Raw genomic sequence first — 268,923 nt, 5'->3', positions numbered from 1 at the left:
CAGAGTCCAAAACAAAGACCCTGCTCTTGGGGCGCTGACACGGGCAGATTAGAGAGACAGAGGAAACAAGTACACAGAGCAAATAAGTAAATGATATGGTATGTTGGAAAGTGGTAAGCGAGGGGAAAGAAAGCAGGCTAACAGGGCTTGAGATATATGGGATAGGCACTGCATTTTTAAATAGGGGGCCTCTTTTAGAAGGTGATAGTTGAGCAAGGACTAGGAGAGAAGGCAGAGGTGAGCCAGCAGACATGTGCGGAGAAAGCCTTCCAGAGGAAGGGACCACCCAGTGCAAAGCCAGGTTCTTGGCATGGTGGGCATGGCCATGAAGGAAAACTTCCCATGATATTACACAGATATTAAAGAAGGAAAACAATATATATGTAATATAACATTAGAGTTACCTATTGCTCTGTAACAAATAGCTCTGAAACAGTGGCTTCAAGCAACCTTTCTCAGTTTCCATGGATCAGGATCTGGCAGCCACTTAGCTAGGTCGTCCGGTTCAAGGCTTCACAAGACAACAATCAAGGCATCATCTAGGTCAGGGTGTAGGAATGGTTCAGGTCCTTGCAGGCTGTTGGGAAAGAGCCTCAGGTCCCTGCTGGCTGCTTTCCAGGAGATGTCTTACTTCTTCATCATATAAGAGAGGATCTGAGTTGGTTTTTGAAACCCTCACTGTTTGTTGTAATACAGGGGGGAAAATTGAAAAGAACCCAAATATCCATCAATTAGTACAGACTGATACCTTTGTGTCAATTTACACAGTGGAATATTATACAACAGTGAAAATGAATGCAACCCTATCCACAGGATAAACTCCCACACCATAAGATTGTGCAAAAAAGGCACCCTGGCTGGTGTGACTCAGTGGGCTGAGTCCCAGCCTGAGAACCAAAAAGGTTGCTGGTTCAATTCCGGGTCAGAGCAAATGCCTAAGTTGCAGGTCAGGTCCCCAGTTGGGGGCATGCAAAAGGCAACCAATCAATGTATCTCTTGCACATCGATCTCTTTCTCCCTTTTCTTCTGTCTAAAAAATAAATAAATAAATTCTAAAGAAGATTTTAATTTAAAAAAATTAAAAAGGCAAAGTGCAGGAAAATACGTAGAGGACTCTGCCATTTTATACAATTCAAAATCTGGCCAAACTAGCTACGTTACTTCAGGGTTCCCCAAACGTGATCATTGAAAGAAAAGTGGAGACATGGCTAACCTCAAAGTCAGCATGGTGGTTCCATCGAGGGGAGAGCAGGTGGCACGTGGCAAGGGTCACACGCACAGAGGGGCTTTGACATGGTGGCCGTGTTCCATTTTGTAAGCCCAGGGGTTGTGAATGTCTCCAGAAACTGCACGTGTAAGTCACAGGTGCTCTTTGGGTGTTGGATACGGCTTTTGTTTAAAAAGCGAAAGACAGGAAACACAACCTCACTCAGACCTCTGTGTAGAACAACATGATCCCAATAGAAATAGAATATCCACTCACAAAATGAAATCATAATTAGGTGACTAGATAGAGTTTTAGCTAACACTATGGTTGTAATCATGTTGCAGTATATAAATATCAAATCAACACACCTTCAAATTATACAATGTTATTTATATCTTGAGATACTGTATATCTCAATTTTTTAAAAGAGTTTGCTTATTTATTTTTAGAGAGGGGGAAGAGAGGGATGGAAACACTGATGTACAAGAGAAATACCCATCAGTTGCCTCTTGCACACCCCCATCTGGGAACCTGGCCTACAACCAGGCATGCGACCTGACCGGGAATTGAACCAGCCACCTTTTGGTTCACAGCCTGGGACTCAGTCCACTGAGCTGCACCAGCCAGGGCTCAATTTTTTTTTTTTTTTTTTTAAGAATATCTTGCCTGGCTGGCATGGCTCAGTGGATTGAGCGCGGGCTGCAAACCAAAGCATCGCAGGTTCGATTCCCAGTCAGGGCACGTGTCTGGGTTGTAGGCCATGGCCCTCAGCAACCACACATTGATGTTTCTGTCTCTCTCTTTCTCCCTCCCTTCCATCTCTAAAAATAAATAAAATCTTTTTAAAAACCTTAAAAAAATAATATCTTGAAAAGAAAAATGTGACCCACATATGTTACCTTAAATTTTCTGGTTGCTGCTTTAAAAAGAGTACAAAGAAACAGGAGAGACTGATTTTCACTTAAGTGATTGGGTTTCATTTAACCCAATATACCAAAAATATTCTAACTAATATTGTAATCCACATAGAAAATTTATTGATGAGATAGTTTATGTTCTTTTTTTTTCCTACAAAGTCTTTGAAATCTGGTGTGTATTTTACACTTAATGCAACTTGGATGCTAAATTTCCAAATTTAACAAAACAACAAAGCTGTGTTTAAAGGAAAAATACTTTACACTGCTTTTGTTTGTAGATTTTAATTCATTAAAATTAAATTCCTATTAAAATTCAGACCCTCAGCCTTGCAGGCCAGATTTCAAGGGCTCAGTAGCATATGGTGGCTAGGTGAAGAGGGTGCTGGGAAAGTCGCCCACATGAGGGACCGCAGTGGCCTGGGTGGGGGTCAGTGCTGCACATAGACCTGGGCTACTTTCCCTTCCGGACCTGTGCCCACATCTTCCTTTTCTAGAACTCATGCAGCACCCAGGGCTCCCCTGTTTCCAACCTCTGGGCAGATCTGACCCCTGGTGCCTCCTCCTGAAAGCAGGCCCTGGAGGTGGCCGCTATTTTGTGGGAATGTGGATTTGTGAGATACAAGCCGCCATGTGTGTGCAAGTAAGGATCCTCACAGTAAAGGACAAACCCTGGGGAGGGAGAACACAGAGACAGCAGGCCACAGTCTCGGGGCAGCACTGACAACTCCAGAGGTAACTCAGACGAGCCAGGAAGGCTTGAATTCAGTCGATTGCTGTGTAACGTACTACCCCCAAATTTTATTACGTCCCATGACTCTGTGGGCCAGGAATGCAGGCAGGGCTCAGCAGGGCAGTTCCCATGTCTTACTGTGGGTTGATGGGAATGGCTGGGTAGTGTCCTGCTTGTGTCTGGGCTGGGGGCTTCAAGCTGCTTTGTTGGTCAGCCTGGGGCCTCAGCTGGCCCTCTCCCTTTCTGTGTGACCTTAGGGTCTCTCCCGTGCCCACTCCTGCGGCACAGTCGAACTTCTCAATATGGCATCCCAGGACTCACTGAGAGCCGGACAGACACTGCCAGTCCTCTGGAAGTTTGAGTCCAAAGCCGACAGGGTGTCACTTCTCTTGTGCCCCATTGGTCAAAGCTGTCACAGACCCAGCCCAGATGGACAGGAGGGGAAATTGGTCTGCCAGTGGGAGGAAGGTCCATGAATGGCAGCCATGGTTTTTTCTAACAATTTTATTGAAATGCAGTTCACATACCATACAATTCATCCTTTAAAATTAATAATTCAGTGGTTTTCGCCTATTCTAAAGTTGTACGACCATCACCACAGCAAATCTTTGGGCATTTGCATCACAGTTAAAGGAGACCCTGTTCTCATCTGCAGCCACTCCCCACGCGCCTCCCTGGCAACCAGCCCCTGGCGACCAGATGCCCACGTCCTGTCCCTGCGGGTGTGCCTGCTCCGGATGGTCCCCACACCTGGAACCACGCACTGCACGGTCTTCTGTGTCTGGCTTCTGCCTCTGAGCCTCAGTTGATGGACACTTGAGTTGTCTCCACTTTTTGGAAATTGTAAATATTGCTGCTATTAACATTTGCAAATACATTTTTGTGTGGATGTAGGTTTTCAGTTCTCTTGGGTAGACAGGAAGGGCGTTGCTGGATCAGATGGTAGTTCTGTGTTCATCCCCTGGAGGGTCTGCTGGACTTTCCCACCGCGGCTGCACTGCTTTACCTTCCCGCCAGCGGAGGACGTCACCCCTCCTCCCAGCACTCATCATTACCTGTCTCTCCTGGGACCGTCCTAGTGCGTGAAGCGGCGCCTTATTGTGGCCCAGGTGCAGCCACTGATCGTCCTAGTGCGTGAAGCGGCGGCACCTTATTGTGGCCCAGGTGCAGCCATTGATAATCCCCTGGAGCATTTGTAAAATGTGTTCCATTCTGCAGTTTGTTATTTGATGGGTGATTTTTGAATACTTAGCCTTGGGTCTGTGGCCGTCTTGGAGTCTGGCTGTGGGTCTCACATGTGTTAGGGGTGGGCTTGCCGGTGGTTGGCCAAAGGATGCGGGGAGGGGTCGATCTGAGATCTGTTTTTGGGTCACAGCCAATGGATTTGGTGTCGGAGAGGAGGTAGGTGTGAGGGTCAGACCCACCCAGCCCATTCTACACCCCAGGCCCCTCTGCTCTTGCTGGCTGATCCCTCTGCATGTGTGGCCTCCCTCCACCTGGAAGCCCCCGATTCTTACTGCCTGTGATGAACTGAATGGTGTCCCCCCAAACCGACAGCCACCTGGAAACCTGCGAATGGAACCTTGTTTGGAAACGGGGTCTTTGCAGATACAGCTGGTTAAGATGGGGTCATCTGGGTGAAAGTGGGCCCTAGTCGCGGGACCGGGGTCCTCATAAAGAGAGGGGATCTGGGTGCGGAGGAGAGAGCTCCACGTGAAGACACAGAGAAGAGACAGACTTACAGCGAGACGGCTCCTGGGGACAGAGGCGGCGGCTGGAGCCACCTGTCTACAAGCCAAGGGCACCAAGGCCTGCCGGCCGCCCCCCACCCCCCGCCCTGCCCCCAGGGGCCTGGAACAGATGCTCCCTCAGCCCCTAAGGGAACCAGCCCTGCCAACACCGTGACCTCAAACCTCCCTCCGGAATCAGGAAAGAACAAATTCTTGTTGTTGCAGGCACTTCCCCGCGGCCTGCGGGGTTTTGTTGTGCGCTGCCCCGCCCCCTCTCTGAGACTCACTGCGGCCAAGCACTTCCCTGAGTTTTCCATCGTTCTAGTGAATCATTGAGCATGAGAGTGGTTGTGGGGACCCCCTGAATTTTCAGCCAGCTGGTGTGAAGAAAGGTTGGTCCCGGGGGGCCCCAAAGCCGGTGTCTGAAGCAACAGCACTCTCACTGGAACTGTACCCTCAAAACATGCTGTTAGCTGAATTCCATGCATCTGGAGAGACAGAAATTATCTGACCAAAAACTGTGGATTGTTCTATAAAAATGTGCACCTACTAAGCAAATTCATTTCTGTGTCCTGATTGCCTAGAAATGGGTGGTTCTTTGAGTTCTTCAAACTGATGGTGACATCTTTCTGGTTCCCTCACTAGTTAAATATAACCTTCGGCATACGTTGTGCATTATGTCATGATTCTTCCTCTCTCTCTGTTTTTGGACTATATCCTTTGAACATAATGTGGAGCCCCTCAGAGTGATGTTGGAACTCATTCAGTCATTCAACCAGCATATTTATTGAGCAACTACTATATACCAGTGATACCAAGCTCAGCAAAACAGACAAAATCCTTGTCCTGGTGGAGCTGACATTTCAGTGAGGGGCACAGATAATAATTATGATGAATAAGTAAAACATATAGTATGTTTAGTATGTTAATGGTGATCTGTGCTAAGAAGGAAAAGGGGGTTATAAAATGTGTGGGTGGGGGTATGTGAATTATATGGCAGGTGTCCCCCCACCAAGAGCGGGGACAGAACAGAGGCAAGATGACTTGGGATAGGGAAGGGTTTCCAGAGAGGAGAACCAGCAAAGGAAAGGCCTGGAGGTAGGACGTGCCTGACACATTTGAAAGACAACAGGAAAAGGTTGCCAGTGGTATATGAGCAGGGGAAGGACATTGTGAGACAGGTTCTAGGAGTGGAGCTCTGGGCACTGCAGGGAGAGCCAGCAGAGGGGGAGTGGCTGTCCAGGGAGGGAGGGGCGTGGCTGTCCAGGGAGGGAGGGGCGTGGCTTCAAGCGTCTTTTAAGACAATTACAATAGGGAAGGTGTAGGGAGCACTTTGTGTTAAGCCCAGCCCAGGTCACGTTTTTTGTTTTAGGGGTTTTTTTTTGCGAGTTTGTTTTTTTGGTTATCCTTTCAACAACCTGATTTTCCAATGAAAAGAAGGAGTTTCACAGAGGTTCAGTCACCAATCCAAGGACACACAGCTTGTAAATGGTGGAGGTAGGATCTGAACCAGGTGAGCCCGTCATCATAGCAGAGCCCCCACAACCCCATGCCTGGCTGCCCAGCCTCCTCGCCTTTCTTTTCTCCTGCCACCTCCTGCACCTGGTGTGTCATCTCCACCTCCTGCCAGCCCACCCTGTATCACCAACATCTCAAAGTTCAGATAATGACTCAGCTCCTGCAGGAAGCCTCTCCCTGGGGACAGGAATCCCTCTTGTTCATCTCTGGGAAAAAAACAAAAGCCATGATGTCAGCGGCCAAACTGGCCCCTGCTTCACACAGGCCAGTGCCTTCCTGGCACATCCGGAGTCAAATCCAGACCCCTCCCCACAGCTGCCCAGGTCCGCCTTCCTGACCCCCTGCTCCCACTCTCTCCTCATTCACCCTGCTCCAGCCACCTGGGCCTCCTGGGGGGCTCCCCAAATGTGCCAGGTACAGGCACACCGCAGAGCCCATGCAGGTGTGGTGTCTGGAGCACAGTCCTTCACGGTATCCCAAGCCTTTTTCATGTCACTTGGGTCTCAGCTCAAAGGTCACCTCCTTAGAGAAGCCCACCCAACTACTCCCCCTGAAGTAGCTGTGGATCACCATCCAGGAGATCTTCAATTAATGTCTACTAGTGAGATAACAGCCCCATGTACTGGGTGGTTCCTATGCTTGGGCCAGTGTCTTCTAAGTATGGGCCAGAATGAACTCATTGCATGCTCAGAACAACCTGGATAATGTTATGATTTCAATTTGCAGAAGGGGAAACCGAGGCACGAGGGTGCGATGGGGAGACTGACATGCCCAAGCTCATGCTGCTGGTTGGGAGGGAAGTTGGAATGCAAACCCAGGCAGTCAGATGGATCCTTGGTCACCCCTACCCTCTCCCATGTGCTGTTTTGGGGGGCTCTGTCTGCCCCCCCCATTCTCCTTACCTCAGCCTGTCATATTCCTCCTATCTTGGACTGCTCAGGCTACCATAGCGAAATGGCATAGAGTGGGCAGCTTAAACAACAGACATTTATGCCCTGGCTGGTGTGGCTCAGTGGACTGAGTGCCGGACTAAAAGGTTGCTGATTCAATTCCCAGTCAGGGCACATGCCTGGGTTACAGGCCAGGTCCCCAGTGGAGGCCACGTGAGAGGCAACCACACATTGATGTTTCTCTCCTTCTCTTTCTCCCTCCCTTCCCTTCTTTCTAAAAATAAATAAATAAAATAATTAAAAAAAAAAAACAATAGACGTTTGTTTCTCCCACTTCTGGATGCTGGAAGTCCACAATCAAGGGTCAGTTCCTGGTGAGGGTTACTTCCTGATTTGCAGACGGGCCACTTTCTCTCTGCATCCTTACATGGTGGAGAGAGACTGATTCCTCTTCCTCTCCTTATAAGGCCACCAGTCCCACCCCAGGTACCCACCCTCATGACCTCATCCAACCCCAGTCACCTCCCAGAGGCCCCACCTCCTAAAATCATCCCACTGGGGGTTAGGACATCAGTATATGAGTTTGGAGGGAACACAAACATTTAGGTCCATGACATCTCCTATAAGGAAAGGGACCTTAACTCTGCACTCACCTCTCTCAAATGTCCCTCCCAGGTCCCGATCCATAATCCACATTCCAGCTACCACCCTGGGAGGGAACCCAGGATCTTTCCCTCCTGGGCAGACTAACTCCCCAACTTCCTGGAGCCTTGGTTTGCCCTCTGTCCACTGAGAACACCCCCCAAGTTTGCTCATAGGGGACTGGGGTTAAAAACAGGGTGTCCCAAGAAGCAGGGCTCATGTACTAGTGTGAGGCAAAAACTCAGTCATGATAAAAGATCATATTTTAGTGCAATTTTTAAAAATGCATGCACAAGAACATTTTCATGCTGGAGACATTTTCAAAATTAAATAAAATTGAGATAGCATCAATCATACGTGTTTTTCCTTTTGGCCTGGGCTCCCGTAGGGCCTGATGTGGTGCCGTTACTGATCCGTTCTGGTGGGAAATTTCAATATTCCATCATCGTGGATGTTGTAACATTTGTTTTCATTCAAACCATCACATAGAAAATATGATCTCTGTCTGGACTAGCGGTGACAGTTGCATAAACTTGTGACTATACACTGAACTGGACACTCTAAAAGGATGAATTCTATGGTATGTGAATTAATTCTTACTTTTACAGAGTGAAAATAAAAAAATATCTTAACAGTGAGTTTCGGGGGGCCCCCTTAAATTTTGTGCCTAAAATTTGCTGTCCTCAGTTAAAGAGGGCAAAGCAGGGCCTCAAAGATCGTGTTCAGGTCCTTCCTTTGCATCAGCCATAACAATCTTTCCACAGAGGCCAAGCTTTTGTCTGGGCTGTGCCCTCTGTCAGGAAAACAAATACTGGTCCTTCAGGGCTCACTTTGCTTTGTCTCACCCGTCTGACCTCCCTGACCCACATCCCTCCCCAGCCCTCTCCCTCTAGACTCCAAACATCCCGTCCTAACATCCTCCCCCATCTTGGAATACCTACAGTGTCTGGGAATATCCCTAGGAGGCTCCAGTTCTGCGCCCTTGAGCCAATAACACTGTCTTCCCCAGTCTCTGTTCCTTCCTTGGCAAACCTGGAATGATCACACCAGTGCTATCATGGGCACTGATGTAGAAACTGCTTACAAAATGTTTGCCATGTAGTAAGCACTCAGTAAACGTGTGTTCTTATTAATACATGCAATGCAATGCAACATTAATAAAAAGAGTAATTACCCTATGGGTTCTCATTTGCAAGGTGGGAGTGGATATGCCTGCTCTTCTGCCTAGGCAAGTCCCTGCCTCACACACTCTCCTGTGGGGGGCCCATGGGTCACCTGTCCTTGGGGTAGGCAGGGACATCCTTAGGGCTGGGCCTAGGGGAAAATGAGTGAGGTGTTAGCTTCACGAGCAAAATTTAAGGTGATGCCAAAAAACTTAGTCATCTAGGTATTTTCATGCAATAATAAAAAAAATCGGAATCGATGCAAAAAATAATCCACGATAAACTTAAAAAATCAAAATTGTAAATAAACAGGATCTGACCCTGCACCTGCACAGTTTACCTCTCTGGCCTTCCCTTAAGTCCTGTCTACAGTTTAAAATCTTGATGTTTTGTTCATCACGGGTGGGTTTTTTGGGGGGCATAAGTATTGATTTTTTAAAAATATATTGCATTAAGCCCCGACTGGCTAGCTCGGTTGGTTAGAGCAACGTCCCCAGGTGTCAAGGGCCAAGGTTTCAGGTTCAATCCCCAATCAGAGCAGGTACAAGAAACAACCAATGAACACATATAAATAAGTGGAACAACAAAGCAATGTTTCTCTCTCTCTCTCTCTCAAATCAATAAAATAAAATATTGCATTAGGATATTATTAAATGCATATGTCAAGTATTGCGTATATAAAATATTGCACTGTCATCGGAGTCCCAGCCCTCCTCACCCCCGCAGCCGCCCTAGCTGGTCTATCTCTTCCTGGCTTTGGGCGCAGAGACCCAGATCGACCATTAGGTGGCGCCGCCACGCCTCTCAGTGCCCGGGACCTTTTGAGGCTCTAAGGTGGGTGGTGAGGAGGCGTTGCGATGCGTCAGCTGAATCGCGAGCCGGGGAGTCTCGGGAACCGAGAGTTGGGGCTGAGGCCAGACCCCAGGCTGGCGGGGAGGGGACACAGCTGTGAGTCACCCGGGAGTCCTCGATCGCCTGTGGGAGACAGTCCCCCGCGAGCCTGCCCGCCTGGCTCGTGAACTGCCTTCGCAGGGAGACTGTGAGAAACAGTCCCTGCGTGCACTGATTCCTGGTGCACACGTGTGGCTCCAAGAATAAGTACACGGAGGCTTGAGGCAGCGGCAGCCTCACCAAGGCTCAGTTTCCCCTTTTGCACCGTGCAGATAAAGTGTGACCCCTGCTTCCTGGGTCCTTGAGGATTAAATGAGCCATAATACAGGGAGCCTGGTACACTACATACTCAATACAAATCAGCGCCCACCCCAGACGGAGGAAATAAAAGTGGCGACCATCACTGTAAGGGGACCCTAGGTGACAGTGTGCTGAGCAAGCAAGAACCATTTTCCCCAGGCTTTCTCTCCGACCTTGATTTCTCCCCAGGCCAGGTGTCCAGGTGCTGTCAAATGATGGAACGCGAGACGCCGGCAGGGGGCGTACAGCGCACTAAGACCAGAGCCTCAGACGCACGCCCTACCCTGAAAATCTCCTCGAGTGGGAAGAGGGCGCCATGGCTCGTTACTAGGGCGCCTAGGACTTTGCAGCCCCTGCTTCTGGGGACCTCGAGGTGGCTTTCCGCGACCACCTAGTGACATTTATTCAGTGCTTACTGTGTACCCCTTATTTTATATAATGCTTCCTGCAACCCAATGAGGCCAGAGTGCGTTCCCGTAGGACAGGTGGGGAAACAGGCGGATCTTCGCAGCCCCTAATTGGGGATCTCGAGGCTGCCTCCCGCGACCACCACAATTAATTAAGCGCTTATTGTGCACTTTTTTTTAACGCTTCCTCCAACCCAAGGAGGCCAGCATTGCTTGCCCATTAGACAGGTAGAGACACAAAGGCCCAGAGAACTTATGGCACTCATCGCCTAAGGGTCCCGCAGCCTCGGGAAACCCACCACCATCACCCGGGAGGGATCAGCCTGCAAGCAGAATCTTCTCCCCTTACAAGACCCTAGCACAACCTGGGAAGGCGCAGGCCGGGGATTCTCCGGGGGACTGGGAGGGGATTCCAGGCCCCCCTCGAAAGTCCGGGCCGCCTCGCGCGCTGGAAATCCCGCGCGCGCCCCGAAACGCGGCGCGGCTGCCGGGAAATCAGGAGAAAAAAACTTCTGCTTTTTTTCTTTTCTTGGCACTCACGCAACCCCGCGCCCTCCTCCTTGCTCTTGCCCCCACGTGGGACGCCCCAGCGCTGAGCCCCTCCCCTTCCCCGCCTCAAACCAATCGCCTTTGTCGTTAGCCAATGGGCGGGGCGAGTGGAAGTTGAGGCTACGCCCCTGTTTGCTAAGCCTCTAAAAGGCGCCGCTGCCGGCGGCGGCGTCAGATCGCCTGGATTATTCCTGCTGTGGATTTCGCTGCTTTTTCCTACTGTCAGGAGGATTTCGCTGCCTTCCGAGCGCTCGGGTTCCATAGCAAGGTTTTGGGCTCTCCGGCTTTGGATTTTGCATTTTCTCCCTTGGGACTGTCGTGGGCTGCTTTTCACTGTGGATTATAACTGCAACATGACTCTGGAAGAGCTGGTGGCGTGCGACAACGCAGCACAGAAGTAAGTAGACTGATGTTGTCCGGGCCAGGCGGGGACCCGAGGGTCTGGTGATCGGCCGGGAGCTCACCCCCTTTTCCCCTACCCCAGGATGCAGACGGTGAGCGCCGCGGTGGAGGAGCTGCTAGTGGCTGCGCAGCGCCAGGACCGCCTCACCGTGGGGGTGTACGAGTCGGCCAAGCTGATGAATGTGTGAGTCAGACCCCAACCCCCGGCTGGGCGCGGGTGGGGACCCCCCTCCGCTCTGCACGCTCTCTGCTGCACCCTTCTCTTGCACGGGGCTGGGGCCTCTCCAAGAGTTCTCACTAGAAAACCACTCTGGCTTTTTTTTTTAAGTTGATTTTTAGAGAGAGAGAAAGGAAGGGGGAATGTCAATTTGTTGTTCCACTTATGCATTCGTTGGTTGCTTCTTGTATGTGTCCTGGCTGGAGATCGAAAGGAAACCTTGGTGTATGGGGATGGCACTGTAACCAACTGAGCTACCCAACTGGGTTACCTGGCCAGGGCTTGAACCTCTTTGCTTTCGGTGGGGGCAGGGGGCTGCAGTGTCCTGAGGCTGCATGATTTGCAGACAACCTCATTATTTTCCTGCCTTACCTTCCCTAGTACTTTGAACTGTCTGTCTTCCTCCTACCCTTCCAGCTGCATGCACACAGCTGTCCCCTGCACACCTGCACTTCCTTTTCGTTTTTGCAAACTCCCCTGTGCACTGTGGCCCCTTCCCAGGCCCCCAGCTGACCTGTCCCCTTCTTTTGGCTCTCTCAGTGACCCTGACAGTGTGGTCCTGTGCCTGTTGGCCATTGACGAGGAAGAGGAGGATGATATTGCCCTGCAGATCCACTTCACGCTCATTCAGTCCTTTTGCTGTGACAACGACATCAACATTGTCCGGGTGTCTGGCATGCAACGCCTGGCACAGCTGTTGGGGGAGCCAGCGGAGACCCAAGGCACCACTGAGCCCCGAGACCTGCACTGCCTCCTGGTCACGGTGAGCTGGGCGCACTGGGTCTGCCCCACCCCCGCACCTGGGCTTTTGTTTGTCAACAAAGTTGAGTTGGCCAGTCTTGCACCAGCTCAGTGCTTAGCTACGCTAGGCACGTAGGCACGTCCCGTGGACAGCCCCATCCGAGCCTCGTCACCCAGCAAGCTATTTTGAGCCAGCCTGTTTTCCCCACAGGGGCCCTGGGAGAGGGAGGCTAGGCTCCCCGCACACTCCTGGGGCTCCCACTGAAACCCATCTTTTCCTTCTCCCACAGAACCCTCACACAGATGCCTGGAAGAGCCACAGCCTGGTGGAGGTAGCCAGTTACTGTGAAGAGAGCCGGGGGAACAACCAGTGGGTCCCCTACATTTCCCTCCAGGAGCGCTGAGACCCCTCCCAGCATCAGAACCTGTTGGAGGAGTTGCTGCCGGGAAAAAAAATAAAATAAATATTTGACCCCCCTCCCCCCCAGAACAACCCCCAAAACAAACTAACCCGTGAGACCATTGGGGGCAGAATCCTTGGAGACTGGAGACAAGGAGAGGGGAGTGCATGGCCACCCCCTGGGCGGTGAGCCTGGAACAGCGCCAGTGGTGGCCACCGTGAGAGGAGGAGAGGGGAACTCAGGCCAGAAGGAGAGGGGACCCTGGAGCTCAGGCCTTGTGACAGAGCAGAAGCTGCAGTGGGGAAGGGCCTGGACTCCACACTTCAGGGTGGGGTGAGACCAGTGGCATCCCCCACCCTTCTTGAGGCTGGAACTGACATCTTCAAACAGGCCTTGGTTGACGAGGGTCTGCAACCCTCGCCAGGACTAAACTTTGGAACTTGGGAACTGGGGCTGATGTTGCTCTGTACCCATGAACTCCCAGTTTGCAAACTAAATAGACAATCTATTTTGTTACTTGCACTGTGACTTGAACCACTGAGAGAGACCGGAAGCTTACAGATGCATACATCTATTTTACTTCTAGATGATGGCCTTGTAATAAATTTCTAAAGCTTCTGAGTTCTTGTGTTTGTGCTGCCTTGGAGAGGGACCGGGACCCCGCCCCCCCACCCAACACACTGCAGCAGCCCTGCCCCCAACCCCTTCTGCAGGCTCACCAGGAAATGTTACTTAAGTCCCTGTTAGCAGCTCCAGGCTCCTTCGCAAAAACAGTGCCTCTTCTCTCTGCAGCCGGCGCCACCCAAGTCCAACAAATCTTTGCCTCCTTTTTTTCTCTCCCTCCTCCTGCCCTGTAGCAATTAAAAGACCGGTTTATTACGAAACCTGGCCGCCGTGCCACTGCTGTTACAGGCTGTGCTGGAGCCAACCCCAAGCTCTGGGCACAACAGACGACGTAGGGTGGGGGGGACTGGAGCCCCCGCCTGCCCTGGCACCACCGCAGCCCAAGGTCCAGAGAGATCAGGGGGGCATCTGCGACCACACAGCAAGGCTGCCTCAGAGATACCTCTGGGCTGGCTTGGATCTTGCAGGAAGACTTCTGGTGATCTCCCAGGGTGTGCCTACCTCCTGGGCCTTCTCCCTACCAGAATGGGCCTCTTCACTGCACTAAATTAAAACAAACAAAACAACAACAACAACAACAAGACACACCTTTTTTCACCCTGAACTAAAATCTACAAGCAGAAAAATACTGCAGGAAGTCTTGCTCCTGGCCCAGCTGGGTTTGGCACGTTACTGCGTTTTGCCTCTAAACCGAAACTGTAGGGGCGGCTGCCTCTTTGTTCTCCCTCAGTTACTGTGCTGGCTCCCCCTGCCCTGGGCTGGGAGCTGGGAGCAGCCTCAGTTGGAGGGGTGGGCTGGTGCCTGGGCAGCCTTGCCTCCTCTATGCCATGCGGTCTGGCCTGAGAACTGGGGCGGTGGAGGCAGGCAGCAGGGGAAGGAGGGGGGGTGTCCAACCACAGGCCGAGACCTTTCCACCTAGCCCACGTGGGCGTGTGAGGAAAACCCCCGGCAACCCCCAGGAGTCATGGGGCTGGGGGAGCCCCTTGAGGGAGGAGGGAAAGAAAGAAAGAGGGGGAAGTCCCAGAGAGGGCTAGGGGCGGGATTCCTTCAAGGGTTAGGAGGAAGGGAAAGCACAGGTGGGGACGAAACCTTGAGTGAATAGGGAACCTGAGTGGAGGAACAGAGAAACACCTGTGTACAGGGTGGGGCTATTCTAAGAGGAGGGACCCAAGCCCCGCAGGGATGGAGTGGGTAGCACAAGAGTTATTGGGGGGAGGTGGGAGGACCCAGAGCGGCTAAGGGAGGGGGCTGAAGTAAATCCCTGTAGGGGATGAGAGAGAGGAGTGGGGAGACTTCAGCCCCCAGAGGATGGAAAGGGTACTCCAAGGGTGTGTGAAGGGTAGATGGGGGAGATCCCTGAGATGGAGCTGGAGAGGGGGGAGGAGAGGCGGAGGGATCCCCTGAGGTTGGGGGGTGGTACTAGCAGGGACAAAGCTCAGCCCAGCCGGGCCTGGAACTCAGGCTCTCCCTGCCAGGTCAGCTCTTCCCAGGGAAGCATATCCCCACTGGTTCCACCCATTGGCTGGCCCGGGCCTCTCTGTCCGCATGGTGACCCTGACCATCCAGAAGGGCATAGTGACCTTTGACCCTCTCATCCCTAGGCCTCCAGTGTAGTAGGGGCAAGACCCCAGGCTTCTGGGCCCCAAGGAAATATAGGGAATGGGTGAGACTCCAGCTGTGTGACCCGAGGCCAATTCCTTAACCTCTCTGTGCCTGTTTCCCTCTCTGCAAAATGGGGATAATAATGCTACCTACTCAGAGGTTGTTGAGGTCCAATGAAACATATATTCCTTTGATCAGCACCTCCTATGTAGGAAGTATAAAAAGGATTCACCAGTATTACTAATACTACTATTATCAGTGCTATTACACCCCTGCATGTCCAAAATCACCTCTAATCTTCTCGCAGCTGTCCTGTGAGCCAGGCCAGTGGGGACCAGGGCAAGGCCTTCGTGCAAAATTTAGAAGAGCAGCCTCCAAAAATTGAGTCAGCAATATAAAGACTATTTTTATTGTTGTTTTTTTTTTAATAAAGAGAAGGAGAGAAATATCAATCTGTGGCTGTGTCTCACATGCCCCAACTAGGAACCCAGCCCACAACCCAGGCACGTGCCCTGACTGGGAATTAAACCAGTGACCCTTTGGTTTGCAGGCCATCACCCATCCCATTGAACCACACCAGCCAGGGCATAAAGAATATTTTTAAGTGCTACTTTATAAACTCAAATGTACCCACCTCCCTCCCCCAAACAAGAGAAAGAAAGCTCCGTGATTGATTAAATTTTAAATCAAGATAAGATCAACATTGCTGATTTTTCCTTTTGCCTCAGGCTCCAGTGCCTCTCAGCTGGCCCTGCCCCACTTCTGTCTCATTTAAACTTTGGATATTTGGTTTGCAGGTGGAGCAGTGAAGGCTCAGGGGGAGGTCTGACTTCCCCGGACCCCGAAATCTGTGTGCAGCATCAGCACGCACGCGGAGGGCCGTGGCTCCTATGAGTGGTTCTCCCATTACTATTACTATTACTGTCTCATTGTTGCTGTCATGAATAACAGTATTGAGGTTTCCTGACTGAACCCGAGGATGTCCAGAAATCAGCTTCAAATGCTGTATTTTGCTGAGTTAATAACAGCACTTATTCCCTGGCTACAAATATCTTTAACCTTGATGCAGCCGCATGAGGATAGTGCTGTTGTCCCATTTTCCAGAAGAGGAGACTGAGGCCCAGAGTAGAGGCCAGGAGTCTTGCACTATGGATAGCTGGCTAGTCAGCCCCTGGGGAAAACCCAGAGTGATGGAATGAGCAGAGCGCACCACCCCCAGTTCCTCCCTCTGACACCAGAGTTCATTCTGGGCCTCGAAGAACTTGCCACAGGTTATCAGGGCTCAGGCCTGGCTGTAGGTGATTGCCCTGGGCTCCCACCACTGGGGGCTTTGCAACCTCATGAGGAGGAGGTAGGCAAACATGCTTCCCTAGCTGGGGTAGCTGGGGTGCGTGCTCACCTTGGAGTACCCATGCTGCTTCTGCTTACCCCTACACTCTCATGCAGGTACACATCCTTCTGTGCAGATGTACGCATACCTGGAGCCATGCACTAAGCTTCCCAAACGCCATGCACACTGTCACCCACTCAGGTGCACCATGCATCCTAATCTCCTAGGGCCAGCTGCTTAGCTTCTCTGAGCTACCCTTCCACGCCTGTTCTGTAGACACACTGCCTCTCTTGAGCATATGTCCACATGCATGTCCATGCAAACGTGGACACAGAATCACCCACATGGTGACTGGTGTGTAAATACACCAGGCATCAAGGGTTTATAGGATTGTAGCTATTTCTTTGAACCCTCTCTGCCTGGGGAAGGGAAGATGGCCTTGTGAGTATGTCATGAAGCATGTCGCACATCCCTGGACTTGGGGACCCCTTATGACGGGCCAGAGGTGAGACAGAGAGAGGACAGCAGTGTTGGGAGGAGCAATATAAAAATCACTGACTGGTCCCTGGGCCAGCCCTTCCACTCTGCTGTTTCTCCGTCTTCGCCACAACCCTACAAGACAGTTAGTACCTACGTTTGACAGAAAGGGAACACAAGTGCTCAGAGAGGTGCAGCCACTTGCCCAGGGTCACACAGCTGGAGGGTGGCAGAGTTAGGGGCCAAAAGTCAAGGCCTGTATGATTCAGAGTTAGGACTTTATTCATACTTATATATAATGGAGATATGTACCATAAAGTAGTTCATGTACATAAAATTCACCCCTTTAAAGGGTAATTCAGTGATTTTTAGCGTACTACACAAAGTTATGTACTCATCACCACTAGCTAGTTCTAGAACATTCCATCATCCCAAAAGGAAACCTCATGAGCAATCCACTCCCAGCTCCACCCCAGCCCCCGACAACCATGAGCCCACTTTCTGTCTTTGTGGATTGGCCTGTTTTGGGCCTTTCTCGTCAGTGGAATCCTATGTTCTGTGGCTGCCTTCACTTACTCAGTGTTTGGGGGTTCACCCAGGGGGTAGCATGTGTCACCCGCAGGGCCTGCATCTGTGGCCCCCAGTGTGTGTGCATTAGCACCCTCCTGTGCAGACAGGATGCATAGGACTCGCTGAGTCACGAGCACGGTTTCCAGTCAGCAAGCACCCCCCCACACACACCTGCTCCCGGACACTGCCTGTGCACCTGGCCCTCTAACCTCCTGGCTGTACATGCTGATCCTGCTGCCTACTTCCCCCACCCTCCCCCACACCTTTCAAAATCCCCCAAGCAAAATCCTACTCTCCTTTTGGTCTCATCAGTTGTCTCCTCCTCAGGGAAGACCTCCAGACAGTCCCCTTGGAGCCTATGTCCAACTCTGCCCTGGCACCTCCCCCATCTGTAATGACATATTTGTGCTGCCGTCACCAGCTTCTCGCCTGTGTCCTGTGTGAGGCTGCAGACTCCAAGAGGGTTGAAAGAGGGTCTGTTCTTCTCACCCCAGCCCCAAGTGGCAGAGCTCAGGGTTTGGGACCTGGGTCGCACGTCATAAATGAGACCCGAGTCATTTACAACTAGGGATTGACCCATCAATGACCTCCTTCCCCAGGACAGATTGTTTTGTCCCTAAAGGACACACGCTGGCCTGCCAAGGGCTGGGTCCTGGCCAGATACAGTGACACAACCCAGCACAGGGAAGCTAGAACCGGTCCCTGTGGAGGCGGCTGGCCACGTGCCCTTTGGCAAGTTGCTCCACCTGTTTGGACTCAGTCTCCTTACCTGTCCAATGGGGAGTCTGGTGGGAGTGACCACCTCTCAGGGCTGTTGTGAACATCGAACCAGTGAAAATATTTCAGGCATTCAGAACAGTGGGGAGCCTTCTAGAGTGGTAGCTGTTATTATGTGAGTTGGTATTCGACTGTTTATGATAATTTCCACCCTGGACTCAGTGTCTGCCTGTCTACCTGTGTGCTTCTAAGTAGGACTAGTCTGTAATCTCTCCTTGCAGCCGGGGTTCACGAGCGAAGATCTGTGCCACTGTGGGGGCTCATGGCCATGCATGTGTGCATGTGGCTGGGCTCAAATTCCTCAAGTCCCCAGAGTGAGGCTGAGCTCCCGGAACTCCTGACCAGCTGGGTCCCGTGACTCCCTCCACCTCCACCCCTCCCGCTTCACCCCAACTGAGAGATGCTGGTTCTACAGGAGGTTCAGCATCTCCTGGACAAGTGAAGTGGCCCCAGGGCCTAACCTTCAGGGAGGCAGCAGCTGTGTCTGGTGGCTCGAGGACTGTTTATTCTAAGCAGTGGGCATGGAAAGCCATGTGTACGCACGCAGGTACTCAGGTACTTGCAGGTACTCAGACTTGCAAACAGGCATGGACGCACACACGCACACGCTATTGTTCTCACCCTCCCGAATACCCACTGAATGGGTTTCCTGGGGCAGCCGTAACACGGAACCACCGGCTGAGGGGTCCCGGTTGTAGAGGCCAGGAATCCGAGATGAAGGTGTAGACAGGGCTGGTATCCTCCGAGGCCCTGAGGGAAGATATCTCCAGGCTGCCCATGCTGCCGGTGGCCTCTGATGTTCGTTGGCGTGTAGCTGTTGTTCTCCTGTGTCTTCACGTGGACTGCCCTCTCGGTGTGTCTCTGTGTCCAAAGGTCCTCTTCTCAGGACACCAGTCGTACTGGATCGGGGCCTAGCCCGCCCTTCCTCATGACCGCCTCTTAACTCGATCATCTGCAAAGATACCAACTCCAAATAAGGTCCCATTCACAGGTGAGAGAGGGCAGAGATTTTATCATCTTTTCTTTAAGGTTTTATTTATTTATTTTAGAGAGAGCGGGAGGGAAGGAGAAAGAGAGGGCGAGAAACATCAATGTGTGGTTGCCTCTAGCACACCTCCTACAGGGGACTTGGCCCGCAACCCAGGCACATGCCCTGACTGGGAATCAAACCAGCAACCTTTCGGCCCACGGGCCGGTGCCCAATCCACTGAGCCACACCAGCCGGGGCCAACTTTATTATTTTTTTTGTCAATTACAGAATCTGTTTATTTTTTATTTTTTAAACATTTTTATTGTATTGTTCAAGTACAGTTTTCTGCCTTTTCCCCCCAGCCCTGATTTTAATTTTTTAAAATATTTTATTTATTTATTTTAGAGAGAAGGAGAGAAACATCGACATATAAGAGAAGTATCAGTTGATTACCTCTCGCATGCCCCCAGCCAGGGACCTGGCCTGCAACCCTGGCATGTACTAGGGACTAGTCATGGATTGGCATGGACCCCAACCGGGAATCCAACCGGTGGCCTTTCTGTTTGCAGAACCCACTGAGTCACACCAGTCAGGGAGGGCTTCATCATCTTTTGAGGGGACACAATTCAACCTATAACGCCTGCCCCCCGAACACCCAAACATATACTGCTGTACACATGTGGAGATGCTGGAGCACGGGGGCTCACAATGACAGACCAGCACACAGGTGAATGTGCCAGCAGGCACCTCCCTTTGTCTTATTCCCCCAATATCAGTACAGGCCCTTGTACATGGCAGGGGTCCGGTAAATGAGGAGCAAAAACATGCCTGCAGTCACAAGTCCCAGACACACAGCTACACCAGCTCTCGTCCGGCCCCTTTGCTGAGGGACCAACTTCATGGTCCTTCCTGCCTATCCAGAGGGTGTCTGGGTAGGGAAAGGCCACAGGACAACTGTGGGGTGTTGGGAATTGCCACAGGCAGCCTCTGGGTTGCTAGGGGGACTGCGGCAGCACCTCCAAGGCCTGGTTCTCAGAGCTCAGGTTTGAAGGGAAGCAATCAAGGAGCACACGCTGTGAGTGCCGGAACTGCAAAGTCTGGGAACGTTGTCCCCTGCAGCTGTGCAACCACGGCGCGTCAGAGACCTGCACTGTGGTCCCCGCATCCTCAGTGCAGAGAGGTGGGCACCCACGTGGACGTGTGTGCCAGTGACTAACAGCCTTGCAGTTATCTAGGGGCCCATGGTGACCAGCAGTCACCTCCAGATGACCCAGAGTGACACACAGCCCTTGTGACACCCCTCCCCCAGGGATGACAGGCCAGGGAGAAGGCAGACACGGTACAGACTCAGGCAGAAGCTCCATCTGGAGAAGGGGCAGGGGGATTTCCTTTGGCAGCCCCTCCCTGTTCTTTCCCTTCATTGTTCCTTCCACTTGTTCCCACCCCACCCCCTCCTCTTGGGCGCCAAAGGTTCCCAGGCTCCGGGGCACGGGTGCAGTGTGGTGAAGCGCGTGTCTGGGCAGCCGAAGACCCTCTTGCATACCGGGTCTCGTGCGCCGCCCCCTGCGTCAGCACACACGTTTTGAAGCGCGCCTGCAACCACATGCGTGCTCGCGTGGGGAGGTGTTTGTGCCGCAGCATATACATCAGGCGCACCATAAGTGCCTTTGGGATAGCAGCAGGAGTGAGGGGCAGAGTTCAAGCCACACAAGGAGGGGCAGCCGCAGAGCTTCGGATTCGAATCTGGTTTGGCTCTTACTAGCTAGTGTCGCACTGGGAAGCGTGACTCAGTTTCTCCATTCAAGGAGAAAGGGAAAGTCTCATCGCCCTCCCAAGTGGCGACGTGAAACCAGATAATGCACGGAAGCGCTTAGCACAGAACTGGCCTTGAGAACTCTCATTACGCCTTCCTTCCATCCCGCCCCCTAGCCAGACACTCTGGGGGTGGAGAGGGGCGCTGACCCAGGCCCCAGACACCCCTCCCTAGCAGGCAGGAGTCCCGACTTCCTCGGTCTCTAAATTGGATAATTGGAGACAGAGGCGGCTGTGCGGGAGACAGAGAAATCCCCGAGTGGGCGAAGTGCAGGGGCCTGCCCTCCTAGTTTCTCCACGTTTGAGGCCCCGATCCTCACCAGCGCACCGCGGGTGCGCCCCGGGCGCGCAACCGGTGTGTTCGCGAGCCCCCAGGGCCGGCCCCCCGACCCCTTCCCGAGCCCGGCGGTGCCAGCCTCTCTCTGGTGCCCGCCAGGCGCGGTGTCTACCGCCGCCTGGGGCGGGGGAGGGGATGCGCGCCAGCGGCGGCCCCGGCGGCGTCTCCCTCCTCTAGCCCCTGGCGGCGGGCGGCTGGGCCGAGGGCGGGGCGTCTGAACACACCCTCCTTTTGTGCGCGGCGCCTTCCCCCGGCTGCCTGGCGCGCAGGGCCAGGGCACTGCGCCAGGGCCCGGAATAGCCTCCCTGCCCTGCCGGCCGCCCCACGCCCTGCTGGAGCCGCCTGACCTGCCTGGCCGGGCGCGGGGGTGAGGAGGCTGGGCGGCGTGGCACGGGACTCGGTGCGTGCTCAGCTGCACGGGGCTGCACCACCAACGGCCTTCGAGCAGCAAGGCCTACTGGGAGGGCAGCCCCTCTGCTGGGTGCAAACGCCCAATGTGCTGGCCTGTCTGTAATGCAGCCCCTACTATGTGCAGACCCCTACCTACACACAATCGCCCAGCGTCAGCCCCCTGTCTGTGAACAGCACCTACTGTGTAAAGCCCCTCTCTCCCATGCAAAGCCTACTGTGTGCAGCTGCTCTGCTGGGTGCAAACACCCACTGTGTCAGGCAGGCCCCTACCCTTTCTCTTCCTGCAGGGCATACTGTATGCAGACCCCCCCCCGCCAACATGGAAACACCCACTGTGTCAGTCTCCTCTTTGTACAGTGCCCACTGTATGCAGCCCCTGTGCAGGACGCAAACGCCCACTATGTGCAGACCACTGCCTGCATCCAAAGTCTTCATGCACACCCCTCCCACATACAAACACCCATGTACAGACGTCAGCCCACAGGCAAGACCCGCCTCGTGTAGGCCCCCACCTGCCTACAAACACCTACAGAGAATAGACACTCTCCCATGTGCAAATGCCACTGTGTGCAGACACTGACATTCAAACACCCACTGTGTATAGCACCTGAGTGTGCACACGCCCACTGAGCACAGGCACAGACACTGTCAAACACCCATTAATGGCAATATTCCATACTTTGAAATGCCCCGGTCTGTGGAAACACCCACATGCAGGTAAAAACCCTAGTGCGTGTACACCTGCATTCTGACATGCACACCTGTGGTCATCAGGATATTGCAAACATTTCCCAAATTCAAATGTTCGCTGTGCACAGCCCCTGTGCCTGAAAATCCCCACTGTGTGCAGAGGCCCACGCGAGCACCCAACCCTCTCCAAGGGTCACGTGCACATGCCTTGACTCCACCTGCAGACTCTGCTCTGCTGGGCTCTCCTCTGGGTCTGACTGCGAGGGGCTCTGAAGGTGGGGAGGAAGTGGGTTGCACATCCCTTGCATTGTGTGAGTCTGTGTGCAACGGCTGGGGGCTGGGCCTCCTGGGGCCTTCCTGGTGCAAGGGCAGGCAGGCTCTGTGGGCAGGATGCCAGCGGGTGGCTTCCCTGAAACTGGGCACAGCAGCCGGGAGAGGTTTCTGTGCCACCCAGCCCCACCTGGCCCCAGGCACTCTCGGCAGATGGGCAAGGCAAGCAGACAATGCCAAGGATGAACCAGGCCCCAGCCTGCACATGCCTGCACAGGAGCCACGGTGGACCTGTGCATACACACCTGTGTGCATGCATGTGCAAACTCTGTTCCCCACAGGCCAACATGTGTACTTGTACAAACACACAGACTCGTTCTTGTGTGTTGCATGTGAACCACATGACACAGGCAATGGCCCCAGTGGTTCATATTTACACTGAGGCTTCACAGACAGAGAATTTTGTCTGCGTTGCTCATTGTGTGTCTTAGCACCTGACAACTGGCGCTCCATAAATATTTCTGGAGTGAACCAGTGAAAAAGGGACATATCATTTTACAGCTATGTACTGAGTGTCTACATGTGCCGGGCACTTGGAGATCTGGGAACAACAAAAAGGTCCTTGGACCGACATCATAGACGTGTACACAGGGCTAAGAATAAGCTCACAGCTGCACACACCTGTGAGTACATGCACACGTTGATCAGGAAACATGCAAATCCACTTTAATTCATTCACCTGCAGAAACCGGAGTCAGGTGTGCACACCCAACCCTCGAGGACACTGGACACGTACACATTTTTGTGACCACCGTTTTTCAAAACTCTCTTTCTCCCTGCCTGCTGCTGGTGTACTTCAGTTAGCCACCCCTCTGGGCCTTCCCTTTAGAGGCCACTGGGTATCCAAGCCCGGGTTCCCAGTGGTCAGTTATGTCACCAGGTGCACCTCTCCCCAAATCCTGCCTGGAATTTCTACCATTTGAGCTCCTTCTAAGACTTAGGATGTTTCCACGGAAGGTTGGTGGGATCAGAGTTGTGCAGGATGCTGGCTTAGAGGAGCGGCTCCTGGGTACCCCCAGAACACCCTGTTTTACAGCCTGGGAAACTGAGGCCCAGGACACTGTGAGAAGCAAACACCCTGCTGAGGCCTCTCTTCCTTCTCTTGTAGCCATAAACAGTAGGTCCCCAGGTCTGGGCTAAAGGCCTATGGTAAGGACAGGAAGCTGGGGACGGCCTGTGGAGGGGGGAGGAGTCTGTCTGGGTTCTGGAGACAGACACAGAGGCAGGTTGACCTTGCAGACAGACACACACAACACACAGAGACCTAATCTGGGACACGTAGACACTCATGGCCCATCTGTGGCAGATGCTCCTTCCCTAGCCTCCAGATGGCCCTTGCCCTGCCCAGGGCGGGGTGGAGGAGCTGTGTGTGTTTGGTGTATGTGTAGGTAACATGCATTTGTATGAGTGTGCACATGTGTGTTTGCATACATATTTATAATTATGTGTGTGTGTAGGTTTGTGTAAATGTCTGTTTTGGTGTGTGTGAGCACATGCATGTGTTTCTATGCACATTTATATGTATGCACATGCACATGCTTGCACACCGAGTGTTTTGAGCATGTGTGTTGGCAGGGAGACCCCAGTGCTCCAGGTGTCCCCAGCATCCAAACTGGGGATCCAGTTTCTTAGGGCCTGGAGCAGCTTGTACACACACAACCTCACTGATGACGATGGCCATCATTTCTTGTTTCTTTATGAGGTATGGGGCATTTTCCTAAACATCTTACATTTATTTTTTTTTAAAGGCTTTATTAATTTATTTCTAGAGAGAGGAGAAGGAAGGGTAAAAGAGAGGGAGAGAAACATCAATGTGTGGTTGCCCCCTGAGTGGCCCCCGCCAGGGTCCCGCAGCAACCCAGGCACACCCCCCAGGTATGCACCCAACTGGGAACTGAACAGGAGACCCCCTGGTTCACAGGCTGGCACTCAATCCACTGAACCACAGCAGCCAGGACATACATTTATTTTTTAAAGCTAGGTTTACTAATTTACAAACAGTAACTCCGTACCCTTTAGATGCACACTTTGACAAGTCCCAACAGACGCAGCCATGGAAACCTTAAACCTTGTATGATCAAGACTCAGAGCAGGTCTACCACCCTGGGAGTCCACTTCGCCCCTTTGTGGGGTCAGTGCCCTCTCCCCATTACCAGCCCCTGCAACAACCAATCTCCCAGGTCCCCATAATTTGGCATTTTCCAGAAAGTCACATAAATAGAATCACACAGTATGCAGCCTTTCCAGTTAGTTCTTCAAACTCAGCAAAATGCATTCAAGACCCAGCCTTGTTGTTGCATATATGAGTACCTTGTTCCTTTTATAAAAATAGAGCTATAATTCACATATCGTAAAATTCACCCTTTTAAAGTGTACAATTCAGTGGTTTTTAGTGTAGTCAGAGTTGTGCAACCATCACCTCTAATTCCAGAACATTCCATCACCCCAAAGAAGCCCCATCCCCATCAGCAGTCACCCCCTCCCCCAGTCCCTGACAACCACAAACCCACTGTCTCTCTGTGGAGTTGCCTGTTTGGACATTTCATATAAATGTAACCACACACTGTGTGGCATTGTGTACCTGGCTTCTCTCACTTCCAAGTATTTTCAAGGTTAGCTTGTTTCTCTTCATTTGCTGACTAGCATTCCATCCTATGGATGGACCCCAGTTTACCTGTTCAGCTAGGAATGGAGACCTGGGCTGTTTGCAGTTTTGGTTTGGGGGTGGGGGGGAGAATAAAGCTGCTGCGAGTATCCACCTGGGGTCTTGGTGTGGACCTCTTTCCACTTCTCTTGGGTCGTACCTAGGGTTGGGATTACTGAGTCTCATGATGAGTAAACACCTATGTTTATTAATTTTATTAATTCATTCATTCCTCATAATCTAGGATGTAAGTACTATTATTAGATCCATTTATAAATAAGAAGAGTAACTTTCCCACAGATCACACACACAGAGCAGACAGAAATACTGCCCCGAGCACCCACCGGAGGCGGGCTGTGCATATGCCCAAGGCTCGCCGGTGGCTGTCAACCCCACACGCCTGGAACAGATGCTGGTGGGGCCTGCAGACCCAGACGTGCTACAGACACACTGTGATTTGTTCATCTTTCCAGCCATCCCGTCTCGTCCTGACAGTAATTAGCTCCCAGACTGACGGGGAGACAGTGAACAGGCTCGGAGTCATCACCCCACGCCCACAGGCCATGGGCACTGGGCCGTGGTGTGTCCAGGCTGGACGCCCTCCTCTCCACCCCAGATATTACAGACAGGCCCCAGAGAGTCAGACCAGGGTTTTCCAGCCCCTTCCTAGAGCTAGCCACGGTGCTTTCCACGCAGGATCTTGTCTCAAGGGTTGCCGGCGTGCACTCACAGCCGCCCCCCCCCAACCCAAGCACCCCAAGCATGCCTATGCATCGAACTGAAACGGTGTTTGTCCATGTGGGCGCCCCAGGCACTTCGCAATCGTGGAGCTCGAGCAAGCGGGGCCGGGTGCGCGTGGAGAGGGTCACCCGCACCCGGCCGGCGTCGGGGTGGGGCCCCGCGCTAGCAGCCCCACCCCCACGCCTGCCCTAGCGCAGGCCCGGAAGACCTGCGGCAGCCGGCGATGGCGTCACAGGTTTCCACTGGGGCCCCCGCGCGGAGGCCGGGATTCCCTGACATAGGAACGCCCGTGACGGCGGCGCCAGCCTGCTTCGGCTGCAGGGAGGCTGGACTCGGCTGGCGATGACATCAGCCTCTGCGTTTCTGGAGCCGGGCTTGGCGGGGGAGGGGGAACTGGAGAAACTAAAGTGACGCCGGTTGCCAACACTTACGCTGAGCTTTTTACTCGCTGGGCCAATGGGCTGAGTGCTGTGTCCCCATAGCCGCTGATTCAGGTGCTGCTAAGTCCCCCATTTTACAGATTCATAAACTAAGGCCCACAGTTTCTTCTCTGTGAAACTTCTGTAAATCGCTGGAAGCGTGCCTGGCACATAGCCGATGCTCTATTCTCATCTCAGGGTCTTCAAAGAGTCCCCCAGCGCAGAGTAAGGGCCCCTTTTGCCTAGCGCCTTCTAGGGTCCGGACTCCCTACCTGCACGTCTTTTCTGCAGCAACCAGGCTCAGAGAGCACGTGTGGTGCCCTGGCGCTGTCAGGCAAGGCAGACGCTCAGGGCAGATCTGTCCACCTAACAGTGTGGTCTCTCCCCAGGTCTGGCCCCTGCGGTGGCTTGTGCCCGCGTCCTAGCCAGGACGCCAGAGCTGCCCAGAGGGGTGTGCCCACGGCTGGCTGCCTTTGTGCTGAGGCCTGGACGAATGGATTCTAAAAATAGCCCCGGAGGAGGCGAGGGCTATTTTTAGTACGGGTGGCTCCCGGCACTCCCAGTTCCCGGGTCAGCAGATCTGGGCTAGGGCCGTGGAGAGCGGGAAGGAGGCTCCACTTTCTAGGGTCCCCACTTCGCCTGGGCACCCCCAGCCCCAGATCTCAGAGTCAGCCAGCCTACCCTTGTACGCGTAGCCAGCCCTGCAGAGGCCGGCGGGGGACAAAGCCTGGAGTGGGTAGTCTGCGGGTGGGGGGAGGGGTCGCCCGAGGCCATCTTTCCTCAAACCCCTCCCCTCGCTGGCCTTTTGTTGGGCGAGGAGGCAGCTTTCTATTTTGGGAAGGTGTTGGAATAATTTCCCCGGCTATTTTTAGCTGGTTTGGGGATTCCTCCAACCGGGCTGGCCGCCTGGCCTCTCCGCCTGCTTCAGTCCTCCTCCTCCTCCCAGCCGGCGGACCCAAGGCTCGCCTTGTGCGTAGAGGGCAGACGAGGACACGCAGCGCCCTGGAGCGGGGGTCGCCCCCGGGGCAGACCTGGAGCGGGGAGACCTTCGTAGTTCTTGGTTGGTGGGGGGAGGGGCTCTCAAGGGCGTTCCGGCGTTCCAGGTGAGCAAGACATTCCGGCCTCAAGGAATCCATGACAGCTAAATTCCAGCCCCAGGACACCTCTGGGCTCGGGACTCTGACCTTTCGCCTCCTTTCAGAGTTGTAACAGGTTCGCCCTGCTGTGAAGGGGAACCAGCTTGACCACCACACCCGCTGGCAGAGGAAGATCTTGTTCAGTGAGAGTAAACTGAGGCACAGGGAGGACGCGGAGGAGTGTGCTACATCTTAGTCTTACTCTCTAATGGCTGCGTCTCCGACCACACTTTTTAAGTCCTCCCCCGAGGGTATGTTGATTGATTTTAGACAGAGGAAGGGAGAGAGAAATACCCAGGGGAGAGAAATCCATTGGTTGCATCCGATTCACACCCTACTGGGGATCAGACCCGCAGCCTAGGTCCGTCCACACTCCTACCAGCTGGGAACCTCGGTGGGAATGACACCTGTCTGTGCCTCAACTGCCTCCTTCAGGGACCTGGGGTGAAAACTGCAGTGGAGTTGTGAAAACACGAGTACGTTAAAGATCTGAGAACGAGAACCAGGCAGGAGATGGGGCAGGTGGTCCTAGCAAGGGTGCTGAGATGGGTCTGGCTGGCGCTGCAAGGAACGTTTTTGGCTCCACGCCTTCAGGAGACTCTCCAGCTACCGCCTCACTCCTCACAGACAGACGTGAGGCAGGAGGGGCCCCATGAGACAGGTCAGGAAACCGAGGACACCGAATGATTTCACAGGCCCAGGGTCTCATGCCTGGTGACGCGTGGGAGGCCTGCACAGTATTCCACAGCTGCCTTTCACATTCTCTCATTGTTCCTTCACTCATGCAGCAAGTATCTGTTGGCACCGTGTGAGTTTCCTTAGGGTCACAGGGCACCACAAACGCATGGGCTCAAAACAACCCCAACTGATTCTCTTCCTGGAGGTCGGAAGTTGGGAGTTAGTCTCACTGTGCTAAAAGTCAAGGTCTCCACAGGCCTGTCTTCCTTCTGGTGGCCCTAGGCGGGGGGATGGTTCTCCTGATTTTTCCCAGTGTCTAGAGGCGCCTGCATCCCTTGGTTCATGGCCCCACAACACAAGGCCTTTTCTCTTGCTTCAGTCTTCACTTCATCTTTTCTCTCTCACTGACCCTCCTGCCTTCCTCTTATAAGGACCCTTGTGATGGCACTGGGCCCATCTGAATAAGTCAGGACATTCCCCCATCTCAAGGTCTTTTTTTTTTTTTTAAGATTATTTATTTATTTATTTACTTAGACAGAGGGGAGGGGAGGGCGAAACATCAACATGTGGTGGCCTCTCATGCGCCCCCTACTGGAGACCTGACCCACAACCCAGGCATGTGCCCTGACTGGAAATTGAACCAGTGACCCTTTGGTTCCCAGGCTGGCGCTCAGTCCACTGAGCCAGAGCAGCCAGGGCTCAAGAACTTTTCAATTTAATCCGATCAGCTGACTGCAAAATATTCACAGGTTCTGAGTACTAGGATGTGGACATCTTTGGGGAAGGGCTATTATTCAGCCTACCAGAGGTACCTTCTTTGGTCAGACCCTGCTAGACACTGGACGTGAGGAACCAGCGCTTATGGGTGTCTGCCCTCCTGGGGGCCATGGGGTCCCTGGCCAGATCAGATGGTCACAATGATGGAACGAATAATTATAAATAGAGTTGCCAAATAAAGAACAACACAGCTGGTTACATTTGAATTTTAGATAAATTTTAGTATAAATATATCCTATGTGATAAAAGGGGCATACATACACTAAAATAAAGTTTAGTATATCTCATTTACTATTTGAGTCTTACTTATACTAAAAGAAATTAGCTGTATAATATGCCTATGCGTGACTAGACCAGAAATTAAAATAGATTGTGGAAGAGTTTTAAATAATAATAAGCAGATGGTGTGTTAGGATAGCTCTGGCTGCGGCATGGGGACTTGGGACCTGGGTTCTGAGGTGCTTGTCCACCCGGGTACCCAGCTGGTGCTTTTCTGCAGTCTCCTCATTGTATTATAGCTCCGGAGTGGGCGGGTCCTGTGCTGCAGGCTCTGCCCCTTACACCTGCACGTGCTCATCCTGCCCCTCAGGGGAGCCACTTGGCCAATCGGAGGTCAAGACTTAGCTTCAGGGTTTTGAGGATGCTGGTGCCCAGGTAGATCTTGTGCCTTCTGCGCAGCCTCACAGGGGAAAAGCTTTGCAGTGGGTGGGGCCTTGTGCTGGCTTCTCGTGCAAATGATGACCCATGTGACCGCCAGCTGAGGGGCTCAGGAAGTGGAGCTCTGGGGAGGGACCTGTGGGCGCCTGGAGACCCAGATGGGGTTCAGGCCCATTGGGCTGCCCGTTGCTGCTCTGAGTGCCCTGGCCTGGCCATGGGCATCAGCCTTATGAGTGACGCTGACCTCCAGCCATGAACCCTCATGGTTACGTCGGGCGGAGTCTGAGACCCCTCAGGTGGGGTCCCTGGTTCCCTCAGGCCTCTTTCTCCTTCTGAGAAAGGAGCCGGATACTCCGCCCGTGGTGGGGTTCCTGGATTCACAGAATGGAGACAGGATTGCCCGGAGCAGCCCTGTGAAGGGAGACTGCTGCCTGGCTTCTGAGAAACGGGCCGGAAGCACACAGGAAGCAGCGGCAGGCCCAGGGGGAAGTCAGCTCAGCCCGGAGGCCTGGCCGGCCGGGCCCAGGCCCTGACCTGTTGCAGGGTCTGTGACGAAGAACCCACCCTCCGCCTGCCCAGCTTTTACATCGCCTTGGATCGCCGCAGGCACGAGAGCAACAGAGGGCGATGTAGTTTTTTAATTTATTTTTTTCTGCGGAGCCAATTGATTTCTGTGAGCCTATTCCGAATTTCCGAGAGAGGACAGTCTGCCTGTGGAGATAAGGCCCAGGGACAGATAGTGAGCGTGGTTCAGCATTCGGCAGGAACTGCTCATGGAATCAGAAGAGACGGTTGTCATCACTTATTTGCACAACAGGTCACTTGCATGCTGAAGGCGTTATAGCATCTCAGGACTGTTGACCAGTTTTACTTGTTGGAAGCTCATTATGTACTTTATGCCTACTACATACCTTTGCAACAAACTCGGTGCTACGAATTCTTATTTTGCAGATGAGAAAACTGCCACGCAGAGCCATGGCTGGCCGGGAGTCCTGCCGCTAAGTCGGTGGTAGAACCTGCCTCGCCCATTCCGTTTCCATTTCTCCTGCTGCCTCTGGCTGGATGCTTCAGAGGCCGTGCAGATCCCCCGCCAAGCCGCCCTTGTGCCTCCCGCAGCAGTCACGGGAGGATGACTGTGGACTCCCCCACCCTGGGCCCACGCCCACCGCAATCACCCGGCCTGAGGTGTCTCCTGAAAACAAAGAGCCTCCGAGAGCCCACGGAGAGAATGTTCCAAAGCGTGCCGGCCAGGAAGGAGACCAGACCCGAAGGGCACTTCCTCCCTCGCTCTGCTCTGACGGTGGCCCGGATGAGGCTGGCAGACAGACAAGACAGCGGGAGTGTCTGGGGGATAGTAGCTTCCGCTACTTCCTCCCCGTGGGGGATGCTGGCGGGAGAGCAATCCCATGACCCAGGGGTCAGGCTTCGGCTTGCTTTGGCCCCTTCCGCCAGCCTGTATCGTGCATTCCACAGGATGGGTGACTGGCTACGACCCTGTAGTTGTGCCCAGGTTGTCCTTGAAGCTTGCAGACTCTGGCCCGAGGAGGCCTCCTTTGCAGAGGCAGTGCTGCGTGGCTTTGAGGACAGGGACATGAGTGTTTGCCAAACTCAGACCTTTTTAGTTCTCCTTACACTGGGTGGTGGGTGGGGGCAGGTAAACTACCTGGCAGTGCAAGCCAACTCTTCCTGACCCCAGTGAAGGAACTTGCCTTTCTCCTGCTAAGGCCAATCTCTTACCCAGGACTCCAGGCTTCAGGACAGCAGTGGCCTGACCGCTTACTCCAGAATGGCAACACCACTCAATCTGCAAGTGTTCGTTTTCTGGGTCATTGAAGAGTGGAGTAAGAACACCACTGGGACCGTCTGTGGAAACCGAGGGCGCAAGGAGGGCTGTGCTGGTGTGCGAGATCACAGGGCCTGTGTGGGGCGGGGCTGGATCGCACGGACACCTGTAGGCAGGCCAGTTCCCCACCTGCCCGACCCGGGTCCCGTGGCCGGCAGACTGTGCCGTTCTGGCCAGAGGAAACATTTCTTTCTCAACCTGGGGCTTGGAGTTCTTCCCAGAGTGATAAATTCTGGCGAGAAAGAGTGCCACATTCTTAGGTCTGGCTGGCCGGCGAGGCCTTGCGTCACTCTTTCCACCGTAAACCCCGAGCCGGCCTCCACGGATCAGCCTCGCGTGCACTGCGGTGGAGAGCTCCGAGCCTGATGGGCCACCCGGGGGAAAGCCCCCACCTTGGAGACTTTGCGGCTGCCTCAAGGCCCCAAATGTGGAGTTTTCTCCTCAGTTCTCTGGGTCCCAGGGAAAGACTGGATCCTGAGCCCGGCCTCATTGGTTGCCTGGGCTCCAGAGCCCAGCCGTCACTTGTGAGGTACTTTCTCGGAATCCCAGGGACGAGCCAGGAGCACGTGAACGGGGGAGCAGGCAGGCTGCTGCAGGAAGTGAGATTCTGCTGGGAGAGAGTGGAAGGTGGCAGCGGGTCAAAGGCGCAAGTCCTGATAGACGGGATTAAAACTACCGCTTAGATAAGCACTTCTGCTTATGCACCACGGCCTCGGGAAAGTCTCATTTACCCGTTCTGTGGTGTGAAAACAGACTTTGTAAATGTCATAAATGAAGTGTGTGCAATGTGAAGGTTGGTTGCTGGTACTTTGTTACCTTTCTCCAAAGGTTTCTGTTAGTGGAGGTGATACACAGGTATTCATGTGCGGGAGAGTGTTAACTGTGGGAGCTAAGGATGGATGAGTCCGCTGGGTGTGGGGATGTGCTGCCCGCGTTCCTTTGAGGAGGACGAGTTGTCCCGGCTTCTGGGAGTGTTGTCAGGGGACACCCTCCCTTTGTCAGCCCCTGCAGGAATTGCTTTGGCTGCAGAGAGCATCCTGGCCCAAGGTCAGTGTTCTGGAGCAGCCAGTCCAATGGCTGATCAAGATGGAGGTGCAAAGGCCTGCACTCCCCGGGGAAGCCTGAGGCCCCTCCACCCCTCCCATGTGTTTCCATCCCCAGAGTCTTCTGTAATGAGCGTATCTGCTTCCCGGAGAACCCAGCCTGCTCCTGTAACTGCAGCACTGGGGCCTGTGTTTGTTCACTGCACTTCCTTTCGTAGGGCGATGGCTTCGAAGCTGTAGAAATGATGAGAGAACTTTAGGGCTGGTCTTCTGGGACGACTGCAGGGCCCCTACAGTTCCTGTGGTCCTGAGTGTTGACATTCGGATGCAGCATTATTAATGAGGGTTAATGTCTTGGTTGTGAATTGTGCCTTTTATCATTATAAGAAACCCCAGGAGGTCTCCTTGGATGCTTTTTGTCCTTGCCTTCAGCTCTGAAATTAGCCCCCGGTCCAGCTACTCGCCCAGGGTCATGGGGAGGCCGGGCTGTTTCCACTTACGGAGATTTTAAAATGTACTTAAAAGAAGGGGAGGAGGAAACACCAAAACGGGATAAAGAAAGTGTAGAAGAAGAAATACCGATTGTCAGAAGAAAAGGGATGATACACTATTTACAAAGCAACGACAAGATCTATAAAAATATAAATTCTTTGTGCCCTGCAGGCAGTGTGGTCTGGTAATGGGACACAGATTTAAAACTGTGTGACGGCTGTGGAATTTCAATCTTGTTCATCTGTGTCTTTCCCTTATCATTTCTTTTGGAGAGAGCAGAGGAGTCCCCAGCGGCTCTACAGCCAGGTACAGAATTGAATACAGATCTGGATCCTAACCCGGTGGTCTCACGCTGCGTTCAGGCCCCTGCTCCGCACCGCTCAGTACTTTGTGTTCACGGACTACAAGGACGCGTGAGCATGCTGTAGGGCGTGGGCGTGGTGGGCGTGGGACCCCCACAGCCGCTGTGCTGACCCACCCAGCTGTGAGTGCTGCTGTGATGTGATAGTTGTATCTCTGAACATCTTTTAAAAGCGACCCTAAGTTAGCCTCTTACTTTCATAAATCCAATCATTTTAATTTGAAAGGCACATAGCATTATTATTATTTTTAAATGTATACCACCTCCTGAGCAGAGAGAATTCATGAAGTAGAACTCACGGCCAGTGACCATTTTTTTGCACTGCATTTCTTGAAGAGCTGGTTGCAGCCCTGGCTGGTATGGATCGGCCAGGTGAGCGTGGGCCTGCGATCCCAAAGGTTGCTGGTTTGTTTCCTGGTCAGGGCGCATGCCTGGGCTGAGGGCCAGGTCCCTGGTTGGAGGAGTGTGAGAAGCAACCGATTGATGTTTCCCTAGCATATCAGTGTTTCTCTCTCTCTCTTCCTCCCTCCCTTACCCTCTCTCTAAATAAATAAATAAATAAATACAATCTTAAAAAAAAAGAAAAAGAAAAGCTGGTTGCAAATGCAAGGAGGGTCACAGGTTCCTTTGCTCTCCTCAGTTTCCGAGCTGAAAGGTAGGGCTCGCTTGGTGGGCGTGGGACCTGTGCAGTCACCTGGGTTTAATGCTCTACTGTTGCCATCTGGAAGTTTTTTAAAAAAAATCCTGCCTGAGGACATGCTCATTGGTTTTAGACGGGGGGAGGGAGGGAGAGAGTGAAACACTGATGTGAGAGAGAAACTTCGATTGGTTGTCTCTCCTACACACCTAACCGAGCCTGTAACCCAGGCATGGGCCCTGGCCGGGAATCAAACCTGTGACCCTGCGGTTTATGGGACATTGCTCCAACAAGCTGAGCCACACTGAAGTTAAGGCTTGAAATCCTTAATTAAAAAGATTTCAGTTACGGTTGACATTCCGTATTATATTTGTTTCAGGTGTACAGCACAGAGATGAGACATTTACGTGACTTACAAACTGATTCCCCATTAAGTCCAGCACCCGCCGGGCACCATGCATAGTTACTACATTACTGTGGACTCTATTTCCTACGCTGTATCTTACATCCCTGGAAAGTCTTAACTGTTGAACAGGGGGCTCTGCCAATTCTGTAGCTGGTCCCACTGAGGCTCCATGACTCAGGATTTGCCATTTCTCCCCATTTGGTTTCAATGAACTAATTGAAGGGAAAGATTCTGGACATAATCCTGGTGTCCTGGGTTTGTGTAGTGACCGCACTGAGGACCATTTTGAATTTCTTTGTTTGCTCTCTTCATCCGGGTGTGCCGCTCCCGCCCAGTGTGGGGTACAGTCATCCTCTCCCTCCCATCAAGCCGGCCCCTCCTGCGTGGCGAGGGCTGGGCATCCGTGCCCCGCACCGCACACGGCCCAGGCCCCGTTTACAACAGGCGCACTGCTCTCTGTGGTTTTGCCAAGTGCGCAATGTCACATCTCTACCACGACTGTGTCCTATCAAAGTGTCACTGCCCCCCAAAATACTCCATGCTCCCCTATTCATCTTTCTCCCAGCTCCTTATTTTTTACCACCTCCACAGCTTGCTTTTTTCCAGAATGTCACAGAGTTGGAGTCATATAGCGTAGGTTTTTCAGACTGGCTTCTTTCACTTATTCCTAGCCATTTCCAGCTTCTAGAGGTGCCACATCCCTGGCTCGTGGCCCCTTCCTCCACCCTCACAGCCAGCAGCGGGGCCTCTTCCATCTCTGACTCTGACCCTCCCACTGCCCTCTTGTGAGGCCCCTTTAGAAACACTGGCCCCACTGGAGGCTGTAGGATTGTCCCCACCCCAGGGTCCTTGACTTAATCCCATTTGCAAAGCCCCATTTACCCCATTTTAGGCACCACAGCCACGGACACTGGAGATTAGGACATGGACGTGTTCGGGGCCGTTCCTCTGACAGCACAGCCCGTGCACAGCTCGCCCGGCCCGGGACGCTCTGTGAACAGAGTCCCACGGGCTCTCCTCGCCCTAAGGCTGGTCTCGCTTGGTGTGAAATCTCACGACTGACCCAGATTATTGCTTTTAGTATCAGTTTATTCTGCTACCTGCTGGGTGGGGTTCAGGGTGTGAGTGGGCCGCCCTTTGTTTATGCATTCACCTGTTGCTGCACACCTGGGATGTTCCCAGATTTTGACTATTATGAGAGGAGCTGCTTGAATATACTCCTTCCAAGACTCTGTAGACATGTGCTTTTGTTGTTGTTGTTGTTGTTGTTGTTGTTTTTTAAAGATTTTATCCATTAGAGAGGGGAAGGGAGGGAGGGAGAAAGAGAGGGAGAGAAATATCAGTGTGTGGTTGCCTTTCACACGCCCCCAACTGGGGTCCTGGCCTGCAACCCAGGCAGATGCCCTGCGTAGGAATCGAACCGTCTACCCTTTGGTTCACAGCCCGCACTCAACCCATTGAGCCACACCAGCCAGGGCTGTAGAGATGTTTTGTTTTCTCTTGAGTAAGAACAAGTGGAACTGCCAAGTCATTCAGGGGGGTATGTTTAGTTTTATGGGAAACTGCCAGGCTTTTCCCCAAAGTGCTTGAAGCAGTTCACACTCTCAGTGATAAGCTGAGTCCAGGTTGCTCCATATCCTCAGTGATGCCAATCTTTTAAATGCTAGCCCTTCAGGTGAACGGTGGGCAAAGTGTGCATTTTTTCCTGTTTCTGGTAAAATATACATCACATGAAACTCAGCGTGTTAACTATTAAGGGTACAATTCGTGGTGTTATGTATACTCACAATGTCAAAACAACCATCTCCACCATCCATTTCCAGAACTTTCTCAATTTTTAATTGTATTTTTCCCCATTACCATTGAATCCCCTTATACGCCTCTCCCTTCTGCAACCTCTCTCCAGAACATTCTCAGCGTCCCAGACACTGTGCCCTGGGAAACACGTACCCCACCCCTCCTCTGTCCCCTGCCTCCCGCCTCTTCGGGTCCGACTCCTCTGGGGCCCTCACATGAGCGGAACACACAGCATTTGTCCTCATGTCACTGAGCACCATGTCTGCAAGGTTCACCCGCACTGTTGCAGATGCTGGAATGCCCTTTTTAAGGTGGAATGTCAATCCACGGTGTGGATGGACCACACTGTGCTGACCCACCCATTCATGTGCCCATAGACACTCGGGCTGTGTCCACCTTTGGCTGTTGTGAATCATGCTGCTGTGGACAAGGGCGTCCAAACACCTCTCCGAGTCCCTGCTTCCAATGCTTTCGTGAGAACATACCCAGAAGTAGGACACGCTGAGTCGTGTGGTAATTTTGTTTAGGTTTTGAACTGCCTTCTAATCTTATACTCTTTGATACACAGGGGATAATTTTTACGTGGTTGAATTTATAAATGTTTTATACAGAGAAAGTTCTTCTCTACTCAGGAGGTTGGAAGTAGCCAGTTGCAGGCTTATTATTAAAAATGTAACTCTCTGAGGCACGGTGTGAGTGGTCTCTCTGGTGGCTGGGGGTGGTCCCTGGGTGACTGGTGAGTAGGGGTAAGGTTAAGATCTTCCCGGCTTCAAGCTCTCCAAAGATGGAGGCCCTTCCCAAGGGGCCATGCCAGACACTCCTAATCCATGGGGCATGTAGCCCCCGCCACGCAAATAGCCTTTCCCCCTAAATTTTCTAACTGCAAATCGCAAAGCTCACCAAAGCTGAAGACCACTCGTGAGGGCAGCTGCCCGAAGTGGGTCCTATTCATGCTGTCTCTTGCTGGGGGCAGGTGGGAGGGGTGGGGATAACATGGGGCAGCCCCCCACCCCCCACGCCGGCAGTGCCCAGGGAGAGAAGGGCCCAGAGCTGGAGACGAGGAGCCGTGAGCCTTTTTATTGTGGATTAATTCACTTTGTATTGACAATTCCACACAATATTAAAACACTGTGAGAAAGTGGGTGTGGCACACCTGGAATTTTTTTTAAAAAATCAGAAATAAAAACCACTAGACATCCAAAGGCAGGTGAGCTAGAACCTGCCAGAACCATAGACTGCTTCTGAAAACCAGGAACAAGTCTCACAACGTTTGGCCATGGGTTCCGCGGACAGAGGAGGAGGAGGGCAGAGTGTCCGACGTATGGCTTGTTTTCAGGGGCCCCCGTGGCAGGCTGGCTTTTTTTAAGTGCTCCTGGAGGCTGAGTGACTTTTGGTGGCCTCACTTCGGCCACCAAAATACCCCTGGTCATTCATGCTTGGGGTGAGAAGCTGCAGAACCGGGGCCCTTGTCCTGCTCCGGCAGGGCTGGGGCCCTTCGCCTGGTGGGTGAGCCGCCTGGAGGCCCACCGCCACCCTGGACCGGAGGCAGGGACCCCGAAGCCAGCCAGACAGCACCTTCCTCCCGGCCCAGCGGGTTTACCTTCCCTGGGGGGGCCGGGGGACACAACCGAGCCACTTCATTCTTGGCCTGGGAGTCACCTTTGGGAAGATGGGGCGTGTTCTGGCTCCTCCCTGGAGTGGGGCCAGGCAGGCCGGCCCGCTAGAAGCACTGCCCCGGACTGCAGAAGACAGGGAGAAGTCACACCTCCACGCCTGCCTTCTGTGGACATGTCCTTCATTTTTCCGCCATGACACAGTTAGAGATGCTGGTGTCCTCAAGGCCTGTGCTGACACCACCACCAGGTCCCTAATGCACGCAGCACTTCTAGTCCCTAAACCCTTGAAAATCACGTTTTCAGGGCGGACACTTGTGCCAGGAATGCACAAGCAGCACATGTTGTAAGTGCACTGATGCTATAGGTCTACGCTATGCACAGTGAGTTTTACTTTAAATGGGGGGAAAAAGGCTTTCCCTCCCCCGCACCCCTCAGGTGGAAAGAAAGCCACAGAGGGACTTCTGCAGGCCGCCACATCCCTGGGGTCTGAGGCTGTGGGCACCTAGAGCAGGCAGCTGAGCAGGTGCAGCAATAAGGTGGGAAACCGACTGTCCTCACCATTGCTCAGGGCCTCCGTTTACCCAACCACTCCGTCCCTGGGTTTTCTGACTCAGAAGCCTCCCCAGGCCCAGGATGGAGCTTGTTATGGAGCTGGGGGTAGCGGGGGTGGGGAACGCATGGGCAGGCTGAGCCCACAGCAGGTCACGGAGCTGGTGACCTGGGATTCAGTCCCACCTCCCTCAGCCAGGGGTCCTCGACTTTCTCCCTGCTGGCTCCTCCAGTCACCTGAGTGGAGGACACAAGGTGGGGCAGGGCTTCGAATGACTGGCGGGGCGGGGGGCGGAGACAGAGATGACGCCTGGGAACCTGGGGGGCTCCAGGTGCTGAGAGCAGGAACCCCTGCCTTGTTTGGGGGCCCCGTGGCCGGTCAGTGGGGGCACAGGAAAGGACTCGGCACAGGCTCAAAAGGTTAAGGCTTCCGTCACAGAGGCCCGCCCTGCGGCCCGCTCCCTGCCCTCTGGGGGTTAACTCCCACTGGGCCCTAGAAGAGGGTTTGTCTCATCCTGCTGGGGACAGTGAGAGAGGCTCGGGGTGGCGCGGGCTCCCTGCTCGATGAAAGGCAGGTGTAGCCTGGGAGCCTTCATGGCTTTCCCTGACCAACTGCAGGTCTGGAGGTGCTGGGCTCCCCAAAGCCCCTGGTGCTCCCAGACCGGCTGGGGAGAGCTGGGTGCTGGGGAGAAAGACTCAGCCCGCCAGCCTATACCCTGTGGGACTGGACAGAGGGGCATCTACTGGAGCCTCCTTAGCTCTGGCACGATCTAAGCCTTGACCCTGGCTGCGAGGTAAGGGCCTGGGCCTGGCCGCGGTCCAGGACCCCACCGGCACAGGCCTCAGGCTGACGTCCACTGGGGCCCAGGGGCAGAGCTGGGCTCGTCTCTTCCCACAGTTTGCCTGCTGCCCCAGGACAGGGCAGGCGGGACCCAGGTTCATGGCTGTGTGGGGTCCTGGTGGCCACGGGTGGCACTGGCAGAGGGGAGGGAGGTTCGTTCAGCCCCATGCTCTTGTTCCTTTAACTGTCCATGCCGTAACAAAGGAAAAAGTAATTTTAAAAAAGGCCTCCTGCGCCTAGCCCCTGACCCCCCGACATACGGAGTTCCCAAGGCTGCTGGGAAGAGTGATGGACTGCACTAACAACAGGCCTCGAGCTGCCTCCAGCCACAGCGCTGGGTTGCAGGGGCACGAAAGCGGAGAGAGCGCCTGTGGGGCCTCGCGGCTGCCTCCAGGCCATCGGACGCCTTTTCTCACCGCATCAGGGGGCCCTGCTGCCAGGCTGCAGCTCAGCGTGGACGGCGGCCATCGGGGTAAGTGCAAGCGGAAAAAACCAAACCAAACAAAACCCCCGAAAAGACGGGTTTGATAAGAGTGTGGCCGCAGCCTCTCACTGCCCACGTCAATGCCATGGGCTCGAGAGAAAGTAAAACCCAGCTGGCTGTTCCAGGGACCGGGGCGAGTTGCTGAAAATCTGTTTCTGCGATGGGTGGGGTCCCCGGGAAAGGGCAGGGTTGCATGTGGCGGTACAGTGAGACACGCCGTACACACGCCATACAGTAGGGTGACAGCGGGCGGCACAGGGTGCATTTCCTGCGCAGAGTCCCCTCCTGGCCCCTGAACCCCACCTGCGCACCGTCGCACAGCACAGCGCGGCCGTGTGGCCAGCCATTGGAACCTGATTCTAGAGGTACAGAATAACGGTTGTTTAAATGAAAAGATTTCCCCCAAATAGTTCATTATGAGCCCCTACACCCAAATTTTACTTTACTTTTAAAAAAGCACTGGAACAGAAGTCTTTTTTACAAGTAGCCCAGTGTGTGAGAACGGCCGGCGGCCAGGTCGCCCAGGTCACCTGGGGCAGGCAGCCAGGGCCCCCTTCCCCTCCCTTCCCCCGACCATCTCTGGACCTCAGCTCAAATGGCAAGTGAGGGTTTAAAAAATGGTGGCCACACCGTCAGGGCATCGTGGTTCTTCCTAGCTGGAAGCGGTTGTGCCGCCAGTACCGGTCTTTCAGCCAGGCCCTGAGGGCTACGCTGTTCGCTCTGAACACCCATCATTGCCCAGCGGGCGTATCTTTCCCCATCTGGGCACTGGCAATGTTTTACATTTCTTTTGGCATTAGAAGTTTCAGGGACCCAAAATGCTTTGCTTCAACTACGTACTGAAGGATGCCCTGACACAGAGAAAGGAGGAGGGAGGGGGGGAGAGAGAGAGAGAGAGCACAGGAAAACCAAGCTATAGAATGACACAAGGCTTCTTGTCCTTGAAGGGGTTCTCAGAGGCGGGGACGCCGACCAGCAGCGGGTCATTCCGGGCGTGCTGCTCGCAGTAGCTCATGAGTTCCGACGAGGCTTTGGAGACCTGGGTGTCGAGGACGAGAGAGAAAAGGTAAGAAGAGGATGATTTGTGTGTGTTCACAGGGGCACATTCGTAACAGCCAGAAGATGAAGACTGCCCAGCGTCCACCAGCTGGTGACAGACACACACCACGGGGTCCCACCCACACGTGGGAACGTCACTCGGCCACGACAAGGAGCGACGCACTGACGCTCGCTACGGTGTGGAGGGACCTCGAACACACGATGCTCAGGGAGAGACGCCAGACACAGAGGCCACACCGTGTGTGACTCCATGTATGTGACGTGTCCAGAACAGGCAGATTCACGGGGACGAGGGAGTGGATTCGTGGTTGCCGGGAGCCGGGAGGTGTGGGGGGTTAACAATCGGTGGGGACGAGGGTTCTTTTCTGTGGCGGTGAAATGATTTGGAACTGGATAGACGCGATGGTTGCAAACACTGAACAAACGGAATATCACTAATGATAAATTCTGTTTTTATGTATTTTACCACAATTTTTAAAAGATGAAGAAAAGAGGGACTGAGCCTCCTCCAGCAGGAGGTGCCCAGAGCTGGGACAGGGGAAGTCAGGGTGAGACGCAGCCTCCTCCGGAGTCGGCCTGACTCCATCCCTCCTGAGAAAGGGCTGGGCGGGAAGGACCCTGATGGACGTTGGCTTGACGAAGGGGCACTAGACAAGCCTGTCCATCTTTCCTCTCCGTGCAGTCTGAACCCAGTGGGGGCCAGGGACCCAGTGAGGACACTGGCCCATAGGACACCCTGCATCAGAGTCACCAGGAGAGGGGGGAGGACGTGGGAGGAGAAGGAAAGCTGACACGGGGGAAACATGGCGTTTAGCATCTGGGGAGCTGAGGGTCACCACACAGGGTGCCCCCTGAGCCATGAGCCCCATTCCTCCTGGCACTTGGGGGCGCCACAGTGGCTGCTGTCCCACCCTGCTCACCCCGGGGAGCTGGGCTGCAGGTACACTTGGCAGGGGCAAGCAGGTCACGTCCGTGGGCCCTGGATCCCGTCCCTGGGGCGGGGACTGTCTGTCCAGGGCTCCCTTTCTCAGACCCCTGTGTCCTCCCCCGTGAGGCCGGAGGGCAGCGAGGGCTGTGTGGGGCTGCTGGCAGTCAGAGGTGGTGCGGAGAGAGAGACCACGCTCTGTGACGCCTCGGCAGTGTCTGCGACACTGCACGCCAGAACGCCAAGGACACCCCAGTCCTGTCCTGTGCCGGGGGACGCTCCTGCCCTCAGACAGTGACAATTGCCACTGTCGCGAGCATGCCAGCCGCTGGTGGGATCACTGCCTTTGATGAGCACATGGAGCTCGGTTTCTAGAGTCCTATTTGGAAAGTGCTCCTCCCAGATGACAGAAATAGTCACCGGGCCCTAAAATAGCCGATGTTGTGGCTCCAGCTTGTGCCCCCCACCCCGGCCCATCCCTGGCGTTGACAGGAAGGCTCTGCCCACAGTGCCAGGGCCACGGCACCGCGCACACCCAGGCCGTGGGGCACCTCTCATCCGCCAGGCCCCGGCCGGGCGAGCCTTTCAGGCAGGCTGGTGCTCTGTGGCTGTGATCGCCGCTTTGCGGGGACGCAAAACCTCAGGCGGGACTGCAGGGAGAGTGGGTCACGTCCTGACTCCCCTCCGCGGCCGGGGGCTGTTCCCGAACATCAAACGGGCGGGATGAATCACGGCTCCACCAGGGCTGGGAGCTGGCACCGCTCACAAAGAAAAACCACTTCAACCGGGCCCTTCTCTTTCTTCAGCCTGAAGGAATGCTTTGAATGTGCAGAGTTCTGGAACATTCAGCCACCTCCTGGGAGGCACTCCCTGCCCCACGACCCCCCCCAGCAGCCCTCCCCGACCCTAACTGGCTGGCGGAGGCCAAGGGGTCAGGCAAAACCATCTCCCCCTCTCCCACTGCCCGGCTGCCTGCGCCTGGCCGGGCCACCCTGTCCTAGTAAGTCCCTGGGACCAGCAGCACCTGGGCTGTGCAGGTGCTCAGGAAGGCGAGTCCGAGCAAATGCACGGCTGACAGCCGGTCCTGTGTTTCTGCCTGGCTAGGCTGGCGCCCAGACACCTCATCTAACGCCGCTCTCCATGCCTCCAGGAGGGTACTGTCTAGATAGTATTAACAGTCGCATCAGCTGGCCTGTGTAGTGTGAGTTGGCCTCTGTGATGTGGGTGGGCTGCATCTAATCGGTGGAAGGCCTTAAGAGAACAGACTGAGGTCCCTGCAGAGAAGACAGAATTCTGCCTCCAGGTGGCCTTGGGACTCGAGCTGCAACACTGACTTTTCCCTGGGTCTTTTCCTTTTTTTCTTTTTTTTTAAGACTTTATTTATTTATGTTTTGGAGAGAGGGGAAGGGAGGGAGAAAGGGAGAGAAACATCAATGTGTGGTTGCATCTCCCCTCCCCCTCCCCCACTACTAGAGACCTGGCCCACACCCAGGCATGTGCCCTGACTGGGAACCGAACCAGCAACCCTTTGGTTTGCAGGCTGGCACTCAATCCACTGAGCCACACCAGCCAGGGCTCCCTGGGTCTGCAGCCTGCTGGCCCGCCCTGCAGACTTCAGACTTGCCGGCCCCCATAAAGGCATGAGCCAATTCCTTAAAATACATTGCTCTCTCTCACTCTCACTCTGGCTGTGTATGCACATCCCGTTGGTTCCGTTTCCCTGGAGAACCCTGACTAGCCCCGTGGGAAGCTGAAGCAGGTACAATCTAGAAGCATGACACACTGGAGCTTTCTCGATGGAGACTCCCTGGTCCTCACGGGGATGTCTGCAAGCCCAGGTCTGGGGCAGGAAACAGCCTCCTGGAGGCACCTCACCGTCCTGTGGAAAGTGGACATGGGCTTGGTGAGAAGGTGCCTTTGAAAGTGCCGGGCACCTTTCTCGTACAAGCAGCTGTGACCAGGCACGGTCCATGACCTTGGAAAGGAGGAAACATGTGCCCTGGATTTTGTCCTGATGTCCCTTCAGAGACTTAACACTCATGTACATAAAAACAATGTGCCCACCTGTGCCCCGGAACATCGCTCAGCCACAAAAAGGAGCGAGACACTGACACTCACCACAACGTGGATGGACCTTGAAACCAGGACACTCAGTGAGTGAGCGGAGCCAGACATGAAGGCCACACAGTGTGTGATCCCATCTGTGGGACACGTCCAGAACAGGCAGATCCACGGAGACAGGAAGTGGGTCGGTGGTTGTCAGGGGCTGGGGAGGGGTGGGGGCGGCTGCTGAGGGGGACAGGCACCTTTCTGGGGTGATGGAGTGTCCCGGACTGGACACGGGCGGTGGCTTCGCGGCACTGTGAGTGCACCAAACGCCACTGAGCTGCGTGCTTCCGAATCAGCGGTTCATTGGATGTTATCCAAATTATTGTTTTAAAAAAATCTCTGCAGAGCTGATTGTGAAATGATGCACTTTTATTTTGCTTTGCGTGTTCCTGGTCCCTGATGGGTTAAGTGTCTGTGAACAGAAACTGCTTGTCCTTTTTCTTTTTTTAGCATAAAAAGCAAACATGCTTATTTAAAAAAAAAAAAAAACAACAACCCACAGCACAGAGATGAAGAAAGCAGGCGGTGAGAGGTGCTGTCTCTACCCTCCCCTGGACCGGGTCTCTAACTGCCACCTGAATGGGTGGTCATGAGGGGGATGAGGGGACAGGAGGGAGTGAGCCTGGCTCACACTGGTCCTTCAGCGGCCGAGGTGTCTTTCACTGGGGCTTCCAGGGAGGGACCCCTAGGGCTGGGGCGAGGTCAGTGTTTATATGGCACCATGGTACACAGGAGCACCACACCCAAGAAGTAGCTTTACATCGGCTGTGTCTTTCTGCTGAGGAAACGGAGCCTTAGAAAGGGCAAGTGCATGGCCTGGGGTCGCACAGCTACAGTGTCAGCCCATCCTGCCCGGAGAGCCGCTTCCTTTTCCTCTGCTGCCCTGCTCACCTTGATTCGCTGGATCCCAGCTTCGATGCGGAGCTGCTCCACCAGTTTCCGGGCCTGGGCGATGTTGTTAGTGGCTGACATTGTCTGCCATCAGCTCTGGGCCCCGTGGTCCAGAGAGCTGCGGGGAGAAGCAGACAGCTTGAGCCGGCTTGGGAGGCCCCAGGGCCACATGCAGCCGAAGGCGCAGAGGCAGGAGGTCCCAGCTTCTGGGAGCCCTCTGGCCCATCGCCCCGCCACCCTGCATCCCTGCTCCGGAGATTGGCCACCTTGTGTGTCCTGGGTCAGAGGTGGGAGGCGGGCTGAAGCCCTCTTCTCCCGCAGTTCCCTCCCATGGCCAGGCGCTGGCTGTGACCACCAAGGGCCCCCAGGAGAGCTCATGAAACCACAGCACTGGCTCCTGGTTGGCTCCAGACGAGGAACTTGGCAGGAAAAAAGTGTCCATTTTCTCTGTCCCCTGCCCCTGCCCCAGGGCCCCTGGAGGTAGTGCTGGGTCACTCTCTGGGGTGGGGCCACCCTGGGCACTGTAGAGTGTTTAGCAGCACCCCGGGCACCCCCTCTTGATGCCAGGAGCTCCCCGAGTCATGATGACTGCGTTTGTCACCTGACTCCGCTCAGTCTCCCCTGAGGGGCAGACCACCCCCAGTTGAGACTCCCTGGCTCTGTCTGAGGCAGCTCATCTGGGGATACCACATGCTGTGGACCTGGGGTCTGTCACCCGCTGTCCGGAGGGCTGGGACTATTTCACTCCTTCCTTTATTCACTCAAATACTCAGCAACCTCTCACAGAGAAGGTCTTGCCACATGCCACGCACAGCTCTGAGAATCGAGCTAACGACGGTCATGTGTACGTGGGTGCCGGTTCCAGACTTCCACGCTTTCTTCCGGTCCACTCCACATCTGAAGCCCAGCTGTGTCTGGAACCAGCTAGCCAATGACCTGGGCTTTCACACCCAGCTGCCTGGGTCAGGGTGGGAACAAGAAGTGCTGGCTCTTTCCTGCGGCGGAGTGGCTTCGGGGTGGGTGGTGGGATGGTCGCAGGGGAGGGATTTGTGTCAGAAGCTCCAGGGCAGTGCTTGCTAGAGACTGTAATGCAGAGTGGTACTCCCGCTGAGGACGCTGAGGGGGGCGGGGGGGGGGGTGTCCTTCCTGTCTCTCCCTGCGAGCTCCTGGGAGTCCCTTTGGTGTCCCTAGGCTTGTGGCTGCACCACCCCAATCTCTGCCTCTGTTGTCAAATGGCCTATGTACCTGTGTACATATTTTCATTTTTTAAAAATGGTTTTATTTATTTACTTTTTTAGCGAGAGGGGAAGGGAGGGAGAAAGAAAGGGAGAGAAACATCGATGTGGCAGATATACATAGGTTAGACAGGTAGCCAGATTCACAGGCTGCCTCTCACACGCTCCCAACTGGGGGACCTGGGCTCCAACCAGGCATGTGCCTTGACTGGGAATCGAACCTTCGACCTTTTGGTTTGCAGGCTGGCGCTCAAGCCACTGAGCCACACCAGCCAGGGCATCATCTTCTTCTAAGGACACCAGTCACTGGGTTCAGTGTGCCTTCATCTTAAGTGACCCATTCTGAGGTTCCGAGTGGGCACAGACATGGGGACCCTAACATCTGTCGGATGGCACGCCTGGAGGGACCACTTCATGTGGGTGGGTGACTCCAGACAGACCCTCCATGACACCCCGGAGACCTTCAGCTAATTCAGAGCCAACACGTGAGAGTGCATGCTGTTTCTCTGCACTCAGTCTCTGTGGCCCCGTCTCCCCAGCAACCTTAGGAATCAGGGGTCGCACCTCATGGTTTAGGGGTTCAGAGTGACCCTCCATCTGCTCCCTCACCCAAAAGAAGGCTCACTCTTTATCAGGTCAACAATCCCTGCTTTGCTCTTATTTGAGATGGTTTTTATGTTCCTTCCAAAATATTTTTAGTAAATTATCTTAAATTAAAACTTAAACTCGGACATGCTGGTCGACAACGGCGGTTGTCGGAAACGATCGAGGCTGCACGTGCACTGTGTCCAGTCTCCCCCGAGGGTGACACCCAGCAACACTGTGGGGAGGTCACAACCCGGGTGGTGGCTCAGAGGCAGGAAAGACACAGGACATCTTCATCCTCAGCGTCCCTCCTGTGGCCCTTAGAGAGCCACACCCAGGCCCCCCCAACCCACCTCCATCCCTGCAACCACCGATCGCTTCTCTACACGTCGGTCACCTGAGGTTACATAAATGCAAGCCTGTGCTATGTAACTTTTCCCCACTTGGTGTCATTAGCTGGAGCACTAGGGGTGCTCCTGGCATGAGGGGTGGGGGCCAGGAATGCTGCTCAACCCTCACGGCGCCCAGGATGCCAGAGGGGTGCGGGGTGCCAGACCCAAGTTCAAGAGTCCTGGGAGCCCCCACCCCACTGGTTGGACATCTAACCAGGCAACCAGTGCTCTGTGTGTCTGTCACCACACACTGTCTCACTGTCTGCTTGGCAGTCGGGAGGGGCCAGGTGGCTACAGAAAATTAATGGCAGATTTTCAAGAAATTTCCTATTTGGCAATCAAAAGGAATGGACCGTTGACCAGCATGCCTTGGACGGTGCTCCGGAGAGTTCTCCTGAGGGAAAAAAGCCCCAGGGGTTACATGCAGTACGGTGCCATTTACAGGCTATTTTTGAGATGACAAAATTGTGAGGATGAAGGAATGATGGGTAGTTGCTGGGGGCTGGGGGAACAAGGGTGACAAGAAGGTCCTGTAGGGCTGGAGATGGGCGTGTCTCGACTGGCGAAGGGTCCGTGCGCCTGCCCCGGCGATAACCTTGTGTAGAACTTAATGCACACACACAGACCCGCGGGAATCTGAACAACGTCGGCGGGCTGCATTGTGCCAGCATCAGGCTGTGATATCTGCCAGGGACTTTTACTGCTGGGGAAAACAGAGTGAAGGATAAAAGGCATTTCTCTCTGTGATTTATTACAACTGCATGTGAATCTACAGTGATCTCGTCAGAAGTTTTAATAAAAAAAACCCCTTTCATACGCCTGCTCCCAGAGCCCAGCAGACACCCCACCCCCAACCCCTCTCGGGTCATGAGAGGCCCGGGTGTCTGCCCTGGGCGCACAGGGCCCACGTGCAGGCTCCAGAGCTCTGATTCAGCAGATAGCTTCAAAGTGGCCACAAAATATCCAACTCAGGGAAAACCGCCCTGGTTCAGCTCAAAAATACCTAAATTACTCAGTGCTAAAATTAGACGTGCACAGAGAATAAACGGTGGCCCCAGCAGTGTTTTCTCTGGGAGGCCGAGAGTCCTGTTCAGCGTCCAGTGTGCCCTCCGGGACCCCGGGCCACCGCGTGCAGCCACCCCAGCTGCGGTCTCCCCCCCCGAGCACGTGGCCGCGAGGGGCCCCCTCTGTGCTGGTGATGATCTAGCCCAGAGACCAGACAGAGAGGTGCATGTGTGAGCATCTGTGTCTGTGTGGCATGTGTGTGAGTTATGTGTATGCATGTAAGTGTGCATGTGTTTGTGCTTCTGCCTGAGTGTGTGTCCATGTGTATATAGGTGTATGAGTGTGCGCATCTGCGTGCACACGATTGCTTATATATATATTTGTACGTGTGTATGTCAGTGTGTCTGTGCATGTGATACGTGTGAGCGTGTGAGGGCCAACACGCCAAGATCCTGACACTGGTTGCGTCACCACAGCCCATGTAGCCGACTCAAGTCCTTGTCCTGGCTGTTGTCACAGCCAGGCACTGACTCATGGCCCAGCCATGCCCTCCGGGATGAGACCAAGGCCGGCAGAACAGGCACATGCTGAGTCAGCCTGGGGAACACTCCTCGCCAGCTGCCTCTCCACAGGAGGCACATGACGAAGCAGACACCTGACCTGGCTCAGCAGGGCCCGCAAAGGCGCAGAAGCCGCCGGGCCTTGGGAAGCTGGGGGCAGAGTGGAGGTGGGGCGGAGCAGGCTGCTCCAGGAGGGAGGGGTGATGCAGTCGGAGCTGCTGGTGGAGGTCATGTTCTTCACTTCGCAGAGAGGCTGGTTCAGGCCTGGTGAGCCTGAGGACAAGACTTGGGGTGAGGTTAGCCTAAAAATAGAACCTTGACAGACACCACTGGGCCCTGGGCTGGCCTCCCAGTGAAGGGCTGGAAGTCACACCAGGTTGAATCCGGCTCCTGAGAGGACGGTGAGGCTGCCTCCCCACCACTTCCCGTAAGCATTGCGAAACTGTGATAAAAGGGAGGCCAGTCATCCCCAAAATACTATAGAGCTAAGACATGAGGCTCCAGTGCACAGAGGACTACACAAAACCGTGGAGAGAGTCGGCCTTTCTTCAGCGGGAGCTGTGAGGATGGCGGAACCTGGTTTAGAACAGTTTCCCCCGGGCGCTGCTGACACCGGGACAGGTCGCTCTCCATGCGGGGCCATTCCGAGCACTGTGGGGTGTTGAGCAACATTCCTGGCCCCTCCCCCTCAATGCCAGGAGCTCCCTCAGTTATGACAAACACAGATGTCCCCAGACACCCTCAGTGTTCCCTGGGGGGAGAATGTAAGGCCTTTATCAGAAGAAAATCTGCAGTCAAAAGAGGCTTACTTAGGCAAATTTTTTGGAACTGAAATGGTTCAGTTTGAATTGAAATAGTCCTGAGTGAATACTGAAGCATATTTCAAAAAGGGGTTTAGTTTTCTTAGCATCCAAATCCTGTGTGACGAAGTCACTCAGGGCCAGAGTGTCCCCTGGACTCAGCCAACAGTGCATTTGAAGGGGACAAGAGCACAGCAGTAGAAGGTGCAGCGGCCATGGGAAGCAGCAGATCTGAATCCGCCCCAGTCCCAAAGCTGTGTGGCTTTGGGAAAGTTACCTCCCCTCTCTGAACTCTGCTGCAATGCCCAGAGCGACACTCCTTCTCTGCTGGCAAACCAGGTCCCACCGGCAGCCATGCAGAGTGGACCTCTTTCAGAGACCTGTGGCAACTGCCAAATATAAATGCAGCTGCTGCAGGGACAAAACAAAAGACAAGGGGACAGCAAATGGGGAAGGGCCAGCTTGCGGGAAGCCACTGGGAATCCCACTACTCAAGGAGCTTTGCTTTGCCAAGGTGACCACTCCCCTTCCCTGCCCAGGGGATGTGGGGGCCAGGGTGTCATGAAGTGGACCTGGCTCAGGGGATACCTGGGCAGAGTTGGAAGGTGTCATATTAAAAATAAGAGTGGATGAAGTTAGTGGGAGAGCCAGAAATTGAACGTCCATTTTCACGTTGTCTGACTTAAAGCGTGGAAATCCCTGCCTCTTCTAAGCCACAATGCAAGACTCGATTCCTTTAAGCTCTGCTACGAGTTCCAAGAATCCGTGATGACAGTCACTCCTGAGTCACTTCCATGTCATTTTCGGACGCTCTTAGATGTGTTTTAGCCTCTGGTAACCTGAGCTGCAAAACTCTCCTGGAAGTATCAGGGAGACATGGGGCACTTCCCAGGGGCCTCACACTGCAGGACAGACACAGACGTGGTTCCTGGAGGCGCAACGCGCAGGGCATGTCTGGACGTGGGGACCTGCGTCTGCCCCGACCGGGGTCTTAGCTTCTTCAGCCAGAACACACCTGGGTCATTCTAGAAGCTGAGAGTGGGTCCCAGTGTGTCATTCTGCGGCTCTACGGTCAGGACGATCTACGTTCACGGCCTCCTCCTACGCCACCTGGACTTGAGATAAAATCTTCATCTGCAGACTTCAGCCTGCACAACAGTGGGCTGGCTAACCCAGGCAGGCTCCTACCGAGGGCACCCAGGTAAGCTGGACAGAACAGAGAAACACCTGCTTAAAGGCACTGGAGGGCTGTTAAGATGGCGAAGAATTTCCAGTCAGGGTCCGGGGGAGGATGGAGGTCCTAGAGCTTGGCTTTTGAGGTCACTTCTTCGTGAGGGGAGGGTTTGCTGAGAGGCGGAGTGATGCCTCTATTAGCCTCGAGGTTGGACGTGCGGAGGCTGAGAGCCAGGGTCCTCCAAGGGGAGAGAGCTTGGCTGAGCTCCGTCAGCATGAACGGGGACAACACAGCGCGACGGCCCGAGAGCAAGGGTACGCAGGACGCAGGCAGCTCCGACAGCGACTGTGGCTCAGCGCTGAACAATCTCGGTGCCTGATGCTGGGCTGAGGTGGCCACATGTGGCCAGCAGCCCTAGATGCTGGGCAGAAGTGGACATAGATCCTCCCTGGTGACAAGCGTCATCATCATCCTGGGCTTAAACGATTTCTGCACACAAGCCCGCCATCACACGCGCAGCACAGGGTGAGAAACAACCAGGCGCACTCCAGCGAGACCACGCGCGCACTGACCAGCGGGGGCAGCGGGCGGCACAGACAGACCGAGGGGTCTGCGTGGGAGCCGGCTGAGACGTTACAGTGACCGTGTTAGTTATGTTCGAAGAGATAACCAGGCGAGATGAGAATTCTGGCAGTGAATTGTGGAAACTACAGAAGAAGGAACCCACGGACACGTAGCAAGGGCTAGTATCTGAACTGTAAGAACACAGTGAGGAGGTCCAGTCAGGATGGCGGGCAGACAGACCTGGTACTTGGAACCTCTCACAACCACATCAAAATTACAACTAAAGTACAGAACCACCACCATTCGGAACCGCCTGAAATCTAGCTGAACAGAAGTCTTATAACTAAGGATAAGAAGTCACACTGAGACTGGCAGAAAATGTAACTGTGAGAAAGGACAAAGCATTTCACTTTATTTTATTAAAGGTTTCATTTATTTATTTTTAGACAGAAGGGAAGAGAGGGAGAGAGGGTAAGAAGGATCAATGTACGGTTGCCTCTTGAGCGCCCCCCACTGGGGACTTGGCCCACAACCCAGGCATATACCCTGACTGGGAACTGAACCGGCAACCCTTTGTTTCACAGTCCTATGCTCAACCCACTGAGCCACACCAGCCAGGGCAGGACAAAGGATTTTAGAAGAGTGGAAAATGCTTATCACATGGAAGCAGAAGTCTGCATTACATTTACTGAATTTGGGAAAATGTAAAATATTTGTAACTTTCTTGTTGAAAAGCTAGATAGCTCTATTGTTACCAGCCAACTCCAGTTCTACCATACTTGAGTCCAGGAAAAGTTTTATTGGTCAAAGAAGAAGAAAAGGAAGCGTGGGAAGGCCAAGCAGGTGATGACCAGTCACCCAGACTCTCGGGCCCATTCGCTGCACTTCGAGAAGTCGCAGGTGCAGCAGTGCATGCGGCTTCCACATTACTGATACGTTTTGAAGTAAAGAGGAAAGAGGAGAAAAAAATCTCTGCAATTTCAACCACAGTATGCTGTGTTTGTGTCTTTTTCTCTATTTTTATACTTTTTATGTTTGCTTGTGAATTTACATATACACAATATGATACATATGTATATATATCCATAGTAAGGTTTTATTTTTAAAAATTTTAAAAATATCATATGATGTTATTTATATGTGGAATCTAAAGAGCAAAAGAAATGAATAAAATTGGGACATACCCGTAGATACAGAGAACAGACTGATGGCTGCCAGAAGGGCGGGGAGATGGGGGACTGAACGGAAAAGGCGAAGGGATTAAGAAGTACAAATCGGCAGTTACGAAATAGTCACAGGATGCAAAGTACAGCATAGGGAATAAACTCAGTGATTGTAATAACTATGTGTGGTGCCAGGTGGGCACTGGAAATATTGGGGGGAACACTTTGTACAGTATATGATTGTCTAATTACTATGCTTTACAATTGAAACAAATACAAGCAATACTAAATATAAAATATAATTTTAAAATAAAATTTAAAAAATATCTATATGTTTTAACATAGAAACATTTACCTCAAAAAATAAAGCCATAAAAAAATAAAGTGAGAACATAAAAATTACAACTAAATTATAGAACCACCACCACTCAGAACCGACAGAAATGGAGTTGAAGGGAAGTCTGACAACCACAGAACTGAAGACACCACATCCATCCAGGCCGGTCCGAGGGGCAGAGACAAGGAATGTGCTGGTCCCACACCCACAAGTGGTGGATACAAACTCAGGAGGGATGTCTCAGGAGTGAGGAGTCCCAGCCCCACACCAGGGCCCCCATCCAGAGTTCCAGTACCAGGGAGATAAGTACCCACAACTTCTGCCTGCAAAAACCAGTGGCGATTGAATTGGGGAAAGAAACTTCTGGTGCCCCAAGCAGTTCTTAAAGAACCCACACAGACTTACTCAGACCCACTCCCTCTGGGCTCCAGCACCAGGACCAGGGTAGCCACTTGAAAGGCACCAGAGACACACAGGGAGGAAGTGAAGTGTCTGACATCAAGGGGCAGGGGGGCTGGGGGACAGTTTTCTCCCAGACAGAATGGTGGGCAGAGGCCATTGTGCCTCTTCTGAACCCTCCCCCAACAGAGGCCCATAGTGAGGTTTTAAAGACAGAAAATGAGTGTGAGTATCCTGGGGGTGTATATTTAAGGACTGACAGCTTTGGGAGAGAAACACTTTATATACAATATGATATCTATATTGTGTGCATATATATATCACATATATCATATTTTGTAACACTTTATATACTATATATATATATAGTATATATATATACTATATATATACTATATACTCTCTCTCTATATATATAGTATATAGTATATAGTATATACTATATATATATATATATATATATACTATATATATATACTATATATATATATATATAGTATATAAAGTGTTTCTCCCCCAAAGCTGTCAGTCCTTGAATATACGCCCCCAGGATACTCACACTCATTTTTTGTCTTTAAAACCTCACTATGGGAAACACTCTTTGGAAACATGTTATGTGCACACTGGTAAGAAAGCCACAATGGAAGAAGCAGCATCATCAGAGACAACTAAAGAGAAAACGAGAGCACTGGAAGACGGTTCAGAGGGAAACGTCCAGAACGAAACACAAGACACAAAGGGAAGGAGCCACAGCAGAGAAGCAGACGCAGATGGAGGAGGCCATGAGGCCGGCACACAGGCAGCTGGAAGGCTGGAAGGAGGCGAGAGACAGTGGAACACATGCAGTTTTTGAATAGATAATGACGGATGATTGCCCAAGACTGGTTAAAAGAAGCTGTCCGACCACAGGCCATAGATTCAAGAAGCCCTACAACCACAGGCAGGATAAATATCTAAAAGCCAACAGAGAAATGGTCAAGAAGCACTCGAAAAGGTGCTCGAAGATTAGTCACTGGTGAAAGGGAAACAGAAATGAAAATCACAACGAGAGGCTGCTTCATAACTACCAGAGTGGCAAAAATTAAGAACGCCAAGAACGCCGAGTATTGCGGAGGATGGAGAAGTGCTGGGAGTTTCACACTTTACTGATGGGAGTGTGAAATAGCGCAGTTGCTGAGAAACAGTTTAGCAGTTTCTTACAAGGCTGCACATATACTTAACTATGACCCAGCAATTCCACAAAAGGACTTGTACGAGATGTGTGTACGTCTATGTATTTATAATAGCAGAAACCGGAAACTACCCACATGCCTGTCTTGAACAAGAGAATGAATAACTGTAGTCAGCTGAACCATGGGCGTAACTGCGCAATGAGAAACAGCAGTGCCCTGACAGATGGCACCACACGTGTGAGCCTCGAAAGTATTCTGTCAACAAAAGAAGACAGGCATTTGAAATGCTCTACACCTTTTTAAATAGATTTCTTTTATAAATTAAAAAAAATTATTTTAGAGAGAGAGAGGAAGAGGGGGAGTGAGAGAGAGTGAAAGAGAGAGAAACATCAATTTGTTGTTCCATTTAGGTGCACATTCATTGGTTGCTTCCTGTTTGTGCCCTGACCGGGGATCAAACCCACAACCCTGGTGCATCAGGATAACCCTCTAACCAACTGAGTTACCCGGCCAGGGTGGAACTTTCTATATCTTTTTTTTTTAAAGATTTTATTTATTTATTTTTAGAGAGGGAAGGGAGAGAGATAGAGAGAGAAACATCAATGTGCGGTTGCTGGGGGTCATGGCCTGCAACCCAGGCATGTACACTGACTGGGAATCGAACCTGCAACACTTTGGTTCGCAGCCCGTGCTCAATCCACTGAGCTATGCCAGCCAGGGCTAGAGCTTTCTATATCTTGACTGAGGTGTTGGTGTACACAGGTGTACATGTTTGTCAAAATGCATTCAACTGTATAGTTAAGATCTGTTCATTTTACTCAAAATAAATTATTCCTTAATAAAATCAGTTAATTACAAAACAAACAAACAAGCATCAGCTGCCAGAGGAAAAAAGGCCAACAATTAGGTGGAAAATTCTAGACCTGCTGAAAATAAACTTCAAACATTAGGGAGAACGATAAAGACATTTTCAGGCAAACAAAAACAGAATTTTTTTTACCAACTGACTTGCCTTATCAAAGGTAAAATAAAAGAATATTAGAGAAAAATGACCCTGGATGAAAAAGCAGGACATTTGGGAAGGACTGAGAACAAACAGACAGACAGACAGACAGAAGTTGGGGAGGGAAAGGAACTCATTGAAATGATGAGAAAGGTCTGCGGGACACGGGAGCGGGAAGCCTTCGACACAGGAGGACACGGGAGTCGGGCCGTCCGCTCCCGCCCGTCCCCGCACGCCCCTCCCCGCCCAGCACGGCCACGGGCCCCGTCCTGCATGTCTGCCTTGCACATTTGGTAGTGCTGTTTTTTCCTGCACTATTTTGGTGATTCGATTCCAGTGACTGGAGTCCTCAGTGTTACTTTAGGAGTTTGCTAGTGACATCTTATTTGAGTTGAGCGACTTCACACACAGGAAAAGATGAAGTCAGCATCTGAAAAAGCAAAACGAAACTATTCCTCTCCCTGTGCCACAGCCGGTCCAGGGCCAGCGTGACGCGCCCACCTCCGGTCGTCCCCATCTCTCCTCAGTGCGGTGGCCTCTCCCCGCTCCGTCACTGCGGTGGCCCCAGTCTCTGCCGAACTCTGTCAGAAAGGCATTCCATGGCCATTTGCTTGAGATATACATAAAGATCTATCTATCTATCTATCTATCTATCTATCTTTCTATCATCTATCTATTTTTACAATAGCTTCATACTATATGAATATAACCGACCTGTAACAAGCCGAGCATTTGGGAGCCACAGTCGGAGAACTGTGGACACGTGCACACACCTGTGAGCCGTCACCTCGATCAGGAGAATGACCACCCCCTGCCCCAAACCAAAGGCACAGAGGACCGCCAGTTTCTCTGACCGCTTGGAAGCCGGAAGCCGAGGGGTTTTGCTCTGTCCTGACTTCATCCTGTGCCCTTGGAAACTGCGGCTCAGAGACAGGCAGTGATTTGTTCCGAGTCGCCCAGCTGTCAAGTTGCAGAAATGGAATTAAAAATAGTACGAATATGGGGTGTTGGGTTGGGGGCAGTCCTGCGGCCACCAGGGTCAGAGAAAACCGTGAGTGATGTTCAGTAACAAAAGCCGTGGCTTCACGCCTCCTGTCGGGTGGTTTGTGAGTGATGCTGGGCTCCCTGAGTGTGGACGTTTCCCCGAAGACCAGGGCAGACTTTCCCGCCCGCTGCCCACAGGGCCCCTGAGGGTGCTTGAGAAGCCTGCGCATTGCTTGAAAAGCACTGTCACCTCCACGCCATGTGGAGGACCCCTGCAAGGGCTTCTCAAGGTCTTATTTCTGTTCCCTTTCCCCTTTGGGGTTTTGTGCTGCCATGTTCGAGAGTCAAATGGGCGCACCCTGAGGCTGCAGGACAGGCTCAGGCGGAGTGGACTTTAAGACGTCATTTGGACTGGGTGTCCCGATGTCCACAGGGGGATGCATAGCAAATAGGTACCCAACACCCCCCTGGGGACAGGCAGTCTAAAGCTCGGTGCCCTAGAGTACAAAGTGGAGATGCAGACAACCCCTGCAGGGAAGGCGGAGCTCCAGGGCTGCCAGGAAATTGGATCCGCTCCCGGACTCCCTGGCACACACCCTGGGCATCCAGAGCAGCTCAAACCTGCCGGGAGTGTCCCAGCCGGGGAGACAGAAACCGGCTCCGCACTGTGCCAGGGCTGGAGTCCCCCCCGCCGAGACCCGAGAGAGCTGCCGACGCAGCAACTCCGTGGGCCTGTGATGCCATCGCTGCCCTCAGAGGTGTTTTCCAGTTGCACAGGAAGCAATGACAACGAGACACAAAAATGCTGGCAATCCCTCCGAATTCCGCACATAGCTCTCATAGCTGGGACGAGTGCCACTCCCAGCCCACTGGATAAACCGACCTGAGCCGCTGCTTACCAGAAGAGAAAGAACTGGATACCAGCGGAGCCTTCTGAAAGTTGGCTGGCTGGGCTGCGTAAAAGGAAAACAATGTGAAAAATGCGCCTGGCGGGGCCGAGGCGAGGCAGGGAGGCGAGAAGGCCCTTCAAGGAGCAGCTCCTGGTTCTGGTGGCTACTGAGGGCTCCTCCCGGGTGTGAGGCCAGCAGCCCCAGCCCGTTTGAGAGAAGGCAGATCCGGGCTGAGCTCAGGCTTCCCCGGGGCTGCCTGCAGCAGGCGAACACCCAGGAGGCAGCCAGGGGTTTTGTGGGCTCAAGAGTTGATGGCCCTGCAGACTGAGTGAGAGACGGGCTGGTCCCTCAGGGAGGCTGCAGCCCGTGTCTCTTCTCCAAGGTGCACGCTCCATGTCCAGGTTCCCAGGGGTGGGCCCCAGGCTATCTCCAAGATCATGAGGATGGGGGCTGCTGGTGCTTGAAGATGAGAAGGGTGAGGCTCAGGATTCAGTTCTCCCACCAACCTGCTGCTTGACTGTTCTGTGTTTGAGAGAGACGTGTCTTCCGTAGCAGAGTGATCACTGGGCCTGGAAGAGGGGGCCGGGGGTGCTCTCGTGGCTCATGGCTTCAGAGAGGGTGCCCCAAAAAGGCTAACCAGAGCCCCAGCTGGTGTGGCTCAGTAGATTGAGCGCTTGCTTGAAAACCAAAGGGTCACTGGTTCGATTCCCAGTCAGGACACAAAAAGGCTAACCAGTGCTATGCGGGGGAAGGATTATGCAGGGCTCCTGCCGCCCCCACTGCTGACACTGGGATGGGACAGTCTTTGTGGGGGTCCTTTCTGGGCTCTGTAGAGGTTGAGCAGACTCCCTGGTGTCCACCTACTCAGTGTCCCAGATGTGACAACCACAGAGGTACCCAGACATGGCTCAGTGTCCCCTGTGGGAAGGCTGGGTTGAAGCCCCTCAACAGCCCTCACATCGATGCTTCTTTCCTGAATTTTGCTGTTAAAGTCAAGGAGAATGATAGGAAATGGGAATTAGGGGTTTTTTTTGTTTGTTTGTTTGTTTTGGTGGTGTGTTGCTGGCTCCAGGCCCCACCTTGAGCAAGGAGGGCCCAATCTTACCTGTGGCACGCAGCGGCTGTGTGCACAGGAGAACCTCCGCTTCTCCTGGGGGCTGCCTGGCAATTACAGGCACTTTTCATACCTGTTGTATCTCACTGAGCCTTCCCTAGCAGCCCAGCAAGGGCCCAGCAGGGGCTGTGTGCCTGTCAGAGATGCGCAACCAGGTGTGGCAGGTGCCCCTCTGTGACGACCCCCGTGACCTTGTATAGCTACCTCTCCCAGGTACAGCAGGACCTGAGAACATGCTAGAATATGTCCCAGGCCAAGGCCCTGCGGGTGATACAGGTGAATTTAAGCAAGGTTGATAATCTTTGGTGGGCCTGATCTAATCGGCACACTCTTAAAAGGCAGCAGAAATGATGCGAAGCTTGAAAGGGATTTGATGCAAGGGAGACCTTCTGTCACTGGCTCTTAAGATGGAGGGAGCAGGTGGTGAGGAACGGGGCAACTGCTAGGGGCTGATGGCCAGCAAGGGAACAGGGACACCGATCACGCAGCTGCGAGGACCGAAGTCTGCAACGATCTGAGTGAGCTCAGAAGATGACCTCAAGCTCCAGATAAGACACTGCAGCTCCGGCCTGGTGACACCCTGAGCAGAGAAGCCAGCCTGGCCACGGCCTGGCTCCTGACCTCCAGAACCACGGGCCGGCACATGGTGGTCTAAGGGGCTAAGTTTGTGACAGTTTGTTATTCAGCCCAGGGTGAGACCAGAGTGGTGTCTCCTCATTGCTGGGCTGGAGCCTTGCTGGTAGCTCTGGGGCTGGACGTTGTCGGTCACGTGGCCTGGGCTCATTCCAGCTGGCATTCATGACTGGCTGCGGACCGTGGACCTGAGTGTGCTGCACATGTGATTTCTCCCCTTTCCCTTTATCGTAGCCCTCAGATGCAGGGATAGCACTAAAGCCAGAGGACTTCCCGGTGGCTTCCCCATTAGTGGGCTAACCCGTTCTGTGCTGTTCCCGTAAACTGGGACGCTGCGTGCGGTTAATCCTCTGATGGCAGAGGCCTCAGGGAGTTCCAGCTCGGAGAGAGCCCTGGCTGCTTCCAAGCAGGTTCCACAATGCTCCCCTCCAGTCTCCTCATCCAGGCTTGTGTGGCCTGCCTGCCTGGTGAGTCAGAGCCCAGGAAGGTGGCCTTGGGGCAATGGGAGCAGCTGGCGGTCCTTGGGGGCTGCAGGGCTTAGCTCACGCTTCCTGGCAGCAGGTTGGAAGGGGAGGGGAGGGGAGGTGGGCGGGCGTCAGTCACTGCTTGTCTTCAGAGAGAACAGCCTTCATTTTGCTTTAAAACTTCCAGAACCTGCAGCTTTACAGCTCACCAAGCTTCTGAATGCTCTCCTCCCAGGGCCCCGCAGTCGGGCACTCACCCCTGCCTGTCCTTAAATAGGAAAGAAAGGAAACTCAGCCCCCCAAACCCAAGACTTCGGCCAGATTCAACAGGAGGACAAACAGTGCGGGGAGCAGACTCTGCCCCAGGCCGAGGGAGGACCGGTTGTTCTTGGGCACGGAAGAAGAGAGGGTGTTTTGTTGACAGAAAAAAAAAATCCCAAACCCAAACAGAATGAGAGGGAGGTTTGGGAGAAAAGCAGCTCTGAGGTTGCCAGGGGCTGTGTTTGCAGACGCTTGTCCACGTGCACCTCGATCAAAGCACATTTCTTGCACACCTACTGTGTGCACAAGGCCTGGGCTCTGCACACCTCCGGGGTAACCCTTGCACCACAGTCCGCGTCACGGGAGTCCCTGAAACAGGGGTCTCACCCCAAGCGGCCCTGTCCCCCAGGACACACTGGGCAATGTTTGGGACATTTGTGGTTGTCACGATTGGAAGTGCTTTTGGCATTGAGTGGGTGGGGGCCGGGGTGCTGCTCAGCACCCCACAGGACCCAGGATGGCCCCACAGAGAGTGACCCGACCCCAGTATCAGCAGCACCAAGGGGAGGGGCGCTGCTCTGGCCTCTACAGAAATGCGCACGAAGGCCAGATGTTAGATAATAAAGTCAGGGAGGGGCACACTCTTTGATGTGTCCCCAGCAGCTGGAATGGGGCTGCCCCCAGCCCCCAACAAGTTCACCTCACAAAGGGGATCTTCAGAGAGATATGGGTGTTGCGCTGGCATTTGAACTTCAATTTGAGGCAGACACAAAACCTCTTTGATGCCCCCGCCCCCCGCAGCCAAGGGCCAAGCAGGCACCCTCTACCCCTGTCCTCACCCCTGGCGTTCCCCGGGTCTCCAAACACTGGGCCCCTCCCCACACCTTCCTCTGCGCCTGCGGCTTCTCCAGGGTCATGGTCACCCTGTCTAGAGCGGAAAAGGGCGGCCACGTGAGCGCCTTTTGGTGGAAGCTCGGGGGCCGTAGAGCCCTAGTAGGGACTTTGCCAACAGACATTTCCCAAGGGAAGGCGTGCAGCACTGGAGAACAGTGTCTTGTGACTCTCTGTCATCAGTCCCTTTGTGTGCAGGCTAAATCGGTCCCGGGCAGCTATATTTAGAAAGCCAGAGAAAAGGGAATGAATGAGGTGCCCACAAACCAGGGAAAACAGGGCAGCAGAGCAGGCAGATACTGCCTGCGGCCAGGAGTGTGGAGCCCGGAAAAAAGCAGTTGTGGGCACAAGAGGACAATGAGCCTGAGGTGACGGAGGGTGACGATGCAGCTGCTGCGCGGGCAGAAGAAAAGGCTTTCTCTGTCCGCCCGGAGGATGACTGCAGTCATGTGAGAGTGCGCAAGCCTGGAGACGGAGCGCCTGTGGCTCATGGCACTTCTGCTCCAGGCTTCCTGGCACTGGGGGCGTGCTGTCACCCGGGCCCAGGGAGGGTGCGGCCCAGGAGCCAAAGGACAGGGGGGCTGGGAAGGGAGAAGGGGAGATTCGGGCCTTCCCACCTCGGCTTAGGCAGGCCCTTCTCCGCCTGGGCCTGGACAAGCTCCAGCACAGGCTGCCAAACCCCGTGAAGGGCCAGCCCCCTGGGAAGCACCTGGCCTGCCGTCTGGGCACAGCCAGGCTGAGCTGAGACCCTTCTCAGTGCATCCACAGCTCCTCGGACGTTTCCGGGCACTGTACCCACTTCCTGTGACTGCTGTCACCAATCACCACCAACTTGGCGTCTTAAACCACACATTATTTTCCGACAGTTCTGGGGGTAAATCCAGATGTGGGTGGGGCTGGTCCTTCCGGAGACTCCTCCAGAGGAGAACCGTTTCCACCTTTTCCAGCTTCTAGAGGCACCGCATCCCTGGCTCGTGGCCCTTCCTCCATAGTCACAGCCAGCAGCGCAGCCTCTTCCGTCTCTGACTCTGACCCTCCTGCCTCCCTCTTACGGGGACCCTGTGAGGACACTTGGCTTCCTAGGGAATCCAGGGTCATCCTCATCTCAGGGACCTTGATTTCATCCCACCGGCTAAGTCCCTTCTGCCATGTGAGGTGACATGCCTACAGGTCCTGGGGAGTGGGACGTGGATGTCTTTGGGGGTCACGGGCAGGAAGCTGGGCACCGACAGGCCACCTGGACAGAAGGGACTGGTGGCCACACTGCATGTGTTTACTGAGCAGGCTCCTTGAGGAACTCACTCTGTCCCCAGGGCCAGTCTCTCTCCGAGGACAGGGGCTGCCAGGACCAGGCAGCCCGGGGCCCAGCCCCTGGCTACACCCCACGGCCTGCCCTCAAGGGAACACACGCCCTCGAGGACACATTTAGACCCAGGTCATTGGCTAGAGCTTCTTGCTCTGGGCTGTGTCTGGGTTGCTGGTCAACACGCAGCGAGTTGCAGACTGTCCCCGACCTCACAGGACGGGTGGTGGTTACCGAGCGTCTGTGGGTCTCCAGGGACACCCACCGCACCTCTGCTGTTGGGAAAGCCTTGGAACAGAACAGACCCAGGACGCTCTTCCTAAGAGCTGGTTGTAGGTAGGGACATCTTTTGTGTTAAAAATGAAAACACACACACACATAAACAAACAAACCAAAAACAAAACAAAACACCCCCTCCAAAAAAAAACCCCAAACACAAATAGACAAAAAAAAAAAAAAAAAGCAAAACTCAAACAACCACCGAACCAACAATGCGACTAATTGCAGTTTTAGAGGGTTCCTACTCAGGGTGGTCCCCAGGGGACCCCGGGAGGTGTCTGGAACATCTGTGGTGACTGAGGGAGCTCCTGGTGTTGAGGGGACGGGGCCAGGGATGCTGCTCAACAGCGCCCAGGGTGGCCCTTCACAGAGGGTGACCCAGGCCCAGGGTCAGCAGTGCCAAGGTGGAAGGAACCCCGGTCTGGGAGACGTCCCGGCCCAGGAGCCTGTTTCCTGGGAAATGTGGCCCTTGTTTTGGTCCCATTGGGTTCAAAGCCAGGTGGACTGAGGTCGCCAATGTGGCTTCCGGGCTCTTGCTCCTGGCCCACACTGTGAATCCTCAGAGTCCAGGCAGGCTGCAGCTGCTGAGGGGCCCAAGTGCCCACTAGGTTGGATAGGAGGGTTTGGTATCAAATGTCAGGGCACCCTGCCCAACAGCAGAGCATCTGGACACCTGGATAGGGCCCCTACTTGGGCGCTAACCCACTGTGTTTGGCTGGAAGCCTGACCTGAAACACAGCCACATGGGTGCTGGGGGCAGAGGAGCAAAAGTCTAGGTCAGGGTGCAGGTTTCGGCCGGTGCAGGAAGAGGAGGCTTCGCGACTGGGTGTGTCTGGGCTGTGTCCTCTTCTGGGGATGTGACTGGGACTGAAGGAGCCACATCAGCATGGTGGTGCTAAGCGTGGCATTTGGTGTCTCCTGTGGAACCCTCCAGAGAAGGGCAGCTGCGGAGACCCCTGCTGAGGATCCCAGGGCCCAGAGTCCCAGCAACCAGGAAGGGGGGAATCTCCAAGTCCAGGTGCCCACGGGTGACAACGGGTGGCAGGGGGCCAGCTCTGGATCTGCAGGAAACCCCTTGTGAGAGTAAGTTTATCTCAGCAGCCCAGCGGCCTCTGCCCCGAAACAAGGTTTCAGTGACCCGCATGGAATTTCTAACAATGAAACCGAGTGTCTGCTTCTGCTCATGCTGACATCCCCTTTTGCGTCTGTCCGAATTCTATCACGCCTCTTCTTGTTAATGCTGAGATGCCGCCCAGCCCTGGGCCGCCCTGAAATGTGGAGGTCTCCTCAGGCTCTCGCTAGAAAGGGGAACCTTCGCCACCTCGGAGCCAGGCGCCTGCTGCTCAGGGTGTCTGCAAGACTTAGGGAGGAGAGTTTCGGTCAAAACCAGCACACGGGAAGTGGGGAAAATGAGCAGAACTCAGAAATGTAATCTCGTGCTGGCTGACCTGAGGAAGCAACTGTGTATGAGAAGCTCACCTGGGCCCTGGCCATGTGGCTCAGTTGGTTGGAGTGTCCTGTAACTGAAAGGTCTTGGGTTTGCTTTCTGGCTGGGGCACATACCTAGGTTGTAGGTCTGATTCCCTGTTGGGTGCATGCGGGAGGCAACCAATTGGTGCTCGTCTCTCACATCAGTGTTTCTCTTTCTCCCTTCCTCTCTCTCTCAAAGCAATGACATAAATTTCCTTAGGTGAAGTTAAAAAAAAAAAAAAGCAGCTCACCTGGCAAGGTGCCATGGGAGCCCCCTAGAAGTTGATGGCAGGCTCCACTGACAGGCGGCGAGCGACTGGACTGATAGTCCTGCAGCCGCAAGGAAACGAGTTCCGCCGACACCCCGAGGGGCCCTGGAAGCAGATTGTCTCCCACTTGAGCGTCCGGGTGAGAACACAGCCAGCCTGCGACTGGACGGTGGCTTGGTGAGGCCCAGCTGCTGTCCCTGTCTTCACATTCCCGGGAAAGTGACCACAGCTCCGGAGGGCTCGGAGGGGCCTGTCCAGAGTGGCAAGTGGCTGTGCAGCCTGGGAGGCCAGGTGACTGTTAATTTTACATGTCCACTTGGTTGGACCGTGGGATGCCCAGATAGGTAATCCAGCGTTGTTCTGAGTGTTTCTGTGAGGGTGTGTCTGGATACAATTGGCATTTAAACCAGTGAATCTCGAGTAAAGCAGGTTGCGGGTGGGCCTCGTCTAGTCAGTTGAAGGGTCTGACTAGACCAAAAGACAGATTTTTCCGAAGCAAGTGGTAGTTTTTGGACTGGAACTACGCCACTGGCTCTCCTGGCCTCCATCCTGCAGAGTTCGGGCTTGCTGGCCTCCATGATCAATTCCTTAAAATAAACCTCTCTGTACACACACAGCCTGTTGGTTCTGTTTCTGGAGAACTGTGACTTTTATGAACTGCCACGTGCTTTGCAGCCAGCACAGATTCATATCCTGGCCCTGCCACGCACCAGCTGGTGGGCCTTGACGAATCCCTGCCCTGCGAAGCCCCAGTTTCCCCACCTGTAAATGGGGATGAGGAAACCTGCTCCTTGGGGCTCCTCTGAGAACAAGACAAGACAGAGCAGTCAGGCTTGGCCCACAGCCCGCACCTGGTAAGTGTGTGCCGAGTGGCTGGGTGGGAGCTGCACACAGAGCAGGTGCGGTGGGAGGTGAGGAGAAGGGGCAGACACAGAGGTCAACAGCAGGTACGGCTGGGCTGCCCGGGAGCAGGGCCAGGGGCCTGAGTGCGAGCTCAGAGCCAGAGCCGGAGCGGAGCTGGCTGAGGCTTCTGTCATCCCCGCCAGCAGGTGCTGCCCCGCAGGGACCTAAACCCGCAGCAACGTGGCTGTCAGCCTGAGCCGGCTCTCCCAACACCTGAGCCAGGTGGAGGGGGCCGCTGAGACCCTCGCACACATTCCCCCTGTCGGGGCTCCCTGCCAGGAAAATGGGTGCGTATCTGTGCTCCCTTTACGGAGAGCGTGAAGGGGCCACGGACTGTGGCCTCCGGGAAGCACAGGGAACTGGCCGTGCTTCAGATCAGCGTCGTGTCCACAGTCACTGTCACTGCGGGGCCAGGCTGGGGTGAGGCAGGTAGAGCCCCTGCCGTAGGTGCAAAATCTAAGGGGCGCCGAAGACTTAGCCACCGTGATGACTCATACTTCCAGGCAACACTCTCAGAAAAAGTCAAAACTACCCACGATGAACCAAATATCAGGTTGTTCATTAGAGATAGCACCTGATAGGGAGAGGGCGAGGGCAAAGTCAGCCCCTCTTTATTCAACATTTTCACCTTCACTGTGGATTTTTCTTTTGGCATTAATTTTGATTTTTAGGAAATACTGCTACACCGAGATGCAATGTATTGCCATGACTGGGTTGTGCAGTGTCCCCCCTCAATTCTATGCCCGAGAGCAGTGCCTGGCTCTCCTCACCCCGGTCCAGGCTCTGCCTCTGACACTTGCCGGCTGCATGAAGCAGAGCTCGGGCACATTCTGGGGCAGCCGAGGCTCAGGAAGCGCAAGCTGGGGGGAGGTGAGCCTTCGGCAGGATGAGCGAGGAACCCGCCAGGGCCCAGGCTGTGTCAGAGCCTGTGGTACTCCTTAGAATTCTGGGGGACTGCTAGTCCCCCTCACGAGTATGAGTGGTGACACGTCCCCACCCCCAAACCAGCCCTCCTCCATCCCACCAGCGAGCAAGCCCTGCAGGGCGTGCTGCCCGAGCCCCCTAGGTCCTGAGATGGTCTCAGAATGAAAGCCAGTCCGACCCATGCAGCCACCTACGTCCCTGATGGAGAAACATGTCCCGAGGCCCTTTCCTTCCCAAATGGATCGTGGAACTTGTAGAAATTAAAAGACATGTTCTTAGACAAGTGATGGGTCCTAGAAGAAATCCCAAGGGAAAGCAGGAAACGCTTTGAAGACAAAAGTGCACCACACTGTGAGTACATGCAGGGATGTGGCCAGGGAGACGCATGGCGGGAAGCGGGGGCAGGGGTGCGGGGGTGCGGGGGTGGACGGGACTCAGGCTGCCAACGCCTGCTTCCCAGGCGACCTCTGATTCACCACCTGACTTCACAGCTTAAGGAGCTAGACTGAGAAGGGCGAGAGAAACCCAGAGCCCAGAAACCCAGAGGAGGAAGGAAATGACAACGACACAGAGGAGAAAACGAAACAAAGTTACAAAAACGAGAGGAGAACCGATGAAACCCAAAGCTGAAACCCGAAGCTGGCTCTTGGACACGTCAGCAGCTCTGGCAAACTGTGCGCCAGAAAGACGGAGAGAAAAGAGGGAAGACGCGGCAACGTGAGGGACAGCGGGACCTGCGAGGCCTTCGGGGGACGGAAGGGACTAGAGAAACCGAACAACGGCCGCCTTGCGTCAGACAGCTGCCCTGCACACGTCCCAGAGCCACCTGCACGCGGCACACCGCTTCTGTAGCTGTGGCCTGAGCAGTCTCTGCGACATTCCTGGGAAGCCAGAGGACGTGATTTCCGTGGCAGAGATGAAAGGCATCCGCCCACGCGGGACGGTGGCTCAGAGGCCGACCTGAGATCCAAGCGCAGGCTGCCTGGCCCTGAGCCCCAGAGATCGTTGCCCGGTGACACAACCCCAGAATGTCACGTGCGCGTGAGCCACTGCAGCTTGTTTGTTCCTTTTTCTCAAAAACGGGATTCCAGGCTCATGAAGTAAAGATAAAATGCTACACACCTTTTATAGCTTTTCCAAGAAATGCCTCCCTACTCTGTTTTAAAAAGGGGAAAGAGAGGGAGGAAGAGCATGGTTAAATCTTTTTTTACTTATCTCCAGCTTTTGTCTGAGAAATACTTTGCTACTGCCAAAAATGGGGCACACGTCCCCCAGAGAAACTTGGGCAAGTCCCCTCTACTCTCCACGGCTGCTCCATTCAGAAGGACGACGTTGTTTCTCTGGGGGCGGGGGGCAGTCACGTCTTCTTCTGGAACTTGTATTATTCCACTTCAAAACACAGGGACCCCGAGTCCAGCCCATTGGATGCACCAGCAGGAGAAAAACAAAACATCCAGACACTGAAGCCGTGAACGTAACATGTGGTGTTTTTCCATGTCTGGTTTTTCACTTTGATGGCAGCCACGTGCCAGGGGAAAACAAGGGAGAGCTGGAAAAAGTGAACTCGGGGGCAAACCAATCAACCTCGGGGCGGGGAGGTGACAGGTACATGGGCACAGGAAGGCAAGGGACGTGAGGCTGGCCGCCCAGGGCCAGAGGTCCACAGGAGAGGAAGGAAGTCCCATGACCAAGCCCGGGCGGGGGTGGGGGGTGCACTTGGGTACTTTGGAGCCGCCGTGTTCCAGGGAATAGGACCCCCTGCCCTAGGCTGAACGCTGGACAAACTTGGACGGAGCCGCAGTCTCTCTGATACTCAAACAGTGTGAGGGTCCCTGGAGGGCCCTGTGTCCAGCTGCCCGGTGCCCCTGAGATGGCACACTAGCCTACTCCCTGCTCCCCACACGGTACCAGCTGCCCTGAGAACGCACTGCCCGAGGAGGTCCCCTCCTTCACTAATTCCCACGGAGAGGCAAGTGGTGACCCCGTCTGTCTGGCTGCAATGCTGACAGCATGGCCAGCAGATGAGGAGGCTTCAGGCGGGGCTCCACGTGCAGCCTGACCAGCAGGAAGCCCCGTGCTGCGCTCCCAGGGGGACCCCTGCAGCTGCTGGGCTAGGATTGGACTTCAAAGCTTGCAGGAGACCGATTTCCAGTTGTGCAGGAGGCGGGTCCTGGGGCTCACTCGACCGTGGGCTTGCCCCCAGGAGGGCGGCAGGAGCCCCTGCCCCTGGACCGATGCACACCCGGCTTCCTGCGCTGTGGGGCCCACTGGGGGGCCAGGGTGTTTCCCTCTGGCTCCAGAGGTCTCCTGTGGCCTCTGAGAGCTGGCCCCTCTTCCTTTGCAAACATTTGCTTTTTCTGCAAACAAATGGGGGTTTTTCCATCCACACAAAGGGACGTGCTAGGACGGTCCCTCCTGAGTCAGAGCTGAGGGCCACTGTGGGCCTGGGGTGGGGGTGGGGTGGCATCAGAGGCTGGGGGCGGAACTGAAGTCAGGAAGGAACCTCCTGCCCTGAGGCCCAGCCTGAGTGCCACAGAGCGTCTAGGGTCTCAGCCAGAGGAAGGTGGCGACTGGAAGCGGCTTTCTCTAAAGCAGGGGTCTCTCCCCCTCAGCTGACATGGCCGTCCTGGGCACCGTGGGGTGCTAAGCAGCATCCCTGGCCCCTACCCACTTGATGCCAGGGGCACCCCCACGTGTAACAACCACACATTTGTCCAGACATGGCCCAGAGTCCCCTGGGGGACAGCATCACCCCTGTTTGAGACCCCTGCCTTCAGGGAGTCTTGGTGGGACACACACAGAAATAGGGCACGAAGTAGGGAGAGCTACTGTGGCACATGGGGGGGCGGGACACAGGACCACTGCCGGGTGGGACCCAGGGTGCCAGGGTGCTGGACCTCTGAGATGTCTGCCCTAAGTGTAATGGCTCGCGTGGGCACCAGGCGGGAAGGCTCTACAGAGTGTGTTCAGTACCTACAGATCCTGTACTTGTGAACTTGCCCGCTTGCTGAAATTTACTTGTAACCCCCAAACCAATACTCCTCTTAAGTGTGATTCAAGAGGGCTCTCAAAGTCACCCTCGGACACGCACACAGCGTGTGCCCAGCTGAGGCAGAACCAGGCGACGGGCTCTGTCTTCTTGTCTCAGCTGAGGCTGTAAACTGGGGTCCTTCTCAGTGTGTAGGGCCACACTTTTTGCATTTTTGTGGGTGATTAAAGTGTCCCCCAACAAGCACAGAGCTCAAGTGCCGCCTGGGGTTCCTGAGCACAACAAGGCCGGATGTGCCCTGTGAAGCCTGCCGCACGCTCAGCACTAACCAAGCAACAACGCACACTGGACGCGTCTCTCCAGAGAAACACGCGTCTGAAAGGTGCCGTGTCCGCGGCCTGGGGAGGACGCGACCCGCGGCGCACACGACCTGGCGCCGAGCACCCCACGCGCAGCGGTTCTCTGGCCCCTGATGCGGTGTTTGCACGAGGAACAAGAACCAGCTACGTGTGTGCTTTTTAGGGCTACGAAAGGAACACAACCGCATCCAAGAACTTCTGGAGACCGCAGACACTCAGTCCGTAACCCCACCGCCCCATTTTCTCCAGGCGTGCACACACACTCACCCACTTTCACACACTCAGGTCCTGTCCTGGTTGATCGCCGGCCTTTAAAATATTTCTTATTTAACAGTACATTATGAGGGAAATACGGTTTTCCCACGCCATCACACATTCTTCTAGCACTTGACTTAAAAAAAAAAAACAACAACACCTTTCTGTTGACATCGTTTTAGACTGGCAGAAGAATGGCAGGAACGGCACAGAGGGTTCCCACACGCCCCTCGCCCCCCCCGCCCGAGGCTGGTGTCTCGTCAAGGTGAAGACACGGACGCCAGCAGGTGTGCTCTGTGGCTCGCGCTCCACTTTACCTGGGCTTCCCCCGGATGTCTGCTTTCTGTCCTGAGATTCTATAGTGACTTTTTATGCCTGTGTTTTGTACTTTATGGATGCACCATAATTTATATTATTACTGCTATTATAGATGTAATTGTCCATTATTGACATTTAGGCCAACCCTGGGCCTAAATGGTTCCTGGATTCAGACACCTTTTATTTTGCCACAGTGTTTTTATCAAATTATAACATGCACACAGGAATGTATAGATCACTCAAGTACAGCTACATGCAGTTCAAAAGTGTGCACAGCTGTGTCACCGTCACCTGCATCAAGATACACACAGAACCTTTGCAGCAGCCCAAAGACGCTCTGGGGCCCCCCCACTGGAGCGAATCACTGCCCCGATGTTATTATTTTTACAGTCTTCATTATTACGGTTATTTTGACTTCTGTTCCTGAAGATAGAAAAGAGGGTAAAGATTTTTTTAAATTAAAAAAAAAGATTTTATTTAGCTATTTTTAGAGAGAAGGGAAGGGAGAGAGAAAGGGAGGGACAGAAACATTGGTATATGAGAGATGCATTGATTGGTTGCCTCTCACGTACCCCCAGTTGAGGACCTGGCCCACAACCCAGGCATGTGCCCTGACTGGGATTGAACTGGTGACCTTTCAGTTCACAGGCTGGCTCAATCCACTGAGCCACACCAGCAAGGGCTCTTTTTATTTTTTAACTTTTATTATATGTATGTATGTATGTGTGTGTATATATATTTACTTATATATATATTAGCATATATATATATTTACTTTTATCAGTATTTATTTTACACTGAATTTACTCTTGGGCTATACATTTTGTTTCTTCAGTTTCTTCTGGAATATCTTGTTCTTCCTCTTCTGCTTTAGGAACATCTGCTCTTTTTCAGGAAGGCACATCTCGGTGTGGCAGGGAGAGCTCACGGACGGGTGAGTCTGCCCACGAGCTCCCCAAGTTCTGCGCTGCATCCCGGGAGCTCTGTTCCCCCAGATGCGCTCAAGGACCAGAGAATCCACATCTAAACCCTCAAGTTCAGCATTGCTCTCTGCATTCTTAAGCACGTGCAGCAAAAACTCAGCGCTCTTTTTGGTCACCGACCCCAGGTCTGGCCCCACCGTTTGGCCTGGGCACACCTCCCAACCCCACTCCTGGAACGACAGAACAGCACAGGCTGCTTCTGTAGTGACATCCTTCAGATGCCTGGTGGCTTTTCGAGTGCGCACACGCTTGATGGCCTGGGCAGTTTCACAAGTGTTCTTAAACTGAACATGAAGTTGAACCTCTTGATTTGCATGACTTTGTGGGGTTTTCTGGGTCAAGTGAAGAGACAGATTTTAACTGCAGGGTGAAATGTTTTGATGAGAAGGAAAAACTGCCTAGCAAGTTCTAGAAGGTTCTAGACAACAGCCAGCTGGCATCTGCTTGGAGGCGTTAAGACCTCAGTCAGCCTTTCCAGGGCAGCGAGGGGACGTGGACCGAGCCCAGCCCCAGCTCTGGACTCCTGTCTGGACGCCAGCCCTCGCTTTCTGAACCATCGTGGCCCAGTTTGTAACGTGGGGACCCCACCACCTCATTCTTGGGGTCACTGGGAGGACAAAATGAGACAAGCACAGTGTCTAGCACTTCATAAGGCACCGATCTTTGACGACAACAATAAAAATAATGTGGTATGTGTATGATGCAGCCCACACTGCTGGAAGAAGGAGCTATGAATCCCAGGGTCAGAGGCCACCTGGCCTGAGTCACATCCAAAAGCCCTTTGGTCTGGGGGCTGACACAGCTGCAGCTGAGCCCCCCTCAGTCAGTCCTAACTTTATGGACGTCAGCGCCGCCATGTGGGACGTGATCGGGCCGAGGTCACACGGGGTTGGACTGGGGACATCAGGCTTACTCAGTATTCCTTGTGGGTCAGAAGTGTAATTTCCCCTGTTTTTCTACAGTGCTGCTGAGGAAGGGGTTACGACTGCTTTGCAGACCTGGCCAGGCAGAGTCCCCAGTGCTTCTGTGGACAGACTCATGCTGCTCCCTGGCTCACATGTTAGAAAGAAGAGACAAAAATTCCAGAACCCCTGGTTACTTGATGCTGCTCTCCCATGAGTAAGACCCTGCTTGCTATGCAGGTGTGTGCATGTGTATGCATAGGTGGGGGGGGGGTCACTAGCTCAGGGTCTCTCCTTGGGCAACCCTGTCCCCCAGGGGACACTGAGTGGCATTTGAGGACATCTGTGATTGCCACCCTGGGGGTGATCCTGGCATTGAGTGGGTGGGGGTCAGGGATGCTGGTGAACCCCCAAAGTGCCCAGGACAGCCCCCAGGGAGAAGACCAGGCACAGTGCAGAGGGAGACCTGGCCGGCCCCTCGCAAGCACTGGGAGCCACCAGGCAGGGATGCCTGCAGGCTCAGAACCCCCTGCGTGGGGCTCTCATGAGCCTGTACTTCACCGCCGGGTGCCCTCTCCCGGGGCCTCATCCTCACAGGTCTCAGCGAGACCTCTCCTAGAAGGGTTTAAAAATAGACCATCTTTTTTTTTCTTTAAGTCTCAGGAATGCCTGAGAGGAACTCCCCTCAAGGAAGTTGCCCTGGGCAAGTAACTGAAACCGGAAGAGCTGCTACTTGACTTTTAACAGCTCTTCTGGGAGCCAGGTGGGTAATCCCCTGTTAGAAGTCTCTCTGCCTTTTCTTAGAATGAAACCAAGCTGCTTTTCAGCATTCACGGCCTCTGCCCACTCGGGGCTTTAGCGGAGGGGGTAGGGGGAGGAGGGTTCACTTGAAGCTGGGATCCCAGGCACCAGAAAACCCAGAGCAGTGCCCTCCCACCCAGTCCTCAGTGCAAGGTGGAGGGGGGGGGCAACTTGTCACAGCTGCAGGGAGACATACCTACAGCCAATTTCTTTTTTTTAAATTAACCAATAAACAAACATTTTTGTTTAGTTGAAAGCTACCCTCAATCTCCATATCCATGGCAGGGTCCCCCTTTGGCACTGTGGGTGTTAAGCAGCATCCTTGGCCCCACCCACTCAATGCCAGGAGCACCCCCAGTGTGACAGCCACAGATGTCCCCAGATGTCCCCCGATGTCCCCTGAGGCAGGACCACCCCACCCCCATTCCACTGAGAAGCACTGCTCTGGGATTATTTCGTCAGTAGCTTTGAACCCCTTCAGTGTGTTCATTTTAAGTAGGCGTATTTAACATAACTGTTAACTGTCAGCTTTTTAAAATTTTATTTATTGAGACAGGTTCGATACATTGATATATTGCAATATAGCTGTCAATTGATTCAAACATTCCTACCCACCTTCCCACCCTTCCCTGGGCCAAAAAGGGTCCGAGGCGCTTACACAATGCAGGCAACGCTTACACAGTGCAGGCAACGCCGAGATGAAAACCAAACGGAGAAGCTGCCAGCAGGAGTGAAGAGCGGCTCTGCTCTCAGCTAAACAAAGGTGGTGTCTGCTGGCCGCAGCAAGCTGGAGGCCGTCCCTCAAACACTCACGGCCCATGGCCGCCAGGAAGCTGGGCGCGTGGCCCACCTGGGGGTAAGGGTCTTTGCAGATAAACGATGTTAAGGACCAGGATGAGCTCATCCTGGATTCAAGGTGGGCCCTACATCCAACGACTGGTACCTTTATAAGGAAAGTGGAGGGAGATTTGGACACAGACACATAGGGAGAAACCACGTGACGATGGACGCAGAGGTCGGAGGGATCTGGCCTCCATCCCAGGGAGGCCTGGAGGCCTGAGAAGCTTGGGAGAGGCAGGAAGGACCCTCCCCTGGAGCCTCGGGAGGGAGCACAGCCCCGTGACTTCTGGCCCCAGAATCTGAGAGGACAGATTCTGTTTTAAGCCATCAGTTTGTGGTCATTTGTTATTGTTGCCCCAGGAAATGAGAACATTAAAAAAAATTTTTTAGGAAAAAAAAATTGGCTGTATGTATGTCCCTGCAGCTGTTTGACAAGTCAGGACCCTGAGTGAGAAAGGCTCCCCTCTCATTGTTGGACTGATGGGTGCAGGGCCCTTGGGGAAAACGCAGAAAAACACCTAAACCGCCCTGGCAAGACTGCACCTCACAGGGTTCAATAAATTTAAGCTGTTTGCATGGGAGGAACTTCTGTGCTTCCTTCTATCCAGGACAGAATCCATAAGAACTACAGACATTTGGGATTAAGGACCAGTTAGCACAGGGTTCCCCAACCTTGGGATCATGGTGGAGGGGTGAGTGGGGGTGGGGAAGGACTGTGGAACACAGGCACAGCGTCCCACCAGGAGAATGGGATGCGGCTGGTCTGGGTGCAGCCTGGTGGAGAGGTCTCAAGTGAGGCCACGGGGCAGCCAAGGGCGGGCCCCCTGCCTGACGAGGCACCACTCAGGAAAGCCGGCCGAGTACCATGAGTCCAGCGTTCTGGGAAGGTGAGGGCCGGGTAATGGGGCTAAACTTTTAATGACAGTAAGAAACAGAAATTAAATAAAAGATAAAGTCCTGCCCCTAGGAGCTTTCTGTGCAGGGGTGAAGGGGAGAAGGGAGAGATTCTTAAAACAAATAAATGGATGATTACACTGTGTGATATAAGTGCTAAATAATAAACACTTCTTTTCTGTAAAGGCTAGATAGTAAACATTTTTGTTTTTGTGGGCCACAGGGTCTCCACTGAAAGGACTCAGTTGCTGTAGTGAAAAAGCTACCACTGACAATACGTAATAGGTGTGTGCTGTGTACCAATAAAACTTTATTTGCAACAACAGGCAGAGGGCCAGGTTTGTAGAACCCTGAGCTACAGCTTCCGAGGTTAAGCAATGGCAGCTCCTCAAAAAGTTAAAACAGAGTCACCATCTGAGCCAGCAGTTCCACATCTAGGTACATACCCAAGAGAAATGAAAACCCACGTCCACAGAAAAACAGGCGCGTCAATGTCCACAGCAGCAGGATTCACAACAGGCAAAACGTGACCACAGCTCCCATGTCCGTCAGCTGGTGAGTGGACAGATGAGATGTGGTCCAGATGCCACACTGCTCCGCCACGCGATGGAGCAGAGCACCGAGGCTCGCGGCGGTGCGGGCAAACACCGAAAATCCAACGCCCAGTGAGAGAACCCGGGCAGCGAAGGCAACACGGTGTGTGACATGTCTAGGATGCGCAAATTTTGAGGTTCAGAGGGGGTCCCCCCACCCCCAGTACCAAACCGCAGCAGGGTTGTGGGGGAGGGGAAGCGATGGTCTGAGATTAGACTGAGGGGGGTGTCTGTTCTCTCGAGCAGCAGCAGGGCCAACGCCAGTCACATCCTTCTTTCCGAGAAGGCACTGCAGGCACAGCGGAGCGAGGCCGGGCCTCCACACGCCGGGCCATGCCCTCCCCTCTACTCGGGGCGTTGATGCTTGGGAGTCCAGCTTCTGAGAGCACGGCGGGGTCCCTGTACAGATGCTCCCAGGGACAGGACTTGGAAGCAGGCCCCCGCAGAACGTTTCTGGTCTCCCTGTGTGGCCTTGCGTGGCCCTGTCCCCACTAGGGCCCCGTCACTGTCACCTGGTACAGTGTCTGCTCCTCCACAATCACTGGGACTGGAGACCTTGGCAACTACTAACCTACTTTCTGGTCATTTCTGCTGGTGGGGTTTCAAAGTGATACGATTCTTGCCAGCTGGCAGCAGCCATGAAATACAGGAAGCCCATTCTCTTTCAGCAAGCACAGTCCTTCAAAGCCTAAAATATTTACTCTCTGCTTTTGCCAAGTGATAGAATATTATGCAGCTGTGAAAAAAGGAGGCAACCTCTATGAACCGATGTGTGAAGTTCCTGAAAGGAATTACGTTGTGCTGAAAGGACATCTTTAATTTAACAGACACCACGCAGATCACAGCCCGGGCTCATGCACTGATGGAGGGGCCGGCCAGAGGGGAGCGCTGAGAAGATGCAGCCCTTGGCTTGGGTCCCGGCCTCTCCCATTGGCCCGTCCTTGGCCAGACCGCTTCTCAGTTCTCTGCGGAGTGCTGTTTAACACAGAATAAATATTTACCTCCCAGGTTTCGTGTGAGGGATCAAGTGAAACACAGTTGGGAAGAGGCTGGGAAAACACTCTGTGAATGTGACAGACTGCGGGTGGCTGGGAGCAGCTGCTGAGGGGCTGTGGCCCCGATCTCTGAAGCTCCGAGGAGCTGGGAGCACCCCAAGATGGGGGATGCCTCCCCTCACCTCCACTCTTGAGTCTAGCCAGAGGCTGTTACATCTGTGCTGGGTGAAACCCAGGTAAAAGCCACCCAGCTTCCCCCCTGCTGTGGCCCCCCACCCCCTCTCTGGGGGTCCCTGCGGTGCCTGTGCCCACCCTACCACCCTGCCCCGATGCCCACCATGCGGGCAGGGCACACATATCGGTGCACACTGAGCTAGAGCCTGCCACGGGCCTCTTTCCAGGAAAGTGCTGCTTATTTTCATTTAATAAAAAAAAAAGCGCACTTTTGGACCACATTTTTGAGGGGAAAATAAGGGTGTGCATTGTACATGGGGAATACTTGAAATTCCTTGTATCTGTTCTTGTGTTTTGTAATTACTTGTTACATAAAATTTCTTGTACCACAATACGTTCAAAAGTAAATGCTAAAATTCTTTTATAATACAAAAAACAAGTACCTAACTGTAAATAAATAAATAATTGAATTAAAACATTAAAATGAAAGTTTTTTTTCCAGAAAGTTTGGGTCAAAAATGTGGGTGCCTATTACACATGGGGGTGGGGGAGCACATTATACACGGCCAAGTGCAGTGATTGTGGCAAAACACACACAACATAAAGTTGACCGTCTTGACCATTGTGCAGTGCACGGCCCAGTGGCCGTGAGCACAGTCACACTGTTGTGCCACCACCAGCGTCTCCAGAACTCCCCCACCGTCCCAAACTGACACTCTGTCCCCATGGAACTCTGCCTCCCCCGCCCCCAGCCCCCTGACTCCCACCATCTACTTCCTGTCTCTGCGGATCTGACTCCTGCAGGGACCTCCTGTGACACGAGTCACACTGTGTTTGTCCTCCTGTGTCTGGCGTATTTCCCTGAGCGTTCCCTAAAGTCCTCCAGGCCCACTCACGCTGTAGCGGGCGTCAGTGTGTCCTTCCTTCTGAGAGTGAGTCACACTCCATTCTTTGGACAGGCTGTGTTTTCTCTGTCAGCTCCTCTGTTGAAGGACACACTGTCTCGCTGTCGTGGGTGAAGCTGCTGCGAACATGGTGAGCAAAGACTCCGAGTCTCCGCTGTCAGTGCTCTGGGTCTGCGCCCGGAAGCAGAACTGCCCGGTCACCCGGTGACTCCGCCCTCAGGCGTCCAAGGAACCACCGGACACCATGGACTATTTCCCGCAGCGGCGGCGGCGGCGGCACCACCACACATTCCCACCCACAGCTGTGCACAAACGAGGGTTCATCCCTTCACAGCCGCACCTGGTGTAAGCCCCACTGTGACCGGAGCCCGGCGTCCTCATCTGTCAGAGCGGCCCATGGGGCTCCTCCCGCAGGCCTGTGGAAGTCCCTGTGGAAGGCGGTGTTTGAATGTCAGGCTTTGTTTTGCTTATGGGGACGACGGTTGGCTCTGAGCTGTCAGAAACTACAAGAAATGCTGGTTGGACTTTGTATTTTCTTTTTTCTTTAAAGATACATTCTTTTAAAAAATATTTTATTTATTTATTTATTTTTAGACAGAGGGGAAGGGAGGGAAAAAGGGAGAGAAACATCACTGTGTGGTTGCCTCTCCTGCGCCCCCCTGCCCCCGCCCCACTGTGGACCTGGCCTGCAACCCAGGCATGTGCCCTGACCGGGGATCGAACCACTGACCCTTTGGTTCGCAGGCTGGTGCTCCATCCACTGAGCCACACCAGCTAGGGTTGTACTTTGTCTTCTGTGATTTTCTTTTTTTTGACCACCCTGAGTGCTGATCTGGAAAGCCGCCGGGTGCTGAACAAACCACGAGAAGAGACTCCACCCTCACACTCACCACCTTCATGCACACATGCACACGCAGACGCCCAAATACATGACACACACACACATACGTGTTCCTGGAGCAGGGGTCTCGGGGCTGGTGGCCTTGGAGACTGAGTTTCCCAGCTCGTGGCCGAGTCAGCCTGGGTGACGTGCAGGCACGCAGCCCGGGCGGTGCCGGAGGCCAGCAATGAAAACAAACAGGCCGGGGTGGGTTCAGCAGAGCAGTCTGGCCGCCTGCACGCGGGGCGCCAGGGTCTCTTCCTTCCTGCAGGGCCGCTGTGGCTCCTGGACACGTGCAGAGCCCACGGTGGCCGTGACCACCAGCACGGGAGGGGAGAGGGGCTAAGAGCAGTGCCGGCAGCCCTCACGTCCATCTGGAACTCAGGGGCCGCCTGCCCTGCGCTCGCTCGCCCCGCACAGTCACGGGGCGCTCCCTGTGTGCACAGTTCTGCAGGGTCCAGTCCCAGGCCTGCGGGCTGGGGCGCCGGGCCAGCAGACTCGTTTTCTGCGCTGCACGTGTAACAAACTGCCACGACCGTGGGGGAAGCAAGCACTACCCAGTCAGTGTCTCCTGGTTTGGGGAACAGGAGTCGGGGCACCGCTGAGCTGGGGGCTTGGCCCCGAGCCCCAGGAGGCTACTGTCTCGCCAGAAAGGCCATGGGAAGGACCTGCCTCAGAGTCCCCTCAGGTGGCTGGTACAATCTGCTTCCTTGTGGCTTCAGGACTGGGGTCCCCCGCGTTCTCACTGGCTGTTTGCTGTGGGTCACACTCAGCAACGAGAGGCTGCCCTGGGGTGCTAGCCACGTGGCCTTCTCCTCTGATCCTTTTACAATGTGGCAACTGACTTCTTGAAGACCAGCAGGGGGTGGTGGCGGCGGTATTACCACAAGCCTTATATGTACATATATGCACATATGTAGTATGCATGCAAGTATAAACACACACGAGTATTTTATATATTTAATATATTTATGTAATTATATATCTATATGCATATATTACCTATGTATTTATATGCACACGATGTTATATATACTGTATACTTTTTAAAAAAAGATTTTATTTATTTATTTTTTAGAGAGGGAAGGGAGGGAGAAAGAGAGAGAGAGAAACATCAATGTGCGGTTGCTGGGGGTCATGGTCTGCAACCCAGGCATGTACCCTGACTGGGAATCAAACCTGCGACACTTTGGTTCGCAGCCCATGCTCAATCCACTGAGCTACGCCAGCCAGGGCTATATATACTGTATACTTTTATTTATAAGTCTAATATTTATGCTAAACTAACATTCATTAAGATGCATATAAATATGTAACATATGCATCTAAATATACGTTTTAATATATTTAATATATACATTTTATAGTAGTATATATTCAATATTTATATTTTAATATATGCATAACACACTTTACCTTCATAAACACATAACACACATTTATAACACATATATGAACACATTTAAAGTACATAAACATGCTGTTTACACACATTCATACACACTTACTTGTACACAATATTACATGCGCGTGACACGCACACCTGTGAATAACCCCACAAGGCCCAGCCGCCCTCTCTAAGGCGCCACGGCACGTGGGCAGCTCCGCAACGTCACGGCGGGCAACGATTTTGGAGGTGAGGCTCCGAGGCTAAGAGATGCTGAGATTCGGCTGGAGGCAGAGACCCCCGCCCCAGCCAAGGACCCTCAGAGAAGGGGAGCTGCAGCCACAGGGCAGAGGGTGGCGTGTGGGCTCCCCGCAGGTACGCAGTTTTATAAGGTCATTTGTATTTTTCTGTCGGGTTGAATCACTTCCTGAATGCTTATCTTGGTTCTTTGCGGAACGAGGCGGAATATAAACAAACCAACCCCAAACTGCACTCAGGCATGAGCAACAAGTGGCCGGTCTGGCAGGGCTGAGAGCGTTAGCAAGCAGGGTCCCCTAGGGGCTCGATGCAGCACAGCCATGCAGCCCATCAGCCCGGGGTTCAGAGACCTGAGCGAAAAGGCCCTGTTTGAGTCCCCGTGAACCACGCTGGCACTGGGGACACGGACGGGGCCTGGGCACTCTCTGTGGGAGACTGTCCCGGGCGGAGTGGGGCGCTGAGCAGCGTGCCTGGCCTCCAGACTCAACGCCAGGGGCACCTCCAGTTGTGACAGCCACAGGCATCCTGGGACTTCGCCAGAACCCTCTGGGAACAGAATCGCCCCAGGTGACACACCCTGGGTCAGAGGCTTCCACTGACCCCCGGAGGCCACGCACATTTAAATACAAACACCGAGTGGGTGGAGAGAGGAGGTGACTCACGGAGCCCACACAGCCTAGTTTACACCCTCTGGTCTGGGTGTGTGTTCTGGTGTCGACTGTGAGCTTAAGGGTCTAAAACTCATTTTTCTCAAATTATTAACAGAGTCTGTCCCCCTGACACTGCTGACACTGGAACCAGGTCACTCTCTGGGGGGCGACCCTGGGCACCGTAGGGGTTGAGCAGCAGCCCTGGCCCCACCCAGGCAATGCCAGGAGCTCCCTCCAAGAGCCATCGGGCCCGAAATGTTAACAGAATCAGGTGGAAAGACCCCGAGGTGAGGGATTTCCAAGTCACACAGCTGCGAAGAGGTGGAGTGGGCCCGGAACCCGTGCCTCCCGCCTCCTGGATCATGGGGCCGTGGGTCCCAGGCTGGCCGCTGCATGGAAAACAACCGGCCCTGGCCCGGCGCCAGTGTCGCTCGTCTGCGAGTGGCCAGGAAACGGCTGGGAGAGACAGACGAACACACACCCGAGAATGCAGATTGCACCTCTGCCCTGGCCCTCGCCCGCCTGCCACTGCCTACTCTGGAGGGACCAGTCACTCTGGGGTCCTACCACCTTAGACACATCTGGGCCACAGGCAGGGGAGACAGCTGTCTGGACGCACACAACCGTGTCACGTGGCTCTGGGTCATGCATTAATGAGAATAGAGGCCACTCCCAGCAGTAGTGGCTGCTATCCTGGGCTGAGGGTCACCCTCTCCTGCAGAGCAGCCAGCCAGGTGGGCATCCAGAGCTCTGGCCAGTGACTCACCTGGGACCCCACAGGCACCCATGCCCCCACCCAGGCCCCTGGGCTGGTGCCAGCAGCCAGGTCACTGGGGAGAAGGGAAAGCAGAAAGTGAAAGGGGGATGCTGGGAAAGCCGGTGGGGCACGTGCAGACTGTCCAGCAGGAGCTGGACATGAACCTGGGGGCTCTGAGACCTAGGCACACAAGTGGTTTCAACTGGGAAGCACTGGAGCGCTTGCCCGAAAGTCTGTAAGTGTTCACAGTGACAAGAAGAGGACACGAGCAGCTCTGCATACTGGTCACCTCCTTGGGGACACATGAGGACGAGCCACCTATCTAAGGGGGGAGGGCGAAGGATGCTTTTCCAGCCACCAAACAAGCAAAAATCCCAAGTACTCAGTAACTCTGGGTCTGAGTTTTCTGGGACCATCCATTTTGTAGCTTAAGACCACACACACTGATTCTCAGACAGCTCTGGAGGTCAGAAGTCCCAAACCCAGGCGTGGGCAGGGCTGGTCCTTCCAGAGGCTCCAGGGAGAACCATTTCCAGCCTCTTCCAGCTTCTAGAGGCACAGCATCCCTGGCTCGAGGCCCCTTCCTCTGTCCTCACAGCCAGCAGCGCAGCCTCTTCTGTCTCTGACTCTGACCCTCCCACCTCTCTCTTATGGGGACCCTGTGATGACACTTGGTCCCCTGAGTAATCCACAGTCATTCCTGTCTTAGGGGTCTTGATTTCATTCCACCTGTAAAGTCCCTTTACTATGTGAGATGACATGTCTGCAGGTCCTGGGACCAGAATGGGGATGTCTCTGCGGTCACTATTCTGCCTGCCGTACATACTATTCTAGAGAGGTTTAAAAAAAAAATAACCACCTATGTTTAAAATGAAGCCATCATAACAACTAGTGTGGCCTGTGGGGAGGCTGGGTGTGGTGTGATGCACTCTGTGAGTCTCGGGAAAGCCTGGTGTCCCCAAAAGTGCAAGCACCAACCGGCTCACAGGCCAGAGAACACTGGGCTCTGTCCTGAGCTGTCACTCACAGAGCCGTAACAATCTGACTCGTCCTGTGCTTCTGTGGGTGGAGGGGTAGGGTGACAGGCTAGGTTGTGTCTCACCCCCCACATTCGAATGTTGAATCCTAGCCCCCAGTGTGATGGTATCAGGAGGTGGGGCCTCGGGGGGGTGATTTGACCATGAGGGTGGAGCCCCCGTCACTGGGGTCAGTGCCCTTGCAACAGAGACTCCAGAGAGCTCCCTGGAAGCCTCTGCCACACGAGGACAAAGCAACTCTTTGCTAAGCTACATCTGGGCTTTTGAAAATCTTCGCATCTCCAGTGCCTGGCCCCGAGCAGACACTCAAATAAATGTTTGATGAATGAGGAAGGGAGCCATGGAAGGGATGTGTGTGAGATTAGGGACCAGACACTGCAGCTGAGCAGACTTCTGCTGATCCCCAGGGTCCTTGCCCACGACCTCTGCCCACCTGCACAGCAAAGCCCCTCCCAATCCCTTCCTTTCTGTTCCTCCCTCTAAATGCAGGGGACAGCCTTGACTGGTGTGGCTCAGTCGGTTGGGCATTGTCCTGCACAGTGAAAGGTTGCCAGTTTGATTCCCGGTGAGGGCAATTGCCTGGGCTGTGGGTCGGTCCCAGGTCAGGGTGAGTACAATAGCAACTAATCAATGTTTCTCTCTCATATTGATGTTTCTTTCCCTCTCTTTCTCCCTCTCTTCCTCTTTCTCTAAGAATAAATAAAATCTCAAAAAATGTATAAATGCAGGGGATGGAGGCAGGACACATCCCTGGGCCTCTAGGAACTCATCTTTCCTTTCTCCTCTTTAGCCCCAAATCAGGTCTCAAGGAAGATTCGACAGGAATCTTGTAGAATCCATTGCAGCCTTCCAGGCCAGAGCGCTCTCCTGGGCATTCCCAGCCTGACAAGACGTTAATCTATCTTTTTTTTTTTTTGGCCCTTCCTGGCCCACTACGGAGTTTTTATTAGGGACAAAGCCCCCAATAATGAGACAAAAACAACAACAGCAGCAATAAAAAGGACAATCTAGGTGACAGTGTGATGTGGAGGTGGGTGGCCTGGAGAGGTGGGCCTCAATGCTCTCACTTGCAAATTGCCCAGGAGGACTCTCAGGAGGGCTAAGTTCTTAAACCACAGGAGGTGAAAACCGGACATCACTGTGGGTGGGGCTGCCCCCACCCCTGGTGTTCTGCAAACACAGCAGCACTGTTGCACCTGCGGCTCAGCTCCCACTGCGCCCTGAATGCTGGCTGCACGCGCGGCTTTGTCCCCTGTAGAAATGAGGCTTCCCGCTCGGTGTTTATGGGCACTGCTGTCCTTGGGGGTGGAGACCATGAGACATGTCCCTCCAACCTCTTGACGGGGGTTCCGCTCACTCCTCATCACTCAACAGATGTGGGGTCGAAGAGCGGAGCCCAAATCACAGAGGATGCAGCCCCGCCCACAACTTCAGGCCCGACCGGACTTCACGGAGGGGGCCGACGAGGGAAAGCTGGAGGACAAGGTGAGGGGCGTCAGCTCTCTCTGTTTCTGCACCCCTTCTAGAAGCCATGCATGGTCACAAAACTTTAAAAATGAACTGTTAACAAAGAACAGAAACAATCCATGAAGGCATTGTAAATGACCATTACGAAAAATCTCAGACTACAATACAATGAGATGTTACTCTCAGCCTTTGATCCCGGGACAGCGACCCCTGGAGCCAGGGGGAGTCCTGGGGGGCGGGGAGACGTGGCGACGCTGAAGGATGGAGTGGGGGCAAGTGACAGAATCCGGGTACAGATTGTAAGTTAGAAGAGATCGTGTCAGTGTGAAATCGCCAGATTTTGGTAACACTGCTGGGGTCCTATAAGAGAGTGTCCTTTTTCCCAGTCAATATTCACTGGGGTGTTTAGGGGTCAAGGGCATGATGTCTCCAGCTTAACCTCAAATGGCTCAGAAAAAATTAAGATGCATATGTGTATGACTGCGTACATACAACTGTATGTATACAGGTAACTCCATGACTACATGCGCTATAAATGGGACTCTGTACATATGCACACATACTACCCATAGACCTATAGCATACATACATGTACACACATGTGTACCCAAACACACGGAGAGAAGAAGGAGAAGAATGCAAATGCAAGCAGCTGGCACATGTGGATATAAAGTTCCTGCACTGATCTTGCAACTTTCCGTCATTTTGAAACTACATTGAAAACAAACAGAAAACGTCTGGAGACATATTTTAACAGCAGTCGTCTCTAGGCATTTGAATTTTTCCTAATCTTTAAAAAATTGGGATATTGCTCACATACCACATAATTCACCCTCTCAAAGTGTACAATTCAGTGATTTTTGGTATCCTTCTTTAAACCTTTGTGCATTTTCTGAAATTTTTAAAAACCACGAGCATTATAACTTTTACCAATAGGGGGAAAAAACTACTTAACTGGCCCCTGACCTTTCACCCCTCTACAAAGTAGATCGAGGGTTGGGTCAGGCATCTTGAGAGTGTTGTGACGGCATGAAAATGACCTCAGGAGAGGCACAGAGTGAGGCCCCTCAGATGCCTGGCCGCCCACCCGAGCTGGGGGACAACGGCCCCTGTTGGTGCAGGTGCCAGGCTGCTGGCGCTTCCCACCTTCCGGGGCGACTGTCCCCTCCCTGAGGGGTTTCTCATCTGCTCAGCAGGCCCATACATTTGAAGCAAGGGCCACACATGGAAGCCTCCTGGGGTGGCATATCTGCCTGGGAAGCCACAAGTCAGGATACCGGAGTGTCCACTGGAACCCCGCTGAGGCTGAGGAACAGGGTGAGGTGGAAAGGACAGGCACAGGCCCTGGGGTGGCTCGGCCAGGGTACAAATCCCAGTCCTCACATCTGCCCTCCAAGGGCCCTTGTCTTTTCTGAGCCTCTGTTTCCTCAGATGAAGAAGGAGACAGAGGGGTACACACAAGTCCACCAGCGGGAACTGAAAACAAAGACTGCATTCGGACTCCACTGACCTTGAATCCTGACTACAGCAGTGAAGCCTGACAAGCATGGCTTTGGCTGAGGGATCAAGGTCAATATCACGGTGATGAGTCATGGTGACATGGGACTCTGGAGATGCCAGGACAGGAAGGGACCTTCATGCTGGGGTCTTCCTCCCAGACCCATCACTCATTCCTGTCTAACCGAGAGAATAACATCAGACAAACCAACTTAGGGACTTTCTACAACATCCCTGACCATCTTCCTCACAACAAAGCCACCCAAACAAGGGAAGTCTGAGAAACTGGCACAGCCCAGAGTGGCCAGAGGAGAAGTGACACCCGAATGTCAGGCGGGACCTGGGACAGATAAAGGACATTAGCAGAAAGGCCAGCAATGTCAGAGTGGACAGAGTGTCGTCAATGGTAACGTGCCGATGGGCATTTCTCGGCTGTGGTGATGCCCCTCGGGGGTGACGGACGCCAGCACCAGGGGAGGCTACGTGACGGGCCAAGGGACACTCTGCCCTGTCTTTGCCACTTGTCTGTAAATCTAAAACCATTTAAAAAAAAAGTTTACCTAAAAGATCATCATCGTTGGCAACATGCTTCCTGATGGCTTCATTCCGCCCGTCCCCCAACAGCACGCTTCCGGTGGACAGGAAGACGGCCTGATGCCAGAGCACGTCCAGTTAAACGTCCTCGAGCTGTGTGATGTCTGGGGACGTCTGTGGTTATCACAGAGGGGGGCGCTCCTGCCTCGAGTAGGTGAGGCAGGGGATGCTGCCCTCAGCGCCCCACAGAGCCCAGGAGAGCCCCCCAGGAATGAGCCGGCCCCAGTGTCTGTGGCGCTGAGGGACGAGGCCTGCCCGAGGCTTCAGGAAGCACCAGCCAGGGTGTCTGGCCTCTGGGGCTCAGGGCTGAGCCGCTGAGATGTCCACCCGGCTGGGGAGCCCAGCCGTGCCCAGCTTCATGGAATGAGGATTCAGTCTTGACACCAGCCTCTCCTTTCCTCCAAACAAAAGGAGGGGACAGATGACGGGACAGTCAGGGACCTGGAGAAAGGGGACTCTGGCATGGCTTTGTCCCATAGACATTTTATCAGTGCAATGACGTGTATAAGGCCTCTGGACCGCACAGAGTGGTGAACAGGTCAGATGCACACTGACCTCTCCGGTGCACAGCCCCAGGAGGAGCGTAATCCCACAAATGCAGCATCAGACACTGTGATGACTGTTTTGAAGGGAAAATGCATAGAGTCATGAACGCAATGCACTGGGGTCCTGATTTCACTTGGGGAGGGTCAGGAAGTGACTTTTCATTGAAGAAGGGGGTTTAGGAGGTGCAGAAGCCGAGTGGGGGTACACGTTAACCCACGAGCCCAATGGACGCAGTTTCATCTTTTGGACTTGCTGGCTGACACACAGGGGTTCACAGGCCAGCAGTGGGGCACTGGGACCCAGCTGGGAGGAAAGAGAGGATGCCTCTCCAGGCCTCTGGGCCTTACAAAGTGGCTGCCCACCTGATTTCAGGCAACCGGCCATGAGGCAAGACCATGGGCGCACTGTCTTTGATTTCTGTGGGGGCTTCCAGGGAGGAAGTGCTGGGACTCTGCCCCGTGCTGTCACTGGGCGGAAGCTCCCAGCGGGGGAGCTTCCCCATGCTATGCCTCCCAGTGCCAGGCCCCGGGCCTGACATGCAGGGTCTGTTTTCCCCCTGCCAGGGGCGCCTCCAGGGTCTGTTGACCTGCGTGGCTTTGGCAACCTTCTTCCACTCAGGTCTCTAGTGACCTTTTTGCTTTACATGTCTGCCTTTTAAATAAAAACATTTTATTCTGAAATCAGTATAAAGTCACAGGAAGTTGTGCGCGCGTGCACACACACACACACACACACACACACACACACGCACACGGTGCAGGAAGTCCTATGACCCCTCCCGTAGCCTCCCCTGATGGTGACATCTTGCACAGTGGATACCACTGCCACTGTCTTAGTTGACTCAGGCTGCTGTACGAAAACACCACAGACTGGGGGGCTTAAATAGCAGGCATCATTCCTCCCAGTCCTGCAGGCTGCACGTCTGAGGCCAAGGTGCCAGCAGTGTCAGCTCCTGGTGGGGACTCCCTTCCTTGCTTATGGATGACCTCTCCTCACTGTGTCCGCACACGGCGACAGGAGGAGGAGCTCTGACCTCTTCCTCTCCTTATAAGGCCACCAATCCCACCTCAGGCACCCATCCTCACAGCCTCGTCTAACCCCAGTCACCTCCCCAAAGCCCCACCTCCTAATATCATCCCACTGGGGCTAGGGCTTCAACATATAAATTTCGGGGGAACACAAACATCCGATTCATTACCACCAGGAAACCGACATGGATATAACCCACAGAGCTCGTTCAGGTGGTGTCCCTGGTTCTACATGCATGCATTTGTGTGTGTGCTCGCTCGCACGTGTGTGCGTGCGTGTGTGGAGCTCCTATGCAACTGTGCTGTACGTGCAGCTTCATGCCCCCCAACCACTGTCAAGGTACGGGACGGTTCCAGGACTTCCCCACGCTATGCCTTTCAGCCACACCCTCCTCTTTCTCTCTAATCCACCCCCAGTACACTGATTGGCCCTCAACAAAGTATCAGCAAACCGAATCCAGCAATATGTAGAGAAGGCTCCACACCACAGCCACATGGGGTTTATACAAGGAATGAAAGGTTGGCCTGGCGTTCGAAAGCCAGCCAACGTAATGCACCACGTCAACAACAACAAAAAAGGACAAAGTTCATGTGACCAACTCCATAAATGCAGCTGGAGGTTGACAAATTTCTGCCTCCCCTCCCCCCGGGATAGAAACAACTCGGCAAAAGAGGACTGGAAGGGAACTTCTGCCAGCTGATCAAGCACCTCCAGGGAAACCCTGAAGCCACGATCACAGTTGATGGTGAAAGACTAAATAAATGCCTTTCCCGAGACCAGGGACAAGACCAGGGCACCCATTCTTTTATTTATTTTTTCAAGATTTATTTATCTTTAGAAAGAGGGGAAGGGAGGGAGGAAGAGGGAGAGAAACATTAATCTGTGGTTGCCTCTCGCATGGCTGCCACTGGGGACCTGGCTCACAACCCAGGCATGTGGCCTGACTGGGAATCGAACCAGCAACCCTTTGGTCTGCAGCCTGGACTTAATCCACTGAGCCACACCAGGCAGGGCCAGGGCACCCATTCTTGCCACTTCCACTCAACGTTGTCCTGGAAGTTCCAGTCATGGCAGTGGGGCAGGAAGACGAAATCAAAGATGTCCAGACTGAACAGGAAGGAGGAGAACCACGTCTCTACTTGCAGACGATATGACCCGGTATAACATGTCCCCAGCAGACACTGCGCATCAGTGGTGCGAAGCTCAACAGGCTGCTTAGAAACCTGGAGGCCTCTGCAGTCCCAGCTCTTTCCTAAGTTTGGAGGAGGTGCGGGAGGGGGCTGGAGGGTATGACGGGAGTCCTGCTGAACTGCAGCTGGCCTTTGCATCCTAATTAGCTCTCCCGAGGACAACCAAAGGGCATCAGATGAAAGATTACACTGAGATAAGTCCCTGACGGGCTGTCTGCACAGAAACAGGTAGTAAACAGACCTCTTAAAACACGTCATGAGATCTTTTTGCCTTTAAAAAAAAAAGTCAACAGCTGACGAGGGCGGTCAAAGGGCCTGTTCCTTGGCTGGGAGGAGTGTGGGGACAGAGGGCAGCTGGAGCTGGACACCGGCCCTGTGGGAACACTGTCCCGTCAGGGGCCATATTTCTTCTCCAGCCTCCTCTGACCTTCATTCCAAGCTGCCTGCTGACGTATCTATTCTTGGCTGCTTCTTGGGAACCCCAAACTTCGGGCAACCAACTCGTCCTGGTTTTAGCACTCTGAGTCTTGTGTCCTGGGAACGCTCAGCCCTGCAAACTGGGACAGTGGGTTACCCCGTCAGCTCCTCCAGCGGGTCATCATTCCCCACAGGCTCTTCTGCTTGCTGCGTGGCACCGCCTTTCTCCCTGGTTGCTCAGGTGCGACACTGGGGGTGCTGAGCCATCCCCGGGGCCTGCTGCTCCTCAAAGCCTCCCATTTTCCTCTAGACCTCCCCACACTGTCCCTGCCTCTACCGCTTCAATCCCATCCCCTACTCTTGTGTCCCGGCCATGGGCGCACGCAGTAAGGACGATGAAACATTGACCTGGTGCCCCTGGACCCTGGGCACGGAGGGTCGTATAATGTCTGTGACTGCCACAAACACACTGCAACGCTGATGAACCCTGAAAATACCATGCTCAGTGAGAGGAGCCAGACACAAAAGGCAACACGGTGTGTGAGCCCACGTATGTGACGTGTCCAGGACAGGTAACTCCAGAGACAGGAAGGGAGTGTGTGGTTGTCAGGGGCTGGGGAGAGGAGTGGGGATGAGCCAGGGGTGACTGCTAATGGGGATGGGGTCTCCTTTGGGGTGGTGAGAATGTTCTGGAACTGTTTAGGTAGTGGTGATGGTTGTAAACTCTGTAAATATACTAAAAACCATGGAATTTTATACTTAAAATGGTGAGGTTTATAGTATATAAGTTTTCTCAATAAAACTGTTAGAAAATAAATGATAGGTAGTAACGACAGTATCAGAGGTTGGGCCCTTCATCCAAATGGGGTTTTGGAGCACATTAGTTTTTAAAAGTATCATTAAAAAAATGGAAGTGCTATGGAAAAAATAGAACAGGTAAGGGAGAGAAGGAGGTCAATTTTCAAATTCATCAAGCATATAATCGTTTTCATATGTTTTTATAGATGAAGAAACAGGCTTAGAGATGGTAGAATTATGTGAATTACAGCTTGATAAAACAGTCTCATCGGTTCATCTGTCCATCCACACACGTAATGGAAACGGCAGAATTGCAACTAGGACTCAGAACTTGTGAACCACAGTCCATACTATTCTTATCCTTTTAAAATGTCAATACCTATTTTATTTTTCAAAGTTGAACACAATTGTACATTGTTCCCTGGATTCCTGATGCTCTTGGTAACCTAGCAACTCGACATCACTTAGAGAACACAGCAGCCCAGAACATTCTTGCCCAGAACATTCGACTCAAAAACAAGCATTCCGCATTCAGCCGGCCTGTGTGAGCCAGTGATGTTAAAAATAACCTCCCCACCTTGCCACTGCGTGCAAGATTTGTCGGGCACTCCTACGTGCTGGTACTATTTGGCAACATGCTACCTTGCCTCCACTCGTCCTATTTTCTCTCCCGTAAGATGGCAGCAACACATGCAGGCCTCCACGCTGCTGCCCCCGTGCAGAGGGGCTGCTGCCCACCCACCGCCAGCGTCTTCAGGGACCGGGCTGGCCTGCAGAGCTTCAGGGTAAACCTTGCTTTGCCAAAAAGCCCTGGTTGAAATCAGTAATAGCGTTTTAGACAAAAATGGGATTTCTGCTGCTTTTTCTTTTTTTAGTATTTTTAGATTTTTCTAGTAAGTTGTTGCTTTTATAATTTGAAATCACAGATAAAAGGGCGCTTAGGCCAGGTATTGAGGTGGGTGACTGGAACCTGCATGCACGGCGGGTGGAACTGTGAAACGGGGCAGCTGCCACGAAGAACAGGACGAAGTGCCCTCGAAAGGTGCAACACGGACTAGCCACAGGACCCAGCAATGCATGTCTGGGTCTGCACCTAAAATAACTGAAAGCAGGGTCTTGAACGTATTTGCACACTCATGTTCACAGCAGCATGGGTCACAACCGCCGAAAGGTGAAAGCAACCCCAATGTGCATCGGAAGGTGAGCAGATGAGCACAGTGCGACCACAGAGAACTACTGTCATTCGCTGTTAAAAGAAGTTCCGACACAACGCGGAAGAACCTTGAGGAAATCACGCTCAGCGAAATAAGCCAGACGCAGAAGGACAAATCCTATGTGACTCCGCTTCCATAAGGTCCCCAGAGGAGTCAGATCCACAGAGACAGAAAGTAGAGGGTGGGAGCTAGGGGCTCGGGGAGGGCGATGGGGGCTAGTGTTTAATGGGGACAGAGTTTCAGTTTGGGAAAACGAGAAAGTTCTGGAGGTGGTGGAGGTGGTGATGTCTGTACAATAAAGTGAATGGACGTAATGTCGCTGACCTTTATACTTAAGATGGTTAAGATGGGCCCTGGCTGGGGTGGCTCGCTGGGTTGAGCACCAGCCTGTGAACTGAAGGGTCACCGGTTCAACTCCCGGTCGGGGCAAGACCTGGGTTGCAGGCCAGGTCTCCCGTCGGGGGATATGCAACAGGCAACCTTCTCTCACACATCGATGCTTCTCTCCCTTTCTTTCTCTCTCCCTTTCCCTCTCTAGAAAGTAAATAAGTAAATAAAATCTTTTTAAAAATGGTTAAGGTGGTAAATTTTATGCTATATGTATTTTAATAGGAAAAAAAAGTGTATGTGTGTATAAAAGGCCAGGACCCTCCAAGGGCCTCCTCGTCAGAGAAGAGAGACTAGACAAAAAACCCACCCAGTGGGCAGAGAGAGATGCAGTAAGGTTGCCCGCCTCTCTCTGAGACTACAGGGCTTCTCTGAGGATTGGCAGCCACAGTCCTGCTCTCACCCCAGTAACTTGGAACCCAGAGCTAAGAAACCAACATAAAATGTGGTCCCACACACTTAGGGAACCTACGAGAACCCAAACCACCACGAAGGGACATGGCCTCAAGCCAATCCATCGGGGTTCAAACCCTCCCAAGACTCTGAATTAAAACCTGTCTGCTTCTTGTCCACACATCAAAGACCACGAACACCCACCACGCTCCCAAGCTCGGGGGGGGTTGCGTTCTGGGGGATGGGGCTGCCATAGATTCCCTCTTTCTCGTGCCTGGATTGCTAGATTTATTTATAAATATATTCTCCACGGGGGGTGGGGATGGGGATCAATTTTCGAGGAAGCGGAAAAAACTTACTCTTTGTAGGCATGAAGCCCCGCCGCGCAGATAGAACACAAGCAGATGCCGCACCTGTGCTATTATTAACATTGCACAGGGGGCCTGCGAGAATTGTTTCTTACCAACTCCTTGATTACCAGAAGTTCAGTTTTTCCCAGTAACGAGCCACCTGTGGAGGTGAACAGTTGAGGTTTTTTTTCAAGTATCACTATGAACTCATAACGTTTCAAGATATGAAGTGTCTCCGTCCACCGCTGGCCTTGTTCTTTCTGATGAGCGATTAGAAGACAAAGCCGTAAAAAGAGTCCCGCGGGGGCGACCGGGAAAAAGAAAACACAAGGCTAAGAAAACACTGATTTGTATTCAGCTGGTATCACTTCTGCATTAATTTATTTTTTAGTAAAAGGGAAAAACTGGGAGCTGGAGGAAAAGGTCACCTCGCTTTGGCTGGAAATAAGTTGTTTCGAGAAGCATTTCCAAAAATGGGAAGTTGAGTTTGCAGAGTACCACGAGCACTGGTGACGGACAGGGGCTGCAAATAAGGGGCAGGCCTGCCTGGGGGAGCGGGGCCCCGCTGTTGGCGGGGAAAACCAAATGCCACGGGGGCGTGTGGACACCCGGGCCCTGCGGGCTGTGCAGGCGGGGAGCGGGAGCGTGCTTTCAGGGGCAGTTCTGGTGCATGAACGCCACGTGGTGGTTCATGAGATGGCCAGCCCGCCGGCCCACTGTCCTGGGCTGACCTCAAGCAGCCCTGCAGCTTCCCTTGCTGACTTGGGGAAGGTCTGTCTTTTGGAACATCTCTGCTGAGATATGAGGTTTCAGTCTCACCAAAATAAATACTACAGTGGCGCACCCCTTCCTGTAAGCAGGGGCTCTGTGAATCCAAACAGACCAGGCAGGATCTGAGAGCGTGTCCTCAGTCTCCATGGAAGCGAGCGTGCCCTGCCAGCTTCCGGGGTGCAGAACGCAGGTGCTGGATCACGTCGCGTCCTGCCTCAACCCTGCGGCAGATGTTCTGCCTCTCCAGTGGCATCAACTCTGAGGATGCCTGGGCATTTCTCTAAGGTTAGGCGATCACTGAATGCAGGTTTGATCTGAAACAGTGAAGTTGGGAGGCAGCGGGGAAGCCCTGGTGGGAAGGCATCTGTCACAAAGGAAGGAGCCTTGAAACTCCGAGATGCAAGGACCCCAGGGTGGGGAGTGGTAGCACAGAGTGGAGGCATGGCCACCAGGGCACACTGCAGATCTCAGACCCCGAGAACTTTCTAGAATACAATTCTCCTCTCAGCACTGCTGACATTCAGGACTGGGTCCTTCTGTGTGGCCCTGTCAGGGGCACTGGGCGGGGCGGGGGGGGGGCACTGTTCAATAGCATCCCTGCCCCCACCCACTTGAGGCCAGGACACCCCCAGTCATGATAACTTCAGATGTGCGCCCAAATGTGGCCCAGTGTCCCCTGGGGGCAGGATCACTCCAGATGGGAATTCTGGTCTAGAGGAACTCATGACGCGCGAGCAAGCAGGTCCCTGTGCTGATTGAGTTCCAGGAAAGCCCTCTGTGCACCTACTGAAAGTCTGGTCTGCTGCTCCTGTCCCCTAGCTGCACAGCCCCAGGCAGGCCAGCCCGCTCCTCGGGCCCCTGGAGCTGTGTGGTCAGCGCCCCACGTGGTGCTTGCTACTGGAGAGGCCAGAGTGCGGACGGATGAAAGGACAAACACGGAGTGCAGAGGAGCGGACATGGTGATGCGGGGCAGTCCAGCTGACACCCCAGTAAGTAATATATATGCTACATCCTTTTCCTCCGTCTGCAGAGAAGGTACACAAATGGCCAACAATCACATAAAAAGATGCTCAACCTCATTAGTTACCAGGGAAATGCAAATCAAACCACAAGGAGATGCCACTTCACACCCACTGGGACAGTGGAACCAGAGAGACAGACAGTAACGGTGCTGGAGAGGATAATGAGGACAGGGAGGACGGGGAGCCCTCGTGCACAGCAGTCGATTAGAAACTGCGACGGTTCCTCAAAAGGTTCAACGTGGAGTTTCCATGTGGCCCAGAAGTTCCACTTCCAGGTATCTCCCCAAGAGAAATGAAAACCTATGTCCACACAGAAACTGGTGCCCACAGTGGCACTGTGTACAATAGCCAGAGAGTGCCAACAACCCAAGTGACCATCAACACATGAATGGATAAACACAGCATGTCCATTTATGCACTGGAATATTACTCAGCCATGAAAAAGGGAAACACCGGCACTCGCTACAACATGGAGGGACCTTGAAAACATGGCGCTCAGTGAGAGAAGCCAGACACAAAAGGCCATTTATGTGAAATGTCCAGAACAGGCAAAGAGACAGAAAGTTGGTTCTCGGTTGCCAGGGGCTGGGGGAAGGTGGGAATGGAGAGTGACCACTAACAGATACGGAGTTTCTTTCCTAGCAGGGGACAATAACGTTCCAAAATTGAACTGTGGTGATGGTTGCATGACCCTGAATATACTAGCGACCACTGAGTTGTACACTTCAAATATGTGGCCTGGGTAGTATCTTAATAAATCTGCTACATAAAAATACATGCATCACTACAGTGAGAAAGAATCATGGGGGAGGACATGTGAGAGCGAGTGCAAGGGGCACATGGGAACTCCCTGTACCTTCCATTCAGTTTTGCTGTGACCCTGAAACTGCTCGAGAAAATAAAGTCTACTTTTTAAAAAAATGACTGAGGGCCCCAAACAGCATGCATTAAAAAATTACCTATTTCTGCCCTGGCTGGTGTGGCTCAGTGGACTGAACACTGGCCTGTGAACCAGAAGGTGGCCAGTTTGGTTCCCAGGCAGGGCACATGCCTGGGTTGCAGGCCAGGCCCCAGCTGGGGGACATGTGAGAGGCAACTGATTGATGTATCGCTCACCAATGTTTCTCTCCCTCTTTCTCCCTCCTTCCCCTCTTTCTAAAAATAAATGAAATCTTTAAAAAAAATTACCCATTTCTAAAATTTTAGCACGACTATATTTTTTAAATAGAAAGTAACAATTTAGCCAAAAAATTTTGTTTTAGGGAGAGGAGGGGAGTTGTTTTGCATGTTTTCGAATCTTCTTCATGTCTGGCTTAACAGGAAACAGATGGACTCCCCTATCAGCTACTGTGCTCCTCCGTGGCGACGGCACACTCACGTAACTGTGGGAAAGCTCCACCGAACACCAGCGAGGCAACGAGGGCGGACGACGCCAACAGCGTGTCAGCGTCAGTGCGTGAACAGGAAGAACTCTGCACGCAGACTTCTCTCCCTTTTAGGGATGGAAAATGAGCCCACGGGAGGTGTGTGCGCTGCCCACACCCACAGAGCGCAGCAGCAGGAGTAGCTCCTCCAACCTGCTCCATTCTGTCCAGGTGGTCTGGGGTACATTTGGCACTCGTGCCATCTCCAGAGTCCTTGGGCATAAATAAGTCACCCCGGACGACCTCGACTCAGGGCGACCAGCACTGAACCGCCCCGCTGGCCCAGCCCTGTTCTCAGAGCAATGCCATGGCGTCCAGCTACAGCTCCTGCTGACTGGCAGAAACATGTGTGTACGTGCAGCATCCATGCAGTATACGTGTCTGTCGCCCTTGCTCTGCTGCCCATGTCTCTGCTGCTGGGCGGCAGGAAAAGAGAGACGTCTGCAGGAAGGGAACTGATGTCACCTCCCCAGTGCAAGATTCTGTCAAGGAAGAGAAAAGGCAATGGCATCCTGGACAGTCCTTCAGGCTCCTCCAAGGAGCATTCCGGAGGCACAGCCAGGAAGGAAGCCCGCTAGGCCCGAGATGTGCTTCTGATGGAGGCTGAATCTTCTGCAGGCTCTGGCTTTCCTCTACTCGCCCCTGACACTCTTGCAGAGCTACAGCCTCCCTTCTGGGCCCTCAGCAGGAGCTGCCAGCAGAAAAGAACAGCCTGTGTGTCGGCTGCACATTACACCAGCCCCTCCAAGTCAGCAGAGACGATGAAGGCACAGCTGGTGCAATGGGTCTGGGAGCTGCAGGGGCGCCTAGGGCGGGGCCCTGAAGCATCTGAGCACAAACTCCGATGTAATCGTAACAGCATGTGCTGCCTCCAACGGCATTCTGAGAATCTAAATTAATCCCAGACACCCCGGCTACAGCGCAGAAGCTGATGTGGGCCCCAGGCAGCGGGCCACCCAGTCTTCTCAGAGCAGAATTGCCTTTTATAGCCAGGTTGATGGTTAACAATCAGAAGGGGTCAAAGGGCGAGAGAAGTACTAGATGTGCAGGGCCAGGAGACCTGCTAAAAGCTGAGACCCCAGAGCCTAGACCCTGGGCAGGTGCTAAGCACAAAGGCCAAGAGGTCACACGGGTCCTGGGGCTGGCAAGGGCGGGATGGCAGGGCCTGGGTGGGCATCCTGTCCTGTACTCCATACGGCACTCTGAGGGCGGGTGCTTTGCCCACCTTCTCTTATTTGTAAAGAGAGGGGTGACATGCTTTGCGCCACCTGGCAGAGCTGAGGTGCAAAGGCAGACGTGCTGTGTCCCTCCCATCCTGCTGGCTGGAGAGGAGACCTCTGTGGCTCTCCAAGCTGTATACGCCAGACGGAGGGGCCTGAGGGCTCTGACTGTCCTGGGCTCCCAAAGGCAGACTCAGGGCAGTGTTTTCAGAGCCTGCAGGGGAGACTGCCTAAAAGCATGCAGGGCTCACGCTTGTGGGGTGGCGGCTGATTTTAGGAAACCCAACTATCCAGAGAATGTGAGTGGCCAGCTGGGGAGTAGCCTCTGCCTCTGGGGGGGGCGGGGCGGGGTGTAAGTTTGTTTTTACTCATTGTGCACAGATTTTTCTTTCAGTTTTTGGTAGGGCTGCAGAGCTGGGAGGAATGTCAGTGTTTGTCTCACCTCGATTCATTTCACAGATGGGGGAACTGAGCTGGTAAGTTGGGCGTTTTTTGTTTTTTATGGTTTTGGTTTTTTTTTTTTTTTGAGAAATTGAAAGTTTCTGCCCTTGCCTCGGATGGTTGTGTGAAGGCCTTTCCCACGCCCTCCACATCTCATTGCATCTCGAGGGTCTGTGCCTCCCACCCGCCATGGTCAGGGATGAAGTGTGGCCTGCTGAAAAGCTTTTCCCAGAGAGCTGAAGGATAACAGTGGGAAGAGTGAAATCCAGCCGTGGCCTCCCTCCCCCTGAGAAAAAGCTGGCCACGGGGTGGCCCAAGGAAGGCCCTGCACTTTGAGGGTGAGTTAGGTACAGTCCCCAGCATGCAAACCTTCTGTGCCGTCAATCTTTGTTTCCTGGGGCTGCTGCACCAAATCACACTGATTTGGTGGCTTAACCCAGCAGAGATTTGGTCTCCACGGCCCTGGAAGCCAGAAGTCTGAAGTCAGTGTTACAGGGCTATGCTCCGTCTGAAACCTCCAGGGCAGTGTCCTTCCTGCCTCTCCCAGCTTCTAGGGGCTCCAAGCACCCCTCAGCTTACGGCTGCATCACCTCAACCCCTGCCTCTGTCGTCACCTGGCTGTGTCCTCTGTACGTGTCCAGTCACCTTCTGCCTTCCTCTTCCAGGGACACTCAGGACTGCCTTAGGGCCCACCAGGATCAACTCCATCACAAAGGCCTTAATTTAATCACATCAGCAAAACCTTGGTGTTGGCAGTAACCTATTGATAGGTTCAGCGATTCAGGACCTGACACTTTTGGGGGCCACTCTCCAGGCAACCACAACGCGCCTTTTCAGGGTAAACTCATGTGCTTACAGGACAGGCCCCACCCCCAACGCGGGCCAGCGGCCAGGAGGGCTCTGTGTGGGGATATGTTTCTAGGAGCCGGGGGGAGAGAAGGCAGCTGCAGCAGGAGCACCGGTGGCACTGTCTTTCCGGAGGACACCCCGAAACGAAGACAAGAAGTTTCCCATTTGGACTGACGAGAAAGTTCCAGAACTAGATAGCAGGGATGGATGTACAATGCTAATGAGGTGCCACTCTATTTTTTTATTTTTAAAAAGTTAAAAACATATGTGTTTTATTGATTCCAGAGAGAGAAAGAGGAAAGGGAGGGGGAGGGAGAGAGAGAGAGAAACATCAGGCGGTTGCCCACACGCACCCCGACCAGGGACTAAACATGCGACCTCGGCACGTGCCCTGACCAGGGACCGAACCCGTGACTTTTTGGTCCTCGGGGTGATGCTCCAACCAACTGAGCCACACCAGCAGGGAAAGTTGCCCACTGTAAAAAGATTAAAATAGTAGCCCCCCAAAACAAATGAAGATGAGAAACTAAAATTGCCTGGAGTCAGCCTCCATCAGGAGCTCAGGCCGGCACTGAGGCAGCAGTGCTGTGGCCAACTGCACGGAGGTATCGGGGTCGTGCCTGGCAACCACCAAAAGCAGGTGAGAGGCTCTCTGGGCCGCCCCCACCGTCACAGCGCTACCGAGACGGGCGGCAAAACCGGTTGGTCCCAGCCGGCAGCTGGCAGCCGGCAGCCAGCGGCACACCGGCAGGCAGGCGTCACCGGGGGCTCAGCAAGTTCCCGGGGGTCCGAGGTGCAGCTCCTCGAGCGGGCACCTCAGATCAGGTGGCATTTGAGAAGAAAGGTTAGGCTGAGCCTAACATGACAAAGAGCAAACCACAGTTTCAACCCCCAAAGTCAGGACGACGTGCAGGTGGAGAGGAGGTGGAGGGGAGAGGAGGAGGACTGCGGAGGAGAAAAACTGAAACCTGAGAGTGAGAACTGATTCAGCAAAGGTGCTGCCCACGCATGACCTTCGCTGTGAAAAATAGAAACACCGCGCCACGCACGAGCAGGCCTGTGAACCAAAACGCCACACGGGCCAGGGAGGCCTCTGCGCGCGCACACACGTGGACAGGTACAGGCTCCACGTCAGAGGCAGATGGACAGGCCTGAACCGTGGGAGCTGAGGGCACAGCACACAGTGACCTACCAGTGACGCAGGCTTGTAATCTGAAGACGGACAGCTGGCTCACGTGTCCCCAGAGGCAGGCACACCTGTGCTGTCTTGAACACATTCCAGGGACTCGAGGTGGGAACCCCGGCAGAGCTCTCCCTGCTTCCATGGGATGTCCTGGGCCAAGGTGCTTGGGGCTTTTTAAAGCAGAACCACTCACACCTGGCAGGTGCATGTCTGTGTCCGGTACCTGCCTTCACACCTGCATACCTGCAACGGTGGGAGTGGGGAAGGGGGGTCTTGCAGAACAGGGAGTGGCACTCGACATGGTAACAGAACAGAAGAGGGCACTAAAACACCCAGGGGTCAAGGCAAATAATATTTTAACACACTGTCACCAAAAAGAATCAAAACAAAGGACAAAACCCAGCACGCACCAAACATGGGTAGTGCTGGTAATGGGCCGTGCTGGAGACCCACGCTGGAGCCTGACCCTGGAGGGGCAGCCAGTGGGGCTGATCCTGTCTTGGCTTAAAAATGTGCAACTTGGCTTATCATAGATGTTCGCATTGGTTTTGGATTTTCAGTGGAAATCATAAATAATGTCACAGGGTTTTATACCCTGGCCAGGCGGCTCAGTTGGTTGGAGTGTTACCTGTACACCAAAAAAAGCTGCAGGTTCGGGTCCCGGTCAGGGTGCACACAGGAGGCAACTGATGGATGTTTCTCTCTCACATCAGTGTTTCTCTCTCTCTCTCCCCCCTTCCTCTCTCTCTATAATCAATAAAACAATATCTTCAGGTGAGGATTAAAAAAGTGTTTTACTTTGACATTAAGTCAAATTAGAATTAGATCAAATAAATAAAATGAGCTCAAATTAATTACTTTTAATTTTATACTAAAATATTATATGTCTTGATCACTGAGGTATTTAGTATGCCCTGAGATTTTGTGTGGACGCCTCTCCTGCCAGCCCCTGGCCCCAGCACTGGGGTTTGGGACCCCAATATCTCTGAAAGGGGATCCCCAGCTCCCTTCCCTGAGCCGTGTTTTGGCCATTTCTAGAACCCTAGTTGTGCAGAGTAGCTGATGGGTTGTAGTGACACTTGCGCAGCTTGTCCCCATGCCCAGCACCCAGAGGGGTACCATGCGGGAACCTCGGCCAGGCTGCAGGACCTGGAAGGGGTCGGCACAGCCCGGAATGACCTGGGTGGAATAGGGTCCAAACTGGGGTTCCGCTACTGTCTCCTGTTAATCCAAAGCGGAGGGAGTGAGCAGCAGCTGGCGTTGTTCTCCGAGGCCCCACTTCCTTGTCAATGAGACAGGGATGACGAGAAAGCCCGCGGTGCTGGGGTTCTGGGAGGAGGACAACGCTGGGCAGGTGCAGCTTCTCAGCAAAGCCAGACCCTTCTCTGTCTGGGCCTCCCAGGGCCCGCAGGACAAACTCCCCAGAGGTGTGGGCTCAGGACAGGAGGTCCCCAAAATACTTGCAGTGGGATGCACCGTGCTGTTGAGAGTGAGGTCCTTCTAGACACTCCTGAAGAGAGCCCTGGGTGGGGAGGGGGAAGATGAGGAGGCCCCGGCCTCTCCCCAAGTCAGCAGAGCCTCCCTCTGAGAAAGTTCTGCCACGGTGCCACCCTGCGAGGCTTCGAGGAAGCACATCAGCACTTTCTTAGAAAATCATTTGTTCTGCAGATGGCACCAGCCCTGCCTGGCCCTGAGCTGTGCTCAGGGAGTGCGGCCAGGCCAGGTCTGCCTCCGTCCTGGTGCCCGACTCCCCTTCCTCCTCGGGCCAAGTGGAATCCCGGCTCTCAGGAAGTGGGGCAGGAGGTGCCCCCTGGAGGTGGTGGTTCCCATCAGGGACCCCTCAGGGCAGGAGCCCAATGTCTGGTGCTAGGGGGTGAACTGGGTCCCCGCCCCAAATTCATATGATGAGGTCCTAACCCCTGGACCTCAGAACGTGACCTTATTTGGAAATAGGGTCTTTGAAGGTATAATTAGTTAAGATGAGATCATACTTTGGAGTAAAGTAGCCCTAACCCAATATGACTGGTATCATTATAAAAAGGGAAAATTTGTACACACACACGCACCCAGGGAAATAGATGGCTGTGTATGTGACAACAGGGGCAGAGGTGACGCCTCTGTAAGCCAAGGAACACCAAGGACTGCCAGCGACCGCCATGAGCCAGGAGGGACGGGAACGGGTTCTCCTTCGCTGCCCCAGAAGGAAGCAGCCGTGCAGACAACTCGATCTCGGGCTTCCAGAGCCGGCACAGAATAAACTTCTGCAGCTTCAGCCTCTCAGTGTAAGGTGCCCTGTCGCCGCTAGCCTGCAACCCAGACACTGGGCTGACACACTGGAAGGGCCTTCAGAGCCCAGGCTCATGGGCTGTCCGTCCCGGAATATTTCGGTGGGACGCTGGCAGTGCCCCAGTGTCCACCCCCAAAGCCTCAGAGGCTGCTATGGTTGGATCAAGACGTGACATGTCAGAAAAAGCACTTCGCAAGGGTCTCACCCACAGTGGGTGGGCTTGGGCTGCCTAAGTAAGGAAACACAACGAGGACCAGATTTAACTTTTGCAAGATGCTGTGCCATTTCAGAAGGGCTGGCAGCAAAGCAGGGCTGGGTTATGCTTCTCCCAGGTCAGGTCTGGGTTCAGTGCAGCTGAGGGTGCAGATACCTGTCTTCTGAGCATTCAACCTGAGACTCTCAGTTCCCAAAAGGCAGCTAAGGGAAGAAATTCAAGGCCAGGCACAGAGTAGACCGTTGGAGCTGGCTGAGGGCCAGCTGGGAGAAAGGCTATTGACTGGCTAAGCTGGCCACAAAGGCCTGGCCAGAGACCTCGCTGGCCCTAGTGGCATTTCACACTCTGTACAGGCTGCCGGATGGGTCCTCCTTCCCTGCCTGGCTTCCGAGAAGCAGTGCTCCCCCACTCCACCCATGCCGTGTCCGGTCTGCCTCCACCCCAACCCTTATGAAGCCACTCCGTTGAGCTGAGTGATCAGCCCCTGGCGAGACAGTCTCAAACATGCACAGTGGGAAATGATGACCGACAATGAGGATCGCAAATGTCTCCGTGCAGACTGACTTCAGGGGAGAGGAATTCCGCCGGCGGGTGTCTAGACTGCGGTGTTTCTGGGACGCCGGAACTAGAAGCCAGGAAAGGCACCCACTGGGAGGGTGGTGCTGCCACCTGGTGTCTGTGGCTGGAAAGACCACAGGGCCTCGTTCGAGCAGCACATCAGGTGGGTCCCAGGTGCTGGGATGTGGCAGTGAATCACCACCGGAAGGGGGGGTTCGGCCCCACTGGGGCCTGCAGCCTGGTGGGGAAGGCTGCGCAAAACATGCATTTGTTGAGGGGGAGTCCTCCTGGGTCAGGGGCTTCCATTACATTCCACAACCATCTGACTACTGAGGTTCTAGGAGGCTACACATATTTAAATACAAACACTGAGTGGGAGGAAAGAGGAGGTGACTCACAGATACTGGGGTTCACACCGTCTGACTCTCAGGGATTTATTCTGGTATCTATTGCGAGCAGGGATCAAATTAAATATTTTTCCAAATAATGAACATGGGGTCTCTTCCTGGGCACTGCTGACACTGTGGGGGGCTGTGCAGCATCCCTGGCCCCACCCACTCAATGCCAGGCCCACCCTAGTTAAGGTGACCACAGATACTCCCAGCCGACAACCAGTGAATTGCACTGGGGTAGAAACACCAGCCATAGGTAATTATTTTTGTTACTGGAGCCAAATGCCCTTTCTTGCTAGGCAGACATCTTCCAGGCTACTGCTGCCAGTGGCATCCTCAGAGTCCCTTGTCTTTCTACCTGTGAGGAGCCTCCCTTCAGGGCTGGGGTGAGGCTACATGTGAGGTGTGGGGGGACCGGGGAGGATAGGGATGAGGGCTGGCAGACACCCACCTGCTCGGCCAATCAGGCAGCGCTGGGAGGGGAGGCAGGGTCCAGGTGACAGATGGTCTGAGAATGCTGAGGCCCCTTGGGCGGGGGAGGGGCAGAGGCGCGCCCGCTAGTTCAGGGGGAGACGGGGCTGCGCCCAGCCAGGAGGGAACCTCTCTCTGGGAAATTCTGTTTCCGAATGTGTTTCATGGCCTTTAAGTGTGATCTGCTCCCCTCCGGGGTCGCCTGGCCGCTGGACCACGCAGGGACTCCTGCCAGCCCGGGGTCTCTTCCTCTCCACAGTTACACAGAAAATTACGTTTCACAATTGTGTCGACGTAAACATGGCTATAAACCAGGCTGGATTTGTGATTATACAGTCATTAATAGATCGTTCACTTTTGCCCACTGATTTGAAAAGAAGTTAAAATTAACTATTAACATTTGGACCGGCTGACAAACATCTCCCCGGGCCCTCTCCTGGGGCCTCCTGTGCGGAACGGCTGCAGCCGCTGCCTACGTGACCTCAGCTGAGACTCTGCTTCTCCTGGAGGCCCTCCTCCCCCGGGGCCGGGCTGGGTCAGCCCCGCTGCGACTCTCCCGGGAACCCCTGTACGTCTTCATTCTGAAGTCTGGGACGCTACCCTAGATCCTCCTCAGCCCTGGGCGACTCTGCCCCAGGGGCACCAGGTGATATCTGGGGACACCAGTGGTTGTCACATGGGGCTGCTCCTAGCACCGAGTGGGTGGGGCCTGGGATGCCACTCACCACCACGCGGCGCCCAGGACAGCCCCACAGACAGGGTCTCGGCCCCTTTGTCAGCAGTGCTATGTCAGCGGTGCCTCAAGACCCTTGTCTGTCCCACTAAACTCAGATCCTGAGGCTCGTGAATTGTTTCCTGGACTAAAAGACTCGCGTCGGGGTAACCAAGGAGCTCGCTGAAAGCTGCAGTCACTGTGACGTCTAAAGGAGCGACACATGCAACACAAAAAGCCACCTGAGAAGGCAAATCCCCTGGACCCACGCCAAGGGCTCCGCAGGAGGCAGGTCCACTCACTCGTGATGGCGCCACGTGTCCCACCGGGGTGGAGGGGGGGAGAGGCCACGGCAGGTCAGAGAGCGCCTGTGGGAGCTGACTCAGCTCGAGGGTCAAGGGAGAGTGGGGAGACAGCCCTCCGCTGCAGCCGAGCAAGGTCACTTGCCAAGCAACTCCAAGTTCCCTTGGGTGCCAAACGTTATAACCCAATACACGTGGTTAATGCGGGGTCCCCAGGGCACTGGCGACATCAGGGCCAGTCATTCTACGGGGGGATGTCCTGGGCACTGTGGGGTGCTAAGCAGCGTCTCTGGCCCCCACCCCTTGATGCCAGGGGTCACCCCCAGTTGTGATACACACAGATGTCCCTAAACAATGTCCAGTGTCCCCTGGAAGCAAAATTGCCCCTCAAGACCCTCCTGCCTTGCTCCCACAATAGAAATGACTTCAGAAGCAGCTGCTCGGCCCCTTCCTCCAGCGCCCCGGTTTGCACCAGACAGGACTCGGAGGATGAGCAGAGCGAGGAGACTGCAAAGGTCCCAGGTTCTTGGTGTGTGTGTGGAAGCTCTCGGCATAGAGGCTAAGATTCCTGGTCACCCAATGCCTGGAAAGCACAGTTCGCAGCCCTTCTGCCCCACAGCCAAGAAATGCAGCAGAAGAGCACCGGGCTCTGTTCCCGGCACTGCAGCTGCCTGGCTGTGCCCGACCCCAGGCTGTTCCTGGCAGGTGCGGGTGGGGGAGGAATTCAGCTGCACCCAGGACGCCAGGACTCCTAAGCTTCTGTCCCCTGCTTCCCCCTCTTGTACAGCCTGGATGAGGGAAGGCTCTCGCCAGGGTGACTGCCCCCAGGGGCCGCTGACAATGTTTGGGAACATCTGTGGTTGTCACGAGGGGCATGCTCCTGGTATCAAGTGGATGGGGGCCAGGGACGCTGTTCAACACTCCACAGTGCCCAGGGGGCCCCCTCACAGACAGTGACTGGGCCCCGACGCCGGCAGTGTCGAAGGCACAGACCCTGTGTTGATTATTTGGGGAAAACCGAGTCTGCCTGCTGCTCACAGAAGACGCCAGCACAGAAGCCTGGTGGTCAGATGGTGACCCCAGCGCCTGCGAGCCACCCCCCCCCCGTTGTGTGTCCACCTGGCAGCTCAGGGACACGTTGGCTGAGAAGAAGAAAGGAGTCAAAGACCCAAGGCAGGCAGCAGGCGGGCAGGCAGCAGGCGGGCAGGCAGCAGGCGGGCAGGCAGCGGGCGGGCAGTCAGCGGGCAGGGCAGGCAGCGTGGCCCCAGGCTTCTGATAGCCACAGGGGTGAACCCCAGGCCAAGAGGCCCTGTGCTCCCCATGGGTCTGCGACAACCTCCCTGCAGGGACATCCTGCAGGCAGAACCCTGTGTCCCAGCCTTCTTCTGGCTAGCCCGGTGGAACGCACAAGCCGGAGAAGTGAACACGGACGGCCTCCGAGGACAGCCACTCGGCCATGCAGCAGGAGGAGGACCCTCGAGGGCGCTCACAGGTGGGCGCGGCAGGGGAGGGGAGGTCCTGGGGCCTGATGTCCACTGCCCTGCCCGAGCTCTGCCCCCTCTGGCCTCCACAGCAGAGCTGACACGGCTGTCCTGTTCCCAGAGGCTTCCTGCGTGGGGGGACCCTGTAGGTAGGTGCCCAGGGCCCTGCAGTCAGAGGGCCCGCCCTTGGTTTAATGCACTGCATCTGCTGCCCAGAGTCTGGGTAATTTTTGACCGAGGGGCCTGTTCTCATTCCGCACCAGGCCCTGAAGACTCCGCAGCTGGTCCCTCAGCTACAGATGACAGAACTTCTGAGGCCTCCTGGCTCCGAGCCCCTGCGGACACAACTGCTTAGGATGGACAGCCGGGGATGGCCAGGGCCAGGGGCATTTGGGTTTCCAAGTAGAGGGCAAGGTGGAGCCACACCTGAGTTCAAGGCCTGCTTTAAACCTGGGGGTCCAGTGTGAGCAGGAGCTGGACTCTGTTTTTCCCAAATAATTAACACGGGGTCCGTCCTCAGCACTGCTGACACTGGTGCCTCATTGCTCTCTGTGGGGGGCCGTCCTGGGCGCTGTGGGGTGCTGAGCAGCATCCCCGCCCCACCCACTCGACGCCAGAGGCACCCCCAGCCGTGACAATCCCAGATGCCCCCAGGCATCGCCGTGTTTGTGGATGGGGCAGAACAGCCCCCGAGTCAGTGGTTTCTAGGAACTGGGGGGAGGGGAGTGGGAGACACTGCTGACAGGGACGGGGTCGCTTTTCAGGGGGACGGAATGTTCTGACATTCAAGCAACGGTTGTACAACTGTGTACATGTACTCAAGCCACTGAAACGCACACTTTAAGGATGAGTTCTACGGTGTGAATTACATCTCGATAGAGCTGTTACTCAAAAAACCCTTTTTAACTTGAAGCATTAAGAAGAGCCAACCCTTAGACACAGCCTCGCACCCGCAGAGCACGAAGCCTGCTTCTCCGGGTTCCGTCACCCGAGTGTGTGACCCTCACCGGGACGCACTTCCCCTCTCAGCAGGAAGCATCTGACACACACCTCTTTGTGCCCCTAGCCTTTACTGGTCGCCCCGAGTCTCTTCAGTGTGGAAGGGGCCCCGAACCCTCCTCAGCGGCCTGCTGTATCAGGGCAAAGAAAGACCACGTGCCTGGGCTGGGCCCCGCACCTGCCCTCTGCCCTGAGTCACCAGCAAGAGTGGGAAGCAGACCCCCTCCCAGGCTAGAGGGGCTAACAGACACCGGCTCGGGAAATGTCCCACTGACCACGCGTGAACCCCTCCTCCAAATCCCCTTCCTCCCTGGGCTACCGGCTGCCTGAACTCATCTGACTCAGGAAAACAAGCAGGAGCACTGTGCAGCGATGTCAGAAAACTATCTAGTGAAAAGCTTGCTTTTTAAAAGAGTCCCTTAAAGTAAAACAAACAGGTCTTAGGTGTTAAAAAGAACAAGAAAAAAGAGCCGACACACCTGTGCTGTGGCTGCAGGGCACCACCCGGCTCACCTCTGGCTCCGAGCCGGCCTCCTGCTCTCTGTTCCCCTCGCTCCCCCCGCCGCCCCCCAGTCACAGCCCTCGCCCTGCCCCCCGCTGCAGCCTGGAGCAGGGGCCACCTGTCACCTCACGGGGCAGCTAAAGCCAAAATACCAACGCAATATAAAAGAAGGGGAGAAGTCAGAACCGTTCCCCACGGAAGCCAATTAGAAAGATCTCAGGCAAGAACATACCATTTTCGAGTAAAGAAAGGCAAAGAGACTTCTAGGAACCATCCCGGCTGCTGGTGGGCTTCCAGGGCCACGGCGCTAGCCTCGCTGTGGGACTCACGGGCGCCCTGTGCTAGGGCCCCCGCGGCTGGGCAGCTGCTCAGGCGCACAGAACCCGCTGGGCTGGCGGGTGGAAACGCAAGCTCCTCTCAAGGCTGTTCTGTGACCTGGGGTGACCTCCTCTGACCTGAGTTTCCACTTTCACTTATGAAAGGGGTGGCGGCTCCCCTCACAGCAGTGACCTTTCTGAAGGTGAGAGATGACATCTCAGCTAAATGGCGTGTGCTGGGCTTGCACAAACCAGGGCCCCCAGCCACGGCGCTTTATTTGCTGCAGGCCTCCCTCTAGCGTGACCCATCCTCCCTCCTTCCCGCGCACCCTTCCGGGTCTCTTTCTGGGGACTGAGTTCAACCCACTCTGTGGTGGGTTAAACACTGTCCTCAAATTCATGTCCACCAAGAACCTCAGAAGGTTCCCCCCCAAACTCCTATGTTGGACTCCTGACCCCCAGACCCTCAGCGAGGGTGGGCCCAAGCGAGGGTGGATGAGGGAGAAGCCACCTCACGGCCCAGGTCCCTGGTTCTGTGGCTCAGACTGGACTCCCCCATGTCCTGGGGAGCGGATGGGTGACCCGCAGGCTGAGCTCAAGGAACCAAATCGGAACCCAAAGGTGTTTCATGCTCCAAGGAATTGGAAGCAGGGTCTCAAGCAGATAATTACACAGCTGTGTTCACAGCAGCATTATTCACAACTGCCAGAGGGTGGAAACAACCCAGGTGTCCGTCAGTGGACGAAGGGATAAACGCAACGTGGCCCATCTGCACACGGAGTATCATTCAGCCTTAAACGGGAAGGACATTCCGGCACACGCTGCCAGGTGGACAAACCTTGAGGACATTACGCCCAGTGAAATAAGCCAGACACGTAAGGACAAATACTGCCTGATGCCACTCACAGGACGTCCCTGCAGCCAAACCCATAGACAGGAAGTAGATGGTGGAGCCAGGGGCGGGGAGTCGGGAGGCGGGGAGTTCACTTGGCAGGGGGAGGGGGTTAGTGTTCAATGGGGGCAGAGAGTCGGGAAGGGGAGAAGGCTCTGGAGACGGAGGGTGGGCACGGCTGCAGGACGGCGTGAGTGTGCTGAGTGCCACTGGGCTGCGCACGGAAAAGGTGCTAAGACGGCAAATTTTACGTTAAGCATATTTTACCACAACAGAGAGAAGAAGAAAAGATACTCTGAACATGCCTTGCTTTTGTGTGTGAGTAGCGCAGCCTGTGGGTAAACACGGTAGCCTTGGTGGCCTCACGACTCGGGGACCATCCCCAGGCGGCCGGCGCCTCTGCCCAGCTTCCCCCAGGAGGCAGCCAACCAAGCCTGAGCCTTCTGGGAAGCAGAGAGATTCGCCACCCTTTCCTGATAACTCCCAGGGAGGGGAGGGCAGCTGGGAAGCAAGGAGCCCTGCCCCCCCGCCCTCCGTCCCCTGGGTGTTCACCGAGCTTGCCGAGGTCCACACTGCGGGCCAGGCCGTTCCTGCCTGGGAACAGGAAAACAAGGTCGGCTCGGGACACAGGGCTGCTGACTGCGGCCGTCCTTCCTGGTGGACTCCTGCTGACCACTCCTGGGGGATGGGCCCTGGGCCTGGGCATGTTCTGTCCTGTGGCTCAGCTACTTCTCTCTGACGCTCAGTCAAGGGCAAGAATGCTGGGCCCGGGAACGGGGGTCCAGGCCCAGCTGGGCCCGGGAACGGGGGTCACCAACCTGTTGAGGGTCCTGGGGTCACTCACTGACTCCCAGCGTTTCCACAGATACCAGGGAAGCCAGATGACCTCTGGTGTCGTCAGGAAGGACAAAGGCGGTCATCATCCCAATTCCACCAAATGGGAACAGAGCAGCAGGAGGCCCTGCCTGAGCGGGGGTCTGGGCGCTGGGAGACACCGCGGCGGGTGCTCCTTCCTGGGCTGGGCTCCAGGGCCCACACCCACATGCACCCCCAAACTGGCATGGCCAGTGGCCTTGTGAGAACAGCCCTGAGGCTCACTGAGACCTGGGCCCACCCACACCTTCAAGGTGCCCCGGTGCCTAATGTGTAAACCAAGGGGGTCCATCAACTGTTCCCAGGGGTGGGGCTGGACCCTCTCCAGCCCCCTACTGCCCTCGGAATAAACCGCTGTCTCTGCCTGTGGGCTCCCGCTCCCGCACCAGCCTCGGCTCCCTTGCCACCCGGAGGGCCCACCACCCTCGTCAGCTGCAGGGCACCTCAAGCTCGACTCAGACACAGCTTCCTCCAGGAAGGCCTCCCTGAGCCCTGGACAGAGCTCCTGGGTGAGCACTGCTCCAGCTCAGGCAGTGCTGTCACCATCTGTTCACTTGGCCAAGGGGACACTGCGTGATGTCTGGGGACATCCGTGATTATCACACTAGGGGCTCCCAGCCTTGAGAGGGTGGGGGCCGGGGATGCTGCTCACCACCCCACAGTGCCCAGGATGGCCCCCCACCCCCAGGGAGTGAGCAGCCCCAGTTGGAAGCAGAAGACCTGGTAATGGTTTGCCGGGAACACCAGCAGGTGTGGCCCCCCGCCCCCACTTCCTGCCCACCATGTGTGCCCGTCCTCACAGCTGCAGCCCAGGTGCCACAAACCCCCACGCAGGCCTGGCTGGCTGTGCCTCCTGCCGCCCTGGCTTTGCCAGTCTCTTGGATGAGAGGGAGCCTGGCTCCGGGAGCTGGCCTCTCCTCCGAGCAGGGCTCTGAGTCAGCCGGCCGGGACATTAGTCAGGGCCACCAGGGAACAGGGTGTCGGATTCCAGGAGGCCCCTGAGCTCAGAGCTCGGCTTGCCGTGACTCAGCCAAGGGAGTCCCATGTGATCATCACTCCTTTTGGTGCGTGATGATCACATCCTCGAGGTTCCGTTCACTGTCCCCGGCGTGAAACCGGTTCCTGTCACAGGCTCATCTCTCTGTTCCAAAGGTCAGGTGAGTATTCGTTCCTTCTCTCACTCACTCACCAAACATCCAGCAAGAGGCTGGATGAGATCCCTGCACTTAAGGAGCCAGATTGCTGATCTGGGCCTGGTGACTGTTAGCCAATTTGACTATCGCAGAACAGTTAGTTACCTTGTGGCCCTGGGAGAGTTCCTTAGCCTCTCTCTGCTGCTGTTTTCCCACCTGGAAAACAGAGAGAACCAGCTCCCGTCCGCGGGGTCGCGGTGGGATTTAGAATGAGCGTGTCCGAAGGCAGCACAGTGGGTGCCGTCGGTCAGCGGCTGCTGGGTAACAGGGTGTCACCAACCGAGCAGGTGAAAACACACCCATCTGTGGTCTCAGTTTCTGTGTTGGGGAGTGGAGTGCAACTTAACCTGGTCCTCCGCTCGGGGGCTCAGGAGCTTCAAGTCAAGGGACTGGCCGGCTGAGCTCCCACCCAGAACTCAGGGTCCCCTCCAGGTGCATTCAAGTGGCCGGCAGAATTAATTCGCCTGCAGCTATGGGATCGGGGTCCCCATGTTCTAGCTGGCGGGAGGTGGGGATCGCTCTCAGCCCCCAGAGGCCACGTGGTCTCCCGCACAGGCGGTTCACAAGGGCTTGTCTGCCTTCTCCAAAACCCGCCAGGGAGGGTCTGCCACTGCTTCCGGTGCCCGCCCCTCCCCTCCCCTCTTTTTATTGTGGTAAAAAAAAATACGCATAACATAAAACCAAGTTAACCTACTTTAGGTGTACAGCTCAGCAGCATTAAGTGTATTCACGCACACCAGTAAGAAGCGCCCTCTCCGCTTTCTGTGAAGTGGTCCTGCATCCTCGGAACTCGGGCAAAGCCCGACCTGCACAGGTGAGCGGCAGTGAGGCCTCTGCCCACTTCCTGGGTCTGTGCTATGGTTACATTAGATGCCACCACAGGAGGGAGCTGGGAAGGGTGCCCTTGGACCCCCTGAACGATTTTTGCAATTTCCCTTGTAATTGTTTGAAAACAAAGGTTTTAAAAAATACATTAGGTGAAGCCACAGGCATAGTTTGGTGTAAATGGGCCAAACCACGTTGGGCATTCTCCAAACATCTTCTTTCTCCCCCAGCCCTGACCCTCCCCCCACAGACCTGGCAATACATCCTACAGGGAGGGGCAGAGGTCAGAGAGGAAGGCAGAGATGCCCCCTGCTCTGCCTCAGTGGGGGCTCAGCGCTTGGCTGAATCTCCCTGACTATGACTATGCCCCCCCTCCTCCGTGTGAACAGCAGGCTCCTAAGGGCCCCCAAGTCCCTGCAGATGAACCCTCGAGTGTGGACAGGACCTGTGAACGTGAGAAGACACCCCTGGTTAGGTTGTTTTGTACAGAAGAAGGGATTTGGAGGATGTAGTGAAAGTCCCAAATCGGTTGACCTTGAGCGAATCAAAAGGGGAACTTGCCCGGGTAGGCCCTGCCGCATCGGGTGAGCCCTTCCCGCAGTGAGAGACCGGAGTGTGCGGGGGTCTGTGAAGGGGGCCACGTGCCTGGGACAGGACCTGACAGCCGGGTCATCTCCAGCTGGCCGCTGGCGGAGCAGCTGGGAGGAACCGGACCCTGCCGACAACCTGAGTGGGCCTGGAAGTGGGTCCTTTCCCAGTCGAGCCCCAGATGAGAACTCAGCCCCGGCCGAGCCCCCCGAGAGGCTGAGCAGGGGTCCAGCCACGCCGTGTCCGCACTTGCGGCCTGTAGAAGGGGAGCTGACGGACAGGGGTGGGTTAAGCTGCTCTGTCTGTGGTGACTTGTAACGCAGCCACATCGCGTGAACATGCTTGGTGTGTGATGGCAGAGCCGAGCGCCTGGGGTCTGACCATCACTTCCACAGTTAAGGGATGCTCCCGTCACTCAGGAAGCTCCAAGCACGTGGGGAGCTGTATGCCAGGAACCGTGGATGAAGACCAAAATATGTATTTATTATCAATCTCAATGTCATACCTCCCAAGGCCCTACCTCCAATGACCGTCACACTGGGGGTGAGCTTGTAACATCTGAATTTGGAGACACCCATGGCCATTAGAGACAACTGGTGTTTTAGTCTGTGGCATGCTCCTCACATACCAGTTCCCTGTGGGCCCTGCATTGGTGCACCTGTTCAGGCCTCCACTGGGCTGATGGTGGCTCAGGAGCCTTCAGCCCTTCAAGCCCCGCCCCCTGGCCCCCAACTCCTGAGCAGAGCCCACCTAGGCCCTCTCCAGGCACACAGGTGTTTGCTGACTAAAAGAACAAAGTGGTGGAGGGGGAGGAGGGAAGTGAGGAGCCAAGGCTGACATCCTCAGTGCCCGCCAGCTCACAGGGAGTCAGGGCGGCACGCTGTGGGGCTGGGAATGGTCTTGGGAGGATGTGGGGGTCCCTTCTACCCACCCTAAATGAGCCCCTCTCTGGACTCATCATGGCTCCCCCGTCTGCACCACCTGCTTGTCGTTTGTGACTGTCATCCCCCTGTGTTTTGAGTCTGATGACTCTCTGATGACTGCATGCATGCATCATCCCCTGGCTGACTGTTCGAGTGGTTGCCTGGCAACGAGAGCACGTGCCTGCAGATGCTGTGGGTCTGCATGCCTTTGTTGCCAGTGGGCCCTTCCAGTTCTGGTTGCCCCACCAGTGGACTCCCCTCTTCTGTGATCTTGGAGCTGAACTTCTCTGGGCCTCGATTTTCAAAGCCCTAAAAGCAGGCAGCACTAACCCACCCGTGAAAAGACTGGCTGAGAGAGCTTGGCCTGCAAGGTCCGAAAGAATGGGTCCTACATACTTGGATGTGGGTGAGAGCCGTCGTGATAACACAAAGCAGCGAATAAAGGCGGTGGTCTCGAGTCACCCTAGGAGGCAAGAATCTTACGGAGCAGGGTTCCCCCTCGGCACTGCTGGCATTGGGGCCAGGTCATTCCCTGGGGTGCTGCCATTCTGGACACTGGGGGTGCTAAGCCACAGCCTTGGCCCTCCCTACTTGATGCCACGTGCACCCCCAATCCTGACAACCACAGGTATCCCAGCCACGGCCCAGTGTCCCCTGGGGGCAAAGTCACCCCTAGGTGAGCCCCTGCTGTAGGGGGTCAAGCTCGTGTCTGGGCAGGACTGCCTGGGAAAGCACCGTATGGCTTGGTCTCTGGAATCAGAGGCCTCAGGCTGCAGGGAGGGGGCTTGGGGCCCTCCCCTATGGCCTGCACAAGGAGTTCTGTAACTACATATACACTGTGCACATTTCCTGCTGGGAAGGTGGCGGGCACAGCCCATAACCTTCCATGAGCAGAACGTGATAGGTCTTGACTCTACCTTGGCAGTCCTTTTAGGAGAACAATGTGTCCACGGAAAGAACGGATAATAATGTACGTTTCAACACACCCAGGACAGACCGAAAGCAGTCATCAACCAGGGCTAAGAGGAGCACTCTGATTTGCTCCCTACACAAGGCCACTCTCTTAAGATAAAAGCTCTGGCAATGCTTTCAGCAGAAATGTTCAGAAACTCTCAAAAACTCCCAGAGAAATGTTCAGAAACTCCCAGAGAAACTCCCAGAGAGACTCTGCTGTTGGGAAGTGATGAAGCTATTTCGTGCTCCATGCAGGGAGTGAGACAGCTGCAGAAATCCTTGCCCTCGCCGTGGGGGCCCCCTCGGCACTGCTGACACCGAGGCTGGGTCATCGCTGTGGGGGCCCATCCTGGGTGCTGGGGGACCAGCAGCACGCCTGGCCCCACTCACTCAATGCCCGGAGCACCCTCAGTCTTGCAACCACAGATGTTCCCAGACCTCGCCTAGTGCCCCCTGGGGGAGGGCCACTCTCACTGATCCTGATTTAGAATCCTTAAGAATCACTGATTTAGACCTGGCTGGTGTGGCTTAGTGGATTGAGTGCTGGCCTGGGAATAAAAGGGTCGCAGGTTCAATTCCCAGTCAGTGTTGTGGGCCAGGTACCCAGTAGGGCAGGTGTGAGAGGCAACCACACATCGATGTTTCTCTCTTCCCCTCTCTCCTTCCTTCCCTTCTCTCTAAAAATAAATTAAAATCTTTTTTAAAAAGCCCACTGATTTAAACCAACGTATGCAACATAAAATCACTTCCCCTCTTAACCCCATTTCAGGTGCTCGGCAGCCCGTTGTGGCCAGTGGCCACCATTTGAGAAATCGCAGCTCTGACACTGTGCTCAGCTCCCATACAGTGTCACCCCCCGAGCTGCATGGTCTGCGAACTCAGTGGACGGGGGGTCCCTGGGAAAGCCCTGGCACCACACGGCTGCCATGTAGTAGGGACTCTCGCTCGCTCGCTGTTACACGAGGCAGCAATCGGCTGGCTGTGCTCCCAGCCCCCGCCCCCCCAGAACTTCAAGACAACAGCACGCTCCATCCACTGGAAACGTTTTAACACATCCAAAGACAGGGTGTGAGAGGAACCGGTAAGAAAGGGGTCTCACTGAGCAATCCTGCCCCTGGGGGATGCCGGCCACGACTAAGGAGCCCCACCAGTGGGCCCAGGATTCCTGCTGGAACGTCAGCTCCAGGGCAGCCAGGGGGTTTGGTCGTCCTGGTCACTGCCGTCTCCCTGGAACCTGGCCTGGGCAGGCATTTGGAAATCCTTGCTGAGGGAATGAATGAGGATCTCTGGGAGGGTCGCCATGAGCCCAGCCAGGCCAAAGAGGAACCACCCAGGTAACTGTGGTCAAAGGCGCGACACGTACCCACGGGTGCCGCGGGGGGACACCACGCAGAGTCCACACTCGGGAGGCCTGAGAAGGCTTCTGACAGTTGCTGTCATTCCACTGAGTCCTAAGGGAGGGGCTGCGTGGGGCCCGGCCTGCAGAGGCCCACGTGGGCCAGCGCTTCAGTCTCTGGGGGTGGGAGAGCCGCAGCCAGGCGGCCGCCCCGACCCTGCCTCTTTCGCTTCCTGGACGCAGCCTCTGTTCCAGCCACTGGGCCATGCCCAGGCACAGGGTGCGTTTGGGGGGTGCAGTGGTCCCGGCCCCCATGGTTGTTGAGGCTGTGTTTTCTGCCTCTCTGCTACACCAACAGATGGGGGGCTCTGTGTCAGTGAGACAGGGGGGCACCTGGGGCAGCGTGACTATGGGACCCTCAGTGTTGAATCAGAATGTCTCAGAGAACAGGGATGGGTGGTTACAGGGATCCAATAGGGGCAAGAGGTTGACTGAAGATGTCTGGGTACCTACCTACATCCACCTGAATGTCCACGCCGCCTGGCTCAAGGCCCAGTCTGATCCCATGGGCCTTCTCTGCCCCCTAGTGGCTTCCAGGGGGAACTGCAGTCCTCTGGCAAATGTTGCCTAGCCTCAGACATCCGGGAGGAAACCTCACCACCCATTGGCCTCTGCAGAAATTCAGAGGAGCAGATCAGAGCACTGGCTCTGCCTCCACGATGGGCAGCAGTGACCCTTACTCCATGACAGCCCTGCAGAGAGGTGGCCGCTCCGTAATAGGAGATTCTGGTCAGTCTTGCACATCTTGGACCCTTAATCTGGACCCTCGGACCCTGGTGCTATGGGGAACTGAATGTGAGGGTGCCTGTGGACAGCTAAAACCCCCAGCAAACACGATGTGCTCGAGAAGTGACTATTGCATTTTTAAAAATAATACAGCCCAGCATTGCCCACTTCAAGGAGTTCTCTGTACTCTCTGCAACGCCCGCCTGTGGTAGGCCAGCTCAGCGAACAATTCTGTCTCCCTCCAACAGGGTTCCTCCTTGGCTACCACCAGGCGGTCACTCTCCAGGGGGCTGAACGTGACACTCCGGGTGCTGAGAGCGTCCCCGGCTCCCATCCACTAGATGCCAGGAGCACCCCCCGTCGTGACAAATGAAGATGTCCCCAGACGTGGCCCAGTGTGCCCTGGGGGGGCAGAATCCACCCCCAGTTGTATGTAAAGGGATCAAAGCCAAAGAACACGCGTCTGCAGTGCCTGGCGACCCTGACGACCCGCTGGCACACGGGAGTGAGGCTCGCGCACTCACCGCACTCAGACGGCAGGAGCGTTCCGTCCCCGGGTGACCTTCCCAAAGCTTCCTCCCTGGAAAAGCCCATGGTGGCACGTGTAAAATGTAATTAGCAGGCTCTCCCCCCATGGTGGCGGCACAGACTCGGGTCTGTGATGAAGACGGACGGCTCCCTTCAGGCCCGAGGCAGGATGGGGCAGCGTTCCCCCTTCAGCCCTGTGGGTGTCGGGATCTGGTCATTCCCGGGCGGGGGGGGGCCCTCCTGGGCACTGTGGGGTGCTGAGCAGTGTCCCTAGCCCCCACCCACTTGGCACCAGGGGCGCCTCTGGCTGTGACAACCCCAGATGTCCCCAGACAGCTCCGTGTCCCCCAAGGGCCGGACCGCCGCTGGGAGGCCCGTGAGCACGGCTGAACGTCCAACAACTCAGGGAGCTCAGTGCAAAGCATGAGACCAGGACACAACGCAGGTGGGTCATTCCATGATCCTGAAACTGGAGAACGCCCCCCAAACTCAAAGAACACTCATGTGCCTATAGTGAACCACCGCTGGCCGAGTGGGAAGACACGCTCAGAAAGTGTGTGTGTGACAGACCCCAGGCAGCATCGAGCAGGTGTGTGTGAGGAGCTCACGCAGATTTGTGAGAGGGAGAAACCCCCAACACGAACCCAGCCGGGCCGCTCGCAGCAGACGTGCCTGAGAGCAAATGCTGGACCCACAGTCAACGCAGGAGACCCAGACACGGCAGCCGCCCAAGTGTCCCAGCTGGTCCGACGGGTAAGGACGTGAAAACTGTAGTAGGGTATTAGGGAAAGCGCCCTGGGAATGAAAATAGTGCGTTTCTGGGGGTCCTTGTGGCTGAAAAGTCAAAAATGTAAGTGAAAACACCCTGATTTAAACACACAGACAGACACACAGACAGGCACGCGCACCGTGCAGACCTGTTTGTCGGAACGTGCCCCATATAATAACCAACAAACAAAGTCTGCACAAGGGCCTTCATCCCAGATCAGAGCAAAAAAAAAAAAAAACAACAAAACAAAACCCAGGAAAAGAAAATAAACACCCACAGAAGCCCACCAAGAAGACACCAGTCAAATCAATTACAAAATTATTTTAAAGAAATAAATTATGATTCACATATGGGTGGAATGTTAAGCCATGTCAGAAAAGATGGAAATCTAGCTTTACTGATGAAGGAAAATGCCCATTGAGGGAAATGAGCTCATTAAAGAAAAAACCTACTTATCTCAAGTCATCCTGTGAGTGTAATTCACGGAGATCAGATTAACAGGACCCTCACCAGCTGCCCACAAAGGTCCTTGCTGGCGGGGGTTTGGGCGGCGCTGTGCCCCAGTGCTTGTCTGCACTCCCACTTTCTTTTTGCAGGAAGTCGGTGCGGCGCTGACACCGCACAGCACGGGCCTGGCCGCGCTGCAGAGACCACACGCCCGGCGGCAGCCTCACTGCACCACCTGCGGCCACCAGACTCCCCGCGAGTGGTCAGCTTTGCGAAGCAGGAGTCAGGCTCTGAGTCTGCTCCGGGCCTCAGCTGAGCCCAAACACGCCCGGTGCAGGCCGGGGCTCTGGCCTCAGGGACAGCCTCTTCTCTCTAGCTTAGCTAAAAAATATATATATCTTTTTTAATTCTGTAAAATTCACTAGTTTGAAGTACACGACTCACAAGATTTCCTGGTGAGTTCACTGAGCCATGTGGCGATCCCCGCCATGCAGCACCGGACCCCTCTCTCAGCCGTCAGAGTCCCGGTGACCCCTCCCTCACTGGCCAGAGTCTTGGTGCTCATTCACATCAACCGCCCTCCCACCCAGCCCCTGGCAGCCAGCACTCGTTTGCTTCCTCTGGAAAGTTCATCTAAATGGACTCATGTACTGTGCTGCCTTTGGGGTCTGCCTTCTTCTCCAGCATTTTTCCTTTATACAAATACAAACACTGAATAGGGATAGCCAACGTTATAAAGGCATCAGATCTCCCTAAAGTTTATCCATAAACACAAAACTAATCGAAATTCCATCAGAATTGTTAGAACACAGAAGTTTATTCTAAATGTCACATGACAGAGAAAACTCTGAGTGCAGCGGAGACATTCCTGGAAAAAGGAGCACAGCGCGGGGGGCTCTCGCTGGGCAGGGCCACGCCCGAGGGCTGCAGCGAAGGCCACAGGCCGGGCGGCGGCGCAGAGCACACGAAGTCCCCAGCCATCTTCACACCATCTTCTCCCCCACATCCTAAGAGCTACTCAAAACCCTCCGGGGACCGAGGCCAGAGAGAGACAGGAGCTAACAGAACAGGACCTGAGCCTTAGCTCTGTCCTAACGTGTTAAAAAGGAACCTTCCTGAAGCCACTGCAGGGCACCCACCTGCCAGGGCGGGCGACGGGTCTCTGCTCCCGGCAGAGGCGAAGCTGAACGCAGGCCCACGTGCGCTCGCACGCCCCCCACCCTGGCCCCGTCCGGGTGCGCTGGGCACCTGCGGTCCCAGAGCAGAACACCCTCCCTGTGGCGGCAGTGTGCTCTTGGCAGAAAGGACAGACCCTCAGAGAAGATTCTGGCATGCGTAGCGAGGACACCGGCCCCAACGGCAAACCGACATCGAAACTCCCATCCCGGCTCAGAGAGGCCAGCCCGACACCTGCGCAGACTGTGGATGTGGAGAGAGGGAAACACCTGGCACTCACCCGTGCGCAAGGCCTGGGGTCTTCGGCGCCGAGGTTCCAGGAACCAGACGTCCACTCCCTGGAAGAGAAATGTTAAGGCTTTAGTGAGCATCCTGTGGCCAGAAGTTCGGGTGTTCCTGCGGGCGTGGGCAGAGAAGAGGCGCAAGCTCACTGGTAATGAGACAATGGTAGAAGTCGTGCCGGGAGCTCTGCCTTTCGCTTACTTGGACAGACACTGGGGACAGCACAGACAGGGTGCTTCAGGATGCAGAGGGCGGATGTAAGAATGCAATCAGAGATTTACGACATTATCCCTGGTACATTTCCACATGGTTCAAAACTAAGTTAAAGGAGAGGCCTGGATGTTTGCAGGACCTTTTAGAGTTTATAAAAGATGTTCACTTGTGTCACTGAACCTCACGATCCCCTGGGAGGAAGAAGGGGAGACTGAGGCAGCCCCTGCCCTGGGCACCCAGGTCTGCCTAGAGGTGCTGTGAGAACTGACTGCACCGTGGGGTCTGGGCAGGCCCCGGGGAAGACGGAGAGGGAACTAGGGAAACCGGAACAGAGAGGGGGGCTGGTGCACACAAACGTACCCATGTCTGACTCCCGATTGTCACACATGTGCTGTGACTACGGAAGATGTGACCCTCGGAAAACTGGGAGGTGGGTAGACAGGAACTTGCTGTACTATATTTGAAACTCTTCTAAAGATCTAAAACTATTCTAAGGTAAACAGTGTATTTAACAAAATAACTCAATGAAAAATTTTAAGTGCTGGTTCCTTTCCCTGAGTTGAGGCTAATTTGTTTCCAGTAAAAGGCCAGGATGGAGAACTGAAGTCCCCACTGTCACCTGCAGGTGGCGACGCTGCCCCAGGAATGCCCTAAGCCCTTTGGGATCCTGGAGCTGCTAGAATGGAACCCAGCAGGACCTGCTCTTCCAGGCCACTACTTAGGACAGGAACTGCTGGGACAATGAGGCAAAAGGGGCACCTGGGGACTGCTTGGCCAAGCAGTGGCCAGAAGAGATGAGGGACAAAAGGGCTGGAGCAACATTCCCTTTGCCCTGGAGGCCATGACTTGCCTCGACCTCACAGGAACCATTTGTGCATATAACCTTCCGACTTTTCATTTTTGAATCAATTAAAGACTCACAAGAAACTGCAAAACCAGCAAAGAGGGGTCCCAGGCACGCTTCACCCAGCTCCCCAGACAGCAGCTCCTTACACAGTTAGGGAACGTCATCAAAACCAGGAAAGAGTGACTAATAGACAAGGCACCATTTTTAGACAGTCTTAGTGAGGCATAATATTCATGCCACACGATTCACCCATTTGAAATGCATGACTCAGTGGTTTTTAGTATATTCACAAGGTTGTGTGACTGTCACCAAATTAAATTTTAGGACATTTTCATCACCTTTAAAGGATATCCTGTCCCCATCAATCAGCAGCCACTTCCCAGCCCTTGGCAACTACCAACCCCTTCCTGTCTCAGAGGCTCTGCCTGTTCTGGACAGGCTGAATGCACAGTGAATCACGGTGCGTGGCCTTTCGTGTCTGGCCTCTCTCACTGGGCGTTGTGAATTCAAGGTCTATCCACGCTGTAACTGCCTCACTCCTTTTTGTGACTGAGTAATATTCCACTGTGTGGGCGGATGCATTGTTTATCCATCATCCACTGATGGACATTTGGGCTGTTCCCACCTTTTCGCTGCTGTAAATTGTGCTGCTGTGAACATGGGTGTCTCATGAATCATTTAAAGAGGGTTTCTCACTCTCTTCCCCTACATCTACTAACGACAAATCTCCCCGTCCCCAGCCCTTGAACACCAGCTGCTGGCTGCTGTCCTTGAGCCCTTGGACTTGGACTTGAGCAGTGAGGTAACCTCCACCCCTGCTGCCCTTGGCCCAGACCAGCTTGGGCCAGGGTAGGGAGCAGCCTGGACAAAACACATCCCTGCAGCTCTCTCCCCAGGGCCACGAGATGGCAGACTGCGAGCTCCACCAGCTGCACCAGACTGTCCCCATGACCTTCACGGCTTGCTCAGCCAGACAAGATGCCGGACTTTCGCTTCCCATTGGAATGACTGCCAAGCCCCACAGGACCTGCTAAAGAATTTGCAGAGCCAGAGAAAAAATGAAGCAGTGGGACCCCTGGTTCAAAAATCAGTGCAAATTTTGAGATGGCAACAGCAGGGTGCGCAGTGGCCTGCAGACCCCAGAAAGACCCCGCCCTCGGGAACTGCCAAGAGGTAGATAAGACTCAGGCACAAATAACGGACACTCTAGGTAGAAAATCCCAGGTGCTGTGAGGGAGAAATAAATCACTCGAGAGAACGGGCACCATCTACCACAGCGGTGATCAGCGGCGCCCTGAGGAAGGACTCACGCTCCCTCCTGTGGTGGGCACCACGCACTGCAACCTGTGAGGCTCGCTGTCCACACGCCTGTTCTTAAAACTGAGGTATAGTTCACATAGTATAAAACTCACCCTTCTAAAGTGTCCGATTCAGAGCCTGTTAGGATATTGGCAGGGCGTGAAACCATCACACTGTATGACCCCAGGACACTGCCACTGCCCCCTGAAGAGACCCTGTGCCCATCAGCATCATATGGTTCAAAGTCAAGCCTCCCCAGAAGAGACAAGATCCTGAATGGCAGGAATCTCGCGTGTTTTGCTGGCAGGGCAGTTCTAATAGCTTTCACCAGGCCTGCCCACAGGAGGGGCTCAGGGATTTCTGCACACCATTCAGTCCCGTGCTAAGGGAGCAACCTGCAGAGCGGGGTGATGTGGAGGAGACCAGGCAGACCCCAGAGCCAGGTGAGCCTGAAGCCTGCCCAGAAGCCTGGCCTGAAATGGGACCGACACTTGGGAACCCCACCGCACTCCTACGGGCCGGGCACAGGGGTGGTCAGCGCAGGCTTGGCTTGGAGCCAGACCTGTGATGCGGGCTGGTCCTCAGCTGAAGACTTCAGCTGTGTCATCTGTCACCTTGAGAAAGGAAGGTACAACCACGATATCAAACGAAGAGCATTTGAGGGTCTTCCTTCATTATTTTCCTGGTGGTTTCTGTTTTCCTAATAATTTGAAAAAGGTTCAAAAGACCTGAAGCGGTGGGTGGTGGGCAGGGGCACAGGTGACCAGACCCTTAGCTCCAAAACTTGGATTTTCAAAACTGCCAAAAACATGGCCATGAACCTGGTTTAGGGGGATGACGAGGGATCCCTGATAAAGCAGGACGGGCTGGAGGAATTGGGCTGCTCTGGACCCCGTAGAGCCCCTCACTGGTGAGGAGCTGAGGAACCAGCCCCGGCCGGCCCAGGGCGTCACAGCTGGGCAGGAAGCCAGCCAGTCACAACCTACTTCTCTAGATCAGAGCTTCCAGACTTTTCCAAGCATTTGGACAACGGACAGATCTTGTGTGAAAATGCCGCCCTCCCTCCCTCGAGTATCTGAGCCCCGTTCACTGCTTAATTTGGAGTAATTTCTCCCTGCAGGGGGCCGTCCTGGGCACTGTGAGGCGCTACAGCAGCCCTGCCCCACCCCCACTCCGTGCCAGGAGTTCCTGAGGTCCTGACAACCAACTGACTGCAGTTGTTCCCCACTCGCCCACATGCCCCAGGGGGAGGGGAGGGAGTGCTGCGCTCAGCTTCCAGAGCTGCTCTCCATCAGGAAGGGTAAACCTCTTTCCGGGCAGGAGCCTGCTATCAATCTCGAAGGCTGGCGTGGGGCAGGGGGAAGGGCAGTCATGAAGACCTGGGGGGCGCAGAGGCCTGTGGGCTGTGCGGGTGGGATGGCACGTGGCTTCAACCTGTCCATCCTGAAGAAAGGCGCCCCTGGGCAGGTTTCGGGGCACACCTGAGTCCCAGGATTGATGACACTCTCGTGGAGCAGCAGGGAAGGGACACGCCAGCCCCGTCACTCCTGTCCAGTGTAAGGACATTTGAACTGTGTGCTCTTCACAGGGTGGGTTTGGTTCTGGGGGGAGGGGGGCAAAGGAGTCACAGATATCACCATGGCCGTGGCCCCCACAGCCCCCCACACAACAAACACAACAGACACCTGCACGCCAGTGCTTCGAGGACCCCCCATGGGGGGCGGCTTCCTTCCGCACCCGTGACGCAGCAGGGTCCCCGGGGGTGGGGGAGGTGCCGCATGGCCCCGAGGGTCAGGCAGACAGGTGCCAAGCGCGGGCAGCGGCACCTGACGGCTGCATGTCTGACGTCCCGCGGCTCCGTTTCCTCAGCTGAGACAAAGCCAGGACGGTCCGCCTGGGGCTGGAGAAAAAGACTGAAAGCCGAGCACGACTCTCCGCTGCGTGGAGAGGGCTCCGTGAGAAGTGCTCCTGTGACCCAGAGCGAAAGGGGGAGAAGCAAACGCTCGCCACCGCCCGCCCGGCCCTGTGACCTCTGCCATTGGTGGCCACTCCTTTGTCCAATCCCCTCGCCTGAGGTGGTGGGGGGCCAGGGACCCTGGCCAAGGTGAGGGTGTCACTTGGGAGGTTACACCGCAGAAGACTGTGACTTGCATCGGGCTAACAGGCTCAACTACTGTCTCAGCCTGCGCCGTGACGCACCAGCCACGTCAGGACACCCACGTGGCTCCATCCCGCAGCCAGAGACGCGCCAGGGCCCAGAGGACCTGACTCCGAATCCAGACGACTGTCGCGATGCTGGAATTGGCAACCTCCCCCGTGGAGCTTTGTGATGAGACCCCAGCCCCGCCGACACCGTGACTGCAACCAGTGAAAGACCCTGAGCAGAGGGCCCGACTCCTGACCCGCAGCCACTGTGAGACACCGAATGTGTGCTGCTTGAAGCCGCTACATTTAGGGTGACTTGTTACGCAGCATTAGCTCACTAGTAACACAACAGGAGACTACTGAAGCAAATCATTCATACAGTAGAAAGAAAGCATCCCAATACTTACCGAACATGTATGTGCCAGTCTCTGTGCTCATCTAGTTATAAAAACTATTATAAATGACCACACTGAGTCCCAGAGAAAGGAGGTGAACTGCTCACGGTCCTATGGGAGCACGGCCAGGACTGGAGGCCAGACCAGTCCAGGCATGAGACCCCGGTTATCTCCCAGTTCTGGGCAGCAGATACCGAACCTTAGATAAAGGGAAGACGGCAAGCAGGGGTGGCAGGCTCCGGCCACGGGCCCCACCCGGCCCACTGTGCACTTCTGTAAACACGCAGTGTTGCTGGCGCACAGCCGCCCCTCTACACGTGCGCGTCTTCTATGCTACCGTGGGGGAGTGGAGTAGTAACCACAGAGGGCAATTGGCCTGCAAAGCCAAATATTTACACTCTGGCGTTTACAGAGTTTGATGATCCCTGAACTCCAGTGAGATTCCAGAGGGCTTCGAGCGTCACGGGGAGAGAAATTCTGGTTTTCCGAGCAGAGGAACACTGCAAACTCAATGCCGGCGCTTTCACGTGCTGGAACCCCTGGTGGGGAGGCCCCAAGCACGAAGCGGTGTCGGTGATTGTTTAATGATGGTCCGCAAAGTTACAGCGTAATTGTGCTCACAGTCAACAGAGCACAGGACAAAGGCACATACGCACACACACCAACACCGGCGCACGGGCTGTGCACAGCACACCAACACTGAATGGTAATAATAGGGGGAAGTGTGGGTGTGTAGGGGAGGGGGACGCATGGGAACTCCCTGCGCTGTCTTCAATTTTTCTGTAAACCTAAAACCACTCTAATAAGTAGTCTCTTAAAAAAGGGCCTGGAACAGATCAATTAGGAGTTACGTCATCATTAGCCAAAAGAAAAGAGGGAGGAAGAAAGGACAGGAAGAAGGAAAGAATGGGGAAAGGAAGGAAGAAGGAAGGGAAGAAGGAAGGGGGGGAGAGAGGGAGGGAGGGAGGGAGGGAAGGGAGAGTCCAGCTAACCCCTAAGCGTTCACATGCTGGCAGCCGATTCCTTCACAACAGGGGTTATGAACGAGACCCCGAGAGAAGCCAGGTCAGTCCTGGCCAAAGGGTGTCCTCCTTTTTCCTCCATGCTCCCGTAAGTTTCGTAACAATGTGATATGTGAGGGTCAAACTCCCCTGCCACTCAGGCCTGGATTACCTGGCACCACAGCCACACCAGGCCCAGGGACCACAGCAGCCCCAGGGGCAGACCAGAGCAAAGCCCCAGCAGAATCACCCCACGGGGCCTCCTGTGGGTGGCTGCCCAGTCCTGTTTGGCCAACGTAGAGCGCATGCTGGCCGGTGATGAGCTGACCGTTGCACGATGGTGCGGAGTGGGAGACAGCCTCCTCACCTCCCCCTGATGACCAGGCCGTGCACCGTCCAGCCTGAGGCTCAACCGGCTCCCCCCGCCACTTCCTTCTGGGGAGATTCAACTCCTCCCACTTCCTGGAGCGAAGCTCCCGGTGAAGCCCCCCTCCCTACTTGCGCCCCAGCACCGTGCAGAAAGGAGAAACTGGACATGTCTCTCGTCTACTCGCCCCGTGTCCGTCCTCCAAACTTCGCAGGGAGAAGGATAAAAGCAGCTGAAATAAGGGGACAAGAGGCACCCCAAGGACGGCTCCAGACACTGCAATTCTGCCCAGGATGCCCTGGGAACGGCCTGTGCTCGAAACACCAACGGCTGCCACTTCTCGGTGAAATCATGGAATCCACCGCCTCGCACAGCACTTCTCGGTGATGGCAGGTAGCGTGCCTTTCCTTCTGTTCTTACAGGGACGTTGGGCACGTGAACTGTCCCGTGAGACCCCTGAGCGAAGTCCACCTGTGGCGCTGGCCAGTCTCCAACGACCCGTCCCCTGACACCCACGGCCTCGGGCGGTCTCCTCCCTCCCGGTGCCACAGTCGGTCCGTGTGACCAATCGCATGTGCAAGAAGCGACAATGTGTCACTTCCAAGACCAAGTCATGAAAGATGCGTGGCTTCCTCCTCACTCTCGGGGGAGAACCAGCCGCTGCACTGTGAGGACGCACACACACACGCACACCAGGGCACCGTCCTGGAGGGGTCCCTGCGGCCTGGCCGCGTCTGCGGGCGAGGCAGCCTCGGCTGGCACATGCTCTGCAGCCTCCTGAGAGTCTCTGAGCTCGGGCCACCCGGTCAAGCTGCTCTCAAATTCTCGACCCGCAGAAACAGAGGGGTAATACGTGCTTGCTGGTTAGGTTCTGGGGTCATTTGTTACACAGCAAGGGACAGCAGATGCACCTGCATCTGGGCTGATCCGCCTCACGTCTCCGTGAAGACACTTAACCACCTATTAGGTTTTTCCGATGGCAAGCACGAGACAGTGCCGGCATTTCCATCTCTCTGTTCTCCCAGCCTCTGCTGCCCTGATAACCTGGGGAGACACCACAGCCCGAAGGGACCGATGACTCAATGAGAGCAGAGCGGTAGGACCACCAGTGCGAGAAAGTGGAGCCTTTGGGCTTTCACAGATTATCAAGCCCTTAAAGCACTAGGTTTCTGAAACTGAACAAACCCACTGCCTCTCTCTGCTTCCCCTAAAGCAATGTGCCCCCCACCCTGGCACTGCAGGCACGGGGGCTGATCATTCTGTGGGGTCTTCCTGGGCACTGGAGAGCACTGAGCAGCACACCTGAACCCCACTCATTGATGGCAGGAGCACCCCTAGTCCTGACAGTCACGGTGCCCCCAGACATGCCCCAGTGTCCTCTGGGGGCGAGACCGCCCCAGAGGAGAACCCCTGCTCAGAGCGGGCCCCCGTGGCAGGAGCGGCCCGGCCCCCAGCACAGGCAGCGCTCCCCGGCCCAGGCTGCGGATCCCGCCTCTGGACACCGAGTGGGCGAAATGGGACGTCTGAAGCCCTTGCCTGCCCACACTGACATCCCACCTGCACGTGGCAGCACAGGCCCCATCTCGCTGGAGGCTGGATATAGAAACAGCGCTGGCTTTCATGCACTCGTGGCAGCTATTACCTCAGCCTTCACTCATCACCACGGTAACCATCTAAATATGTCACCCTGACAAGCTATGACTGCAAATGAAGGGGGAGGAGGGCCTCGGGGACATGGTTAAGGCAGCTGAGGGCCAGGGCAATGACACACTGCTCCAAAGCCACACGGCTGATTGTGGACTTGGTCAGTACGGACCCAAATCAGGTGCCACCACACCCCTAATGAGACAAGGCAAATGGGCACAGTGGGCTGGACCCCAGGGGTTAAAGGTCTCTGGAGGCAGAGCAGGACTGTGCTCTCGGTGGCTTACAGGGCCAACCTTCCGCTTTGCAATAGGAGGCTGGGGGATGCAGGGGGAGGGTCCCGTTTTATACTGTCTGACCACTGGGCATTTGTTCTGGCGTCTTCTGTGAGCAGGGATAGGCCTCAATCTTTTTCCAGGTAATTAACACAGGGTCACTCCCCCCTCGGCACTGCGGGCACTGGGGCTGGGTCATTCTCTAGGGGCCTGTCCTGGGCGGTGCAGGGTGTGGAACAGCATCCCTACCCCCCACCCACCCACTCAGGGCCAGGAACACCCCCGGCATGACAGCCACAGGTATTCCCAGGTATCACCTGGGGCCCCTGGAGACGGGATTACCCCGCCACGCCATGCTAGGCAGTGTCATCCACCACCTGGGGTTGTAACAGACGGAAGGACAGACAACTGCTTTGGGAAGGGGACCAACTTCAGACAAAAAAAGAAAATGTGTACAGACAGATTTCTCTTCCCAGTCACAATCAAAGCAGCTACACTGAGCCCCACAGAAGGGGGCGGGGGGGGCCACACATTCCTGCGTGTCGGAGGCAGCATCGGGGCATACTATCTGCCCCATCTCGATGACTTTCTCCCCCCTTCAGGCCTCAGTTTCCAAATCTGCAGCATGGAGAGGATGGTAGCGCCTTCTAGATGGGTTTTTTGGGTTGATAAATATCTATAAAATGCCTAAAGCAGTGCCCAACATATTGTTAATAGTATATAATTGCTTTATTAAAACTGTCATACATGCATATATCATATGTTAACTTATATACTAGAACTTCTTTATTATATTAGAACCTCCATTACCTGCTTTAATGACAAGATGAAGGCCCAACAATGTGTTTCACGGAAGGGCCAGCCGGTGAACATTTTGGGCTTTACAAATTACATACCCTCTATTCCTAGGACTCCACTGGGCTGTCTAGACAAATGGGTGTGACCACCTGCCAACCAAACTTTACTTACAAAACCAGGTAGCTGGATTTGGACCCAGGCTACTGTTTGCGGCCTTGAAAGCATGAAGGCATTGTAGTCACAAATGCCATGACCAGGCACCGGCGCAGACACACAGTCTGCCCTCTCGTCCTGAACTTCGATCCCGGGGCTTTGGGAAAGCTCCCGGTGGGGATCGCCTGGCAAACCCATCTCACACCATCTGACAACACAAAACGTGTACTGTGCGTTTACTGTGGTGACGCAGGTTCCAGAGTGATGCAGGGTGTGAACCACAGTGGGGACAGGGTGCAGGGTGTGCGGGAGCTCTCTGTGCTGTCTTCCCGATCTTTCTGTGACTCTCAAACAATTCCAAAAGGAAAGTTTATTTTTAAAAAAAGAAGAAAAGAGGGGAGCGCCAATAGGCAATTAGGTACTTATGCTAGAGAATGCTTTAAAGTGTGATTGAAGGAACATGAAGTCCCTGTGACAGCACCTAACAATGAGAGGATTATATAAAACCTAGAAAAGACGCTAATAACAGGACATGCTAATGAGTGGGGAGGTTTGCTCTCGGGAAAGGAAGGAGCAGGGGGAGAAAGACAGGTAGGTGTCTGAGAGCAGTTCCTGGGCCAGCCATGGGGGCCGAGAGCCTTGCGGCTGGAGGAAGCTTCTGGAACACCCAGGCAGATCTGGACTACAGGGTGCACCCACTCAGGAGGCCATGGTGCCCAGGTGGTGCTCAACCAACACTTGCCAAGTGTGCAGCCAAGGGCTGGGCATGGAGGAGGGCAGGGGTTTTATGGATGAAAAGTGCTGGGAAACAAGAGTGAGGCAGTGGTCCAAAGAAAGACAGGCAACTGACATCTCCTGGCCTTTGCACGATGACCTATTAGACACCAGGGTCTGTCCCCTCAGTCCTACAGACGTTCAGGACCAGATTGTTCTCTGTAGGGGGACATCCTGAGCACTGCAATCCTCACCCACTTGATGCCTGGGGCAACCCCAGTCATGACAACCATAGACGTCCCCAGCTACCACCCAGTGTTCCTTGGGAGTAGGGTCATCCCTGATGAGAACCACTGTCCTACAGTATCTACGAGCCTGGAAAGAACTCTGTAAGAAGTGTAATTATCCTTACCCTAGAGATGGGGAAACTGAGGCTCGGAAAGGCAATAAAGCCAGCCCAAGGTCTTGGAGCTAGGAGGGGGCCTCGGAAAAGGAGCTAGCCATGAGCGTCAAGTCTGTACCACTCTGAATAAGGGGTCTCTGCACCGGAAGGAGAAGGGCCAGGTTGATGCATCAGAGACGAGAGGCCGCCCCGGCCAAACCGCTTGTGTTTGTAAATAAAGTTTTATTGAAACGCAGCCATTCCCATTCACTTAAATACTGTCTGTGGCACTTCTGTGCTTACAAGGGCAGTGCTGAATAGCCGTGACAGACTGTCTGGCCCGTGAGGCTGAAAATATTTACTCTCTGGCCCCCTGACAGAAATTCATTGACTCCACATAGAGATCGTGCATTACCGCCTCGGGGCTCCCCAGGGTTTTCTCTTCCGACTCGGTCTGTGCGCTCAGTGCCTCGTCTGTTGAAGGAATGAAGACAACAGAGGCAGCCTACTGGGAGCACAACAAATTAGGCCTGTGCCCCCTGGTTCTGGTCAGAGGCCCACCCTGGGCTCCCCATTCAGCCAGGCCGGGAGGCCCGCCCTTCCCCACCGCGGGCCCACCCCGGCGTGTCAGACGAGCTGACAGCCAACAGCCCACCCACCTCTGGAGCCCCAGGGTGTGTGGGCAGTGCTGTCAGCACGGCCGCTCTCCCGTGGGATGCAGCGGGGGCTTCTGCTCCGAGCTCGGCTGCTCCGGGAACCACTGCCACCTGACTCTGCAAGGTCGGCCGCAGCCTCCACAGAGGGGAGTGTGCTGAGCGTGACAGGCTCTGCCGCGCCAGCGCACCTTCCCAGAGCCCCAGCGACCTGGGCACAGCCCTGGGTCCTGGTGTGGGATCCACAGAATATCCTGTTTGATTACATGTATTGGGGGGACATTGGTTAGCAAGATCATACAGGTTTCAAGTGCACATTTCTTTTTCCTAACTGATTTGAGAGACAGACAAACAGACATCAAATTGTTGTTTCATGTATGCATTCATTGGTGGATTCTTGCACGTGCCCTGACCAGGGATTGAACCTACGACCTTGGCGCGTCGGGTCAACACTCTAACCAACTGAGCTACCCAGCCAGGGCTCGAGTGTACATTTCTACGATACGTGATCTGTATATTGCACTGTGTGTCCACTGCCCCAGGTCAAATCACCTTCTGTCACCATGTATTTGCCCTTAACTACTCCTCCACCCCGACACAGTTAACTACCAAACGGTTGTCTGTGTCTGTGAGTTTCAGTTTTATGTCCCACATGTGAGTGACATCATATGGTTCTTAGCTTTTTCGGACTGATTTTGCTTAGTGTAACATTCTCAAGGTCCACCCATGTTGTTGCAAACAGCAGCATTTCGCCTTTTCTTACGGCCGAGCACTCCACTGTGTGTGTGCACGCGTCGTCTCCACGAAGTCCTCCGTCGAAGGACACCACTGTCCTGGCCACTGTGAACCTTGCTGCGGTAAAACTACGTTCACTCATCTTGGCCAGCAAATGTTTTTGGGTTTTTCTGGCAGACACACAGACGAGGGACTGCTGGATCATATGCTAGCTCCATTCTTAATTTACGGCCAGCAGCCGTGAACGATGGCTCCTTTTTCTCCACTGTCTCCACTGACACTTGGTATCACCCATCGTACTGGCAGCAGCCATTCTAACAGGGGTGAGGTGGCATCTCACTGTAGTGTGATTTGCATTTCCCTAACAGCTGGTGGAGCCGAGCATCTTTTCATGTGTCTGTTGGCCATTTGTATGTCTTTTTGGGAGAAGTGTCTATTTAGGTCCTCTGCCTATTTAAACAAATTTTTTTAAACCTCACCCAAGGATATGTTTATTGATGTGAGAGAGAGAGAGAGGGAGAGACACATCGACTGGCTGCCTCATGTATGTGCCCTGACCAGGGATCAAACCTGCAACCTTTGGGTGCACGGGGACAACGCTCCACCTGAGCCGCCCAGCCAGGGTCTCTGCCCATTTATTAACTGGATTGTTTTGGAGTTGAGCTGTATGTGTTCTTTATCTATTTTGGATATTAACCTCTTGTCTGAGCTGTTGTTTGCTGATGTCATTTCCCATTCGCTTGGTTGTCTTTTTGTTTTGTTGGCAGTTTCTTTTGCTGTGCAGAAGTTTTTTCAGTTTGACATAGTCCCATTCATTTATTTTTGCCTTAACTTCCCTTGTCTTTGGGGTCAAATTCACAAAATGTTCTCAAAGACAAAGGTCCATAAGTTTAGTAACTATGTTTTCTCCTATATAATTTTTTTTTCAGGTCTTATATTTAGGTCTTTGATCCATTTTGAATTAAGTTTTGTACATAGGGACAAACTGCAGTCTAGTTTCATTCTTTTGCATGTGGCTTTCCAGTTCTCCCGGCACCGTTTATTGAAGAGGCTTTCTTTTCTCCATTGCGTGTTTTTGGCTCCTTTGTCAAAAATTATTTGCCCACATACATGTGGTTTTGTTTCTGGCCTCTCGAATCTGTTCCATTGATCTTTTTGCCAGTACCATGCTGTGTTGATTATTGTAGCTCTGTAATGTAATTTGAGGTCAGGTAGAGTGACACCTCCAGCTTTATTCTTTTTTCTCAGGATTGCTTTACTTATTCAGGGTCTCTTGTGGTTGCATATAATTCTGATGGTTTCTTGTTCTGTTTCTTTAAAAATATGACAGAACATTCTTTAATCCAAAGGTAACCTTAGTCCATGCTTTCTCCCTGGAGCACTGCTGACATTGGGACCAGGTCATTCTCTGTGGGGTGCTGTCCTGGACGCCGTGGGGGACTGAGCAGCCTCCTGGCCCCCACCCAGCAGCCCTGGATGGTGGTGTCTTTGAGCCTCGCATGGCCAGCCATGTCCTTCACACTAACCATAAATTGTTCCCAGGTGACTTACGCTCACCTGCATTCCAACATGCTTTTCTGAGTTACAGCTGGGAACGAGCTCTGCCTGGGAACATTTCCTCCTGAGGGCCACGCAGGGGGCTGCTGAGCTCTGGCGCCTGTTCTGGGGTTATGAGTTGGAGGTGGGCCCCAGGGCAGGCAGCTGACAACAGTGTGGGGCCCTGGAGAGACTACACCTGGCTCATTGGAAGGGGACATTGCTCCGGGGCCAGCTCTGTCACCACTCAGTAGGTGGCCTGATGTCACCAGCAATTCAAATTATCCTGAGAGTTTTTATTGTACAAGCCCCTGTTTTTAAACGTCGGCAATACAAAGGGGACATTATGGGAAAGCTGGTGAAATCTGAATAAGGCGTGGACTTTAGTTCATCCCGTCGCATCGGTGGGCTCATTAATGTGCCACAAGCGCCGCACGGATGTCAGTCAAAGGACTGGGTATGGGGCCCCTGGGGCTCCGTGCGACCTTGCAACTCAAAGACTGCTCCAAGGAAGTTTGTTTGTTTATTTTTATCCTGAGGACATTTTCTCATTCCTTTTAGAGAGAGAGGAAGAGAGAGAAACATGGACTCGAGAAAGAAACACTTACTGCCTCCCATATGCCTGGACTGCGGACCGTTCACACCCGAGCCGGGGATGGAACCTGCACCCCAGCCCTGTGCCCTGATCAGGAACCGAACCTGCAACACATCAGTCACAGGACAGTGCTCCAGCCAACTGAGCCATACCGGCCAAGGCCAAGACAAGTTTATTTTAAAAGAAAAGTTTGCAATCTGTAAACTATGTTGCTGTAACACACTGTAGTTTGTTCACAATCTCCTTGGCCATTAAAAAGTCTCGATTTGTCTTCCAAATTCAGAGGGCTTGTTCTCAAAAGTAACCATCAAATAAATATAAACATATAATCATAATACATTTTTTAGAAATTAAAACACTTCTGGGTTGGTCAGGCTCCCAGGCATGTGGACGGGATTTAGTCTAGGAGCCGCCAGGCCCAGGCAGGCGAGGGCTGGCCCAGACGGTTGGGACGGGAGGGGCCAGCCCCTCTGGGGGCCATGGAGCCCAGCCAGCCCTTCATGGGACAGAGGGTGCAGAGGTCCCTGGCCCTCGGCAGCCTCTAAGCCAAGGAGGGCCACGAAACCACATCTGTGGACACCGTTCTCAAGCGGAAACAGTGCCCGTGGCTGCCTGGCTCTGACTGGGGCAGTAGAGGGTCTCGACGCTGTCGCCCTCATGTCAATGTGGCTGCAAGGTCAGAAACTACCCACTTTCTGTTTCAGAGAAGGACAAAAGCTCTTTTTAAAAGATTTTATTTATTTATTTTTAGAGAGGGAAGGGAGGGAGAGAGAGAGAGAGAGAGAGAGAAACATCAGTGTGCGGTTGCTGGGGGTCATGGCCTGCAACTCAGGCATGTGCCCTGACTGGGAATCGAACCTGCGATGCTTTGGTTCACAGCCTGATCTCAGTCCACTGAGCTACGCCAGCCAGGGCACAAAAGCTCTTTTTAAAACAAAACAAAATATAAAACACCACCAGATCTGGTAAGAGGAAAAGGAAGAACTCAAACTCCAGTTTAACTTTGAAGCTCGTGGCAGGAGAGATCCAGTGGTTCCCACACGAGGACACTGGGCAGTGTCTGGGACACCTGTGGTTGTCACCGCTGGAGCTGCCCCTAGCATCTAGTGGGTGGGTCCTGGGACACCCTCCCCCCATAGAAAATGACCCAGCCCCAGTGTCAGCCCCAGTACTGAGTAGGAGAGACCCTGGTCTGTCTTATACACCCAGACCAATATACATATTGACGCCAGAAGGGCCAAGATATTGCCAAGTACCAAAAATTGCAACCAATACATTGACTAGTACAAGCCATTTGAGTTCAAACTTTTTTCTTAAAAAGACCTATTTGTATGTGCAAAAAAAAAAAATTCTGGAATAAAACACCAAAACTGTTAACAGTTACAATGATGAGTTGGACTGAGGGGTGGGGAGTGTATTCTTTGTTTTATTCCCTGACATATAATTTGATATTTTAGCTACCTTACGCATAGTACTTTGCCAATTCAAAACTTAGTACCATTACCAAAGTGTCGCAGGTTCAATTCCCAGTCAAGGCACATGCCTGGGTTGCAGGCCATGGCCCCCAGCAACCGCACATTGATGTTTCTCTCTCTCTTTCTCCCTCCCTTCCCTCTCTAAAAATAAATAAATAAAATCTTAAAAAAAAAAAAACTTAGTACCATTCACTGGAGATTTGATGATGTTAAGGAATCAACTAGCCCAAATGTCCATAGTGCCTAGGTGGAAAAACCCAAATGTATGGAAAAATGCAACTTATAGAAATGAGCATTGAAGGAATGACGTGTTAAAGATGACTTCGCTAGAGGAGGGAGGCAGGAAAATGGGAACATGAGAAAGCCTTACGATCAGGACACAAATACAAAGGCAACCATCACTACAGACCAATGTGTAAAACAGAAAGCTAGCCACAGCTGAGGGAGCCAGGCACGGCACGCAAGCTACGAAATCACACAGTGTGGCTGCTACTGACTCCCGCCGAGGAATCAGGGGGGCTGGTTTCCATTTGTGTCCACTGCCTAACCTTTAACGTCTGCTCTGTGAAGATCCAGTCCATGTGCAGCTCAGCTCTAGGAATCTGCTCCCTGGCAGGCAAGCAATGTAGTTAAACACAGTCAGTGAACCTCATCAGCTACCACACACAGGCCCCCACAAAGCAAGCACCATACAGAACACCTCCCCATAAAACTGACTGGTGCTGGCCACAGCTGTTCTAGGAAAGTAAACAAAGTTTTTAGCACTGAGCAACTAGGCATTTTTTTGTCCTCTGCAATTATTTAACATTCTATCATTGCACTTTCTCATACCACTAGTGTTCCTTGAAAACATGGCTTTTTTTTTTTTTTAGTAAATTGCTTATTTATTCTTTTAGAGAGAGGGGAAGGGAAGGAGAAAGAGAGGAAGAGAAACATCATGTGTGGTTGCCTCTCACATGGCCCCCACTAGGGACTGGCCTGCAACCCAGGCATGTGCCCTGACTGGGAATCGAACTGGCGACCCTTTGGTTCGCAGCCTATGCTCAATCCACTGAGCTACACCAGCCAGGGCAAAAACATGGCTCTTAATGGCAGCCCACATAGCTATACCAAGTTAATGTATCATAACTGATTATCCAACTTCCTTACTACTGGCCATTTAGACTGCTCTCATTTTTGCTTTATACACAATGCTGCTGAGAACATCTTCATGTTCCCCTTAGTATTTATTTTTAGAGATGCTAGTATTTGGATTGGAGAGCATCAGATAGTTTTAAGGTTCTTGAAAACACATTATTAAACTATTATTGAGAAAGATTATTCCATTTTATACTATCCTGTCCACACTCTCATCAACACTGCTATTATCGTTGATTATTTATCACCTATTTTTTAAATAAAAAATAAAATCTTCCTGTGGTTTTTTAAAAGTTTTTGAGTTTTATTAAATCCTTATACAACAGAATACATCATTCTGGCACTGACAGTTGCTATCGAGGAGAACTTCTGAGCTGCATCCGTGTGCCTGGTACAGTGGAGTTAAAGTGCTTGGATGTTCTTCCCCCACTTTCAAAAACTTCTGTCTTTCAATTTATGACACATGGACATGAACTTAAGGGGGGGAATGTGGGTGGGAGAGGGTGTGCAGGGTGGAGGGGAATGAAGGGGTTAATGTAATAGCATAATCAATAAAATTTTTAAAAACCCCACAAAACTTCTGTCTTTCTTATACATCTTAACATGGAAACACTGCCACTGCCCCTTCCCCCAGGGCCAGAGCAGCCTAGCAGCCTGGGCCCTGGAGCCTAGGACCCCAGTACCCATTCACAGTAGCGGTTCTGTTCATCGTGTGTGTGTGTGTGTGTGTGTTTTAAATAAAATTTTTACTTTGCAATCATTTCAAATTTGCAGAACATGTACAAAGATAGTACAGACACCCCTGTATATAACCTCATCTGGCTTTCCCTAATGTTAACAACTCAAAGAACCAGGACACATTTGTCACAATCAAAACATCGATGTTGCTATGTGCTATTAACTGAACTCCACAGTTCGCCCATTTTTTCCAATGATGAGCCTCTTCTGTCCCAGGATCACACACTGCCTTTATGATACTTTCCGTAAGTTATCCTAGTCCTTAATGCAACCTGGTAAGCTAAGGTTTAACAGTTCCATTTTGCTGATTAGAAGATGGACGTTCAGAGAGGTTTAGTGACTTGTCGAAGTCACACAGCTGTTGAGTAGCATAGCCCAGATACAAGCCACCCCCACAGGACCCCAAATCTAATACTACTCCGAGCATGCCTCCCTCCCTCCCATCCCATCCCAAGTCCCCTTCCAAACACACGGAGGCTGGTCTCCAATTCTGCACTGACACAGGAGGTGATCCAAGGCAAGGTAATCCAATTTGCATGACTGACCACCATGACAGAACTAAACAGGCATCCTTCCCTTCAAACGACCTCCCTGAGCAACTTCCAAAGCAGTGTGCTACTTCACGACACTTCAGAAAGCCTCCTCAGAAACCTCTTTCAGGGAAAATAGAAATCTTATACTTGAGAAATAGTCTTGTGACTTGGCAATAACAATACCTCCCATTCAACCAAAATCAACACTGTTCCCATTGCACCTTCCACCTTATTCACCACGGAATGACCTTTGGTTGGGCAGACCCCACACTGAGATGGTCTCCCAGGGACCCCCAACTCCTGGTCCTCATGCCTCATGTCATCACCTCTCTCTGAGTGTGTGTGGGGGGCACTGATCCTCTCACCACTAGAATACGGCAGAAGTGATGGGGTGTCGCCTCCCTGGTCATCTTATGTGAGAATGTAACTCCCACCTTGTTAGCAGACTCTCCTTTGCTGCTGTGATGAAGCCGGCTCCCATGCTGGGGAGGCCCACCTGCCAACAGCCAAAAAGCTGAACGTGGCCTCCAGTCCACAGCCAATGAGACACTCATCCAAGCCAACAGCCCCGGGAGCGAGCTTGGAACCGGATCCTTCCCCGGCTGAGGTAAGACAGCAGCTCGGGTGACAATCTGACTGCAGCCTGAGACACCCTCAGCAGAAAACCCAGCTATGCCTCGCCTGGATTCCTGACCCCGGAAGCTGTGCGAGACAATAAACTGTGCGAGCCACTGTGTTTACGGCGATTTGTTACACAGCATTAGGGGACTAATACAGGCTGTTTCCCAAATTCTAAGCTGGCCTCAAAAGATGAAAATCTGAAATGTACAAATTCGTACGCTTGAAATACACAAAAGCAGAGTGGCCCAGCTTGAAGGCTGTCACAGAGGCGTTAGCAATGCAAGGGCTCCCAAGGTGACTGAAAATAAGGAGGACACTGGCTTCAGTGTGAGACGTGAGGGTGGTGAGGAAAACAGCTGTTTTCCACGGACATCCATCACTCAGCTTTTTGCACTCAAGGGCACATGCAAACCAGGCTGTTTTTCCACATCGCTGGGTCTGGAAGCGGTGCTGCTGCGTATCCCCCAGAGGAAAGGCTGATTCAAAAAACGGTGCTATACATTTTATTTATATATATGCATACATTTTTTATGTATATATCGTTCTACTTTCCCTGAATCAGAACTGTTCTAACGCCTCTCCCTCTGGCTGAGACTAGAATATATAACAAACCACATTTTTACACACTCGGGCCTGGTGGTGCCGTGATGCGTGGAAACCGCTGCAGGCCTGCAAACTGCTTTACACTCCTCGCACACACTGCCAGCCATGGCAACACCCGTAAGAGCTGGACGTGCTCACAAAGGAACCAAAACTGATCACGTTTTCGGAGACAGACACACAGTGGGCTCTCCACCATAGGGGTCTAACTGAACCCCCCCACCCCCCACAGAAGGCAGGAGTCTGGCTTCCACGAGAAGTGAGGCTCAGGGACCATGTGGAAGGGACAGTGCCACGGCCGAGCTGAGTGTTACCCCCTGAAAACCTGTGCCCGCAAATACCAGAAAAGGCCGGCCAGGTCACTCAGCGGTGAAGACGCTGGGAACGTCCTCCACCACCCCAGGCTGGTCGGGGACTGGATCTGCCGGCCTGCGTGGCCCCTTTCCCCAGCACGGCTCTGAAGGACAGCCACGACCCAAAGGGACGCACGTGTGGGTTCCGACACGCACAGAACTGCTGGGAAAATGCTTCCCCAGGGTCCCACAGGGCACAAAGAAAAACACAGGAAACATTCACATTCCTCGCATGGGATTCTCAACAAGGGGAAGAAGGACAATTTTGCCCCCCCAGGACACTGGGTGATGTCCCCAGGGACATCGGTGGTTGTCATGACTACAGGTACTCCTGACACTGAGGGGGGCGGGGCAGGGATGCTGCTGAGCACCCCACTGGTGCCCAGGACGGCTGCCGTGGAGAACAGCCTGGCCCTGACTCTCAGCAGGTCACTCTCCCGGGGAGAACTCTGCTCTGTCTGCCCCTGACGTCTAAAGGGATCTGTTCGTCTTCATTACAGACCCGAATCTGTGTCACCACCACCGGGGCAAAACGGCTGCTAATTACATTTCACACGTGCTACCACGGGCTTTTCCAGGGCAGAAGCTTTGGGAACGTCACCCGGGGACAGAACGTTCCCGCTGTCTGAGCGCGGTGTAGCGCTCGAGCTGCACCAGTGACCGGAATGTCGCTGCGCAGCTGGAAATTCCAAATGTGTTCTGTTTCCTTTGGCTTTGACCCCTTTACATATAACCTACGGGGTGTGAATTCTGTCCCCCGGAGGACACTGGGCAGTGTCTGGGGACATCTGTGGTTCTTGAGACGGGGGTGCTCCTGGTATGCAGTGCGGAGGGGTGGGGGACGGCAGGCAAAGATGTTGCTGCTCAGCACCCCACAGCGCCCAGGACAGCGGCACACTGAATGACCCAGCCCAGGTGCCCCCAGCGCGGAGGCGGAGACCCGGTCTCCTAGGAGACGAGTCTGCAGGACAGACCACTGCGCAGAAGGTCGGAAATGTGGGTGGGGGTGGCCCCGTGCAGGGAACGGTGGAGGAAAACCCATGGAACAGGTCAGCGCACGCGCAGCACCGGCAACAACGTCGCTGCCGGGACTCTGAGCGAGGTTTTGTCCTTTCCCCATTTTACAGGTGGGACACGTGGAGGGAGGCCCTGCAGGGTGCAGGGAAGAGCTTCAGAGTAGGGTGGCTTTCCTGTCAAAACCTGGAGTCACCTCGTACGCACTGTAGGACCCGGGGCAGATTTTATAACTTCCAGCTGCTCTGAAACCAGGACGACGACGCCCACCTCGGAGGTTTAAGGCCTTCCGCACTGGACCATCGGGCCGGATCCTTCTCTGGGGTGGAGCAGGCCTGCTTAAGAGCTAGATGAACAACTCTGGTGGCTCTAACGGCATCTGGCACATAGCGGGTACTTGGTAAAGAAATAGGTCTTTTTAAAATTTTCCGAGATGTAGGGTAAAGAGGAGGCCCCACAGCCAGGCCTAGGGGGCTGTGCTCCCCATAAGGGGTGAGCCCTAAGCCCCCCAAAGCCTCTGCTTTGAGGTCACAGATTTCTCCCTGCTGCAGGGGAAGAGGGACAGGCTGCCGTGTAGACGACCCTCCCGCCCGCCAACCTGCTCCCGGACAGAAGGGGACACCCACAGCACCCTCTGCAGAACCCGGTGCGGCCCTGCGTGCTTCCGTCCTCCCACAGACACACGTGCAGATGTCCCTTTGGCTCAAAGGACAAATCCATCACCGTGGTGTCAGAAAATTTCTAATTCCTCAGCCGCCTGCATCTGACCACCAGGGTCATCTCCTCGCAGATGTCGGTGGCAGCGTCAGCATCCTGTGGAAAACAGCTGACCTGGGCCGGTGCCTTTGGCCCTGAGCGGGAGAGGGGGTGGCTGCAGCCGACACTGGCTCAGGCCAACCAGACGCATGGGGGAGGGGGAGATGTAGCAGCAGTGGGGGAATAATAATAGTGATGTTAATATATGTGCTATAGCACTAACATTAGCCATACTAACATTAAACCGTGATTATTACAGAGATCGCAGTGATAACCTGGCTGCCTCCGGCCAGGTCACTGCCTTGTACATTACACCTCTCGCCCCTTGAGGTGGTCCTATCGTATTTTGCCCACGAGGAAACGGGAAGAGAGAGGTTCAGTGTTTTGCCCAAGTTCACACAGGGATAAAGCCATCCGGTGACTAAAAAGGAATTCCACCCCTGAAGCCATACTGGGCCACAATGCCCTCTACATTCCAGAAGGTTCTGGAAGTTTCCATAATTGCCAACCTTCCACCTCCCATACATCTTACTCTCCAGGGCCCTCTTTGTCAAAGGCGTACAGAATTTTCAGCAATCCCGCATCTTCACCTTACTCGCTGCTTCCTCCCAAGGGCCAGGAGCACCTTCTGTCAGAGCCTAAGTTATATGCGCGGCCGGTGAGGAGCCAGAGCTGGCGAGAACCACATGGGAGGTGGGACTGCTCAGCAGCCCCGTATGCAGAGGATGCCACGCCACGCCCTGGTGCCAGACTCACAAGGATGAGCCGGAAAAGACCAGGTGTCGGAGGTCACCGCTCAAACACCAGGCCTGACCTAAGGTGGCCGGAGAGGAGCGGCTCGCAGGGAAACACAGGGCTGTCCCCCACGGCCCCCAAGGACTGTCTGTGGTCTAATGCCCTGAAATGTGACTACTTAGCCCAATCGGCGTTTTGGAATGGGGGGGTGTAAAATACACATAGTAAAATACACATAAAATTTACCATTTTTATCATTTTAAAGTGCACAATGGTATTTAGTACATTCAAAATGCTCCATAATCATCACCATTATCTAACCCCAGAACATTCCAGCACCCTGAAAACAAACCCCGTCCCCCTTAGTGGTCATCCCCCACCCCCTCCGCAGCCCAACATCCGTGAACCCACTTTCTGTCTCTGGGGCTGTGCCTGTCCTGGACGTGTCACATCCACGGGGCCACACACTGTGTGGCCTTTTGTGTCTGGCTTCGCTCACAAGCCCCGGTCTCAGGGGCCGTGCCATAGCGGGGCCCGGGCTCCACTCCTCATGGCGGCCACATCTCGCCGTCTTATTGTCCATCATCTGTCAGCAGACAGCCGCATCGTTTCCGCCTTTGGGCCTTTGTGACCATGCTGACGTGGCCAGTTTCTCCAGGCTTCTGTGTGGATGGATGCTCTTCTTTCTCTCGGGCAGGAGTGGAAGTGGGCATCTAGGGCTAGAGTCGCTGGGTCACGTGGAAACTCTGTTTAACCGTCTGAGGAGCTGCCAGACTTTCCCACAGCAGCTGCCCACGCCTCATCCCCACCGGCGTGTGCGAGGGCTCGGACTTCCCCGCATCCTCAACAACGCTCGCTCCTGTCTGGCTCCCTGAGTCTTCCCGTCCTGGAGGGGTGAGGGCTGTCTCCCCGAGGACTAATGTTGCTGAGCATCTTTGCATATGACACACTAGTTTTCAATACCAGGGGACAAGTGCACCAAGCCAGCCTAGCACACGCAGCTCCATGACCAGAAGGAAGCACGGCTGGCTCCATGATTATGACACAGAATATAAATGTAAAAGTGCAGGCAGCGGCATCAGTAGCCCTGTCTCAAGGAACAGCTATGAAGTGGCAGCAGCCGGGGCCAGAGTCCCTCCTTGGCCCTACTCCCCGTTCTGAACCTCAGTTTCTCAAGACAGACCCTCAGAGGGTTGTTTTGGGGGCAATGCAGCCCTGGGTAAGAGTCACGACGCACAATGTTAACTGTAAGACAGGCCTCACAGCAAGTCCCAGAGACCTTGACCTGGGCAGGAGGGTGCACAGGAGAAACACGCACCTGCAGCCCCGGGAGAGAGAAGGCATGGGATTAGCCCCAGAACACACATGCTAGCACATCCCGGCAAATTCCCCCCTGGGCTGAATAAGAACCCCTCTAAAAAATGCAGCTGACAGGAAGGTCGTCTGGGAGAGGCAGCGGGGGGAATGCTGCATCGTGGGCTCAGTCGGAGCAGGGGGTGAGCAGTGAGTGGTGGGAAACTGCACTGCTGTCCGTGGCCCAGTGCAGCCCACAAGTGGGAGGCACCGTGATCCTGTTATTGACGAGAGAGATGAGAAGCTAAGAGGACACTGAACTTTACCTGTGATGTGCTTTCCTGTTGTAACAGGTCACCACAAACGTAGTAGTTTCAAATGACACACATTTATTCTCTGACAGTTCTAGCGTCAGGAGTCTGACCCTGGCTTCACTTGAGTAAACCCAGGTGTGGGTGCGGCTGGTCCTTCCAGAGGCTCCAGGGAGAACCATTTCCTGCCCTTTCCAGCTTCTAGAGGCGCAGCACCCCTGGCTCATGGCCCCTTCCTCCATCATCACAGCCACCGGCGCAGCCTCTTCCACCTCTGACTCTCACCCTCCTGCCTCCCTGTTATGGGGACCCTGTGATGACACTGGGCCCCCCAGAAAATCCAGGGTTGTCTCCATCTCAGGGACCTTGACTTTATCCCTCCTGCATGCTCCTCTGCCATGTGAGGCAACAGGTCCCAGGACCAGGATGGGGACATATTTGGGGCCATCACTCTCTACCACAACTTGCTTCTTCCTGACTTTTTCACTCCCCCATGCTTTTATCTGAACAAAAAGGCCCATTTTTCTGCACATTGGTCCCTGCTAGTTACTACACACATTCTGTGTAGTCTTCTTGCTGCCTCTGAGTCAGGAGTATCTTTTACAGAAAAAAACAACAAACCCACCAACCAAAACCAGAAGCTTGGGCAAAAGAAAATTGGGCAAGCCCCCCCCCCCCCGCGCCCCCCTTCCCCCCCGCAACTGCAGAGCAGAGATGGCGAGGGTCCAGCAAGTTCAGGGCTTCCGGAACCGAGCAACACTGGCAACAAGGGTGAGCGGAGGGCCGGGCAAGGACACAGGGCCGGGCTGCGAGCGAGTGGAATCTGTCAGAGCAGAGAGCAGAGGGCATCCCGAGTGAGGGGGACACGAATGAGGCCTCAGGGCAGAAGGGAGAAAGGTCAACCGTGCCCAGAGAAAAAGCTGTGGGAGGCAGCGAGCAGGGACACTGCAGCTCAGAGCCTCCAGGCAGAAACGTGATGGGGGCGGGGAGCTGATGAATGGGCGGGGCCAGATGAACTCAGTCCCTTCCGCAGCCCCCAGGGCTGAGCTGTGAAAGCAGCAAATGGACAAAAATCCCAGCAGGCACGTAAGCACAAACAGTCTATAGGTTTAAAAATAGACGATGGGTCCGCAATGCCTGCCCAGGAGAACTGAAAACATCCACATAAAAACCCGCACGCACATGTCCACAGCGGCAGGACGCACAACAGCTCAAAGGCGGCAACAGCCGCTGTCCATCAGTGGGTGATGGGTAACGACAGTGTGACATATCCATACAATGGAATATTATTCTGCTATAAAACGTAAATCCGAAGGGACCTTGAAAACATGATGCTCAGTGACAGAAGCCAGACACAAAGGACACACGGTGTGTGACCCCATTCGTGGGACACGTCCAGGGCAGGCGCGTCCAGGGCAGGCATGTCCACCGAGGCAGGATGTGGGCGAGGGCTGTGGCGAGGTGAGGAAGGGAGTGGGAAGGGCCTGCTGATGGGAACAGGATGTCTCTTCAGGGTGACGAAAACATCCAAAAACTGCCTGTGGCAATGGCTGCACCTATCTGTGAACATGCTAGAAACCAATGAATGGTGCACTTTAAATGGGTGAGTGATGTCTCCGTCAAGCTGTTAAAAAAAATCCTACCAGGCACAGAAGCTACCCACACAAACTGTCCATACATTTAAAAATAAATGATTGGGGAAAACACAGACAGGACCTCCTAGAACAAAACTCACTGAGAGGCGTATGAAGAATGTGAGTAGAAATTTCATTCCGAGCTCAGCCTCTGTGTACTGAGGCTCCGTGAAGCTGTCTGTCGCTGGCTTCTATCATTGGATCCTCCAGGTAACTCGCTTAGGTCGGCATCCTCGTGCCCATTTTTGAGAGGGGAAGATGGAGGGTCCCCCTGCCCCCTTCCCCACCACCATTCAACTCATCAGAAGTGACAGAAATTCCTTTGCAAATCTCTCTGGCGAGAGGCTCCTAAAATCACATCATCTTCCTCCCGACAGGCTGTTTTTCGAAGCTTCCGTCCTTCAACCCGGTGACCCTCCTCAGAAGCTGCCCACGTGACACGCACATCACAGCTGCAGTAAGAAGCCCCCAGGACGCTGGGCTCGAGAGGGACGGTCACAAGTGCCTGTGCGGCTGGGGAGAGCGAAAGCCCTGGCGAGCGGCTGGTGGGAGGGAAAAGGGTCTGGAGGGTTCTTCAGGTGTTAAACCGGGGTTGGTTAAATGACCCAGCGATTCCACTCCTGGGAATCTCCCCCAGCGAAGAGACAAATCCTATGTGACCCTACTCACATGTGACCCCCAGGGAGTCAAATTCACAGAGCCAGACAGTAGATGGTGGGTGAGGGGGAGGCCTGGAAAGTCACTGTTTAATGCGGCCAGAGTGTCAGTTTGGGAAGGTGAGAAAGTTCTGGAGACAAATGGTGAGGATGGCTGCACAACGGTGTGAATGTGTTTAATGCTGTGAGCTGTGCACTTCAAAATAGTTACAATGGCCCTGGCTGGTGTGGCTCAGCGGAACGAGCACCGGCCTGGGAACTGAAAGGTCACCGGTTCGAGTCCAGTCAGGGCACATGCCTGCGCTGTGGGCCAGCCCCCAGTTCTGGCCCGAGAGAGGCAACCCATCAATGCTTTTCTCCCTCTCTTTCTCCCTCCCTTCCCCCTCTCGCTAAAAAGTAAATATATAAAATTAAAAATGCATTTTTAAAAAATAGTTAAGATGGCAAATTTGATGTTACGTGTAATTTACCACAATGAAAAACAGCATAAAGCAAAGAAGAGTGAGCAAAACTCGCGCAGGAAGGTGAGTGTGGGGGCTCGAGCTGCGGGCGCAGAGACGGGGCGGCGGCGAGAAGTGGACGGGATGATGTCTGGTGTGTGACGCACCGAGGACCAGGACCAACAGGTCCCCTCCCTGGGAGCGGGCGACAGGGCAGTAGACAGTCCCACGCACCCAGCACCTGGCAACGCCCTACCATTGTTTGCTGAGTAAAAAGAGCCACTGAGAAACAGGCCTCATGCAACAAAGGGTCCCATTCACTGTCCCAAATCGGCTCGAAGGAGCTCCTGCCCTCTTTCCAGGGCGACCATCAGTGGCTGCCCAGTTTCACTTCTAAAGGGCACACCAAACACTCGCCCGAAATACAGCCTGATTTCCAGCAACCCTTCACCCTCTGCAGAGGCCAGTGGATATCCAGGGCTGTCACCGCGGGGATGGCAGCCCGGGAGGGAGGGCAGCAGCCCCGCTGCTGTCGTGTGGCTTCCAAGCCTTGGGCCACCTGGGTCACAACTGTGTCCCCGATACAGAGCTACCCCTTCACTAAAACATGGCACCTACACAAGGCTCAGGACCAGCCAAATACTCAGGACCAGCTTATTTCAGTCACCGGAGCTGGGACCCCTCCAAGCCCCCCATCCCCCACCCATACTCGACTGGTTTTGGGACAGCTGGGACCCATGAGTCTCAAATTAGATGGAAGATGTTTCTGCCCTGTGCCCTGCAGTGCCTGCAGCCACCAGGTTGCTGGGTTTCCATCTCCCCAAACACTCCCTGGGCCAGGAGGTCAAGGTCACCCTGAGGGTGACATCATCTGGGTGTCAGGACCCCCAAGAGGTGATGACAAGAAGAACACCTCACCTGTGTGTGACCCCCAAACCTATGGCCAGGGTCTGACCATGAGAAAACACCGGAGAAGCCCAGATTGAGGGACCACCCACAAAACTCCTGACCCGTGCTTACAAGCGTCCAGGCATAAAAGGTAAGGACTGTCAGAGAGCGGCACAGCCCAGAGCAGATAAGGACACATGACGACTAATGTCACAGGAGATCTTGGGTGGAGTCCTGGGGCAGCAAGGAGACACGAGGGACAGGCTAGTAAAATCAGAGTAAAGTGCTGACTTGAGCTGAGAGTAAGGCCCCTGTGTTAAGTTCCTGGCACGGCGAAGGCGCTCCGGGAAGAGCTGTAAGACGCTGACGTGGGGGGAGCTGGGGGGAGGGGTACACGGCAACTCTGAACTGCCTCCATACCTTCTCTGTACAACTCACATCAGTCCAAAGTAAAAAGCTAATTAATTTAAAAAAATTAAAAAGGTCTGGGAACTCAGTCCACTAGCTTTCTTAGAGACACTCATAATGGGCACGGATGTAACCTTACCCTACGTCTGCTGCACAGCCAGAGAGAGGAAAGGGGACGGGGGACTCTGCAGGGACTGCCAACCTGGAAAGGAGGGGCAGAGCCCAGACTGGAACCTGGGGTTCAGGAGCCCCGATCCCCATCCTTCTGCACCCAAACCTACATATCCAGTTCTGAGGTTATGGGTGCCACAGACATGCCTTGGTTTTCTTTACACAACCCCTGAGAGAATCCTGGAACCCTTCCAGGACAGAGGAAGAGAGAGAGAGGGCAGGAGGCAGGAGGGTAGGGAGGGTGGGAGCAGGGTGGTAAGGGAAGGAGAGGCAGAGATGAAGAGAGACAGACAGACAGATATGGGGACAGAAAGATGGAGGAAAAGAGAAAAGAAAGGGACGAAGAGGGGAAGAGTGAGAGATGGACAGACGGAGGAGGGAGGGACAGACATGATGAGAGGGGGGGAAAGAGCAGCCAAACTATTTTTCAACAATAAAAAATGCCCCACCCATCACCTCCTGCTGACCAACATTGAAAGTTCAAGTCAAAAGCAACCTGCATTTCATTAAGTAATAAACTGAAACCTGGCTGGTGTGGCTCAGTGGATTGAGTGCCAGCCTGCAAAGTGAAAGGTCGCTGGTTCAATTCCCAGTCAGGGCACATGCCTGGGTTGAGGGGCGTGTGGGAGGCAACTAATCTGTGCACCTCTCAAACACTGATGTTTCTCTACTCTCTTTCTCCCTTCCTTCCCCGCTCTCTAAAAGTAAATAAAATGTAAAAAATAAATAACCACTTATCTACATTAAAAAAAGTAACGAACTGAAAAAAAAAAAAAACAAAACCAACCCTTCATTTCTTGCCCCTGCCCACAGAATGACCTGTGAAATCTCAAGAAAGAAAAAGGCGGTTGGAAGCTCAGCAGGTGTTGGCCAGAAACCGTCCTGGGCCCCAGGCTGTAGGAAACGCCTGTCTTCACTGTCACCTGCAGGTTTTCAAACCTCTCAGGGACGAACAGTGCACCTGACAAACCGACTTAGAACACCTCTGCAAAATCACTCATCACCTGACATCCAGACTATCGTCTGAATATGCATTTAGATAGCACTGCTTTACTGGGCACTGGCTTGTTTTTATTTACATTATATGCTTTTTTTCCTTTTTTTGGTATGAAAGCTGTGAGCACAAGACATTTATACATAGTTTTACGTTTGTATGTCTTTGTAACGTTATAAGCATAACTGACATTTAAAAATATGGTCTATTTTTGAACTGAGATGCCACAGTTCATCAAATCTCAGAGCTCTTATTTCTAAGATGGTCTGTTATGTCTCGTGACACTAAAAAAATAAATAAATCATCACTCTTACTAAGTATGGCACAATGCTGTGGGAAATATAATCATTCTATATATCTGTTCCCAAATCCTTAACCCCTGCTCAACCAGGCGGCTATGGGAATACGAGCTCTCACATGAGCAGCAGAGACATCTCGGAAGGGTCAGTGCTTTCCCAATGCTTGTGCTTAAACAAAACAAGTTACGAAACCCCCAGTTCGAGCCCTAGCATTGCCAGGACCCCGCAAAAGCCCTGGGCCTCAGTTTCCTCAACTGTAAATCACATGTGCTGGACCAGAGGGATCAACAGACTTTTTCTCAAAGGAGCCAGAGAATTAGTGTTTTTGGCTTCTTGAACCACATGGTCTTTTTCTTTTTTTTTAATTTTTAAAAAATTTATTTATTTATGTTTAGAGAGAGGGGAAGGGAGGGAGAAAGAGAGAGAGAGAAACATTAATGTGTGGCTGCCTCTCACGTGACCCCACTGGGGACCTGGCCTGCAACCCAGGCTTGTGCCCTGACTGGGAATTGAACCGGCGACCCTTTGCTTCGCAGTCCAGCGCACAATCCACAGCAGCCAGGGCGAACCACACAGTTTTACATGTGGCAGCATGAAAGCCACCATAAGCAACACGTGTATGCGTGCGCCTGGCTTTGTGCCGATAAAACTTTATTTCTGGACACTGAAATGGGAACTTTATATAATTTTCATGTGTCACAGTTCATGATTCTTCTTTTGAATTTTTTTAAAATTTAAAATGAAAAAATGACCTCAGTCCAGGTGCCATATAAAAACAAATGATGAGCCGAATTTGCCACATGGGCCATGCCGCCCCCTGGACTGGACAGTCTCAGGGGCCCTTTGGGAGCTGATGTTCTCAGCTGCTCTGATTCTCAACCCACACTTTAACCAGCAGATGCGTCTGTGGCTCTAAACAACCCACGACATGCCCAAACGCTAAGCTATATCCACATGCCGCCGGAGGTCTTATTTGCTCCTCGAACGTCCCCTTTTCACCAACTACCTAAATCTTCAGCGTCCGGCACGGCAGCCACCAGCCGCCAGCCACACATGACACTGAGCACAGGAAATGTGTCTCATCCTGAGATGTAAAAATCAGTGAGTGCAAAACACACAGCGGATTCCGAAAATGTGTACAAAAGAAAGGGAAGTAGGTGATTTACACCTTCTTTACATTCATGGCATGTTGCAACGATACTATTTTGGATATAATGGGTTATGTCAAATGTATCATTAAAATTGGTTCCACCTGTTTTGCTTTCTGAAGGGTGGCTAGTTGAACATTTAAAATTACGTCTGAGGCTTGAATCCTGTTTCTGCCAGAAAGCACTGTTTTTCAGAGAGAAGGGGGAAGCAACAGCCCAGTACATGCAGAGCTCAGCCCCCCAGGAGGCACCCGAGGAGCCTGGGCTGCTCTCACCGCTGGCCCATAAGATCAAAATAATGGGGAGGAAGGTGCGCAGGCAGAGCAGAGAGGATGTTTAGGGAGATGGAACTATTCGGGTTGACACTACGAGGGTGAATGTGCTGTCTACACACTTGTCCAAAGCGACGATCTGTCAGCGCAGGTTCACCAACTGTGACAAAAGCCTTCTCTGGTCGGGGACGCCGATAGTGGGGCAGGCCGTGTAAACGTGAGGGCAGGGGATGGATAGGAGATCTCTGTACCACTGCTCAGTTTAGTTGTTAACCTAAAACTGCTCTAAAAATAAAGCCTATTTTGGCTCTGGCCAATGTGGCTCCGTGGGCTGAGTGCTGGCCTATGAACTGAAAGGTCACCGGTTCGATTCCTGGTAAAGGCACAGGCCTGTGTTGTGGGCCTGGTCCCCAGTTGGGGGCGAGTAAGAGGCAACCACCTGAAGTTGCTCTTTCTCCCTCCCTTCCCCTCTCTCTGAGAAATAAAATCCTAAAATAAATAAAGAAAAAGTATATTTTGAAAAACTAAACATATTTTTATTTTAATGCCATCATAAATTCTTATTAGAAATAGCTCAAATAAATAAAAAAGAAATATAGCCCTGACTGGTGTGGCTCAGTGAATTGAACGTCAGCCTGCAAACCAAAGAGTTGCTGGTTCGATTCCCAGTCAGAAGCACAAGTTTGGGTTGCAGACCAGGTCCCCAATAGGGGTATGCAAGAGGCAACCTCACACTGATGTTTCTCTCCCTCTCTTTCTCCCTCCCTCCCCCTCTGTCTAAAAATAAATAAATCTTTAAAAATACAACAACAAAGAAATACCTTAGCCCAATGGTTCACAATCTGGGGAGATTTTGTCTTTACGGACCACTTAGTGATGTCTGGGTTCATCTGTGGTCGTCCCCGCTGGGGTGCTCCTGGCATCAAGAGGGTGGGGGCTGGGGATACTGCTCAACACCCTACAGTGCCCAGGATGACCCCCCCCACACAAAGATGACCCAGCCCCAGTGTCCCCAGTGCCATGGGGTAGTGGGGGGAGACCTGGTTTGGTCAAACCCCATCTGGTGAATTACAAGAACACTTAACAATGGCAGTGCACTTCAGAAGTTCACTGTGTCCTTCCACGGGAGCCTTGTTTGACCTGCACAGCCTGCAAGGTGGAAATGACACATGTTCCAGACCCTGTCTCTCAAGTAATCACAAGTTTCTCAGGGAGCAAGGTCACCTGTGGCCTCCTCTCCACCCCTCCCCGTGAACTTGTAAACTCCTGCTTCCTCCCCCAGCCTGCAGTCCTCGGGACCTATCTGACACAGAGGTCTCCACTTCCTGTGGGGCGGTATACATTTTTTATTTTCCTGGAGTGCAGAAAGTGGGGACAGAGGAGAGGGAAGAAGTGCATTTGGCAACCAGAACCACACAGCTCTGGAAAAGCTGAATTTCACTCAGTGGGTGTCTGCTTGCTGGGCAGTGCACTATGTCCCCCAAAAAGTTATGTCTGCATCCTAACCAGGGTGCCTGGGAACAGGGTCCTGTTTGGAAATGGGGGTCTTTGCAGATGTGATCACGTAGGGATGAGGTGACACTGGAGTAGGGTGGCCCTGATCTAATGGCTGGGGTCCTTACAGAGAAGGAAGATTTGGACACAGACACAGCAAGCACTCTGAACTTCCCCCAACACAGCTCAGGCTGCCCTGACCTTTTCGAGCTGGTTTCAGCTTTTGGCTTTCCGTGCTTGTCTCTGCATCGACCAGTTTTGGGAAGAATTCTGCTAAGGTGGTTGATCATTCAGTCCTCCGTCCTTCATATCTGATCACTGTCACGTCTACTCGGGATCCTCCCCAACCTGCAGGCGGTGGGATCGCTCCGCCTGCACAGGGCTCCTGTTCGCTGGTGCAGCCAGAATCCCGCCGATGCTTCTCCTCAGTGATTTTCCCTCCACCAACCACACCTGCTCTTTGGCTGTAAGTCCATGCTGGTCCGTGCTATCCTCGAAGTGGAGCCCAGATCTATACTAAGTTTTCTTTTCCCCGTTGAGGGAACTCCTGAAAAAACCTGTTTCTGCCACACTGACAGCTATCTGGCTCTGACTCCGGCTCTCTCTGACACACACATGGGGAGAGGCCATGTGACGGCAGGGGCAGAGGCTGGAGGGAGGCAGCCACATGCCCAGGAGTGCTAGAAACCACCCGAAACCTGCCCTGGAGCCTCCAGAGGGAGCGCAGCCCTGCGACACCTTGAACTCAGACTTCTGCGTTCCAGAACTGGGAGAGAATAGACTTCTGTGCTTCAGGCTGCCCGGCCTTTGGTGCTTTGTTATAGGGGCCCCAGAAAGTCAGTTAAGCAAAGAGAAGGCAGGCAGCGTCGGGATCTTATTCACTGATCTCCCGGCCACAGCTGGTCTGCTCCAGCATGGTGTCTGCAGGGACATCTACATTGAACTTGGCTAGATTCACCTCCTGTCTTTGGTTCCTCTTGACTTTTTTCATGCATCAAATTAGGCAATCTCTTAAGGAGACAGGGGAAGGGTCCATGGCCTTGATAACAAACGACAAAACATCTGACCAGCGATAACTGTCAAAAAGCAGAGCTTGCCCTGGTCCCTCCTCACATTAGCACAGAAATGGGGGAAACCCACCCCCACAAGCACACGCATGCCTGCGGAGACCACAGCACGCTCTCAGCCGACAGACACCAAAGACAAACATCTCCATTTCACCACTTCCAAAGGGTGAACTTTCAGAAGTTCCAAAAATGGTAGCGATTTCTGCAAATCAGTGTCTCTTGCTCGGCACTGCATCCTGGCACTGAGCGGGTGGGGCCGGAGATGCTGCTCAGCACCCCACAGTTCCCTGGGTTGCCTCCCACAGAGACTGACCCGGCCCCAGTGGCCCTAACATCCACAGTATCCAGGAGGAGGCCCTGCAAGAGATGATAGGGAAAGACCCAGCCCCACCTTGGTACACACACAGCTGGGCTGTGTCCCCCTCCCATCCCCTGGCTAACTTGTCAGTGCAAAGCTTCTGTCTGGTCTTTTCCCCTAATTGTCTGTCCTATGCACAGGTATCAGCCCCACTTCTCTGCCCCCTGAAAAATTTACTGTCATCACACCTGTGGAGCTCATGGAATACGGGCCTGGGCTCCCATCTCCATCACCCCCAGGGACCCCAACTCAGAAAGCCAGGTCAGGGACAGAAGGGTCCTGGGCCCCCTGTCTCCACACCTCCCCACGGGTACACACAAGCATCTTATTCACATTGCACTCCCAGTGCCTGGCACACGTTCTGATGCTTAAAATAGGCACACAACCAGCCTTTGTTGGGGAGAGGAAGGAAGGAAGGAAGGGAGGTTTTGGACAAAGGGGACAGCGACCCAGCCATCCCGAAGCCCTGGGCATGTGCCAGGGTGGGCTGCAGGGGCAGTGGGAGAAGACGGTTCCTGGAGTCAAAGTGAAGGTCGCTCAGGAAAGGTAAGGTGGGGCCAACTCCCACAGTGCCCTGAAGGCTGTGTAACGGATTCTGATCTGCCGAGTGGGTGATGAGTTGGTGAAAGTGGCAGGGAAATGGCAAATCAGTTTGTGCTTTAGAGAGCAGATCCTGGTCCTGTGAGGTCGACCCAGCAGAAGAGGAAAGACTGGCAGCTGATCCAGCAGCTGGGGTGCTCTGAGCAAGAGACAGCGAAGCACTTAACTCAGGGGAAAGAAATGCAGATGGAAGAGATAGAGGTAAAACCTAGAGGGCTGATACCAGACAACCCCCCAAACTTAAGTTTAGTGGGCTGTCAACTGCCCAGAGAAAAGCCATTTAAATAGCTGCATGATTTGCCCTAGCCATGTGGCTCAGTTGGTTGAAGCATCATCTGTACACCAAAGGTTGTGAATTCGATTCCTGGTCATAGTACATACCTAGGTTGTGGGTTCAATCCCCGTTCGGGACACATACAGGAGGCAATCAATTGATGTTTCTCTCTCACATCAGTGTTTTTCTCTCCCCCCCCCACCCTCTTTCCCTTCCTCTCTCTCTAAGATCAATTATATATATGTTCATCCTCAGGTAAGGATTTAAAAAAAGGATAGCAGCATGATTCTTCACTGCCAAAACTGGGAGAAGAGCAACCGAGATGTCCATCAATGGATGAATGGATAAATACAATGTGTCCATTAACACCCTGGAATATTACTCAGCCATGAAAAGGGGTGAAGCATTGATACTCGCTACAATGTGGATGAACCTTGAACATATGACGCAAGACGTCAGACACAAAAGGCCGCACACTGTGTGATTCCATGTATGTAACACATCCAGATAAGGCAAGTCCAGAGACAGAAAGTGGTTTAGTGGTTGCCAGAGGCCAGAGAAGGGATGGGGAGGTGACTGCTGATGGGGAAAGGGCATTTTATTGGGGTAATGCAATGTTTCAAAACAGGCTTAGGGGGATGGTTGCACAACTTGATAAATTTACCCAAAAAATTGAACTGTGTGCTTAAATGGTTGGCTTTTATGATATGGAAATTATACCTCAATTTAAAAAATCAAAAGCAGTAAGACTTTCCCCTTTGCAAGGTCCTCAAGGAGAGCGAGTAGCCACATCTCAGAGCTGCCCAAAGCCCCCTGCCCACCCACTGGCAGGACAAAATGCATTGAGAGAATTCAGCTAATCAGCACCCCGCAGGGTGGTCAAGAAGAAGGATGAAGTAACCGCCTGGGACAGGTTGCCCCACCTTTTCAGCTGCCCTTATCCGGTTTCTAAGGTCTCCTGGGTAATAGGTGTAACAAACTCTTTTCTCTAGACCCTGAAGAAAGGGGGGCCACCCCAAAAGGCAGCACAAGATAAAATGGATGAAAATCAAGGTCCAGAACTGTCCAACTGTCCAAAGGAACAGTGGAACCAGCGGGAGGCTCCCCGACAGTGGCAGGAACGTAGGATTGCAGGAGCCAGCCCTGAAAGGACCCACGCAGGGGACCCTGGCCAAGCTCTTAAAGGACCCAAGCAGGGAGTGAATGGGAAAAAAGCTTTAATGGCTGTTGTTGTCCATTAAGACAACATTTGTAAGAAATTACTTTCAAGGATACGAATGACCTAGTAAATACAATTTGAAAGACAATTATTTGCTTCCAGATGCAAATGAAGAGACCTGTGATAACAGCTTGGAGGGAAGATGTGCTTTTACAATACTACACGGTGGACCAAAACACAAACGCCTCCATTCAGTAAACAAGGAGCTGAATCCTCTGTGTGGCAGGGCACTTCCCACTCAGTTATCTTTCCCTTCAAACAGCAGGGCCCAAGCTTTACCAAACAAGAGCAGAAAACAATCACGTGGGTCACAGCATCTTCCCTACAGAAGACCTGAAGAACGCCAGCTTTATGCTCTAGGTCAAAACCAAGGAAGCGAATTGCACACTTCGGCAACTTTCAATGCCTGCAAAGATCACTTAATCCCACATTCAAAACCAGTCTAAGTGGTCGAAAGCCACACAAAAGACTTACCTAGAAAGAGGTCAATGTTTCTAAAATGCTCTCAAATCAATGTGATTTTTTTTCCTCTTAAAGTGAGAGCACTAGATGATTTAAAAACAACCTCCAAATATGGGCTTAACTCTTCCTAAGACTCAAAGGTGAGATGTGGTCTTTAAAGGAAGCTTAGTTTTATTTATAACCAGGGGTCTCAACTGGGGTGATGCTACCCCCAAAGGACACTGGGTGCCAAATGGGGACAATTGTGGTTGTCACGATTAGGGGTGATCCTGAATAGGGGCCAGGGATGCTGCCCAGCATCCCACAGTGCCCAGGACAGCCCCAAAGATAGCTGGGCCTATGGAGGGACCAGGTCTATCAGAGTAGATAGATAATCATGGCCCAACGTTCCTGCCCAACGACTCCTATGGGATACACCTAAATCAGAATGCCCGCACAGCCTTCTCTTAAGTAGACATGCTTGTTCCTTGACAAACCTTCATAATCTGGCATCAGATCCAAACAGATTCTTCTTTTTCTGTTTGTTTTTCCTCCCTTTTAATAATAGGGACTTTTTTTTTCCTTTGCAGGAGTGATTCTTATGTGCACCCCCAAGGTTAAAAAACTGGAGTCAAGCTCTGACTCCTTCCCTCCCCTCCCTAACAACCCAGTTCTATCCACCCACCTTTCCTCCCTCCCCCCCAAAAAAACCTTAATTTAGAACATTATTATCAATGCTGCACGTAGCCTCGCCATGTGCCAGAAGTGTGCTAGGTGCACGCATTCCCTCATTTGACTTTGACTTTCCCAGCGATCCCATGAGGCGCCTGCTACTGTTCTGTTACTCCCACCTTATAGAGGAGTCAACTAAAACTCCCAGAGGCCACTTGGCCAAGCAAGAGTCAGATACAGTGTTAATTTCTGCACTACACTGTTAATCTTGGGGAGACCCCCACACCTGAGAAACAAGTTTGTGAACTTGGCCTTTGCTTCGCTGACACCTAGCAACAGTGGGAGCCTCTTCCCTGCTGCTCATCATGCCTGTCTTCTCCCACCCACCTTCCAGCCCCTAGCAACCCCGTTCCCCAGGAAAAATCAAGTGCCAAACTGCTGCCCACATCCCTCAATATTATCATACCCAAAACTCCCACTTTGCTTCCTTGCTCCTGAGCCCAAAAATTCCTGAAAAATTCAGCCTCCAACACCAGCATTTTCTGCTTCCCAACATGCTCTCTATGCACCCAACATCCCAGACACAGACCTTGCAAAGTACAGGGAACTCCTCCAGCTCACTGGTGCCAAGGGGTTTCCACCCCACTGCCCCCAGAGGTGGAGAGGAGTCCACTCCACAATCCTTATAACTGACTTCCAGTGAAGACCTCCCCCACCCCATTTCCTCCTGGTTAGTCAACTTTCCACAAAACACCTGCCATCCCTGTCCCACCATCACTGCGTCCCCCACCTTCTTTCTCATCACCCCAAGCACTCTCCCCACATCCCTCAGTCCCCTCCTGAAAGGAGCCTGACCCACCTCCATCCCTCAGCCCTCCCTTAACTGCCCTCCAGCCCCTTTTCAGTTCGCCCTAACCCCATATTCCTCAGTCACCCTTTCTGGTCAACTCGACCCCCAACTCCATTCCTCAACCCCTTCTCCGGCTAACCTCCACCTTCAACTCCACTTCCAGCCCCTTCCCAAATAACATCCACCCTCAACTCGAACCCTGTGCCCCTCCCCAGCTAACTCAGACCCCCCAATTCCATTGCCAGCTAATCCCTATCTTCAACTCCACTCCCGGACCCTCCTCAAATAATCTTCACCTGCAACTCGAACCCTATCTCCTCCCCAGCTAACCTCTACCTCAACTTCAGTCACCTCCCCAGCTGACCTCGACCCCCCAGGTCCGCAGCCAAATGGGAGCCCTCTCAGCGCTCATCTCCCGGGCTGCCCGGGCCTGCCCTCCGCCCCAGCCGCGCCCCAACCTCCAGTGCCCGAGTTTGGGGCATCGGACCCCGGCCCGAGACGCGACTGCAAGCGCCCTTACCTGTGCTCCGGCAGCCACGGCCGACTCAGCCCCGCTGCGCAGCCGAACCCGCCGCCTGGCGCTCGAGCGCTCCCTTGTCTCTGGGGGCGGGCCCGGCGCTCAGTGGGTGAGCACTGGAAGCCAGCGCAGCCAATCGTGAGCCCCGGCAGCGGGAGCCAGGCCCGGGGCGAGGTACAGGGCAAGCAGCGGGGTAGGCTGCGCCCAGCAGAGGGGCGGGGCTCAGAGCGCGAGCGGAGCCTGGAGGTAAAGAGCTGAGTGGCATTGTCGTTGGCCACCTGCGAGCGGGGACCGCACGGGGGGCGGGGCTATGTTAATATGCAAATAGAACGTTGTGTTGGACTGTGAGGCAGGGCAATGCGCGAATTTTCAGAGGCGTCTCGGTGACGTCGAGGAGGCGCGGGGTTTTCGCGAGTTCGAATCCTGAATCCTACTTGCTGGGGCTCGCCTGTGGTGCGGGAAAACTGCCCCCTGCTGATCGGTCGCGTGACCTGCAGGACACTAATAATAAATACTCCCTTTCGTTGAACCCTTTGCTTAAGGTTAGAGGAGAAATGATAAAATTCCCATTTTTACGGAGGTGGAAATTGAGTCTCCTAGAGGTTAAACCCAAGGTCATTCACTCAAGCCTGTCTCATAATTTCCCGGACTTAGCAGTTTCCTAACTCCTGGGCCTCCGCCCATATGGAATGATCCAGAATCCTACAGGAACTGGACCCCAGTAATGTGCATTTTTAAGATGTTCCCGTGGCAATGTTGAAAAACATTTAGTGTGTCTCCAAAAGCATCCAGAGCTCATGGAAGGGAGAGTTTTTTATACAGAAGGATGCAGCCACTGTATACTGAACTTGAAGAACTCAGTGCAACACTGAGGCTTTCTGATCAGAGCTCTGGCCTCCCAGCCGGGTGCCCCAGGGGTCCTGTCATCCCTGCAGGAATCTCCCTGCTCATCCCCTGCAGCTCACAGAAAGAACTAGGCACGTGGGACAGGCGTCTCACTCCCCAGCTCACTGCTGCTCAGAGGAACTATTGTCTGAACAACAGTCGCAAACCAGTCTCCCACCAGGCTTACTGTGTGAATGAACAAGGGTCTCAAACTTGTCCGGGGGGAGGGCAAGATGTAGCCCAAACATACTTTAAAAATACCAAATTCATTGCCAACACTTGCCCTAGCTGGTGTGGCTCAGTGGGCTGAGTGCCAGGCTGCGAGTTCTATTCCCAGTTAGGCCACTTGCCTGGGCTGTGGGATGGGTCCCCAGTTAGGAATGTGTGACAGACAACTGTTTCTTCCCTTCCCTTCCCCTCCCTCTGTCTCCTTCCTTTCCCCTCCCTCTAAAAATAAAATACATAAAATCTTTTAAAAAATTCATTGCCAACATTTTAAAATGCCTCACAAAAAGAAATCCAGATTTCCAGGATCTCTGGAAAAGTCAGGTCTGGTGATTGCTGCAGCAGCTGGATAAAGCAGCTGGATGAAGCAACTGCACAGCTTCAGGCAAAGTCAGGACTGGAGTGAGACAAAAGATGCATTTTTCTCAAATCCAAAACCTAAATGGGTGGAGAAAAAAGCCCTCACCATCAAGAGAAATACTATGTTGATGATATATTTTAAAATGTCAAGTTAAATGCGGAAATGATTCAGAATGAACAAAATACCAACATTTTCAAGAAAGACAAAATGTGGTTCTGCACTTATGCAAACCACCCCCCTTGCTTCTCCCTAACCTGGACCCTGTCAAATCCTATCCTTCTGTAAAAGACTGACGCAGCCCTGGCTGGATGGCTCAGTTGGTTGGACCATCGTCCTGTGCACCAGAATGTTATGGGTTCAATTCCTGATCAGGGCACATACCTAGGTTGTGGTTTGATTCCCAGCCAGGGCACATAACAAGGACAGCCAATTGATGTTTCTCTCTCACATCGATGTGCTCTCCCCCTGCCACCTCCCTTTTCTTTCTCTCTGAAATTAATAGAAATATATCCTCGGGTGAAGATTAAAAAAAAAGAGTGCTCACTTCGGCAGCACATATACTAAAAAATTGGAACGATACAGAGAAGATTAGCATGGCCACTGTGCAAGGATGACATGCAAATTCGTGAAGAGTTCCATATTAAAAAAAAAAGATTGACACATTGTTCATTGTGGCTTCCTTTGCATTAAAATGTTTCCCAATGGCTGAGACTTTTGGCACTCCCCCCCACCTTAAGTTTTGCACCCATGGTGAGTGCTTCTCTCTCCTCACCTAGTCCTGCCCCTGCTTATAGGTTTGTAAACTCAGCCCTGAGCCATTTAGCAGATGGAGAAACTAAAGCCCTATGGGTTCTTCTCCGTGTAATATATGGCTCATAGAGCCTCCCTGATCTCCTGAGTTGGCTGAAATAAATGTAGTGCCAGCAGCATTTGTGAGGTCTCCTGTGGGGACCACGATGTTCCCATGATGTCCCATTGTCCTTTTCATAAAAGCCCATACTCTTCCCATAGCCCACTGGGCCATTTCACCCTGCTCACCTCTCTGATCTCCTTGACTACCACACTTCCCTCACTCCTCTTCTGCCACTCTGACCTTCACTGGTTCGTGCCTCAGGGCCTTTGCACATGCTGTTCTCCCAGCTTGGTGCTCCATCGCAGATCAGCCTCTTGGGGCTGGCCTCAATTTTGCCTTCCTGTGTCAGCTCAATGTCACATTCTCTGTCAGCTTGGCCTCCCTAACCTCCCAGACTCCTGCCTCCATGTCACTTTTGTGTTCCAGGTTTTCTTCTTCACAGCAGGTACCTGAAGTGATCTGATTCGTTCTTTGGCAGGAGGATGGACTCTCCCCCAGTAGGTAATAGGCTCTGAGAGGTCAGGGACCCTGGGCTTTAAGTCTGTCATTGCTGTGTGTCCCACATCCAGGAAAGGTCCAGGCACATAGTAGGTGACTATTACATACTGGGTGAATGAATGGATGGAAGAATGGATGGGTGGTGTCTCAGTTTCTTCCTCCCAGTCTGTTCCTGAAGCAGGCCTTCTCTCTTCCAACTGAGATGCCTGCCTGGCCCGGTCTGAATGGGTGAGAAGGAGGCTGGAGTGGCAGATGAGAAGTCACATAGGGCAACTGGAGGGGTGAGGAGGAAAATGCTCCTTCCCCGCTCCTTCTCCCCTACCCCAGCTTTTGTGAGCACCCCTACTCACCCTCTCTGTGAGCCCTACAGGGAAATTGCCCAAGTTCACAGAAAGTCCAGGGAAGGTGCCCCAGGTAACATGTGGAGAGTGAATGAGAAACTGAGGCCCAGGGGAGAAGCCTGGGCCAGGGCCCCACAGCGCCACCTCTGGCAGAAGCGCTCATCACAGACTGCTCCTGCCTCTCCTTTCCTCATGGCCCTCTCCACCCGCCACATCCCCATCCCTCACCTCCCCATACCCACAAGGCCTCCACCACCCACTTCTCAGTCCCGCCCTTCCTCACCTACATTATTCACCCATCCCTCACCTCCTCCATCCCTCACCTTCCCATCCTTCAAGTCCCCGTCCTTTGCAGATGGCCAGCTGACCCTCACACCCCAAAGAAGGAGCACCAGTGGGGAATATAGGATCCACTTCTTTATTGCAGGAAGACTATTTCTAGAGCGAATGCTAAACAGACCCCACAATGAGGGGTAGGGGCACCCACATGCGGAGGGAGAGGGGGCAGGGGTGGGATCACGGCAAGCATGGCCTGGCACCTGGCACGGTCCCCAGACCCAGGGATACCCAGGCAGGAAAGGCCAAAAGCCAGGGCAGGCTCTTTCCCCTCCTGCTGCAGAACCCCTCTGTCCCTAGGGTCAGGGTAGGGCCTGAGGTGGAAGAAGCCTTGAGGGGCGGGGCCCCAGGGAGATTGTGCTATCAGGGTGTGTCCCTGAGAAAGGGCTGCAGACCCCTGCCCAGCCTCACCCACTCAGGCACCTTCAAGGCCCAGGAACCACTCTAAGGATGGGGAAGGGGCAACACCAGCTGCCGGTGGGCCCTGGACCTGCCACAGGGTAAGGGGACCCAGCTGTGCTCAGACAGAACACTACCGGCCCTTCCACGGGCCTGTCCATGTGCTTGGCGGTCACACACGCCCTCTCTCTCATAGTGTGCCCCATAAACATCTGTGGAGTGAGCAATCACGTGAACAAAGAGAAAAATAAACACGCTGTTACTAAGTTGGACACAAACAGTACCTCTTATCCACATACAGTCCCATGTGGTCACATGGTTAGACAGCCACTTGGCTTCTCTCTCTCTCTCACACACACGTGCAGTTCAGTCTCAGCATGCACAAGCACACACAAGCACATAACACATGCAGCTTTCTGACACCCAGTGACACCCCATGCTCTTGAGGCCAGGGCCTGAGGGCAATTCCCACAGACAGCCTGTGAAAAACTGAGGCCCTGGGTCCTGCAGCCACAGAGAACTGAACGGAGTGGTGCCGACAAGCGCTTGAGCTGGGCAGTGGGTCCTTCCCCAGACAGGCTTTCAGACGAGACCGAAGCCTGAGCAGCACTCTGGTTCCAGCCTGCTAAGACCCTGAGCAGAGGACCCAGATAAGCCATGCCTGGTCTCCTGAACCACACAAACTGGGAGATGATAAATGTGTGTAGTTTCAAGTCACTGAGTTTGTGGTCATTTGTTACATAGCAGTAGCTGACTGACAGACACCTTGCTACAGAGTAAGACAGGCTTACTCTGCCTCACACGGCAAGAACAAGCAGGTCCGTAGATGCTTTCTGACAAATCCCATCACCCACTCAGGAAAACACAGGCACTTGTGGTCACGCGCGTGCTGTTACACCACAAGTGTCCTGACCTGTGAATGGCCACAACATACCCACCCTATGTTATTATATACACAGACTATCTGTCTCATGTGAGTACCACCCTGGTGATGGACACAAACACAGGCACAGACATGGACACACGTGTAGACACATTGGCCCCTACAGAGCAATTTGCACAAGTACACCATCCCATGGTCACTCCCCACACCCAGGCCTACGAGTCACCTTCATTGTCAGACACAGCCCCACAGGGTCCCACGAGTATAGAGTTATCTAGACACATACACCAAAACACGCCGAATCTCATGGTTGCAGAGACACCTTGACTCCAGGACACACACCATCCTGGGGGGTCCCTTTTCTGGGGTGCAGGTGGTGGGAGGAAGTGGGCTTGGCAGAGTTCTACCTTAAGCCCTCTCAGATCCTGCTGATGGTGAGCCCAGTCACCTGCCACCGGGTGGGGTCCCAGGCACCCCACCCAGGACCCCAGACACCTGCTCAGGGCTCAGGGGTGACACACTGTGCCAGTCTCTGTGAGTTGTGTCCAGGAAGGCCCCCCCTTTCATGTCAGGCAGTCCCCGAGTTGTTCTGTGGCCATCAGCCAGTCCTGGGTCTCCCCTGCCTGTACCTCAGGCCCAGGCTGTGAGAGAAGTGGGGTTCCTGGCTGGTAGGGCACTGCTGCGGGCCCTGTGGTTATTGCCTGGTGGCCTGAGGCCCATCCTGCAAGCCACTCACCCCAAGCTGTGGGGACAGAGAAGGGTGGTCTGGGGCCCAGGGTAGAGCGCACAGGCCAGAGGTCATAAGGAACAGAGGTGGGGGTTGGAGGGAGTGTATGTTAAATACCGAATAGGAGAAAACAAAATCTGAGGTCCATGTGCACTTCCATTCCTCCCTTCCTGGCAAGGTCACAGTGATCTAATGGGTGGGGGCAGCACAGGACTGGCTGGGGGCACACGAGGGAAAGGGGAAGACATGGGGGTCCTGGCAAAATGGAGACAGGTGGAGATGGGGAAACTCAGTGTCCTCGATCCCACAGGGACAGGCAGCTCTCCCATTTTCCCGTGTGCAGATCGAGGGGGTCACATGTAGCACGTGGCTTTGGGAGTACAGACAGGAGAGTGGGGTAGAGAGATGGGGCAGAAGGCGGAGGGATATGAGAGAGCTGGCTTGGAGCCCCAGACCTGCAGGGCTCATCAGGGCCTCGGCGTCCCCATCAGGAATGTTGGATGACGGCAGAGACGTGGAAGTGATGAGAGAGGGGAAGAGAGAGGAGGGGAGGAGGGGAAGGAAGGGGAGAGGAGGAGAAGGCAGTGGCTGCAGGGCGATGTGGGAGAGGCATGGGGCCAGGACAGGGGCTGGCTGCAGGCGGGCGTCCCAGGCTCACATGAGGATGCATTTGCCCTTGATGCGGTCTGTCCTCTTCTGTTTGCTGGAGCGCTTGCCATCGATGTTGAGGCTCATGTTCCGGCGTGTCTCCAGCGTGAGCAGCTCCTGGAAGAGCTCCTTGACGTTGTAGTTCATCTTGGCTGATGTCTCCATGAAGGCGCACTTCCACTCCTGGGCCACAGCCTGGGCCTCGCGGGTGTCCACCTCCCGCTGTGTCTCATCACACTTGTTGCCCACCAGCATGACTGGAATGTCCTCCACGCTGCCCTTGATCTGCACAATTAGCTGGTAGATGGGCCCCAGCTCCTCCAGAGACTGCTTGCTTGTGACTGAGAAGACCAAGATGAAGGCGTGGCCCTTGGAGATGGACAGCCGCTGCATGGCCGGAAACTGGTGGCTGCCTGTGGTGTCAGTGATCTGCAGCGTGCACACGCTCTTGTCACAGCTGATCACCTGCCGGTAGGTGTCCTCAATGGTGGGGATGTAGGTGTCTCGAAATGTTCCCTTCACGAAGCGCAGCACCAGGGAGCTCTTGCCCACGCCACCGGCACCAAACACCACCACCCGGTAGTCATTACTCTGCTCAGGCATCTTCCACACCAGGGGTGGGGGTCAGAGCTGGGAGAGTGTGTGCCAGCTGTTAGGACCCCAGGCTGACCCTGTACAGAGAGGAGTGTCAGATGCAAAAAGCCACCCAGCCAGGAGGGAATAGCTCCGGGCCTGGAGGCAGGAGGGGTGGCTTCTCAGAGGAGGTGGCATTTCTCCTGTGTCCTGGGAAGGCCCTTCAAGTTGATTTGGCTGATTTTGCAATTCTGCCCTGCATGCAGGCTCAGAGCCAGACCCCTATGCTGGTTTCCCTTCCAACAAAATCTGGGGCCTAAGCTCCTTCCCAAAGGACTCCAGGCTGGAAGAGATGTGAAGGTGACTCCTTCCCCCACATGCATGCTCCCCCAGCCACCCCTCAGGCTGCACAGGCTTTTCCATCTCTTCCCAGCTTGGCTGTGGGCTCCAGCAGCCCTGGTTCCGCGACCTAGGCAAGATGCTTGGCCTCAGTTTCCCTCTCTGCAAAGTAGGTGATGTGGTGCCTCTCTCCAAAAATCACAGGTTCCCCTTAGCCCAGAGGCTCCTTAACCTTGTGAGAGCCACATGATGGGGCATCTTTAAAATGCAGCTGGCAGAGCCTCAGCCCTGGGAATGATTAATCTGTGGCCCTGGGCACCCGCATTTTAAAGCCACTCTCGTGCCCTCGTCCCATAAACTCGATCCTAATGCTGGAAGCCCCAGAACCTCAATGAGCAAATCTTGACACTGATTTCCTACAGCAGCCTCAAGAGGCAGGGATGCACAGCCCAGACCGGAGATGAAGAAGTTAAAACTGAGGCCAAAGAGAAAAATACCTACTCCCCAAACTCTGTACCCAGACCATGGTCTGCCCTCCCTGGCCTCCCGTTCAGGCCTAGTATATCCGTATCCACAGGCACAGAGCTCCCCAGGAGGGGGGTCCTCTTATCATCTCTACCTCTCCTGAGCTCAGAGAGGTTCAGTGGCCTCGGGAGTTCACACAGCATAGCAATTTCTGCAATGACAGAGGTGGAGAAGGAGCCGGGGCTGGGGGTGGGAGCCAGGGGTCCTTATTTATAGAGAGCAGGAAAGACCTCATCCCTTCCTCCTTTTCAGCTGTCTCTAAGCATGGGTGTGGGACTACAGTGAGAGAAGAGACACAACAGGATCACAACACAGCCAAGTTACCCCACTTAAGTGTATGAATGTGTGTGTGTGTGTTTAAGACCTGATGGTGTGAACCAGATTGGTGTCCTTAAGCCTCAGTTTTCTTTGTGTGACTCAAGTGGTTGTAGTACCCACTCCCCAAAGTTGCTGCAAAGAGGGTGTGATAAGCCGGAGAAAGCCCTTAGGAAGGCGCCGGGCACAAGGGAATCCTGTGTAAGGATGAACAATCAGGATTATTGACCACCGGGGCTCAGAGCATAAAGCGCTCAGCCTGCAGTGGGCTGGGAAGGCATGTTCTGAATGATCAAAAGTATCAGGTTTGTCAAAAAAAGATATACAATCAAAGTAACAGCCAGCATGTACTCCACAAATTATATGCCAGCCAAACTTCCGGGAGCTTTAGTAGCACTAACTCACGATTGACTGACTGCTAGGCATGTTGGTGACATGGTGACAAGCATGGCAGTGGTCCGAATGGGAGGACGCTGGGTGTGGGGCTGGCGTGGAGTGCCGACCAGCTCTGCAGTCACTGCCCCTTCTGAGGGGGTGCCCTGTGGAATGGGCACACGGCGTGCAGCCAGCCACGGCCACAACTGGCCGGGGGACCTGGGGAGGCCAATGACAATCAGTTCTGCTGCCCCAGACCCAGCCCTGGCTGTGCTCTGGGTACAGACCCCCTGGCAGGGCTCCAGGCCAGTCAACAACAGTGTCCTGCAGGAGGGACCTCTCTGGCATCTGGGATCCCAAACTAGGAGCCCCCATTCATCACCCCCAGTCCATGCCAGGTACACATCTGGTGCCTTTTGAAAACCACCCTGACCTCCTGCAAGGCGGGGGTGGGGGGGGAGAGGATCTCAGGCACTGAGGGTCAGGGGGGAAGACACTGGCCAAAGGTCACAGAGCAGGAAGGTGGCAGAGCATAGCAGAATTTGAACTAGTCTTGGCTGGCCTCAAGGGCAGGGGTCCTCCCCATATGCAAAGCAGCCCACCCTGAGACTCTCCTGTAGGGAATCAGTCCAGCCCTAGGTTCCTGGAGCCCAGCTGGGGAAGTTGCAGCGACCTCGACCTCGGGTGCAAGAAAGCAGGCTGGACCCAGGGGAGGGCCTGGGGGCATGCTTGCCTAAACTGGGGGGTGGGGGGGGTCCTGACCAGAACTAATGAGGGGCTTGATGAGGGGCCTGCTCCAGGGGACAGAGAGAGACACACACATACTCAGGGGAGCAAGCCCAGGGGTTCCCCTTGGCCAAAGAAGGATCTAAGTAGTAGAGGAGGGGGGCCCCACCAGCATGGGTCTCCTGAGTGAAGGAGGGCATGGCAGAGAGGGCAGGAGGGCTGAGCGGGCAGCGGTGGGCTGAGAAAGGCCCAGGGCCCAAGTGGCTCCCTGTGGAGAGGTCCTGGCTGAGCAGGACGACCAACCCAGACAGCGGGGTTTAGGGGAGCTGGAGAGGGGCTGGCTTGGCCGCCGGGGCGCGGCGCGGGGGGGGGGGGGGGTAGCGTGGGGGAGGGGAGGGCGCCGAGCGGGAGCTGTCCGAGGTGGGAGCGGAAGGCAGCCGAGCCAGGGACTGGGGAAGGGCTCCGGTGCAGGGCCAGGCGGGAGATGGGCCTGGCCCCTCAGGCTGGCCAGGAGGGTGGGGCTCGGACAAAGGAGAAGCGCGCAGGGAAGGGCCCAGCGGGCAGGGCGAGTGGGATGCAGCAGGCCGGTGCCCCAGCCCCCGCCCCGGCCGCCTACCTGGGCTCTGGTCCCTGCGGCGTCGCCGCGGCTGCTGCTAGCCAGCTCCGTGTCCGCTCCGGCGCCGCCGCCCCCCGCGCTCCCGCCGCCGCCGCCGCCGCCGCCCGCCCGAGCTGCCGCCGTGCCCGCGCCGTCCCCGCCCGCCCGCTGGGCGCCGCGCTCCGCCCCTCCCCGGGGACCCGCGCCCCCGGCCAAGGTCACTGCCGCCCGGAACCCTGCCCCTGTGAACGCAGCCCCACCCAGACCCCCACCCCGCGCCCCTAGCACTGGACCCCAGCCCAGCCCCGCGAGCATACAGCCCCGCCCGGAGTTCCGCCCGCGCACGTGGGTTTCTGCTGGCCCCCGGGGAGGTCGCTAGGACGCAACGGTGCAAATGGGGTGGGGTCCGCTTTTTCCAGAGCCCCGAGTGGCAGCTGGGGCGCTCAGAGTTACCCCGAAAACTAGGTGATGGGCAAGAAGGAGGAAAAATCGAAGTCACCCCAGGGACAAAGGGAAGAGGCCGTTGGCAGAACTGCAGATAAAGGGGGCTGGGGTAGCGAAATGGGACACCTTGGGGTTGGTGGAGGGTCGTGGTCCTGCTCAGGAACCCGCTCCAGAGGAGGTGCTTGAATGGAATAATCAACCAGTAAGTACTATATTATTTTATTAACCAATGTCATCCCGATAAATTCAATAAAAATTAAAAAGAAAACCAATAAATGTACGAGGAGGCAGAGAGAGTGCCAGAGGGCGCAGGGCAATGAGGATGTACCTAGAACCCCGCCCCCCATCCCAGGGGTCTGTGGGATGGAGAGACAGAAAGGAAGTGAAGAGGGCCTCCATCTGGGTTGGTAGCCTAAGGACATCCCATGGGGAGTGGGTGGGGGTTGGCAGGTGGGCCCTTTGATGGCCTGGGGTGCTATTTGAGGGTGGGGGTGAACAAAGAAGGTTAGGGGTAATGGGGTTTTGGTTTTATGCTATGAAAATACGTATCTCCCTCAAATGCATAACTCTGAGAATAAACGTTCATCTTTGGAAAGTATCTACGTATTTGACATGTCTGTGTCCAGGCTTAAGCTAACAGGATGCCCATCACCCGCTCCCTCCTGAAGACCTGGAGAGCAGAGGCTCATCTCAGAGGAGACCAGACTTTGGGGCGCAGCAACCAGGCCAGGGGTGGGTGTGAGACAGCCCCGGGCCCCAAGCCTGTGAAAGGAAAGTGCCCCTTGATGGGGAAGCTGACACTAGGGTCCCACAAGCAGGGCCTTCTGGGGTCAGAGCAGCTGGAAGGTGAAAGAGACTCTTTGGGAGGTGGTGAGGTCCCCATTGTGCGGCATGTGAGCAGACAGCCAGCTGGAGTCCAAGGGCCCTTCTGGCTCTTGGTTCCTTGATTTTTGCTTACCCACCATTTCTGTGGCTCTGGCTGAGGCAGACTTTTCTGGGCTTGAGCGGCCCCATCTCTCCCTGACTCAGCCCCTCCACTGCATCTCCAGGCCTATCCTGCCTGGACAGTCTCACCCGCCTCCTTCCTTGCCTCCCAGAGCCACCCACCAGCCCTCTTCCGTTCTGGCATTCAACCCCCAGCCTTTAACATGAGCCTCCCTTGCTCTAAGGCTGCTAGTGTCTCTCTTTGCCTCAGGGTCAAAGTCCAGCTTCTCAGCCCAGAGTTGAAGTTCCTTCATGATTAGTGTGCTCATGATTTCCCATCCTCTCCCCATACACCTTCCTCCTGCCCTGTCCTCGGCCCTGTGGGGTGCCTTAGAGGGTGGCCCCTACCCTTCATCTTGGGATGCCATCGGCCAGACAGGGAGGCAGCAGCCTGATGGACAGACAGATCCTGACGTCTGGCCTGAGTCGCCGTCCGAGCTGTGGTTTCTCCATCTGTGAATGAGGATCACTGCTGTCTGCCCTCTCAGGGTTGCTGGGAGCAATCGGGATGAGCACACAGGGGCTGAGACAAACAGCCCAACTTCCTACCACTCCACCTGCCTGCCTTTGTCTCCTGAGTGACCTGCTGATGCTGGGCCAGGCCTCTGGCCGATTTCTGGCTCCTCCAGATGACAGCCCAGGCCGGACCAGGCTGACTCATACACAGGATCGTGGGCACAGCAGCAGTGCCATTCTGCAGTTGCTATTTATAGTTCTCGGGCCACACTCCCAGCCTCTGGAGCCAGGGGAAGACAGGCCCCAGAGTCCCCTCCTCACTCTCCCTGGGGCATAGGAGCCCAGCTCCCCACCCCAACACCCTAAATTAGTGTAGTGGTACCCCCTTCCCTGTGGCCAGCCAGGATAGCTCTGGCTTTCATGAACATAGGGATGTGTATGGCAGTCACCAGCTGTGTCCTCTCTGGAAACCAAGGTGCAGAGAAGGGAATCAGCTCACTGGAGGTGGCCTAGCTGGGAAAAAGCTGAGCTGAGACTGGAACTCCATTGGGCTCTGAAATCACAACCCAGCCTTCTGGCCCAGGGACCTGCACCTGGCCTTCAGCTGCTCCTGTCCTGCAGAAGTCCTCTCAATTGCAAAGGTTAGCTGTTCCCCTACACAGTCCCAGCTCACCTGGCCTTGCAGCCCATGGGACTTCTCCCTGTCCCAACGTTCCAGGCAGGGGCCATACTGCGTCATTTATGCCCCCTCCCTGCTCCCAGCCCAGCATAGCTGCCTGGTGAAAGGTAGGCAGCTGGGTCAAATTCTCTGCTCCCTGTGCTCCCTGGATTAATGCAATTATGCAGCAAAACAGAGGTTGAGTCCCATGATGGCCTCTCACAGATGCAGCTTGGCCCACCAAGGTGTTTCATTTTTTTTTAAGTTTGGTGTCAACATTTTTAAAATAGGGAGATCATTTTTCAAAACCCAGTTTGCATGGAAAAAGGAATGGGCTGGCATCCATGAGGCTGAGTTGTGCCAGTCAGCATCTGCAGGAGCTGGACCCCTCCCCAGTGTGGAAGGTGCCAGGTCCTGACCGAAGCCCCCCGCCTGGCCCCTGAAGGAGTCCTGAGTCACTTATTGCTCAGCATACGGGCTGTGCTGTGATCATCATCTCCAAGGAGTGGGGTTACTGAAGACTTTGCCACCGACAGGATGAATCCCTTTAATGCTTGAGTCTTTTTACTGAGAACCAGGGCTGCTTCAGTCAGTTAGAAAAAAGAATTGTGACCTGCAGAAAGACCTGAGGGCCTTTGCACAGGCTGCTTTCTCTGCTGGAAAAGCTTTTCCCTCATCCTGTGTCTCACACTTGTCCCTCACAGATTTCCTCCCCGACCAGGCTGCCAAAGCTGTCCCTGCTAAAATTGTCCCCGCCTCCCCTTACCTTGCTCTTTGTTCTTGGGGTGCTTATTGCTCCCTGATATTGATCATATGTTGACATGTCTCCCTCCCTAGAATGTGAGCTGCCTTCCATGGATCTTACCCAGGGCAATACCGTCCCCAGGAGACACTGGGTGGTCTGGAAACATCTGTGATTGTCACACCAGGGGTGCTCCTGGCACAAGGATTGGGACAGGGATGCTGCTTAACACCCATGTTCAAATGGCCCTGCACAGAGAATGGCTTGGCACCCCAGGGCCCATGGGGCAGACCCTATTCTGGGGGCCCGCTTATTAGGCCAGAGTTGCTGGACCTGTCAGCCAGACCCTCAAGGAAGACCTTTCATCCATGGTGGCTATGTACTCTCCTCACAATGCAGCTCCTCCATTGTGCCCGCCAATGCACCCAAATTAATCAGGGGCTCTGAACTGCCCACCTGCCCAATCCAGTTCTCTCCTGCCAGGCTGGGCATGCAGCGATCACTTCAGGCTGCAACACCATGACCTGCCAGGTCAGCTCTTTTTGCTCAGGGAGCTATGGAAATCTGAGGGTGCTGGACAGAGTGGGTATCCCTGCTCCAGCGCAATTTGGCCTCAGAACCCTGACCACCCAGAGAAGGGTTCTAGGGTCTTCACAGGACCACTCACACACTCTGCAGCAGCCCTCCTCTGCTCAGGAGCCCCACCCCCTCCCTGCCTGCAGGTGGCTCTGGGAAGATGAGATGAGTGGGTCACTGGCTCTGTTCTGAAGTTGGCAGGCAGCTTGTAGGGTGTGAGCTGGAACAGATGGGGTACACACTCCTCTTAGGGGGGCTAAGGACCCATACTGGTGGCCAGGACAGGTCTGATGGTAGCATGTGCTGGGAGACACTACCTAGTTCGTTGCCTGCTTTTTGGGTTCTGAAGACGCAAATAGGCCCACAAATTGGTGCTCTCCCTTTCCCATCCCACGATTACAACTTCTCTGCGAAAAATGCAAACAGCAGACAACAGAAGCCCCAACACACTGTTATTATGGTTGATTCAATCCATGAGGTCTGGATGCCGCCTTCCAATTTTCTTTTCTTTTGTCTGCAGATCAAGCAGGGGAGCCTGGTTGACTCCATCCAGCTGTTGCCTGTGCTGTGAGGCCCTATTCGGGGCAGACAGCAGAGGGTGCTGGGCCGCAGCTGGTTCACCCTCTGGGGTGGGGCCATCCTGGGGAGCCATACTGTAGGGTGCTGAGCAACATCCCTGGCCCTCCTTCTCAATCCCAGGAGCACCTCATGTTGTGACAACCAATGTCCCCAGACATAGCCCAGTGTCCCCTGGTGGCAGAATCACCTGGATTGAGAACCAGAGTTCACGAAGACCTCTGAGAAGGAGGAATATTTGTGTCCACAGACATGTGACATCTCCTTGATGTTAGAAGTTGTATAGAGATGGATGAGCCCTTTGTGGCCAATGTCCTGTTTTGTGGTGAGTGCTGGTTCAGGGCCTCAGGTGGTACCCGACCTACAGTCCTACTCAGGCAAAGCTCCTGTCACCACATGGCAGAGCTCCCCTGTCAGAGCTGGTGGGGGTGGCGCCGCTGAGCTGGCCTCCGAAGACCCTGGATTTGGCCACCATTGGCAGGAGGACCTCAGCAATGAGTGTTGCTTCTTTAGTCTCTGCCAGGCAGGCCAACTACTCTCCTCATCCCACCGTGGAGATGTTGGGATCCTTGGCCAATGTGGAGAAAACTGACCCGAACCAGCCAAGAGACAGACACGTCACCCCCGCGGCTGGCTGACCCACAGTGGCTCCTGGAAGCAGATCCCAGGGCTGACCCTGCTCCTTTGACCACTGCAGGCAGGAGGGGCAGGCAGCCTCTGGGGGCTGGTGGGACAGCCTGTGTCCTTTCCTACGACCCCGCCTGCCCATTGACACATGGTCTCAGTGTCACCACGGGGCCCAGAAGCAGATTTGCTGGGGCTGATGGGACCCCAGGGAGAGAGGAGCGGCTCAGAGCAGAGATGCTTGCTCACCACTCAGCAAATGAAGGCAGGACAGGCACAGGCACAGGCACACTGGGGAGCGAGGGTGACAGGACTTGGGGCAGTGACACTCTAACTGAAGGGAAGGCAGAGGGGGCACTTGGGTCTTTCCTCCCTCGCTGGTGTTGCCATGCCCTTCCTGGGCCTGCGGGTCTAGAAGCCGGCTCAGAGTGAGGGTGGAACATGACCTTGAAGGTTCCCCTTGGGAACAAGAGATGGGGATGTGATAACTGGTTGGAGGACAGAATGTGGTATCACCAGGGCCACCCCAGGGAACAAATGGCTGGTGGGGAAGCAGCCTCATGTGCTTTTGGTGATAGGGAAGGGGCAGGGGCATGCAGCTGTAGATCCCTGGAGCCGACTGCTCTGCCCCGATATAGGGTTCCCAGTGGATTTAGGGGGAAGGGGCCCCTGAGCCTTCTTGTACGGGAGGCCCTGGTACCTCTACCTGGTCCCCTGCACAGTTCCATCCCCCCAGCTAAAGGCAAACTCCACGAGTCCGGTGACCTGTCCACCTGGAACATTCCAGTTCCTGGGTGGAGCGAAGTGGGGGCAGGCGGAGGCCACAGGACCGGGTTCAGGACCTGTGAAGAGGATGATGTCCCCACAGCTGCGGGGTCATTTTCCTGGCTTGGGGTCAGGGCCAGGCCGTGAGGGGTTGTGAAATGGGTCCCCAATAGAAAGTTTAGATAGAAGTTTCTAGAAAGGGGTCCAATACTTGGGGCAGCACCAAGGTGAGCCAACAGAGTAAAAGCGAGGAAATTCGAACACACATCCCTGCTCCCCCAGACTCACAACAGAGGAGGTGGCCAGGGCCCTGGCAGAGGGTGCGCCCTCTTGTACCTCGTGCCCAGTGGGCTAAGCAGGGAACAGCAGGCCAGCCCCTGGGGTGTCCACCCTTTGATATGCCACTAGCTGCTCCTGGATCTCCCAGCATGACCAGAGTGGTGACCAGAGGCCCCTCTGAGCCCAGGGCCATGGGAGGAGGGACCTGTCCTTGTCAGGGAGCTTAAATGCCCCATCGCAGTTCTTCCTGGCATTGGTGAGCACAGGAAGGAAATTCGAGATTTCAGAAAGGTGCACACCTGGGTCTCCCAGCCAACTCAGGGGGCAAGAACAGTGTAATGAGCAGGCTCCAGCAGCCCAGGACAGAGCTGGGAGAAGCTGAAGCCAGGCAGGAGAATCCAGCCCAGGTTGCCAGGCCCGAGCACCCTCCAGCCACACCTCTAAGCCGGGCCAAGCAAATCCCCCAGGAATGGCTCAACCCACTCCTACTCCCCAGGCATGCTCCAGGTTGCTGGGACAACAATGGAAGCTAATGAGAGGTTGCCACAGTGCCGAGTTTACACCAACCATTTGGCTGTTAGTCTCTGCTCTCCTGCATTATCTGGGACTGGCTTCCTGTCTGTCTGGTGGGGGAAATTGAATGTGGCAGGGGGAAGATGGACCGCACAGCCTGTAGGGTCCATCTTGCTACAGAGACCCTGGGCAGACATGGGGTTACGAACCAATGGCCAAGCTGCCTCCCAGCCCTGCCTGCACATCGCTCAGCCCGTGGGTCTGTTCCCTTAGGAAACCCACACGCTCCCCTGGCCCAGCAACTCCAGTCCCCAGAAGGGCAACCTCCCCACTAGGGGGACAGCACCAGAAGGCAGAGGAGAGAATGGTCCTCAGGCACCTGGGACTCTGCCCGTCCCCATAGAGGCAAAGCTTCAGGTGGCAGGAGTCACAGAGCTGCCCCATCTAACTGCAGAATGGATGCTCCTTGCTGGCGGCCTCCTCTGTTAACCACAGAGCCAGTTGGGGGCAGAGGACAGAAGCCTCAGAGCCTCCAACGGCTCCTGTCCGGGTCCACACTGGGAGTGTGTGGGGACGGGAGGGTCTTGGCCTGACCCCATGTGGATGCCTGGCCCTGCCTCCCACGTGAGTTGCCAGATCCCCATGCCCAGGTTGACGTGGTCACACAGTTTTGGTAAATACCTTTAAGTGAAGTATTTTACAAGTAGTAGTGTTGCCCTGAGGCTCGGGGTGTAGAATCTAGGGTCCAGTCTGGTCTTGGGTGGCCCCTCTGTGCACAGGCAGCAACTGAGGGCCTGAGCTCCCCTCGGGGGGAAGGCGGGGCTGTGGGATGTGGCCTGTGTCCAGCCTGGGGCTCCCAAGCACGGGGCAACTGTGATGAAGAACGATGGCAACAGGATGGTCACCACTTGAGGAAGACCATGCCAGCCAGCACGGTGTAGCCCAGCACCAGGAAGAGGACTTTGAGCAGGCGGTCATTCTTCTCCTCCAGTTCCTTCCCCAGAATCTCAAAGAAGGTGACAAAGAGAAAGGTGCCTCCCACCAGACCCTGCAACAGCACGGAAGCCACGCTGCTGGGCACGCCCTGCGCGCTCTGGATGCCCAGGCCAATGCTGATGCCCAGGGGGATCATGGCGCTCACAGTGATGGCAAGCTTGGCTGCTTCCCTCAGGGGCATGGAGCTCCGGGCCATGTTGATGCCCAGGGCCACAGCCACCAGCGTCTCATGGATGGCCACGCCCACGAACAGGCTCACCACCTTCTCCCCCTCCTCCTGGAGGCCCAGGGCCAGGCCTTCAAAGATGGAGTGGGCCGACAGTGCGAAGACCAGGCTGAGGAGGCGCAGGGGGCTGGAGCGCGACAGCTCCTGGACACTGAGCCCGTGGCTGTGGCTGTGGGGCTCCATGTAGAGTGCATGGCCCCGAGCAGCCCCCATGAAGGGGCTCTCATACTCCGAGTCACTGCCGGCATCTGAGCCGGCGTTGAAGGTCTCCATGTCAATGAAGGACGGCTTCTCCTTGCGGAAGGTCAGGATGAGCTGCTCCAGGAAGATGGTCATGAAGAAGCCTAGCATCACAATGGTCTCCGCCAGTGGGTAGTCAGTGCTGATGTGCCCGAGACTCAGAACTTTCTGGAGCTGCAGTGGAGCCCGTGAGAGAGGGAGGGAGGGTAAGAGAGAGAAGAGGGGTTAAAAGTCAGGGAGTCAATGCAACAGGGTTCGTCTGACCTCACTGTTTAATTAGCAAAGCACAGCAACACCCAATTCATTTAAGTTAAGGAAGGGGGGGGGGAGGATGGTGGGTTAATCCATGGTGAATTAAATAAAACGCTACTATAAAGAGAATCACGGTCCTCACCAACAGGAACTGGATTGTGACCTACAAAGACATGTCTACCCAGAACCTCAGAATGTGACTTTATTGGGAAAAAGAGTCTTTGTTGATAGAAAATATTAAGGGCTGAATTTTGTCCTCCTCCCAAAATAAAAATTCGTATATTCAAGTCTCTGAGCCACTAGAACCTCAAAACTAACCATAATGGAAGAGAGGATCTTTAAAAAGGTGATTCCATTAAAATGAGGCTGTCAGGGCAGGCCTACTCCAAGAGAACTGTGGAAAGGCAGAAAAAGGGAGGTCTGAGACGGACCAGCCCTGACAGCACCTTGAGCTCGGACTTCCAGCCTTGGGCACTGGCAGAGAGTAAGTGTTGTGTAGGCTACCCCAACTGTGGTGCTTTGTTTGGCCCCCTCGGGACACTCATGCATACGATAAGGGTCTTGAAATGAGATCATCCTGGTCCCTTAATCCAATGACAGGTGTCCTTATGAGACAGAAGAAGAGACACAGACAGACACATAGGCAGATGGCTATGTGAACACAGAGCCAGATATTGGGGTGACCTGTCCATAGGCCAAGCACTGCTGGTCACCACCAGAAGCTGGTAGAAAGCACGGAACAGATTCTCCCTCACAGCCTCGGGATAACTCAGCCCTGCTGACACCCTGGTCTAGGACTGCCAGCCTCCGCCACTGTGGTATCACCCAGGCTTTCCAGCCCCCGCGCCTGCAAGGGGTTTGCTTCCACATAACCCAGGTGGGGCTGTGTTCCCAGGGTCCTCCCATCACTCTGACCTCCTGGGTAAACACTTGCCAGCACATTCAGCCACTCATCAGATCCCTTGAGTTTGGTGCCATTCGACAGAATGTTCTGGATAACATTAGACACATTTCCTCTCTGTGTTGTCTGGGATAGGAGCCACTAGCCATGCACGAGGACTCAAAACATGGCTGGTGTGGCTGAGAACTGGCACGTTGACTTGTATTTCATTGCAATTCACGGAAACTTGACTAGTTAGGCATGGCAAGCAGCCACCACACTGGACAGTGCGGCTTTGGACACTGTCCAGAAAGGTGGGCAGTGGGCTCCTCAGGGCCTGGGTTAATGTTCCGTGTATTTGTAAGGAAGTTCGCACACACCGAGCCCTTCCCAGCCTTGGGGCCGTGCTGCCGGCTCTGTCCGAAACGTGCCCCCTTCAGCTTGACTCACAGCTGACAGAGGCTCATGCTTTTGATGTTGCTTACACATAATTTCCAAGCACTCAACCTCCACCAGGTGCCCCAATCTCTCCTTTCCCAGAAACACCTTCATTACAACCTGTGAATGCACATGCACGTATGCACATGCGTGCACACCAAGTGTGTAGCTGGGGCAATGCTGCCCTCAGGGGAGAGGTGCGATGTCTGCAGACATTTTGGTTGTCATGGCTTGTTGGGGGGAGGTGACAACATTAGAGCAGGGTCATTCTCTCCCGGGGGCCATCCTGGGTTCTGTGGGGTGTTAAGCAGCATCCCTGGCACCTACACACTTGATGCCCCCAGTCATGATGACAACCACAGATGACCCAAGACACGGCCCAGTATCTCTTGGGGGCAGAGTTACCCCGTACTGCAGCAGAAGGCTGTACTTCTATAAAGAAGCCCTTTCATTCATTTGCTCAACGTCTCATGGAGGCCCGCGTGTGCCCCACTGGGGGAAACACTAGCTTATGGCAAACACAAACTACCTCCAGAGGGACAATCATGAATTGGAAAAGGCAAGGCAGACACACAAAGGCCATAACTTGTGGCACTGTTCCCCATGGCGTGACTGGGACCTGGGTGCTGCTGGCTGAGGCTCGGTGAGGGCTGGAGGGACCTGAGCTTTTGAGGCACGTGAAGCCTGTGGGTAGGGGTACAGCACAGGAGTGGCTTTGGAGGACCCTGAGAAGGCCATGTGCACTAAAGGGGGACAGGGAAGGACAAGGCCATTGTAGCAGGCCAGGCCTGAGGTAGGAGGGCAACAAAGGGTCACACCATGGGAATGTGGTCAATGGGGGAGGGTTTGAAAGTGGCACTGGGGTGCAGAAGCCATCAGACAAGACTCTGGTTTAACTTCATCGATGCCAAGTTATGAATGAATATCCTGTGCTGCACGACAAAGGAACAGAAGCTTAGTGGTATAATGCAATGAATGCAACAGCATCATCTCACAGATACGTCAGAAATCTAGGCACAGGTTGCAGCCTGATGATGAAGCAAGCAGCCATACTGGGAAGGCCCACAGGGCAAGGGACCGAGGGCAGCTCCCAGCCAACAGCCAGGAAGAAACTAGGCCCTGACTCTGACAACCAGGAGGGGCCTGAACCTGCCTTACGAGTACATGAGTTTAGCTGCCCCATCCCCATCTGAATCTTGAGATGATACCACACAGTACAGTGGACACTTCAACTGCTGCCTCCTGAGAACCTGGAACAGAGGACCCAGCTAAGCAGTGTCCAACCTTTGACCCACAGAAACTGTAAGATAATAAATGCATGTTGTCTTAAGGTGTTAACTTTCATATCATTTGTTTCACAGCAGCAGCTGACTGGTACAGGGGTTGAAGAAAAGCCACAACTCCCAGCTTCAGGACAAAGTGTGTGCTGCCAAGGGTAGGTGGTCTGGTCAGGTAACGGCTAATGAGCTCACCGGCTGGGAACACAAGATCTAGTTTAAACCCCTTGTTTATCTAGGCCCAGAGAGGAGAAGCAACCAACTTGTGGTCACACAGCAAATTCATTTTCTACTTCCCATCACCCCTGTGGTGTCAAGGCACCCACTGAGTTCACAGTCAGAGTGAAAAAGTATCCGAGACTCTTGGCCATAGGGTACCAAGGGCTGCTGAGACCACCCAGGGAGCCCTTACCTTTTCCCTCACGGCAGGCAGTAAAGCATTGAAGCAGGTGGCCAGAAAAACCCCACCTCCGAAGGTGTTGCAGAGTGAGAGGATCTTTTTTGAGCGGTGGGCCTTCTCAAAGTCTGTCTCAATGATCTTCACTGGGAGCAGAGAACCCAGCAGCATGAAGAAGAACACGCCCACCATGCAAAGAATTTTGACCACCAACAGCTTCACCATGGTGATGACCTGGGTTGCTGTGGTCACCACAGGGCCGGACCATGTGTGGGTGCACCTCCCGTCCCTCGATGCACTACCAAGGGCTCATGCCTCAGTCCAGCCACTGTGAACACCAAAGACAATCGCGTTAGCTGTTGATTTATCTGACCAACTCTAGTGGTCAAGCTCACTCTCCCCCGGCCCCCTGCCATACTTCACCCCATTCTGGGGCTGGCACACATCCCTGACTCCTGCAGAAAATTCTCCATGGCTGTGATGTCCAGTGCAGCAGTCACTAGCCAAATGTGTCTGTTTACATTAATTAAAATTGAAGAAAATATAAAATTCAGCCCCTTGAACTACCTGTATCTCAAGCGCTTGGGAGCCATGTGAGTCTGGAAGACACCGTTCTGGATGGCAAAGACAGTGTTCCCATTGTCTCAGTGTTCTATTAGGCGGTGGCGTTCCGCTGGCTCCCCGCTGCCCTCACATAAAATCCAACGAGTTGCCCTGAGGCAAAGGCTCTGGGCCAACAGCTAGCTCCCGCGCTTCAGTTCACCGCACTCTGCCCTTCGTGGTCCCTAAATGTGCCAAACCTGTTCCTGCCTCAGGGCTTTTGCGCAGATTATTCTCCTGGCCTAGGACACTTCCTTCCCCAACGTTCAAGTGACATCTTGTCTTTCAGGTCATTGCCTCCAGGACCCCCCAGAAGGGCCTCCCTTGGCTGACCTCTGCCGTAAGCTGTGTCCTTTGTACCTACCCAGAGGTCTAGTATACACCAGAGACTCGGTAACTGCTGGCTGAACCTATGGATGTGCTGAAGCTTGTGGACCTCTTTACATAACTCAGTGAGCCAAGGTGGAGCACTTTTCACCCTGGACCGAAAATACCAGTGTTAGTAGGAGGGACCTTGGCTGCTCCCTTGTCCTTATGTTTTTCTCCCAATTTTCCAGTTCTCACTGCCTGAACCCGCACTTCAGTGAGTTCTTCAGGTCTCAACTCAAATGCCACCAGTTGTAGGTTTCTCCCACCCCCTCCCCTGCCATTTTTTCTGGCCTTATTTGTGCTAAGGAGAACTGCATAACTTAAAGTCCCTGGGAGTCCACACTCGCTGTAGCCTTCAGGTATACAGTAGGCACCCAATAAATATCTGCTGGTCATCCTTATGCCCCAAATCTGTGGAGAAGGGGTAAGGTGGCCTTGATGCTCTCAAACCCTGGGCTGATGGGGCTGGGAGAAGACAGGACGGGCTCATTCATTCATTCAGCACTTATTGAGCGCCTTCTGTATGCCCCGCACGGCACCAGACACCCCGCAGAGGACGAGGCTCACCTGGCCCCGCCCGAGAGGGGACAACTCGCGCTCTGCTGGGAGAATCGGAAGCAAATCACACAGATCTCGCCGACTATGGTGAAGCCGAGGACAGACGCTTCGTCTGGGCCTAGGCTAACGGGAGGCAGTGTCCGCCAGGCCCCGGCCCCGCCCTAGCCCCCAGGTCCCGGCGCGTCCCCAGACCACACGTACCTTCGCGGGGTCCCTAGCTCGCCCACTGGCACTTCCCACAGCTCAACCGCCGGATCGTCCAGTCTCTACAGCGTCGTCCCTGGCAGAGGCCCGGGTCGCCGCGCCGCAGCCCGCGTCCCGCCCACACCCCTGGTTATTGGTTTCTCCTAGTACCGTGGGCCTATAGGGCCTCTCTATTGGCTGAAGTGGCTGCCACTCATCCTGCGATTCCCACCTCTCCTACGGGCACTGAAAAGTAGTTTTCTCTCGTTAAAGCGTAGGTACAGCCACCGAGTGGTTTCGGAGGGAAACTCCAACCATAGTACAAAAGTTCCGGAAGTGTTTGGCTTCCAGAGCTGTCCAGGGGCACCTGGTGCTGAATACCTCTCGGATTGAGGCTTGGCCATTGACTGGGAATGATTTCCTATGGAAGACTATCCATCTCTGAGCGTCCTCGCTGCTGATGCCCTTCTCGTCGTGTTAACAAGCAGATTCATCGGTTCAACAGCTCTGCCTACTCTGCCAGGACCTTTCCTAGGAGAACATCTGTGAGCAAAACACAGATCTCCTTCCTTTTGGAGCTTACGTTCTAGGAGAAGACATGGAAAATAATGGATAAACATAATAAATAATGGAGTTATGTGAGAAGGTGACAGTGCTCTGGAATAATAGAGCCCAGTAGGGGTGGTGGGTTTCTATTTATAAAATAAGATGCTCTAGCACTGGCTGGTGTGGCTCAGTGGACTGAGCGCTGGCCTACAGACAGAAAGGTTGCCAGTTTGATTCCCAGTCAGGGCACATGCCTGGGTTGCGGGCCAGGTTTCCAGTAGGGGACGTATGAGAGGCAACCACACATTGATGTTTCTCTCCCTCTTTTTCCCCTCCCTTCCCCTCTCTCTAAAAAAAGAATTCAAAAATGTTTATTTGCACAGAATAGTTTCCTTCTTCACCACTCCCCAAACTGGGTATTCTTGTTGCCATTGAACTGGCACCAACAACCATCGGTTGACAATAGTAAAGGTCAGATTCAATATTATTATAAAAAGTCCTATTACAAACAAATTATTAAAATGGAGTGAAAGTAAAAACCACAAAGCCCATACTATCACAGTTCACAGCCTAGTAAAAAAGATGAGTATTGATGAAATATTGATAATAACACTCTGCAGGAATCAGATTTCTTAAATGATTCCAAATGACCCACATCTTTGTGTTCATGCCCCAGTGTGATTTCCTCTCCTTGAGTGTGGGCTGCACCTGGTGACTTAATTCTAACAGAATACAGCAAAATTATAGGATGTCATGATTTCTGTCTCACTAGCATGACTCTATTGTCTTTTCAGCCTGCATGCTTTGATGAAGCAGGCTGAATCGTTGGAGAGGCACACGTGGCAAGGAGCTAAGAGCAACGTCCTACCAACAGTCAGCAAGAGACTGAGACCTTCAGTACAAGAGCCAGTAAGAAACTGAATCCTGCCAAGAACCCCACGAGTTATCCTGGAAGGGGATCCTGCCCTTATTAGGCCTTCACATGACTGCTGCCCAGGGGACACCTTGACTGCAGCCTTTGAGAGACCTGGAAGCTGAGCACTCAGATGAGTGCATCTGGATTCCTGACACATAGAAATCGTGAAATAATGAATGTTGTTAATGCAAGCCACTCAGTTTTGGGGTAGTTTGTTGTGAAGCAAAAGATAAATAATATACATATATAAAGGAAATACTATAGGTTGCACTAAATGCCATGAAGAAAAAAGAGAAAGATGGTTCTGTGTGGGAATTAACCAAGGGAGTGGTAAGAAGTAGGAGATGCGGAGAGGACACGATGCAAAAGTAGAAGAGTTTGCAGTACTGGCTGGCTGAACGTTAGAGAGCAATGGAGATATGAGAGATCAGGGACTGTCCTATAGACCATAGCAAGCAATTCAGATCTTACCATAAATGCAGTGTGATTCATTGAAGGGCTTTAAACAGGTGAGGGGTGTGATCCAATTTATGTTTTAGATTATTCTGACTCCTGTGTAAAGAAAGACTGAATTGTTCTTGTTTGGTGTGGCCCAGTGGATTGAGCACTGGCCTGCCAACCAAAGGGTCTCTGATTTGATTCCCATTTGGGGTATGTGCCTGGGTTGTGGGCCGGGTCCCCAGTAGGAAGCGCTTGAGAGGCAACCACACATTGATATTTCTCTCCCTCTCTCTCTCCCTTCCCCTCTGTCTAAAAATAAATAAATAAAATAAAATAAAGACCGAATTGGGGGAGGGGAGATGGGTGGAGGCAGAAGAGGGCATAAGGGGGATAAATAGTAATGGGGAAACTACAATAAAAAACAAAGAAAAACAATTCATTTTGTACAGCATGAACGCAATCTTTCTTAAAGCCATTTGTTATACACCCACATGCTGGAGGCATAGCTACTAAAATGACGAGCATTTTTATCTCTGGGGCAAGATAAAAATTTTCGTTGAAAAAAAAATAGAACTGAATTGTAAAGAAGCCAGAGTGCAAGCAGGGAGACTTGTTAAGAATCACTTGGGCAGGAATTGAAGTTGGTTTATTTTTTTATTTTTTTTAAGTTTTAAAAAATTTATTTTAGAGAGAGAGAAAAAAGGAAACATTGATTTGTTGTTCTATTTTTTGCATTCATTAGTTGCTTCTTGTATGTGCTCTGACCGGGGGATCAAACCCACAGCCTTAGTATACTGGGACAACTCTCTACCCAACGGAGCTACCCGGCCAGGGCCTGGAAGCTAGTTTACATGAAGGCATTGGCAAGGGTGATAGATGGTGGTGGGTGCCTTTGAGAAATATCTTGGAGGGTGAATTGATAGGACTTGGCACTGGTTTCTCTGGGTGGGTTGCAGGGGGGGAGGTGTCAGGGATGACTGCTGGTGTCGTTTGCTAAAATAGGAAAGACTGGGGGAGGCACAGAGATTGGAGGTGTCAAAAGACTGAGTTTGGCTTCGCAGAGGTAAAGTATGAGATGTCTGTGAGTTTTTAATATTGAATATCACTTTCTGCGTGTTTTATGATAAGCACACAAGAGGTGGTAGCTATTTTTATTTTTAGAGACAGAGTGCCTTGACTTTTAAAAATTTTTAAAAATTTATTTTAGAGAGAGGAAAGGGGAGAGAAACATGGATTTGTCCTTCCACTTATTTGTGCATTCATTGGCTGTTACTTGTGTGTGCCCTGACCGGGGATCGAACCTGCAACCCTGGCATAACTGAATGACACTCTAACCAGCTGAGCAACCCAGCCAGGGCTGCCTTGATTTTTTTTTTCTGGTTTCCATAATTTACAACAAAAAAGATCACTTGTATTAGTAGCATACCAGGTAAATTCGCTTGGGATGATTCCTTCCTATAGAAGAATTAAAGATGTGCGATATTTATTCATGGTTAGAGAATGGAACCGCTCAGAGAAGGAGCTACATAAGCTTTGGGCTTTTATTTAAGGCATATTTTTGAATGGGCTCTAGGACTTTTGTATGGGTAGGTATGATAGAAAAAAATACCAGCATATTTGGCTCTGTTGAATATTTCAAAAATCTCCCATGTTGAAAGACACAATGAATTGGCTTAAGACACAAGTAAATGACCAGGAGGAAATGTTGATAATAGATAGCACAGAGCACTTGGTAGTAGACAAAATTTTAAAATAAAAATGGGTGGTGGGGCTCAGTGGATTGAGTGCCAGCCTGCAAACCAAAGGATCGCTGGTTGGATTCCCAGTCAGGGCACATGCCTGGGTTGCAGGACAGGTCCCCAGTGTGGGGCATGAGAGGGGCAACCAATCAATGTATCTCTCCCTCTCTCTCTTCCTTCCCCTCTGGCTAAAAATGAATAAATAAAAAATCTTTTTAAAAGATTTTATTTATTTATTTTTAGAGAGGGAAGGGAGGGAGAAAGAGAGAGAGAAACATCAATGTGCAGTTGCTGGGGGCCATGGCCTGCAACCCAAGCATGTGCCCTGACTAGGAATCGAACCTGCGATGATTTGGTATAAAAAATATTTTAAAAATAAAATAAAAATGGGAAGGGAGATGAACAGACAAGTCATGGGAGATGAAGACATAGAACAGATGCTTAATCCATACAGATAATCATGGAAATATAAATTAAAACCATTTTAATAGCTTTGCCAAGATATCACTGACATACAGTAAACTACATATATTTAAAGTATACAATATGGTAAATTTTGACATATGTCTATATCTGTGAAATCATCCTCACAGTCAAGATAGTGCAATAACCCTAACCTCCCGCCCAGTTTCCTTCTGTCTCTTCCCACTCCAACTCCCAAGCAGCCACCATTCTGCTGGGGTTGCTCACTTAGGTAGTTTCCAGTGTTGGCTGTTGCTAATAGCACTGCTTTGAATTCATCTGCCTGTCTTTGAGTGGCTGTTCATGCATGTTACTGTTGGGCATACATCTACAGGTGGAATTGTACCTCCAGGGGTCCTAGTGTATGCCAATGCCCGGCATTAGAACTTAATGCACAAGCTGGCTTTTCCCCTTAGGTGCACAAAAAAATCAACATAGCAGGCCTGAGACCTCTATCTGTGGAAAGGCTGGCTTGCAAGAATGGCCCTTGCCAGCATCTGGAACTGGACCTGGGGGTTCCCTGTCCCTGAACTGTCTGCACAAACATGTGGTTCACGCTGAGCACCTGCTCCCCTGGACTCTGGGATCTTCTGTGTACTGAAGAGAGGGTCCCCCATGAGAACCTTGGTGCTGAGTCTCAGTAGCCCCGTGGGGACCACACCTCCCTTCCACTGTCACATCCCATTTTGAGGCAATTAAGTGTGCCCTGGTGACTCCACTGGGAGAGGACTCTGGAAGCTTGCAGCTGGTCTCAGGCCCTGCCCCACACGCCTCTTCCTTTGGCACATTCTGCTCTGTCCTGTCTCATTACAAACCAAGGCCGACAGGACACCCATCTGCTGAGTGCTGGGGTCCCCCCGGCGAATTTCTGTTCCTGGGAGTGATCCTGGAGACGCTGATGCACTTTTTTAATGAACAGCACTTGCTTTTCATTTTAGCCATTCTGATGTAGTCGTCTCACATTATGGTTTCAATTAGTGTTCCCCTGATGTCTAGTGAAACTGAGACCTTTTTCATATACTCCTTGGCCAATTGCATGTCCTGTTTTTTAAAATGCCTAAGTGTTTTTCCGACTGAAAAAACCGGGTTAGCTCTGACTGTTGTGGCTCAGTGGGTGGGGTGTCATCCTGCAAACCAAAAGGGCACCAGTTTGATGCCCATTCAGGGCACGTGCATGGGTTGTGGCCCTGGTCCCCAGGTGAGCGCGTGCAAGAGGTAGCAGATGTTTTTCTCCCTCTTTTTCTTCCTCTCCTCCACTCTTTCTGAAAATAAATAAATAACATCTAAGAAATTAAAAATTGAGTTATTTTTCTTATTAATTTATAGGAATAATTTACATTTTTTGTCAAATATATTGCAAATGTCTTCACCCACTCAATAGCTCACCCTCCCTCACTTTTAATGCAGTTCAATTTGTTGATTTAAAAATAATTATGGTAGAGCTTGTATTATTCAGGGTCTCCAGAAAGGGGAGAAAACTAATAGGGGAGATAGGGAGTTGATAGATTTATTTTCAGGAATTGGTTCATGTGGTCATGGGGGCTGACAAGGCTGAAGTCTGCAGGGCAGGCCAGCAGGCTGGAGACCCAGAAAAGAGCAGATGTTGCCCCTCAAATCTGGATTCAGAATTCTTTCTTTTTGAGGGGGACCTCAGTCTTTTTGCTTAAAGCCTTCAACTGATTAGTGGCAGCCCACCCATATTAGAGAGACTAATCTGCTCTACTCAAACTCCACTGATTTAAATGTTAATTTCATCTAAAAAACACCTTTCTGGTAACATCTATACTGCTGTTTGACCAAAATACCTGAATAACGTAACCCAGCCAAGTGAACATATAAAATTAACCACCACAGTGCATTTGCATTCTCTTTAAGAAAGCTTTGCCCACCCCAAATCATACTTTATATTTTCTCCTACCATCTTCACGGTTTTACCTTTCATAGATTCCATTTGTATACACTTCAAAAACAGGTAAAACTAACACATGACATCGAAGGCTGGGGCAGTGTTACCCTTCGGTGTGGCAATGACTGGAGGGGGCATGACAGGGGTCTGGTCAGGTTCTGTCCTTGGTCTGAGTGCCAGTGACCTTGGTGTGCTCTCTTTGTGGAAATGCATCGAGCTGTTTCTTATAATGTATGTACTTTTGTGCATGCATGTTACACTTCGATAAGTTTAAGAAGCACAATAATAAAAGAGAAAATGCAGAACGGTCTACCAGAACTTACAGAGACCTCGGGAGGTTTGCATTCTGCACCCTCACCATTGAAAGGATTCGTATTTGATCCTGCAATGCATCAGGCAACTCAGGATGGTGGCCCCATCACAGCACAGAGCCTAGCTTATACTCCTGAAAGAAAAACCAGCCCTAAAAGCATATTGTTACTCCCTAGAACCGAGCCCTTTCTAGGCCCAAACCTGGGTAGTTTCATGATTACATGCGATATTTTACTTTCTGGTCTTGAGGCTGTGGTGCTGGTGCGCCACCTGGTGGCCTCAACTTCCTATGCAGGAGGGCCACGTTCAGAGAGCTCCTTTTTTTTTTTTTAAATTTAATTTTATTTTATAAGAGGGCAGGTAGGGAGAAAGAGAGGGAAACATCAATGTGTGGTTGCCTCTTGCACGCCTCCTACTGGGGACCTAGCTTGCAACCCAGGCATGTGCCCTGATTGGGAATTGAGCAGAAGATCCTATGGTTGCAAGCTGGCACTCAATCCACTGAGCCACACCAGCCAAGGCAAGAGAGCTCTATCTTTGCTCCAGCTTTGAAATCATCATTTGCAAAAGGGAGGAGCAGGGTAGGGAAGCTAAGTGAGTTTTGGGTTTTCAAGTTACTCATGCTGGAGTGAAATATTTGCTGCAAAGGTAAAAGAGCACTCTAGAGCCAGTGAACAGAACAAACTGCTGCTAGTGCTGGTGGCAAAGGGGTTTGGGATATTTGTTTTGACACATTTATCTAGGGCCCATGTCTTGGCACTGCTGATCTGGGGGCTGGGTCATCTCTGTGGGGGCCATCATGGGCACTGGGAGGTGCTAAGCAGCATCCCGAGCCCCTATCCACTTGAACTCAGGAGCACCCTAGTTGTGACAACCACAGATGTCCCCAGACATGGCCTAATGAGCAAAACTGCCCTGGGGAGCAAAACTGCTCCCAGTTGAGAACCCTGCTTCTGTGAGACACACTTTGTTTTTTTCCTCCTCTGGTTTCCAAGGACTTAATCTGGGTGGGGGCTACTGACTGGGCCACAGGGATGACATGCTCAGTGTGTGGAGGTGAGAAAGGACAGGCCCTTCTTTACTCTGTCTGTGGCAGCAGCCCTGGCCTTACATCTTAAGCTCAACCTCCTCCTGGAGGCATTTTCCAAGTCACGACTTATGTTAAATCCATATTTAATTGCCTTTTTCCCTCCTCAGTGCACCTCTGACAGAATATTCAGAAATGTCCTATTTCTAACTCGTGTGGGATGGAGCAGTAATTATCATGACATACTTCTCAAGTCACACAGAAGCCCTTAGCTTCTGGGATGAGATGTCAGTTCATTTTTTCTTCCTTCACCACCCAGCTAGTGGTTCCAAAACGTAAAGTTTCTGGGTCTTTCCTGAACAGGTAGGCTGAGTTGGGGGTAAATTTGGAAGTGGGTGTGCAGGGCCTCCCAATGATGGACACAGGCGAGGGAAGCCACAAAGATTGCCTGGGAAGATCCAAGGCTCATGCAGATGCTTCTAGAGTGTATGGCTCATTTTCAAGTTCCCACCAGTGTTTCTCAAAGTGGGGTTCTCCAAACACGTGGGTCAGAACCACCCAGGCTGCCTGTTCGAAGTGCAGAGCCCGCAGGGGCCTGGCTAAATGAATTCAGAACGCATAGCCTTACCCAGCAGTTCTCGAGCATCGGCGGGCACCGGAACCACCTGGAGGGTTCGTTTAAGTACAGATGACTGGAACCCACCCCCAGTTTCTGATCCAGTAGGTCTGGGGGTGGGAGGACAAAAATTTGCATTTCTATCAAGATCCTAGCTTTCTTTCTTTTTTTTTTAAGACTTCATTTATGTATTTTTAGAGAGAGGGGAAGAGGAGAAAGAGACTCATAGATGCAAGAGAAAAGCATCTTTCAGTTGCTTTTGGAATCTGTCCTGACTGGGGACCTAAACTGCAACCCAGGCACGTGTCCTGACCAGGAATCGAACTGGTGACCTTTCACCTTGCAGGACAACTTAGCCACAATGGTCAGGGTCAAGCTCCCAGCTTCTGGTATTGCTGAGCTTGGGGTAGGTGGGTGGGCGGATTCGGGGGAGGGGGGAATCACACACTGATAGCATTGTGCTAGTGCGGAGTCTCCCCCTTAGTACTGTGGACGTGGAGGCCAAACCATTCTCTGTGGGGGACTGTCCAGGCACTGCGGGGTGTCAAGCAGCATCCCTGGCCTCCACCCACTGGACGCCAGGGGGCCTCCCCTGGTAGCAATCATGGTTCTTCACAGGATCACTCCCAGTGAAGACTCGGAGATGGGCAGAGGCCTCACTCCCTCCTCCTCCCCCATCTGTACCAGGCTGCATGCTTCCTGTGGCTGCTGACCCCCAGTCCATATCTTGTCTTTTTTTTTTTTTTATTCGTGGGAAGACAGACAACTGCTGAGCCCGATGATCTTGCTTCAGCTGTGGATGGAGCAGGCAGCCCTCATGCAGAGGCGGGGTCCTCAGCCAGCCACTCACTCCCACAGAAGGCCCCATACCAGGTTTGCCATTCAAGGGCCAGGGGAGCTCCAGCTGAAGCTTTTTTCTCCTGTGAAATGGGTTATGCTGGTGCTCACCATGGAAAGTTGTAAATAGGAACTGAGCACCCATTCAAGGATTACATGATGACCATGGAGCGCATTGTTACACACCCACAAAGATTTGGGGACAGAACCCTTAAGTTTCCTGGGCTCCTTCCTATCTAGGACAATGTCTCTCCCCCATTAAAAATTACAGGAGGGAGGGAGGGTATTTGGGCTACGGAATGGCAATTTTACATCATATATCATAACTATGCACTAGGAAAGATAACCTTACTGCAAACCTAGGAGTCTAGCTTGATCCCTGTGGTCGGTCACCCTTTGCACGGGGGATGTGACTGGGGTCAAAGGTGAGGCAACACGAGGCAGCCCGGAGGTTTGCTATTTCTGGAACCATCTGTGATCTCTGGCACAAGAGCTTGCAGTCATGTGGTGTCAGGCAGTGAAGTTATTTAACATGCCTGGGGAGATTTTGAAACTCCAGGTTGGGGGGTTCTGGAAACTTGGGGGAGGGCAGGGGTGGCGCCAAGAGGTTAACAGAGAGACAGGTAGAGGTCACGATGTCTATTTATTATTCCCCACACGTTACTCTCATTACCATGGCTAGTACTCAAAGAGTTAGGGCTGCCTTGCCAGCCAATGTGATGACTGCAGGTGGCTGGCAGTGGCCCTTCTTCCTACTAGTTTCCTATAACACACGTTACTGGTCGACCTTGCAGACCACCTGGGAGCCTCCAACACTGCTGCCAGCACAGGGGAGCTCAGCAGATCTCCCCACAATGCCGTGCCCAAGCAGGGGATCAGGGACATCCACGGTGACCTTGTGTTGTCGGCAGGCTGCCCAGCCCTGACTTGTGGGTCTGCCCTCTTGCCTGGTGGCAACTGCAGGCTGAGCAGAGTGGCCCCAGGGGCCCCAGAACAGGAGGTGGAGCCTTCTGGGAGTCCATGGGCCCGGACACCAGGCAGGAAGGTCATGACCACACCCCTCATGGTCTGTCGGGTGTCAGTACTGGGGAAAGATTGAAGGGGGTGAAAAGCGCATCTATCAAAATGCTCGATTGTCCCAGAAGCTGGCCCTGGGCACCCCGAGACGGTCCCACTCCTGACGGGCAATGAAATGTCTTTAGGAATCTGCAACTAGATAGAGTTCCTCATGCAAACACCTGTGGTCCAAAGGCCTGGTGGACACTGGTGCCCAGACCACGGCTGGCAGTGAGCTAGTCTGAGCAGCTGAAGTTGACTCAGAAAGAGGCTTCTTGTGAAGACAGACCGAGGGAGCGGGTCGCTGGAGTGGGCTTCACACGTGGCTGAAGTAAAGCCGACAGCTTCTCGGAGAGTGGCCCGAGGACAATCCCCACTCCGGAATATTCTAGGAAATACTTTAGTGAGTGGGTTTTTGAAGACTGGTGCTGGTCTGTGTTCACAGCTTGCTGGCTCTGTTTTGAGAAGGGCCTGGGAGCCATGAGGGAGTACAAAAAGGAAGGAGAGGGTGAAGGGAAAGAAATAAAAGCATAAAAATCTATCTCATGCAGGTCCAATTTCTTTTTCTTTTTCCCTCTTGGGCAATCCAATAGAAGAAAACGGAACACGTGGAGGCCCCACTCAGCTCGGAAGAACCCGGTGGTGCTGGAACGGCTGGAAGGATGAGACAGGCAGGTGGTCAGACAGGCGGGTGCCCGGGTCCGAGAGGGCACCGCCGTGGCTGCTGAAATCTCAATCCAGTGCACCTCGGTGCGGCCTGTGGCTGCCGTGTAAGCGCAGAAAGAGCACAGCCACCATCACAGGTGATCCTGGGGCCCAGACATACACATGCTGGGGATGGTACTTTGGGGATCAGGTTCCAATGAATAACGAATACAAAAATGCCCCCAACTACACTTCCCCCCTTTAAATTAAGGCCAAAAACTGGTGCCCCAAATAATTAACAGTAATTGCTCTGCATGGAAAGATTCAAGTTGTTTTTTCCTGCCTTTTTTGTGTATTCGTTACACTTCTCATAAAAAATCATGGGACAGTGTGAGAACAACGACCAAGAGGTGACACCACAGCAGCATGGGAGCATCTCAGAAAGGAAGGCTGCGTGCCGCCAGCCCCCAGGGGGCAGAGTCACCGGAGACAGACGGGTAGAGGTCAGGGGCCTGGGGCAGCTAACCAAGCCAACAGAGGCCGAGAGGGACCCTCTGTGTTTTTAAGCAACTGTATATGTAACATCTGCTCACAGCAAAAACAAACAAACAAAATCCCAAATCACGGTACCCAGTCAGAACACCTGGGCATGAAGGAAAGGCCACGCACTGGCCTGTCCTCTCTCTGCCCAGGCGACCTCGTCTCTCATCCACTGGGGCCACCCGGCCACGTGTTATGTGCACGCAAAGAGAAGCATGCTCATCACTTGCTGCACACTCGTCTGTAGACACTCAGGCTCCAGCCCTTCCAGGAACTGTGGGGTTTCAGACAGTGTCTCCCACGGGAATTGGGAGGGCGAGAAGCAAAATTCAGTGGAAACCCCTGAATGGGGGCCCGCATCACTCCCCACCCCGCAGCCCAAGGGGACTCACGAAGGTGGTCATTCCTGCTGGTCATCATTGCTGGCACTGGGCGTCCGACTTCGGATCTGACTTCGAAGCTGCTCAATCAACTCTGGGTTCTGCTGCTGCATCTGCTGGGCAAACTGCTGGCCCCTGGAAGAGAGGCGCTAGGCTCAGCCGGGCTGGGACACACCCAGCCACTGCCCCGATGATCACACAGATATCCTTCAGGCATTCGTCACGGGTGCCCCACGTGTGGCCCCAGTAAAGGCAGTGTGCCCACTCACTGGAGGACACAGTGCTGACGCTTCCATTTCCCCACACGGAGTGCCCCTGCTGGCCCACTGCCTCCCCACTACGCAGGTCTACTCACGCCTGGATGAGACTGGCCAGGTCGTTCTGGGACGGGCTGGTGCCGGCAGTCCCCAGGGGGTTGTGGTTGCCGGAAATCATCCCAGACATGCTGCAAGGAGAGAGCCTGTGACTCACACAGGACGGCTCAGCCCTCCCCGGCCCACAGTGGCTCCACTCAGCCCTCAGCCTCTACCGGTAGGAGACGGTCTCTGCCACCGTCTGGCAGGGCCCCTTGGCCCACCCTTCTCCCTGACAGCAGCCCCGTGGATTCCACCAGCTTTCCCAAGATCTGCTTTTGCCCTAAAGACACTGATTCTTAACAGGGCAATTCTGGCTCCCGAGTGGCACTGAGAAATACCTGCCACAAAAGGTGACAGTGTGTGATTCCATACAAGTGGCATGTCCAGAACAGGCAAGTTCACAGAGACAGTAAGTAGGTTACTTGTTGCCAGGGACCGGGAGAGGAGGAATGGCCACGAGGAGGATGGGGTTTCTTCTGGGGGTGATGGAATGTTCTGGGACTAGATGGTGATGACAGCTGCACGGCACTGTGAGTGCACCTAATGCCACTGAGTGGGAAACTAAATGCTTGAAATGGTAAATCTTATGCTTTACTGCAATGAAAAGAGAGTTAAGCACAAGATCCAGGGAGAAGGGCTGTCACTTACAGCTGCTGAACCTGGGGGTTGTTCATCAGGTTGGATGCCTGCAGAGAAGAACCGGTGGTCAGAGGACAGCTGCTGCCGTGTTCTGAGAACACTCCCCTCCAAGCACGCTGGGCTCTCCTGCCCCGGCACAGCAAGCGCGTCACCCCGGCGCTTGCCCTCCCCACCTCTCCCCTACTTCTGTTTCCGTCTCCATGCACCGAGACTCACGTTTCACCAGTTTCACCACTTTGGTCCCGCTTGGGACCCTCTGAGGGGACTCTAGGGCATCTCTGGTTTTTTTAACACCTCAGGTTTCACCAGGTGGATGTATCTGAGGTCTTTTTTGGGTCACTGAACCCATCGGGAGAGCCAGGCAGCCCCCAGTGTTGCTCTGTCAGTAAACACCACTGCACGGGGCCTCTCACGCCTGCGCTTCTCCACTGAGGATGCCTCCTTGGAGGCCGGGTTGGGGAGCGCAGCGTAGGAACTGAAGAGCCGCCTGCCAGCTCCACTGCGCACAGGCTGCCGAACTTTTTGTAAAGGGCCAGAGGTTAAGTGTTGTTGGCTTTCCAGGACAGCCTCTGCTCCAACCGATGGGCTCTGCCAAAAGCCGCAGGAACATGTAAACAAATGCACAGGCGCGGCTGTGCCAGTGAAGGACACACACCAGCAGGGGCTGGGGGGATGAGGTCGGAAAGAGTGACTCCTGTTAGGCGGCTGCTTGTGCCGGGATGCCCTTTGGTGCCTACTCACCCCCGCCCACGGACTCACGCTGCTGCGCAGGCCCGCAATGAACAGTGCCGCCTCTGCCGAGCTAGGAGGTGAGGCGCTCCTAGATGTAGTGAGGGTGTTTCTCCGACTGCCAGTGGCTTCTGGACTTTTCTCTTCCTGACAGTTTAAGACCCTGCAGCCTGTGGCCCCATGAGCCAACAGCATGGCCTCAGGCTGAGCAGGATCACCCAGAAACGGCCACGTGAGCACAGGTACCAGCCCCCGCAAGTCACATCGGGGAATCTGCTCTCAAAGGACACAAGTGCCTCTAGACCCAAGTCTTTGGTGGCACTGACGTCTACCGCTCTGGTGTCTCTTCTAAACCTGCCGGCGTGGCCACATCGCCGTCACTGCCCCCCTCGGAGAACACTGCGCTGGGGCAGACCAGAGGCGGTCTCCCCAGGTTATTCAGCCGGGAGAGGCAGGGCTCAGTGTCCTTTGTGCCCAGTCCTGAGGGTCTCACCTAGGGCCATGCCACCCCCTGGGGGCACATGACAACCACAGAAACATCTGTGGTGGTTATGACTGGGGGTGCTCCTGGCAAGGAATGGGTGGGGCCGGGGATGCTGGTCAACACCTCCAGCAGGCCCCCACCCCAGAGAATGACCCGGGCTGCAGTGTCCATTCCATGGTGCCATTGCAGTGGCCTGGTCTACGGCAGGCCCCCAGTCAGGGAGGACGCTGCTGGGGGGTCCGAGGGCAGTTACCATGCTCATGAAGCCGGGGTTGTTCAGCAGGCCCGCGATGTCGAAGCTGCCGACCCCTCCTGTCTGTGGGGATGAGGAAAGCGCTGGTTAGGGGCATCGGGAAACAGGACCGTGACAATGGCCCCAGGACCCAAGAGATGAGACCCTGTGTGGGTCCATCTGGAGTTCTAAGAGGCGTCCAGCTCAAACAGACGTGCGCTCAGCCCGAGTAGCCAGGCCAGGTGGCAAGGGGTGCTGCATAAAAGGCACGAGCCCAGATGGCTATCACTTGGGAAAAGCACTGTTAACTAACCACTTATTTCATTTTCTGATGCTCTGACATCTGGGGCCCGGTAGACCCTGGAGAGACAACGGGCCCTCCTAGGGGTGACAAATTCCTACAGACAGTCGATAACTCACCCAGGAGTGCACCTTTCAGATGCAAGTCGGTCAACCCAGACTCTACTCCTGCCCCCTCCTCCACGGGGCTCTCACACTTGGGCCACTGTCCCCCTGTCCCAGTCATCTCAGAGCCTCCGGGAATTACTCAAACCCGCCAATCCTAAGCCTACTTCCCCTGCATCACCCCTTCCTTCCCGTGAAATCATAGTAAAAGCTCTGGTCCACGCTCCCCCCTCCCTGTTCCTAATGGCCGGCCCTGGCGGTTCTCTGTGTGACCCTGCAGCGTGTTGGCTCCTGCTTCCAGGGACCTGGGAGAAGAAAACCCCTCCCGTCCGGACGGGCACTTCTGTACGTGTGCCTCACACCCAAGCAAACAAACGCCAGGACCCCGAACAGCACAGACCTTCTGCGAGCACAGGTCAGGCCCGGCCTCGGACGGTGAGCAGGGAGAGCATCCGCCCTGGGCTCTGCCTCCCTGACAGAGGCACACCCCTTGTTCCCAGGGGGACTTACCGGACTGGGGGTCTCTTTCAGCTTCAGTTCCGCTATCTTGAGGTTGGACTTGTATGTTTCGTTGTCGGGGTCCAGCTCCAGGGCCTTCTTATAGTAGGCCACGGCCTCTGTGTGCTTGTTCAAACTGGACAGCGCCAGGCTGCGGGGAGAGGTGCTGGGAATGAGAGGGAGAGGACCCGGGGGCTTCCGGCGCCCCCCTGGGCCCCCACACTGCAACGTGCCTACATGGCAATGCCACCATTCCCTGTCCAATCTGGGCTCCAGAAGGGCAGACACCAGAGCAGGGGCTAAGAGGACGGACACAGACAGTCAGGTAGGATACACAGGTGCTTGTGTCCTACCGCTGGCACCCGACACCAAGGGCTTTCAAGGCCCACGGGATGGAGGGGCGGGGGGAGGGGGGTCAGATAAAGGTGGGGTTTGGTCCCTGTCCCTGCTCCTGGCAGAGAACTCCTAAAACCCCTGAAATTTCCTGAGCCATAAGTGTGTCATTTCTTATTCTTAAGGAGCCCCCTTCAATTACACGTGAAGACGGTGACCACATCCATGTGCCAGGAGGGTGGTGCATCCCCAACTCCACAGGGACAAAGGCTGGGACCATGCTGGATTTTGCCCTGTGCACCTCTTCATCTGGCTGCTCCATCTGTACCCTTTCTGATAAACTCCCAACTGTACCCTTTCTGATACACTTGCAAACGTAGGTCAAGTGTTTTCCTGAATTCTGTGAGACGTTCTAGAGAATTATCAATGCAGAGGGGGCGTGGGAAACCCCTATTATAGCTGGCTGGTCAGAAACACAGGTGACAAATGCCTGGTACCTGAAGTAGGGATGGCCTTGTGGGGCTGAACCCTGAACCCGTGGAATCTGACCCCAGGTCGGTGGTGTCGGGACTGAACTGAGTGGCCGGACCAGCAGCTGGCATTGGGAGAGCTGGCTGCTGGGATGGAAAACCCTCCACACAACCAGAAAAGGAGGAATGCGGTGGGTGCGGGGCAGGGGCGGTCCAGGCCCAGGCAGAGACGACCGGGTCCTCCCACCTAGGCACTCACCCCATCCTCCCATACGCTTTGCTGTAGGACGGGTCTATGCAGATGGCCCGCTCGCAGTCCTGCACGGCGCCTGCGTAATTCCCCAGTTTGCTGTAGGCTGCGGCTCTGGGGAAGCAAAGCAGGGTGGTCAAAGTCGTGTCCTCACTGGTTGCCTAGGATAAGGCATTTGGGGGCGGGACTTGGTTTCCCACCTGTACGGCAGGGTGGATCTGGGGTTCTGAAAGGGCGTGTGACGCTGTTGCATGAACGCAGGCTCTGACACGGGCATCTGCCTGCTGGGCCCATGTTGGGGGGCTGTGGGAGGGCGCTGCCCCATATACCAGGGGACACTGAGGCCAACAGCAGCAGAGCGATATGGCCCAATGTTCACAGCAAACAGGCGGTGACGGGACGGGCTCTGAACCCAAAGCCCCAGGGCACTGCCATGCAGGCTCTCCCTGCTGGGGGGCAGGGCACATGCCCATTTTATGCTGCCAAGTCAGTCTGCACTCCCTCTCCAACTTTTCTGTCTATCTAGAATTATATCCCCAAAGAGTTTTTTAAAGAAATCAAAACAAAAGCTCTTCCACCCCAGAGGTGATGTGGACAACCTTCAGCACACATGCTTCTGGTGTCTTCCACATCTGGAGTGTTTCCATGGCTTCCGCACTAACTGTGCGATGCTGCCTCCTGCCCACCACCCAGTCCCTCTCACAGCACAACATTCCGCAGAGCGAGGCTGTGAAACAGCTAACTTGGCTTTTCCCTTAAGAGCACAGGCTAGTGTCAGTCACATAGCGATGGAAAGACCAGCCTCTGGGTGGTGGGCACACGTGGAGCACACAGAGGTCATGTGATGAAGTTGTACACCTCAAATTTGTTTAGTGGTATTAACCAATGTTATCGTGACAAACGTAATTTTTTAGGGAAAAGGATAGGCCAGACACACTTCCTCACTGTTGTCAACGCTGTCATGAACATGTGCATGACACGCTATCCAAATTCTGGGTTACTTCCCTGGCTCCGCGTCTGAGTAGAAACTGGTGTCTCCTAATTCAGTGCTACCATCAGCTCTGACAGCCACTGACCGCCCGACACTATGTGCATTTGGGACCCAGTAACCTACGGTCCAGCAGTCTGTCCCTCCCACCAGGAGGGGAGACGGGGTGGCGTGGCCCCCAAGCAGGCCTGGCAGTACCTGTTACAGAAATAGACGGCGTTTGCGGGGTTGAGCTCGATGGCTTTCCCGTATAAGTGCACGGCGGCCTCAAAGTTCTCGACTTTCATCTGCTCATTTCCTAAAGAGAAAGGAAAGAAAAATAAAATGCAAACTGGCTGTTCATAAGAGACTTGGGGGTCCCAAGCAACATTCTCAGCTAGCCCCAGCTCCAAACTGAAGGTCTGAGGATGCAACACTCAGGCACAGGGTTGGGGATGCGGTCTGCATCGGGGGTCTCGCAGGGGCTGGCCTGAGTCAGCACTCAGTGCTGGCGGCTGTCACTGCTTTGGTTGTGGTGCTTGGGGACATAAGTCTCAAATACTGTCACTTTTGCATCTTCTCTGAGAAATAGCCCAGTTTTAATAAGATGTAATTCACATACCACAAAACTCACCCTTTCAAAGTGTACAATTGTTTTTAGTCTATTCAGAGTCGTGCAGCCATAACCTCCATCTAATTCCAGAACATTCCACACCCCAAAAAGCAAGCCTGTCCTCATCAGTAGTCAACTGCCTCTCCCAGCCCAATAACCACGAACCCACTCCTGTGTCTGTGGATGTGCCTGCTCTGAACATGACACATACATGGTATCACACTGTGTGCGCATCCTTTTGTGTCTGGCTCCTCTCACTGAGCACCGTGTGTTCAAGGTCCCTCCGCGCTACAGTGAGTGTCAGCATTTCAGTGCTTTCCGTGGTGAGTGATATTCCAGGGCACGGCCAGGTCAGCTCGTTTGTATCCATTCACCAGCAGAGGGACATCTCCATGGCTTACACTTTCTGGCTACTATGAATTGTGCTCCTCTGAGCATATCTATACAAGCAGCCTTGTGGATGTGTGTTTGCATGTGTCCTGAGGACACACCCAGGAGTGGAACTGTGGGGTCGTGTGATCACTGTGAGAACCACTTGGGAATCTGTCGGATCCTTTTCCACAGCAGCTGCACCACTTACATTCCTACCTGTTGTATGTGAGGCTCTGATTTCTCCACTCATCACATCTGTGTTCTTAAAAGCCATCCCCACCCGGGCCCCTGTCTCCAAAGGCTGGTTTATGCCCACTGCCCAACACCATCCCTCCCTTGGCTTCAGAGTCAGGGACGAGCCTGCCTCACCCTCTTGCAGCCCCAGGAGTCCAGGTGGCTAAGGTGCCCAGTGGGGATGGAGAACCCTTCTCTCACCTTCGGTTTTGAGGCGCTCTGCCTCCGCCAAGTCCTCTTCTGAAGGTGGGGTTCGCTCGGGGCTCCTCAGGTTTTGTGGCATCTCCTGGCCCCAGAGAAAAGATGACACTGCCCTCCACCTTTCCCAAACCCAGCACCTCGAGCCTCCCCCACCATCAGGGACCTCTGAGCTCTGACGGAGAGCAGCTCAGGCCCAGTGCCCGCAGTGCAGGCACCCCACTCCCTCACCCAGGAGGGGCGTGCTTTGCAGCTGTTGGCTGTCCACGCTGTTCTCGCTGTCCTGGGTGGTGATGGGGCAGCCCGAGGCTCACCTTGCCTGCGGCGGCTTCAAATATTTCTGGAAGAGTCTGAGGAAGTGCTAGGTCGCTGTCTTCCACCGTCACCCCAAAAGCAGTCTCCAGGCACTGGATTGCAACTGCAAGGGACACAATGGTATTATCTTCTGACTGGGCCCGAGTTTATGATCGGGGGGCTCAGGGGGCAGGGCTCGTGCTCAGTTTTCTTCAAGTGGGTTGGCAGAGACCACGAGGCACACTGCACAGTGAGTGCCCCTCGAGCCCTGGTGTGGATTCGTCCTGCAGTCGAGGGCCTTGGAAAACTCAGAACAGACGGCTATGCCTTTGAGCCCCGACAGCAAGGTGTGGAGGGAGATGCTGTCCTTGCCCAGTGGGGCTCAGCTGGGTGATATCAGGGCTCTTTGTGGGGTCACAATACGGGGGCCAGCTGGCTGGGAGCCAAGTGTAGAGTGTCAGCTGGGGAGCCAGATGCCAGGGACATTCTGCTGGACCTCCCAGAACCTGGGCTGGAAACTGAAGCTTGAAATCAGACCACCCCCCATCCGAGTCCTCGTGACCGGGCTCCTTCCTGGGGCTGCACAACTGCCTGCAGGACAGACAGGCAGAGCCCTGCGGCCACCTGCTGGGGGCTGCCCTGCCGACCCTCAGCTCCAGGATGCACATGCCTCCCTTTCCTCCCACAGAAGGCCTGGCCTAAAGCCATGGGGGGTGGGACCCTGTGGTGGGGGAAGGGCACCGGACAGCCCAGGCTTGTGCCTGCCAGGGGCTGGGCAGCAGCCTCGCCTATGAAACAAGGACGGGACGAGTGTCCATGGCTGGGCAAGTGTGTTGGTCTGTCGTATCCACCCTGTGGTAGTTCTAGGCACCGATGAAAGAAGGGAAGGTGGGGAGGAAGACAAACAGGAGTGGGGGGTGCAGCAAAGCTGGAGACAGGGGACTCTATCCCCGGGGCCCAAGAAGGTCCGTGCATACCTTCCAAGCTCTCCTGGGCATCGGACGAGAGCCCCCCATGCCGCAGCTGGTCGTGCAGGAAGCGGATGATGGCGTACGCCAGGCGCTTCTTGTTGTCCATCTTGAGACGGGAAGAGATGACGCTCGGGGGTGTTCAGGATCTGCAGACCCTGGGCAAGAGCACAAGGACGGGGCGGCTTGCACAGGCACTATTCCACCCAGCCACAGGTCCCTCTCCAGGCAGGAGTCTGCCGGTGTGTCCCCCACCCAGGCACACTGGTCACTTCTACCTGTGAGGCAAGAAGCTAACCATCCCATTTCACAGATAAGACACCAAGACAACCAGGCTCAGAGCCCCTGCTCTTGGGCAAGTGGGCGGGCACTGCATCCCTCGAAGTCCCTCCCCCTTGTACTCGTAAGAGAGAGACATAGCCCTGGCAGTCCTCACCCTTTCACTGGACAAATGGGGGGTGGACACCCTGGGGCTCCACAGGGACTCTGACGGTTGCCTTGTATGGACTGAAGCCCTGCTGGTCTATGAACCCCAAGTTTCCAAGTCCTGATGCCCCTAAAGGACACAAGGGTAACACAGGCATCATAGGGTGCCCGAGCAGACTAAAACGATGGATCCTTTCCAGGCTGCCTGAGAGCCTCCTGGGTTCCTCTGAGACGTTCTGCACTGCCAGGCCAGGTGTGACCCTGCCCCAGGGGACACTAGGTTGTGTCTAGGGTCATCTTTGATTGTCATGAATGGGAGTGCTCCCGGTATCAAGTGGGTGGGGCCAGGGATGCCGCTCAACACTCACCCCCAGTTCCCAGGATGGCCCCCCACAGATAGTGCCCAGGCCCTGACGTCCCCGGTGCCGAGACGAGAACAAGCAACATGCGAGGATCCTGCTACCCAAGTGGTTGTGAGGCAGCTGGCACTTTGCACAGAACATCTCACTCCCGTCGTACACTGAGGTGCACCTTGCTCCCATGGAGGACACAGGAGCGGGATAGAGACCCACATGCTGCCTAAAGCCCCTCATATCCACTCAGCATGGCTGGGAGCCACACTGTGAAGTCTTGATCCCCTTGAAACATCTCCAGTGGGGTGAAGAGTCTGTGCCCCCAATAAATCAAGGAGGCCTCCCGACCGCATCATCATTAACCTTTCACTGGCCAGGGACCAGAAGAGCAAGTCACTAACTCCCAGGCTTTACAAGCTGGCTGACAGCATACCTAAAATTTCGGGTGCAAGGGCAGTCACGGCGTCTGATACTGACCACGCTCTGGGCTGTCTCTAGTCCACGGAAAAACACATCCATCAGTAAGTGCATGTTAGGAAAAGGGAGAGGAGCCAAAAACAGAAGGCCACACTGTGAGTGATTCCATTTCAGTGACATGTCCACCAGAGGCAAAGCCAGAGAAAGGAAGTGTTTGTGGTGGTCGGGGACAGGGGAGTGACTGCAAATGGGGACCTAGCCTCTTTCGGGGGTGATGGAATGAATGCTCTGGAATTTGGAGGGACGGTGGCGCAGCTCTGTGAATGTGCTAAATTCTACTGGTTTTTACGGCAAGTGAATTATATCTCAATTTCTAAAAAGGGGAAAAACTTAAAATAGCTGTGTTTTGTAGAGTTGAACAGAAAGTTACAGCCACCCCTGGAAAACACTAGGGGGGTGGTGATGAGTCTCCCTCCTATTTCTGGACACAATGAAGTCTTTACCAAGCACGTGCCTTTGGCCCAAGAGCATCCCTGGAACAGGTCTGGGATCAGAATGGTCCAGAGCCTGGGGGACAAAGGGCCAGTCCCAGATCCAGGGGATCTTAGGGGTGATACATAGGGACCCATGGAGATCAACCACACCTGCTTGTCTTGAAGACAATGAAGCTCCAAAAGGAGACTCGTCCTCCCCAGCCGAAGGGTCCTGAGAACCGGCCGCCCGCCAGGCTCCAAACCCAAGGAGACACACTGCTGAGAACATCAAAAATGTTTGTTTTGCACATATTTTTGACAGGTAAGGTAGAACTCCAATGCCCATGGACATGAGTGGGCAAACAAGATGTGGTCCCTCCACACCATGGAATATTACACGGCCTAAGAAAGGACACTCTGACACCTGCCACAGTGTGGATGAACCTTGAGGACACTATGCTCAGTAAAACCAGCCAGACACAGAAGGACAAACACTATGTGATTCCACTCGTAGGAGTTCCTTAGGGGAGTCAAATTCAGAGACAAAGCAGATGGTGAGTGACAACTGGGGGAGGAGGAGTTACTGGAGTTCCAGTTCGGGGAGATGAGAAAGTTCTGGAGATGGATGGTGGTGGTGGTTGCACAACAGTGTGAATGTGCTTATAGCCACTGGGCTGTTACTTAAAAATAATAGCTAAAATGGTAAATTTTATGTCTATTTTACTATCATTAATTTTCTCTTTCAAAGGTCCTCCCCTTAGGATACAAACCTGAGATCCCAGGACCTGGATCCTTCTGCACAGTCTGTTTTAAAACACGGGTCGGGTGTCACATGGGGGCAGCTGCCTACCTAGCTGAGGACAGCTGTTGCGTTCCTATGTAGGTAAGTGCCAACGTAACATGCTTGATTTGCCTCGTGGCTCCCAAAGCTGACGGCATTTACCACTGGGGCCTTCATGTTTGCTGACACTGCCCCAGCCCAATCACTGTCATGGCAAACTGGATGGAGCTGTGCCAGGGCCATACAGAATCGGTCACAAGTTCAGATGGAAGGCAAGGCAAGATCACACAGCTGAGCAGCTGGCCTCTGCCCGAGCGTCCTGGACACTAGTTCCAGCACGGTTTCCCTGCCGATCCTCAGGAGCCAGCAACGGGACGTGTGAATGAGACCCACAGTGGTGTGTGGGGGTCTGCTTCCCCTCCTGGGAAACTAGTGGGTCCCGATGGATGTTTCCTTAAGAGTGGAGCAAAAAAGAAATCTGATCTTTACCATAATTGTTTCGTGCCCTCCTGGACAGAGCTGAGGCCAGAGGACATGACTACCAAGGGGGTCACTGAGGCTTCAGGAATGGAAAGACAAAACCACACTCATTTCTGTCATGCTTTCAGTTCTTCCAATGCTCCTGGCCCTCTGCACCTCAGGGCCTTTGCTCGTGTTGCCCCCACTGAACCAATATAAGGTAACTCTCTCTGCCTGCCTCTAGGCTTCTCCTGGTCTACTGATGTGATATCCCAAATGTCAGCCACTCCCCCCGCCCCTCCGCAGTGCGACACACCAAGTGTCCACAAGCCAGGGCCCCCTGGAGCCTGCCCTGGGCCAGTGCATGGACGACGGGCCAGGGATATCCCACTTCCCTGGAGGACAAGATCTGGAGTCACAGTGCCTTAGGTCCAGCCATTTCTCCCCGAGGGCACCTGTGTGTCATCTTTCCTGTCCCTGTGTCACATCTGAAAGGATCCCTCTTCTATAAACTGGGGTAGGAGAGGTGTCTTCACAGGTTGTTGTGAGAATTCAGCAACCTGATGCAGGGTTTCTCCCCTCGGGCACCATTGACTGTGGGGCATTTTCTGTGTGAGGAACTTTCCTACAATACAGGATGTTTAACAGCATCCCTGGCATCTAATTGTTCCGTGGGAGCTGGAGGTGGGGGCAGGATCACCCCAGGTGAGAACACCTGGGTCAGGGGATTCCACTGACCCCAGGAAACTGTGCTCCACAACCACCTGGCTACTGACGACCTAGGAGGCTACACACATTTAAATAAAAACAGTGAGTGAGAGGAGAGAGGAGGTGACTCACAGATGCTGGGGTCACCCTGGTTTACACTATCCGACCATCGGGGATTTATACTGGTGTACAGTGTGAGCAGTGATTAAACTCACTATTTCTCCAAATAATTAACAGAGTTTCTCCCTCTCAGCACTGTTGACATGGGGGCTGGGTCATTCTCTGTGGGGGTTCTCCTGGGCACTGGTGGGGGCAGCATTCCTGATCCCCACTCACTAGATTCCAGGAGCACCTCCCAAGTGGTGACAATCACAGATGTCCTTAGACATGGCCAAACCACCACCAGCTGAAAATCACTGGTAGACACTAAGTGGGAAAAGTAAAGGCTCTAGGTCAGCTCAAAGGCTCTAAGTCAGATTTTCTGGCCAAACGATTTTGCTGCAAACTTTTGGAAATGTTCTGTGTGCCAAGTATTTGGGTTTCGGAAGTGCAGAAAAGGGTCTGTGGGTCAAGAGCAGAGGACTGGGCACAGTGTTTGACACAGGTGGTCCCTGAAAACTGCTGTCTCTCCTCTCACCTCCCCAAGCAGGAGGACCAGGATCATCTGACTTTAACGCGTGGCTTTAAGATGAACAAGGCTTCTGCTCCTCAGAGAGCGCCCAGCCTGACACAGAGACAGCACTTTTGCTGATGGCTCCCAGGCACTGTGTGTCTCTAGAACAATCACAACTTGTAGATCGTTGGCTGCCGGACAACATTCTCAAAGGCCCACTCTCCCCCAACAGTGAGGCCTGTATGAGCTCTCAGAAAGCACCAACAGGGTGCAGGGTACAGGAATGAGCCCGGTGAGAGTGGGCGGGCGCTGCCCCAGGGTGCGGCGGGGGGGTCCCGGAGGCAGCTCCTCTTTGGCGTCTTCAGAATCCCTTCCAGCTCGTAGTCTACTTTGTCATTTTATCATTAAAAAACTCTGCCTAGGACTGATCACTCAAATGGAAAATTATGGCACACCTTACTAAAATGAGTGACCACCCCAGGAAGAAGCACCCACTTTTTGAAGGACGGCCCACCACTTCTGTGGGTGCTCTTCCCACCCAACTAGGATACCTCAGGTATCCAAGAAAGGTGGCCCCAAAGCTAGAACTGGGGTTCACTCCCCAAAGCACAGCCCTGTCTTCTTCTAAAATGCCACCAGGTTGTCCCACACAATGACAAACCCTGGAAAGCTCCCTGAAACGAAACATCGGCGTGTCACCTGCTGTGCTCCACTCAAACCCACTACTCTTCCTCTGATCCATCGGGAAAACTCTTACTCTTCTTGCGACACCAAGCTGCACGGTCACCTCCTCAGGCAGAGCTTCGCACCCACTTTGTCCAGCAAAGACCAAGTACTATTCCCACCCCTGGTCTAGTACCTCCTACAAGGCTCCTTCCTGGCCTGTCTTCAGCCAGCAGACAGTGAGCCCATTGGTCAGATCAGATCATCTTCCTTTGAACCCCAGCACTTGGTGACATTTGATCCACATAGACTCAGGAAAATGTGAGATCGCTGTCAAATTCAGAGCTACATGACCAGATTTCTTGGGGAGGCCATTCTCTGAGACTTTGGGTTTCAGTTTCCTCATTAGTAGAGCTTTGGTCTTGCCTACCTACCCACAATCTATTTTATCCTTTCAACCCTCACGGAGCATTTTCCACCTCAGCTGGAACTGGGTCTTGGGCCAAAAAAACATAGGATCAGGTAAGACTATAGCTCTTGGCCTGGGGCAGAGCTTTACCCCATTTACAGTTGCTCATCTTTCTAGGAAGATGGAATTATAAACCTCAGGTGAAATCCTTGGAATGCCAATGACTTTGCAGGCACTGAGCTAAGTGCTGTCCATGAAACGGCTTATTTCAGAAATCAGGAAACATTTTCTGCAAAAGGCCAAAGTAAATTTCTTCAGCTCCACAGGCCATAGGGTCTCTGTGGCAACGACTCAGGGCAAAAGCAGCCACAGATGATGGGCATGCCATTGGGCATGGCTGTATTCCATAAAACTCCATTTACAAAAACAGGTCTCAACTGGATTTGGCTCCCTGATTCAGTATGCTGAGACCCTGTGTTGTTTTACCTAATCCCCATTCTACAGAAGGAAAGCTGAAGCTTGGAAAGGTAAAGGCACCACTCAAGATCATATAGCTAAGGAGACACAAACCAGTTTTGAGCCCAGGCAGTCTGACCTGAGAATCTAAACTATAAAGTATCCTCTCCACTCCCTACAAAAACGGATGTGCACACAAAACCTTGCACATGATTTCTTAGGGTTCACTCCCCTGACCACCGCAGAGACCCTGGCTATGAAAAATCACTTGTTTAAAACAGGGTTTAACTGGGAACGTTCGGGGCAGGTCATTCTCTGGGGAACCATCATGGACACTGTAGGGGGTGGAGCAGCACCCCTGAACCCCCAACCACTTGATGCCAGGAGCACCCCAGTTGTGACAACCAAAAATGTCCCCATCACCCAGTACTATGGGGGGAGGACACAAAAATCACTGGCCTAGGAAGAGGAAAAATAGACTAAACAAACAAGCAAAGATAGATGAAAGAAACAGGAGCATCATGCAGGGACGCACGCTGGTCACCGAGTTCTAACACCTAATGACAAAATTAGTTATTCTCTAGTGAGCGCTTAACAAGTACCGGGAACCTGATCAAGGAACGTTCCCACACAAACTCCAGGAGGCATATACTTCTGCGGTCCCCACTGAAAAAGAAAAATGCTGCTCAGAGAGGGAAAGCAACTTGTCCAACCTTACACAGCCAGAGAGAGGTGGTGCAGCTGGTTCTCAAGCCCGGATTTCTCCCGCCTCTAGCACAATATGCAGAAGACCCTAAGTGTGAAATAAGACTAATTGCTGGCCCCTTTGAGCTGGGACCTGTCGTTTGAACTCTCCCCAATCCCCGGCCCCCGAGGCAGGGACTTGAACAATGCACGTTTTACAGAGGAGAAAAGTGAGACTCTATTAAGTCAAGAGGCTGGCCAAGGTCACCCACCTGGAGAACAGCGGCGCTGACACAGGAGCCCCGACCTGAGCCCCACAAACAGGGGTCCCTCATTTAAAAGGACCGTGCTCCAGACAGCAGCGGACACTCAGCAAGCGATCACTACGTGTGGGGCGTTTTTACTTCTCGTTTTCTACCCGCGTATCTGCGAACCAGCATTTCTCAGCCCTGAGATCCAGGAGCCGGCAAGAGCCAGTCAGACGACCGCCAGTCGATGCCCGGCCTCAGTTTCCCTTCCGCACCGCCCACTTACAGCACCCGGCGAACCACGAGGCGACCCCAGCCCCAGACCGACCTCCCTTACGGGCCCCGGAGCTCCGGAAACACCGAGACGCGGAACTGAAGCCAATCTAGCTTAACGACAAGCCCCCAGCTCAACGACAAGCCCCCAACTCACCTCTCAGGTGCCCCAACCCCGACCCACCGACGGCTGCGCCTGCGCACCGCGGCGCCGCCAGGCCCCGCCTTCCGCTCGGAACGCTTGCGCGAAAGGAACGGGCCCGTGTTGACCCTCATTCTGCGCAGGCGTGTCAATTGTGTAGGCCGGAGCGGGGGAAGTGACGCAATTTAGAAGCGGGAAGAAGGTGGTCGTTAGGGAAACTGACCTTTGCGACCAAATGAAGGCCGGAAATTAGCACTGACTTGTCCTCCAGATCTAGAGAGAAAATGGAGCGGTGCATGGTGGGACAGTGGCGGACTCCTGCGGGTAGGCGGAGACTGTCACGTGTTGCCGAGATGGCCACGTGGAGCAACTGCGTTTAGGTCACTGGCATTATATGAATACCAGTAACTGCTATTCACTATCTTTGTTCATTTATTCCCCCACCCACCCACTCACCCACAAATGCATTCTTTCATTCATTCAATCCATAAGACGTAAAGGAATACAGAAATTGTTCACAGCAGGTACGTAGTAGTCAACAAGTATTTATTACAAGCTAACTATAAAGATCAGCGAAGTGTACTCATTTCTTTATAGTGGGATAGACGAATTAAAAATACTAAACTATCATACAGTGCACGTAACTCATGTACTAAACACGAAAATATCAAAGTACATAAATCATGCATTTCACTGAATGGCAAGCGTTATGAAGAAAAAATGGGGTGTTGTGATTGGGGAGGTAGGTTGGCTGGGGTGGTTGGGGAGAATCTCTTTTTAAATGTGCATTTAGAAGGTAAGGAAAAACACTCCAGGTACAGAGAAGTGTGAGAATGAAGACTAAAATAGAATTAAGCTCGGTGTGCTTAATAGTGAGTGACGAGAAATTCCCTAGGATGGCTCAGAACTGCCCACCACTAGTGTTAAAGTTGCCAAAAGTGTTCTTTCGGTTCACCTCTATCTTATTTAAAACGCATGTACGCTTAACACCTTGGAGTATTTTCTCTTAGAGAAATAAAAGGATTTTTTTCAAGTTTAATTCTAGTACATTTTTCTCTCTGAGTGCCCTAGTTCAAGATTTTGTTGTTTATTTTAACCGACAATAGATATATAAGTCAGGTTACTACACTAAACCAAAATAACTATTGCAATTTGAAATTCTGGATCTGTCGTTCATTGAGGCTTTCTCAATGATACGTAATTGTTTTTTTTTTTCCTGTAAAGTAGAAAAGAAGCAGTTACCAATTAATACAGGGACTAGAAGCCCAGGCGAAGTACTGAGCAGAGAACCGCAAATATTTAGAGGCTTAGAAGTGCCAGAGCGCACTGTGATGACGGTCTCTGAATTTCTGTCTCTCGGTTTGTCTCTCGCTTGCAGCTGACAGCCAATGACCAGCAGGGAGGGTTGCGGAGCGCGTGCGCAGAGTGTGGTTGGAAAGGACACAGTGCTGCTGGGGCGCGCGTGCGCCTACTCCCGGCGTAAGCACCCTCCCAGCGTTCAGTGGGCGCGCGGGCGGTGGGCACCTTAGTCTCTTACGCGGTGTACACCGAACGGACCGAGGTGTCTGGCCGCGGAGGCTGAGGCGGCCCCACGCGGACCAGGTGGAAAGAGAGACCGCACGTGCACACCCTCCTGTCATGAAGACGCCTGCAGGTACCGGCAACCCCTCGGTGCGGTCCCGCTATAGAGATCCGGGCGCCCCCTGAACCCTCGTGCCTTCGGGGGTCACGACTTGGGCCTAAGCGGGACGAAGTGACCCTCGAGTAACCGGATGGGTGGTATTCCTGGGGTGGTATTGGAGAGTCCAGAACCTCGTCCGCTCGGTGGCAGAATGAATGAACGAACCAATTTTTCTAGTGTTTCACTCATTCAGCCAACACCATGTCCCTTCTAAGGACGGGTCGGGCCCTGGGGTGGATTCTGAGAGAGACCCTGAGCTGTAGATGGGGTTCCAGAGCCGGAGACAGATATTCAGAGAGTAGAAGAAGCGAGGACTTTAGAGAACGGTCATTGCTGGGGCTGATGGCGCTTTTATTAGAGATGGCAGTCCTGGAGGGCTTCTGGGAGGCGGTGGACTCGATGAGGAGAAACCCCTGTCCTGCTAAGAACTAGGGGAGGAGCGTCCCAGTTGGCAGTAACCGTGAGGGCAAAAGCCAAGAGGCAAGAGCACGGGTATCGTGTTTAAAGAGTAATAAAGTCATTTTGGCTAGATCACAGGTTTAAAGTGCAAATGGGCATTATAGAAGGGTTTTCATTAGGGAAGCGACATAACTTTGTTAAGTGTATGTTAGAAAATCGCCCAGGTTGTTGTGTGGTGCCTCCTGAAATTTTCCCTTGGCGGCCTCTCCTTCCCAGTTCTTTCTCCAGCCCATTGAGATGATGATAATTGTATTAATGATAATAATTACAAATAGGGCTATGAAGGACTCAGGAAGGCAGAGAGTGTTGTCTGCCTTGTTTGCCGCAGGATTGACTGTTAGCTTCAGAACCTGGCACATAGGTGATAATCAATAAATATTTACAGAATGAACGCATCTGCTCAGATTTTTCAAATCTTAGCTTCTCCAGGAGATTTTTCTGACACTTCCAGCTCAAGCAGATGTCCTACCTTTCCTGAGCTCTTGGAGCCCTTCTTTACCACCGATTTTAATACAGACCTACAATCCCTTTTTAACAATTCTGAAATCAAAAATATTCTGCAAACAGATTTTCCCTAAGTTTGCAGCAGTCTTTTGGCCAGAAAATCTGACCTGGGCTGATTTAAAAGCTTTTCTTTTTCCCTCTAAGTGTAATACCAGTGGTCCTCAGCTGGGATGATTGTGCCACCCCAGGGGACCTTGGGTGATGTCTGGGGACATCTGTAGTTGTCATGACTGGGGATACTCCTGGAATAGAGTAGGTGAGGGGCCAGGGATGCTGATTAGAACCCTAGAGTGCCCAGGACGCCCCTCCCCTCCATGACCCCACCGCCAATGTTGATAGTGCTGTTCAAAAGCCCTACTCCAAAGACATCAAACACAGGTCTGAGCCAGCAGCACCCTGCAGGGATTCCTAGTGTTCACAAGGGGAGTGCGGGACCACTTTGGCCATGTGTAAATCCTGGCTGGCCAGACGGAGAAAATGAGGCACAGCTAGGTGTTTCCTGGAGCGACCCCTTCTTGTTCATTACACATTCCACACCTTCTCTGTTCTCTTACTGAATCAGTAATTTGAAACAGGTATAGTCATTCTAGACCTACAGATGACATAGGAATGCCGTGGCGGGGCATCTCTGAGAGAAAAATGCGGAAAGGAAGACTGGCGGGGAGGGGGCTCAGGGCAGAGAGGAAAACCTGCAAGAAGGCCGGGGAGCCTGACAAAGGCCAGTGTGGCTGGGCACAGAGCAGTTGGCAAAACCAGCTGACCAAACCTGCCGTACAGGATCCAGGAGAATCCGGACAATGTAGATCAGGGGTCAGCATCTGCTCTGTAAGGACACACACGGTTTAGGCTTGGCTGCCACGCACCACCTCTCATATGAAGTCACTTTTAGCTCATGGGCTCTATAAAAACAGTCAGGTGTAGATGCTGATGAAAGGTTTGAACTTGAATCTGGGGTACAGGGTGGAGCCCTGGGAAGGGGACAGGAAGACCTGACAACCAGATGAGCAGATTAACAACGGTGCTGTGAGTTCAGTATAGCAGTTCACAGAATGGGAGTGGAATCAGACTGCAGGCGTGAACCCTACCTTCGCCATTGGTTGGCTGTGGGATCATTGTGGCGGGAGACTCGAATTCTCCAGATCTCAGGATTCCCATCCATAAAACAGGCAAATGGGATGCAAAGTACAGTACTGTGTGAGAATTCAGAGAGGGAAGAGCACAAACCATCGTACACTCTGAATCTCCCACGAGAGGTGTTGAGTGACTGCTATTAGTACAGACCACAGTCTCTTATCCAAAAGATCTCAGGGCTAGGGATGTTTAAATAATCAGAATGTCCCCCCTATTTTAGAAAGGTATTGCAGTACAAATGGCACATATTCATGCAGGGAGGTTGGGAGTTGCATCCTATAATGAAGCTATTCTTTGAATGAAATACATGTGTACACCAAATGTCCCCCTCCTCGCTATTGACTTTTGGGGCTGAGTCACTCTCTGTGGAGTGCCATCCTGGGCACCCTGGGGTGTTGAGCAGCATCCCTGGTCCCCACCCACTAGATGCAGTGGCATTACATCTCAGTCCTGATGACCACAAATATCCCCAGACTTCATTCTTTGTCTCCTGGGGAGCAGAATCGCCTTCAGAGGACTAAGCAGCCTGTGCATCCCCACAAAGCCCTTGAACATTGCTCATGTGCAGAGGGATACATGGTCCTCCCCTATCCCTCTGCACCCCTCTCCCATCATTTACTCTGACCCTAATTCTGGATGTCAAGCAGACATTTGGTGTGGGGTTTTGTCCTCTGTGCAGCCTGTGCAGGAGATGCCCTGGGCACAGCAGCCCCCTGCTCCGTGGTGAATTACCTGAGATGGGACCTGAGCGCCCAACAAATAGTGGAGCTCACGGCGGAGCTCATGGAGCAGACCAAGCACGTGTATGACCAGGTGGGCTCCCAGAAGTTTGAGGACGTGTCCTATGAGAATACACTTAAGGCGCTGGCTGACGTGGAGGTGTCCTACACTGGTAAGTCCAGGTCAGGATCTGGGCATGGAGTTCCTGAACCCTGACCCTGAGGTGGCACCACTCATCCCCTGGGGTTGTGGTGGGTAAAGGCATCCAGCAGGTGTGGCCCATTCCCTTGTGTGCCCTGCTCCACTTGGCCACTGGCACGATAGGTCGTCACCTGGTTTCTGAGAGCCAGCTCAGGTGCCTGCCGTGAAACTGGAGCCCTTCTCACCCCTTTTCTAGTCCCGGGGGATATTTGTTTTCTTCTCTCTGAGAACTGAACTTGGCCCCCTTGCGTTTCTGCTCCCTGAGGCCTCCCCTGCACTTTGAGTAACCTGATGCCATCCCCTAGCTGGCTCCTTCTCTCCTCCTTGGGGGTCTGTCTGCTTCCTTTGGGAGGAGTGAGGTGTTCAATTTAATAGATAACAACATCTGTCTCCTGGAGGCCCCCCCTCTGTATAGGATGACGGCGTGACGACAAGAGGTCAAGGGAAGTCTCAAAGTGGAGCATCCTGAGCCAAGAAACTCCCTGACCCCAGATCTCTAGGAAGAGTCGTTTTCTTGGGAGCCGTCGAGAATCCCTGCTGCGGGATTCTCACTTGTTCCTGAGGCCGCACCATGTGAGCTCTGCTGGTGTTGAAGGGCGGGCCAGGAGCTGAAGGCCTGCAGGCTGGGCTCTGTGTCCTGTCTCTGCCTCCTCTTCCTTACTTTGGGCAGACAGGCCTCAGTTTACCCCTCTTCTTTCTCACAGGAGGCACTCGAAGGTCCTGGGATGCTAATTCCCACTTATCTAGCATCATTCCACCCCCAGCCTTGCTCAGTAGCCTGGGTGATTTTAAGGAAAACTACAATTGACTTGTGGCGCTCCTCTGGGCCAGTCCTTCAGGGCCTTTTCACTGCTCTTGGGGTGGAGGCCAGAGTCCTGGGTGTGGTCTTCAGTGTCCTGCACTGTCAGCCCTCCTCACCCTCCTAGGCTGCCTGCCCGGCCACACGGCCTTGCACTTGCTCACTGCCTCCCCTCTTGGCCTGAGGTTCTTACCTTCTGCTTTGCTGGATGTCAGACTGCTCTGTGATCACAGGAGCCCCTTCCCTGGGCCCCTCTTCCTGCGCCAGCTGCCCAGATTAATCCCTTACTCTGCACTGTTTTCATGTCACATTGGTGCATGTCATTCTGCAGACCGCAAGCCTAGAGGCTGGTTCTGTCCTTCTCACTGTTCTCTTTGGGCAGCCAGCATCTGGCCCACCCAGAACCTCACTGTTTAACACAAGTCAACTGAGCAGGTCAGTCCTTGTCGCCTTTGGAGGTCTCCATGGTGCAGCGAGCTGCACCCAGACCCGGGACATTTCTAAGGCCCACAGCCATGGAAACGACCAAGCTGTGATTTGAATTTAGGCTCCCCAATGCAAAGTGCGTGCTTTTTTTTAACTGTTCTTTTGAGATATAATTTACATACCATGTAATTCACCCATTTACAGCATACATTTTAGTGTATGCTAAAGTGGTTTTAGTGTATTTGCAATGTTGTTCAACTTTCACCACTATCTAATTTTAGAATATTTTTGTCACCCCCAAAAGAAGTCCCTTCCCCTCTCCTAGCAACTGTAAATCCACTTTCTGTCTCTGGATGTGCCTGTTCTGGACATTTCACATAAATGGAATCGCACACGGTGTGGCCTTTTGTGTCTGGCGTCTCTCACTGAACATCGTGTATTCAAGGTTCATCCACGTTGTAGTGAGTGTTGGTGCTTCACTCCTTTTCATGACTGAGTAGTATTCCCTGTGTGGTTGAACTGTGTTTGTGTATCCACCCATCTGTCAGTGGGCACTTGGGTTATTTCCGCTATTCAGTTAGGACAGTCCTGCTGCTGGGAGCAGGTGTGCACAGGTTTCTGTGTGGCATGTGTTTCCATTTCTTGTGGGTAGACACGCAGGCATGGAATTGCTGGGTCATGTGAGTCTGTTCAAACTCTGCTCTTATAGTCACCCATTCATTCTTCCTGTATGTTAAAAATTGTTTGTGAATTTAAAAGAGAGCCAGCAGCAGCCATGGAGTCCCTTCAGCCTCTCCTGGTTTTGTCACACTTCTCTGTTCAGTCTTCTTTGCCTCGGAGAGTCCTGAGCTAACTCTGGTTCTGTTTGGACTGTGAGGTCCCTGAGGCCACGAGTGATAGTCAGTTTTCTTTCCCGGTGCCCAGCCCGGGGCCAGGTGTGGAGAATGTTTACTGAGCAAATCGACAAACAGGGATGAGTTCTGTGCTTGGAGCCTGAGGTCAGTGTCCACTTTGGGCCCATTTTCATAGTTGTCCCCTTGTCTCCCTGTTTCAGTTCAGCGCAATATCCTTGACTTCCCCCAGCATGTTTCTCCATCGAAGGACATTCGGACAGCCAGCACAGAGGCGGACAAGAAGCTGTCTGAGTTTGACGTGGAGATGAGCATGAGGCAGGATGTGTACCAGAGGATCGTCTGGCTGCAGGTGGGGGCTGTGAGGACATGGAGCTGGGGGCGTGGGAGGTGAAAGCTGAGGGCGGGGCTGTCTCTCCAGGGGAGCCTGTGGGCTGACACCTTTTCCGACTGGACCATTTTGTGCCCCAGACTTTAAAAGGCAGAAAACGCAAAATAATTCTGGGGGTGGATGGTGGGGATGGCGCACAGCAGTGTGAATGGACTTAATGCTGCTGAGCTGTGCACTTGAAAGTGGTAAAGGTGGTAGGTAAATTTTATGTCTATTTTACCACAATTTTTAAAAACCATGTTAAAAAATGACAAAAACAGCCTTGGCCAAGTGGCTGTTTTTTGGAGTGTTGTCCCATAGATCAAAAGGCTGCAGGTTCGATTCCCCATCATGGCACATACCCAGCCAGGTTGCAGGTTTCATCCCCAGCTGGGGTGTGTACGAGAAGGCAACCGATCGATATTTCTCTCTCACATCAATGCTTCAGTCTCTCCCTAAAAAACAAAAAAAGTCTTCGGGTGAGGATAAAAAAAGAAAAAATGACAAGGACAAATGGAGAGGAGCAAGAAAAACCAGTATGGAAAGCCTAGGACTCCTTTTGCGTCTCCTGCGTCCACCACGGCATCTCACTTGCCCGACCCTGTTGGACGCTGCTCAGAAATAATATCCTGCCTCCCTCGTGAGGGGAGCCGGGTCGAGTGACATGCTGGGTGACACAGCACAGAGTGGGTTCCACCTCCAGCTGGCGCTCTTCTCAGCAGGAGGGGAGCCTTTGCTGCTGAAGATGGAGGGCTTGCGGGTGACTGGAAATGCCCCTCGTGCTGCTGGTTCACTCCCGCAAATGTGCCAGCGTGTCGGCCTCGGGGTCAGGAAGATGCTCCCGTGTGCTTCGGTGCATGTGCAGGCACAGACCTGGGGCAGCACAAGCCGTGCTGTTTTTCAGCATTGAAATTCTTGTTGAGATAATTGTAGGTTCACATACAGTTTTGAGAAATGATTCAAAGAGGTCTCCTCTACACTTCGTCTGATTTCCCCCCATGTAATGTTTTGCGGAACCAAAGTCACCTCACAAGCAGGGTACTGCCCGCACACCTTATTCCTGCAGAGTGCTCATTTGCTTCAAACCCTCTGGGCAGCCTGTGCTGCGCCAGGAAGTGAGCATCTGGGTGTAGATTCCGTGTGGGTCTAGGGCTTTATTCTCTGGGATAATGCCCAGGAGGGCAGCTGCTGAGTCATAGGGTCGTTGGATATTTGTCTTTTCAAGAAACCACCGAACTGCTTTCCAGAGTGGCTGCACCGTGTCACCTTCCCTCAGCAGTGTCCCAGTGAGCCGGTCTCTCCGCTGCCTCCCAGCCTTTGGCACTGTCACGATTCTTTACTGCCAACAGAACTTTGCCTTTCTTTTTCTAGGAAAAAGTTCAGAAGGACTCTCTGAGGCCAGAGGCAGCGCGGTACCTGGAGCGACTGATTAAGCTGGGCCGGAGGAACGGGCTCCACCTGCCGGAGGAGACTCAGGAAGTGAGTGAGGGGCCTTGGGGATGGGGTAGCAGGCTTGTGCCTTCCTGCACCCACCTGAGGGCCCAGCCTCTGCCCTGATGCCAGTTTTCTGCTACCTGAACTCTGGTGGGAGTTTTGTCTAGAGCAGCTCTCTCTCGGAACCCACTCTGCTCTTAGTTCTCCAGGGGCGTGTGGGGCTTCCCCAGGGTCATGGGGCTTCCTCACTGAAGGAGGGCGTGCAGGCCTCATCGGGCACCTAACTGCATTCAGTCATCCCCAGGACTTTGGTGTGATGGTGTTAAGGAAAAACTCAGTCCTCTGTGTCTCCGCCCTCCTTAGTACAGTGCTACATCACTGCCTCCCTTCCGAAACCAGATGTCTGGGGATCCCACATGAAGGAACTTTTTTCTCTTTTTGTAAAGATTTTACTTATTTTTATTTTTAGAAAGAGGGAAGGGAGGGATAAAGAGAGGGAGAGAAGCATCAATGTGCAAGAGAAGCATTGATCAGTTGCCTCTTGCCCCCAACTGAGGACCTGGGTTGCAACCCAGGCATGTGTGCTGACCTTGACTGGGAATCGAACCAGTGACCTTTCAGTTCACAGGCTGGTGCTCAGTCCACTAAGCCACACCAGCCAGGGCATGTGAAGAAACTTGCTGACACTGGCTGGGTGTCCTGCACTTTAACTCCATTGTTCTGACACTGTCTTCCTAGAAAGGGCATCGGATTCCCCAGGTTCAGGGCTCAGCCCCACAGGACTGCCCCTATTTCAGACTCCAGTCTTAAGTCCAAGTTTGTTATTTGTGTTATAAATTGGAGGTTCCTAAGATCCCCTCCTTAGATTTGATTAATTTGTTAAAGCAACTTATAGAAATCCAAGAAACACGTTACTTACTAGATCACTGGTTTAGTGTGTTGGGTTGGCCAAAACGTTTGTTTTGTTTTTTCCATATGATGGATGGCTCTAGTAGTACTTAGTTGTCTTTAACTTCATTTGAAACAATTTTGTTAGATTATATTGTGATAGCTGTCATATCAGCATGAGTTAAAAAAACAAAGCAAAACACCAAAACTGGTGAATTTTTTGAAGCCATTTTAATATTGAAAATGGAAGAAAATGAGCAGCATTGTCAGTGTATTCTTTATTTCTTTTTTAAAAAATATTTTTAAGTATTTTATTTATTTATTTATAGAGAAAGGGTAAAGGAGAGAAACATCAATGTGTGGCTGCCTCTCGTGCCCCTTGCTGGGGACCTGGCCCACAACCCAGGCATGTGCCCTGACTGGGAATCGAACCAGCAACACCCTGGTTCACAGGCCTGTGCTCAATCCACTGAACCACCCCAGCCAGGGCTATTCTTTATTTCAAGAAAGGTAAAAACACAACTGAAACACAAAGATTTGTGCAGTGTCTGGAGAAGGTTCTGTAACTGATAGAACGTGTCAAAAGTGGTTCACGAAGTTTCTTGGTACTTTTGACATTTTGGCAAAATCTTTGCTGTGGGGCTTCTCATGCATTGGAAGATGTTTAGCAGCACCCCAGGCCTCTACCCACTAGAAGACAATAGTGGGAGATAGCCAACATACTAAGAATATCCAAATCAATAAAGTTGCTGGTGAAATAAAAAATGTCTTATTTTATGGAAAAAACTAAATGGACTTTTTGGCAAGGCCACACACGACTCAGGAACAGCAGCCAGAAGAGATGCACGGGCTGAGGTGCAGGCAGGGGGCTCGGAGCGCCCATGCCCTCCCACAGTGCTTTCCTGTCTCCACGTCTACGTGTGTTCACCCACCCTGGAAGCTCTCTGAGCCCGGTCCTTTTGTGAGGTTTCATTACACAAACTCAGCTGATTAAATCACTGGCCCTTTGGGTCTGATTTCAACCTCCAGCCGTCAGCCCCTCTCCCCACCCAAAAGGTGGAGAATGGGGTGGAACTAAAAGGTCGGCCCTGTGGTTTTGGGTTTTCTGAAAGTGGGCTTGTTGACATAAGCTCAGATGTGGTTGCAAGGGGCTCCTGTTGCTTTTGTCCCCCTGAAAGTTTTTCACTCAGCAAATTCCAAGGGTTTTAGGAACGGGGTTAAGTCAAAAACACACGTTTCTCATTGTGTCAAAATACCACAGGAGACAGGTGTCCCCTGTCTTCCAGCTGGGAGGGTGGCACCTGCTTCTGTCCGGTGGCTGGTAAGTGCGGTGTCTGCTTTCACACTTGTTCCCTCCTCTTCGCCTGCGCCAGGCAGCCCCAGGGTTTCCACCTGACACCCTGGGCCCAGGCACTTCTTTGTGCCCCGTGTCACTCCCTTACCCAGACGGGTCGATTTTTAACTGTTTAAGAACCAGATGGCCCCGAACGTTGAAGTCTGTTAGATGCCGAAAGCTCAGGCTACAGATTCTGGGGGCAGTTCCTCAGTAGGAGGGTCCAGAAGGCCCTTGGCCAGGGACCCATACCGATGAGGATGCCTCTTGAGTCCCCAGATCACGAGGTTGCTCAGCACAGCAGACAGGTGTTTGCCCCCCAAACCTCTGTTTTTCCTACCTCACCTGCCTCTTCTGTGATGGGGAGCCTTAACCCTGAGGGGATCTTAACAGCGGTGCCTCCCTTCTCTCAAGGCTCTTCTCTCCTTCAGAAAATCAAAGGCATCAAGAAGAAGCTGAGTCTCCTGTGCATTGACTTCAATAAGAACCTGAACGAGGACACGACCTTCCTGCCCTTCACAAGAGAGGAGCTGGGTGCGTGGGGGGCTGGGCTGGGAAGGTAGCCACATTGACAGCCAGTCTCAGGGGCATGGTCTTGGGGAGACCCTGCAGGGCCACAGCCTCCTCCTTCAGAGGTCGAGGCATTTGTTTGGGTTTTTTCACTTGGAGCGCTGGGTGTTTGGGACCTTAAGGTTCTGGGTCCCTCCTTAGAGGGGGCCGTGCTCTGTGTGTTGGGATTCTGACCCCGGAGGGCGTCCTGAGGCAGTGGGAGCGCCAGGTGAGCAGTCTCAGCCTTGCTGCTGAGTCAGCTGGGTTATCCCCTCTGAGGTCACACCCCGTGCCTCTTTATTGTTTTTATTTCCCAAAATCCTTCGAAGTGTTCAAGGGGATGAACTGAATCAGTAGTTTCTAAGCCTGGCTGTACACAGGAATTTTGCAGGGTTGGAGCTTAGGCATCCTTTCTAGTTTTTACTATTTTCCCTACTTCTCTTTCCCTGGACGGTTTGTTGTGTAAAGTTTCACACCTACGGGAAAGTTGCAGAACGGTGCCTTGGAGAGCCCTTGCGTGCTTCACCCAGCCTCACCCCCTGCTGGTGCTTTGCTTCCCTGCCTCCTCTGTCCATGTTTATATGCACACTGTTTCCGAACTTCTGACAGTCACTCGTCGGCTTGTGGCACTTCAGCAGGAACAGGGACGTTCTCCTGCATCAGAGGTGCAGACCCCACACTCGGGACAGAACATCGAGCTGTGTCCTCGAGGGTGCGGGCAGGTTTCCCACGTCGGCCCTCCCCGCGGCGTTCTCTCTCTCCCAACCGGGATCTGCTTAGTCTCTATGTATCATCGGGCTCCTTTCCTGTTGAACAGTTCCTCAGCCTTTTGCACATTTTTTCCCTCTTTTCCAACACTGCCAGTTTTGAAAACTCCAGGCCAGTGGCTGTGCCACCTGCCACCTGTGAGAGGCTCCGAGCAGGCCGTGTGTCCTAACCAGTGGTGTGTAGTGCAGTGTGTGTGGAGTCATGTCACGTGAGATCTGGCTGTGAGTCCGGCAGCTTTTGCCTTGGAGGTGGCAGGATGCAGGGCCCTCACTGAAGGCGGCTACACCACAGAGACCCATGAACATGCATCTTCTAGAACAAGTGCTTACAGACTGATCACAGCTGCGTTCTGCTGCCCCTCATTCCCGTTCAGCCCCCACTGTGTCCTGGCAGCAAGTCCCACCACGTGGCTCCTGACGTTTAAGGATGGCCACCATGTTTCCTGACCAAAGGGGAACCCAGGGCTCTGGAATTCAGCCAAGGAACCTGCTGGTCCATGCTGTCCATGGGATTGCTTTGCTATCTGTCCAGCCTTAGGGCCTGGCTTGTCGGACTGGCCTCCCGTGTGGGCAGCTTCACTCTCCAGCATGTGGAGCGGATGATTGTGCGCCCTTCCTGACCTCAGACACCATGTCTTGCTGGGATGGGGGTGGTGGCAGTGGCTGGGACATGTGTGTCCAGCCTGGCAGGGTCTGGCCCTGTCTGCAGGCCTAGCTGAGCAAGATCGTGGCACTCGTTTATTTTTCTTTCGGTTGTAAAAGGGACACTTGGTGTTATTTTACAAAAATACAATGTATCTTTCTCTATGTACCCCTTTTCCCCTCCCTGAATCTTAATTACTTGATTAGGTGGCTGTCTGCCAGGTGTCACCATTGAAACACCAGTTTTCCCTTCATGATCAGTAATTTCTCAAGTGCAGCTCTGACGCCGCTGTTCATCACATTGCCACCCACCAGCTGTAGCGCCCAGGGAGACTCTGCACACACGTTAGTTGGTTTTCTCATAAACTAGAGCTTTCCCTTCCCCCCATTTATTTATTTTATTTTATTTAAGATTTTATTTATTTATTTGTAGAGAGAGGGGAAGGGAGGGAGAAAGAGAGGGAGAGAAACATCGATGGGAGATACATTGATTGGTTCCCTCTCCTACGTGCCGCAACTGGGGATCAGACCCACAACCCAGGCACGTGCCCTGGGTTGGAACGGAGCCAACAGCCTTTCACTTTGCAGGACAACGCCCAACCAAGTGAGCTACACTGGTCGGCCCCGCATTTACGTATTAATTTATCTGGTCAGTGAGGACTATCAGTCCTGTTTTACTCTCTGGATTATAGTCTATTGCTGTCGTTATTTACAGTGATGCTCAGACTGTCCAGTTTGACCTCAAGGGAGTGATTCGGGCCTGTCATGTCTGTGTTTGTCTCTGAGTGCCTTTTGACATGGGATCTTCTAGGCTAGTTCCCTCCCTTCCCCACAAGGGGGAAGCCCTGGCGCACAGTCCAAGGGCAGTGTACCTAGATCTCTGTCATGGGAAGGTGGGTCAGGAGCTGGGGCCAGGTGGGAGACTGTTACAGCAGTGCTGGCCGCTGGGACGGGGGTGCTGTCCACTGGGGTGTGGTCAGGGTTGCTGGGTAGGTTCTGTTCATGGTGGTGCCATTTACTGAGAAAGGGCACAGGAGGAGAATGTAGCCCCAGGAAGCCCATCCTGTCCAAGAGTCCGGCTGACTGTAGCTTTTCCTTCCCAAGGGAGTCTTGATGCAAATGGTAACAGATTTCCGAGGTGGGCAGGTTCTGGACATCTTTCCTTCAGGACTCAGGGCAGAAGCCAGGAACACAGTGTGGAGGGAAGGCCAGGCCTGGTGCTCCCTGTCAGCTCCTGCTCCTAGCCCACGCCTCCCACCTTGTATGTGCGCTGGTCTTTAAAAGCCCCCCTAATTTGGTTCATAGGAGGGCTTCCTGAAGACTTTTTGAACTCTCTGGAAAAGACTGAGGATGGGAAATTCAAAGTCACCCTCAAGTACCCTCACTATTTTCCTCTCCTGAAGAAATGCCACGTACCCGAGACCAGAAGGAAGGTGGAGGAGGCCTTCAACTGTCGGTGCAAGGAGGTGAGAAGGCGGTGCCAGGGTCTGGCTTCAGGGATCCGCCTGTGGGGTCTGTCTGCGAAACAGCCTCATCTGGAGCTTGGAAGTGCCGTGCCATGCCTGTCTGCTCAGTGCTGGTGTGAGTCGCCTCAGTGGCTGTGCCTGCAAAGAGTCGCCCAGTGTCTACTGGGCTAGGTCTAGTGACCAAGGGTATGCTCAGTGAGCTTGGTGGCTCGATCACCTCATTGGGTCTGGCTCTGTCCCTGGGACCACGCAGAGCAGGGGTCAGAGCCTCTGTCCCAAGCTCATTGCTTCTGTCATGCATCTGCTCCACATAAATCCCGGCACCCTGTCTCCTTCTGCTGTGTCCCCCGCCCCAGCCTCACATCGCTCTTCTGTTGCCCGGACCTGAGCTCGGGTTTGCCCCCCGCTGTTCGGCAGCTTGTGTGGGGCCCGGGCCTCTGGCCATGGCCCTGGGCGCAGCCTCGGTACTCAGATGTCCATTCCCACAAGGGCACTTGTGTTTGTGTCCGTACCCCAATGTGGTCTCTGAGTGACTCCTGTTTAGCCTTAAGCAGATAGGGGTGTTGGGACGGGTCCCCTTCATCCTCCCTGCGACACCACTGGTGCTCACGTGGCTGGTGGAGAGGAGCCACAGGCTGGAGGTCACAGGATAACAGGAAATGCATGTGGTAAAGCCTGTGTTCTCCACTTTTTGGGATTGAAGACCACTTTGGTGTGAAGATAACTTGGGGTTTGCACTGCAGAATCTGAGATGTAGCCCTAGCAGAGGCAGCACTCCCAGCGGGGGCCATTGGCGGCCTGCAGACTTGGGACTGCCTTGTCCCAGAGCCGGGAGTTACAGCTCTGAGGGGGATGTGCTGCTCTCTGCAGCCGGCAGTAACTTTAGTGTCAAGAGCTCAAGCTGCATGCTCTTTGGCTGCTCAGGACTGGATAAGGGTTGGCATCCCCTTGTCTTCACTCCCATCCTGGCCGCTGGACTTGACCCAACAGGCAGAACAGGGGGGCGGGCAGAGTTCCAGGTCCCATGGGACATGGCGTGCTAACTGGCACTGTTGGCCACCAGCCTTGAGTTCCCTCATGTGACTGCAAGCTGTCCACTCAACTTTGCAGTTGTAATTTGTTTTCCTGTGGCCTGATTGTGCCAGGGGATGTTATGTTCTGTCTCTCCTTGCAAACGAAACAGAAGATTTCATTTTGTGTTGGCCCCCATGAGCATGGTTGGTTGGCTCGATAGAGACTTGGTACCTTGAGCCCTAGGCCGGGCCGTTCCTGGCAGGGGCACCCGGTACACAGCGCCTTCCGGAGGCGATCCTAGAGAGTCCCAGCCCACACATTGCTCTTCACTCAGCTTCAGAACTCTTCATGGTTCACACGCTTTATTTTTGCAAAAAGGAGCCGGGGGCTTGTAGCTTATATGCCAGGACAGAACCAAGTATGCAGAGATCCGGGCCAAGGTCAGGACAGGGAAAGCAGACGTTCCAGAGCTGTGCTGGATGGGGGCCTGAGCAGCCCTGTGGCTGCCGAGATCTACCAAGGAAGCCAGATGCTGGCCCGGGAGCCCCACGTGGGGGAAGCGACATCCACAGGCCTGCTCACTTGTTGGTTCCAGGAGAACTGTGGCATCCTCAGGGAGCTGGTGACCCTGCGGGCCCAGAAGTCCAGCCTGCTGGGCTTCAGCACACATGCCGACTACGTCCTGGAGATGAACATGGCCAAAACCAGCCAGGCAGTGGCCACTTTCCTAGGTAACTGACCTTCCCCACCTCCTACGTGCTGTTCTTGACTGTGACGTGATGGTGCTTCTGAGAGCCCCCTTTTGTCCACCCTGAGGTGGGCGTCCCATTGCCTCCCCTGGCCCCTGTATTTGACCAGAGGGACCCTAATCTAACTGCTGAGGACTGGGTCCCGGGCAAGGCCTGCAGCTGGCCCAGCCCATCTGGGCGTGAGGCTCTGGACAAGCAGCTCAGGTGTGACTGCCATCTCCTCTTTGTGAAAACAAGACCAGTGACCCCTCCTGGAGCTGCTTTGGGGTGATGGGACACAGCCTCGGTCAGGCTTTGTCTCAGGCCGTCCTTTCCAGGGCCCAGGCAGCGGAGAAAGCCAAGGCCAGCGTGTTGGGGTTTGCCCCATGGGAGTGAGCATGGGCGGCTTTGGGGTGCCACTGCCAGGAGGTAGCCTTGCCTTTCCCCTCTGTGCCCCCAGATGAACTGGCCCAGAAGCTGAAGCCCCTTGGAGAGCAGGAGCGGGCGGTGATCCTGGAGCTGAAGAAGGCTGAGTGTGAGAAGCGGGGCCTAGACTTCGATGGGCGGATCAACGCCTGGGACATGCGCTACTACATGAACCAGGTGGAGGAGACATGCTACAGCGTGGACCAGAACCTGCTCAAGGAGTACTTCCCCATGCAGGTGGTCACTAGGGGGCTGCTGGGCATCTATGAGGAGCTGCTGGGGCTGACCTTTGACCTGGAGGAGCATGCCACTGTGTGGCACGAAGATGTGAAGCTATACTCAGTGAGGGACACGTCCTCAGGGACGGTCATCGGGAAGTTCTACCTGGACCTTTACCCAAGGTGCATGTGGGCTAGGGTTGCGGGCGGGGGCCAGGAGTGCTCATACTATTTGGGGACGTGGGTGCTCTTCCCTCTGCTGAGAGCCCTTTAGGGTGTCTAATTGCCTCAGCCGGCAGATGGGTCAGGGAGTGGCAGAAATGGGGACCAGCCTGGGGTCACTGCCCCTCTGGGCCAGTCAGCAAGAGGAGCAGACCCCCAGCCAGGCCTGACCCTGCCCCCTTTCCCCCAGGGAAGGCAAGTATGGGCATGCAGCCTGCTTTGGCTTGCAGCCAGGCTGCCTGCGGCCGGATGGGAGCCGCCAGATCGCCATCGCAGCCATGGTAGCCAACTTCACCAAGCCCACCCCAGACGCCCCCTCCCTGCTGCAGCACGATGAAGTGGAGACCTACTTCCACGAGTTCGGGCACGTGATGCACCAGCTCTGCTCTCAGGTGGGCACAGGGTGGAGGGGCTGGCTGGGGGGAGGGCAGGGGTGCCCCCATCTCGCCTGTCAGTTAGCGGGCCTGGAGGCAGGTTTCCCCATGTTGGATTCTTCAGGTGACATGACCGTGGCTATGGTAACACCCTCTTGTATCAGTTTCTATCACAAAGTCCCACAGGGGTGGCTTAAACAACGAAATGTGTGCTTCCCTGGTGCTAGAGGCTACAAGTCCGAGGTCAAGGTGTGGGCAGGGGTGGGTTTTCTGAAACCTCTCTCCTTGGTGTGTAGATGCTATCTTAAAAGACAGTTGTCATACTGGACTATAGGCCGCCCTAGTGATCTCATTGAATCACCTCTCAAAGATCCCATCTCCAAATATAGTCACATTCTGAGGTCCTAGGGGTCAGGACTCCCATATACAAATTTTGGGGGACACAGTTCAGTCCTTAACAGCTGTCAGAGGTATTAGATTAGTAAAGATAGATATAGATATAGATATAGATATAAATACAGATACAGATATAAAAACATGCTTAGCATGCCGCTCATGCAGGCCTCATCACCGCGAGCTCACATTAAGAAACACTGCATGGTCTGTGAAAGCCAGTGGTGGCAGCCCGAGCTCTGGCTGCGGGACAGACACCAAGCCCCACACTGGATTCAGCGAACACTCGCTGAGCCTGGTGCAGAGCTCGAGGGGTGCTGTGCTTTCTGGGTGGAGATATGGAGGCTTAGGAGGTTGAGGCAGCTTCCCCAGATAAGCCCTCAGTGGCAGCAACAGGACTCCCTGGTCTAGTGGCCAAGCCACAGGCCCCCAGCTACACGTGGGCGTTTGTCCTCTGGCCCCTCTCGCACATGGTCAGCCAGTTTTCCTGATAGCACAAGCGTGCTTAGGGGCCAAATGGGAGCGTGTGGGAACTGGGTACTTAGTGGTTTTTAGTTAATTAACCAAGCTGTGAGGCCGTCATCACTGTCCAGTTCTGGAACATTCCATCATCCCCAGAAGATCCTTTCTGCCCCTTAGCTGTCACTCCCCTCTCTGTCCACCCCCTCCCCAGTCCCTAACAACTACCGATCCACTCTCAGTCTCTGGATGTGCCTGCTCCAGACATGTCACCTACATGGAATCACACACTGGGTGGCCTTTGTGTCTGACTCCTCTCACTGAGCATCACGTGTTCAAGGTCCATCCACGCTGTAGCGAGTGTCAGAGCTTCACTCCTTTTCATGGTTGAGTGATATTCCATGTGTGGATGGACCACTTAGAAGTATGTTTTGATGAGAAGTTCTTTGACTTTGATTAAGTTTAGTCTATTAACTCTTTTCTTTCATAGTTCGCAGTTTTTTTGTGTGTGTTCTGTTGAAGACATTGTTTTCTAACCTAAGGCACTAATTTTTCGCTAATTTTTTAAAACGTTTTATAGTTTTAGCTCTTCATTTTAATCTGTCATTGATTGTGAATTAGATGTTGTCTGTGGGGTCAGGCAAGGGTCTCCCGCTCACTGCCGACAGCAACTCAGGGCACAGCCAGGGTCTGTACGGCGCCCGGGCTCTGGGCGCACCTAGCCACCCCCCCCACCACCCGTCAGTGCTGTGTGCATCCCCCATTTTCTTCAGGTCTTTTCTGATACCCACGAGTCTCATTATTTATAGCAGTTCTGGGGTTTTTTTTTTGAAGTTGCCACAAACACCAGGGTAGCAGATACTGAACTGTTGTTCCTAGGGAGATGCAGGGCTGGGTCCCTGCAAGCCTGGTCACAGTGTTTTCACAGCCTTGTGTTTGCGTGTGTTTCTGCATAAAGATGCCTTTTGCGATGTACATTGTGGCTCCACATCCAACAGCGCAGTGGTTCGTGCCTGAATGAGCTTCTCTGACACACGGGTTTTCTCCCCAAGGCACGTCACAACCTTCATTCACTCAAGGTCACTAGCCAACACCTCATTGGTGGCCATTTCGAACATTGAAATCACCTATAAAACCAGAAATGTACAAAAAACAGGGCACTCAGTAGACTAAAGGGATGTGTCACAGTCAGAGCTGAAGCCGGAGAGCAGAGTGCTGAAAGACCGTGAAAACTCAGGCTGGTCGACTTGGGGGCTGCAGACTTCAGTGGGTCATAGTTCGCAGATGCGGCGTCTGTGGCCGGGAAGGACCGACCGCGCACCTTCCCCTTCCGGACTCCCTGCCTCACTTTGGGCCGGGACAGGACTTGCCTTAAGTCACTCAGCAGCTTGTGTGACTGATTAACTGTCAGACCTAAGTTCTGGCTGCTCTGGAAAAAGTGCTGTTTCTCAGGAAAACTTTCAGATCCACAAAAGTGGACCAAATACAGTGTACCTCCCAACATCTGTCACCAGATTCCACTATTTCCGGGCCTTGGCCTTTTGGGCTACAGACATTTTACGAGCACTGGCTTCATGGGTGGGAGAGGGAACCTGGGTGACCAGCAGGGACATGCGTGCTCGCTGCCTCTCTGTGTGTCCTGGGTCGAGACAGGTTGACCAGCAGCTTCCGGGGGAAAACTCAGCTGTCCCCATCCTTGGCCAGGCGTCCCAGTCTGGGGGGAGGAAGGGCCCACGCCCAGGGTGTTCTCTACCCACCCAGGTGGGCTTCGGGTACTGCGTACCTGTGCACCCAGATAAGGCTGGGTGGACAGGAACTGGCAGAGCAGGGTCCGGCATTCCTGGGCTCTCTGCCCCATCCCCACAGGCGGAGTTCGCCATGTTCAGCGGGACACATGTGGAGCGCGACTTTGTGGAGGCGCCCTCGCAGATGCTGGAGAACTGGGTGTGGGAGAAGGAGCCGCTGCTCAGGATGTCGCAGCACTACAGGACGGGCAGCGCCATCCCCCAGGAGCTGCTCGAGAAGCTCATCAAGTCCCGGCAGGCCAACACAGGTGTGCCCCACTGCGACCCCGCTCTGTGGGGCCTCGCTAGCTCTGGGACCACCCCGGTCTCCATCCTCCGGACCCTGGGGCCAGGGGAAAGAGGGGAGTCCTTGGGGCCCATGCTGCAGCCTGCGAGGCCCAGGTGTGCCCTTGGGGATTTCTGGACAGCTCCGGCTGGAGAGCACAGGGGAGAGCACAGTGCCAGCCTCCCATCTGCTTCCTCCCAACCAGGTCTCTTCAACCTGCGCCAGATCGTCCTGGCCAAGGTGGACCAGGCCCTGCACACACAGAAAGCTGCAGACCCGGCCGAGGAGTACGCCCGCCTCTGCCAGCAGATCCTCGGGGTCCCAGCCACGCCAGGTAACTGCCCGTGAGCCCGGCCTGTTTTAGAGATTAGGCGTGTCTGTCCTCTGGGTCAACGGGAACCTAGTGCCACGTGAAGGGAGTTGGGCCAGACCGTCGGTTCGGCTGACCCGAGAGAAGCAGGCAGCCCCTGGCCTCACTTCTGCTTTGCCTTCCTAGGCCCTTGGCTCCATCTGTGGAGCCTGATGAGCAGCTGATGTGGGCAGCTCCATCCTTCCTCACTGGCTGTGTGTGGCTTCCACCCCCGCAGCACCTTCATGCGCTCCCTCAGAGCGCCCTCCCGCACATAGCCTTGTGAGAAGCCCGGGAGGTGTAGCAAAGATGAGCGATCTCGCACCTGGAGGTGGCAGTAGATAAATTTTGATGTGTATCCTCCGAGTGCATCTGCATACTTGCGCATGTGCACATATCAATATAAACGATTAATAAATGTGCGGGAAGGTAGTTAAGATTTAATGTAGGTGGTATTGCACTGGTTTACCGTTTCATGAGCATTTTTAAATTTGCTTTTTAAAAAGATTTTATTTATTTTTAGAGATGGGAAGGAAGGGAGAAGGAGAGGGAGAGAAACATCAATGTGTGGTTGCCTCTCGTGTACTCCCTTTTGGGGACGTGGCCTGCAACCCAGGCATGTGCCCTGGCTGAGAATTGAACTGGTGACCCTTTGGTCCTCAGGCTGGTGCTTAATCCACTGAGCTATACCAACTGGGGGCTCATGAGCATTTTAAAAACTCTTCAAAAAGTGTTTAAATCCACACATGCCCTCTGTTGTGTGGGTGAGCCTTGACTTACCCCAGGGTCTCCTGACATTGAGCCCTGGTGCTGTGGCTGCTGGCATTGTGGAAAATGCTCCAGGTGAGCCCTCCCCATTTCAGCAGCTCTCAGCAAAGATCAGTTGTGTTCCTCTGGCCGAATCACCAGGCCTCTGTTTCCTGGAATTGTTGCACCAGTTCCCCTCCTTCTGGATGGGGAGGGTTCTCTGATGTGGCTGCTTTGAAAGCCCCCTCTCATGAGGGTGGACCAGGGACCAGGCCGTCCTCCACGTAACCTCCTGTTCCTCCCAGGAACCAACATGCCTGCAACTTTTGGCCACCTGGCGGGAGGCTACGACGCGCAGTATTATGGCTACCTGTGGAGTGAGGTATACTCCATGGACATGTTCCACACGCGCTTCAAGCAGGAGGGCGTCCTCAATGGCAAGGTGAGGAGAGGACTTTGAGTGATGATCCCAGTGCCGAGGACCAAGGACATTTGGCCTTGGCCTTGGCCTGTGTGCCGGTGCAGCCAGCCCTGGCAGGCCAGGGCGCTGGGGCAGAGTTGGACTCTCCCTTAGTCCTACAGGGCTCCACCTGAGATCCTGTGGGGTTGGGGGGCTCAGCCAGTTTTCCAGCCCTTTGTTTAGTCTCAGCAGAGGCTGAGCCACTCCTGTCCCGAAGGACAGAGTGCCTGCGCGCGCGCACACACACGCGCGCGCAGTCTTGCACATGCATGCATTTGCGTGCACACTTGTTCTGAGATCCCCTTCCAAGGTGTTGGCAGCACACACGCCCTCGTGATGCTGACACAGGGACCCACAGGCCCCCTGGGAGCTGGTGCAGGATGTTTAAGGACCCTCTCCAAGCGCTGCCCTTCTGCCCCACTGTAGGTTGGCTTGGACTACAGAAGCTGCATCCTGAGACCAGGCGGCTCCCAGGACGCCAGCATCATGCTGAAGCTCTTCCTGGGTCGGGACCCCAAGCAGGATGCCTTCCTCCTGAGCAAAGGCCTACAGGTGGAGGGTAGCGAGCTGCTGGCCTGCTGATGCGCCCAGGGGTCCTGCCAGCCCTGGACGGGGGCTCCAGCTCCCGCTGCCCTGGTGCCTTAGCTCCCAGTCTGGAAACGGGATGGGAGACGCTGGTCTCCAGCTCAGCATCCCAGGGAGGGTGGGGCAGGGTTAGGAGAGAGGCCATTCTTCCTGGTCATTTCTCATAGCCAGTGTCCATGACCCACACTTGGTGGTCAGCGTGGGCTGAAGAGAGCTTGTCCTCAAGATATCTGGAAAGTGCTTGCATCTGGTCAAGGCTTTCTCTTCATTGCACTAATACAGCTCCTTTCTCGGAATTTGGCCTAGGTAAGGGGCTGGCTCTTTTAAATTCAGCCATTAAAAAAAAAAGACACTAGCCTGTTCTGATGCCTGTCCCTTCTGCCACAGAATAGTGGTGCATTGGTTGTCACATGTGTGACCGAGTTCTGGTGCTCCCATTAAGCCCTGAACTTGATGATCAGTGCTCAGGTGGGGGACACGGGCAGTTGAAGGCTGTCCTCTCTGCACTGGAACATTCTGGTACATTCTGGATTGTGACCCATGTGGGAGACTGCTGAGCTGTTGAAGGAACTGCAGCTGGGGAGTAGGGAGCGTGGAGCTGGGGTGCCAGGGTTGCTCCCCAAGAGCTGTCTCCTGCCAGCCTCTCACCTAGCATGATTCTGGGGAAATCCCTTGTCCCCATGCAGCCCTGGCAGACTGGGGGCCGAGGCTGCCCTCCTGAGCACAGCAGCCACTGCCCACAGCTGAGGGCAGCCACAGGCCTTGGGGGTTCCCAAGGGAGCTTCTGGGTTTGAAAGCTGATGAATTTTCTTGTAGGGCCTGCCTCCCCCCTACTCCACTTCTTTGCCCTGGGCCCCTGGTCCAGCCCAAGTGCCTGGCTGAAGGCCCCCCTCCCAAGTAAGTCCCCAGGGGTTCACACAGAGCCCCCTCCCCTGGCCTCCATCTCCTGCCTCTCTGCAGCACAGAAGGACTCTGAGGTAAGGGCAGAGAGTCTGGGTCATGACCCCTTGCCCCATGGAGACTCATTCTCTGAGCCCCAAAGGGCAGCAGAGATCATGGGCACAGGGCCCCTGCTGGTGTCTGGTTGGCCCAGCAACCAGTACAGCTGAGGTCTCACCGAGAATGCACATGTCTCCCAGCCACTCTGTGGCCTGTAAATGGCTGGTCCCTGAGACTACACTGGTGGCACCGACTGCAGGGACGTGACCCATGCCCAGAGCAGGAAGTGCAGCTGTGGCCCATTGCCCTGGGGCTGAGGGGGGCCCTTCGGGGTTCTGACGGCTCAGGGGACAGCCCGGAGTTAGGGTCCCTGCCAATCCAGGTTACCATTGCCCTCCCATCCCCTGCTGCTCCCCCATGAAGGAAAAAGGAAACTTGAAAAATAAAAAGACTGAGCTTTTGTGTTTTGAGATATTTATAACATTTTTGTACATACTTGCTGGTTGGGTTTTGATGAAACCTGAGTGCGGGGGTGGGGGGGCACCTTTGCCACCCCGGTGAGTCTCCTCCACCCTCCAGGGTAGTGATTTTCACCGCGCCGCAAGAATGTTTGAAACATGCAATGCCTGACTGTTTAGTCAGGGGCACCAACCTCTTTTCCCTTAGATTGTCAAATAAAAAATGACAATAGCCAACACAACAATAGTCATCTGGTGTGAATGAGTCAAAACAATGCCTAGTTTTCATCAGATCGGCAAAAACCACATTTTTGGTGTGCTGCAGAGTTTTAGTCACCGGTTGATGTGTGCCGTGAGAGGGAAAGGTCAGAGGCTGCTGCTCCTGCAGGCCGGGTACTAAGTCTGCCGGCCTCTCACCTCTGCCCCATCCGTGCCAGTCCTGCCTGCCCTCTGGCCTTCACGTCCTCTCTCCTCTTCCGTCCTTCAGCAAGGGTCTCTCCAGCCCTGCGACATTCAGGACACCAGTGGCCACGAGCAACTTCACTCTTCTCACTCCTGAAGGGGGCAGGCGGTGCCAGTGGGACACTATGGGACTTTTATAACAGGTGTGCCAACACTCGGGGTCTGGGGCACACCGTCTCACCTTCGCCCTCCCTGCAGGATTGTCGCAGGCGGGCCAGCTCAGTATCAGGGCCAGCGGCCACTCCTTCCAAGTGTCCTCATCCAAGCGTGCTCACTAAAGCCAGCAACCTGGCAAGAGATGGCCATGCAGGGCCTCCCCGGTGAGGACAGCTGTCTGTTCCTGGCACAAGCAACATTGTCACATGAAATTTGAATTCAACCCAGAGGTCAGGTGGTGTGGGGAGTAGATCCAGCCCATCCTGGGCAGCACAGATCTGGTCTCAGTGGATTTTTAGGTGAGTGGGACCCTGGGGTTGGCTGCCTGCATGGGCTGGTGCCAGGTGGTAGCCCACGTGGCTCCTTGGGGCACCGAGCTCACCTTGGCTACATGGGGCCCCTGGCCAGTGCCACACTCTCATCCTCACACCCCGACCCTCCAGTGGGCGTTCTGTCTAGCCTCTGCAGCCCGTGAGGCCAGGGGTCTGTGGGTTCACACGGAGATCACTTGCCTAGAGCCAGGGAATCTCCCTGGTGGGCCACCTCCCAGTGCAGACTTCAGTTAGTTCAAGGGAGGACAAATAGTGCAGTTAGTTGGGGCTGGTGCTGTGGGGCCTGTGGCTTTTGTTGGAACTGTTGGGGAAGAGAAATTCTTTTTTTCACTGGACTTTAAATTGGGTAGAGACAAGCTGTGGGGCAAAGACAGCCACTCAAAGAGTGCGGCTGGCCAGCCCAGAGGAAACCAGGGCTGTGAGGGGCCTCCCCGCCATGCCGTCTGTGCACCTGCCTGGTCGAGGCCTCTGAACGTTGCAGTTAAGAGCCAAATGAATTCCGTTTTCTGCTTGAGACAGTCTAAGTGGCGGCCCAGAGTTCTGTCCTTGACCTTGTCCCTGCCCTCAGACAGGAGGTAGCTGAAGCTGGCCTTGTCAGGGCAGACTGCCTTTTGGGGTGGCTGTCTCCCAGGTTGGCAACAGTGAAGTAACCGGGGCTGGAGGGGCGGTCCAGAAATACTTGGGAGGCTTGTGATGGTTCTGGTCTGAGTGGGGTTTAGTGGTTTGCCCTCCCCACCCCTCAGCCAGGGGGGCAGAGAAGCAGGCCTCACCCAGGGCTGCTGCAGGCGGGGTCAGAGATGGGCTGGGAACCCGGGCTCCCAACCCACACCCGGGCTGAGCCCAGTGGTTCTCCCCACTACTCCCCCCAACATATATCTTTTTAAAATTTCTATTTATTGATTTTTAGAAAGAGAGAAGGAAGAGAGAGAAATATCCACTTGTTGTTCCACTTATTGACGCATTCATTGGTTGATTCTTGTATGTGCCCTGACCAGGGATCGAACCCGCAGCCTTGGTGTATTGGGAGGATGCTCTAACCAACTGGGCCACCTGGCCAGGGCCATGTATATGTTTTCAAATAGCTGAATTGAGGTAAATTTTCCCTACAATAGGTGACATACTTAAAGGATACAACGAGATAAGTTCTTCTGCATACCCATGAAACCGTCAGCGTCCTCGAGGTGGTGTGCTCGGCTCCCGCGGCTCCCCGTGCCCGTCCGCAGTCCTCCCCTCCCCCCACACCCATTCGCCCAGCTCCCTGCCGACTTACCCGAAGTCCTCACGGAAATGAACTCACACAGGATGGCCTCTTACTTACCGGTTTGGTCCGGTTTCTTACGCTGAGGGAGGGTACTTATTTTGAGACGTGCCCCTGTGCACCCCTTTTCCTCTGTGAGTTGTATTCCGTCGTACGAACACGTATTTGTCAACTCACTCATCTGGTCTGCTTTGGGGTCCGCTCCAGTTTGGGGCTATTATGAATAAAACCGTCGTTCCAGGAGGACCGTGTTTCCCCTCCAATGGGAAACGTGCGGCAGAGAGCACTGTGTGCACAGGGGCGGGCAGAAGTAGGTTTGCAGCTGTGACACAGACGAGGAGCACGCGGACACACCGTGTTAACCCCGCTTCGCCCGCCCTGCAGGCCGAAAGTGAGACGTACAGGGAGGGAGAACACATCACGGTTTGGCTCAGTGATATGAATGTATAGTTTGTTATATTATTTCCATAGTTCATCAATAAATCATTTATTTTATCTTACTAAATGAATATATTGTATCATATTTAATTATATTAGAATATATCACTAATCTAGAATATACATTAATGTTACTAATAAATACCATTAAATATCACGAAAACAATTTACCAAGTGTATAGTGGATTATATATTATTATAATTTTTAAGTAACACTAATCATTATTTTAATGGCAAATCTTTATGTCTCAGGCATTGTGCTAAATACACTGCATGTTCTCCCATATGTAAGCCCAGGAGGTGCATGAGCTTAGGGACAGTGGGTGTGTGTAGCCACAGGTGCAGACATCGATCCCTAGGAGAGTGGCTATTATCAATAAATAGGTGTGACCCATGTGGTCCAGCCAGCAACCATGACGTCGTAGTTAGGGCCCCTTGGAGAGTTGTCTGAGATCTGCACTGTCCCTTAGTCAAAGTCCTGGTCAGCGTCCCTGTACCCTCCCACTGTCAGGTCAGCCTGGCCCCTGGGGCCGCAGAGGTCCATGGGAGACGTCGAGCTTCTACCTTGGAGCCAGTGCAGGCAGTGGGGCTCCGTGTGTTCAGGATCTGCAACGGAGCCCGAGACAGCAGGTCCTTCTTGTCTGTCTCGGGGTCCACACGGACCCCTCAGACAGTCACAGGAGGTCACCTGCCTCTCCACGTCACACATCCGAATTCGCAGGAGCCCATTTGCAGCTCAGATCCATGCCTTTAAAACTCCGAATGCTTTTCTCCGTCCGGAGGCAATCTGCTCTTTCATATTATTGTCTGAGACTCCGATAGGTTTGAATCAGTACAAATCATGAGTGATACTCAGTTTCTTTTAACATTTAAAGAGTTTACATCTAAACCTGCCCACTGGGCAGCAAAGAACAAAGAAGCTGTGTCCAACTGAAACCTTGTTTTTGAGCTTTCCCCAAATGGTCCGATCTCACTGTTGGGAAATAACACATTTTATATCATTATAATCTATATTGTAATATAATATAAACATTAAAAATAAACATTTTATTTAATAAATGTAAAGCTGTAATATTTCATAGTAATTTTATTATACATCATATATATATAGCCACAAAATGCAAAGCCATTATGATTTGTTTCCTTTTTATTTACTTGCAGATTTGCTCACACCTTTGCAGTGAGCGAGTGCAGGGCTGACACCACAGTTCCCGGGAAGAAACCAGGCCAGTGGGGGGCGGCGGAGGGCGGGGGGAGGGCCGCAGCTGCAGCTGGACTGAGAAGAGGCTGCTTTTTAATTTATTTATTTATTTTTTGCTTTATTAAATGTGCTGCTACCCTGGGGACTAACCTCTTTTCCTCCTGTGGGGAATGAGCAACAGAGATGTTGAATATTTTTGCTCTACTTCAAAGCTCACCTTGGGAATGCTTGAGCCCTTCCTTTCTCCTTCCACCTGGAGGAGAGAGGGAAAAAAAGGCATTACCAGAACTCTCCTTTAAAAAAAAAAATCCTCCCACTTCAGCCAGAATGGCCAAAAATAACCAGGGCATCTAACACGCCTACCTTCCTGGAGGCAAATCCTCATTTTCAAATTACTTGGGTAATTCTTACCTTCGGAAACAGACAGCGCCCAGCTGCCAGTTCATACCACTGATGCCACAATAGCCAGCCAGGCACCAAATGTGGGTCACACCCCATCTCTCCTTTTTCCAAACAATGCTCTTGTCATATTTCAGTGAGTTGGGGGTGAGGGAGCAAATCCCTCTTCTTGCTCCCTCTGTACCTTGTAATGTGTGGCAGAGAGAACCGGTCTCTATCAACCTCAAGTTTGGAATGAAGTTCCCTTTGGTCACACAGGATTGCTCGGTATAACTTCTAGGTTTTCTGACCTTACCAGTAACAGATTCCTCACCAGCATGGACTGGCAGAATCACGGATCTATCGATTTTTAGAATAAGCAGGGTAAGATTCTCAAGGGGAAATGTCATACAGATTTAAAATCGCCAGTTCAATACAAAATGGTTAAGCCCTGGCTGGTGTGTCTCGGGGTTAAGTGCCGACCTGCAAACCAAAGGTTTGCTGGTTTGATTCTCAGTCAGGGCACATGCCAGGGTTGTAGGCCAGGTTCCCCAGTAGGGGGCCATGTGAGGCAACCACACACTGATGGTTCTCTCCCTCTCTAAAAATGGATAAATAACATCTTTTTTTAAATTTTAAAAAAGAAATGGTTAAAATATTTCCACCAGACCTACGTGCTAGTCATCCTCATCCTTGCTGTGCTAACAGTGGGCCCAGGGTCTGTATGTCCCTGTGATTGTCAGGCAAAGACAAGGGCCTACAGAGGCTAGTAGATAGCGTCTGACTCCTGGACTTTGCACTCTGCTCCGTCTGACTTCCTGATGCTACTATCCTCAGCTCCCCTCCTGTGAACTTGGGTGGGGGTGCTGCTTTTTGAGCAGAACTGATATGATCTATTAGGAGTGAGTGACCTTCCAGGATACGGCCATGGACTTTTCCCAGGAGAAATGGGAGCTGTTGGATGGTGCTCAGAGGAAGCTCTACAGAGAGGTGATGCTGGAGACCTGCAGGAACCTGGTCTCATTGGGTAGGGACAGCATTATTCATTCCCATGCTCTGCAGGTCACACTTACTTAGCATCTACTATGTGTCAAGAGCTATGTGAGGAAGTGGGGATTTATTGCTGAGTAAGAGTCATGGTTCTGCCCACGTGGGTTCATGGTCTACTGGATTCTCCAACACAATAATCTCACTTCTTCAGGACAGAAAGTCCTCATTTAATGTCATCCATAGGCTCTTAGAACTGCAGTAGGATAATGTATAACAAAACCAGTTTTACATAGTCCGATTGATGTAATCAAAAGCTGAGTTCCTACAACAGCTCATTAATATTACAAAGACCTGCTGCATCTTATAGCCAGAGCTGCTGTTGAAATTCCTATCTTAGCTTAGGCATTGATAATGCCCCTGATGCCTCTTGGATACAAAGTCAAGGTGCTTGTACTTTTTCTGCCCAGGTGAAAAGCCATAAGTTAAATTTTTTTTGTGTGGTAAGTACATGTAATATAAAATTTGCCTTCTCAATCATTTTTAGAGTATAACCCAGTGGCAGTAATTGCATTCACATTAGTGTACTATATATAACCATCAGTACTCTCTTTTCCACTTTTTCATCACCTCAAACATACACCCCATACTCATTAAACACTAATTCTCCTTCCCTCATCTCTGACAACCCACCACTCACTATCCTACTTCCTGTCCCTATGGATATGACCTTTCCAGTGACCTCCTGTGAGTGAAATCACACAGTATTTGCCCTTCTGTGGCTGGCTTATTTCACTGAGCGTAATGTCCTCAAGGTTCATCCATGTTGTAACATCTTGGGGTCTGTAGGTCAGAGGTGTCTCCACAGAGGCCCTAACTGTCTGAGGAGAAGGTCCTTGGTGGCACTTTCTCTGACACCTTCAGTTTGGCCTCCAGCAACCTTCTCCTTCCACATACTACCTTCTACCCCTCTCGGGTGCAGAGAAAAGAAAGAACATTTCATTTGCTTTGTGAAGCCCTTCTACTTGTGTTTCCAGTTACTTCTCTTTCCTCTCTCCTTTCTTGATAATTCTGTCTGTCATTCTTATCTCCCTCCCACTTTTATTTGTAGAGCAGTTCCTTCTACATCTACATTTCCCCCCACTTCTCACCATTGTGAAGCTTTCTACACTGCATGCTGTCCTCAGCACACCAGCTTATTGGCTCATCTCTCATTTTGCTGTCCTTCCCCTGTGTTGAAAGCTGATATTTGGGCATGAATCCCCAGGTGCCTTGTACATGTTGGAAGTACTTCTGTTCCACCATTCTTAAGTTAGAAGTTTTATTATTTTCCCCCCTCAATTTATTTCAGATAAGGAGACTGGACTAAAAATCTAAGAGTCAATTTATAAGGAGATGGTTTTGGGGAAAGCACCACTGGTGGCATGAATATTATAAAGCTCCCCAGAGAAGACTGGGGTTGTGGTCAAGTGGGGTACAACCAATTAAAGGCACTTGCTTGAGAGAGGGCTGCTGCCTGGTTACAGAATTTGAGGAAAACTGTAATCTGAGCACAGACCTCCTTTTATCACAGAGAGGTTCTGTAAGAAAACATTTCCATGACTGTGACCTCGATATTGTTTGATAGCTGATCCATTCTTAAACCATCATCAGATGGGATATACAGACTACAGACCCTGCAAAAGTAATGAATGTTGGAAAGATGTCAGCCAAAATCATCTCTTTACTCAACACAAAAGAACTTAAATGTCTACATATGCAGAAAGTGGAAAATAATTTAATCATGAGGTGGCTGTTACAATACACAACAAAATTAAGATGGTGGGGAAGCCCTATCAATGTTTCCATTGTAGGGAAGTATTTAACTGGAGGCATTCCCAGAGTGAACATCAGAGAATTCATACAGGAGAAAGACCATACAAGTGTCGGGAATGTGGGAGGACCTTTATGCACAGCTCCACCCTCGCTCAGCACTCGAGAACTCATACTGTAGAGAAGCCCTATGTATGCAGTGAACATGGGAAAGTCTTCAACAAGATTTCATCTCCTACCCAACATCAGAGGATTCACACAGGGGAAAAGCCCTATGAATGCAAAGACTATGGGAAATCCTTCTGCCAGACTTCTTACCTGATCTTGCACAAGCAACTGCATATGAGCGAGAAGCCCTACCAATGTAATGAATGTAGGAAGGCCTTCAGTCATCATTCATCACTTAACCAGCATGAGCGAACTCACACTGGTGAGGACCTGTATGAATGTAATCAGTGTGGAAGGGCCTTTAGCCAGAGGTCCTCCCTGGTTAGGCACAACAGAACTCACACTGGAGAGGAACTGTATAGCTGTAATGAATGTGGAAAGGCATTCAGCCTGTGCTCTTCCCTTCTCACAGACCAGAAAACTCACACTAGTCAAAAAACCAATGAAATCACTGACTGAGGGAAAACTTTCTATCAGTGCGGCAAATTTATTGCATGTTAGAGCTTGCTTGCTGCCCTTTAAAATACTTTTTTTAAACACTCTACCACATAAGTATGACTACACATTGCCCTTCTGATGTTCTACTTGAAAAGGAGTAGGCTTAGGCCACATTCTTGAATGAAAGCCCTGAGGTCTAGATCCCAGAGGGGCCTTTTAATGGGGAAAATTGCCACTGAGCTATGCCCAATGAGTTTTACTCTCCTGGAAAAGATCAATACATGGGAACACTAACATGGAATGGATTTTGCTAAGAACAGTCACATTAATTGAGTTGTTGAATCAAAAGGTATTTTGTTTCAATCTTTTGTTTGTTGTCAATATTTTGTTTCAGTAATCTTTCAATATTTTACTTAATTATCCCAACACTGTTGGTCACTTAGCAAGGTCCTGCACACTCTTGTGGTAATGCAGAGTATATGTTGAGACAGAAAGTGCTTTGGGTGCAATGTGAAAAATAAGGTGCAAAATTGTATATGCAGTTCTATCTGGTAAAGTTGAAATATGTACATACATGGGCAAAGGCTTGACAGAGATATATAGAAATGAACAGTTTACAGGTCAGGGTTATGTGATTATGTTTGATTTTTGCCTTTTGCTATTTCATTTGCTATTGCTAGAATCATTTTGACAATAACTAAAAATCAAACACCAAGGGATATTCAGTTTCATCGATCAATCAGGGAGGCTTGTGGATACCAAGATGATAGAGATATGGTATAGAAGTACTTGGGACAGGGAGAGGTGGGGCAACCTTTGGTGGCCTGGGAAAAGTCCCATCTGTGAAGTGTCCTTACCAGATTAGAGACCAAAAATACTGATACACATCATCATCATTGCCATTGTTCACATATATTGGTGCTTACTGTATTCCTGGTACCACTCCAGCACTTGTATGTGTTCCTTCATTTAACCTTCTCAACAACCCATGAGATAGTAGCTCTTTCTTTTTTTAAAGACTTTATTTACTCCTTTTTAGATAGAGGGGAAGGGACAGAGAAAGAGAGGGAGAGAAACATCAATGTGTGGTTACCTCTCACGTGTCCCCCACTGGGGACCTAGCCTGCAACCCCGGCATGTGCCCTGACTGGGGATTGAACTGGGAACCTTTGGTTTGCAGGCTGGTGCTTCTTTGATTCACAGGCCAGTGATCAATCCACTGAGCCACACCAGCCAGAGCGAGATAGTAGCTGTTTATATCCCCATGATACAGGGGAAACAGAAATAAAGTAACTTGTTCCAAGTCACACAAATAGAAAGTAGAGGAATCTGGCTTTGAATCCGAGCAACCTGTACCAAACCAATAACACATTAGCAAGGAGGGATACAGGGGAGGTGTGTCTCTAAAATTCTCCCTCCAAAGACATCTAACTTTCATCTAAAATTTCCCCTTTCTCTGGAGCTAAAGAGGAATGTTGCCTGTCAGGTCTCCTTTAATTTAAGTGGAACCTGATCACACAAATATGGTTGCCTTTTCCTAATGTAGATGTTCCTTATTTGGGGTCTGTGTAGACCAAACTGGGTTGATGGACTCCATTAACATCCTTGAGCTGGACACAAAGTGTGTGTGTTGGGGCATAGATGTGCTTTCTGGGGAGAACATCTATGGCTTTTATCCTGTTCTTAGGCATAGTTGACTTAGAGGTGCCACGAGTGCAGTTTTTCAGTTTTGATCTCCCCCTTCTGCCAACAATATTCATAGAGAACCTGAACTCTTTGTGGTGCCAGGTGGCTGTGTGTAAGACAGACATACATATTCTAGTGGTAAGGCAGCGGGGTTACTTCATGGGCATCTGGCCTGTGCGGTTACCCAAGACTCTGCTCTCAGAAAGTCCTGTGATTGGTTTAATACTCTGCTGTATTCATTTCAGTATTATTAATAATTTTTAAGGAGTCTCCCCTAAATTTCCATTTTTTAGTGAGCCCTATCTATTCTGTAGCCAGGTCCCTGATGGAGTCAGGGGCAGGGATGGATGTTAAACAAATAACCAAATACTTTAATTAAATAATTGCAGATTTTGTTAGAGTCTTTGGAGCACATAAACATCATGCTGCTGTGATGGATAATAGGAGAGGGAACAACCTCATATAGGGCCTTTCTGAGGGTCTGAATTTAAGTTGAGTTGTGACTATTGGAGCAATCAAAATGAGGAATTTAATCCGAGGAGAGCTTAAGTTTAGCTCTGTTTTCTCATGTGGTTTTATGATCATTAAAAAAACACTTAGTTTTATTTTTATTTCTCTCACCCAAAAGTATTCTGAGAGAGGACATATTTTTTAAAACTTTTGGGTGTTTAAATGTCCATTCCACCTTTTTAAAAACAAATCCTTTTTCTTGTTTTATTGCACTGGCTTGCTCCTCCAGTACTATGTTGAATGGGCGGGGTGAGAACAGATTTCCTTGCTTTGTTTCGATCTTAGGGAAAACTATTCAGTCTTTCACCATAGAGTCTAATGTTAACTACAGCGTTTTCATAAATTCCTTTCATCCTTTTATTATTATTAAATTTTGGCTTTTATTATGCTGTAGTCTGAGAATGTGTCTACTATTTTGAAACTTTGAAATTTATTAAGGTTTACTATGTGATCGAGTTTTAGAAGTATTTTGTAGATCTTGAGAAGCAGCTGTATTCTCTGTTTTTGTGATTAGGAATCTGGCATGTCTATGAAATCAATCTTATTAAACAATGGCTCTTAAATTTCATGTCAGGTGGTTCACATTTAATAAGCAAGAGTTGGAGCCCAGTAATATGCATTTTTAACATGCACACCATGTTACTTCCCTGATACTCCTTCTCCTTCAGTTACCATTGAGAAATATTGGTTGTCCTTAATTGTCTTTGGATTGCTGATTCAAAGATAATTAGCTCAAGATAATTAAGTTACAGTTTTCTATTGCTCTTATACTTAATTTCCCTCAGTATTTTCTGTCATTTTTGTTGCTTCATTTGTGTTGTTTTTAAATTTGTTTTTGTTCTATATTTTATTTGTGGCAAATAATTCATGACAGGTCTTCATTGCAAACTGCACCCTTTATCATTTGGAAGTAATCTCTTTGTTTTAAGTAATAGCACCACCTCTGCCTTTTAAGCAAAATTAATGTTTTGCTTAATGTTTTTGATATTTTTTACCTTCTTTGAATTTCAACTTTTTAAATTCCCTGTATCTCTCTTTTTAACCACAGATGGATTTTGTTTTAGGATCCTATTTTTTAGTACATTTATGCCAATTATTGCTGTAATAAATCTTGTTGGCTTTAATTCTACTAACATATTTTATGTCATTTTTCATATTTTTGAAGTTTCTTTTTCTCTTTATTTTATACTGTGTTATCTGTATTGGAGGAGTGTATTTATTTTCTGATAATTTGGAAGGTACATTGTCTGCTTTAATTTCTTTTGGCATTTTATTTTATTATAATACATTAAACAACAATTACATTAAATATATATTGTGATTTATTAACATTAAGCAGGTTTTGAAGGATAAGAAAGTAAAATTACAGAGTATGTATAGGACAATAGTATATTTATAAAATTTGAATATAGGGACAGTAATGTTATGTATAGTTTCTGAATCTACACATACGGGGTCGCAGTAATGAACATCACGTTTGTGAATATGGTTTCCTCTGGGAGCAGATGGAGATGGGTAGATAGGATCCTGGAGACGATTCACAGGGCATTTCAACTCTATAATGTTTGTTCCTTCTAGAAATCTGACAGAGTACAGTAAACCGGTAGGATTTCATACAGCTTAGCAACAGATACATGAATATTCAAAATGTTATTCCCTGCGTACTTTGTATGACTGAAAAGTTTTATAATAGTTTAGGTGCCCCCCTCCCTTCTTGCTGCATTGTGGTTATTGTTAACATATTCCTTTGTGAGGAATGTAAACATCAACTTATGGTTTGGTATAAAATTTCAGAATATCATCTATTCAAAAAGTGCTACATTTAAAAAAGACAAAAGAAAAAATACAAGAAGTGCTATATTTCTGACAACAAAGCACAAAGGTGGTGTTCTCAGAAAAGAGATCACTCCAAGGTGTGCTGTATCAGGAGCAGTCATGTTGAAAGAGCATATGGGACATTCACAGTTGTCACATGGAAAGATGAGATTGGGAATGGAGTCACTTGTGTCACTCATTAAGTTATTGTTTCTCTGCTGCAGACCCACTGTATGAGCTTCCTGTTATCACTGTTAACAAATTACTACACTTTTAGTGACTTAAAACCACCAATTTATTCATATAACAGTTCTGGAGGTTAGAGCCCAAAATGGAGATTTAGATCAGGCTACGTGTATTTTGGAGGCTCCAAGGGAGAATCCAGCCTTTTCCAGCTTCTAGAGGTGCCGCATCCCTGGCTCCTGGCCCCTTCCTCCATCGTCACAGCCAGCAGTGCAGCCTCTCCCATCTCCTACCCTGACCCTTCTGCCTCCCTCTTATGAGGCCCCATGTGATGATACTGGGTCCCCCAGGGAATCCAGGGTCATCCTCATCTCAGGGTTCTTAACCCAATCCCATCTGCCAAATCCCTTTAACTATGGGAGGTGACAGTCAGATTCCAGTGATTAGGATGTACACACCTGTAAGGGGCTGTTATTCTGTTGGCCACACTTAACCTTTCATACTTTGTTTTGTGACATGAAGTAGATATGCTGAAAAACACATTTCTGCGTTGCCAGCAGCTTCCCATGAGGTCCTGTGAAAGGAAGATGTTGGAAGGAGTGTGGAGGGATTCTGCCCTGGCTCTCTCACTCCTTGCATGTTTGAGACTGACTACAGACTTTAGGAAGTTACAGTAAGCACTTGCTGCGTCAATTCAGGATGAGGGAGTTTTAGCAAAAGCAAGTGTCATAGGTCTAGGTACAATGCAGGCCTGATTCCCCACGGGAAACCTCCCTGCGGGCATGGTCCTGCATGCCACTCTCTCCTCACCAGTTTTCCATGTGGAGGCTGAGCTACATTTCCATGCCTCGTGAAACGGTTCCCTACAGTCCGTGCCAGGACCCAGTCTGGGAGCCAGCTTCTAATAAATTCCATGCTGACTCGGTGCAGTTTGGCAATAATTACTAATGCATATTAAAGAAAAAAATGAATATAACCATATGTTATTTTTAATAGTTTGTAAGTCCAATGAGTGGTTTATTTTTAACTCAGAGCTTTTTAATGTGTTAATTCCCTGAACACCAATTTTTATGAAATCATATCAAACCTTCTGGAAACCATAAAACAGGAATTTTTAAAATTCTTTTTGTGTCCTGGCCAGTAGCTCAGTTGGATGGAGTGTGGACCCGATGCACAAGAGTCGCGGGTTGGAGGATTTGATCCCCAGTTGGGGAACATGCAGGAATCAACCTGTGAGTACGTGAATGGGTGGAATGACAAATCGGTCTCTCTCTCTCTCGCTCGCTCTCTCTCAAATCAATACATTAAAAATTTCAAAATATAAAATTTTGTTTGTAAATAAATAGCAAGTGATATCAGAGTTTGGATGACTACTTAATCTCAAAGGAGAGAATGTTTTCTAACAGGAACAGGCATATTAAATGCATTATCTCCCATCTATTAAGTATATTAAGAGTTTTCAGGTCTATCTCAAATGTATATGTTTTGTTGTTGTTGTTTTATATCAGTTAAAATAGGAATTTGATTGCCTTAGGGATATCAGAGCCTTTTAAAAAAGTAAAGCTTTCGCCCTGGCTGGTGTAGCTCAGTGGATAGAGCACGGGCTGCAAACCAAAGCATCGCAGGTTCGATTCCCAGTCAGGGTACATGTCTGGGTTGCAGGCCATGACCCCCAGCAACTGTACATTGATGTTTCTCTCTGTTTCCCCCTCCCTTCCCTCTCTAAAAATAAATAAATAAAATCTTTTTTAGAAAAAGTAAAACTTAAAAAATTGGTAAAATACACCTGATATAATTTACCATCTTATCCGTTTTTAAGTGTACAATTTAGTGGTATTAGGTACATTTGTTCTGTCGTGCACGATCAGAGCCTTTTCATTTTCAGAATTCTCTGGGGATACACTGAAAACCTGATCTGACGTAGATTTCCTCTCAGTACATGCACTCTGAGAATTCTAACATCTCACCTATTGCTGTGCTAAGAGGAGCCCTCTGTGCAGGCTGGGGGTCCCACTTCCCACTTTGGGGGCAAAGGCACCGGGGCCTCTGAGTGCTGACCTCAAGCCCTTTTGTGAGGGAATGGGGCAGAGGGCGGGGCCTCCCATTGTCAAAAATCACACATCAAAATCAAGCGGGACCCTACAATGCCCTTGACGTTACAGTTGAGTGTTTTTAAACAAAGGGCACAGATCAACGGCTTTTCGCCCTGGGCTGACCCCAGATCACAAGGCCCTCCTGTTCTGTCCACCTTATGGACAGAGGGCGCTCCGCCAGGAAACTGAGTCAGAACTTCCCGGTCCAGGATGCGAACCCAGACAGGGCTGCCAAACTGCGGGTAGACGCCAGTACGCCAGACAGGGAGCGGGTTCTCCTCCGAGCCAGCGTCCTGGGCAGGGGTCAGCCAAGTGTCCCGGCTGCCTGTCACTCAGGGTACAGGGGGCGGGTTAGAGAACTGTCCACTCAGGGATTCAGGGCGACGTGTCGAGGACAGTTCGGGAGACAGAGGCGGGTCTCTGGAAACTGTCCAATCAGGGACCCTAGACGTCTGTGTGCCCGAAAACACTGTCCAATCAAGATGCCGGATTCCCAGCAATGTCCAATCAGAGATACCGTGGAAAGGAGTGCACGTTGCTCCCGGCCGATCGCGGCGTTGGTACGCACCTGCCGGGCGCAGGCCCAGGTGCCTGGAACCGGTAGCTCGCACGTTCCTGGGCCGCCCGGAGGACCCCTAGAGAGCAGGGAGATGGTGAGTGCGTAGGACCGGGTCTGGTTCGAACCAGCCAGAATTCGCTGGAAGCGGCCGTGGGCTGGGGCTCCCCGCGCCCCCCCGGGTTTCGACCCTAGTTTTTCTCCCTTAGCCCGGGGTGGAGCCCTGGCGTGCTGTCTGGCCCGTGCGCGGGGTCCGGGGTCTCAGGACCGCGGCATGGGCGACTCAGATCCACACAGCTACATCCACCGGGGAGGGGGGCGAGGATCTCCTGAGAGTGGCCAGTCTGCGGGGTGGGCGGGGAGTCTGCGGAGACCTAGCTGGGGGTGCCATCGGGACAGATCTCCTGGTACGTGCTCGGTCTCTAACCTACCACGACCTCAGTTATTATTCCTTGGAGGGACATGGTTGTCAGCTGACTGGATCCTGGTATTGAGGAGAAAAGATGGAAATGATTCGGGCTTCTGAAGGCAGAGAAACGAACGCAGAAGACTGTGAAAGGCCACCCCCGGTGAGGTAGAGCAGCCACCTGCAAAGCCACCTGCACAGGAGACTCACAGGGGGACACTGGCCTGTGTCCTTTGTTCAGGAGCCCTTCAGAGTGCTGTGGGGCGGGGTCTCCCACGTCGTGGGATGTCTGCCCTGGATCCTTGGGTCTGAAGTCAGCTGTGTCTGCGTTCATTTCAGCCCTGCCCCTCCCTGGGTTTGTCGCCTTGAAAAGATGTATTCACTTGTTGGAGCCTCAGTTTTTAGCTAAAGTTAAAATGCTTTTAATTAATAGAGCAGGAAAGTTAAAATATTTTCCTAAGAGGTGAGTTTCAGGGGAAAAAAAGAGAATGCCTTTCATGCCATTTGTTAAACCTTTTCAGATCCCTCCGGTGTGTAGTTCGTTTCTCAGGTCTGTGCCTTTGGGCCATAAGCAATGGAATTCCAAGAGTTTAGCCTTGAAATTCCTGCTGGGGAAAGAATGTCAGAGCAACAGGGATAAACCTCCCAAAATGGCAGCAGAGAAGTGAATACATTTCTACAAGTGTAGTAGGTGAACTGGTAAATTACAGAGATTCACCAAAATATCAGTTCTTTTCCTTGGCAGGCTGGAGAATTTGTGGCTGTGGGTAAAACTGGTTTGCTATTATCTGTAATACCCTTTACTTAAATCTTTAGTAAATTGATATTATCTATGGAAGAGGTGGGAGTAAAACGTCTTTGTTGTTTAGATAACTTTTCGTTACTGTCTCATATATTTGTCATTTCTGTCACTGCTCTGCCACGGCTGCCCTGTCGTAAATTAACAAAATCCCACTTCAAGGTGTTCCTTTCTGTGGATTTAGTCGTCCACGCCTCTGCTAATCCCATCAGGATTTAATGGCTTAAAAATCCTTGCTTTGTGATAGGTGGGCCCCTGCCTTATTCTTCAGAACATTTGGCGCTTTTTGGATATTTGTTTTCCTTGTTAGATTTGTAAAATTAGTATTTTTCAAGTCCTAAGGGAAAAAATCTTGTTTGGAGATGTAATGAAATTCTACGAAAACTTTAGGTCTCTTTTGGAAGAGCTGATGCCTTGGTACCGCTGAGTCCTCCGTTTTAAGGACATGTGCCTTCTCTTCTTGCGTTTCATTTTACTTTGTTACTTTTCTTACTGTTTTACAATTCTTCCATTTGGGGTTTTTTTTTGGCTTCTTTAGACTTGTTAGTACTAATTAAATTTGGGGGGGTTTTACCATAGTTAATGCATTGTCATTTTAAAGTGAATTTTCCAACTTGGTGTTAATTGAAACGGTAACAAACTGTATTTTTGTATTGAATTTTTATCCTGGATTCTTCTTAAAAATCTTACTCTGTGATTTTGTTGTTGTTGTTCTGTTGATGTCCTACACGTACAGTTGACAGAGGTAGGCATAAAGACAAGGCTTTTTCCTTTTTTAATTCTTGTATGTTTGTGTTCTGCTGGGTCTAGACTGGCTCTAGTGTAATGCTGAGCAGAAGAGAGGTCCTGAGCATATTTGGTTTGTCCCTAATTGTTTGAGGGAAAACATCATGCCATTTAAATGTTCTTTGTTATCTTTTGAACATTGTGTTACCAGTTTTCCTTTATTAGGTCACACACGCGTTACCATCTCTTCTCCAATGTAAGATATATGACTGTTGAATATTATAAAATAGTTCTAGCAACTCCTACGATGATTACAGGCAAGATATATAAATTGATTTTAGAGTTTTCTCTTGTATAATATAACATCAGTGTAGGAAATGCATATGACATATGTATAGTCGTCAGAAATATTAAAAAATAATTATCTGTGAAATGAAATTCAGCCCTAAATGTAGAATGAGCTTTCACACCAGATACCCCACTTGAACTGAACCTCGGTGATAGGCCCCCTCACTCTGATGTATGTAACCAGTATGTTGAATCATACACAGATACACATGTATGTATATATAATATACATATATATTTTAAGCAATTTAGTTATCAATTTGTAGTGTTATTTCAAAGGGTTGTTTTATTCTTTACCTTGCAGCCGGTCATTCATATTTATCTATGTCAGTGTCGACAGGTACAAAAATACACGCATGGTGACACATAGGTCCCTCCTGGTCCCCCCCGTTGTGCCACATTTTCCTTAGTACTTATATTTGATTTGCTCATGTGTTGTTTTCCTCCCAAAAAATTGAAGATCCACGAGGTTCATATTTTTTTGTTCAGGGCTCCAGCCCTAGTGCCTTCGGGTACGAGGGCCCATGTCGCTGTAACCTAAATCAGTTGTACTAAATGAAAGAGCCAGAGGTAAGGGCTTCAAACAAAGTGGTCTTTCACAGGAGACAGGAATTTGGCCAGAAAGGAGCACGAGGACATAACCACGGGATAGGATGCTTCTGTTGGCGCTTGCCCATAGTGCTGAGCGAAACCAAGCTTGTCTCCGCATCATGCTGGGAAACAGCAGTTACGGTGACAAAATGGCTGTGAGTAAGGGGTGTGTGAAAGACGTGCAAGTGGTAGGTGCTTGCGTGGTGTTATTCGTGGCCCATTTTGCCTCCCCCCTTCTGTGAACCAGTTTTAGTAACGTCTGCTTTACAGAGCTGATACATGTGTATAAAGCTCTTGGTAAAGATTTTTGCATGCAATGGGTTCTCAATGGTACATTTAAAAAAATGAATGTTGTAGATTATTAAAGTATTTGATGGTTTCAAGCTGAGCGTGTTTGGGAGTTCCTTAGTCAGCTGGGGCTGCTAAAATACCACAGCAAAAATACCACAGACTGTGAGGCTTATAACCAGCAAATAAGTATTTGTCACAGTTCTGGAAGCTGGGAAGTCCAAGATCAAGGTGAGGGTAGATTTGGTGTCTGTTGAAGGCCAGCTTCCTGGTTCATAGATGGCTGTCTTTTCACTGTGTCCTCCCGTGGTGGAAGGGTCCAGGGAGCTCTCTGGAGCCTCTGTTATGAGGGCACTAATTCCGTTCATGAGGTCTAGGAGGACTCCTAGGATTCAGCCTTCGGTCATGATCATGTCCGTGATTTATTGCAGCAGCAAGAAGAAAGCAGGATCAGCCCAGGAGATAGGTGCCTGAGGCCAAGCACTAAGGAGAACAGGTACAGGGTCCCCTCTAGTGACATCGCAAAGCAGCCAAGTGTGACAATACATTTGAAATTAGCAGGGCAACTAATGAGAGACCTCGTTACAGAGTTTTTATTGGCGCTTGTCATCCATCCTGGGGCAGGTCTTTGGCAGAAGCCCTGTTGTTTATGTAAAAAGGAAGAGGGAGCCGCTTGTATCAGGGTGCTGGAAACTCCTGACATCTGAGCTCCCTCCCATGTGCGGGTCAAGGGCCAACCTTGCATGCGAGACGTTCTGAGGATAAGGACTTTCTGAGGATAAGGACTTTCAGGCCTCCTCAGCTAACACTTCTTGGACAAGGCATCTTTACAGCAAAATTATTAGTAGGACCCTGTGCAGCAGGATGAGACCCAACTGAAATACTGATTTTGGTTATGACCTTTAGGGGTCCTGGGCCTGGCCAGTTCAAGTAAATCCCATTCGCTATAAAGGTCTTAGAAAGCCAGTAAGGTACAGGGGAGGGGGCAGTTTTCTTCAAATATCTGTGTTTGTTTGTTTTTACCTGGCCTCAGGTATTAATTCCTGCACAGCACAACTCTGGCCAGTAAGTTGAAGTTGACCTGTGTGCCTTATCCACAGAGAAGACGGTGTCCTGTAAGGACACATACCTGAGAAGTACAGTCCTGGAGGGCACCGTCAGTCCCCTGGAAACACAGAGTTTGCAGTAGTGCCTTGCAGGATGCCTTGGTCAGGCAGCCAGCTCCCCAGGGCCCCCACTGTGGCCTCACAGTGCAGACCTAATAGTTCAGCGCAGTTCTTGCTTCAGAGGGACTGCCCGAGGTGGTCTGTTTCAGACAGTTTCACTTATCCATGGCACTGGTTTGCCCACCTCACCAGTCGGACACATAGAGGTGATCTGTCAGCAGGGAAGCTCCCAGCTGTGAAGGGACCAGCTTGATTTTAGATGGTCCCATTGGAGAACAGGGCCTTGGTCACGGACAACTGTAAGTGACCCCACCAGACCCGCTGGCATCTGTGAGGTTTTCACAGTTCGGGGCTCACAGAGTGCTGCTGTGAATCTTCCACATTCCCAGAGCTGAAGTCCTGCTCATGGAGCTTACTCCTGCTCTCGGGCCGGCACAGTGTGTACTGAGGCTGCAGCAGCCCATCGTGGACTCTTGGGTTTTAGCTCATGGTCAAATCCAGGAGGTCGAAATGCAAGCTATGTGAATTCAGAATGCCATCAGACACTAGGGTCTTTCTTCTCAGGAGCAAAGCGGAGACACTGCAGGGGCAGACACCTGGGTTCCACGTGCAAGTAGCAGATGAGACTGTCCTAAGCCATTGTTGTCTCGTCTGTCTTAGAATCCAAACTGACCCACTGCTGGACAACCGTCAGCCTCTGCAGGTCGTCAGAAATAGGTCTTCTTAAGAACTCTTTAGCAAACTGGAAACTTTTACTTGAAATTCCAAAAATCGACTTCCGATGTAGAGATGGCCTGTTTGTTTGTTTGTTTTTACTTTGTTGCCTTCTTTTTTTAACCTAGGTAAAAATCATAGTAAAAAGCCATCAGTTATGGAGACCTAATCTTATTTCTAATACTGAGAGGCTAAATTTCATCCCATGCACCATTGGCAGAAAGCGAGGATGTGGCGTCACAGACATTTTTTTCTTTGCACGGATCGGGATGGCCCTACTAGCGTCGATAGAATCATAAGGCTGCACCATTTGCCTCCGTTTTTGTCGTACATGCAGATGCAAGAATGACAAATCAAAACCATTTTAAGAAAAAGTCTCCCCCCGCCCTTCATTCTCATTGCAATTCAGTCAGACCCTGTGTTATGTCCTAGGGCTCCAGAACAAGTGGCCACAGTGGGGGCTTGAAATTTTGTTCCCTCACAGTTCCGGAGGCTGGAGGTCAGAGATCAAGGTGTTGACCAGCTCGTGCTCCCTCAGGGCCCTCAAGGCTTCTGGGAACTCTCCTTGTCCATTACCGTTTCCAGCAGCTTCAGGCATTCGTTGCTGTGGCAGCACAGTCTCCGTGTCGTCTTCACACGGCCGTTTTCCCTGGGCTTCTCTGCCCTCATGTGGCATTTTCCTCTTCTGATAAGGACACCAGTCAGGTTTGGGCCCATTGTAATGACCTCATCGTGACTCAATTACACCTGCAAAGACCCTATGTCCAAGTAAAACCACTCTCGTAGGTGCCAGGGGTTAGTATTCAAACATATCTTGTGTGGGGACAGTTCAATGTATAACAAGGCCCTAGTTACAAATTCAGCATTTACAGGGGTAAAATTACAGCTGCCGGGGAAGGTCCTGGCCGGAATGCCAGGGTGGGTCAGGAGGCTACTGCAGCCCCAGCTGGCTGAGCTCTGCACCCCATTTCTCCTTGGTTTATCTAAAGTTTTTACTTTTTTTTTCTCCCAGTGAATGCAAACTTTTAGCACTTTTTGCCCATCCAAAGCTCACCTTTGAGAAATTGGGGGTTCTTGGTTCTTTGTTCTTTGTGCTAGAAGAGAGAACAAAACTCAAAGGTCCTACTAAGGCTGCCTTTGTTTTTGTTTGTTTGTTTTCTCCTGTCACGTAGCTGGCAGGGCCAGAAGCAGCCCATCTATGCAGGGAGCCAGCCCTCCTGGAGTCGGATCTGTCATTTTTACCTCTGTCAACTTGACCCTCCCACCAGACAGCAGCTCAGCCACCCTTTCAAACCACGGACAGCTCCATAGCCACCCAGCACCAGAGTCCCATCCCCTTCCTCTTCATCCTTCTTCTTTCCATCCCAGTGTTTTTGCCGTGTTTCGATGGGTCACGCACGGTGTTCCAGCAAACCTACTTCTGATGTCTCAAAGACCGCTCCCAGGCCCTGCTATCAGGACTCTCATGACTCAGCATATAGTTGCGTTCTTAACTATGATTTGTTACAACAAAAGGACACAGGTAAATCATCAATAGGAAAAGGCACATGGGGAGAAAGCTGCAGGAAACCAGGGGCACGCTGTTGAGTCCTTTCCTAGTGGAGTCAGACAGAGTGCACGCAGCAAGGAGTTGTAACAACATGTGAAATGTTGTCTACCAGGGAGGCTTGTTAGACCCAGTGCCCAGGGTTTTTACTGAGAGCTGGCATCAGGAAAGTAGGTGTTCGGCATCAGTGCTGTCATCTGCACAGTCAGTTTAGACACTGTGAGGAATATCAATTCCAGTGGTGTGCTACCTCTCAGGTCCAAGGTCCCAGACACTGGTCATGGCAAGCTGTGCTTCAGTCATTTCTAAAGATAAAAAGTTCAGGCCTGAGGTGTCAATTCTTCTTCTGCACAATGGGTGAGGGAGCTTTATGGGAAGAAATATGGCAGATAACTACCCTACATCAATTCAGCCAACTTTGGGCCCTTCTGTCATTCCCCATACCAACAGCAAGAATAGTCCTACTTCGCTATTATACTGTTGAATGGTAAGTTCTGGCAGCAGAGTTGACTGAGGGTATTTTCTCTGTCCCCTGCTCATGGATGTCAGTGAGTTGATATTCTTTAAAAAAAAAAAACTGGGGCCTAACGGAAGCATGCAGCTCGGTGGTTCGTGTGCATAGGGGTTGGTCTTACATGCTCATGGGCCTGGTGGAGGCAGGGATAGGGAATGAGAGACACTGACAGTGCAGCCTCCTGGATTGTTTGTGGGGAATCAACCTTCTCCTGGAATTTGAGATGAGGAAGTGTTTCCTTTGTGGGAAGGCACTGGTGAATCTTTTACGTGTTTTTTTAAAATCAAGGGCAGATTTACCATTGGATGATTTTTACTTCAGTTAACTCCATGGCAAAAAGGCACTCTTAACCTTGTCCTCAAGGTCAGCAAGAATACGTGTATGAGAAATCCAAAAAGACATACGCACCTCTATGTTCATTGCAGCATTGCTTACGATAGCCAAGATAAGGAAGCAATGTAAGTGTCCACTGATAGATGAGTGGATAAAGATGTTACCTACACGTATATACAATTGAATGTGACTCAACCATAAAAAAGAGTGAAATCTTACCATTTGTGACGACATGGGTGGAACTAAAGGGTATTATGCTAAGTGAAATAAGTCAGACACAGAAAGACAAACCCCGTATGATCTCATGTATATGTGGAGTATAAAAAATGAAGCAAATGAACAAACAAAACAAACAGACTCATAGACACAGAGAACAAACTGATAGTTGCCAGATGGGAAGGGAGTTGGGGCGCCTGGGCAAAAATGGGAAGAGATGAAGAAGTACAGATTGGCAGTTACCAGATGGTCATGGGATGTAAAGTACAGCACAGGGAGTACAGCAATACTATTGGAATAACTGTGTGTGCTGCCAGGTGGGTACTCATCAGGGTGGTCACTCCACAAGTTATATAAATTTCTAGTTACTGTGTTGTACATCTCAAGCTAATATTGTGTCAGCTATAATTGAAAAATAAAATTATTTTTAAAACTTTAAAAGATTTTATTTATTTTTAGAGAAAGGGGAAGGGAGGGAGAAAGAGATGGAGAGAAACATCGAATGTGAGAGAGAAACGTCGATTAATTGTCCCTCGTGTGTGTGTGGAACCAAACCTGCAGCCTGACTGGGAATCAAACTGGTGACCTTTTGATTTACAGGTCGATGCCCAACCAACTGAGCCACACTGGTCAGGGCTAAAAAAGAAACTTATAAAAACCACTCATCCAGGTTTGACTGTGGGCCCCATGTTGTACTGAGTAATGTTGTGGGCAGTGGGGGAGGAGCTGAAGTGTTTGTGTCGCAAGGGATTGGTGGGGGATAAAGTGGCCCCACCGGTCCCTTTAATTTCTTTAATGTGGTCTGAACCCTTTGATTAAAGAATGTCTTGATGTGGTCACAGTAAAAATGTAGAGGTAAGTTCATTGTGTTAGTGGTGCTTTAAATCTATGAGGACACGAGTGTGGATAGGGGGTGAGAGGTTCTGCTGATGTAGTCATAAACTGGATGTTGGGTGACCACAGAATCTGTGAACTTCCTGTGAACTGATCCCACTTGTTCAGTGCTGTGAGTCTCCCCCATCCTTCTACACACATGTTGGATGTTTCAGAACCCAGTGGTCTTTGCGGATGTGGCTGTGGACTTCACCCTGGAAGAGTGGGCTCTGCTGGATGCTGCTCAGAGGGAGCTCTACAGAGATGTGATGCTGGAGACCCTCAGAAACCTGGCCTCAGTGGGTAAGAGTGACATTGTTCCTTCACTTCGTTCCTTCTCACTTTAGAGAACGTGCATTTCTTGAGTATCAAGACTGTTCCCAGACATGGGATGTGGAAAGGATATACATTAATTAATAAGACACTGTCATACAGCTAGAATCTAATAGTTCTTCCATGAGAACGAGAATCTGCATATTAGACTGAGGTTTTTGTGTGCGTAAAGAAGTGTCATCAGTGGATGTGGGTCTCATGGGTCATTAGGGGCCCAGTGAGGTTTGTTTTTGTCACTGGGAGATTTGTACTGTTTATGAAACTGCTTACCATTGTGACCCTTATACTTGTTACTGACGAAGCCCTGGCAGAGTGTCTTCTCAGTGTCTTTTTTGGCTAACCGCTACCTTTATTCTTGTAAGATTTGTTCCCTTTCTGTTTTCAGATGACAAGACTCAATTTAAGGCCAATAGGTCAGTTTTTCAGCAGGATATTGATGGGAATAAAATATCCAAGGAAGATAAAATAGCAAAGTTTGCCAGAAATTCTTGGGTCTCCGTCTTAGGAAAAATTTGGGAAGAGCTTAATGTTGAAGATCCACACACAAACCAGGGGAGATATCCGAGGTGAGTCGCATTCCAGAACAATATTAGTATGTCGTGAAATTCAAAAAGCAAACAAACCACAACCCATATAAGCCTCACTCGAATTTATTTATTCAGATTTTCACACAAAAAATTCCTTCAATGTGACATAGGCCCTAACTGGTGTGTCTCAGTTGGTTGCACATTGTCCTGCAAAGTAAAAGGTTGTCAGTTCGATTCCCAGTCAAGGCACTGCCTGGCCTGGGGCTCCGTCCCTGGTCCGGGCGCATACAAAAGGCAGCCAATTGATGTTTGTCTCTTGCATGGATGTTTTTCTCCCTCCCTTCTACCTTCCCTTCCCTTCTCTCTCAAAAAAAAATTTAAGAAATGTGACACAGATGTTGAATGTTAGAAACAATAGGAAAGAATCAGGGGAAAAGTCTGTGTTTAAGAAACCCTGTTTCCACAATGGCTGTGCTCAATCCATTCAGTTCATTCCACTTTAAAACAAATCAGGATAGAAGACGAACACATTCACTGAGATCCGTGAAAATGTAATTCTAATATTAATAAATATTAAGAAACCATTATGAATCAAACTACTATAACATGTTTCTCACTTTTTTACAGAGGCCGTGTGGTGGAGAGACTCTGTGAGAGTCATGATCAGTGTGGGGAAGGCTTAAGTGAGATTTCCGACCTTAACCTGTATCAGAAAACTCGTCCTGAAGTAGGACCGTATGAGTGCAGCGCACACGCAGAAGTCTTCAGGCACCATGCATCCCTCGGGAGGCACGTTGCCATTCACACTGGACACAAACCATATCAATGTGAGGAGTGTGGGCGGGCCTACAGTTACTGTTCACACCTCAGAGCACACGTGAGAACCCACAAAGGGGAGAGGCCCTACGTGTGTGAGTTATGTGGGAAGGCCTTTCCTCGTACTTCTTCCCTCAATCGGCATGTAAGGATCCATACCGCAGAGAAAACCTGTGAGTGCCAGCAGTGTGGGAAAGCCTTCATCGACGTTTCCAGTCTCACTAGCCACGTGAGAACGCACACTGGGGAGAAGCCCTATAAATGTAAGGAGTGTGGGAAAGCCTTCAGCTATTCCTCAACTTTTCGAAGACACATGATAACGCACACAGGAGAGAAGCCCTATAAGTGTGAGGAGTGTGGGGAAGTCTTTGGCTATTCCTCAACTTTTCGAAGACACATGATATCACACACTGGGGAGACACCACATAAGTGTAAAGAATGTGGAGAGGCCTTCAGTTACTTCTCAGCTTTTCGAAGGCACATGATAATGCACACGGGAGAGAAGCCCTATGACTGTAAACAGTGTGGGAAAACCTTCATCTATCTCCAGTCCTTTAGAAGACATGAACGGATTCACACAGGAGAGAAACCCTATGAGTGCAAACAGTGTGGGAAAGCCTTTATTTACCCCCAGTCATTCCGCAGACACGAACGGACTCACGGTGGAGAGAAACCCTATGCATGTAACCAGTGTGGGAAAGCGTTCAACCATCCCTCATCCTTCCGAGGGCACATGAGAGTGCACACCGGAGAGAAGCCTTACGAATGCACTCAGTGTGCAAAAACGTTCAACTGGCCCATCTCCTTACGAAAACATATGAGAACGCACACTAAAGAGAAGCCGTATGAGTGTAAACAATGTGGAAAAGCCTTCAACTTGCCTGCTTGCTTTCGAGAACATGTGAGAATGCATCCTGGAGACAAATCGTATGAATGCAAACTGTGCGGCAAAGCTTTCTATTGCCACATTTCCTTACAAAAACACATGAGGAGGCACACTGCCGAGAAACTCCACAAATGCAAGCAATGTGGGAAGGCTTTCAGCTGGCCCGAACTTCTGCAGCAGCATGTGAGAACGCACACTGCAGAGAAACCTTATGAGTGTAAGGAATGCGGGAAAGTCTTCAAGTGGCCATCCTCTTTACCGATACATATGAGAATGCACACGGGAGAGAAACCTTATGAGTGTAAGCAATGCGGGAAAGCCTTTAGCTGCTCCTCATCCTTCAGAAGACACCTGAGAACACACGCTGCAGAAACACACTGCACGTTTGATGTTTGATGCGGGAAGTCCTCCTGCAAAGGAGTCCGTGCGCGACGCTGCAGGAGGTTCGCACCAGGAGAGAGATCTTATGAAAGTCGTACATGTGGTTTTGCCTTTGCAAGTACCCCATCATTAAATTGCACCCATAGGGCGTGTATTTTCGGTTCTTTTGCAAATAAACATTTACGTGAAAAAAATAACTCTGAAAGTACTCTTCTATAGTACACACAATTTCTGTCGTGTTTTTTCCTTACATTTCCATCTACAAGGCTTTTATCTTTAGTTTGTGGACTCATAGATGATTAAAAGTGTATTTTCGGTATGTAGGTAGTTTTAATTTCTTTAAATTGTCCTTGGAACAATGACACTTTGGTATTTGTTGGACTTTGCCTCCTGGCTTAGTGTGGCAAATACTGGATATCACCCTTCATATATTTTCTGCTTTATTGAGAGTCTTTATTTTTGGCCAGAGGAGCCTTATTCTATTTTTATTAATAGTTTTTACAATTATAAAATTATGTGGGCTGTTGTTTTCAACTTTTGCTCATCACTGTTTTTGCTTGTGATTAGGAATTGGATGGTAGGCATTTACTAAGAGACACTTATGACCACAGATAGTGAGTTTCAGATGGTTCTTTGCATTGTGCTTTGTCAACAATGTTGGGAACTACATCTCCCAGAATCCCTTCCCTTTATGATTCCATGTTCTAATTCACCAGTGGCCTAACTTGGCATGACATTTGGGAGGCAGAATTGAAGAAGCCGTTACTAAGTTTTGGGAACTGCTTTAAAGTGTGATAGAAAGATGCATGGGGACTTCTGGATACCAGACTGCAGACCATTTCCCTGATTTCTTTGCCCTAGTAATCAAGAGTATCAAGAGAAATGGCAAGTGTTTGATTTCCACGTTTCTCAGATGTATAGGCTTCCATGGATAGCTCCATGAGCTCCGTATCAGGGATCCACTTGTGTGGATAAGTACTTCCAATCTGGATTTTTCTAGAAACTGTAAGGTGTCCTCCAGACCGCTAATCCAGACTCATGGTTTGTGACCTCTAATGCTATATGATTCACTCTCCTCTCTGTAAGTTAACTTAGTTTCTATGGTCTAATTTGTAGAGCAAACACTGGGTTTGTAATACTTCCAGTGGCTCCCTGATCCTGCATCCACCACAAAAACTACAATGTTGCAGCAAAATAAAACAACACTTGGGACTTTGTGAATCTATTACATTTTGAAGTGTGTCGCTGAGGCAGCTCTTCCTTGTGACAACAAATACCTTCCTCATATGTTAGATTTTGGGAGATTTCTGTCACACAGAACTAGATGCATTTCCATCATGTAAGTTTAATTATGTTTATGTCATCAAAATGTATTTTATTTTCAAGGAAAATCTGTAGATATTTCTTAGAAATATTCTATTTATCGTGTCTTCAAATCGGTTGTATACTATTCATTTCCTAGGGCTGCTATAACAAGGTACCACAGCTGGGTTGCTTGGGACAACAGAAAATTTTGTCTCGACGTTCTGTGGGCAGAAGTCCAAAATCACAGGGTGGGCAGGACCAGCCTCATCTGAAGGTGCCATGGGAGCATCTGTCCCAGCTCTGTCCCAGCTTCTGGGAGTTCATTGGCTGGTGGAAGCTTACCTCTAACCTTCATGGGGCATTCTTCTCCCTGTGTGCATGCCTGTCTTCTTGTAAGGACACCTCCTATTGGGTTAGGGCCAACTCTTCTCCAGTATGACCCAATCTAGAACAAGCCTATTATCTCCCCATGACATGTCCCATTCTCCAGAGCCATCTAAATTTCTTTCCAAATATATTGATATTTTTTACTCTAGTTTTCTAACCAATAGTGGTTCTGACAGATGAACTCCTGAATGGTAATTGTCCTAGGATGAAGTTCTTTAAATTGTGATCATTGATGTTGAAGGGAAAGGACAGACCACACCAAAATGGCTCTCCAAAGTGTCTGTGGTGTAATGGGTTCAGACCATGCCATCTTGTTAGTTTTCCAGTAGAACACCGAGTGAAACTGCTATGTGGCAAGGGTATGAACACAATTTACATTTCAATGAATTTATTCAATCTTCCTATCATCATTTCAGTGAAGCTTTGCTTCCAAATATTTAAATTGACATCATTTTGTTTGCATAAAATAAATGTAAGCACCCCCTAACCATTCCTGCATGGAGACTTTCTTGATCCGTTGTCAGTCTTAGAAAATCTCTTCCTTCTCTGACCTAGACAACCCCAGAGCACAGACTGTTTCTCCTTAATAAAGGGCATGTTTTGCCTGACATTAACTTGCAAACTGTGTGACTTTTAAATTTATTGTTAATGTGTAAATAACTATTAGCCCCATTTTATTTATTACATGCTGCAATAAGCATTTTCATGCCCACAGATTTGGCCATTGGCTTGAGTCGGTTACCCAAGTGATGGGTCTTCAGGTCCATTCTGGAGCTGACCTGGCTCTGATCCAAGCATGTCTGTTCCGGGGCTGAAGTTTAATCAACAGCACATTGGGGAAGGTTCCTCATGATGGATCACCCCAAGTACAGAGGAAAGCCAAATGCACAAACACATTTCAGGGTTTTTTCTCATGGCATTCGCTCACATAGCATTGTCTTAAGCAAGTCACATGGTTCAAAACGAAGGGGAGAAGAATTACAATCTTACTACCAAGAGACATTGCCAGATTGTTCCAGGGGATTGAAAATTTTGAAAAAATAATGCAATGTCCTACATCTTCTGAATACCCTTTTAGGAACAAACTTGCATTACAGAGCATAATTATAGAGAATGTACTTAACCCTTTCATAAGTAGTTCCCTGTTTAATGTTTTATTTTGGGAAAATTCAAACTTTGTATAAGTAGAGAGAATGATTTCAGAAAATTTCATAATATCCATTACTGACCTTCAACAATTTTCCATCAGGTGTCTTCCTACAATGTCCAGTTCCCTCTGGATAATTATGAAGCAATTTTCAGGATATCATTTTATCCTTTAATATTTGGAATGTATCTGTTTGCTTAATGTAACCATAATCAATGCCATTATCACACCTAACAATTACCCCTTAACATACTGAAGTATACAGGCTGTAGCCAATTTCTCTTATGGTCTACATAATTTTAAACCCTCTGCTGTTGGATTGTTTGCACTGGGATCCAATAGAATCCATACATTTAAATTTTTTATATTCAATATTTAATCCTCACCCAAGGGAGTGTGTATTGATTTTATTGTATATTTTTAAAAGATTTTATTTGTTTATTTTTACAGAGAGGGAAGGTAGGGAGAAAGAAAAGAAGGCAGGGAGAAACATCCATGTGCGAGAGAAACATCTATGGGCTGCCTCTTGCAAGCCCCCAACTGGGGACCCACCCCCTACCCACCCCTGTGATCTGACCAGGAACCAAACCAGTGACCTTTTGGTCTGCAGGCCAACACTCAATCCACTGAGCCACACCAGCCAGGGCTGGTTTTATTTATTAAAAATAAAAAAATATATATGTAATTTATATTATTTATATAAAATATGTATTTTATCCTCAGATGAGGATAAAATATACATTTTATATGAGGGCATATAATGAGGACGTTTTTTCCCATCGCTTTTGGAGAGAGGAAGGGAGAGAGAAAGAAACATTGATTGGCCATCTCCCATATGTACCCAGGCCAGGGATGAACCCGCAACTCTGGAGCATGTGATGATGCTCCAACCAACTGAGCCGCCCAGCCAGGGAAACATTCATTTAAAAAATAAAACCAACAAAAATATATTAGCTATATTTTTATTTTTATTTATTTTAGCTGTATTTTTTAATGTTTTACAAATCAAATGAGTAATATATTTTTAATGGGAAGCCTCTTCTATACATGCTAATCCTCTAAGGACTACTTTATATACAGGACAATTATTTTTGCAAACTCTAAAATATTTTTTCACTTCTGTTTGTAAATAAGTGGGGTGGGAAATAATGGGCAAGGCTTCAACAATATCAATGGCCAAACATCAAAATTATCCAGACTTTGTATTTCACATGGTGACATCATCATTCAATGTCTGTGTTCTTAAAAAGCACAGCAGTGCCAGGTCCACTTCTGACCTGTGGAGGACTTCAGGCCTTCCTATTCTGGCCCAGTCTGTTCTGGGTGGCCCACTTTCTCTGGACGGGATGGAGGGTGTCGCTCCATGGGGAAATTGAGTCTGGGTGGAGTAGGTGCCTCCGAAGGACTCCTAAACACACCCTGGAGACTCAGAGCTACTTCTACTGGAACGCCGAGGTTGCAGTTCTGGCCAACCGGAAAAGGTCGGTTCCGCTGGTGGGGAACTGTCCAATCAGGAGTGCTGGGGCGGGCTGGGGCGGAGCCAGAACTACCCAATCAGAATCCCTAATGGGTGGGTGTGCCCGGAGAACTGTGGATGCGGTGACCGGTGTCCTCCCAGCACCTGGACTGAGCTCTGCCGAGGTGTCCAGGCGCTGCTACAACCTAGGGCCCCATGTACCCATCTCTTGCTTTCGCCAGCCGGGTTACTACTGGGAGAACGGAGCGAGATCTCGGAGCTGGGCTGCGAGATGGTGAGTGCAGGGTTGAGGGGAGAGGGGGTCCTGGGGTCCGGACCTGAGTCTCCGCCTTTGGCGGTGGGTGGGCCTCTGGCGTCCTGTTCAGTTCGCGCTGTGTCTAGGGTCTCCGGACTTCCAGGGAGAGGCAGATGCTCACAGCTGCGGGGCGGGGCCGCTGGTGGGCTCTCCCCACAGGACAGCTTGTGGGGCGGGCTGGGAATTTGGGGAGATCTGTAGGGGGGTGTGGGAGGGATTTCCTGGTGGAGGCTAGGTTCCTAACTGACCCGGACCCCATTTCTCATTCCCTGGAGGGACACAGTCGTTGTAACAGCGTGCAGCCAGAGGGGCCCCCAAAGAGGGATTTGTAATGGGGTCCATAACTCAGGGTGTCTAGGAAATACTAAAAATATAGGATGTCCTCACCCCCACAAGTGTGAACTGGGGAATGGGACACATGGAGCAGGGCCATCGAGAGTTGTTTTGCATAGCAACAGTTTTGCAACTAACCTCAGGCATGGTCATTTAACATATCTATAACTTTTAACTGGTTTCATGGGTATGTTAAATAGCTGTGGCCATGCCTTGAGCCAGGGAGGTGGGAGTGACTTGGACTCCTGACTCAACAGGGAGGCAACTCCCCCTGGTTACAGCGCGTGTGAGAGAGCTTGGAGATGATCAGCTCTAGCCCTCATCCCTGCCTGCCCAGGCTTACTATGGTGGCTGAGAAAAGGTGGAGAAATACGGGAATGCTGGCACGTGTAGCCGATTGTGCGGAAGTTGGAAATGGCTGCAGAGGAAGATTGGCGCTGGGATTTAAACCCAGGCCTGGGCAGCCATGAAAAAAAAAACACCACGTGGGTTTGGCAAGAAAGGGGGACACATGCGATTTTGTGTGCTCCCTGTGCCACGCAGCTTAGGAAGATTGGAAAGCAGGATGTAGCAGCGATGCAGAACTCTCTCTTAGCAGTTTGGAAGAATGCAGGACAGACCCTGGGGGAAGGAAAGGGGTGAAAGGAGAAGGGTGGGCCAGGAGAAGGTGCCACTTGGGTTTGGATTGAGAGCTGGAGACTGCAGTGCCGACACACCTGATGGTGCTGGGAACAGAGCGAAGCCTGCCAGCCGAGCACGGATGCATGGATTACTGGAAAGAACGTGGGTTGGGACGCTACCAGAACCACGGACTTGTATTTCTTTTCCAGAGATAAGTACCCAGGAATGGGCAGAGGGGGGAAGGAAGGACTGTGCCCATTTGTGGGTATCCTAAGGGACTTTGGGATCTTAATGAAGACATTAAGACATTACTCTAAGTCTGTATAACTTTCCAATAAATAATTCCTTTCCTTTTCACCAATCTCAGGCATTGAGAACTATAATTCCCAGGCAGCAGGCAAGGCCAACCTAGTTCAGGGAACCCTAGGAGAAGGGGGGTGTCCATTCAGTAATAGTATATCGTGTCCCCCCACCTCAGGGTCCGTTCTGTAACATTGTCAGCAGACCAGACTTCATATTGAAAAGACAGAAATGATTCAGGCCCCCTGAAGGGAGAGAACCTAACCCCAAAAGGGGAAAGCTGACCCAGTGAGGTGAGACAGCCACCTGCAAAGCCACATGCACTTGAGACTCCCAGAGAGACACCAGCTGGCATCCTTTGGGTGTTCAGGGAGTATTTCAGTGAACAGGTGGTGGGGGCTGGATGTCCCACGTGGTAGGATGGATGTGCTTGACCTTCAGTCATTTCCGTGTTTCAGTTAAACACTGCTCCACCCCGGGTTTGTCACCTTAAAAAGATGTATTTGGTTATTTGAGCCTCAGATTTTTTTCAGTAAATGTAAAATACATTTAACTAATACACATGAAAGATAAGAAAACATTTTTAAAGAAGAGTGGATGAAGTGAATTTCAGAATTTAAAAAATGTTCTCATCTTATATTCCATGTATTAAAAATTCTTCCGTACCTTTTTTTCTCTCCTGGAGCTTGTGTGGTGAAGTTTCTTACATCTGTTGTTTTTCTTTTCCCTGATGACAAATGGAATTCCAGGGCTTTAACCTTGAGAATGGTACTTGGAGAAATAATTAGAAATAGAGAAAATCTTCCTCTACGGTTGCAGAAAAATGAATGCCTTCCCGTTCACACACACACACACACACACACACACACACACACACACACACACACACAATGTTTGATATATTAATTGGTAAATTACAAGACCCAAATGTCAGTTATTCTCCTTGTACAGGGTGGAAAGTTGGTGACACTGGATAATTTTGTCCCACGTTACCTGGTCTTCAGAGATGAATGCTAAATCTTATGTCTTGCAACTGGCACCACCTCGGAGTGTTCACCTATGATTAATAGCCACGAAACATTCTGTTGCCATGGAAATAATTAAGCAGCATCTTTATTTTCCAAAAGCAATACTTGTGGGCTTTCTTCTTGAGCTATAATAAGTGATAGTGTTTTCTTCCCTCCTTTTGAGTGGTTTTCTGGATCCTTCCGACACTGGGCTTGTCTCATTTAAATGATCCATAGTGTCAAACATGTGTGAATCACCTGGAGTGGGGAGAGGGCTTGGGGCCAGTGACTCCAAACTGAGGCCAGTCCTGAGATTGCAGAGCGAGGCCATGAAGTGGTTTCTTCCTGGTGCTTCTGCCCTGTTCTGGTGTCCCAGGCTGCCCACACCGTCTACAGGGAGCACTGTGCATCCCGGGCGAGGCTTGCGGGTGGGGGCCTGGAAAGTGTGTGTGGTGGCAGTTGATGTGCTTTCTGAGGCTGTGCTTGCTCCGGTCTTTGGTCTCTTTCGGGATAGGCCTGGGCACTCTCAGCAGTGATGCACTCAGAGGATAATCTGTGCAAACTGAGCATGTCTGTGAAGGTGACTTAAAAGACTCTTTTGGGGTCTGTCTCCTGGAGAAAGAATTCATGAACTGGGGGATTCATTTGGGTTAGAATCTGAAACTGATAGTGGCGGAGAGTTTCCTGACTAGTGAGCACTGAAGCCTGGAGAGGAGCCTTTCCACACTGTGAGGAGGGGTAAGGAGCTCCAGAGTTCGGTCCTATGTGTGTGGAGGTCTGCCGACCTTCCAGCACCAAGGCCTGACCCATTAGAACAGGAACCCGGCAGAGAGTGAAGCTCGCCTGAGCTCCACCTCCTGGACCACCCCCTTGGAGTCTCCCACTAAACCCCTCCCTGGTACCAAAAAGGTTGGGGTAGAAGTTGTATTAGAAGGATGATGTTTCTGTACTGAGAGTCTAGATCCCAAGCTTGTGCAGTCCATTCACTTACTGAATGCGAATTTACCTTGCCAACTGTGGGTAAGCCAGTGGCTTTGTCACAGGTGGGCACAGGTAACCAGGTTCTTGGTGATCGAGGACAAAGAATTGAACCGAACACACAGAGTTTATAGCATAAAGAGACAGAGCAGATTTATTAAGCGATGGTACACTTCACAGAACATGGGAGTGGACCAGCTCTGAGCAGAGATTGATCTCGTGAGCTGGAGGGATTCTATTCTTACAGAGTGGAAGCTTCCTGGCTAGTTTTTTTGGTGGGCTTCTATTGCGCATATACAAGTAGTTGCATTTCAAAGCTACTGCACATGTGGTCTCCTATGATTTTTCTTGATTGGTCACTGGAGAGGGCGGTCCCACAATGTTAATTTATCATAATGCTATTATAATGAAGCAGGGGTCCTGTAGCATCTTCTGCACAGGTGCATTCGTGAGTCACCACGATTCAGCGCTTTCCCAGAAAGCATGAACCACCGGTCTTAGAGGGCCTTTGCCTTGTATGGATGTCCTTTATCTTAGCCCAGGGCACCCCCGGAGTTTCCTCCTTCCTGACGGTCTCCTGCCTCAGCTTTATCTGAGCTGATGGAAATGTTTGGCTTTCTTACCTTTTGATTCCTGTATTGGATATTGCTGCCTCCAGTTTCCCTAAGTATTTGGTCGTTTTATTTCCTTGTTTGAGTGGGTAAGATTTTCATTTTCTTAGATGAGTATAAGTGGGTGGAAAGAAAAAATGTAAAACAAGAGAATTGAGCAGAATAGTGTTTTTCTTCCTACTTTGGTGAGAGAACCATCACATATGAGATAAGGGTATTTATATTCTCAGGTTCATTTTTCACTTTTTACATATTTTTTTACATCAGTGATTATCCCTAGAGAGTTTTGACATTTAAAAGGTAGTGCTATTTGTAAGACAATTCCTATGGTAACTGATATAAAGAAAAGTATTTTTGGATATGGAAATCCTTGAAATTCATAGTACATTTCATGGGTTAGGCCAAATCCCCAACGTGGTGAGTATCCTGCTCCCCAGTCTGAGATAGAGTAGAAGTACACACTATGATGTCACTTGTCATTGGAGTTATAAAGAAGTTTGAGATATTTCATATTTTGTGGTTTGAATTTTCATAAACTTCAGTGTTCAGAGGATTAAATCTTAAAATGGTTTACTACATAAAAGAGTAACTTCCAAATAAAAGTAAAATTACTAAAAAGCAAAAAGTAGTATATAGAGATTAATTTTTTAAAGAGTTCTCTTTTTTAAATATATTTTTATTTATTTTTAGAGAGGGAAGGGAGGGAGAAAGAGAGAGAGAAACATCAATGTGAGGTTGCTGGGGACCCTGGCCTGCAACCCAGTCATGTGCCCTGACTGGGAATTGAACCTGCGATGCTTTGGTTCACAGCCCGCACTCAATCCACTGAGTTACGCCAGCCAGGGCGAGATTAATTTTTATGTAAAATAAATAATGCATGCAAAAGTTTAAAAAGCTACATGACGTGGAAAATCTAACTTAAGAAGACTTCCTGCCCACATATTCTGGTCCACTCAGCACTCTACCCCCGCCACCCTCACACAACCAGTTTCAGTGGTTTCTTGTACATCGTGTCAGTGTTTCTTTATATAAAATCAAGCAATTAAAATACAACGTTTTCCTTTGTTACGGGAAAGGTGCCATGATACACGCACGGCAGCACACTTTCCCCCTCTGCTCTGTTGGTAGTCCTGCGGGCCCCTTCCTGTCAGGACCTGGTGCCTTTGGTGCTCATGTTTGTGTCCCCACTTCTCTCTGAAGAGGTTCTTGGTCTGTGTCTGATATTTTGCGACTAAAGCCCATCAGTCAAAACCGACTTTCCACGTTACATGGTAAGCAAACATTCAAAAAAACATATTTATTTCTAACCTTAATTGATGCTTTCTAGCACTTGTGTTTGGTTTTGTTTAATTTGTGGGCAAAGACTTTACATTTTTATTGTGCTATCTATCAGATTCAGAATGCATATGAAGTATTATGGGAAGTTTTTTAAAACTAATAGTGGTGCAAACATTTGTGGACTCACGATCAAGATTTATAACTTGTCCTTGGGTGGTGGTTGGCATCTCCTGGCGAGCACTTCTGGAACTCGGCACATCTCACCCCACTGAGGATGGCTGTTTTACTTCTTTGCTTAAACGTCATGCCTCTGTCACCTATGATTTTTCACTAAGCAGTGTTCTGTTTAGTTTTGCCTCTTCAGAACTTTCACTGCATACATAGTAATGGAACTCCACTGAAAGGCTTTTCTGAGGAGTCTTTGCTTTTGTCTGTTTCATACATGCTGGTTCCTGAGGCTGTGGGCCGCCCCATTTATTCTTCCATTCCAGGGCCTATGGGGTTGGGGGTTCTCAAGCTGGTTTTTTGCTCTTGTGAAAAATGCCACTCCCGTGATTCTTTTTTTTTTTTAAAGATTTATTTATTTATTTAATTTTAGGGAGGGAAGGGAGGGAAGGGAGGGAGAGAGAGAGAGGGAGGGAGGGAGAGAGAGAGAAAGAAACATCAATGTGCGGTTGCTGGGGGTTATGGCCTGCAACCCAGGAATGTACCCTGGCTGGGAATCGAACCTGGGACACTTTGGTTCCCAGCCCGCGCTGAATCCACTGAGCTACGCCAGCCAGGGCTACTCCTGTGATTCTTGTTTCAGTGTGCAAGTGCACAGCAAAGTGACTCCCCCCGATATGTCCAGTACCAGCCTGGCACCATACAGAGTTATTACAGTTTTATTGACTATATTCCCTCTACTGTACTTTACTCGTAGAGTTACTATTTCACAACTACCAATTTGTGCTTCTTAATCCCTTCAACTTTTTCACCCGGTCCCCCAACCGCCCTCCCATCTGGCGGCCCTCAGTTTGTTCTCCTTGTCTATGAGTTTGTTTTGCTTGTTCATTGTTTTGTTTTTAGGTCCCACATGTGAATGAAATTGTATGGTATTTGTCTTTGTCCGACTTAATTCATTTAGCACAATACCTTCTAGATCCATCCATGTTGTTGCAAATGGTAAGGTTTCATTTTTTCTTATGGCCAAGTACCATTTCATTGTATAGATCTACCACGTCTTATTTATCCACTCCTCTGTTGATGGGCACTCAGGTTGCTTCCATATCTTGACTATTGTAAATACTGCTTCAGTGAACATAGGGGTATATATATTTTCTTGAAATGGCGTTTTAGATTTCTGTGAACATATACCCAAGTAGAATTGCTGGGTCATAAGGTGGTTCTATTTTTAATTTTTTGAGGAACCTCCATACCATTTTCCATAGTGGCGGCACTATTCTGCATTCCCACCGACAGTGCACTAGAGTTCCTTGTCAGCACTCGTTTGTTGATTTACTGATGACAGCCGTTTGAGGTGATCCATTGTGGTTTTAATCTCATTTCTGTGATGATTAGTGATGTTGAACATTTTCTCGTATGTCTTTCAGCCATCTGTACGTCCTCTCTGGAGAAATGTCTAGTCAGATCCTCTGCCCATTTTTTTTTTATCAGATTGTTTGGTTTTCTGGTGTTCAGTTGGTATGAGTTCTTTATACATTTTGGATATTAACCCCTTATTGGAGCGGTTGACTTTTTTAATATGTGTTCTTCCATGTTTTCTGATACATGTTTTATCCCTTTTTACTCTGCACACTCATTGTTCTTTTTGTATGCATTGCAAATATATTTCTCTGAAACTATGGTGTATCTGGTCAGTCTTTTAATTTTAACAGGGTTGAAACAGCAATCTATTATAGCTTACTCTTTTTTCTTAAATAAGAAATTCTCCCTATTTTTAAGTTGTAAAAACATATCCTTTTCACTTTAAAAAGGAGGTCTAGTTTTGTCTCTCACATTTATATCTACAATAAGTTGATTATCAATCATGGAGTATAGAGGAATACAGTGTATTTTTCCCAATTCCATGCAATTTTCCCCTGCCCTATGTACTAAATTGTACATTATTTCTGCTGCTGCTCTGATGCCCTGTCATTAATCAAATTTCCATTCTTTTTTTAAAGAGAAAACACAAGTTTTTATTTATTGATTTTGGAGAGACAGAGGGAGAGAGGAAGGGGGAGAGAGAAAGGAACATCAAGCTGCTGCCTCACTTACTACTTATTTCTGCACTCATTGGTTGCCCCTGCATGTGCCCTGACTGGGGATCATGCAGCCTCAGTGCATCAGGATGATGCTCCAAGCATCTGACCCGCCCTGCCAGGGCAGGATTCTTTTCTTTCCCTTTATTTGTTTATCCCTCTGCCCATACCATACTGCCCAGTGTACTGTAGTTTTTAATTCCTTGGTGCATGTTAGGCAAGCGCCACCTCATTCTTCAGAAAACTTTTTTTTTTTGTATTTGTTCTTCCTTTTAAACTTCAAGAGTTTTTTTGTTGTAAAGCCCTAGAATATCAGGTTTGGGGATTTAATGGAATTTATTATAAAGACTATAGGGTTTTTTAAAAAGACTTTATTTATTTTTAGACAGAGAGGAAAGGAGCGAGAAAGACAGGGAGAGAAACATCAATGTGTGGTTACCTCTCACGCACCCCCCACTGGAGACCTGGCCTACAACCCAGGCATGTTCCCTGACTGGGAATCAAACCAGTGACCCTTTGTTTCACAGGCTGGTGCTCAATCCACTGAGCCACACCAACCAGTGCTATAGGCATTTTTTTTTTTTTGAGGGAACTGATATCTTAGTGACAGGGAGTCCTTTCTAAGACCATGTATCATCTTTCTGTTTATTTCATTCTGCTTTAATATTATCCAACAAAGTTGAGTTTTTACCCATCAGAATCTATAGCCTTCATTAGAATTCTCCATTATGCATTAGTGTTTTTTAGAAAAGCTTTGTTGAGACAATTCATATATCATACACTCCACCAATTTCAAGTATGCAGTTCGGTGGTTTCAGTTTACGCACAGCTGGGCACAGCCACCGTCAGAGCCCATTTTAGAGCATTTTCACCAGTTTTAAGAAAAACCTCATACCCTTTAGCTCTCACCCTTTGTCCTCCCCTCCCCCCGGGCATAAATAACCACTGATTTACACTCTGTCTCTATAGATTTCCTTATTCTGGACTTTTCATATACGTGGAATGATATAATCTGTAGTTCTCTCTAAATTCAAATCTACTGTTGAGTTCCTCCAGTGACTTTTAAGCTTCAGTTGTTATGCTTTTCAACTTCAAACTTTTCATTCGGTTTTTCTTAAATGATTTCTGTCTCTTTGTTGGTGTTCTTTATGTGATGGGTCATGGTCATCCTGCCTTTACTTCTTTAATCCTGGTTTCTTTTAGTTCTTTGAACACATTTATGTTGGTTATTTTGAAGCCTTTTTCTGTTAAATCTGACATCTTTTTCACTCACAAACATTTCTGTTGCTTGCTTAACTTTCTGGTGTGACGTTCACAATTTACTTTTTCTTCATGCCTTGTAAGTTCTTGCTAGGAACTGGACATTATAGATAATATATTGTAGCAACTTTGGGTTCTGGCCCCTCTTCTCTGGGGCTCGTTATTTTTGTTTGTATTTGGTTGGCGACTGGCTGGATCATTTTCATCAATCCTGTTCCATTCCCCTCTGCGTCTCCTGCAGTTCGAAGCCTCTGGTGGTCCTCCTCAGGGAGGTGCAGCTTTGTGTACACCCACAGGCACCCTGGGACGGCAGCAGTGCTGCCAGGGCTGTATTCCTTTCTTTCCCCGACCCTCTGAAGCTGTTAAGCTCCATTAATTACAGGCTGATAGCTCTATTGTTTTGATCATGCCATGGTGCCTACAGTGCTCTGTAACCTAATGCAGTCGAATTTGGACTCCTTTGAAAGAGTAGTTCCGCAGGTCAACTTTTGCTATTCGTTCAGACCCTAGGAGGGCTCTTGCCAGCTGTCTCTTTCCCTGCTTTTCCCTTGTAAACTTGGGAAAGTTTACAAGGGAAAAGCAGGGAAAAGTTCCCTTTCCCTTGAGGTGGAGGACATTTCTGCTAGTATCTTGAATGCCCTCCCAATTGCCTTCTGCCACAACAACCTCCATTGTTTTGTGGAGCACCCTGAGGTTTAAACTTCCCGTTCTTTTGGGAAGAGACTTGGAACTATCTGCTTTACAGCCAGCTCATTCCCCAGCTCAGTCAAAATGTATGAGCCCGGGCACCAGAGCAGGATGGGGACAACGGCACACTTCTGAGTGACACTCCTGCTCCTGCTTTAAGAGCGGAGTGCACAGTGGAGGAAGGGCAGTAGCCTGAGGTCTTCTCAGCTTGCCTCTCCTGGGTGTGGAACCTCTAATGTGTGAGGCAGAATGAGAACAACCAGCCCCCAGTAGTCTCAGCAGCCCTGTACCCACCGAAGAGCCTTCATTCCACAAATGGGGGCTGGCGGGAAGGAAGGTGCCTCCACCTCTCAACCACATTTGCTCCAACTTAACCTC

At 52.3% G+C, this 268,923-nt stretch overlaps 7 protein-coding genes and 1 non-coding gene across 15 annotated transcripts; 4 read left to right on the top strand and 4 right to left on the bottom strand.

The window, feature by feature from the left end:
• Positions 1-11,109: 11,109 nt before the first annotated feature.
• GADD45B (growth arrest and DNA damage inducible beta) lies at positions 11,110-13,326 on the top strand. Its single transcript, XM_045831323.1, has 4 exons — positions 11,110-11,341; positions 11,429-11,530; positions 12,104-12,326; positions 12,595-13,326. The coding sequence occupies exons 1-4, from the start codon at positions 11,298-11,300 to the stop codon at positions 12,706-12,708; spliced, it is 483 nt and encodes a 160-aa protein (XP_045687279.1). The 5' UTR covers positions 11,110-11,297; the 3' UTR covers positions 12,709-13,326.
• A 23,991-nt stretch (positions 13,327-37,317) lies between these two features.
• GNG7 (G protein subunit gamma 7) lies at positions 37,318-155,939 on the bottom strand. Of its 3 annotated transcripts, XM_045830971.1 has the most exons (5): positions 155,814-155,939; positions 118,089-118,146; positions 84,469-84,635; positions 44,741-44,858; positions 37,318-40,795 (listed from the first exon to the last, which is right to left on the bottom strand). In XM_045830971.1, the coding sequence occupies exons 4-5, from the start codon at positions 44,819-44,821 to the stop codon at positions 40,670-40,672; spliced, it is 207 nt and encodes a 68-aa protein (XP_045686927.1). In that variant the 5' UTR covers positions 44,822-44,858; positions 84,469-84,635; positions 118,089-118,146; positions 155,814-155,939; the 3' UTR covers positions 37,318-40,669. The 3 variants fall into 3 exon arrangements, with proteins under 3 accessions (XP_045686927.1, XP_045686926.1, XP_045686928.1); XM_045830970.1 differs by lacking the exon at positions 84,469-84,635; XM_045830972.1 differs by lacking the exons at positions 84,469-84,635; positions 118,089-118,146; positions 155,814-155,939 and adding an exon at positions 106,434-106,457.
• Positions 155,940-157,817: 1,878 nt separating this feature from the next.
• On the top strand, positions 157,818-157,926 carry LOC123814229. The gene has a single exon (XR_006784855.1). It is a non-coding gene; the product is annotated as a U6 spliceosomal RNA (small nuclear RNA).
• Positions 157,927-159,386: 1,460 nt separating this feature from the next.
• On the bottom strand, positions 159,387-165,561 carry DIRAS1 (DIRAS family GTPase 1). The gene is made up of 2 exons (XM_045830756.1): positions 165,436-165,561; positions 159,387-162,637 (listed from the first exon to the last, which is right to left on the bottom strand). Exon 2 carries the CDS (start codon positions 162,567-162,569, stop codon positions 161,973-161,975), a length of 597 nt encoding a protein of 198 aa, XP_045686712.1. The 5' UTR covers positions 162,570-162,637; positions 165,436-165,561; the 3' UTR covers positions 159,387-161,972.
• Positions 165,562-169,375: 3,814 nt separating this feature from the next.
• SLC39A3 (solute carrier family 39 member 3) lies at positions 169,376-178,592 on the bottom strand. 2 transcript variants are annotated; one of them, XM_045831834.1, is made up of 4 exons: positions 178,466-178,592; positions 177,702-177,816; positions 176,753-177,065; positions 169,376-173,667 (listed from the first exon to the last, which is right to left on the bottom strand). In XM_045831834.1, the coding sequence occupies exons 3-4, from the start codon at positions 176,960-176,962 to the stop codon at positions 172,933-172,935; spliced, it is 945 nt and encodes a 314-aa protein (XP_045687790.1). In that variant the 5' UTR covers positions 176,963-177,065; positions 177,702-177,816; positions 178,466-178,592; the 3' UTR covers positions 169,376-172,932. The 2 variants fall into 2 exon arrangements, with proteins under 2 accessions (XP_045687790.1, XP_045687791.1); XM_045831835.1 differs by lacking the exon at positions 177,702-177,816 and having other exon boundaries at positions 169,377-173,667; positions 178,466-178,585.
• Positions 178,593-187,873: 9,281 nt separating this feature from the next.
• Positions 187,874-205,157, bottom strand: SGTA (small glutamine rich tetratricopeptide repeat co-chaperone alpha). 3 transcript variants are annotated; one of them, XM_045831694.1, is made up of 12 exons: positions 205,033-205,157; positions 197,922-198,070; positions 196,965-197,068; positions 196,654-196,738; positions 195,453-195,552; positions 194,276-194,380; positions 193,226-193,364; positions 192,332-192,394; positions 190,875-190,912; positions 190,226-190,315; positions 189,883-190,005; positions 187,874-188,959 (listed from the first exon to the last, which is right to left on the bottom strand). In XM_045831694.1, exons 2-11 carry the CDS (start codon positions 198,019-198,021, stop codon positions 189,891-189,893), a joined length of 939 nt encoding a protein of 312 aa, XP_045687650.1. In that variant the 5' UTR covers positions 198,022-198,070; positions 205,033-205,157; the 3' UTR covers positions 187,874-188,959; positions 189,883-189,890. The 3 variants fall into 3 exon arrangements, with proteins under 3 accessions (XP_045687650.1, XP_045687649.1, XP_045687651.1); XM_045831693.1 differs by lacking the exon at positions 205,033-205,157 and adding an exon at positions 198,349-198,468; XM_045831695.1 differs by lacking the exons at positions 187,874-188,959; positions 205,033-205,157 and adding exons at positions 189,032-189,114; positions 198,349-198,468.
• Positions 205,158-206,430: 1,273 nt separating this feature from the next.
• THOP1 (thimet oligopeptidase 1) lies at positions 206,431-228,910 on the top strand. The gene is made up of 13 exons (XM_045831664.1): positions 206,431-206,671; positions 209,472-209,684; positions 211,993-212,141; positions 213,531-213,638; positions 216,246-216,348; positions 219,078-219,238; positions 220,848-220,983; positions 221,441-221,807; positions 222,037-222,238; positions 224,939-225,125; positions 225,348-225,476; positions 226,544-226,680; positions 227,125-228,910. Exons 1-13 carry the CDS (start codon positions 206,656-206,658, stop codon positions 227,278-227,280), a joined length of 2,064 nt encoding a protein of 687 aa, XP_045687620.1. The 5' UTR covers positions 206,431-206,655; the 3' UTR covers positions 227,281-228,910.
• Positions 228,911-243,145: 14,235 nt separating this feature from the next.
• On the top strand, positions 243,146-254,826 carry LOC123814180 (zinc finger protein 555-like). Of its 3 annotated transcripts, XM_045831827.1 has the most exons (6): positions 243,146-243,250; positions 246,035-246,178; positions 251,401-251,470; positions 251,850-251,976; positions 252,392-252,572; positions 253,161-254,826. In XM_045831827.1, exons 4-6 carry the CDS (start codon positions 251,943-251,945, stop codon positions 254,629-254,631), a joined length of 1,686 nt encoding a protein of 561 aa, XP_045687783.1. In that variant the 5' UTR covers positions 243,146-243,250; positions 246,035-246,178; positions 251,401-251,470; positions 251,850-251,942; the 3' UTR covers positions 254,632-254,826. The 3 variants fall into 3 exon arrangements, with proteins under 3 accessions (XP_045687783.1, XP_045687786.1, XP_045687782.1); XM_045831830.1 differs by lacking the exons at positions 243,146-243,250; positions 246,035-246,178 and having other exon boundaries at positions 249,326-251,470; XM_045831826.1 differs by lacking the exons at positions 243,146-243,250; positions 246,035-246,178; positions 251,401-251,470 and having other exon boundaries at positions 251,841-251,976.
• Positions 254,827-268,923: the final 14,097 nt, after the last annotated feature.

Source organism: Phyllostomus hastatus, unplaced genomic scaffold (genome assembly GCF_019186645.2).
Source record: "Phyllostomus hastatus isolate PE091 unplaced genomic scaffold, TTU_PhHast_1.1 phas_contig_159, whole genome shotgun sequence".
Classification (NCBI taxonomy): domain Eukaryota; kingdom Metazoa; phylum Chordata; class Mammalia; order Chiroptera; family Phyllostomidae; genus Phyllostomus; species Phyllostomus hastatus.
The sequence above is the reverse complement of the archived record's forward strand: the minus strand, read 5'-3'. Positions and strand labels throughout refer to the sequence as shown.

Coding starts and splice junctions, on each gene's coding strand:
- GNG7 (XM_045830971.1), bottom strand. CDS start 44,821: ATGTCAGCCACTAACAACATCGCCCAGGCCCGGAAACTGGTGGAGCAG. Junction 40,796..44,740: donor CTGGGATCCAGCGAATCAAG/GTGAGCAGGGCA, acceptor CTCGACACCCAG/GTCTCCAAAGCCTCGTCGGA.
- LOC123814180 (XM_045831826.1), top strand. CDS start 251,841: ATGTTTCAGAACCCAGTGGTCTTTGCGGATGTGGCTGTGGACTTCACC. Junction 251,977..252,391: donor CAGAAACCTGGCCTCAGTGG/GTAAGAGTGACA, acceptor TTCTGTTTTCAG/ATGACAAGACTCAATTTAAG. Junction 252,573..253,160: donor AACCAGGGGAGATATCCGAG/GTGAGTCGCATT, acceptor ACTTTTTTACAG/AGGCCGTGTGGTGGAGAGAC.
- THOP1 (XM_045831664.1), top strand. Junction 216,349..219,077: donor CTTCACAAGAGAGGAGCTGG/GTGCGTGGGGGG, acceptor TTTGGTTCATAG/GAGGGCTTCCTGAAGACTTT. Junction 219,239..220,847: donor TCAACTGTCGGTGCAAGGAG/GTGAGAAGGCGG, acceptor TGTTGGTTCCAG/GAGAACTGTGGCATCCTCAG.
- SLC39A3 (XM_045831834.1), bottom strand. CDS start 176,962: ATGGTGAAGCTGTTGGTGGTCAAAATTCTTTGCATGGTGGGCGTGTTC. Junction 173,668..176,752: donor TGCCTGCCGTGAGGGAAAAG/GTAAGGGCTCCC, acceptor GCTCCACTGCAG/CTCCAGAAAGTTCTGAGTCT.
- GADD45B (XM_045831323.1), top strand. CDS start 11,298: ATGACTCTGGAAGAGCTGGTGGCGTGCGACAACGCAGCACAGAA. Junction 11,531..12,103: donor TCGGCCAAGCTGATGAATGT/GTGAGTCAGACC, acceptor TGGCTCTCTCAG/TGACCCTGACAGTGTGGTCC. Junction 12,327..12,594: donor TGCACTGCCTCCTGGTCACG/GTGAGCTGGGCG, acceptor CTTCTCCCACAG/AACCCTCACACAGATGCCTG.
- SGTA (XM_045831694.1), bottom strand. CDS start 198,021: ATGGACAACAAGAAGCGCCTGGCGTACGCCATCATCCGCTTCCTGCAC. Junction 197,069..197,921: donor TGCCCAGGAGAGCTTGGAAG/GTATGCACGGAC, acceptor TGTCCCTTGCAG/TTGCAATCCAGTGCCTGGAG. Junction 192,395..193,225: donor TGAAAGAGACCCCCAGTCCG/GTAAGTCCCCCT, acceptor TCATCCCCACAG/ACAGGAGGGGTCGGCAGCTT.
- DIRAS1 (XM_045830756.1), bottom strand. CDS start 162,569: ATGCCTGAGCAGAGTAATGACTACCGGGTGGTGGTGTTTGGTGCCGGT.